General features: G+C 40.9%; 6 protein-coding genes and 1 pseudogene across 20 annotated transcripts; 3 read left to right on the top strand and 4 right to left on the bottom strand.

Moving 5' to 3' along the window:
• Nucleotides 1–46875: 46875 nt before the first annotated feature.
• ENC1 (ectodermal-neural cortex 1) lies at nt 46876–59197 on the bottom strand. Of its 2 annotated transcripts, none has more exons than XM_045809775.2 (3): nt 59061–59197; nt 53581–55393; nt 46876–49474 (listed from the first exon to the last, which is right to left on the bottom strand). In XM_045809775.2, the coding sequence occupies exon 2, from the start codon at nt 55378–55380 to the stop codon at nt 53611–53613; it is 1770 nt and encodes a 589-aa protein (XP_045665731.1). In that variant the 5' UTR covers nt 55381–55393; nt 59061–59197; the 3' UTR covers nt 46876–49474; nt 53581–53610. The 2 variants fall into 2 exon arrangements, with proteins under 2 accessions (XP_045665731.1, XP_045665732.1); XM_045809776.2 differs by lacking the exon at nt 59061–59197 and adding an exon at nt 58432–58653.
• Nucleotides 57248–81989, top strand: LOC123800251 (uncharacterized). Its single transcript, XM_087862451.1, has 5 exons — nt 57248–57330; nt 58626–59287; nt 72925–73053; nt 73760–73923; nt 74271–81989. The coding sequence occupies exons 1-5, from the start codon at nt 57248–57250 to the stop codon at nt 74322–74324; spliced, it is 1092 nt and encodes a 363-aa protein (XP_087718577.1). The 3' UTR covers nt 74325–81989.
• A 16002-nt stretch (nt 81990–97991) lies between these two features.
• Nucleotides 97992–135352, top strand: HEXB (hexosaminidase subunit beta). Its single transcript, XM_045809751.2, has 14 exons — nt 97992–98307; nt 101466–101611; nt 105661–105726; nt 108022–108068; nt 108306–108416; nt 127767–127868; nt 129814–129943; nt 131273–131453; nt 131961–132047; nt 133246–133318; nt 133940–134114; nt 134684–134774; nt 134883–134987; nt 135158–135352. The coding sequence occupies exons 1-14, from the start codon at nt 98087–98089 to the stop codon at nt 135204–135206; spliced, it is 1584 nt and encodes a 527-aa protein (XP_045665707.1). The 5' UTR covers nt 97992–98086; the 3' UTR covers nt 135207–135352.
• On the bottom strand, nt 106211–106667 carry LOC123800194 (large ribosomal subunit protein eL39-like; annotated as a pseudogene).
• Nucleotides 129358–198782, bottom strand: GFM2 (GTP dependent ribosome recycling factor mitochondrial 2). 13 transcript variants are annotated; one of them, XM_087862068.1, is made up of 23 exons: nt 198583–198782; nt 192199–192285; nt 190610–190694; nt 188679–188736; nt 188155–188252; nt 186740–186790; nt 177391–177516; nt 176593–176681; nt 165602–165690; nt 164381–164441; nt 163528–163707; nt 159643–159723; nt 158047–158195; nt 156303–156443; nt 156119–156218; nt 154401–154590; nt 150757–150833; nt 147630–147768; nt 141980–142159; nt 140172–140287; nt 136204–136386; nt 135509–135690; nt 129358–132435 (listed from the first exon to the last, which is right to left on the bottom strand). In XM_087862068.1, exons 2-22 carry the CDS (start codon nt 192259–192261, stop codon nt 135553–135555), a joined length of 2394 nt encoding a protein of 797 aa, XP_087718194.1. In that variant the 5' UTR covers nt 192262–192285; nt 198583–198782; the 3' UTR covers nt 129358–132435; nt 135509–135552. The 13 variants fall into 13 exon arrangements, with proteins under 13 accessions (XP_087718194.1, XP_087718195.1, XP_087718193.1 ...); XM_087862069.1 differs by having other exon boundaries at nt 129358–130667; XM_087862067.1 differs by having other exon boundaries at nt 129358–135690; nt 198409–198782.
• A 79-nt stretch (nt 198783–198861) lies between these two features.
• Nucleotides 198862–206204, top strand: NSA2 (NSA2 ribosome biogenesis factor). Its single transcript, XM_045809833.2, has 6 exons — nt 198862–199020; nt 200575–200762; nt 200852–201002; nt 202636–202815; nt 204881–205073; nt 205962–206204. Exons 1-6 carry the CDS (start codon nt 199018–199020, stop codon nt 206027–206029), a joined length of 783 nt encoding a protein of 260 aa, XP_045665789.1. The 5' UTR covers nt 198862–199017; the 3' UTR covers nt 206030–206204.
• Nucleotides 206205–206918: 714 nt separating this feature from the next.
• FAM169A (family with sequence similarity 169 member A) lies at nt 206919–268557 on the bottom strand. Of its 2 annotated transcripts, none has more exons than XM_087862078.1 (13): nt 268402–268557; nt 250280–250414; nt 249120–249219; nt 248738–248823; nt 246457–246628; nt 228823–229002; nt 222053–222181; nt 221418–221530; nt 218623–218662; nt 218009–218159; nt 214402–214558; nt 212028–212231; nt 206919–211139 (listed from the first exon to the last, which is right to left on the bottom strand). In XM_087862078.1, exons 2-13 carry the CDS (start codon nt 250409–250411, stop codon nt 210591–210593), a joined length of 2013 nt encoding a protein of 670 aa, XP_087718204.1. In that variant the 5' UTR covers nt 250412–250414; nt 268402–268557; the 3' UTR covers nt 206919–210590. The 2 variants fall into 2 exon arrangements, with proteins under 2 accessions (XP_087718204.1, XP_045665788.1); XM_045809832.2 differs by lacking the exon at nt 268402–268557 and adding an exon at nt 267407–268009.
• Nucleotides 268558–288358: the final 19801 nt, after the last annotated feature.

Genomic DNA, 288358 nt, shown 5'->3' with positions numbered 1-288358 from the left:
AAAGGAGAGGAGGAGGGATGTTCCTTAGCACAGCATTCCTTTCTTCCTGAGAGAGGATGCTTGTGACCACGTGGCCCGCCACTTGGCTGTCGTGCAGGAGACTTGGGCGTCTCACCCATTAGCACGTAGGACGTAGAAAACTGTCCTCTCCCACTTACATGTGAATCTTAAAAAACAAAAACTGAGCACAGAGAACAGATGGGTGGCCATGAGAGTCAGAGGATAGAGATGGACAACGGGGGTAAAGTGGGTCAAAAGGTACAAGCTTCCAGTTATTCAAACAAACAAGTCTTGGGGGTGTAACGCACAGCATGGTGACTGTAGTTAATAATACTGTGCTACCTACTTGACAGTTGCCAAGACAGCAGATCTTAAAAGTTCTCATCAGAATAAAGAAAGTTTATAACTACGGTGATCCATGTGAACTAAACTAGACTTATTGTGATCATTTCACAATATATCCAAATATTGAATCATTGTGCTGTACCCCTGAAACTAATATAACATTATCTATCAGTTATAACTCAATCAAACAAAAACAAGAACAAACCTGTCCTCTGAGTAGAGTCTCCATGCCTCACAGGAGTGCATGTAGCGCATGTGATGCCTGCCATCAGTCAGTCCCAATTGGCTCCTGGGAGGAGTATCCCTGACCTGGTCCCACTGTCGCCTGGTCCTCAGCCACCCTGCCAACGTCACTTACCAGCCCTTTCAACTCAGAGAGAGCAAAGCTTTCTCTGGCTTTCTCCAAGTCCAAAGTAATTTTATTCAAAGGAGCTTCGTTTCCAGAGAAACTATTCATTTGGATATCTCTGTGTTATTTGGTGTCTTTACTGTTAAGCATCCAAGACCCTGTAACCCATATGCTCCTGGGATAAAATTACTGTTGAGTAGTGACGTATCCTTCAGGTGCAGATGAGCATAAGGATAGCCCCAAAGGGGACTCGGAAGGAGATGATTATGAAAACAGGAACGGAAACCAGAATCTCTTTTATCACAAACAGAATAGTCATCAGCACAGCAAATATGTAACTTACTACTACCTTTCCCTTCGTCTCTTTAAATCCTTCATTTCCTTCTATCTAAAAATTCCACTTATAAATTTGGCATGTATAAGGATATTCACAGTATTGTTTCTTTTTTTTTTTCAAGTTTTTATTTCAATTCCAGTTAGTTAACATATAATGTAATATTAGTTTCAGGTGCAGAATTTAGCAATTCATCACTTCTTTACAACATGCGGTGCTCATCACAGCAAGTGCCCTCCTTAATCCCCATCCCCCATTTCCCCTCCTCCCCCGCCCAACCATCAGTTTGTTCTGTGTAAAGAGTCTGTTTCTTGGTTTGCCCCTCTTTTTAAAAAATTTTCCCCTATGTTCATTTGTTTTGTTTCTTAAATTCCACATGTGAGTGAAATCATATGGTATTTGTCTTTCCCAAACGTATTTTGCTTAGCATAGAACCCTCTAGTTCCATCCACATCATTGCAAATGGCAAGACGTAGTATTTTTCTAATGATTAAAAAATTGCAAGTCTAAGTAAATTACAATAAACTATTATACACCCATATTTTAGAATACCATCCAATAGTTTAAAAGAATGATAAAAATTTGCATGTAGTGACTTGGAAAGATCTAAAACATATCAAGAGGGGGAAAAGCAACTTACTGAGCAAAAGTAACCCCATTTGTGTATGTACACACATACACCAAACAAAAGAAAATGTATTTTTCTACATGTACATATAAATGTAATTGTGTGGAGAAAAGGGGGAAAGGCAGTCTGGTTCATTGCAGAAAGTGGAACAGCACAGTATTTCAAGAGGGCTTTGATTTTCCTGTATTATTTGACTGTTTCACGACAAGAATGTATTCATGCATCATTGGTGTATTTAAATATGAATTTATTTTTTAAGGAGTTATTAGGAAATTTAATGAAATATATAATCTCAACCGGATGAAAAGAAAAAAGTGTAGCCGCAATGTCATTTACATCATTTACCAGCCCTTTCAACAACAAAGAGACCATTTTGTTTGGCGTAGGAGAAAAGCCTGAGGCAAATATTTAAGGGAATCGGAGGATCACATAGTTTAATGAAATCAGGTTTAACCATCTGGTCAAATTAAAGATAACCCATCACCTGTTGAGAGCCACAAATCATTTACTAAATTCGAATCTACCTACCACCAGGCAAAGATGAATTTGCCAAGCCCAGCAGTGATTCGACCCAAATCACTGTTCTCCCACTAACAATGCCTTGCTGAGTAATTTTCCAGTTCTCTTATGCTTATGAAATGGAAGTAAGGAGCATAAGTCACATCTCACACAGCAGGGCAGCCAGTATGCAGTAGGGAAGATGAACAATTCACAACCGGTTTTCATAAAATCTAAACCGTTCATTCAATATCCTGTTGTGGAATACAATAAAGGATGATTAAAGCTGTAAACACAGCGTTAACTGCTGTTAGATTATAACGTTTATATTGATTAGCTTTTCAGCCATTCAGCTGCAAAATCTCATATATTTTCAAAGGTAACTGTTCTTGGTAAATAAAATGTTAAAGAGACATTCTGTATTGAGTTCACACTAAAGTTTGAAAGACACAAACTTAAGCCTTGCCAACTCCCTTCCAGAAAAAGAAAGCTGGGGGGAGGGGGCGCCTGGGTGGCTCAGTCAGTTAAGCGCCAGACTCTTGGTTTCGGCTCAGGTCATGATCTCAGGGTTGCGAGATCGAGCCCTGCATTGGGCTCTGCGCTGGGTGTGGAGCCGGCTTAAGATTCTCTCTCTCCCTCTCCCTCTCTCTCCCCCAATCCCTTTCTCTCTCCCTCTCTAAAAAAAAACAAACAAAAAATAAACAAAAAAAAGAAAGCAGGGGTGAAGAAGCCCCAGTTCTATGGGGAGTAGCATATTTTCATACTTTTGAAACTCATTTCCCCAGAATGTCGTCAAGAAAAATCTGAATAAATTCTATGGACACATAGGGCATAAATTCTTTCATTATTTCCAAAGCAACTTAACATCTGTTTTTGTTGATTCAACAACCTTATAGGATAGACAAGCAGATAATAGCATTCCCATTGCACAGATACAGAAACTATGATGGAGAAATTTAAGAGTCCAAGATCAGCTGGCTAAATACTGACAGGGCCTGGGCTAGAATTCAGGTATGCTGACTCCCAGTCAAGGTCTTGGAATTGCTTGAATAAAATTTCAATTTCCTAATTGAAAAGGATCCTTATTGCCTAAAAATGACATGACTGGTCATTTAGCCAAGTCTTGTAGAAATGACCTCCCACTTAGGCTAGGCTTTCAGCTCCTTAAAGAGGAGTGGAGCAGTTGCCCCGGTCTGGGTCTGTACTGTTGTTTTGCAGGTCACACCTGTGCTACACATTCACGTTGTTTCGAATATTTCATACAATTTCACACAGTTGTCATAGCCCCTGATGTTTCCGTCCAAATCCCTTCCAGGTCAGAACACCTGGCCATCAGAAGCGTATGGGGTCATGGGTCCTGCCTGCTGCTTTATTTTAAGACCCAGTGTTGCCCACGGGCTCTCCAGTGAGTGTCAGAGTAAAGCAGCAGTGTACCATATTGATTAGTCTTTCAAACTTTTCCGCCAGGATGACAGTCCACGTCCCTATTAATAATGCTTATCCAAGTCTCCCTGACCTTCGGAATGACAGCTTCCTGGCTTTGGGGAGGACTCTAGCTGTCTGGTGACATCATCCTCCCCTGGTGAGCAGGCGCTACCCTCCCCTGGAGGAAGGACTGGCACAAATGACTTGAGGCTGTTATTGCAGGATCAATGACCTGAGCATAGGGGTAAATTCCCCTAGAGAATTGGATTCAAGAGACTTGAAGCTTCCCAGGAATCTGAAAGAAGTGGCATTTAGGTTTTCATGGCCCACTAGAGCCGGTTAAAAGGTCAGAAATAAAAGGTTATTGACCTGGGAGATTTTCTTGAGAGAAGGAGGGCAGCGTGACTGCAGCCCCTGGGTCCTTCCAACTCAGGGATCATAAAGGCGTTTGTAGGTTGCTGACTCCAGAGAAAATTAAAGTAGGGAAATGATGGGAAAATGGACTCTACATTTTATTTGATTTTTACCGAAGTTAGTAGGTGATGCTCTGCTTCCAGAAAGAATAGGAATATTCTTTGTTCGTGTTGGTTTGTCTTGGGTTTTATATTCAAGTCCGCATTGGGACTTGCTGAGATCCACAGAGTTCGGTTCCTGGCCTCCAAGTAAGGAAAGAAGTGTATATCTCACCGGTTCTCTATTATCTCCTAAAAATTACCCCATTGACTTGCAACCAGAAAACAGCAAACATAAAACTCTCTTTCGCTTTGATCAAGACAACATGCCAGTCATCTGAGACTGCATTTGACGGTGTAGATGTACAAGAGGAAGTGAACTCGTAAACTGGGGCATGGAATTGGAGAAGAGGAAACAGAAGAAGTTCACTGATCAAAAAGCCATCGCAGCAACTAAGATTAAACGTCTCCAGACATGACACTGGACACCTTTGGGAAAGGTTAGCCTTGCGGAAAGTGCAGCTGTATATTTCCTTAGCATGTTTGAAAAGTTCTCCAGGTCAGAATAATCAGGAGCCTGTGAAAATGCCACTTTCCCTCAGAATCAACAGCAACCTGGAAAAGCCCCAGTCTCGCAATTTATTACACTCAGCCGGAGCCATTAACATGCAGCTTCGCACACTTCTTGGATTTTGACACTGGTTGAACTTGTTTTTCTGGTCCCCTGGGGCAAAAAAAACAAGCAATAGCCAACAGTTATTTCACCTTTCCGAATGTCCTTGCCTCTCCCAAACTATTCCCCCAGCAGCATGCAATACCTGAGCTCATATTCAGAAGAGGGAGACAAAAGGCGGTCTGACCCAGCTCAGCAGACAATGGGGCCGTTGGTCACGGACAGCTGGCTACCAGTGACCGGACCGAGAGCAACAAACCCACTCGCACAGGTCTCTGAGCGATCACTCAGGGGTCTGACTTCAGGCCGAGTTAGGCTTGAATCAAGTGACTTGTTAGGGCCTCTCGGTCTGCCCTCAGTCTGCAACCTTAAAGTTTCCCTGTGCCTTTTGATGGTTTCTGAATTGTGCACGATGTCCAAATGCAAGCTTTTCCCTTGGGTACATTAGCAGTGCCAAGGGGCAAAAAGTAAATCTCTTGTTTGCATAGCACTCTATCAAGTATATTAGTCGCGTAGATGTCATTCCCATAGCAGCACATCTAGGAAGCTTTACGAGACACAGCCATTCGTGTGTACGTTCACTGCATTCCCTTCTTTCCTCCAGGCATAAAAAGAGAGGCGGTCTTTTCTCATCCAGCTCAGTGCATCTGTGGTGTGGAATGAGGGAAATGCGTAGAGAGCTGGAGAAAAGCAGTGGATGAGCCAGGAAACCAAGGGAGAAGGGAAGGGCTGGCCCAGCTGGGTGGGGGAGAGCTGTTGCTTGTTGGTTGATTGGGGTTATTTTTTCTGGTCAGGAGTTCTGAGTGAGAAGAGAAGGGGGGGTGTGAAGGAACGGCCCCTTTCTGCCAAGCACCCAGGAGTGGCTGAAATAAGAAGACAAGACTTTGAAGATAATCCGGCATACCTTAAGTGTGTCTTTTCTTCTGTCCTTTTGTAGTTTCTCCAGGCATAAGTTAAACATGAACTTAGTTTTATCTTTCTGTTAAGCAACTCTTTCTTTAAACCACCCCAAGAGTGAGCCACATGGGGCCCCAGTTATAATCAAGTTATCCTGGGAACCAGTAGTAGAAAACAAAGTCCAAATAGGAGGCTGTGGTCATAGCCGATGAGAGGCCCATTCAGGACAGGGACGCATTTTTGCCGACATTGCCCATTCTTAACCACTGATAAGAGTAACACCTACATGACTGCTACCCCTTGATGTATTTGAAAGATAAAAGTGTGCCATACCGACAGTGCGCATATCATTACACTGATAAAAGTGTTCAGTCAACCAGATGTCTGCCTTCGAGTAAACAGAAGATCTAGATGATTAACTGGAATTTTCTTTTCATCTGGAGGTTTGCTGCGAGGGAGAGGTGCTCACTGACATTTCGAGTGTGAAAACCCCGGTAGGTCCGGTGCAAGGCATGCTGGTATCTCAGCAGAGAAATCCACTGAGAATAAAAAGACCAAGTAAGATAGACGACAGGATGGGTCCCCTGGAAGAAAGGAGCGCCCACAATCCAAGTCATAAGGTTCAAGAAGCACAGTGAACTCAGACTCAGTGCTGTAGCTGAAGTATTTGACATAGTGACCAGGTCATGTTTTAACATCCTCACTCTCCTCAATACCAAAAAATTATTTTTAGTAGTAACCATGAAATAACAGATGGCAAAATAACGATGGCCAGAAAGGAAGCAAAGACAGTAAAACTGTTCTGTTATTAAACTACCTGTGTATAATTGTGCCTCCAAAAATCATCATGATAAAAATACATAGAAGTATATAAAAGCAAAAATGAATGTAATAATACTTCCTATTTTACATTAGCAAATTTTTGGAAAAAGAAACTTGTAAGTACACACGGGCCTATTACAGTCTATTACAGTAGTGAATCTCACATTCACACTGCATCCCTGTTTAAAATTTTAAACACAAATAAAACTCCAACTGATCTTGTTTCTTCCTGTTTGCAATCCTGATACCATCACTGTTTATTTTGAAGCTACTGTTTAAATGCAGCAATATCTGGTATCACAGAGGTTGGCGACTTGAACTCGTGACCTAAGCCCAGCGCAAATGGTTTTGAATTGCTATGAATGTAGGAAACAAACATCAGTTTCCACCTGCATTGAGGTCCAGCTGGATAGCTAGGAGTCCTCAGAATCAAATCCCATGTTTTCATGGGATATGTATTAAAAGATCATAATATTAAAATGTGTATTACACTACTGTATTAAACTATAATGTGTATTAAACATATGCTCATTTGACACAAATTATTGATTTTTTAATAATTTTATACTAATATTGTTTAGAACTTGGAAAATGTACCACCTTATTTTTTGCACCCTTGGGGAATTGATTCCACCGCCCTGCCCTGGAAATGCAACTGTGCAGGCTCCGGCTGGGCTCATACTGGCTCTTCTGACGAAAGAAGCCTCGCCTCAGGAATCTCTTGGTAATGCCAAGATGGAGGAAATGGAGTCCAACTCAAAAACTGGACACACACAATGGAAGTTGTGAAGTTACAGCTTATTAGGCACTCAAGAATGACTCCACTCCTTACCTACTCATCGGAATGAGATGTTTAATTTTCTGCCATGTTTGGTCCAGATGGCTCAGGCCCAAGGGGGCGGGGCAGGCCCCTGGGGAAAGTTCTTTGAGCCGAAGTCGAGGCAGGCTAACTCGGGCAGAGCCAGCTTGGAATGGTCCTTCGGGAAGTGTTTTATCAATATCAGATGATGAGTCAAATACTGCCAAAGCTTCCGCAGTCAAGCAAGTATGTTCACGTTATTATTCCCAAGTGTGTTATTTCTAAAGTCGATGTTAATTTTGGGAAGCCCTCATCTGTCTCTTGCACCAAAGAATTGAAGAAATGAAAGGCACAAACAGAAAGATGGGATGGCACACCATTTCTTCGGCTGCTGTTCCTTGGATTTCTCATGTGGCTACTTTCGAAAAGCTTGAGAGCTTTCCCAAGCTGTTGTGGGACAGCTGGGCTTCTGGAATCACCCACGCAGCAGGTTCCTGAGCGTACCTTGACTTGTAAGGATTGGAACCACCGTTTACTGGGCACTAGTTCCAGGTACTGTGCTAAGCTACATCTACAAAAGTAATAATAATTGGTCTTTTTGGTACAGATCTACAAAGAGATAGTTCGCCATCACAAATAAGGGCAAGCAGACAGAAAAGAGCTCAAGGGAATTAGTCATCATCCCAGCTGATAGATATAATCACACCAAAGTATGTCAGAGTCAGGAAATACCAAAAGGTTAAGAAGATTACAAAGGGCAAAGATGACTATCATTACTTACGTTTAACTGAATAGTATAATTGAATCACATAATTCATTTCCATTATTTAAATTCCTGGCTTAAGAGTGGGATGTTACTATGAATGGGGAATGACCTGTACTCCAGTCTTTGCCAGACAAAGATTACTGGGGAGCAGCGGGGTGGTATTCAATGTGGCAAATAAGGCTCTCCTGCTCATCCACCGCCCCCTGAAAATTCTGTGACAAAAGGCGGTGCTGACATTGTAAACTACAATAGGACCAGCCTTTGACTTCTCTAGGGTGTAAAGGATTCTAGGAAGCAACCAGCAAAGCAACCATTTGTATGACAATGCACCTCATCAGGGCTGTGTGTTAGGAAGAGCAGGCTACAGCCACCGATGGGAATTGGAGTCTCCATTCACAGGTTTTGGACCCCAGCAAGGTCTCTGCCTCTGAGATCCTGTCTGTAGAATAGTGATGAGTCCTACTCAGCGCGCAGGTCACTGGCGAGGATTACATGCGATGACGCGTGTGAATGCACTTGTGGTGGGGCGTGGAGCCTACAAAAGGAAGAGATCAGCAGCCGTAAATGTATTTCACCTTCCATCCCAAGTGCATGCCAATAACCACAGTTTTTCTGAGCAATCGACAATATTAAATTCAAAATACACCTTAATAGGACAACTATTTTAGGCAATGCAGTCTTCCTCCTGGTTTTTTTGAAATTATCTTTTATGAGAAAGGGTTAGTCATTTTGCCGACATGCAATCTGCTTTTAATCTTGCTATGATATTCTGTGGGGCCAAACGCAGAAACAAGAACCTAGCCAAGCAGTGGGAGGCTTCACCAGACTCTTGCATTGTTTCAGTCCCACGGAGACCTCTGTGAGAATGCCACAGGTTTCGGGGAGTAGAAGTGAAGGAAATCGAGGAAAAACGGGGGTGGGGGAGGGAGTGAGGGAGGGGTTGTTTTCCAGCTCTGTGGAAATACCCCCAGCCAGGATAAAAAGTCTCAGAACCTTCTTCAGAGTCCAGAAAAGCAACAGATCAGTGTCCGCCTGAGCCCACCACCCATTCAGTCCTCAGTTCTACTGTTCTTTGACCAGAGCCCAGTTGGAAAGCCCACCCACTGGGCCGTAGGACTTGGTGCATTCTGCTGCAGCCCATGGCCTGGAGAGTATTATCAGCATCAGAAGAGCATGCTTAGTTAGGTCACGGGAGGGCTGGCTTCCCCGAAGAGTAGACATTTGCTTAAGCCTCAAAGCTCGTTGGGTAGATTAGTGGGCAGTTTGCTTACCTTGTCAACCACTGGGCTAGCTCCTTGTTTTGGTATCTGTGTGCCTTGGTGTTTCGTGCTCATTTGTTTGTGTAGCAGGAGAATTGGGGGGGGGGGGTTGTAAGCATGGGTGTGTGCGGGGAGGGGGGTCTCTCGATAAATTATTTCAAATAATGGTTCATTTCAAATAATTTATTTTTAATATAAAATAGCACTTTCATTTAGAGGCAATAGGCCACTAACTACATCATATTTCCAGTTCTCCCAAATTCTGCGTGTAAGACTTTTGACCACAGTCACATTTTCTGACCTCCATTTTGCCTTCATACCATAAACATCATCTTGCCTGGGAATATATATTATAGGACAAAGGAAAATAAGTCAGATACTGGACCCTGATTCTCTGTTGTTACTCACCCAACATGATGTGCCCAACACAGATGCCCTAGGATTTAAACAGAGGCATTCACATGTTGGGAAGGAGACCCTGGTTTCTCTTCAACCCCCTCACTTACTCAGCAGGCGGCAAAGGTAGCCCACTCACCTAGCAGTGACAGAGCTAAGCCCAAAGTTATCATTACAACCATCTTGAGAGTCCTAGAGAAAGGCTCAGTACTTGGAAGAGAAACATAGCATCAGGAGGGCAACTGATTGCCTGTGTTTGAATCCTACTTTTGTTCCTTATTAGCTATTACCCTCAGGCAAGTGTTTAATCTCTCCGCACCTCAGTTTCTCCATCAGTAAATTGGGAACAATCACGGGTTTGTTTGTTTTTTTAATGTGGTTGTGAGGAGTCACTGATTTAATACTTGTAAAGCAATTAAAACAGTACCTGGGGCGTCTGGGTGGCTCAGCAATTAAGCGTCAGACTCTTAATTTTGGCTCAGGTCATGATCTCAGGGTCATAAGATGGAGCCCCATATTGGGCTGGGCATGGGGCCTGCTTAAGATTGTCTCTCTCCCTCTCCCTCTGCCCCACCCCTCCCCCCACCCCCACCTAGCTCACACTTTCTCTAAAAAAAATAAAAATTAAAAAAATTAAAACAGTACCTAAGTTATAGTAAATGCTCAGTAACCATTACTTACTCTTATTCTTGTTATAATTAGAAAAATATACTATTCAATAATTATACCCCCAAAAAAAAATCCCCCTCCTATCTCTCTAACCAAAGGGACTAAAACTCAAAAAGGTAGTAATAGGGAAAAATAAGATTTCTGAGCTTATGGAAATATTCAACATGGTAGCCATGATCATAAAACTCTGTGTAACAGAAGTAAACCCAGACAGAAATCAGCCTTGTTAAAGCAGAGTTCTGAAAAGGGGATACCCATCCCTGCATTTGCCCACTCTGAATTCTGTTGTTGGCTTTCATCCTCCTGGAGGATCTACCAAATCAGACACCCCAATGTAATATTACCTAAGAGTTCTTTAACTCATGATTTTATGAGGACAAGAAAATATTTTGTTGGGAACAAAAGAACCCACTCTCTGTGAGAATTATGTACAGTTTGGGTATTAGACATTTGTGTGTATTTAATATAAACATAAATGGTATGCAACTGTTCAGTTTTAATATTTCGGTTTTCATTTCTCTTTAGTGCAAAACCAGTAGCAAACCTTTCCTGGCGGGAACCAGGGTGGTTTCCCTAGTGGGAACCAGTGTTAAACAGCACTGGTCCCACCTGGAGCCTCTTCTGTGTTGTCCAAGTTGACTGACAGCGCTGCCCGGTGCACCCCACCTGCTTAGGGGCTCTAGTTTCCAACAACATGGAGATCTTAGTTTTCATTTCTTGTTAACCCCAGGAATGGCTGGAAAATGTTAGAGGTGCTGCTCCCCGATTAAGTACTCTCTATCTGTCCTATTGTGTTATTCAGCACAGGGAAGGGGTGGCAGTTCAATACCTCTTTAGTAAGAAAGAATTTCTGTTTTAAGGTGGAAGCTAAGAGCAGATCTCTCGTTGTGCAAAGATAGGCTGCCATGACCTCTAGAGCTCTGTTGAAGATCTTTCTGGTCACAATATTGGGATGTTACAATTTTATTTTTCTGGGCCTAATATTGTATGAGTTGCTTGCCTTTCAGGCAAGGTCTCTCCCAGCTTTTTCCTTTCCAGGCTTACATCAAGGAGAAAAGCTTTCCTAGGTCTTTGTTCCAAATTCACCACTGGAACCAGACAGTTCCCAAGTTCTCCAAAGAGGCCCTATAAATCTCAGGGTTTCCAATTTGGAGGACCCTTGAACTTAAGTCAGTGTTCCCACCCTCAGATTTAGCTAAGATGGGGGTGGGAGGCAGGTAGCTGAATTTGATTTAGAAGCGATATGAGCATGGGGCTCAGTCGGTGATGCGGCTGCCTTTGCTCAGGTCATGATCTCAGGGTCCTGGGATGGAGCCCCACACTGGGCTCCCCACTCAGTGGCCCCATGCTTCTCCCTCTCTGTCTGCAACCCCCCCCCCCTCTGGCTCATGCTCTCTCTTTCAAATAAATAAATAAAATCTTAGGAAGAGAAAAAAAAAAAAAGAAGCAGTATGAGCAAGACCTCAACTCCATGCTTGAACAAGTTTGTCACTGAAAAGATCAAAAATAAAGACAATAAAATGGAGAAAAAATAGTCTTTCCAACACATGAAAAAACAACTAGACATCCACATGTAAAAATATGAATCAGATATAGACCTTACACCCTTCACAAAATCAATTCAAAATGGATAATAGACATAGATGTAAAATAAAATGCAAAACTATAAAACTCCTAGAAGATATCATAGGAGAAAATCTAGACAACCTTGAGTTTGGTGATGACTTTTTAGATATGTCACCAAAAGCATGATCTATGACAGAGCTAAGCTGAACTTCATTAAAATTAAAAACTTGTAATCTGAGAAAAACACTATCAAGAGAATGAAAAGATAAGCCACAGACTGGGGAGAAAATATTTCCAAAAGATATATTGGATAAAGAACTGTTATGCAAAATACACAAAGAACTCTTATAATTCAACAATAAGAAAACAAACAACCTGATTAAAAAATGGGCCAAAGACCTTAACAGACACCTCACCAAAGAACATATATAGATGGCAAGTAAGCACACAAAAAGATGGTCTACATCGTATGTTACCAGAGAAATGTAAATTAAAATCCCAGTGAACTACTTCTACACATGTATTAGCATGACCAAAATGCAGAACACTGACATCACCAAATGCCAGTGAGGACGTGGAGCCTCAGGAACTCTCATTCATTGCTGGTGGGAATGCTAATTGGTACAGCCACTTTGGAAAACAACCTGGCAATTTCTTACAAAACTAAACATTCTTTTACCCTACGATGCAGCAATCATGATCCTTGGTTTTTATATAAACGTAATGAAAATGTATGACCATACAGAAACCTGACATAGGTATTTGCAGCAGCTTTGTTCATGATTGTCAAAACTTGGAAGCAACTGGGTGCCTGAGTGGCTCAGTCAGTTGGGTATCTGCCCTCGGCTCAGGTTGTAATCTCAGGATCTTGTGATCAAGTCCTGCATTGGGCTCCCTGCTCAGCGGGAAGTCTGCTTCTCTCTCCCTCTGCCCCTCCCCCCTGCTTGTGCTCTCATGCTCTCTCTCTCTCTCAAATAAACAAATAAAATCTTAAAAAAAACAAAAACAAAAACCTCAGAAGCAGCTAAAACGTCCTTCAGTTGGTGAATAGATAAACTGAGGTATAAACAGAAAATGAACTATTACTCAGTGCTGAAAAGAAATTAGCTCTCAGGGCGCAAAAAAATATATATAAAGGAAACTTAAATGCATATTACCAAGTGAAAGAAACAATCTAAAAAGTCTGCATACTATATGATTCCAAGCATATGTCATTCTGGAAAAGGCAAAAAAAAACAACTATGGAGACAGTAAAAGGATCAGTGGTTGCCAGGAGTTAATGAAAAGGTGGGGGTTAGGGTAATGAACAGGCAGAGCACAAAGGACTTTTAAGGCAGTAGTGAAAATACTCTGTATGATAGTGTAATGGGGTCACATACACATTTGTCCAAACCCATAGAATGCACAACTCTAAGGACGAACCCTAGCGTAAGCTACAAGCTTTGGGTGATAATGATGTGTCACTGCAGGTTCATCATCTGTAACAAATGTTACCTCTCTGGTGGGGGATTTGATATGGGAGAGGCTATGCCTGTGTGAGGAAACAGGAGAATCTCTGCATCTTCCTCTTAATTTTGCTGTGAACCTAAAACTTCTCTAAAAAAAATTAAGTCTTTTTTTAAAAAATCAAAATTTGACCTCACTCTTGAGCTTGAGGCCCTAAGCCAAATGGTTCGTCCCTCTCCTCTCTTGTAAGATCGGTGCATGTTCCCGTACAAATCATCCCCAAGAAAGCCTGTGTAGCAGAAATGGGGATAAAGTAGTGTTTCTTAGCATTTTGAAGAACATAAAACAATAGACTCATTCTCCAGGAAAACTGTACATCACCAATTTGCATGAAATTTTGGGAAGCTATGCTTCCATTACTCCTGTGGCCATCTTGGGCCCCAGAGGTCTGCAGGACCCAAACAAGAGGCGGGAAATCAGTGTTGGGGACATAAAGTATTTGCTACCCTGGGACAAATGGGAAGCTAGCCCCCACCAGTAATCCAAAGAAAGTCTGCCATCCTCTTCTGTACTTGGTTGATTCTTCCTGGAACCCAGCCATGAAAGACCTCCCCTCACAGTAGCAATGGATTTGGTGGCCCACAAGTTTTAGGAAAAGCAACACTGTGATCACCCAACTCTAGAACGAGTCTTCTGTAAGAATCTTCTCAGGGACTTGTGCTGAGGAGAAAGAGACTTTAATATCCCCGGCCGGCCCAGCGCAGAAGGCTTAAGTGACAGTCCTTGGAAACTTTCACTCTCATGCAATCAATCAAGTTCTTATGAAACACATACTCTGTCTCCAGCACACCCTGGGTACTATGAGAAATGGGGCATTTCCCAAAAATGCGTAAGGCACAGTCCCTAACCGCAAACACATTAAAATCTCTTAGGGGACTACAAAACAAATACATATCATTTTCTGAGAGAGAGAGAGGGAGAGGGAGAAAGTATTGGAGAGGGAATGGGGGTGGGGCAGGGAGAGAGAGAAACCAGGTGGTCAAAGGTTCGTCAGAGCCTGAGTGCAGAATATTTTACAAAGGCCAGTGTGCTACCAGAGCTAAAGGCTCATAGAGCATAAAAACTCTTCCAGGAAAAAGTGAGGCTTAAACCAGATTTATTTTATGTGTCCCTGTAACTACTGTTCTCCTCAAAATAGACTTTCTTCCACCCACCTCCACCTTAATCCACTAGAATCCACCTCTCAAATATTGTCTTAGCAACCCGCTTACTGATTAACACTAATAAGCCCAATAGGCCAGCACGAACACCGACGCTGAAACTCAGACCTCTGGCTCTGAGCTGTTTTTATACCATCACAGAATTTCAAGGAAAAAGGGAACTGTAGAGGCCACCTAGTCCAAACTCTCTTCTGTTGCTTAGGAATGAGACGTCTGGAGACACATTCTCCAAACGTCCTAGGAGAGTAAACCTCGTAGCTGTGGAAGTCTGGCCAACAAAGTCAGCCTTGTGCCCATGAAGAAGCAGGAGATGTTAGCACACGAAGCACACCAGAACAACCTCGCCGGAGTGAGCAGAATGCAATCACCTCAAAGATTCAGGCCGCCATAGTTCTTTTTTTTTTTTTTTAAAGATTTTATTTATTTATTCGACAGAGATAGAGACAGCCAGCGAGAGAGGGAACGCAAGCAGGGGGAGTGGGAGAGGAAGAAGCAGGCTCATAGCAGAGGAGCCTGATGTGGGGCTCGATCCCACAACGCCTGGATCACGCCCTGAGCTGAAGGCAGACGCTCAACCGCTGTGCCACCCAGGCGCCCCAGGCCGCCATAGTTCTAAATGGTGTAACTATGGCCACACATTGAATTATCCCTTCAACCAAGCAAAGGTCACCAGACCAGCCATATGTAGTCATTAGGCCTAAATTTCAAAGTCAGTATGGAGTTTTGGTAGTTCGTACCCATGCAAGTTCTAGCCCAATTAAGAACTCCTTGAGGGTGAGGATGGAGTCTCATGTATTTGGGCATCTCCAGGCCCGGTACAATGCCTCACACTCAGTGGACAGCTCAGCATGGTTTTGGTGAACTGAACTGAAATGCACAAACTAAATTGTACTGAATAATACAGAATGCAACATCATGAGTGAGAGCAGTATCATGTACAGAAAATGTGACCATGGGACACCTGGCTGGCTCGGTTGGTGGAGCATGCAACTTTTGATTTCAAGGTTGTAAGTTCGAGCCCCACATTGGATGTAGAGATTACTGAAAAAATAAAAAACACATATTTTCAAAATAAATAAATAAGAAGAAAACATGACTGCTTTGGAAAGAAATGTTGAGTAAATCACCTGCCCTCCTCAACTCCCGAACCACTTTGGGATCTCTCAATCCAGAGAGAAATATCCATTTCAAATTTGATGAGCTAAAGATACTAATTCCTTCTGGAAATAACATTAGAATAATAATATCAATATAGAATAATAATAGAATTGGGACACCTGGGTGGCTCAGTCAGTCATTAAGCATCTGCTTTCAGCTTGGGTCATGATCCCAGGGTCCTGGGATCCAGCCTCTCATTGGGCTCCCTGCTCAGCTGGGAGCCTGCTTCTCCCTCTGCCTGCCCCTCCCATTGCTTATGCTCTCTCTCTCTGTCTCTCTCTGATAAATAAATAAAATCTTAATTATTCTATTCTTTTTTTAAAGTTATGATCAATAAGTATAGAAATGGGATTGGATCTTCTTGGAAGAAGTAGAAATTGAGCTGGGTTTCAAAGGATAGGTAAGATTTTATATCACTATTTGGGTAGAAAAAAGGGAAGAAATGTGGGAAGATACTATCCAAAGTGTAGGAAGAAAACAAGGACAGAGTGATGTCACAGCAGTGAGGAGGAGGTAGGGCCTCAGGGAGGGAATTGGAAGAGTTTTGATGGCAACAGATGCAGGAAATTAGACAAGGACTGAACTTACCATCGAATGTACAAATTAGGAGGCCAGAATTGACTTTAGCAGGGGCAATAAGATCAGCTTGGATGGAAGCCAGATTGCAGTGACCAGGATAGGAATAGCAGCCAGAGGCCCCGAGGGGAGACCTGCTTGTAGGTCAGTTGGTGAAAGTTGCCTGAGTAGGCACAGAGCAGAATGAAGGAGGGTTCTATACAATACGAGAAACTTGAGCTTCTTCACGGGTGAAGTGGCAGGAGCCCATGAAGTGGAAGAGGTTGGGAATGCAAGAGAAAGAGGAACAGTGTGGATGGAGGGGGATTTGCCTTGGAAAGAGGAAAGAACAGAGAGTCTGGGTGCCTCAGTCGGTTGGGCGTCTGCCTTCAGCTTAGGTCGTGATTCCAGGGTCCTGGGATCGAACACCGCAGAGGGCTCCCTGCTCGGTGGGGAGCCTGCTTCTCTCTGTCCCTCTGCCTGCAGCTCCCCCTGCTTGTTCCCTCTCTCTCTCTCTGTGTCAAATAAATAAAATCTTAAAGAAAAAAAAAAAAGGAAAGAACATATACACAAAACATCCTGCATGTTGGCAACTACCCTCTTTCCATAGCCCATGCACAGATTTTCAAGAAAAAATTAGTTTTGTATTTTTGCCTTTTAAAAAATGGCAAGACAACAAAACTCCCAGTGAGTGAGGACATATTCTGTGTCAGGCTTTGCGATGGATAATCTGACGCTCGGTCATTAGAAAAAGTCTCAGACGCTCAGCTGGCTATGGAGGTGAGATGGCAGCCGGGTGACATCTGGTCAGTTCTGTGAGACTGGAGTTCAGGGCATCAAAAATGCTTGTGTGGCAGAGCCCTGGCAGAGCGGCCAGCCCACGCCATCTGCACACCGACCATTCCAGGATGGCGAAGAAGAGAGCGATGAAGTCCCTGGCATTCCCCCAGTGACCTCCTTCTCCATAAGTCAATTTCTAAGTCAGGCAACTCAATCACAAAATATTAGCTTCTTTTCTTTCATCTCCTGGAGGAAAATAAAACAGCCTTAGGTATTCTCGACTGGCTTATTCAGGGAACACTTACAAAGCACCTGCTCTACGTCAGGCCACCTCAGGTTGCTTCTGCTGCGTAACAACCGCCCCCCAAGCAGCAAGCGTGTATTATTTCTCATGACCTGCGTGCCCAGGTAAAAATCAGGGATTCTGATGAAGGGATAGTACTGCTACAAAGGTAAGAGTAGCCATTTCTGCTCAGGGAGTTCAGGGAAAGCTCTGAAAAGAGAAGCACTTGATGGAGGTCTCAGACCTCAGACATGGGGTACAAGTTCATCAGGCAAAGAAGGAAAGGGGTGGCACTTTTGAAGGAACAAAAATAGCATGTAGAGTGTAGAGCAATGGAAACACCAGAGCAAGTTTGGGGAACTGTCCAGAAATGTGTGCGGAGAACGCAGGGTGGTAGATGACACGGGAGAAGTGAGAGCAGTCCCATCTTGAGAGATGGTAAGCAAAGCAAGAGTTTTCTTGCTGAACTAAGGGAAAGATTGTGGAGAGTAGGAGACCTTTTTGAGAACTGTTTTGAAGTAGACATGACAGTTGGATGCAGAAAGTCAGTGGGGGCAGGGTAACGAATCCCAGGTTTTGGTCTGTGTTTGTGGATGGACAGTAGTACTGTTAGCATAGAAATACAGGAAGAGGAGAACAAGACTAACAGTGATGAATCTGTGGTGCCTCTGGGACATCCTGGAATGGCTGTTCAATGGGTGGTTGTGTGCACTGGTTCATAGTTCAAAAAGAAAGTTCTGGGCTGAGAACTTAATTTGCAAGCTGTCAGCATATGTAGTGCTTTAGGGCTATTAGAAAGAATGGAGATCTCAATCATGGATCATCCCAGCTGGCAAAAAAAAAAAAAAAAAGAAGAAGAAGAAGAAGAAGAAGAAGAAGAAGAGGAAAAGGAAAAGAAGAAGAAAGTAATTTCTTTTTTAAAAAATGAACAATCATTTTCGAATTCTTTTCTCTTCCCAACAAAGGACTTAGCCAAGGGTCTGTTTCAAGACCAAACAAAAAGGGGGAAGCGATCATCTTTCTCCTTGAATGCAATGGGTAATTCATGAGGCTCTGAAAAATACAGCTGCAGTTTTGCCAGTAATTTCCTGTGGCTGTGTAAACAGTACCATATTCTCTGAAGCATTTTCCCTCCTTCAAAAAGGTAAGCCCTGCTTTGCCAATGAGGAGAGGCGGAACAATGCACTCGGTCCCCAAATTCTTTTAGAAGAGTCTTCAGGTATTAACTGCTGTCCTACTTCGGTTCCTTCTTCCCTGGAGAACTGGGTTAGGAAGGCGTTCAGCGCAAGCGGCCAGATGCAGTTAGCGGTCATTCCTGGGGAGCTGATAAACAGTGAGAAGGGGGACGATGGTGAATCCTAGCAGCACCGTCCTCCCCCCAACTTCCCGCCCCCCCCCGCAAGCATTTCCCAACCTTGTAGTAACTGTTCGCTACTGTTTGAGGAATTATCTGCACCAAAAAGAAAAACAGCCATCAAGTACGTTTGGGGAATACCAGACACTAAACCCTCTCTTAGAAAATTACAAGAGTGAAGAAACTTGTTTAGCTTTAAGTCAGTGTTTCCCGACCTTTAGCTGGCCCAGGAAACTTCATTTCGCGGAGCTCTGATTAGGATCTTACGGTCTTCAGAAACACCAGCACACGTTTTGGGAAACACTGTCTCCAGGGCGTTCGGCCACTGGCCCTACAGACACCCTAGCTTCCCTCCTGGCGTCTCTGCCGGGGCTGACTCGGGTCTGTAAAAGGAGGCGCACGTGTCCCCATCTGCACAGACCCGGGGACAGGATCTCAGCTCTGGGCGGTCTCTCCCTATTTAAATTCTGAATCCGAGGGGCCAAAGCAGCTGCCTCCCCTCCCCCAAACCTGCCCTGCTCTGGAGGGATTCCTATTGAAGAGGAAATCCACCATTTCCTGCCCTAGCAGCGCCTTTGCTCAAGTGGGCCTTTGACCTGCTGAATTGGGGGTCTGTCTCTGGGATTTTTCCAGGACAGAGGAAAAAAACTCCTCTTAGAAAAGATTCTTTGTCCTTGAGTAGCGCACCTCTAGGGAAAAAGGAAAAACGAACACAGTCAGATTTTTGTAGCCTTATTTTCTGTTTTATTCCATATATTAAGTCCATGAGAAGTACTCTTTAAAAAAAAAAAAAAAAAAGCCAAAGCAAAATCCAGTTCAGGAAAAGTAAAAATGTTTATGACAGATTTTTTTTTCTTTTAGCTATTCTATTCTATTTTACATCCGGAAACACACCATCTGCATCTGTTCTTAAGGATTCTCTTTTTCTTTTCCCATCACCGTAGATTTTCTCTTTTGGCTAAAATGTCAGACTCTATAAACTCACATGTACCTCTGAACTAACTCTGTGCAAGATGAGACCCAGTGGAACTGAGGAAAAGTGCTTTTAGAAAATGGGAAGGTGGAAGGAATTGAGAAGGGGGTGCAAACTGGTATCGAAGTTCAGCCACGACAAATAAACATAAATAAATAAGCAAAGCAACCACTGCTCCGGCTTCATTAGGACGTTCCAGGGGCTGGATAAGTAGGAAGAGAAAAATGGAGTGAATCAGAAAATGGGCCTGCGAAGGGGGGTGGAGGTGGGGGCAGGGGGCACCTGCAAACACTGTATGAAGTTCTGGCTTTTCACTCTCACTTACCTCGTGCAAAATCACTAGATGGCAACCTTCTTTGTGCATCACTTCCTCATGTGTGTAGTGGAGGCTGGGAATTAATCTTTCTTCTTGGGTCTTTGACTTGTTCCTTCAACCCACACTCTATCATCCACTCTGTGCTCAGGCCCAAATGTGACCATCCAGGCTCACACAGATGTTCCAACCCATAGGAGACCCCCGGTGCCACAGTGGAAAAGGGAAGGTTGACTGAGCCACTCAACTCAGGAAGACCTTTCTCAAGGCACCTATGAGTGTATGGGATTTATATGGGTTGATCAGGATTGCACTCAGTTTCAAGTAAGCAATTAAGTGGATTAAATACAAAGAAATCTAGAGAGAGGCCGCTCTTGGTTTTGGTCCTGTATCTCAACAAAATCAGTCTGATGTCTGCAATTTTTATAGACTTTCTTTTATGGTCATAAAATGATTGCCTCCATTGTAGACATCACATCTGCATTCAGTCTTTCTTTTTGGGTCTGAGAAAGAAAAGGAAGTAGGTCTAATGATTTCTTTCCCTTTTATCAGGAAAGAAAGATTTCCCAACCAGTTTTGACTTAGAGTTCATTGGCCAAAACCATGCGACATAGACATGCCTAGCTTCAAGAGGGCTGGAAAAGAGGTATTGAGTTTTCCCAGCCTCCAAAATGGAGGCAACAAGAAGCTTGAGTAGGTCTGTTGGCTTAGACAACTGTCCATTAATTTTATTACTGCTGGACGCTCATTCCTAAAATCAGATCAAGGGGCCCAGCCTGCAGCCAGTAAGGCCATATTCGGCACATCACTTCACTTGATCACTCATAGTGGAGCTATATGGTGTGAGTGAGCTAATAACTTTGTTCCCATTTAAAATAAGAGCTTTTAAAGTGGTTTAATTTTTTTCAGGACCACTCATGTCTTCCCAAAAGCCTCAAGTGTCTTTGGTTTACATCAAAGTCCTATCTAATTTTCTCCCAAGAGGAAACCTACCACAATAGTAAAGTTGTATATTTCCACAGGGATTTTCCCTAAACTGTTAATGAGTTGTGACGTCCTTATATGTACATGCAGACGAGACTGGTGCACTCTTAAGCAGGTAGACAGAATTCGAACCAGATGGTTCAAGGAAAGGAAACTGGATTAGCAGATCATTTCAAACACCTCCATGTGTTGACTGAAATCCATAAGGGGAATGACAAAACATGTACCTTGTTTTCTCAACAAACTGTGCACCATATTGAATGTTAAACATTATATTGAGGGAGATGTGGAGCAAGCTCTGGTTTTTCTTTCCTTGTCACTAGAACCATAAGCCTAGTTTTGCCTAATTAATGTATATAGAGGGGGGAAAAAAGAAAGAAAGAAACGCATGGCTGCTTCATAAACTCATACCACTGAGGGACCCTCTGGTAATCCCACAGCAATGGCATTTGAATAAATTGGAGGTGGCAAGGGTGTGTCTAATTTCCATGAGTTCCTGTATGGAAAGCAAATCCCATTTTGCTTGATTTTCCAGTTTAAACAATAAACCATCAGAGTCTCTCATCCCTACCCTTAAACCAACCTCATTGAAACTGGGGCTGATGCAAATTAAGGCACTTCCCAGTGTTCAGACCTCCAATCCCCTACCCCCAGTTTAATTAAAGCCCAATTTGGTTGAGGAGTAAACTGGTATTTACAAATCAGGAGGAAATCTGGTTCCAGTAATTAAAGGGATTTTCTAAATCTAGTCCTCCGTGTTAGAACACCCGTTTTAATAGTTAATTAAAGACTCCTTAACCATCCTTTGAAGGAAATTTGAAAAAGAAAGATTAGGGACCTGCCACAAAGACATTACTGACAATGGGGACTGAAATTCTTTGTTAGGCCCTTTAGGGAAAACTAAGGTCTTCATTTACCTAAAACACTTTGGGTATGCAAACTTTTTTTTTCTTTTAACAAAAGGAGATACTTATTTGCCTTTGTAAATAAATATAATTTGGGAGTAGCCCTGCACATTTTACAGCTGTTCTGCAAATATAAACCCACTTGCCATCACCACATCCTCCACCATTACAGTTAGGGCAGGGCGAGAGCCCAGGTGTCCTGTTCCCTTGCTTGCTTTCCCAAGCTACAGCTGTTGTGTCAAAATGTCAGGTTCCTTAGGTCAGGGGGCTCTCCAGGTGCAGGGAAGAGAGCAACATTCCTTCCCAAAGGTTCTGTGTGCTTCTCGTATTCGAAATGGATTTAAACTATTTAGACTGATCATTTGCCCAATGTTTAACCAGCCTTGTGCTAGGTGCTGGGAGGAATACAGTTGAATACAGTCTAGTCCTGGCTGCTCAGGGACTTGACCCTACTTAAGGAGACAAACGCTTGTCCATGTAATGCTAATGCAAGACATACAGACACAGAAGATATGCCAGAGATAGAAACAAAGGACAACGTGAGAATAGGGGAAGGGAGAGAGACTGAATGAGTAGCCCTCCTGAAGGCATGAATCAAGCTCTTTCTTAATAGGTGGGGAGAAACAGTTATCTGGAGAATAACACTCCCTGACAAAGAGAACAAGGACACAGAGGCAGGAAAGGGCAATGCACATTCCGGAAAGAGCCTGGAGGTCCCTGAGTGGGAGCTTGGGATTCTTGGGGCCTGGGGCTGGGAGGAGGGAAAGAAAGCATGAGGTCAGCACAGACCACATTGTGGAGGGTTTCCCACCTGGTCAAGAAGTTTTTCATTCTATGGGGAAAAAAAAAAGTCTTTGGGGGATGGAAGTATCTGGGTAGGGGGGCATAAAGAGACAGGTAAGAGACCAGTTCAGGGGTTCCTGCTCAACACTGGGGCAGCAGCACCCAAAAGTGCGCTCTAAGGCAAGAGGTCTTCAAATAATACTCGTCCCCTTGGGGATCCACAGACTTTCCAGGGGGTACGGATGCTAAATAAAACATTTGAAGGGAATCAATTTCTAGATCCTCAACTTCTATATGTCCTATATGCTGTCTATGTCCTTTTCTGAAACTGCCTGATAACCCAAATCACACTTGAAAAAGAAAGACCTGCCCCTCTCCTAAGCCCAATCTTTCTGCGGTGGACCAATCATTCATCAAAACTTAGGGCCTTTCTGTCTTATCCTGTCATCTCAGTTTCCTCTGTTAAGAATGAAATTTGACCTTTGAGGGAGGTTCAGAATTCAGAATGATCAGTACAGTATAGATTAGTGACACTGATCATTCAAATGTTCTTGGAATCTTTCCTAGAATTATCAGCTTTTTAGAGATAAAACCCACAAGTAAAGATTCTATTCAGATTCTTTCTGATTCAGACAGCATTTCAGGAAGTTACCTAAAATCTATTTTATCAAATCTGTCATAAAATATTTCTTTTTATTTCAAATTATAACATGTTTAATGTTTTCTACCTCCTATTTACAGTGTACTTCTTTAAATACAGGATGATAAATTTCACATGTTAACTTACCAGGGAGTATGTAGGATTTTTTTTTTCTTTTTCTTTCTCTTTTTTGTTTTAAGTAGGCGCCACCCCAGCATGACCCCAACGCAGGACTCGAATTCATGACCGTAAGCTTGAGACCTGAGCCGAGATCAAGAGTCAGACGTTTAACCAACCGAGTCACCCAGGCACCCCAAGAGTCCAGTAGTTTTTGAAAAAACTTCTGGGAGTGCCCAAGCAAATGCGTTTTTAAAAGCCAGTTTTTGAGATGTCATTATGAGCTGGGAAGGCAAACAAAGTAGGGGGAGGTTGGTTTCTGTGGTGAGTGAAGCTTGAGAAATGCTGACTGGAGGTGGAGCCGGCCTCAGATCCTTCTAATACGCTAATGGGGTTAAGGTTCTCTGAGAGCTACACTCTTCAGTTTCTCCCAAGTCTGGACCAGAGGAGAGAGGCAGCCCCAGGGGATAACTTGAGAGCACTTTAACCCTTCCCCTCAGGAATCTCAGTCTCTGTAACCCCCCAGCCTCCGCACCCGGAACATACACTGAGTACACACAGTCTGAGCGCTATGACCCGGAGCTAGAACCCTGTACAAACGGGCCCCCACCAGCCACTGAGGCACAACCAGCAAACACAATGTCCTCTGAGAAAAAGGTTCTGGAGCAGTAGTTCACATCAATCCTGATCATACTAATGTCATGCAGGAGAAGCGGGCAATTGAAACAAATGTGAGGAAAATGCCAGACTCCCAAAATACCTATGTATTTCCTTTATAATATCCAGATGTGCAAACCGGATATTTTTCCTATTGAATTATCTGGAAATTTACTTCAGTTCTTAACACCATTTTGTATGGATTCGTGCAACTTCTGTTCATAGGACACTTAGACCGTTCCTGATTTGGGCCTTATTCGTGATATAGTCTTCACACCACAAACTGTATAGAAAGAAGCAAGTTAGCTAGAGGCATGGATGAGAAGTAGAGACAAACCCCATGACAAAGAATGGCTTCATGTCTCATCACTTAATACTGCAGATCAGATCCTATGTCCTATGTCTGTTTCACACGGTATGGATTTCCAACACAACCCAGAACGCTTAAAAGCATTGTCTTAGCCCCTCTTGAACGAGATCCTAAAAGTTCACTTGGTTGTCCATAGAACGCTCCTAAACACCTCCAATTTAGTTAATTCTCTGAATAAGAAGACGTCTTTTCAATTCCAAAGCTAATGGAATTTCTTGTTTGATATCATTTAATAAAATAAACTATGGATTGACGGAATCTTTGACTTCTCAACAGAATATTTTGCATCCGACAATGACATACCTCACTGTGTGAAAATGGAAAGCCCATGTGGCAAGAGCTGCTCTGCTGGAAAAGGAAGAAAGCCAGTATTCTTACAGCACTCTTGCTCCATACTGAGCTATGTTGAACGCTGTAAAAATAAGTTTCCCCAACGAGAAGTGTCCTTCAGATGCCAGCTTTGTATCTCCCTTTCTCACCTGCGGTGTCTCTGCTCGATGACGTGTGATTCTGACCTAGCCTTCCCCTGCCTCAGAGTCCCAGAGAGTAGTGTGAAGGATTTGGGTAATTCTCTAATGCAGGGTAAGCAACATATAATTTCAGAAATGAAATGGAAGCCCCTTTTCAAAAGACAGTGTGATCATCTATGAACTTTCTTCCATTATAACACATCATAACATTATTATGTAAATAACGTGTTTTCCGAACCATCTGTTTCAACTGCCTATCCAAGAGCTCCTCAAGGACATGGGTAGCATGGGCCTTATTTATCTTTAAATCCTGACCAGCCTGCCCAGAGACTGACCCAAAGTGGATGCTCGATAAATATTAGTTAAATGAATTAGGGGGAAATGGAATGGACAAATAATGAAGGAAGGAAGGAATTCAAGACTTGAGTCTCCTTCTTCTTCTGGATGAAGCCGTCTGATAATTCCGAGAACCATGTATTGTCATGAGCTTGTCTGCACCACAGTGTGACAGGCAACAACCAACATTTCTAGGTCTTAGAAATGTGCTGTGCCCTATATTCTCTGAACAGTGGGACTAACATTTGTAGCCCCTTCGATACTGAGCTATCCTAGGCTTAGTTGCACTTTTTGTACTTTGATATTTAACCTCCCCTTTTTTCCAGATACTATTTTATTTCCGATGATGAGGATCTTGCTTAAACGTGCATTTCTTCCCAACTTATCTTCTCTGTCACTTTTAAGACATGCCAACATTTTCTGTCTTTACTGCCTATGTGTTCTGTACGTAGAAAAAATATGTATATCCTTTTTGTTTCCTTTGTTTCTTTTCTGTAAAGTCCTCGGGTCTAAAAGCTGAGCCCTGAACTTGCCCTGAGTTCCCACGCCACTTCCTCAGCCGGTCTGCCTGGCGCTATCTCTAAAACATTCCTAGAATTGCTCCTTGCTGAGATCGAAGCTCATGTGCACACCTTAATCTCCATTTCTCTTGATGGTTCCAATTCTTCCATATATGGCCCACATACCTCCCTATTGTCTAAAGGTCTGCAGAGGAAAATCCTGTGTCTGTTCTACATCCAAGAAATGCCTATATCACTTCGTGGTTGTCCTCCTCTTCTCTGACATTTGGGGCCTTTGCTCGGCTAGCTTCCATCTTCAGACCTGATGCCCCTCTTCAAGTTATTTCATGACAACCAAGGATCACATGTGGAGACTTGGGGTTTGTTTTTCCCTGGTTCTGCTACTGACATGATAAAAAGCTGGAGACAGGGTATTGAACCTGACTCTCCCAGTGAGTATAAAGCAGGGATTTAAAAATATTTGGCAACTGTCCTACTTTGGAGTGTAGCTCTAAGGCTGAACGAGTCTATAACCATAGTAAAGAATTTATTATTATGGATCTCTTTTAGCAGGACTATAATTTTACTGGTGAATGTAATGGAGCTCATAATAATATAAAGAAATAAATTAGCAGGCATGGAAGCTTAGAAAAGCTCTGTTGTCATTGTCTTGAAGAATTTTCTACCCACTGTGCTCCCTTCCTTATCTAAACCCTACTGGATTTTTTTTAGCAAGCATAAAACTGCCCAGCAATTCCTTTTTACCTTACCATATTCTGTGGATTATCTCTGTGGAAGAGCCCATAAAACCTTTGGAAATAAGGCTTATGCTTGATCCTTGTCCCGAACTTCTGCAGTACCAGCTCCAGGACAGGTCATGTAAGTTCTCACTAACTTTTTTTTTTAAGTTTTATTTATTTATTTGGGAAAGAGAGAGAGAGAGAGAGAGCGCGCAAGCCGGGGAAGGGGAAGGGGCAGAGGGAGAGGGAGAAACTCTCAAGCAGACTCCCTGCTCAGTGCGGAGCCCCAACACAGGGCAGGGCTTGATCCCACGACCCTGAGATCGTGACCTGAGCTGAAATCAAGAGTCAGAGGCTTAACCGACTGAACCACGCAGGTGTCCCTCATTAATACTTTTTGATTAGCAATATAATCTTACCCTAATGATTCCCTTTATCATAGTGAATAAAGGATGGCTTATGACTTCTAATGAGATTGAAAAGTTGAAAAATTGCTAAGTTCAATACTTTTTTTTTTCTTCTATTTCTGGAAAAGAAATTGCTCCAAACTGAAGGCAGTCCCAACAATCCCTGGGTATGTAACAAATTTGCCGAGAGATCTCCCTGCTCCCCCAGCCCCCTGTCCTCAGGGGCTGAGGCTGAGCAGGAACTGTCTTTTGTCAACTCAGCCACATTTTCCTGGCCACATTCCTCCCCAGCCTGCTCCCTTTCATAGGCCAACCCCTGAAAATGCCACGTTTCCCAGAGACAAGAGACCCAGTTGGCATAATGACCTCCGCACACACATCTCCACATACAGCTGCGCTGGCCTTGTGGTCTTACCACTCGTGTCTGCCACTAAAGGGAGGGAGGGGGGCATTCGACTTGCCTGAGCACCTGCTCTGGGTAAGGGACTCCTCTCCTGGTTGCCTTACAACGTGTGTGTGTGTGTGTGTGCGCGCATATCTCTTCCCAAATCTCTCACCCTCCCTCTCTTCCTCATCCCTCCCTCCTTCTCTGTCCCAGAGGTAGGTTTGGGAAAGGGATAGGCCGGTTAATGTGTACCAACCAGTGGTGGAGGGAGCCCTGGCCTGTAGCATTGGCAATTGTCATGGTGTAATGAGTCCCCCCACCCCCTGGCTGATTTCAAGTCATGCATGTGACATCACTGAATGTGGAGGTGAAAAGAGCATACACTGTCAGCTCCAGAGAGCAGGATGGAGCAGGCCCTGGTTTGGGGTAAGAATAGATGGCTCTGCAACTCAAAACTCTCTTTCCCCAGGTTTCTGTGAAACCAGCTCAAAGATTGAGCAAAAATTTGGCTTTTTTTTTTCTTTTTTAGCATCTCATTTTTAAAATTTGACTCAGTTCCCTTGTTAAACATGAAGGTCCAGCTATTTACCCCGAAGGGCTGCAGAAAGACTACACTACTATAAAATCTGCCAGCCTCTGCTTGAGTTCCCTTATGGAAAAAGGGCTGCCTTCACTTGCAAAAAGCATTTTTCTCTAGTTTCTTCAATACAAAGCATGCAGGGCAGATTTAATGAAAGGCACTTAATAAAAAATAAATACTACGTTAAGACCACTCATGCATATGACTTCCTGACGTTGCTAGAAGTGCCAACTAGCCCATGAGCTAATTATCCTGTAAATTTCCTTTTCTTTCCCAGTGTGGAGGTGAGATCTAATTTGAAAGATTAAAATCTTTGCATGATTACAGTATATGGTAATTGTTAAGCTCTGTAGTTACATGCTCAATAGCTACTAAGTGCAAAGAATTACAGGTGATTTGTGCTTGTAAGGTAAATTCCAAGAATTTACCTTTTACAAAAGTCAAGGAAGTGGAGATGGCAAATAACAGATGTGTTAAGTGGAGCAAATCCTTGTGAACTTCAGGAAAGAGGGGCTGAGGGGTCTCTGGATTCACAACACGCCTTCTCATGCATTTCTTAGGTTGTGCTAAGCTTGATTTACATCAAAGCACTGCCCCAGTGGGTCAAGTTATCTAAGGAGTATATAGCCCAAATTTTGGAGGATTGCCAAATGTCTGCTCTTCTCACAGTAGAGGAACCAAGCAAACTGTGTCCATCACTTTCAAAGACAAAAAGCCAAGTCCGATCTTCTTGAATTCAATATTAGAGCAATGATATGGTATTATTTATATATACGTGTATGTTTGTTTAAGAAAAAATAAGAAGGCTTTTAGTATTTATGCTTCCAACTCCACCACTCTTTGGTTTTGTGCCAACCATTCTTTCCTTACCTTCGTAGACCACACCGGAAAAGGCATTCGTTAAACTAATATTTACGCAGCACCCAGTGCATACCAGGCTCCTGTTCTTGGCACTGGGGACATGATGATAAATAAAAGAGATAAGGTTTCTGCTCTCATGGACTCAGAGTCCAGCAGGAAAGAAAGATTACTAAGGCTCATAAGGACTACTTCTGAGTCCTAGGAAAGAGAAAGGCAATGTGCCAGGGACAGTCCGGTGTCTATCCCAGTTTAGGCACCAAGGAAAGCATCTGTGAAGAAGTGATGCTTAATTTGAGACCTTAAGGATGAGGAGGTATGATTAGCTCAGAAGAGGAGGAAAGAGCAAAGCCAGGCTTTTCTCCAGGCAAGCAATGCAAAAGGAGTTTACACAGCTCTGAATGCCTTTCTTTTACTGCTTCTCTCCCTCCAAACCACGAAGATCAGTGCACTTTGCTTGTTGTAGCTAAGATATCTTTTATTTTTCTAGTTCTAGTTCCGGACGTTCCTGGTAGCTGCAGGCATAATTCTAAGAGAACGAGTAATATCAGACCTGATGAAACTGGGCCTTTATGTGGACAGGCAATAGTGAGTCACTCGAAATTAGAACTCAGAATGGCCTGGGAGTGGCTTGTTCCGGCGTCCATTCTGAGGAGGTATCCGGGAGTCTGGCTTCCCTAGTAAAGAGAAGGGGACACATGAGCAAGCCAAAGAAGGAGGGGCTGGTGGACAGGACAGGGTCAGACTGACCTCACGCAGAACAGGATCAATGGTGGTTCCCAGAACCATTACAGTCGACCGTAAAGGATAATGGAGAATAAACTCCTGTCTTTGGAAGTTCATACATACAAATGATAACTAGATAATTGTCACTTTTATGTCTCGTGTTTTATAGTAATGACACAGCTTAAACCATGTCAACATCCAGAATTTTTGGAAAATTCACCCATTTCCCTTAATGGTAAGATTCTTCGTCTTACACCAGAAGAGGAGCCTCACCATTGACTTATCTTCATGTACAATCATAACATGCTAGTAATTGTTTTTAAATTTATAATTTTTGAAGTAGGTTTTGTTTTTTAAAGAAAATTAGAAAAGTAGGAAAAAAGGAAACACATGATACATGGGCTATATCATCATCCAAATAAAACCAGAGTTTATATTTGGTTTTTTTTTTTCAGCCATTTGTGTTATACACCATTTTTAGGTTTTGCTTTTGCAAAACCTCCTTCTTATTCTTCAGAGAGAGAGAGAGAAAGTACGAGGAGCAGAGAGAGAGAGAGAATTTTAAGCAGGCTCCATGCCCAGTGCAGAGCCCAATGCGGGGCTCAGTCTCATGACCCTGAGATCATGACCAGAGCCGAAATCAAGAGTCAGACGTTTAACTGACTGAGCCACCCAAGGCACCCCTTTCCTTCCTCCTAATATAACTAATTCAATACTCCACATATGACGCTGAGAACTGTTATATATTTTTATTTATATGTCTTTATTGAAGCGTAGTTGACACAATGTTACATTAGTCTCAGGTGTACAACGTAGCGATTCCACGTCTCTGTGCCACGCTATGCTCACCCCTAGTATAGCTACCACCCATCACCATAGATGATCACAGTACCAGTGACTGTATTCCCTACGCTGTGCCTTTCATCCCCACAAGAGCTATTTTATTTTTATTTAACATTCTAACAAACAATCTTCTTCTGTTATGACATAACTTTTGGAAACATTACATTTAATGGCTGTACACTATTCCATCAAGTTGATATGCCATTGCTCACTGTCCAAAGTCTTTCACTGGACAATCAGGCCCTGGTGAGTGTTTGTTTTAACCCAAATCTTTTTTCAATAATGAGGATTACTTCCAGGATGCACAGGTGTCTCAGTCGGCTGAGTGTCCAACACTTGGTTTCTACTCAGGTCATGATCTCGGGGTTGTGGGATTGAGCCCTGCGTCAGGTTCCACACTTGGCATGGAGTCTACTTGAGATTCTCTCTCCCTGTCCCTCTGCCCCTCCTCCTGCTCTCTCTCTCTCTCTTTCTAAAATGAATAAATAAACCTTTTAAAAAAAGATAATGAGGATTACTTCCATAGTAAAGACCCTCAGGGGTGGCATAACTGGGTCAAAGTTATCAATATTTAAGGATTCCTAAAATTTGTAGTCTAGATCATATCTTAAAACATTATATCAATTAATACTCCCCTTGACAATGTATAAAAGCACTTGCCCTATCACACTTTTGTCAGTTCTCTCTCTTTCTCTTTCTGTGTCTTAACTTCTACTAATTTGTTAGCAGGGGGAAAAAATGTCTTAATTTGCATTTCTGTGTGATTGATCTTTTTCCCATATTTTTTTATTAGTTTTATCCTTGATATACTGTCTATTCATGTTATTTGCTCATTTTTAATTAGCCCTCTTTTATGCTTTTGAGGAAAAAATCACTGTTTTTGCCTTAAAATTGTTTTAACATATAAAACCTTTTCATTTTTTTGCTGTTAATTCTGTACCATGATACATAATGTGATTTCCATTTGAGATGGTATATAAATGCAGCTCCTTTTTGGGACGCCTGGGTGGCTCAGTCGGTTAAGCGTCTGCCTTTGGCTTAGGTCATGATCCCAGCGTCCTTGGATCAAGTCCTGCATAGGGCTCCCTGCTCGGCAGGCAGTCTGCTTCTCCCTTTATCTGCTCTGCCTGCTCCTCTCCCTGCTTGTACTCGCTCGCTCTCTCCCTCTCTCTGACAAATAAGTAAATAAAATCTTTTTTAAAATGCAGCTCCTTTTTACTTCAAATAAACTCAGCTACTCTGAGGCAGACTATATGATGCAGCTTTCTACTAGACTTGTGTCTTTTTTTTTTTAAGGTTTATTTATTTATTTGAGAGAGAGGGCGAGGGAGAGAGATCACATAGGAAGGAGGGAGAAGCAGACTTGCCACGGAGCAGGGAGCCCGATATGGGGGTGCAATCCCAGGACTCTGGGATCATGACCTGCACCAAAGGCAGACGTTTAACCAACTGAGTCACCCAGGTGCCCCAGACTTATGTCTTTTCTTATATTCTTATAGCTCGCCTCCTTACCTTAAATACACGTGGTGCATATGTGTATATGTATATTTTTATACTCGCGCACAATGTGCAGGTGGGGACAAAAAGAGGGAGTAAAATTTCATTTGCTCTCTATCATTTTAGTCACCAGTTCAATACAATATTTGGTTAAGTTGTAGGTATCAACCATGTATGATATCCTTGTCCTTAGAAACCAAGAAAGTTGATAATTGAGCATAAAATAAAAATATTAAGTAATGAGAACTTTTAATTTTTTTTTTAAAAAGCAAGCATGTAATTTTTTAAAAATAACTATTTGGAAGGTTGCATATTGATTTCACTGAAAATATCCTTTGAGACTCTACATTTGTAATTGCCTTCAGAATTAGTTTCTGAGTCTCCTTCATTTTACCACATTGATTACAATTCTTAGTCACTTATCTTGATCTAACCTACTTTGAGAGGGTTCCAACGGTAATGTTCCTGTCATCTCAAGGACTAGAAGATTGCCACGATGCATCCGTCTATTTCAGTCTATACTCCCAAGAATCTAAGTGCCAATCAAAGACCAAAATAGGGGAAGGTTTTGGGTAATGGAACACCCTTGTAATAAGCACGTGGCATCTAAAGGTGCCTACTTTGACCAAGTCCAGGTTCATCTGTGGACACTGGTTCTGGCAGAGATCTCCAAGAGCCGGTACGCTGTATGCACCCAGTACCACCCAATGTGATGGCCCTGCTTCTCGAATGTGTGTTTGAAAAGTCCATTTTGAGTCCTAACATTTTTATTATGTTTTCAAAAACTAAGAAAAGTTGCATAAAATCAAGATAAAACTGAAATTAGGCTACATCATATAGGATTTAGCAAGGTTTTGCTACAATTAACTGTGTGCACACAATTTTGAGCACTCCTTTTTCTAGCGAAACGGAACGAGTCAAGTCTACAAAAGTGTAATGCCGTGATTTAGAAAATTATCACACTGCAGTCCTTTGAGTATAGAATGGCACTTAGGTCAATACACATTTGTTCAGAAATTCCTAAGATGCTCATATTTTGAGGTAGAATCAGCAGTGTGATTGATTATTCATTTAAAAAAACACTCTTGGCTTCCCAGCAGCAATGAACTAACGTCTTTAGATCAATATTTTTTCTCTCTAATCACAAGAAGAAACCCAGTGCATCAGAAAAGTCATCGGCAAAATTATAAAAAGATATGTGCCAACTGTTTCTGAGAGCCCATAGAAGAGGGGACAGAACAAAACAGTAAGAATGCTTGCCATATGCTGAGAGATGACTGGTAATGGAAAATGTTCATAAACGAATGACTAACACTTGTCTGTATGTTATTCAGGTGCACAGATAAAACACATCCATCTCCTTAGCATCGGCTCTTGATGCAAATTACTCTTAAGGCTCCGGCAGTCATTTCCAGAGCCTTGTAATTCTTTATACAGACTGAACCATCATTGGTGTCAGCAGTTTTGCTGCATAAGCACTTTACAATTAAATCCTAACATCTGAATTAGCATAAAACATTCTGCATAAAATAATTCATATTGAAGACTTTCCTTTTCAATTTCCCCATTGGTGTTGCTGTTGTCTTGTATTTCAAAACAGCCTGGAAATCTTCCTCATCTTTTTTTTTTTTTTTTTTCCCTTGGAGAGAAAGTGTACTGGTGTGTGAGCAGGGGGAGGGTAAGGGCAGAAGGAGAGAAAATCTTAAGCAGGCTCCATGCCCAGCACAGAGCCCATCATGGGGCTGGATCTCATGACCCTGAGATCACGACTTGAGCTGAAATCAAGAGTCGATGCTTAACTCACTGAGCCACCCAGACACCCTTCTCCTTATCTTTAATTCCATTTCCATGATCCTTGTCCTGACATTCCTCATCCTTTCCCTTAGGCAGGCTGCTTCTGCTGTGTTTGCTGGGGCCAACTGTTTGATGTAGGAGGAAAGGAATACCCAGAGTCTGCGCCACTAAGGGTCAAATCAAGCTTGTGAGAAAACAACCATGTCCCTTGCTTGTATATAAGTAGGTATGTCAGATTACCTCCCCCCATGAATCTGCTATCTTCTCCTGAAATTCAGCTTTGCCAAAACAAGAAGTAATTGAGGAAACACAGTGGGCAGTAAAAATCCTCCTAAGTAAAGGGAGCCCAAGATTCACAGAACCCTTCCCAGCTGTTACTCAGTGAGTCAGTTATAGATAAACTAGATTGTGGCTTTGACTTTCTTGTTGGGGTTCAAACACTTGAGGGTGACATCCCAGGGTTTATGGGAGAGCCAGGGGGCCAGTACTCAAGGCTGTGGGATTGCAAGTGCGCATGGAGCTGTGCAGTCTCTTTAATTTGGACCACTTTGTGGATATAGGGACTTAACAGAGCTTGCCAGATCTCTTGCCTTAAAACACCTTGAGAAGGGAAAACAATTCTGTTCAGGCTGGAAGCAGAGGACTAACTAATTGAGTTCTCAAAGGAGGGGATATGACTCCTTGGGGAAGTATGGAAATCTGTGGTTTTGACTGGGAGGCACCACTAGCATTTAGTGGGTGGGGCTAGACAGAGTAAACACCCTGCAAAGTATGGGGAATGGTCCCCATGACAAAGGATTTTCCCATATCCATCATTAAGTTCAAATGTCTGTTTATGTACGTGAAAAACTTGATAAAATTATCTGAGCCTCATATCTACTCCATTTAACATATAAATACAAAATACTTTTTTCACAGCCTTAATATACATTAAATTTTCCAAGAATGCAACCACTGTATATTAATACTTGCTTTGTTGGGAACTTTACTAAGAATTGATCACCTTTTCAGTAAACTTCCAGTGCCAGTGTATCAATCTGCATATGTGTCACCATCCAAGTATCCATACATATATACTTACCTAGCCCTTATTTCAAAATGCCAAATATAAAGAGAAAGTGTCGAGAATATCCAGTTGAGTACTGTCTTCCCTTAAGCCCAAATAAATTCATTACAAACAATTTTAAGTATTGGACCACTTCACAACATCTTTTAGTTTAGCCATGCCCGAAATACATACGCTTTGATTATGAATTACTTTCCTATTATTTTTCCTTTCTATTACAGTTTGTGCTGGACCCTGGGTGCTCCCTCCAGGGCCCTGCTTCGGGGCTGCCCCAGCTGCTAGAATGTTGACTGCTGACAGCCCATAGCTAAGTGCCCCCACCCCTTTCCCAGCGGCTCTGCTCTCTGGGGGGAGGGGGGGTGACTCCTCCCTAGGAGCTGCCTGCATCCACTGACTGTCGCTGAGGGTTCATAAGGCTCTGGTTGGGCACAGTTCTTCAGGATCACCCCAGGTCCAGAGCTCCCTGTGGGATCTGCTGTGTCATTTGTGAGATTGCACACACAGCCCAACCTCTCCCTCAGCCCAGTCCTGCTTCCCTCTGTCTCCTGTGTGTGTCGATCCTGAGGGTGTGTCCAGTATACGTCTGCCCCCTAATGCCGCCTCAGGTTCTGTTTCCTGGGGAACCTGACATTGGTTTTTGGACATTGGGGTCCATGTTATCTGGCAATTTTAATTTAGGGTAGTAAAGAGGAAAATTAAATATTTACAGTAAAAAAAAAGAGGCACTGTATCTGATTGGTGTGAGAACGTCTGGACTAGGTGATCTCTTCAGGATCTCTCCACCTTAAGACCCTCTCCTACAAGGCGGAAACACTGCTTGCCCCAGATGAGCTGCAAGGACCAAAGACTCAATATGACATCTGACATGCCTGTTCCTCGCAGGTGTGAGTAAAACAGTGGTCCCGTATAGCATTACTGCACCTCAGTACTTTCCGCCATATTGCCCCCCCCCCCACCATACCATGTGTCCCTTGGTAAGTACTTGCTAAATGTGAGACACAGGGGCGCCTGGGTGGCTCTGTCGTTAAGCGTCTGCTTTGGCTCAGGGCGTGATCCCGGCGTTCTGGGATCGAGCCCCACATCAGGCTCCTCTGCTGGGAGCCTGCTTCTTCCTCTCCCACTCCCCCTGCCTGTGTTCACTCTCTCACTGGCTGTCTCTCTCTCTGTCAAATACATAAATAAAATCTTTAAAATAAATAAATAAATAAATAAATAAATAAATAAATAAATAAATAAATAAATGTGAGACACAGACACAACCCGGCTGGGCCTGCCCTCCGACTTTCCTGCTGCCTCCACAGCCAAATGGCTGTGTGCATCTTTAGCTCTGCGAGACGGCGGCTGCCCAGGGTAACCTGGGTCAGTAGCACAGGCGTTTTGTCCTCTGAGATGTTTTTTAGATGAAAGATGGTTTTAATTTAATTCTTAATGTCGTGGTATTGGGGTCCTCCTTTAACTGTCAACTGAAAAAGACCCACACAGCCAGAGCAGAGCTGGAGTGTGCATGTGTGTGTGTGTGTGTGTGTGTGCGCGCGCATGTGGTGAGAGAGAAAGACACGTGAGCAAGCTTTCGCTGTCCGAACGAACTACAGAGGAGGACAATCCAAAAGCAAGATGAGTGAGTGCTCATTTGGTCTAACTTCCTGACCAGGCTGCCCCAAACCGGTGACTCAGAATCCTCTGTCGATGCTTCGTGTTCCCTGGTACACGGAGAATGTTCTTTTTTACTCAGTAAAACCAGCGTGAGGATGATGGACCTGGTTCTTGACTCCATTCGAATCCATTGTTGACACACTACCTCAGGGTGCCTCAGGCTCACCAGCCACCTCAGTCCCCGGACATTCAGCACAGAAACACAGACCAGGATCTCTGAGTCTGACCCCAGCGCCTTGGTGCCGGCACGCGTGCTGCCTCCAGGCCTTGGAGGCCGTCTGTCTAGTCACGCAGTAGCCTTGCCTTTTAACTCCTTCACCTGTAATACTGGGATGCTGGTCAGAGTTTCCACCTCTGGCTCCTCCTAGGGGTGTGGTGGTAATTAAAGCAATAATGTTTTTCAAGTCCAGAGATATTCCAGATTAAAGACACTGCATAATGGAACACATTCGGCAGCTAGTGACAGAGGCAGGTGTAATTGCACGCTAGGAAAGTCCGATGAAGCCAGGTGACCCTGCTACGGCACCCGTGATGCTTGCCTTCCTCTCGTGACTGACAGCCTCCGCCACAATATAAAAAAAGGCCCTAGTCCCCAAGAAAGACATCAGTTTAAGAAAGAAACACTTTTATCCACTTAATTTTCATTTCATCGGGAAACAAATAGGTACATTTTTATTGCAGTCACTTAATTCAAAGCTAAAAATAGAGTTAAAAAAGAAATGGCTCATCTCTTTGTTCATCAAGTCATTTGTACCTCAGAGAGAGCTTGTATAAAAATATTCATGATGCTGTTAAAAGCAGGAAGACTGCCCACGGTCTACCAGTTAACCTAGGTAGAGGCTTTACACGTTCGTTTCGTTCTCTCCCGTGGACAACGGCATACTCTTCTGTTCCATGGCTGCTCTGCTGCTCAGGGCTTCAGCTCTTCACTGAACATCTTGCATCCATGACACCAGGGATCCACAGAGATCCTGCCACACCCGTGGGAGAGGCCGAGCAGCGCCGAGGCTCCAGACCACAACGGTGGCGTCAAAAGCGTTGCAGAGGTCTCAAGTAGAGTGGTTTGGAGGTCTGAGCACTTTGCCAACAGACTGCTTCTGTAAAATAAAGCTCATGAGAGTTTGTATTAAGAAGTTCTGTCCAGGGGCACCTGGGTGGTACAGCTGGTTTAGCGTCAGACTTTTGGTTTGTGCTCAGGTCATGAGATCAAGCCCCACGTTGGGCTCAGCGCTCAGCGTGGCGTCTGCTGCAGACTTTCTCGCCCTCTCCCTCTGCCCCTTCCCACTGTGCACTCACTCAGGCCCGCGCTCTCTCTCTCTCCAATAAATAAATCTTTTTTTAAAAAAAGTTCTGTCCATAGCCAAGCCACTGAGAATGTATTTGCTGACTGCATCCATTCAAATATGATTGGAACCCAGATCTAAACTGGCAAAGGACCCAAACGAGGCAGTTAGAAGTGAAGTACATGCGTTTGTGGGGCAGCTAGGATTGAGGAGGCCAATAGAATGTGAAACAGGAAAGAACAAGGAGTGTTTCTGGTTGGATATATCTGCTGATTGAGTAATACATAAGCCAGACCAGGCCACCTACCTATTCCTAATGTCCAAATATCCAGCCCCCTTTCAGAGGAAAAGAGAACAAGATTCAGAGGACATTCTCAGCAAAAGAACTGAATAACATATTAAGAGAAAAATGCAAGTTGCCGATTAATATGTACAGTATGATTGATCCTCCCCGCTCCACCCCTACACCAAGTTCATCAGAAACCACGCGTGTGTGCTACTAGGGGTCAACTACATTTCGATCACACAATTTTAGGGGCCAGCGCAAAAACTACAGTCATCAAGGTTACCACCCTCTCTGGAAAGATGGGTCTCAAATTTCAAACAATTCTCGCTTATCGGCTTTTAAAAGTAAGTCATTCTTAAAGGCTTTCAAAAATCTGTTACATAATAAATGGCTTCACTAAGGATCTACCCTGATTCCGATTTTTTAAAAGCTGGGTGGTTACTTCCTAGTGGCAAGCTAACATGCTCTCTTCCTCTGGGCCTTGGGTACATTTCTGCAGACCCTCCCATCGTGCCACATAAAGACCCAAGCCTCACCTCAAAAAACACTTCTTCAAATTCCCTGGAAAATCTTCCCATCTGGAATTAGGATTATCCAGTTAAATAACAGTGGAGTGTTTATTACTACTTAAAGGAATCTAGTTTTCTGCACTGAGGTATAAAAGGAATAGCCCAAGTTATTTGGATGTTTTAATTTTGGTAAAAAAAAAAAAAAAGAAGAAGAAGAAGCTTGGAATTATTTTCATCAAGCTAAAACGTGAAAACTCTCCAGTCAACTTTTTCTGCATTTAAAAAACTTCTTCTTCATCAGCTGTCATTTCTCCTTCAGTTCAATTCTAAGGATGAATTTGCAGCAAGGCGTGTGGCTGTCAGTGTTTCTATTTTAGCTCCTCGGTAACACTTCAAGTGGGTGAAGGACAGCACTCTGAGTGGGTTTAACTTGTCTCCTGCTGTTAACATTTCAACAGAAGGGGCTCTCAGTGGGATCGTTTAATAACTCTCAAATTACAAATAACTTTATGACATAAAAAGGGAGGCCCCAAAAGTTTCTTTTCTTTTTTTTACCTGTGACTAATTTGGTTTCTTCTCCTTCCTTAAGACATTGAAGTGAATCACAGAGATGAGCTAAAGGCTGAAAACAATGTGTCAGCTTTTTAATGAGCTTTCATTGTCACCACAGCAAATTAAGCACAGGCCCGGAGTCAAGACTCAAGGTCAACTACCAGCCCCAGACTGATGATCCGCTCTGATTCCATGATATTGTGAGAGCTTAGTCTTGGGGTAAAGAACGGGTTCAGAGAAAACCTGCATGGAGGGCTAAAAAGGAACTTTTTAGCCAAATTTTTGGTTGGGCCCCAGCTCAGATGACTTTCCGCCATTTCCTACCCCGTCAAGTCTGGCCAAAGGACCTGAAAGCAGGGTGGCGCAGCCCGCAGTGAAGACTGATAGGCTCTTCGCTGGCCCTGGCCAACAGTGACAAGAGAGTGGCATCAGTTGCTGTCTTCTCCAAGTCACTGTCCTTTGGTCATCCCCTAAAACTGTATACCAGAAATAGAGAGCTGATCTTGAAGAAAGACACTTGGTGTGGGGTCGGGATACCTAATAAACAGAAGATGACCAACCTGGGCTTCCTGTAGCTTCCAAAGCAGGGAGACGCTTGCAGATTCATTCAATCAGCGTACTTTTCCTGAGGAACATAATAGCAGTTTGGGGGCGGAGGGAAGAATGGGAGGAGAGAGAACTATGGAGCGCAGTGTGCTCGGTACCTATTTAATAACAACGCCCAAAGGTCTCCATTGGAAAATCTTGAACAGATGCACTCTTCGTGCTTTTTAAATGATCAGATGGGCCACCGTGCTGGTACGGAACCACATTATTTTAAAATGCACATTCAATGGCTCCCAAATCCTTTGGTTCAAAATTTCCAGATTAAAAAAAAAAAAAAGTAGTTTCTACTAAGAAACCACTACTTCCTCCTCAGAGAATAAGCTTTTAGAGCTGGTAAGACATTAGCAAATCACCCATCTGAGCTACATAGAAAAATAATGGTTTTGTTTTGCTTGCATGGAGAAGTGCCATTAGCTTTAAGGCTTTGTTCTAGATGGCTCGGGGATGATTGCTACTGCTGCTAACCAGAGTGTTCTAATTGGAGATTAGCTCATTTACAGGCCAGAGTGAGGAAGTTTTTGCCCAGGTGACTTGTAACAAAATGAAATAAGCAGATGTTATGTGGCCTGAAATTACTGCCAAGTTTTCATGAGTTGTTCAGGGCTGAGATGCTCTGCAAATTCTGCCTAAAATTGCAGCTCAGTTGTGAACAGAGCAATCATATCACCGTGCTCAGGCAGATCGTTGCCAAATGCTAAGAAATTTTCAAAAACAGTTCGTCATCTCCCCAAATATAAAAAAGAAAGTGAAGAAACTGGCCCTTTGTAAGGAAGATGCTAAAAGCTGGGCCACTGGGGCGATCACATCTCTTTCAAAAAATCTCCTGCAGCCACCTGCGTGTGTCCTGCCCACAGGAAATGACAGGGCCACAGGCAGGACGATGGGTGGACGGTGTTTTCAGTCTTAGTCTTGAACTATAAGCCTCTTGAGTTCATTTGGATCCCGAAGGGCAGATGTCAGGATGAGAATAGACCAGCAAGAGATGTCTAGAGAGAAAGACTGTGCTGAATAAGGAGAGGGCCAGAGAAGGCAGGGAGGGGGCTCAGACCACAGTGCAGGCGGACCTCTGTGACTTGAGGGAGGAAGGATGCGGAACGCTCTTCTGAACGCTGCTGTCGCCCCGTGGTGGTGGTGCTTCCCCGCTGGGTATGAGCCACTCCGTCTGTCAGCTCTCTTACCTTACCTTCCTTGCAGGTTCTGTTCAGTCCCACAGATTACAGAATCTAACACTATGTCCAGCATAGACTCTCTCATGCCTTTCCATGCCCACCTCTGAACAAGAGTGGTGAGCGCATAAGCCAACCTGGAGAGCGCAGAGATGGGCAGATCGTCTCTCTCTGTCTCAGATTCTCTCCCTTTTGCTCCCCATTGAGGGCTGATGCCTGGCCCCTGGTTTCCAGGTACAATTGTAGCAGCCCTTCCCCACCTCAAAGGTAGCTCTTTCCTCCCTGGTTCTGAGCGCTCCTACACTCTCAGTGATGAAGAGAAAGGAGTCATGCCCATCCCTTGTCCTCAGGGGTTAGACAAGATCTACTAATGACAGCTATCACCTTGAGGAACACCCCGAATGCCGCATGTCTGAGCACAAGCAGAGCCAACCAAGACACCTCAGGACTCCATGGTTCTCTGCCTTTATCATGACTCTTGGAGGGCAGGAGAAGCCAGGAGTATCATTTGGAGATTGCAAAGGCAGTCACTATCCTACATAATTCCTCCTCACAAACTTCTTTCCAGTGTGCTGGAAGCAGAGGACAGCCAGCAGTGTCTACCCCATCCACTGTGCCTCCACGGCCTACCACACTTTTCTACCCTTAGGGATATTGAGGCCAAAAGTTGCCTCTTCACAGAAAGATCAAGGAGCTCTGCCCTAGCACTGGTCATCAAGGCCAACCTACTGACATCCAAGAGAAACACTCTGCTTCCCTCTGAGCCACCTATAATCAGCTCTAGGAAAACTTTTTGAAACACCCATTTTTCTTCCCAAATGGTTTGGTTTATCTCTTTGAACATTTCTACACTTCCAGCAAATGGAATTATGTTTTTTCCCAGCAAATAAACCAATGAATGAAGAAGTGAATTTCTAGTCACACATGGGCATTTGTACACCCATTCAGCCATTTACAAAATTAGTTTTCTGCACCAGAGAAATACCTGAAAAGGGAAATTAAAATCTATTACAGTAACTGAATTTTGAATGCTAAGTATTATGGAGGAAAGACTTTGGCAGAAATAAAGTCTCTGAATCAGCATTTACACTGTGAGTGCAGATATCACATACAGGTATTGGCCAAAATATAGACTGTCATTAAGTTATGAGTGAGTTGGTTCTGAGAGTCTGAGTTGTCAGTTGGTAGTTCGGAACGTGGGACACGTAGCCTCCTCACGGCGATGTTATAATTGGTGGTTGGGTCATGAATAGCCACCGTGACTCCATTTTCAGAGTCTGCAAGAGTGCTGGCCTGATTCTGGGTCCTGGGACAACAATATATATATATACTGTATGCTTTATTAGATTAAATAATTTGACACCCCCAAAAGACTCTTTTTGTTTCTAATTTTTTGGCATTTAATAAACAGTTTTTAGAGGAGTTTTAGGTTCCCAGCCAAAATGAGAGCAGAGGGTAGGGTAGGGTGGTCACCACCCCCCCCACACACATAAACACACACAACCTCCCCCTCTCCCAACATCTGGTACCACAGTGGTGCTTCTGTTACGACCTACGTCTGTGAGGCCCCTGCACCTGCACGTTATTATCACCCAGAGTCCGTGGTTTGCATGAGGGGTCACTCTTGGTGCTGTACCTTCTCTGGGTTTTGACAAACGTATAATGACAGGTATTCACCTGCATAGCTTCATACAGAAGAGTTTCATGGCCTTAAAAATCTTCTGTGCTCTACTTATTCATCCTCCCCTCCTCCCTAACCATAATATTTTGGGAGTAAAATGTTGCCTCTCTCATTCTTCTCCCACCTACAGGCTTCCTAACTCCTGGGGCTCTCCTGGGGACGCCTCCGTGTCTGAGTCCCACTCAGGTAAGGTCCTGCCCGGGTTCCCTGAGGCAGTTTGTTAGCACTCCCCACCTGAGCCTATCCTTCAGACTGGCCCGATTCATATAAATGTGTGAATGACTAACAGCCCCCCAAAAGAGGGTGTTGGCTGACCCCCGTCCGTCTCCTCGGCAAGTGCACTCTCAGGAAATACCAGAAAGCGACGTGAAGTGGGCCACCACCCACCAGACACATCTCCCTGGGGTGTCCTCCACCTTCTTCCTCTTTCTCCCTTCCTTTCCTTCACAGTGTACAAATGATTTCAAAATTCCAAGATTCCTTCTCTCAGAATGGTTCTCCTGGCAGCGACGCCTTGGCCAGAATGTACGTGGGTGGCTGAGAGGGACCAGCGGTGTTTGCAATTTAGAGCTTGTGTATATATTAGTTAGAACCTCAGAGACAGAGACATTTTATTATTATGTTTTTAAGTGATCTCTGTGCCCAACATGGGACTTGAACTCACGACCCGGAGATCAAGAGTCGCATGCTCTACAGACTGAGCCAGGCAGGCGCCCCAAGAGACATTGTAGTTCTCATTTTGCAGGTGCCTAGTTTGTGTCCACCAAGAGGGTGATTTCCTCTTCTTTGTGGTTACAGTGTTACATGGAAACATTCTCTCAGCCTTTCCAGGATATCCAATAAACAACCCCCCCAGTACCACCTAAAAAGTAGGTGTAAAATAACTTTTTGTAACAAAACAAATCATTTGACAAGGCAGGAGAAAGATTAGTGAGAGACTTTGCTGAAATTCCAACTGCCTTTTCTCAATGCAGACCTCCATCTTTCTTCAGATAAAGATTAGGTTGCCAAGGAAACAGGACCAGAGAGAGAGAAAGAGAGAGAGAGAGAGAGAAACTTTGTCTTTTTTGGTTCCCCTGAAATCACAAAGCAAGCTGGGCTGTAAACAGAGCTGGACAAGATTATGGTAGATTTATAATTTACTCAGTCAAATTACTTTTAATTCATAGTCATGCCTCAGCATACATTTTTTTCCTCTATAAGTTAGGTCTTAAACTTAGTGGTCCAATGTCTGACAAATAACAGAGCTTTAAAATTCATTGTCTATGATTAAACTCAAATGCAGGACAGATGGCTGTCTGAGTATGTGTCAGACAGGCGAAGCACTTAAGATTTGTGACAGGCACGACCAGGAATTAACTGCTAGGTTTTTGCATTTATTCATACGTTCATGGGCACCACGACTATGGCTGTAAAAGTGACTTAAGTGTTCTTGCTTTATTCAAAATATTCCCAAACAAAGCAACTGCTCTCCTTGTGGCAAACCAGATGCCCTCATCTCAACCCCATTAACCCAAAATCCATTTTTCTCACACTGTATGTATTGTGCACATTTCATTCTATTCCGACATTCAGGATAAAACAGCACCCTTCTGAAAACCCGGTTTACCCAGAACCCGCAGCGTTGGTCCCCACTTCATTTTTATGAACCTTTTTATTGAAATAGTTAATTATTTTATGAAACAAATATTTGTCTGTGGGAGTAAACAAAGACCAGCCACATGTGAGCAGGCAAGGCTCTTTATTCAGAGCTCACTGCAGCAGGAGTCGGCCACTGTCAGTGGCGTTTTGGCAGATACTCAAAGGCAGGCTGAGGAGTGGGAAAGCTTTAGAGCGGAGGCAAGGGAAGGCTTCGGATATGCCCTGATGGAGGCAGGTGGCGTGGGGAAGCTGCAGGTGGGCTAATTAAAAGTAGGGCCTCCTGTGTGATGGTTGGGGGGGCATATTGGGCTGTCTCTGGCTGGTCCTCCGTTGGAAGCAAGGACAAAAAGTACGGAAGATTTCCATTATTAACTAAAATCCTAGCCATTTTGAGCCAATTATTACATCAGTTATTGTTTGGCTGAGCCAGTTGCTAGAGATAGTGGTCTGACTTCCCGCAAGTCTGACTTCTCAATTGCACGCCGGCCACCTTGGATTTTGGTTTCCTGGATTGGTTGCTGCAGATTGTGGGTCAGAGTTGTTCTCTTCCTGTTACGCTCTGGCTATTGTCCAGTGTATATTCAATCTCTCAGTAAATAAAAAGTGTACAAATAGAAAAGTACACATCGCAGAAGTGCATACAGCTCAATGAATTATCAAATTTAACAACCAACGGGGGGGGGGGGCATTTATTTTTAAATTCTCCACAATCTTATCTTCAGAACATGTTGTCAAGGAACATTTTGAGTCACAAGGCAGAGTCCTTCCATGCACTTCTTGAGTTCTCATGTCTGAGGGCAGGACTCACCAGCGGCAGCTTCCTTGGTTCTTCTTCTAAAGTCAAGTCTTCCTCGACGTGATGGACACAAAGAGCCCTGGGTTTGCCTCAGTCAGGCTCAGCTCTGTGAGTCACTTTTCCTCCACATTCCTGGACAGAGATGAGCAGGTCCGAGAGCATGCCTTGAAACCCAGGCTCCACCATTCCTTTGGGCAAGTTAGATAATCTCTCAGAACCTGTTTCTTCATCTACAAAATGAGGGTAATAATAGTGCCTACTATCAGGGTTGCTATGACCGGGGTGAGGTGATGGGCATTCAGACCTTTAACACAAGACCTTGCAGGGAATAAACACTTAGATTCAGCAGACGTATCTCTCCCAGTAGTGTTGAAAAAATAATGGCTGAAAACTATTGAGAACCTACTATGTGCCAGGCACGGAGCTTAGTCCTTTCTCTCAAATTTTATTTTATTTTATTATTAAATCTTTCTATTAGAGAATAGAATAGAGAATAGAATATAGAATAGAGCCCTCTCCTCAGTATTCTTTATTTCTTTGGAAGTTCACGTGAGCTAGTAGTAGCCACGAGAGGTTAAGTGTAGATCTCCTAGGTGGGTCTTTTGTGAAAACCATCGCTGTCCCAAGAGAAGGGAAGAGCATCATCTGGCACGTACTTATTCCCCCTTGTCTGTCCCCATTTTTGCCAGCCTGAAAGCCATGAGCTACAGCTGCTCTCCTGCAGGCATGAGACCCCCAAGACCCATGTCCAGGATGGCAAAGTAGGCACAGCCCCGAACCTCCATGGCCTCATAGGGGTGCCGTGCCAGCCCCAGACTGCCAGCTTCCCGACAGTCTCATCATTGTGGCTAAACCACCATCATCGCCAGATTCCTCTTACACCCAACCCGAGGCAATCCAAAGCAATACAGCCACCATTTAGGGCAATCGGAATGTCTGAATGAAATGAAGCATCCAAATTAATGAAAATTAAGGATTTGAAGTATCTTCTTTACCCCAATCTGTTGACATGTCCCAACTGAGATGATAGAAAGAACTCCAGGGATTGAAAGGCAGATTTCCAATCATCTCTCTAGGAATCATTCTCAACCCTTCTAAAGATTAACAGCAAGGTTTTTTTCTGAATATCCAAGCCCCATGTGTCAACTCCTAGTTGCTAACTTTCCCCTCTTCCCAGTCAAATGGTGTTGTATGAGGGGTCATCAACAGGGTTTCCACTGGTCATCAGCACTGTGCCCATGGGATCTGAAGACTCCAAGACTTGGCACTAGACCAGAATCACCCAGCACAGAATTGCGTGATCCTTCTGTAAAACCTGAGGCATCTGCTCTGGCATTTTGGTCAAAGTCCAAAGGCTGTAATTGCATTCTGCCTGCTTGTGGGCTCTCCTAGAGTTCTAATTAGGTAGTATTTATTTTCTATCCAAAGAAAAAGATTATGCCTGACATTGCTCTACACATTAAAACAGCAAGGGGCCCAACCCAAGTGATAAAAGAGCATCTTATTGTGACAGGAAATGATCACAGGGGTGGGGATGAGGAGCTTCCTCAGTCTTTACCCTGAGCCGGCAGGGACAGTGGCTTTCAACTTGGAGGAAGCTAAATATATCAGAGGGGTTAAACTTGTGGTTTTCTGTGCCATTACAGGGAAATAACATGCATATATTCCCTCTTATTTTAATGTTTTCTAAAGCATGTCAGGTGAAAAGGGGACTCAACTCCAGCCTCTTCTCTCACAGCTTTCCTGTCAAAATATAACCCACAGAAGGACGCTAAAAACGAAATTCTTTCTGTGTATCACCTATGCTGTCTTACCATCGCATGGTACGTGACCTTTTATATCATAAGCTATGAATAACCCAGAATTGGGGTGTTCGGCACTGCTTAAGGAAATATCCTACATGGCCAAAATTTTAATTATTCAAACACGCAAAACCACTTTCCTGAATCTCTCTGACTCAATGGTGAAATAAACACATTCAGAAAATATCTGAAATGATCCTCACTTTCATTAAACTAGAAAAGGCACCAGTTTTCGGTAGATTAAATTATGTTGTATTAAAATAAAGACACACACACACACAATGAAGAGAAAATCTCTAATAATTTATTTGACCTTCAGTTTCACATTGTGAAAAAAAAATAACAGTTTTACAAAACCTCAAAAATGTAGTAGTAGCAAACAAGCACATATGAACATGAACACTTTACTTCAACTTACACAGAGTTGTGTACGTGAACCACATAGTCAATAGCCAAGAGAGGGATATTATTCAGCTCTAATCACTCTTATTCAGACAGGTGTCAAGCCCAGAGAAAAGGGGGCTACACAATTATACCAGAAGTGGAAGGCTGCCCTTTGTTATCCGTTTCCACAGCAACCAGTCCACAGAATAAGAAGAACCTTCTCTGTCTTATGCCAAGGTTTTTGTGTGCACTGTGCTGTGAATTGTATTTGCTTCAAAGTGGGGACGTTTCACAGGGTGAGAATGGTCAAGTAGTGAGCCCGAATGCCTACATCAATTCAAAGAGCGGGAGTCCAGAAAGTTCCCTGCAGGCTGGGGGCCCACCCTGACCACGGCTCCCTCTGGCTCACACACAGTAATTAATAGAGGATTCAAGGACAGACCACAACTTTGAAACAGCTGCAGAAAATTCATCCTGCTTTCAGAAGTCGCGCAGTGACACACACATCTCTGCAGATTTGCATCATAAACTAGAGAGCCGAGCTGCTACAATGTAACGCCACCGCTATGCCGCCAGCGTACAATCAGACATTTGCATTGCTTAGAACACATCTAGGAGCGAGCAACTGACTGCTGGAAAAGTATTGTGATGCTTTTATTCCAATGGCTCATTTATTTCGGTCCAACTCTAGCCCACTTATTCATGGCACGAACGGACATGTACGATTAGTCTAAAGTATTCAGGTAAAGAGAAATGTTAAGGATTTATCTGTCACTAGACAATGCAAACACACTCACAATGTAAAAGGTTGTTATCAGTCTTAAGCCCTATTTTCTAAACTACAGTAATGTGAGAAACGTCGATGAAAGTGGTGCGAGTTGCAAACTCTGGTCTTCCCCAGACACCTCTGAGCAAGCACCTAATTGAGTCTAGCACTAATACGTATCACGGCACACGGTTAGTAAACAAGCACTGGAACTAGCAAAGAATGTATTCACAACAGATTCCCAACGATCCCGGAAAACCTCTCAACAGGGGCCACTGCTCATCATTCTTTGGTGTTTCCTGGCCCAATGTGTCACTTCTGTGCACCAAAGAGTTCTTTTTTAGAGACTTACCCAAGGGTAAGCACTAAAGTATACGCTGTACCCATGTGAATATGGTCTTGGAGAATTGCTAACACTTGCTAAATCGTACATCAAGAAGAGAGAACAATGAATCCACCAGGTCAAGCAAATCTGGCGAGTGAATTAATTTATATTACGTCTGTGACAACTCAGCTTTTTCCTGTTAACTGTGGGTGTGGCAAAGCCTTCTCACAGGGTAATAAATAAATAAATAAACTTTGGACAATGCCTTTAACCTGTGCCCTATATACAGAACTATTCCACAGAATTTTCCAGGATTTCAGGATATTACACAAAGAAAAAAACTGCAAAGTGACTTGGTCCTTTCCAAATTTCAGTAGCTGAGATTGAAGTAGGTGACTCAGATGGGAAGCAACAGGGTAGTGAAGCCTTCCCTCACCCCACGAGCCATCAGCGTGACCAGAGCCCATGGAACCCCATTAAAAGTTAGTGAATCTAAGAAGTGATCTCCATGCTTTCTCTACCTCTACGATGTTATTTGTTTCTGTCTTGTACTCCTTCCCTGTCTTGACATTTACAAAATCCCCCCTTCCCAACCCACCCTCTAGTTATACACCAAATTGTAACTCCCAAGTTTTCATTTTTGTGCAGCAAAGCACTTCACAACAGCCACAAAACTGTGCAAAACATACAACCATACACACACATCCATACACGTGAAGACAATCGTAAGCACTGTTTCAGCATGCAGGCATCAAACAATAAATAGCTAAATCTATAACAAATTTCTTAACAGCCAAGGGAAAGTTTAAAGTCACTTATAAATAGAAAAGAACATCTACCAAACGCCTACCAACAATGTCCCCATTGTTCAGAACCTTCCTGGGAGCACAACCCCTCAGAGATTAGTGGAGAGTCCAGTGGTCCTCACTTTGCAGCCGGCCAAGCCAGCTTCCCTCCTGGCCCCACAGTTGGGCTTTCAATCTCCAACAGCAGCTGGTGCGGAGGCTTCAAGCTTGCTCCTCAGAGAGGTGACAACCATTTCAAATTTTACACATAAATGGTGGAGCCCATGGAAATCAAATGCTGAATATGGTACAGCAAGGGAAAAGGGCCGGCTTTTCTCTCCCTTTGAGGGGCTGATTAACGCTGACATTAATCCACAATTACAAGACAAGGACTAGATCACAGGTTCATTCATTCATATTTAAACCATGTGCTACTTGCACTGAAAATCCCACCCCCTCCCCCACCCCCTCCTTCATGTCCAGTTAGAGAATTTACAAGGTGCAGTGCATTGTATTGGAGTCTTGTAGCAACTTCTTGTCCTTTTTCTTTTCTCTCTCTTCATTAAATTTGGCCTCTCCAAAGCAGAAATCTCATTTTGTCTCACCAAGTGATGGAGCGAGCTAAAACAGGGAGAAAAAAAGATTCTCGTTAGTAGCCTCGAAATCTAAAAAAAGAAAATTAATATCGGGACAGAGCTGGTCATTATTGCTTCTAAAAGTCTTAATTACATGTTCAGTAGCAAGTGTGCAAAGATTAAGTGCATCCATGTGCGTGCACAGATACACACGACTGGCTCGACAGAAATGATGGTGTCCAAAGAAAAGTCTTCGTTTCTTTACTACAGCTTCAACCCGTACACGTGCAAATGCAAACTTCTACGTCTAGGCGCTGCTATAAATTGCCACCTTCTGCTTCTAACATTCAAACTTCATCTCCATGGCTAAACAGAGCCACTGTGAAGCGTTCACCAGAGGGTCAAAAAAGATTCCTGTGCAAACCCTCCTTGGCCCATTTACCATAAAGGATTCCAAATTCAATTTATTCACCATATAGAAGGCAGACATATTAATCCTCTTATTGAAATGCATCTCTGCTATTCATTATGGCAGAAATCAGTCTCGCTTCCTTTCACACGACAACATTTCAGGCCTCCACAGCCCAAGGCTGGAGTTTATTCTCCCAGTTCATCAGTCCGCACTTGGGGGACGCCAGCTATGGTATGCACTTATTATCTGCAGAATCCACCGACGTCAAGCGTGAATATAAATTCAAGGTGCCGGAACCACAAAGCCGGCACATTTCACGGGAGCTGGTGTTTCCCCACACGACCCACCATTCCCAGCCCGCACGTCTACTTTGACGCAGGGAAATCTTGCAGACGGCTTTTGTCTCTCCAACACTCACCCTAACTGTTCATAGAGCACGTTTCCAGCCTAGTGTAGGAATCTCATCCCTGCTGCTATAACTCTAAGTGGAGACAAAGGGAATTCAGGAGGGGCTGCTCGTTACTTGCATTGAATTCTTCTCACTTTTGTGTGTTCAGAAGTCGGATTCATTTCATGAGCTGTTTCTTTTGGCAGCTTCATAACATGATTCAGGCTTTCAAGGCATTCCTTAGACTGGTGTCATCCTCCCACCCCCACCTCCCGGTAACCTCTATATCAACACGAGGCCAAAAGAATGTATTTTGTAATTGTAATAATATGAAATTTCATGATGGTGCATACTCAAACAGAGAAAGAAAGAAAGAAAGAAAGAAAGAAAGAAAGAAAGAAAGAAAGAAAGAAAGAAAGAAAGAGAAAGAAAGAAAGAAAGAAAGAAAGAAAGACTCTGAAAAGGGAAGAAACAAAGCACACTGAGATCCGAGTGCTGTCCGGCTGGGGCCACACAGAGCCAAGAAAATGGGAGAGTAATCAAAAGTAATTTCCTTTTTGTCCTTCCCACCACTGAAAGAGCAGCAGGAGACAGTTAAAATCCCCCCGGTGAATGAGCTTTTAGACCTAGGGAAACTTCCTGTTAACACTGTATTAATTTGGTTAGCACCTACGTTTGGAGATCAAAGAGATGTCCCGGAAGTTTCTGCAGCTGAGGGCTGATACCTGCACAGCACCTCTTTTAAAGTCATTCCATTCAACTCAAGTGTTTTAGCACTATCTCGTGTGTAGAAAACTTTAGAAATTTAAACCAACATGCTCCCTATCAGAAACCGCAAGAGTGGCTTTGATCAGGCCCTCACGGCCCTTTCGGAAGGCGAACCTGGCCCTGTCCAATTCCGCTGTTCCGTGCTCCACTCTGGGGGGTGGCACCAAGGGCGGGGAGGTGGTTGGTGTTTCCCATGTGACCTAACACTTTATGTGCTTGGTTCCCAGGGACTGGAAGTATGTGATTAGGCTCAAACACCCGGGATAGGGCGAATTCAAGCGTTTGCCAATATACTCTGGGCTGCGAGAGAAGGCACCAAAAACGAAGAGTAAAGATACAAGCAGATAATAATCAAAGAAGCCTCACTTTCCTGCCACACACAAAGCTAATTCCGTGGTTGGCTGAGGTCTCAATTGAAGGAGGAAAGGAACCTCAGAGCATTGAACACTTCATATCGGCCAGACGCTGGGCAAGGTATCTTTCTCCTCTTTTCCCCCTTCATTTATCAGTTCGCCCAAGTCTGACTGGGGACAGAGCTCGGAGAGGCCAAATTCAAATCAGTCATTGGGCAAAGGAGGGATCTGAAGTACAGAAAGGTCCAGAGTCCACAGCTTTGAACCCGGAACCAGAATGCACACGTGGTCTCTTCCTGCCTCTGCCTCCTTACCTTGCCCCAAAGACACCAGCCCGTCTACCACTCACCATTTTGAGGTCCCGCCACCAAAACTGGCAATTTTTCTGGCTCTCCTATGCAAATAGAGTCAGTTTTGGACTAACACCGAACTTCGTGTGCTCTTAATTGATGCTTTCGCCCAGAAGGTTCTTTAAACCTGCTTGAGAGGTGAGTCATGCATGCATATCGCAGATGAAATAACCACGTTCAGAGCATGTGTTTACTCAGGATTACTGAGATGCCAGCAAGGCTGCAAAAACCAGTTTGGTATGGGACGCTGTCAGCCCAGTCGCTCCCCACAGAGGTTTCTCACTGTTCTCGCTCCTCTGAAGGAGTTTCATTCCAAGGTTATGTTCTGTTACTAAGAGCCGTACCAACTGTTAGAGGCGGGAGGAGACAACTGAACCAATGAAAAAACAAAAAAGATTCAGGCCAATTTTAGCGGTGTTTCAAAATGAGCTGTAAGAACGGTGGAAAGAAAAGACAAAGAAGTCAAAAATCCCTCTTTGCTTAGCTCACAAAGACCCCCCAGATTTCCTTTTTTCCCTCTGCAAGTCCTCTTCAAAAGTGTGAAACAAACTAGGGAAAACAGAGCCAAAAGTCTCCAGGTAATGAGTTAGTTTTCATTGTACTTCCTCCAAAGCCGAGTTTTAATTTTACTCTCTTATTATTAGTAATAAGCCCATGATTTACCAAAACAAATCAACACATTCCACGTGCTCCGTGCTACACTCAGACAAGCTTAAGTGGTTCCTGGGGCCAATGCTAAAGATGCTTAAGGGCAGCAAAGCGGCCATTAGCTTCATGAACACTGAACTGTGTAGGCCTATTAATTATTTGAGCCAAGAGTATTATATACTCTTAAGTACACAAGACGACTGTTATGGACTCAGATATATGACACAGAAAGACAACTTTTGTTAGCTCTGACAATAGGGTCAGCCTGTCTGATTAACTCTGAAAGGCTGCAGTGGAAGGCCGTCGAGATGGCTCAGCGTGCCACGTATCTGACAAGTTTATACAACACAGGTGCAGCCTTTTACAAGGACAGACCTTGACTTCCCTCTGAAGTTAATAAATGCCCTAAAAGGGGTTATTTTTTTTCTCCCGAGGAAAAATTTTTAAATAAGCAATAAATAATTTGGGAGGGAACAAACTAGGAATAAACTTAAGGATTCCGTTTTTTACACCCTACTTCATTCCAGAAAGGGTTTGAGGGATCTAAATTTGCGTATCAACAAATATCTCCTGGGGTGAGACAAATATGAAGCTCAGGTTTCTTAAGTAGCCGTTCAGCATGGTGCTCAAGTGCTCTCTCTCCGGAACCAGAGTGCCTGAGTTGATTTCTGGACTAACTCTTCCACCTACAAAGCTCTAGGACCTTGGGCAACTGACTTAACCTCCATGTGCATCCGTGGTTTTCGTCTCTAAAATGCTCTAGTAATAATATCTCACGAGGTCGATGTCAGGATCACATGAAATGACCCATGTGAGACACACGGCCCCACTCCAGGCAGGGCTCAGTAAACATGAGTTGGCATTATTAAACCCAGGGCAGGGGTTCTCAACCCGGCTGTCGATCAGCATCACTAGAAAACCTTCTAAAAATCCTGCTGCCTGGGACCCACCCGGACCACATGAAATCAGATCTCTGGGATGGGCCATTTCTGAAAAGCTCTTTGGGGGAATGGGAGGTCAGTCAAGGCTGAGAACCGCTGGCTTCTCTTATGGGTGGGGAGTGGCAGCTGTGGTCAACACAAGTGCTTTCAGGTCTGGGGTGCAAATTCTCTTTAATGGTTTCTGTAGCCCTGCTTCTACAGGACGAGCTACATCGATCCCGTCTCAGGTTCCACGGGAACTTGCACAGCTAGCTTACGCGCGTGCATACTTACAGCCACCCTGACTTCTCACCTCACGCTCAGCTTCTTGAAGGTGTACTGTTTAAGAAGGCAGATGCTTCCAGGTGCTGACAAACGCAGTAGGAATCAGCGAGTACGGGACCGTGGTGATGCTGTTCCACACGTCTAACGTCGGGTCATAACAGTCCAAAGTTTTGCAGCGCTGAATGCCGAAGTACCCTCCAACCACGTAGAGCTTGTTTCCGGAGGCCACAGCGTGGCAGCTCATGCGCTTTGCTGTCACGTCTCCCACCTTGGTCCACTGATAAGTCTCACTGTTGAATTTGTAAGCAGAGCAGGCAGAGAACTCCGTATCTCCCCCCATAATAAAAATCTGGTTACCCAGCACCGCTGCTGCTGTGTAACGCCAGGGCTGGGGACAGGTGGCTGGTACCGTCCACCTGTTTTCACACTGATCATAACACTGAACCTTCGGGAGCTTGTCATGACTGACGCTGGTACCTCCGAAAGCAAACAACTTGAGTTTGGCACTCACTACTGCAGCGTTGCTAACGCCTTCTCGGAGGGGGGCCACCATGGTCCATTTGTTGGTTGTGGGGTCATAGTGTTCTACTTGCTTTAGAGAGACTGAGGGGGAGGCTGGGAGGCAGCCTGTGGCGGCTGTGTGCCCCCCGACCACGTACAGACAGTGCTTCAGTTCAGCTGAGCCATGGCCGAACCTGGCCACCAACATGGGGGCGGCTTTGGACCACTCTTCATGCAGGGTATCATAAACCCAGACATCTTTTGAGACTCCATTTTCAGAGCCCCGCCCCCCAGTAATGTATACTTTGCAGCCAATTGCACACGCACTGAACTCTTTTCTTGGGCTGGGGATGTCAGCCTTGGGAATTATTTCTTTGGCCTTCTGGTCTACCAGATACAGCTTGTCACACATGAAGGTCTGCCCTCCCAAGAGGAAGAGAGCGTGGCCGGTCTTCCGAGGCCGGGCACAGAGGCTGGTTACCACGCCGTCGTTCTGCAGGATTTTTAGTTTGCACCTGATGGCCTCTTCCACAATCTCCTTGCTCTTTCTCTGCTTGGTAATGAGTTCCTCCATGGCCACATTCTCCATGAGATAAATGGCTGGCAGCAGAGCCAGCCTCACTGTCTGCAACAGCTCTGGGAGGTAGCAATAGCGCTTCTTCAGGTCATAGCTGATCCAGTTAATTGCAGACTCGTACACAAGCCTTTCATCTTCTGTCTCCAGCTCCTCGCTGGACAAGAGCTGCACTACCATGTCCTGGGGCAGCTGGAGGAAATCTTCGTTCTTCCTGATGGTCTGGAAATTGCTGAGACACATTCTCCAGGAGAGTTCGTACAGCTTAGTGCACTGGTGGGCATCGGAGAGCAGCAGCATGCCCAGGCAGTTGGTGGGATGCAGATTCTTCTCTAGGAACTCTGCACACGCATCCCGGATGTCCTGAAACTCCAGCATGTCGCCAGCTTCCAGAAGTGATTCTGCATTTTCTTCATTAATGATGACCCGGGAGGAGTACGCATAGTCAAGAAGCAGCTCCAAAACCTCTGGGTGGATGGAGTTGTCGAAGTTGACTTCACTGTCCTGGCTCTCTTTCAGGCCACCACTGAACATGGCTTCAAAGTAGCGGCTGCATGCGGCCAGCACTGCCCGGTGACAGGGGAAGGTCCTATTCCCAGCGTGGAGAAGGACATCGGTGAAGAGGCGCTGCTGGCGTAAAAGATTCAAGTGCGTGAGGACGCTGTCGGCGTAGGAAGACTTGTGAAACAGATAGATGTTAATGGAGCCACTGCTGGCCCTGGACTTGCGGTTCTCATGCACACTGACTGACATTTTGTTTCCACTCCTACAACAAAAACAAAACAAAACAAACCATTGAACGTGATGCTCCTGATGTTCAGAACAGCAGAACAAAGCAAAACAAATCGTTGTGAACAGAGAAAACAGAACACTTTGCCGTTAGCCTTGCCGCCTACTGCTTGGAATAATGGATAGCCTGCGCCTGTACAAAGTCAGAGACAACCACCTATAAGGAAAGGCATTCACTGGAACACTGTTCAGCTATTTGAACACTGTTCAAAAAAAAAAAAAAATCACTGCTTGCAAGCAGGTTCATCTTGGAAAACCTGACTGCCAACTTTCAGGATACTGAAGTCCTTGCGAATGTAAGCCAGCAAAACCCAAGACGAGGGAGGTCTCACTCTCACAGCTCCCTGCCCTTGTCCAGCTGATTCACTGCAGGCCAGTTAAAATGCTGGGCTTCCAGCTCTCGTAACGCCGGGACGGGCACCAGCTTTTATGCCCCATGCAACATAAAGCCATGTGTAAAACAAATACCTACTAATTAATTCCATTAAGAATTCCTTTGGTAAGATCCAGTCCCAGTGTATCACAGTAAATGGGCAATGTAACCTTAAAATCATAGGCTTAGGCCAACTTCTTCCATGATCAGATCCTTATTAAAATGTTACAAACAATTTCTAAACAGACAGTTCTACCACGCCAGGGTCCTCAAAGAGCACCGATATAAACCTTACCACATATTGGTCAGCAGGCTTTTGTGAAAACACAGAACAGATCCTGGCCACAATCGCCATGCATCTTTCCTGCTCTGGACAGCTTCCAAAATGAGGATTTGCACACATAAAAGGAAGAATATTTTGAGTAGCGCACTCATCACTATTGTTTTTCTGTTCTTCCTGCTTTTTATCAATTCTTGGAAAACCAGTTCCAAGAACAAAGGATCTATCCATCCCTCTCTTTTGATTCAAAAGTGCATCCTCAGGACCATTCCTGTGTACCTGCAGACACCGGCATGTGCATGGAAGGAGTTCAAAGTGCAAACCCAGCTTTATGTAAATCAAAAGCACTCACACCTATGTGAGTCTGTGTGTGTGTGTGTTGCCAGCCATTGTTAATTTAGGGCCACCCTAGAATTTATTTGCTGACCAAAGTACTTTCCTCTATATTATTGAAATTATAGCACAACCTAATGCTGTCTTTGGCTTTCTTCAGTAAGTAAACTGTAGGTTAAAGACATAGGACATATCTATCACCTATCTTCAAAAACTAAATCACATGCTTCTCTCTCTCTCTTTTTTTTTTTTAACCCTCTCCCTTCTGCTACTTCAAAAGAATGAAGCCTTCAAGGACCTGCCTGTCAAAGGATTCCTAGGGAAGCTGTTTATGCCAGGAGGGTAAACAACTGTGTAAGTTACAGCATCTGTTCCAAACACAGAACAGCTAGTTTTCACAGGCAGCTGAAACCTACCGACTCCTCGTTTCCTTAACTGGTCAGATTTTTATTTTTTTAATTTATATTGCAGCAATTACTAATAAACACAAACGAGTGATTTCCCACAGATTCACAGGCTAGCTCCCAAGCAGCACTTCCTGACCAGCTGTAGCACAGCACACAACAAAGGCAGGTGCCATCTGTGCCTGTGACACGCTGGCCACATCCCATTAGGCGATGCAACTTGTTTTCTTTTAGTTTTGGAATGTAACTTTTCACTAGCGGTCATCATGGCTTAGTGAAAGAAAGTAAGTAACAATGTTCTAGGGCTCTGGTGTTGGGAAGACAACATGAGTGTCCACAGCAACTCTAGGATAGGACAAATGGTGAGGAGCCCCGCAGACAAAGGTGAGGAGCGCCCCCGTCACCCTTCCTACCTCAAGTAAAGCCTCTACAGTCCAGCCCATGGGAACCAACGCCCAGGGCTCTGGAGAACCACCCAACTCCACACTATGTGAGTGCACCAAGTCTCCAAAGCCGCAGAACATGTATTAGCATTCCCGATGCTCTGCTGCTGGAGTTGTGAGTTAGTACATTCAATCTTAAGTACTTGGAGGAAGATTTTAAGCTTAAACCTCAAAAGATGCTATGAATACTCTGATGCCTTATATAGAAACTTACAAACATTGCAAATGAGTAGTTCTGCTTTCTTTTTTAAGCCAATGCTTCCAAGGCACCCTCAAAAGCTGCCTTCTCTCAAGCTGAGAGTGAACACACCTCCAGCTGAAGAATGAGGCTCCCCGCACAAGGTACATGACACCAAAGTGCCTGCACCCTGAGTGGGAACCACACCGGGGCCCAGACCGTGCTTCCCTGAGCATTAGATTCCAGACAGGGTAAAACAGCATTCACAAGGAGGCTTACACTTGAGACAACAGTTTGTTTAGAAGACCTTAGGATACAGGATCTGCATCACTACGCCTCCTGTGCTGATGCTCCTGCCTTTTCCAGGTTGGTGCACAAAACCAGAAGGAAGAGGCTAGCCTGTCAGCTTGGATACCGTCCAGATGGAAAAGCATGTCACAGGCAAAATCCAACATTCTTGCAGCAATACTTGCTCAAAAGGTAAACTTAAAGACCCAAGGGAAATGACTACTTTCTGGGTTAAAATTCCGCAAACAGCAAGATATCAGCAGAAGCCATTTATACAGTCACAAAACACACCTTCAACATAAAATGAATCACCCTTCCGGCATTTTTTTAAGCCCCCAGAGAAGTAATATGTGCATGCCAAGTAAGTAGCCAAAAAAAAAAGAGGACACTTATACTTAACCTGTGCCTACAAAAAAGAAGGCGAAAGGGCTGCTATTACCGTGAACATCAAAAGGGCTTCTAGTTACAGTAACTTCAGTTCACTTAATGCTCCGCACTCAAGCTCCCTGCTGCCAATACTTTGCGTCCCGTCACACCTCCTTAGGTTCTGAACCTGGTCTCAATGCACTCATAGGAGAAACTAGGCGGATTTTCTTGGCCATTTACCTTACTGCTAACAATGGAACGACATTAGAAAGACACTGTTAACAAGAAAACCAACTGACCATACAGCTTTCTTTAACACTTGCAACCGCTCTTCGACACGCGGACCATACCTGTGAGGGCAACACGAAATTACACGCTGAACAAGTTTCAAGGTTCGTCTCCACCACGCCCACCACTTCCTATCCTTTGAAACTCATTAAGGTCACACCAAAGGCCAAATACTTGCAGGAGAAGAAATGGATTTCTCAGGAAGTTTTCATTCATTCGCCAGACATTCCGCCGCAGGGAACGTGCCCTCGTGAAGGGTGTGTGCGCGCGGCCCCGGCGCTCCCCTGTGCCGGGCAGCGTGCACCGTGGGCCGACAATCCCCGGCGCTCGGCCCTGGGGGCTGCCAAGTGCGAGGCAGAGCGACAGCCACCCCCAGCGAAGCGCCGCTTTCGGCGGAGGAAGGACACTGGTCCTACCCCGCCTCGCCTCTCCGATCCCCAGCAGCTCGCCCGGGGGCCGGCGAGACGGACAGAGGAGATCCCTCCGGCGATGGCCAGCGTCTGCACGCTGTGGGAGGGCAGCGGCTGCCACCGAGGTCTCCGCCCCAAGAACAGTTTCCCCACCTCCGCCCAAGCCGGAGTTCCGGCCTCCGGGGCGAACGCACGCCTCCGGCGAACACACCCCCGCAGGCCAAGCGGCCCCGGCAAGCCGCGCCGGCCGCAACAGGTCCGGGGCGGCGGGGGAAACTTACGGCGGCCGCGACCGGCGTCAGCGCACGACCAGCTGGGTTCTCTCGCCTAGGTCACCGGGCGGGAGGCGACAAGGCGGACGTCTCAGCCCCGGGGAGCGGCGGCGACTGCCTGGGCGAAAGGAGCGAGCATGGGGCGCCCGCCCGGGAGAGGACAGCGCCTCGCGACTCCCACGCCGCGAACTCCGCTCGCGACCCGCAGAGCGTCTCCCGGAGAGCGACTCGGGAAGGTAGGGCGAGCCTGCGGCTGCCGGCGCCGCGCAGGGAGGCTGGCTGTGCACTCCGGGGGGGGGACTCGAAAGCGCTGGTGCGCGCCGGCGGCCGCCTGGCGTCTGGACTCGGTCTCCGCAGCGCCACCGCCGCGCCGCCTCCTCTCTGGCTGCCCAAGCAGTCTGCGCCCAGCGACCGCGCGCCGGGCTATAAGCGGCGCGGCGGGAGGGGAGGGGAGGGGAGAGGAGGGAGGAGAGGGTGCGGATGCGGAGTGACACCAAGGGAAGGAGGGAGGAAGCGCGTGAATGCCGCCCGCCGAGGTGGAGGGGGAGGAAGGGGAGGAGGAGGCGACGGGGAAGAGCTGGAGAAGAGCGTGTCGGGGGAGTTATTTGAGAGAGGAAGCGGGGGAGGGGGGCTGCGGAGAGTGGAGAGAGACAAAGCGGACGCCGTGCCTAAAGCCACTAGCAGCTGCAATCCTCAGGGGCGGCGAGTAGAACAAGTTTGGCCGGGTCGGAGTGCCTGCGCCTCTAGCCAGCCCGGTTAAAGGACAGCCCCGGAGCTGAGGGACCCTCGGCGGCGGAGGCGCCCGGCTGCGCGCTCCGCGATGCCGGAGTCAGCGATATGCTCAGGAAAGGGGAGCGAGGGGGCGAGCCGGGTGTCCGCCGCACGCGCCCTTGGCGGAACACCTGGAGCGGGGAGCGGGGCAAGGGCTGGGGCACAAGTCTGGTCACTGCGGGGACACTGCAGGTTGGGCCTTGCGGGGACATCGGGTTTCTCGCTGGCGGGGGGCAGACAGACTCTAGCCCCTGGCGTTTCGCCTGCGTCCTACCTCCCCACCCCAGCGGGTGCGGCACCCGAGACCGGACTCTGCCCCACGCGGCGGGGAGCAGCAGCAGCCCGAGCGCTGTCCCGCGGGGCGCGCACCACGTGCTTCGCAGCCAATCGCGGCCGGCGCTTGATTCAAAGCGAGCTGCTCAAAGGAGCTGCCACGCCGCCCCCTTTCCCTTGAGATAACAGCCTCAGTCGCCCTCTCGGGCTGGGCCCTTCCTGTCTTTTATCGCTCTGTTTTGTTAGGAGTTCGGCAAAGAAATGACCCAGCCCACAGGTTTGAAGCGCCGCGTGCCGGGGGAAAGGAAGGCAGTTCGAAAAATAGTCTCGCACGGCGATCGCTCTTGACGAAAGCCATTATTGATCTTTGCACTAAGGGCTGTATTTCCACTGGGACCGAAATTTAACGCTTGTTTGGTTTTTATTAGATATTTGGAATGAAATCTGTGACTGAACTGCAGAGATCACCGTCCCAGCCGTTTTGCAGGTTAGGAAAGTGAGGCCCAGGTAGATGGGATTGTCCAGCTCGAGATCACACGGCCACTTAGCAGAGGCTGGGCTCTGCAGCTCGAGTAGGGATCCACCAAAGAGTTTTCTCCCTTCCCCAACTCCCCCAACTCCCCCACCTCCTCGCTTTCCTCTAAACATAGATGCAGAATTGGTTTATGGTTTAGGCTGAGGGGGCTTCACCTAGCGCTGCGGTGTCCAGACGCTGCCTCAGCCAAGGCTGCCGGTTCTTTATTCCACCCACACTTGTCTTTACCCCGTCCCTCCTGGTATGCGCTGAGAAATTTCGCTCCGTGCAAGCAAAGAAAGACAGTGCCCTCTGAAGTCCTTTGTTAGCATTAACTCGTCAGCCTCACCGTGAGCCTTTACAGATCTGTTTCATGTTTTAATTTTTGATGTGGACTCTCAGCCCCAGACTGCCTAACAAAGCCAGAGACAGCGGGATCCATTAACAGTAAGAATCACGTGTAGCGATTCTGGGGGTTCGCCAGGTGAAGAGAGGAGCTGGGCAAGCCGACCCTGTTCCTGAAGGAGATGTGGATAAAAACCCAAACAGAACGTATAGCAATGCTGTAGACGCCAGAGATGGTGCTGAGAGGAAGGGAGGTGGAAATGTGCAGCTAGCACACATCTGTCTTTTAGAAACCTGTTTCTGTAGCCTGTGGCAAGGTGCGGAGGAAGCCCAGCAGAGCAACCTCAAGGACACCTCCTAGAAGCGCCTTGTCCTTGTGCGCTCAAAGTAAGCCCGTTGCTTTGGAAGACCAAATGGGAATGTCCTCCTCTGGGGAAATGTTCTGTTTAAATGAAGAAATAACACTTCTCACTGAGAAGTCTTTCTTACTTCGGTCCCTTAGCACATCTACGTGGCACTTTACCTAGATGATCCTGCCGACAAGTAAAACACGTGCCCAGCTCCGTTGGTTGGCTGGCGGTTTTGTCACAGGAAGCCACTGAGTTGGGAACAGGCGGTCTGTTTCTCTTGCATCTTCCCCACCTGGAAACAGCAGTGTCCTTCACCATGGGGACAGCAGCATCTGTTCCTCCTTGCCCAGGACTCTGCTAAGCAGGCAGGGGGTCCTTGTCATCCACGGATGCCATTTTCCTGGTCTTTTCTCCCTAATGTTGCCATCTCAGGGCTTCAAGGAAAGAGATGGGGAAAAAGTCGTAGCTTTGGGAGATCTTGAATTGTGTTCAGTGACCGTTGGCTTCATCTGCCTCAGGGAGATAAGCAACAGGAGGCAGGGGAAAGAAATTAGCTTCTGGAGGGTGTAAAAGTGGAAAACATTTTCCTGCTGAGAGACAGAGGAACTAAACTTGCATTTGGGGGAAAATGTGTGTGTGCTTTCAGTGACCTCCTCCTACAAACCACACTGGTTTGCTTGAACCAATGTCTGACAAGCTTTCAGGCCTGTGGGCCCTTTCTAATGTTTATTTCACAGCTGAAAGGGATTTGCAAGTTACCTTATTTCTGACCACAGCAACTCAAACTGTTATTACCGCAGCACCTCTCAGCCAACCCTAAAGGTAATCCTTATCACTCTGCTCCCAGGATGAGAAGGTGAGCAAGTGTGGATGTGTAGAGGAAGAACTCTCTAGACAGGCCTGTGATCCAACCGGACAACCATACACATAGTCGATGTCTGAGTCATAAACAGGTCAGGAAATGCTATGGTTCTGTGTTGTACAGTGACCACCGCCCGACTCAAGATGTTAGCCCATTCCCATAGGCCCCCGGGAGCTGGTCTTCGCCTCTGCCTTGTGACACCAAACCAAGGTCTCATTTTTAATGCTATTAAGAAGCTGAGCCCAAGGCTTTGGCCTTGTTATCTCCCTTAACAACGTTATTTTGTTAGGCTGCAAAATAAGCAGCATGGGGTTAAATGTATTAGCTGCCTTCAAACCTAATTTATCTTCATTCCTTCCTAATTTACACTCGGGCTGAATTAATGAGAATGATTTAATTAACACAGTGCGACCCTGGTACCAGGGACAGGACAGCTCGGGATTAGACCAAACAGTGGGCTAAGCAGCTGCCATCCTGCCTCCTGTGGTTTCCCCAAGCCCCACCCGAATTTCAGACATGTTCCCTGCCAGTCTTCCAAGTGTCTTCTTTGTTCTTTGATCCACTTCCTGAATCTGTGTGAGGAAAATGGCACTGCTTTCCTTCCTCACGTTATTTCTAAGAGGGCTTCATGGCTGTGGTCTGTCGAATCAGTGTGGCAGAGGGGCCCAGTGCTCACCAGAGATTTATGCTCTTCCTCCCCCAGTGTCAAGTTTGTGCTGGAAAATGGACACTGAGCCATGGACAGAAGCCCCTGGCTGTGCTTGTCCTGGGATCAACACCTGTGGAAGGAGAGGGAGGGAAGGAAGCAGAATGGGCAAAGGGAGTTTAGCTGGGATCCGGTCTCAGCTGAGACCTTGGGTGGCCCATGGTGAGCCCTGGAGTGGAAATGACCCTGCAGAGTTGTCCCCAGTAGAAGCGAGAAGGCCGGGTTCTATATGGCTGCGTCAACCGGTTGCTGAGTACATCACTCAGCGAAGGGACCAGGGCTTGGTCAAGGCAGCACTCTTCCACAGAGGTCTCAGTTCTGAAGAGGGCAGGTGGCTGAGTGCCTTCTGCTGCCAGCACCCCCAGCAGCTGGGGGAAGAAGTCCTTGAAGGACTTGAGGAAGGAATTGAGGGACTCGGCGCAGTACCCACGTCAACACTTTCCCTTGACAGAGATACAAACCTAGAGAAATGAGACCTCAGCTCCTACCAGCAAGCCTCTTACTTTCAAAAAGGGGAGTTTTTTTTTTTTTTTTAAATCTGGCTATTTATTAAAAAGACAAGGAAAACTAAAGAGTCAGGTAGTCAGTACGAGAAGCTATCAACATTGTATAAGTCAGTTGTTTTTCTCTGGGAACAAACAAGAAGTCTGAACTGATAGTTTCCTAAATTTTGATTTGCTGCCTTCTGCATTTATGTCTTTTAAACTGTATTCATGTTAAATATTTGTTATGATAAACCTTGAGAATATTCCTAAAATTGTATCCAAAATTGACATGGTCATATTTAAAATTTCAGTTGGCCTCCTACATCCATTATACGTGTTACCTGTATTTTGTGAATTACATTGGACCGTAGTATTTTTAATTTCAAATTCCGTTGTTCATGGCTGATCTATACAGATACAATGGACTTTTGTATTATGATTTTTTTTTAAAGATCTAGTCATTTGAGAGAGAGTGCGCATGCCCCCATGTGAGGAGAGGGGCAGAGGGAGAGAAGCTCTAGCAGCAGCCTCCAGGCTGAGCCGGGGCTTCACCCCATGACCCTGAGATAATAACCTGAGCCAAAACCCAGAGTCAGGTCACTCAGCCGGCTGAGCCACCCAGCTCCCCTGTATTATGACTTTTAATAGAAAGTTGTGTGTGAACGTGAATTTGTGTCCTTGGAGGGCTGAGCCAGCCAACCTGTTGAACTCTATTCAGAGTTGTTACAGCGGGAAAATGGACTCTTCATTTGAGACACTGTCCATCACCTCGCAGGGCCCCAGGTGACATTGCAGGGGGTAGACGGTTTAGTGACGGCCCCCAGGACCGCCGAGGGATACATCTGAGTCACTTCTCCTTGGTGTTAGTCTGTAAAGTCTGGTCGTTAGTGACTAGAGCAACCAGGGCTATGTGTGGTTTTTCTACTCCGGTACCCTTCAGCACAGTGATCTTCCCAGTGATAGATTTAAGGGTCAGAATTTTAAAGCAGCATTTCTTATTTTTTCTCTGATTATAAAAGCAATACGCGGTAGAAATTTGGGGGCGGGGGAACAGAAAAGTACAAGAAAATTAACTGTAAACCCGCCATTTGGAGGTAATGACATTTAGCATTTCAGTTCCAGTCTTTCTAGATCCACATAGTATCTGATTTTTAGCAGTCAAATGGTTAAGGGCAGTAGAATCAATCTGGAATTTCCGCTTCTACACGCACTAGCTGGGTGTTGGAGGGGCAAGCATTGTAGCATCTTGGTGCCTTAATTTCCCAGATCGCCTAGTGAGGTCAGATGAGCACCTGGCTCGGAGCATTGTTTTGCTGATTAAATAAACTAGCATATGTAAAGCACACAGAACAGTGCCCAGCTTGTGGTGAGTGCTGCCTAGGACCTGCCTTTCTGATTCCTTCCTAAGCTGTTTAAGGAGAATGGTATTCCTACGACCCTATAGCTCTGTGCTCTTAACCCTCCTAAATGAAAGTGCCTTGAATCTGTATCAAAGTTCCTATTTCTACATTTGCCCAGTGGCAATGGCTTACGGGACACTTCCTGACTTGAACGAAATTACAGACTCTGTTTGCAGTCTGTGTTTGAGGCTCTGCTCCTCTTGCACACCCAGGAACCTGACAGCACGTGCAATGAAAGCTCAGATTCATGGGATTTGCCTTTGTGCCTCCTTCCATCTCTTATTGATACCGTCTTCATGTTTTCTACTGGGGCTGTCGGTCTTCAGTTGATGATGGAGAAATTATTCTTTACTCTCCACTACCTTAAGAAGCTAAGCTGCTGCAAAGGGACAAGTATTGAAGAAGCCACACATTTTAAAAAGAAGCAGCTAGCTATATTTAGAAGGTAGCCTGGCCCACACAGAGCGTGGATAGAATATAGGCTCCTACTTTTTCCTGCCCTGAAAATTTGTGGGGTGTACTTGGTAAACGCACTCTCTCATATATATCAGAATCACACTAGGCTCTGTGGGGTGTGGCTTTTTACAACTCAGGGGCATCTTAAATTATTCCCCACCCCCCTATTTTCCATAATCTTTGAGTGCCCCAAGGCTCCTGGATCTAAACTCTTAATTTGTTCTAAGTAATTACATTAAAGAATTGACCGTTGTTCCAAGCAGTGAAAATGAGGGTTTTGTTTGGCCTATATGCCTTGCTTCCAGGGCAAAATGCCAAGTCCCTGAGCATGCCTGGGCATGAAGAAGGGACCAGAAGAAGGGACCTTTGTGGTCCAAGAGCTTGTACCTTCAAATGAATAATAAAAGGATTTTATGGCCCTCTGTGAGCACAGACTTTACCCACTGCCTCGAGTTCAGCTGGGACAGGAGTCTGGAAGAAAAAACAACAACAAAAAACAAGCAGCTGTAAGTTAACATGACCAGTATGAAGAAAGAATGAAAACAGAGAAATGCTGTTGAGCGTGCTGTCTTAAAGTTCCCACAACTGTTTCTCATGATTTTGAAAATATAGCATGGGTGAGGGTATAAACTCACATACACACATGTACACAAATTTCCTTTAGCCTCGTGAATAATTTTGGAAAGCATTCACTATAAAATCCCAAATAAAGTCGAAAGACTTGCTATTCCCTTATTTGAGGATACCTGCAAATATTTAAATATCAGGAGGAAATGGTAACATTTAAAAAAAATCATGTACACTCAAATAGTTATCAGTTTTCACACCCACAATTATTTTCAGAAGTTAGTGGTGTCATTGAGCCGATCAGTCAGTCACCCAGCAAATACTGATTTACAGGCATCATATTAATGCTTGGTGCTGGGGATATTCTCCAGTTCCACTAGATTTTCTCAGCCCTACACTGTGATTTTACACTGTTGTAGGCTTGGCTTGCCATCAATATACTTGTATTTGCATTTCGAATGTCTCTTCGTTCCAGCTCTGAAGCCATGGAAAGAAATCACATATAGGGAAACTTGAGAGGAGTAGGGGGAAAGAACATAAACATAGGCCAAAGCAGAGCTCAATTTCGGTCACCCTTATTAGACTGCTAGTCTGGAAGAGAACCACGAGAATGCAGACCGCCTGGGTTGTGAAATGGTCTTCTTCAATTGCCATTTTTCACCCAAGGATTATAAATAAAGCCATTATTGCCTCATTAAAAACTGGCCTGTTAAAAATGATAAAGTGGCTCCTAATGGCATTCGCCAAGAAAGGAAACGGCAAACCTTATAGGCAGAAGCAGGGGGTGAGTGTCAACGTTGCACCCTCCTTGCTCTTAACAAAGACTTCTCTTTTCAGGAGATTATGAGTTTTGCCACAGTAGGAGGAAACATCCCAGAGTTCCCCAAAACTGCACGTCAATTTCTTCTATGTCTTTTCCGGGTCACTTATGATGCCAAAAATGAGCAGGAACGCCAAATTGAGCTCTAATTTTTCAGACAGTGGTTTCAGCAAGTTGAAACCTTGATCAGTTTCAAAGAACGCATTTTCTCTGTTGCACTTGTGTATTTTTAAAAATCCCATGCATGACTTTGCATGATTTCAAAAATTTTTAAAGTTTGTCGAGTATCAAGTTTTCATATATGTCCTGCTACAGACAAAAGGTTTTGTTTTGTTTTATTTCCCTGCTGGTTTCCTAAGGAATGAAATTGCTGCCCCCAACAAAGCCAGGAGTGAGACACTGTAGCACAGAACACAGATGCATTGCCCTGCAGACCACAGTGCAGAATTTGGGTAAAGCAACAGTGCCCTCTTCTGGCTACAATAAAGAACTAATTACAGAAGAGTGACAAAATTTAAGGTGAATAAATCCTCGAGGTCTGTATGCATAGTCACTATACAGATAACGCCATTGTATTGTGTTATGCCAAGAGGGTGAGTCTTGTGTTAAGAGTTATCATCACAGGGGCGCCTGGGTGGCACAGCGGTTAAGCGTCTGCCTTCGGCTCAGGGCGTGATCCTGGAGTTCTGGGATCGAGCCCCACATCAGGCTCTTCCGCTAAGAGCCTGCTTCTTCCTCTCCCACTCCCCCTGCTTGTGTTCCCTCTCTCGCTGGCTGTCTCTCTCTGTCGAATAAATAAATAAAATCTTTTAAAAAAAAAAAAAAAGAGTTATCATCACAATAATAATAATAAATAAAGAAGGTGGGAGGAAACTTTTGGAAGTGATGGATATGTTGATGGGCTAGGTGTGGTGATGATTCCACCGATCTATACTTATCCCCAGACTGACCAAGTTGTATGCATGAAATCCGTACAGTTTTTTGTATTGTCAACCACACTTCAATAGAGTGGCGTTTTTTTTAAGTAAAAAGGTTTGTTTTTTTTTAAAAGGCCCAACATATTGAAAAAGAAAAAGTGAACACGGTGTGGAAACTCCTTGTGGAAACTTTAGAGCAGCTAGCTACATAGCCATAAAGGTTATGCCTCAAATGAGCAATGCCAAGTGTAATAATGCAAGGTCTGGCCAGTCCACAACAATGCAATGTGACTTCTGTGCCCTACAGACTGGCCAGCCGAGGGCACCACTGAGCCATCTGTCTCCTCAGCGTGGGCTGGGCAATGCATACAATACTAACAGAAGTTGTCCTCAGGGGCGCCTGGGTGGCACAGCGGCAAGGCTCAGGGCGTGATCCCGGCGTTATGGGATCGAGCCCCACATCAGGCTCCTCCACTATGAGCCTGCTTCTTCCTCTCCCACTCCCCCTGCTATGTTCCCTCTCTCACTGACTGTCTCTGTCAAATAAATAAATAAAATCTTTAAAAAAAAAAAAAAAGAAGAAGTTGTTCTCAAAGCTGCTGGACAGGGACGCATGTGTCCACTGGGCTGGTCTTGGAGCTAATAAGAATGACTAGAAACCCTCACGTGTATTTAGTCTTATTGGATGCTAAGCACTATATACCCATCTCGTCTAATCCCCATGGCAACACTAGAAGTCTGAAGATCTCATGGTTGAAGCCAGAACCCAAAGTGGTTTTTACCCAACCAGAGTCGAGTTCCTAACCACTGACCTACACTGCCTCCTCTGTTTTCCTGATTAACTAGGGTCTCTGCTTTTCTGTCCCTTGGAATGCCAGCCTCAGACACCTGGCACGTATGCAGTAAACTTTACAAGAAAAGAAGAAATGAATTGCTCAGTTTGTATGGCTTTGTGTTGACAGGTCTGATAAAGGTTTGACAAATGAGAAGCTGAAATCAACTGATTAAAATTAAGTGTTTTTTTAAATCAATTTTTACCCTTTAACCATAGTTGATTAAATGTCTCCCTAGATCATTCTTTCGTTCTGGTACACTATACCCACTAGAGTTTGGTACATCAACTCACAAGCAAAATAATGTCCTAATCACGTTTTCTCTATTAACTTTAGTTCAGACATCGTTTCTTAAGTATGAAATAAAGCACTTTTTCCCCAGCAATGATGAAGCTCCAAATATTGACATTCTCATCTTTTACTCGCTGCAGTGTCTACAGTCCGAGTGTCTGAGGGAGCTCCAAGTGTCCTCCTGGAAGGATTTGGGGAGAAAGTGCAATGGAAAATAAGGGAAGCATTTCGTCTCTTGGTTGTATCCAGCAACTGTGACGTTATGGTTAAAAACCCAGGATACACGGATTATGCTAAAGTTTGAAATCTTCATATAGCACGACGGTTCACAGAAGGGAGGGATGTTGTCCGTGAGCAGGCGTGGAGTCTCCTTGAGCATGGGATGGTGGTTTTCAGCCCTTCAAGAGGCCAAACAAAATAAAACCTCGACTGTATGGAAGCCAACTCACTAGAATGATAAATAAAACATTTTTCCTATACTGAACTTTTAGAGGAAAGATACTAAACACAAGGAAAGAAGTCCCTGTTGGAGCTTTCTTTTAAAAGTAAACAATATTGGGGCACCTGGGTGGCTCAGTCCGTTAAGTGTCTGCCTTCAGCTCAGGTCATGATCTCAGGGTCCTGGGATCAAGCCCCATATCGGGCTCTCTGCTCAGCGGGGAGCCTGCTTCTCCCTCTCCCTTTGCCTGCTGCTCCCCTTGCTTGCGTGCTCACTCTCTCTCTCTCAAATAAATAAAATCTTAAAAAAAAGTAAATGATATCTACCTAAACAACAAATCAATAAGTAATATCTCAAATTTTTAAAGAAGCAGTACTGTAGGGGTGATACTGACAGACATAGGGTACAGCAGTGGCCCCACAGGACTGGCTCTACGCCGCAGGCACACTGGAAGGGCTTACAGAACTTGGGACAGCTGCTCTTCCTCTCATCCTTCTGTGCTGTTTGTGTATCCACCTGTATTTACTACTTCAATTAATATTAGGAATATTTTAAAGTCAATAACAATAATAAAAGAAAAATATTTTGAAGAGACACCCATGTAGGATCTCACAGTGGGGCAGAAGTCCCAGCAAAGAGGGGCTCCACTGGCTCCTTGGCTCAGGGCCTCCCAAGTCTGAAGTCTGGGTTCGGCCAACCTGGGGTCTTCCCTAGAGGCTCTGTGGAAGATTCCACTTGCAAACTCATTTCAGGTTGTTGACAGAGTTCAGTTCCCTGAGGTTGGAGCACGGTGATCCCCATTTCCTTGACACCTGACCCCCTTCATCTTCAAGCCAACGATGGTACCTGGGCCCCCTCTCATGCTTGGCATCTCCAACTTTGCCTTTTGCTGCATCTGTCTGATTTCCTCTTCTGGCTTCTTTTCTGCTTTTAAGGGCTCATGTGATTACTTTAGGCCTACCTGGATAATACGGGATAATCCCCCTATCTTAAGGCCATCTGTGTAGTGACCTTGATTTTATCGGCAACATCCCTTTTTCCAATTAATATGGCCGTGGGTATGACATCAGAGGGCAGAGATAATGAGGGCCAAAATTCTGCATGCCGTGCACGCTCAAATAGGAAGATAAAATCCAGTTCTTGGAAATGGATCGAAAGGACAATAATTATGTTCTTCCTTGAAGACAGATTCAAGTGGAGAGAAGTTACAGCCCTATTTCAGCGGACAGGCTACTGTCACTCGTCAGCTAGTATTGTCCTGTATTTTGTAGGTAGGGGACACAATCTGAGTATTATAAGACCTGGTCAGAGGAACAGGACTGACTGAGCTCCAGTCCCAGCTCTGTGCGTTGTTAAAAACAAGACAACGGGTCCAGAAGGAAGTTGCTTGTGCTAAACCCCGTGTCACCAAACCAAGACTTCAGTCCTTCGAGTTTCAACTCTCCCAGTAATGGAATCTGAAACCAGCCCGCCAGGACCCTCCTGACGAGCGCTAGTTAGGTCCTCGGCCTGACAGACCCCTGCTGTCCTCTAAAGGAAAATAACTTTGCAATAACCGGCCTGCTTTGTGCTTAGTATAATTTCCTTGTTCCTGCTCCCTTCTGTCTATAAAAGTTTTTCGTTTTTTGTTCAGCATCTTAGAGCTGGCGTTTTCCTATCGGCTGGATTGGAAGCTGCCCAATTTCGATCAACTTGTGCTCAAATAAACTCTTGAGATTTTTAATATGCCTCAGTTTATCTGTTAACAGTCAGTTGAGCAGGTCAGTCCCCCTCTCGAGGCCTTGGTTTTCTAATTTGTAAAAGGAAGGAATTGAACCAGATAGTTTCTTTCCCCCCAAAATGTTATTGTTAATACAATATAGGATCCACATAAAAATGACTTCATTCCTTAAAGTGATATAATGGTTTGGGCCATTTTGAATGATCTTCATAAAGCAAGGCAAGATTCTCAGTCATCAGATAGCATGACCGTTCATAGAGAACTGCAGTTTTTAGAGTGTTTTATGCTTTATGAATCCTCAAAGGTCCTTGGCAAGCTAAATATTAGAGTTCTTGGACCTCATTTTCCTGATGAGAAACAGAGAATAAAGAACTTGCCTGGGGTCACGTAGTTGCTAGCTGGTGGTGGTGCGGTCTGAACGCAGGTTCTGCCGGCCTCCATTAGACGGTTAGACTGTCTCCGTCTTTTCACCACCACGTGGCCAGCCCCTAGTCCAGAACTCAGTAGTAATACAATAGATATTTGTGGAAAGAACAAATGAATGGTTTAACAAATGAATGAGTGACTCTTTCAACTGTATCACAAAGAAATATCCAAAATACACTCACAGCCCTGTACTTGCTAAGGCAAGAAAGTCCAACAAAACATTTAAAATAGATTTTCAACTTGGGCTAAACCCAGATGATTGCCTTACCTTCTCTGGAAAACCCCATTTCTACAATAGTTTGCATAATCGGAGTTTCACTGGATACCTTAAGAAATAGGACCACATTCAGGGCGACGAACTGGAAGAAAATTCCCCCAAACCTCCAAGCAGGAACCATCATTGGCATAGGATGAATGCGTCTTTGCAATAACTTGGGTCTCCTTGGAAGCATGGACCATTCCCATTGTGAACTAACCAGCCCCGCTGTGCTTTTCCTTTAGAGATAAGAAGTGCTAAATCGGGGCGCCTGGGTGGCTCAGTCGTTGTGTCTGCCTTCGGCTCAGGTCATGACCCCAGGGTCCTGGAATCGAGCCCCACATCAGGCTCCCTGCTCAGCAGGAAACCTGCTTCCCCCTCTCCCACTCCCCCTGCTTATATTCCTTCTCACGCTCTCCCTCTCTCTCTGTCAGAGAAATAAATAAAAAAATAAAAAATAATAAAAAAAAAAAGAAGTGCTAAATCACCCAAACAGGAAGTCACCCAAAGGTGAGGTCTTTTATTTCTGCTCCTTGGTGATTAATGGGTCTGTATTCTCTGGTGCTAGAAACGATAAGACTTGGGTAATGGAAAACCGGAGCACATCTCCCCCGTGGGAGAGCTTCTCAGCAAGTAGTGGGTTGTTGACCCGAATGTGCTGGAATCTTCCTGCAGGGCCTGTGGTTTGGTAGGTAGTCTCTTCACCAGCTCTGTGTGACATTACTCTCATGCCACACAGACTCGGAATTCCCTAAAAGTCTAACCCTAAATTATTTTGCTTGGTTTGATACTTAACTCTGGAGTAAGGAGTCCCCAGAGAAATTAAACTAATGCTCTCTTTTATGTCTGTAGGTAATACGTATACAGGGAGCCTCTATAAACAATAATTAATGTCCATTTATAATCACACCATGGCTTGCAGAGCGGGTTGAATTCTCTCAGTCATCCTGTGTGGTAGATACTATCATTATCCCCATTTTGTTGATGAGGAAACAGGAGCAACAACACGATTTAACTTGTCCAAGAGTCCACAGGTTGTAAATAGCAAACTCCGGACCCCAGACTTTGCTATTCAGAACCTGTGTTCCTCCTGGTCTACGGGCCTACTGATGAGCAAATCTAATCGTGCGGGAAGCAAGCACCTCCTGAATACAGGGTAGCTTTAGGCCTTCGTGTCTTTTCTCAATCCGTGGCTGCTAAAACTGCAGCCGCTCTCATGCTTGGGGACATTCTGCAAAGATTTTTATATTGAAAAAGGGCTTTATACTTGGGTAATAATTATGACTCTTAGGACACAAACTTAAAAATGTAGGAAATGTAATTTTATTTTTCTAGAGCAGAACTTCATTTTTATTATAAGCTTCTAATCTGCTTGTTTGGTGGAGAACTCTTCAGAGTCGTTTAAGTGATTCCCTCCCTCACCCCTCTCCACTTTTCCCCAGGGCTTCCGTCTAAGTTCCAAAGTGCTTTTGAGGAGCCAAAAGGTCAAGGATGGAGCGCACCTGTCCTCCCCACCATCTGCCCACAGCAGCACCCCTACGACAACCATCGCCCCTTCTGGTCATCACCAGGTAGTTACCAATGAACTTGTGGGCCCCTCTCAGTTACCCTGCATCATTTTGCTGCCCCAGTCCTTGCTGGAAACTCTGTGAGGTTGTCTGAGACCCTTTCTGCCTCAACACACCACACAGCCTCCTCCCTCTAGGGTCTTGCCACAGTCCCAGGCCCATTCCATGAGGAGGAAGGGGAAGAATCTCCTTCTCAGGGAACTACCCACAGCTACACCAGTGACACAGTGTCCCTTTTATAGCATTCATTTTTAATGTCCACTTTGCCTTCCAGACCTGGAATTTACAGACAATATAATCTACCAAGTAGAACTTCAAAAAACTCACTAAAATCCCTTCACTGTAATATAAAGGAGAAACAAATGGACAATTGTAATAAAATCATATGCCCTTAAATACGTAAATGCCCTAACGTGACCACACTAAAGGACATGATAAAGGAGTCAGTCACACGCGAACGCAGAATCATTGTGAGCTCATATCTCCAAATGTAAACTGAAACCGGAGCACCTGGGTGGCTCAGTCGGTTAGGCGTCCGTCTTAGGCTCAGGTCATGGTCCCCGTTCCCAGACTTCTGTGGAGACGGAATTATTTCTGTTAAAATTGGTGGGATTAGATGCAGTGCTGACTGGAGAGGTGTGAGAAGGCACAACACGCCCAAATCCAACCATGAACATTTACTGAGCTCCCACCTTCTGTCTGGTTCCAGAGGCCAGCAGGACACCTTCGGGGAACACAGAGACTCGTAGGGTGTGCTCTAGTCCCAGTCTGAATCAGCATAAGGCCACCTCGTGCCGGACATCTCAATTTCCTATGCAACAAAAGATGGAGATATCCCGTAGACACCAGCCTGGGAGGCTGCAGGAAAAGACGGTGAGCCCTCCCCGCTCCCTCCTGGTGAAGCTGCCTTTGCTCCCTTTGCCCCACCCGGGCATCTGCTTGTGGACCCGGCACCACTTCACACCGGTGGCCGGAACGAGTACTGAGGAGCCGATCATCTCTGGAATCTAGTCCATCTCAAACACTGCTCCCCAGGACCCAGCAGGTGTCTTATACTTTCTACTGAAACTCTTGGCATGAATAATCCTCACGCCAGTGCTTCTCAGACTTTAGTGAGCAACCAGGTTCCTTGGGGATCTTGTTCAACTATAGATTCTTATTCAGAAGGTCTGGGCCAGGAACAGAGATGGTGCCATTCTAACCAGCTCTCTGGCCTGCAGGCACACCCGAGCAGCAAGGTCTTACAAGATACGGTGTCACGGCGGCTGTTGTAGACACGGGATCTCACAAAGACAGCCCCACGAGTGAGATGAACGGCTCTTCAGTCCGGTGAGACTGCGGGTCCTTGGAGACGAGGTGAGCTTTCATTCCTTGGTTAAGAGGATCTGACATGTAAGTACATATATTGCATAGAATGTAAGAGAGAGACTGCCGATGGAGGTCAGGGAAGGCTCCCAGAAGGAGGTGATTTCTGAGCTGGGCGGTTAAAGACAGAAGCTCAGTGGATGGAGAGGAAGAGCAGGCACAGAGGGCTGAGTCCCCACACAGCACACACAGCTACACTGAAGGGTTAAACTGGAGAACGTGTGTTGTGATGTGTTTTCTTGTCCTCACACATGTATTTTAGAGCACTCTGGGCACTGGGTTCCAGTCAGCTAGGGAAGAGGTCGGCAGGACCAGGGAGATAGCTCTGATGTCACAGACAGTGAGGGCCTGGACTACACTGAAGAAAGCAGAGAAGCAGGACCCCCACAGCGCGCAGCTGCGGTCCCTGGTGTGTTTGTGGGGCCGTCTGGGGAAGCAAGAAGACAGTGAGTGTGGCTGTGCAGATGCCGAGGCTGGGCCGGGAGGGGGGTTACAAGGACAGGACTCGCACACCGGCAAGCTGAAGCTGGTGCCCGACTGAGAGGATGGACCTTGATCCCACGTGCACGTGGGAGCAAGGGCGGGGGATGAGTCCTCCCAGGGAGGACAGAGGTGTGGTGAGGCCCCCGGGGCGGGGAGCCTCCCTAAGGGGTTCTTTGGCTCTGGGTGGCCTTTTCCATCAGCAGCAGCACTGACAACACTCATTAAGATAAGGGGATGACTGTTTCTGCCAGGCACTAAGACAGGCTGTGACAATATCAAGCTTTCAAGAATGTTCTCACCAATATTCAGATAAGAACCGACATACTGTTAAAGTGTTGAACTTTTTTTTAACGTTGAATAGAGTCTTAGACTATTGACCATTGATCTCTTAGAGTCTACAAAACCCTGTGTTTGTTATTGTGTGGCAAAGCCAGTTAGGACTAGTCAGCAATCAGTCTTTATGCTAATTCACACAATTCTGTACTGCACTATTATTAAATGCGAATGACTTGAAGTGATGAAAAAAATCAGAGTTCACTATTTTTAAGGTAACCAAATCTCCTTTTCACTGCAAAGCCAGTTTTGGACCAATGGTTATTCTTGCTGCTTTCTGTGTTATTTTCCAGAACTTCTACCTAATAGGTTCTCCATATATATATGTATATACACACACACACAACTGGTGTTTATTTTTAAGTTGCAATTTCAATAATCATTATGTGAGTTCTGATACATAAGTTATAGTTTGGGTCTGATACATAAGTTATAGTTTGGGAGAATTTATTTTTACTATTAATAAGGGAAATTTATTCTCAGGATTGCATACTCTGAAATATAAAAAAATAAGCAACATTTGCTATGTCTTTCTTGACTCATGTAGAATAAGAAAGAGATTCCAGCAATTCGATTAAATTTATTGCACCCTGATGCCCACATTTTGTCTCCTCTGGTCAAATGAATCTACACGTTCATTTTAGTTATCAAATTTATTCCACATATATTTAGTGAGCACATGTTAGTGTCCAAATTGGTCATTTAAAAACAGTAATCAGTTGAAATGGTGGCTGTCATTTGCAAAGGATACATGCCAAGTATCATTTCATTCTTGAGATTCTGTATAGAAATTTTTTTAAAAATCACCTCTGCTTACAGATAAGACAGACTCCTGGAGCCAAAAAAGGTCAGGTGACTTACCTGAGATAACACGGCTGGAAATAGCAGATTTGAGACTCCAACGGAGGTTACCTGTTCCATAAAGACAGTTGCATAAATATTCTGAAGTAAAACAGAGGTTTCTTTTTAATTGTTTAAGGGAAAAGAAAATATTTCGAGTTGACAGGAAAAGGTTATAGAACGGCTAGTTAATCAATCACTTCATGGACACTATCTGTAGAAATGAAGCCTGAACAAAGCTGGGCCCCCTCCGAGCTGGTCTCAGCAGAATGTTTGTTGCATTTAGAAGAAACACAAATCCAACTCCAAAAAAAAGCCTTGCAGCTTCACGTGAGAGATCTCTTGGAGGAGCAGCAAAGAGGGAACCGTGCTGGAGAGAACAGTAGAACATTCTAAAAATTTGCGTTTCCCCTCATCACAGTAGCTGCTTCCCTTAAAATTGTGCTTCCCCATACAAATGCTCTCAGTAGCCCCTCTCTGCCGCCTTGCTGCCCCTTTCCTGGGCACCCCACCCCTAGTGCCTTCGCGAGTTCGCATCTTTCCATGGTCACTCCGCGTCCTTTCTTTCTTTCTTTTTTTTTTTTTAAGATTTTTTATTTATTTATTCGACAGAGATAGAGACAGCCAGCGAGAGAGGGAACACAAGCAGGGGGAGTGGGAGAGGAAGAAGCAGGCTCATAGTGGAAGAGCCTGATGTGGGGCTCGATCCCAGAACGCCGGGATCACGCCCTGAGCCAAAGGCAGACGCTTAACCGCTGTGCCACCCAGGCGCCCCACTCCGCATCCTTTCTAATACAAATCAGTTTAACCTGTCAGCTGCCTCTAAGACTCTTCCACAGTTACCCCTGCTCAAGATGATGATGGAACCAGGAGTCTGCACAGAACCTGGACAGTGAGATGGGGGTGTGTGTGCATGCCCAAACTCTCGTCGTCCCTGTCACATAACCTCACAATGGACAGCCTCCAGGGGCTTCCACCTCCTTTCTACAACCACAAGGTGCTGTTACTCTGGCTTTATCTCCACTCTAGCCACACTGGCTGCCTGTTCATCCCCAACCATGCCAAGCATTCCCCAACCTCAGGACCTTTGCACTTACTGACCTACCTAGAAAATTTTTCCATAGATATCCGCATGACCAGGTCCCTCCTTTAATTGAAATCTCTGCTCAGATATCTCCTGATTAGTGAGACTGTCCTGGGAGCTCCTGGTCTAAGATAACAAGCTCCTCTCTCCCTCTCTCCATCCCTTCCCCCAGCTTATTTTTGATTCAGCACACTTACCACGACCTCATATTGTATGTTTATTTATTATTTATGTCTCCCATGAGGAAGCAAGCTCTGTGAGGGGAGGGATTTTGTCAGTGTGACTCTCTGCAGAATCCTCAACACTTAGAACATTGCATGATACCTGGTAAATGCTCAATGAATATTTGTTAGGGAGATAGCAGTTATCTTCATAGTTTTCTTAGAAGGTTAACAAATCCTTCTCTTAGAGAAGAGTGGATTTCCTTCGGAAACTTGACACTCAGTATTTGTGCAGTCACGTACGTGTCCTCCGATGACTCTTCATGTTCTGTTTGCTCCTTGGCTGCTTTTGTTACTGAGTCTGCATCACATGTTGTATGGCGTCTCCCCTCTGTTGCATATAAAGTCCAGGGTTTTCTGCCCAGTTTCCAACTCCAGCTGCTTGACCTCTTTGAATCCACTAAGCCTTTGCTCCCTCAAATCTCCAGGTCAGGTGTGCACAGACTGTGACCTAGTTGATGGCAGGTCATTAATTTCCAGAACCGTCAGCTGTCCTTGAGCCCCCAGGGCACTGGCATCCTGAAACACGAAAGACTCCAGAGCCCCTGCCTTGCCAGCATCTCTGATATCTGAGCAGCGGAGAGTGGCAGCCCCGAGGGCTTTGGAACGTGTGCCCGCCAGTAACTGGGATTCAGTGCCAGTGCCCACTAACAAACGGTGGCCTCCAGGAGGTCCCACAAGCCCCTCTCACTTTGCACTTTCCTGGGGGCACAACCGACGTCAATAGTGAAGAAGAAGCCAAGCATCCTGCACAGGAAAGAATTTGCCGCAAATGAGGTCTGGCCCTTGTGCTCAGCTTCCGGCATGGACTCCACGTCATTCGTGACAGGATACACCAGATCGTAGGGTGGGATCGGCCACAGCTGATCGTTGGAGGGGGAGAGCTGGCCCTGCCAGAAAGACCAAGCCCGTGACTTAGGTGGGGGACTTTGGCGGAGAGCAACCAGTGGACAATCACTCAGTCGTGTCAAGGTAAGGAGACCCCAAAACTTCTGCACATCAAGGCTCAGGTGAGCTTCCCCAGTGGCGAATAGCCCATGTGTGACAAAACACATCGATGCCAAGGAGTCAGAAGCGGGCGTTTGGGACCCTCGCGCACACTGCTCCTTGTGTCTCTTCCTTTGGCTGATTCTAATCTGTATTCTTTTCCTATGATTTAGCGTAACTGTGGGTATAATAGCTCTCAGCGGGTTCTGTAAGTCTTCCTTCTAGTGAATTATCAAAACTGAGGGGCGTTTGTGAACTCACTCCCACAACCTTGCTGTGGTGTCAGAAGTGAGGACAGTCTTGGGGGCTGTGCCTTCAAACCTCATAGTCTGGATGACCCTGGGGACATCCCCAGAGCAGGAGAAGACTAGGGCCTCTGGTCTAAGGTCTTCGAGTCCAACACAATATGCATTTCCTTCCTCCATTGATTGATTGATTTTTAAGATTTTATTTATTTGAGAGAGAGAGCATGAACTGGGGGGAGGGGCAGAGGGAGGGAGAAGCAGACTCCCCGCTGAGCAGGGAGCCAGACCTAGGACTCCATCTCAGGACTCTGGGATTGTGACCTAAGCCAAAGGCAGATGCTTAACGACTGAGCCATGGTAGCACCCCTCTATTTATTTATTTTAAAAGATTATTATTTATTTAGAGAAAGAGCATGTGAGAGCACAAGCGGGTATTGGGGCACAGGGAGGAGAGAATCTCAAGCAGGCTCCCCAGTGATTGCCAAACCCGACGCAGGGCTGGATCTCACAACCCTGAGATCACAACCTGAGCCGAAGTCAAGAGGATGCTTAACCAACTGCGCCAGGCGCCCCTCCTTTCTCCATTTAACTTCATCTTTTAATATTTCTTTATATTTAAATTTTTTCAGAGAGGAAACAGACTTTTAAAACAGGAGAAAAATATGTTATTGATAGTTACATAATATTTGTGTCATTAAGTCCCAAGAAACTTTAAAAATATTGAATTTCAAAATGATTTCCCAGCACAGTATTAATTTTGCAGCATAATTCAGTCACCTGTCTAAGACCTCACAATGCTCACAGCCCGCTGAGAGAAGAACACGCAGTGCCTGATTTCTCGCTGCCTGACAGACCATGGTCAAGGCTGGAGATGCATTATTAACCTTAGAACACACGAGAAAGCACAGGATAACCAGTAAGGAGCAGGTGGAGTGGCTGAGCCAGGAAGAGACAAGGGAACTTGTGTGCCTCAGGAAAATTACAGAAATGATGAAGGGGGAGCCGCAGGCAGTTCTGCCGTTGAAGGGATCATAAGGGGAAATATGAGGTCCCAGCCAGCAGGAGACAAGAAAACAAAAAGCGAGAAGGAGGGGTAAAGAAGACGCAGAAGTTCTCCGTAGATGTGAGCACAGAGAGGAGGAGGAGTGGGATATCCTAGAGAAAAGGGGGAAGCACGGGCCGCTGAAGCACAAGCCCAGCTCTCTGCTCTCCAGGAAAAACCCGGAGTTGTGCTAAATTCCTGCTCTCTTATGTTGTCAGTTGGCAAACACTTAACCCCAGGGGACTTTAGCAAAAATTAGCATTGCTTTGCTGTCAGCTGAGCATAAGCGATTTTTCCTCAGCCTAGGAAATTGCATTCGGGTGAGAATAAATGGAATTTAAGCCTTAAAAGTTTGATAAATAGCTGAGATTTAGTGTGATAGCTCTGAAGTCCATTTAGAAATAATGACCTTTACTTCGAAAGAATGGTCTTAGAAATAAAGCCCTTTTCCACCTGACAGAGGAGGAGGGGGAGTGACTAGCAACAGTCTGTCCATCATCGATGGAGTGGAGAAGCAGGTGAGGTGCCCAAAGGCAGGAGGAAATCACCACCTGAACAGAGCAAGAAGCACAGGGAGAGGAGACAAGGAAACAAAGGTCACTCGGGAAAGGAAGCAAGAGGGCCACGCACCACACGGGCCCACCCATGCCTTATGCCCCACAGCCAGCCCACACCGTGATCTTATTTCAAACCCTGCATCTAGCCCTATGTGACCAGCGGTGATTGGCCCAAGCCCATCGTAGCAACCCTGTGCACTTTACCCACCAGTGGAAGTCTAGGCCTCCCTCTTAGCCAGGACAGCTGTGTGACTCCTTTGGTGCCAATGAAATGTAAAAGGAGGCCTGCTAGGAGCTTTCTGGAAAATGTTTTGCTTTGCGGTTAGAAGAGATCAATGAGGCTGATGCCTCCTCTTTCCCTCTTCATCCTGCCTCCTCCAGCACAGAGCACGATGCCCGAAGTGGCAACAACCAACTTGCAGCTCCGAGGGACAAGACAGGGGAATCACAGTGACGCCAGCCTTGACATCATTAAAGCCCTGAACTGAGCCAGCAGCTGCCCGCTGCCAGATCTGGTGGTCGGTGAGCCACCTTCGCTCTGCCTGCCCTTCCTCGCAGCGGCCAAATGCAGCCACAGTACAAAAGTCTTAGCCTAAGAAAATGTCTTTCAATTTGGGATTATTGCCTTTATAACTGGTAAAATCATATTTTAGATTATCACTAGAGAGATCCCGCTACATTTTTTTTAAAGATTTATTTATTTATTTGAGAGAAAGAGAGAGCTCGGCGGGGGGGAGAGAATCTCAAGCAGACTCTCCCCGCTGAGCATGGGGGATGCGGGGCTCGACCTCAGGACCCCAAGATTGTGATCTGAGCCGAAATCAAGAGTCAGACGCTCAACCGACTGAGCCACCCAGGCGCCCCTCAGTTGTGTTTTAATTGTCTTAGAACTCATGGAGCCCATCAGAGAGGCCTCCGGTCCTTGGGCTCCACAAGCGTCAGTTGAGAACAGATCCAGGCCAGAGACGCAGTTACGGTGAGAGTAAGACAGACAAGGCGTTGACTAAAAGAAAAGGGTCAATTCCAGAAAGTAAGAACGTGGGGACTGGAACACGGGGACAGCCAGCATACCTCTGGCAGAGGGAGAACGGTGGCAAGAAACCCATTTCTGCTCAGCGTCCTCCCTTGACGCCAGACTGCGGCAGACCGAGCCACAGGGAGCCGTGTCTGCTGGTGCTGACGGGGGCGTCGCTCAGCCGTCCGTGCCCTCTCTGGCTCCCCTCAGGACAAGGCCAGGGCTCCAGCAGAGGCCCGTTGCGCTTGTAACAGGCACTCATTACATTCCCGTAGCATTCTGGAAGCCGAACATGAAGTGAAGTCCACAGTCCTTGACCCCAAGAGTTATCCTCTGAATGGGAATGAGAAGAGGGGAAAATCAATAGGGTGCATAGCGGTGAAAAGCGAAGCCCGTGGAAAAGCAGCCAGTGTTAGACAAACCAGTCACGTCGTCTTCTTCCTCAAGAAGCCTTTTCTCTTGCAGTTCTGAATTTTGAAACCGAGTGCTACGTAAAGGGAATCCAACACATAAAAATCCAAACCTATGAAACAAAGTGGAAGACGATCATTCACATTCTGGCTGGAGAGCTCATTTTACAAACTGCAGGGTTTCTTCATAAAAGGAGCTGTCCTGCGACCTGTACCTCAAGATGGGAATTCAGCAGAATTCTGGAGCAGTGTGTCCATGTGTCATCCTAACCCCTTTCTTTTTTTTTTTTTTTTTTTAAGATTTTATTTATTTATTTGACAGAGATAGAGACAGCCAGCGAGAGAGGGAACACAAGCAGGGGGAGTGGGAGAGGAAGAAGCAGGCTCCCAGCAGAGGAGCCTGATGTGGGGCTCGATCCCATAACGCTGGGATCACGCCCTGAGCCGAAGGCAGACACTTAACCACTGTGCCACCCAGGCGCCCCATCCTAACCCCTTTCATGCATGCAAAGAGCTGCGTACTTCAAACGTGTCCACAACCCGGTTGCCCTCATGACAACTCTGTCTAACCCTTACGACAATGCAGTGATTATGAGAGGAATAGGTATTACTTTCAAAATCATGTGTTTTTGTTCAAAGAACAAATATTCATTTGAAAAATAGGTTTACTGGGGCGCCTGGGTAGCGCAGTGGTTAAGCATCTGCCTTCGGCTCAGGGCGTGATCCCAGTGTTCTGGGTTCGAGCCCCACATCAGGCTCCTCCACTAAGAGCCTGCTTCTTCCTCTCCCACTCCCCCTGCTTGTGTTCCCTCTCTCGCTGGCTGTCTCTATCTCTGTCAAATAAATAAATAAAATCTTAAAAAAAAAAAAAAAAAGAAAGGTTTACTTTTAGCTGATTGTAAAATTTAGATGCGTTCATGGTAGAAAATTAGAATACATAGAGAAGTAGGAAAAAAAGGAAAAAAATCCTCCACACCCCAAAGAAAATCAGCGTGATTTTAAGTTTTTAAAATAATTTTTAATTGAAACATAGCTGACGTATAACATTATATTAGTTTCCAGTGTACAACGTGATTTGCTATTTGTATATACCACAAAATGCTTACCACAGTAAGTCTAGTTAACACCCATCTCCACACATACACATTTTTTACCTTGTGATGAACACTTGTAAGGTCTATTCTCAGCAACTTCCAAATATGCACTACAGTATTATTACCTATCGTCGCCATGCTGTGCATTACGTCCCCATCAGGTTTTCTTAAAGTCTTTGTACTGCCTAGGCTATTTTTACTCAGGCAGTGTACTGGTTAGACAATTTATTTTTCACTTTTTTTTTTTTTACCTAACATTATAATATGCATATTTTCTCAGAATATTGTTACTCTCATTTTTTTATGGTTGCACATTATCGTTGACTTAATTATTACCAATAATGAAATACTTTGCCCATTTGGTTTTGGATTACCTTGTTAGGATCATTCAAGCAAAAATCTAAGAGAATTTCCCGTTATACAAGCTACCCAGCTAATCACTCCTCCTACCATTGAGTTTTTCCTCGTATCCTTCATTGTCTCATGAACATCCTTATGTATCGTCTTCTTCTACATCTGTGGCGGACTTTTCCAGGCTAAAGTATCAGAGGTGGAACTGCTGCTCTCAAAGAAATAAATGTTTGAGGTACTTGACTGCAAAATTGCCTCCCGAAGTGTGGTCCCATCCTGCACTCCCAAAGTGCCTGTGTGGCCACACGCTCCCAACGCTGAGTCGGTGTTTTAAAAAATATTTATTTATTGGTTAAAAATCATGTCTCATTATTAGATTAATTTACATATCTTTGATGACCACTAAGGTTGGCACATCCTTCCAGCAATTTGGTCACCAGCTATATTTCATCTTTTTTTTTTTTTTTTTTAAGATTGTATTTATTTATTTGACAGAGAGAGACAGCCAGCGGGAGAGGGAACACAAGCAGGGGTAGTGGGAGAGGGAGAAGCAGGCTTCCCACTGAGCAGGAAGCCCGACGTGGGGCTCGATCCCAGGACATCACGCCCTGGGCCGAAGGCAGACGCTTAACAACCGAGCCACCCAGGCGCCCCTATATTTCATCTTTTATGAAGGATTTGGTCCTACGTCAGAAGCAAACCTCATTTGAACTGCTAAGGGGAAAAAAAGCTGGCAGAAGTGAAACTATTTCCCCAAGGCTACACGATTATTAAAATGGCTAAATTGAGGAACCCAGCTCAGGGTTTCTGAGATTTACTTAAGTAATTTCCCACCTCCCCACCCGCTTTTGTTTTTAATTCCTCAATCCTACCTGCAATATTGAACAGAACAAGTGCTTCTTAAAGGACACACTGCAAGCTCATTGCTTCTCTGTCACTTTATGAATGAGTAAACTGAGGCCCACAGACTCACATGGGCATCTGTTACAGACTTAGAATCAGTTGTCCAACTGCAGATGACCTGTTTCTAATTGCGTGCTATCTGGATTCTCTTAGGCTTAAGGCTTTTGAGGCTCACAGCACAGAGAGAGTTTGTGTTGAAACTTCCTGGGCAACCTAGGAGCCAAACTGAGAAGACTCATGTCCAAACGGAGCTATTGGGAGTTAAGGGTTTCACAGTCAGGAGGAGTTGTGGTTTACAATCGGTGAAAATAGCGAAATCCTACTTTCAGGCGAGACAGACTGACAAGGGAAAACTCAAAGTCAAACATCAGTGAATTATCTGTGAGCAAACCCATTTTTAAAAGACCTAGACAGAGGAAATAAAACAGCCTCTGCTTCTAATTCTTAAAAGATGGATTTTTTACAATGGAATATTGAATACAAGGTACTGATACAAGCCGTTAACCTTTTGGCAAAGAATAAATTATGGCCCCGACTTCTGGCAGTGCACCAGAATCAGTTCTGGTTAGATTGGTGTTCAATCTACAAATGAAACCATTAAAGAACTAGAAAACCACCAATTAAGAAAAGCCTACATGTAGAATTTTGATTTCAAGCTGGCAAAACCTAAAAGCCAAATAAGGAAGATTCCACAAAGGAAAAGATGCAGAGAAAAGAAGTTTAAAGCATCTAAACAAGAGAGGATTGAGGGAAGGGAACCTGGCCAAACAAATAAAATTTTCCAGCTCATCATCCACATTAAAAGGTGGGTATCAAACCAGGAAAATGCTGGCAACTCAGAGAGCAGGCAGAGATGGCCATGGTCACTGGGGAACCGTTACTAATGGGAGGACGCTGTGTGCAAACCGGCCGCTCGTGTCCCACAGTGGGCAGGTGCGGCAGACATCACTGTGCCCTTTCTGCGGGACACTTGGAACAGCACGTATTAAAGTACAGTCTTAAAGATAAAAAACTCATACACTTTGCTCCAGTAATTCTCCTTCCAGGAAAGAATCTGAGATCCATAAAAAGAATTTTACATCAAGGTATTTAACATCGATTATTTATGGAAGTGACAATTTCTGAAAAATTTAAATATCCCCAAATGAACTAGTTCAATAAAAATGGTCTGTCCAACAAGACTCATATTTTAAAGGGATAGTCAATAAAAAAGAAACGTGTCCGTGGTGTTTGAAGTGAGAAAACACTATAGAGAGCATGATTATAATTTTATAAAGTACCTATATGAATAACAGTAATCACCGGATATAGTTACAGATAATTTTTTTTGGTTTTCTTCTTGTACTTTTCTGTGTTTCCCAGACTTTCAAAAATAAATAAATAATGTGTGTGTTTGGTGATGTGGTACTCTTCTGGGGAGATCTGTGGAATAGTAGCCCAGGGGACAGTGTTCTAGATAGCTCTGTGCCCCTCCCCCCGACACACATGTTTAAAACATCTTGCTGGAACCCCATAAAGGGCTATAAAATCGAGACTACACAGGTGCGTTACCAGCTAAGCTTTCTTAATGAGAAATCGGGAAGAGTGAATAGCAAGTTTGATGAAATCATTTCTTCATAAAGCTGTAAATATTACAGAAGACACATAAGAACATAAACGACTGCAAGATCAAAGACTCTGTGGAACAAATCCACTAGGAGTGAAGGAAAATTTATAGACCGAATTCTTTTTCTTAAGCCAGTTCCCTGTGAGTGTCCAGTTTAATGACTGCTTAAATTATATCTTCAATTTTCTGAGCCGTTCCCTTACTTTTCAAGTTTGTAAACCAACACATCAACAATTCACAATCAATGGGATAGCATTTCTCCAGGGAGCTGTGAAAATATACCTTGCATTTTAAATGTAATAAAAAGCATGACTAAACATGCCTCTGTTTTTCATAACATAGAAGTACAACATCTGGTCATAAAAAAAATGCATTATACGGAGTTGTAAGGATGCCAGATACTTATTACAGAGAACTGTTTTATCCATTTAGCCCAATTTTCCAGATGTTTTATTACTTGGAGACAGGAGAATTGTTGAAACTAGCGATTGAAGCCCATTTATTTCAGGGGGGCTCGTCTGCAAGCCATAGGAAGCATTTCAGGGGCAAGTAATTTATGACAGGCCACAAGGCACTGCTTGAGGGAGGGCTGTCATCTCATCCGGTCACAAGTAATCCCAACAAAGGGCAAAATACCCTGTTGTAGAAACACCCAGCTTCATTTGCAAAAATTGCCTCTTAGGCAAGCACTTAGTTGTCATTTCGCATGCAAATGTTATGCATGTAATTGGAGCAATTTCCATAATAGTAGGTCAAGTTGGCAGTGACAATGAACACGGCCCAGGTTGGCTGTGATCAGAGGCCCGGTTCTCATTGTCGACATGCAGCAAAATTCTCACTTGGATCAGTTGGAAGTCTTGTCCTCATAAAGACAACAGGATCAGGCTCAACAGGAGCGGGTGTCACTTCCCCCATCTTTTCATCAACAAGACTCCACCCCCTAAACACACACACACAGCCACACACACAGCCACACACACACACACACACACACACAATTAAAGCTTGCAGAGCTCTAGCCTTGGGGCATTAGTCGAGCTGGCCCTGGCAGCCGTAGTCATTGCAGCTAATTAGAAGGTGAAAAAACTGTCATCCATCCTCTCTACCTGTCAATCAAAGTAGGGATTTGAAAGGGGAGTGGGATCTCTGAAGTTAGCATCCCTGCCTTTGCTTCACACTCAGAGGTAAGAAAAAGCTCTCAGGGCATCCCAGAGATGTATCCTCAGGCTTACAGGGCCACAGTTGCAAACCAATCCAAATCAGTGTGTCTACAAGCAAGTGTCAGGTAATCTATTTGTTGTTGCTTTTGTTATTCTCCTAAATGCTGGGAGTCTCTGGTATTAGATACAGTGGGGCATATCCTCTCCTGGACAACTTTGCTGCCATGTGTTTTATTACAGTGAAAGGGAATCTGAGCCCACATTCGGCCACAGGTGCTAGTGTTTGTTAGCATGCAGGTATAAAAATGACCTCCCTCCAGGCATTCCAACTAGTTCTTTGCTCGAGAAGTTCACTCCGAGAAGGAACAATATTTTTATATCAGGATTAGCCAAATTTCTAGGTGTGTCAGGAAACAGGCCATGGCAACCCGGCAGAACACAGTGTCATGTGAACATCTGAGAGTCACGTGCTGCTCCAGAGGTTTGGGGCTGGGCTTCCCGGAATCTCAGACTTACTGGGTGAGGGCACTAGGGCGGGTACAGTCTTTCTAGTCAGCCACACATTTCGATTTTCTGTTTCACCAATGGGAAGCCATTCCAGTCATTCCTGATGCTCCTCATCCAAACTTCTGTTGTTAAGTTTCAAAAACAGTAACTAAATTTGTAGTCCTGGAGTGTATCTTCTTGATTAGGGTCTTTTAGGAGCTCACTTATCCTCCCTTAAGTGTGGATTTCTGATAGGGGTCCTCAAATGCTGTTTCCACATGCATCACACTGTTCATACTGGATAATATTAACTTAATTATCCCCAGTTATATGACATCCACTATCCACGAAGGGCAGATTGGTAAGGGACAAAGTTTCCCAGAGGACAGAAACACCTGTTCTGTTGTTCCACGAAGGGGTGGAGCCTGGCTTTTTGATATCCAGCCATAAAACGGCCTCCTTGGAGCACAGGCCAGGTTACCTCATGGGGCAAGGACCAGTTGTTGAGGGGTGGGGGGCGGGGTAGGGGGCGAGTGGTCTCAAGAGCCGCAGCTTTGTGTCTCTTCTTTTGTTTTTGGTTTGTTTTCTCTGCACACTTCTGCACACTTGGTTCTTTGATTTTGAATTCTGCTTTTCACTTCTCAGTCCTCATTCTGTTTCTTCTTCATAACTTCTTGTTCATCTTCCTTCTAGATTGGGGGTCACGGAGGAAGGGAGGCAGCAGTTCTTCCAGGTTCAGGCTTCAGCAGCAGAGGCTGCCACCTTCTTTACCAGCTAAGAGCATCTTTTTTTAAAAGTTTATGTATTTGTTTAAGTAATCTCTACACACAGTGTGGGGCTCGAACTCACGACCCCGAGATCAGAAGTCACATGCTCCATGGACTGAGCCAGCGAGGCGCCCCTGCCGGCTAAGAGCATTTCAGACAGGCAGCCTGTCTCTCTTCCAGTGAGAAGAGACAGAGAATGTGCGGTTAGGCCAGATGGAGCTCAAATCCTGGCCCTCACACTTCCTAGCAGTGCCTTTCTGAGCCTCACCTTCCAGATCTGTAAAATGAGCCTAACCCTCCGTACCTTGAAAGGTTGTCATAAGGGTTTGAGAGACTGTGTACAGATTCTGGTGAAGCAGGCTTTTAAAACGATGGCTTCTTAAGTCCCAGGATCCTGTAGCTGTGAGCACACAAAGACACAAATACATAGAGACACAAATACGCAAGTCATGATCAGGCAGGGCTAACTGAAGTGTGATTCACTTCTAATTGTCTTTAATCTTGACTAATTTAATCTATAAAGGATTGTCCCTCCTCTCATTCTGTTTTTAATTGTACACATATTTGAGCACAGCAACTAAGGTTGAACATTTGTCCATATGTTCATTGACCAACTGCATTTCCTTATTTGGGCATATGTCCTCTGGCAATTTTCCTATGGAATGTGTATTGCTCTGCACTGTGCCATTAGTAGCTGCATTTGCCACAATCTCTTTTGAAGTTCAAAGAGTACATTTTATTTTGGATTACTTTTTTGACATGCAAAAGTTAAATAGATTTTTTCTTTAAACTGCTGATTTTTTTTCCCTCATGAGCATCACCCAAACCTAAGCTAAGAGGAAGATAGTCCTCCCTCTCCAAAGATTTAATAAATATTCACTTTCAATTTCTTCTAGGTTTTTAAAATTTTACTTCATCAGTACATCTGGAATTAATTTGGGAAGGCTGAAATAATTACCTAAATTGATCTTTCCCCCAAGAAGCTCATCAATTGTTCCTATGCCATTTAGTGACAGTCCTTTTTAACTCTAATCTGTGATGCCTTCTCCAGCATGTATTAAATCCTTACGTCTGATATATCAGGGCCATCAGTTCTGTGTTACCGACCTGTTTGCCTCTGGCTACAGCAGCACCCCGCTAACTGTGGAATGTTGATAAGTCAGCAGAGTTGGTGGTTGGAGGGTACCAGGTTGGCTGGCAGAAAAGAGAGGGGAGGACTCGGGGGCAGACAGCGCCATCTGAGCATGCATAGGGCAAAGGGGAAGGTCGAGACCTCACGCCGCCCAGCTTGTGGACATGCAGCAAATTAGCTCCTTCGACCATCACATTTCCTAGTCCCACCCAGTTCCGATTGCTCCATCATGACATCTCACATGCCATGACGAATTATGGAGGCTGAGAGGACGGCAAAGCGGGGACGTGTTTAGGAGGAGTGGGAGACACGCTGCCATCCTCGCTCTGGAGACCGGTTTTAGAAGTCTCATGTTAGTTTCTTGTGGGTCTTTGTAATTTGTAGCATCTTGGCAGTTGGTCTGCATTAACAGATTAAATGAATAGCCAAATTATATAAATTAATAGAGGAAGGCGAAGGTGGAGTGTTGGAGGAGAGAGCGAGCATCGAGTGCCACCAGGGGGCACTGTCTAACAGATAAGGGCGTGAGAGCTCTGTTTCTGCAGCTCGTCTTAGCCCAACACGGAGAGATGCTTGCCCGCTGCCGGAGCAGGTGGGACTCAAACCCTCCTGCCCTTCTGGGAGAGCCCGTTGAACACTCGTAGGCCAAACGGAGCTCAGTCTCAGTTTTCATGATTGCAGTGACGGAATTCCCACATAATCAAGATTGTTTAAGTCTGTGCCTTAAGAGCAGAGAAACATAGTCGGAGGGCAGAGCCACGTCCAGGATCAGGAGCTTCCTCAGGAGTTAGGCGGCTTTGCCCACCTGGGTGCCCAAGTTCTGGGCTGTCTGTCCTTCTCAATTAATTGTCTCGCCTTCTATGAGGGCGCTTAATTCTCTCACTCAGCATCCATCCATTGCCACCTGTTTCTAGTATGTCATCCTGTTCGGGTTTTTCCTGTTCTCCCGAAGTAGAGAATGCCTACGAAACTTCCGTAAGCCAAAACGGCCTGAAGTGAAGAAGTAATCACCACTTACATGGAACAAATTCTGAGCTTTCCTAGACCCCAAAAATAACTTCTTTTGGCTTTTCTGATACCATAGGCCACATTTTGCTAATGATGCACAAAGTAAATCCAGATAAAGCACGGGTGCTCACAGACACCGTTCAAAGCTGTGGCGGCTCGATGATCGGGTGCTGAGTGTAGTTCCCGGGGAAGGCGCTCGGGGGCGCCACTCTTGCTGCTGGCGGTGCGCGGCCTCTATAATGGCTGGCTGCGAAACAGACGCTGAACGCTATTTTTGCTTTTTGCCTTTTTTTCACAAAAGTGAAAATACTCTTTGAATTTCTTTCAGCTAGTGAAGAAAGGTCCTAACGTAGGTCTTTCATAACAGTGAGGTGTCCTAATGTGAGCTTTCAAAAAGCGGGGACGCCCGTGTTATGGAAGCTGGAAACTATCCTTGCTCCGGGATTCCGTGTGCTTTTAGTTCCTTGCTCTGGGATTCCATGTGCTTTAGTTTCTGCCTGTTCGTTGTGGTTACCTGAGAGCTGAATTCAGAAGGGAGTGAAGTGGAGACAGAAGCAGTGCATGAGGTATCCCTTTTACTGGTACAGACTGGAGCTGAACTGGTGTGATTCTAGAATTACAGCTGTAGTAAAGGCTTCTCCCTCTGGCTTTTGGCTTTCTAGTCACAAAGGAACAGTTCCTCAAGGATTTTCAGCCAAGAGTCAAGTGACTCAGCTCTCATAAGATTTTGTGACCCACTGTTCCTGCGGTTAATATCCTGTACTCTGATACCCTATAGTTAATTCCTGCCAAAACTAACTGGAGTGGATTCTGTTCCCCACAAACTAATCCTTAAATGACTAATAAATTGTCTGCCCACAAAGCCTGAGCTAGAAATAGAAATTTCCTGAATGCCTCTTTTCCCCTCATTCCCCATGGCGAATCGATCCACAGATATTATCTAAATAAGTTTGTTTTAAAGAAAGAATTATTCTGGCGCTTTTTAAAACGGGAAGGAAGACTTTATTCAAGACTACCGTGATAGGTGTCAAGACTACCAAGAGAGGGGCGCCTGGCTGGTTCAGTCGGTAGAGCATGTAACTCTTGATCTCGGGGTCATTGAGTTCAAGCCCCACATTGGGCATGGAGCCTACTTAAAATTAAAAAAAAAAAAAAAAGACTACAGAGAGAGATTGGGATCAACTCTGAATACAAAAAAACCCAGCTGGGCATTTATAGCCAATGAGCAGAGTTGGGGTGGGGGTGCCAGTGGATGGAAAATTATTAAGAGGAAACATCAAGCAGTAGGGCAGATTCTTGCTAAACTGACCTAAGGGGGTGTTGTTGAAGGCACCCTGGGTAATGGCATAGCAAGGCTGGAGGCGACTCTTGGTGAACAGACTTAACGAGATTCTTGCTACGACTGGGCTCTGCTAGTTAAGAAGAGGGCTCAAAAAGGCCCCACCAAAGTTGAGTCAAAGAGAATCTCTTTGTCAGGCGATAGATGCAAATGTGCTCAGCGCAGGTCAAGAGGCTATGCCAGTTCTGTTTCTCTTCCCTGTTTTGCTTCTTAGGTCAGGCTGGCAGGGAGGCGAAAGCTCAGGGATTGGAAGTAACCAGAGGTCAGAGTGCCTGGAGCAGGGTCGTCATCGGAGGAAGCGCTGTGATCAGAGAGCTGTGCAGACAGATTCTATGCCACTGTGTGAATCCGGGGAAGGAACTTGTATTTTATGCTACAGGCAGTGGGGAAATAAGCCATGGAAATGTTTTGAGTAAGGAAGTGACATGACCTAGTTTACATTTTACAAAGAAGATTTTGGCAACTATTTCTACTCTGGTTGAGGCAGGAATGAGGCTGATGGTATAAGCAGCCAGCCGGAAGATCTTTCCAGGCCAATGCCTAAAGCTCTACTTCATTCTTTTGTCATTTCTGGGGTGGAGGAGGGGAAGGAATTCTAGTAACATAAGCAACAAAAGAATGAAAGGCCTAGGAACATGGCTAAGAAATACAAAAGTCCATGTAAAGTTGTCTGTGAGACTTGGTGATAAGCATAAAACAACTTTATAAATTAAGAGAAATTATTTCTAAGTGGGAAGACTCAGTGATGTCAGTTCTCTCCCAACTCATCTACAAAATCCATGCCATTCAAGCAATATTTGACAACTTTTCTGAACATTGGCAATCAAGTCTTTAAGTTTATGTGGGAAGAAATATGATTAAAAATGCCCAGAAATTTTAGAAATAAGAACAATGTATGTGTATGCCCTTCAAGACATCAAAGCATAACTCAAAATTACAGTGATTTTAAATAGTATAACATTGGGGGCGCCTGGGTGGCACAGCGGTTAAGCGTCTGCCTTCGGCTCAGGGCGTGATCCTGGCGTTATGGGATCGAGCCCCACATCAGGCTCCTCCGCTATGAGCCTGCTTCTTCATCTCCCACTCCGCCTGCTTGTGTTCCCTCTCTCGCTGGCTGTCTCTATCTCTGTCAAATAAATAAATAAAATCTTTAAAAAAAAATAAATAAATAGTATAACATTGATAGCATGGTACTTGGCCGAGGAAAAGATATATAGACCAACAGAACAGAGATCCCCAAACAGAATTACACATCTTTAAGAAACTTTAGAATGAAGTATAGGAAGTGTTTGAATCAGTGAAGAAAGAATGGCCTATTTAATAAATGGCACTTTGACAACTGGCAATCCATGTGGGTGGAAAAAAAGTTAGAGCTTTACCTCAACTATGCACAAAAGTAAACATCAGCTGGAGTAGAGTATCTAGTTCAAAAAGAAAATTGTAAAAGCATTAGAAGAAAATAGAATTTTTATCATCTTTGAATTCTAATCAAGACAAGTCCTGAAGCCATAAAAAGAAAATTGACAAATTAGAGCTTAAAAAAAGTTAAAATCACTTTAAGACAAAATGCCACAGAAAGATAAAAGAAAATGAAAGGACTGGGAGAAAATATTTGCAATATACAGTAGAGATTATTATCCGTAATTTAAAAAACATTCATATGAATCATTAAAGAAAACCCAAAGGGGATGAAAAAGCTCTTACCAGAAGACTACATAAAATGGTCATTTTATTCAACCTCACGAGTAATCAAGGAAGCACAAATTAAAACAGATTTTAAAACTGAAAAAGATTAATAATATTGTGATATGAGGTTGTGGGGAAATGGATCCTCTCCTACACCGTTACCTATTTTGGAGTGAAATTTGGCACCGTCTATCAAAATGTTATTTGTACACATCTTTTATTTATTTATTTATTTATTTATTTATTTATTTATTTATTTATTTATTTATTTGACAGAGATAGAGACAGCCAGCGAGAGAGGGAACACAAGCAGGGGGAGTGGGAGAGGAAGAAGCAGGCTCCCAGCGGAGGAGCCTGATGTGGGGCTCGATCCCATAACACCAGGATCACGCCCTGAGCCGAAGGCAGATGCTTAACCGCTGTGCCACCCAGGCGCCCCTATTTGTACACATCTTTTAAGTGTTGTTAATTGGTCACACAGCAGTAGATAACAAAAATCATTTTGATCCCTGGAAGTGAGGCGCTGCCATTTGAAACCTCAAATGTGTGAGTGCCTTTGGACGGAGGCAGCGGACAGACGCTGGAATGATTTTGAAGATGGGGTTAGTGCCAGCATGACATGCCTTGAAAACACTGTTAGTAAAAGGATATATACCTGAGGAGGCTCGCTTAAAGGAGAGCAAAGAAAATCTTGCTGGAAACTGGAGGAAATTCGATCCTGGTTACCCTGGCAGAAAGATTAGCAACGCAATGAACTACAGGAAGTGGAAGATGGACCTGCTAATGAATTTGGGGTCGAACTAAGGAGCTTTCCAACCAGAATATCCACGGTGCCTCCTAGCTTCATCTTTCTGCTGTACAAAAATGTGAAAGGAGGGGCGCCTGAGTAGCGCAGCCGTTAAGCGTCTGCCTTCGGCTCAGGGCGTGATCCCGGCGTTGTGGGATCGAGCCCCACATCAGGCTCCTCCGCTGGGAGCCTGCTTCTTCCTCTCCCACTCCCCCTGCTGTGTTTCCTCTCTCGCTGGCTGTCTCTATCTCTGTCGAATAAATAAATAAAATCTTTAAAAAAAAATGTGAAAGGAGCAATGTACAGGAAAGGAAGGACTGCTAAACACCAAGCCACCAAGACTTAATTGTTTTTTAAAATTTCCAAATTTTCTAGGCAGCCAATGAAAATGAAGACTTGGCTTCTGGGCAGAGATCAAACCCAGGTGTTGTCAGGAAAACGTGGTCTAAATACGACACCGAGGTCGTGAGGATAAAATCCCTTAAGACCTCAGAAAGATCTACTGTGGTGTCTCAGCGTATCTGTCATTGAGACAAAAGGTCATCTGAATATTTTAAGGGGATGCCTGACAGATCCTCTCCATCAGACAATAGAGTTTCCAAGGATGCTGTTCCCAGTAGAAGCCCAAGGTAGAGAAGGGCTTATTTTGAAGAGATTGGTGGGCATAGCTTTTGTCTGATGGCATGCACCTCAGTGAGATTCACAAGGAATCAACAGTTTTTAACAGAAATGTGTCCGCAGAAATGCTGCCAGTTTGAACTAAGCAACAGGGATGGTGCCAGATGAAAAGAGGTCCTTGGACCCCCGAAGTTCTACAAGTAGAGAAATCTACTCAGCTGCCAACGGATACTACTTTCCGTGAACAAGGACATATGACTCAGAAGGCCAGAGAGTAGAGTCAAGAGTCATAGAGAATTATTTCCAGGCTTCGAATCCTAATCAAGGAACTTCCGAAAGTTGCCTGGCCAGATTTGGGAATTGCTACAGACCTCTTGGTGCTTGTCATTTTCCCTCTTTTTTTTTTTCTTTTTTTAAAGATCAGTGTGTTTTTTTTAAAGATTTTATTTTATTTTATTTGACAGAGATAGAGACAGCCAGCGAGAGAGGGAGCACAAGCAGGGGGAGTGGGAGAGGAAGAAGCAGGCTCATAGCGGAGGAGCCTGATGTGGGGCTCGATCCCAGAACGCCGGGATCACGCCCTGAGCCGAAGGCAGACGCTTAACCGCTGTGCCACCCAGGCGCCCCTCACTTTCCCTCTTTTGAACAGAACTGTCTATACTGGTTATCCTAGGTCTGTCTTGCCATTGTATTTTTATGTATACAGTGCAGATAACTTGTCTCTAGTTCACAGGTCTGTAGATTAAGAGAAACTGTATCTAAAGGTTTTAAGGGTACATTTAGGAGCCTCATCCATACTTAGAGCTAATTTAGATCCCAACATTCTGGATTTCAAGCTAATGTTCTAAAAGGATGAGACTTCGGGGGTTCTTGGGAGGTAGGAAATACCTTTTATATATGGTTGGAATATAAATAATTTGTGGTCAGAGAGTAGACTCCTCCCTTTAAAAGGTGTAGCCTAATTTCTCTCCCTGTGGATGTGACTATAGTTAGTAACTCACTTCTAAGGGATTGAATGTGATGGAAAGGTGTCATAGCTTCCTTTTTGCTCTTGCTGTCTCTTGGATCACTTGGGCTGGGGGACGCCAGCAGCCATGCTGTGAATATACACAATAAACCCTGTGGAGACACTCGTGTGGCAAGTAACCGAGACTTTAGCCAACAGCCAGCAAGAAACTCAGGTCTCTTGCCAACAGCCATGTCAGCTAGCTTAGAATCCCATCCTCCAGCATTAGCTAAGCCTTTAGAAAAATGTCTTCAGATGACTGCAACCTCACGAGAGACCCTGAGCCAGAGTCACGGAGCAAAGACTCCTGAATTCCTGGTTCACAGCAACCGTGAGGTATTTATTATCTTATCATTTACTATTTGTTGTTTTAAGCTCCTCTGTTTTGCAGTATTTGTTACACAGCAATAGATAACTAATACACAAGGTGAAGTTGTCGTCAAAGACATGGTAATTTCAACGATATGAACTGGAGATTGAATCTTGGATAAATTATGCTGTTAGCCTTCAAATAACAGTGAAAAGTGGCAGTGAAGGTGGACACTGCAAATTAAATTTATATTAACGATAAAAAGAGGGAAGAATAGTGTGGCACTGATGCTTGCTTTTACAGAAGAACTGTATTTTAAGCACGCCACATGAGTTTCTTTAAGTCTTTTCTTACAGCTCTTCACCAAAATTTTCAGAATCCTTACTGTAGTAGATATGTGGTTCTGGCTTGCCTAGGATCCCTTTCTCCTTCTGGTAACAGAACACCTTGTTAAAAAGCAAAATTTAACTAAGTCAATTTTAAGATCTATTTGGCTTTATTAAGTGATTCATGAATCAGGCAGCATTTAGCTCTGCCGAGCTAAATAAGAGCAACATTTTTAAAAGCAAGAGAGGGCATTTTTAAAAAGGAGCAAAGAATGTATCAGCTTTATTAAGTGATTCATGAATCAGGCAGCATTTAGCTCTGCTGAGCTAAATAAGAGAAACATTTTTAAAAGCAAGAGAGGGCATTTTTAAAAAGGAGCAAAGAATGTATCAGCAAGGAATACATTGTTTAGGCAAGGTTGCTCTCCTTAGGAGAGTGTATGGGGTCCATCAGTAAATTTCCTAGTACTGACCAGGAAATTCCATGTTAACTGGTTACAGGTTACATTCCTGGGGGGTTGAAATTATATTTATGTTAGGTATTAAGTCTCCGTTTACTGACTTGGGGCTGTAACCTAAGTGATGCCATTTTGGGACTGTAGTTCTTTTTTTGATAACCCATTCTCCTTTGGGGAATATCAGCATCCTCCAGTCCATGTTGGTCATGTGACTTGCTTTGCCTTAGGGGTGGGTGTGAAATCAAGCTTTTCAATTGGGATCCTTTATCAGGACTGATAGGGATGAGTGGGGATCTAAGTTTCCTTGAGGAGTGGTTCTTGCTACCCAGGAAGAGAGCTATCACGAAGAGCCTGTCTGAGAATGAAGCCAATGAAGAGAAAAACTGAGTTGAAAAATAAATGTATACATGGAGAGGAGAGAGGGAAGGGGAGTGGTAGGGTGGAGGGGGAACATTTGAATTCCGGCCACATAGGATCTAATGACATTGTTTCTGCTTGCTTCTAGATCTGCTATTTCATCTCCAAATATATAGAGAGGCCTGCCACAATAAATATTTAAGTTGCTCTTAGGGATTCATTGTAAATGGAATTTCCTTCTTTTTTTCTTTCCTTTTTTTTTTTTTTTTTTTTTTTGAGAATGGGAGTTTCCAGGTTCAGATACTTAGGGCTGAGTCATTGTAGCACATTTCCCAATTTTAAAACCATTTAGCAATCTTATTCTAACATTGCTTTATTAAATTGTCTTTGAACCAGACTTATTTAGTAATTGTCTAACGAGGTGAATAAAATGTTTGACACATTTTTGTTCTATTTTGTAATTGTCATGTTTTTAGTTTTTTCGAAAATTATAGTCTGGCAATATTAATCCCTCGTTAAAATATATTGCCTCTTTGTATCATCCGCCTAATTAACTGGGTCCATGGTATCCTTCTGAAGTGTCCAGAAGTCCTGCGCCAAGACGCTCTCACGGAAAATCTGCAGAATCTTTAACCTCCCACCTGTTCAAAACACTGCCCCGGGGAGTTCTGACGGGAGGCTTCAGTTCAGGCTGAGTTGCCGTCAGAGGACAGTCTGGGCTTGGGAGCAAGCCAACCGAACCCCCGCGTCAGGAGCCGACGCCGGCTGCGCCCCGAGCCGCGTTCCCAGCGTTTCCCGGGGCCTCCCCTCGGGCGGGCGGCGGCGGGACCCGTCGCGGCGCAGGGCTCGGAGCGGCCAGAGCGCGGCGCCGCGGCCCGGGCGGGACGGGGCGGGCGGCGGGGGCGGTCCCACCGGCCCCGAGGCGGGCTCGGGCGGGGCGTGCGGTCAGCTGACCCCCCACCCCCACGCGCTCGGCACTTCCTCCTCGCCGTCGGCCGGGAGGTCTGGTGTCGGGGCTGCAGCTCCGGCAGACGTGGGCCCAGCGAGCAGCGGGGTGGTCATGGAGCACCGCGGGCTGGGGCTGCCGGCGCTGCTGGCGCTGCTGGCGGCGCTGGCCCCGTGCTGCTGCGCCGCGCCGGGCCCGACGCTGTGGCCTATGCCGCTCTCGGTGAAGACGTCTCCGCGCCTGCTGGTCCTCTCCCGCGAGAACTTCTCCATCTACCACGACCCCTCGTCCACCGCCGGCCCCTCCTGCTCCCTCCTGCAAGAAGCGTTCCGGCGGTGAGCGCTCCCCGTGCGCGGCCGGGCGGAGGCGGGGCGGCCCCCCGGGGTGCTGTGCGGGCGTGGGGGGCGAAGCCGCGCTCTCTCTTATCCCCATTTCTCAGATGAGGAAACAGCCCCGACCCGGCCAGTGACCTGACCAAAGTGACAGGTCTAGAAGATGGGAGAGCCGGCTCGGACAAACACGAACTGAAACCCAAGCTCTTCCCTTCCCCCTCCTCCCTCCTAAGGGACATTGTGGGCGCTCGAGAACCCTGGTTTGCGTGCAGGATACTGAGGGGAAGGGGTAGGTTGTTCGGGATCCATGGTCACGCTCGCCTTGGACGGGAGAGTAGGGTGGGTGGAGGGGGTGGGGGGGGCGGTGGAAGCTTCTCTTTTGAAGGAAATTCTAGGAGAAAGATGAGCGCTTAAAGCTTGGGACCAGGATTCCCAGGTGGGTTGCCATTTATAGGCCACCTCTCCACCGCACTCGCCAAATCTGGTAACGGATCCGAAGGTCCTCAGTTTGGAGCATTGCCCAGAACTCCCCAAATCTGTTTCATACGAAATGTTCGGTGTTTTCATCTAATTACTTAGATGTGATCCGTGCACGCAGCAGCTGCTTTGCATTTCCCGGCAGGCAGGTCATGTGCTTGCTCTTGGCAGCTTCCTGTTTGGTTCTGGAGCGCCCCACATTTCCATGTCTGGAACCCCTTTGGCCACAGACAGGGTGAATTCTGTAATTCACAGTGCACAGCCTGGCTTTGCTGACCACACCAAGTACAAGGCAGATTGCTCTTGGGAGGGCGTTTCGGTATGCCTGTGGTGTCCCCTCTCTGTGAGACCCCTGTAGGCAGGACTCTACTGAGGGCCTGTAGTGCCGGAGAGGAGCGTCCTTTGGTGGCTCTACTGCCATTTTATTCCCCCAGATGTTTGTTTCCAGTGGGCATCACAGCTTAATTTTGCCTGCAGGACAGCATACACCTGGTGGGAAAAAAAAAATCCAAGACCAGCTTAACACCGGCTGGCCCCAGATAGGCCTGGAGCATAAGCTCAGGCTAAAGAGGCCCTTGGGTAGCTTCTTTCTCTCCTTCACTTTTCTACAACTAAGTGGGTGTTGTTACCCTCATTTTAGATGCATACTCTATGAGCCTTTGGTACCAAATCTGCTAAACCGGTCAGAATGGCTAGAGTCAGCATGAAGGAGTAAAGCCAAGGTGGTTGGTTGCCTTGGAATATTGAGGAGGAAGAAGTACACAAAGGTCATCTTAAAGGAAGATCATGGCTGGGAAATCTTTTTAAGAGGCAAACATGCTTACCGTGTTGGCTTGGGACTCATTTTGTAAAACTGTATTTTCCTTCTGTGCCAGACTAACAGAAAAGGACTTGGTAATATGCTTCAAATGACTAGTGGGAGTATGGCAAGAAAGCACGGAAAACAAGTGATGATGGTTGGATAACCAGGACTTGAGTCAGCTGTGAGGTGGTTTAAAAACAAGGCTGGGCACTTCGAGGCAGTGCAGGTGATCATCCCAAGTTGGCCTAACTAATTCATGCCTGGTGTGTGAGGCAGCTGTTGTTAATTATACCCTCCATTGTTAGGAAGCAGGTTATAAGACATTAGCCCTTATGGCTCAGACTTGAAGGCATTCAGGTGAGCGTTCTAGGAACTCGGGAGGGTCAGTATCTATCTCAGAGTAAAAGTGCAGTGTGGTTGGTAGAACGCGGAGACGATGGGGGATGTTCTGAAGGCGCGAGGTGGTCAGGAGCACACACAGTGTAGGCCCTCGGTTGTTCAGAACCAGAGGCTCCTGTCTTTGAAGTGCCCAGCTTATGTCGCAAACCCTGCGTTGAAACAGCATGCATTTTGGAAGCACAGAGTTCGGTTTGGTGCATGACAGCTTCCTCCACTTGTAGAACGAGGTCCATCACATGCTAGTCACTCATTTGTTCTTGATGAACAAATAGCTGCCCTCCCTCAGTTCCTGAAAGGCAAAATTAACCCTCGGACACCACTGCTTTAGCATCCTTGGAGTTTTCTGTTAGAGTTTTCATATCCAGGACCAAGGTTTTCCATATTTGGGACAAGCCAGCACCTAACTCAAATCTCAGAGCCGCTGGCAACTTTAATTTCCTTTTTTAAAATTTACTTAAGTGTGGTAAAGTACACGAGATCAAATTGACCATCTTGACCCTTTCTAAATTTACAAGTCATTGATCTTAATTTTCTTCTGAATCTGCCGAGGTTTTCCCATGGAAAGGGCTCTCAGTGTCTTCATTCCCCTCTCTCACTGGTTGACGTCCACATACTTCCAAACCCATTGGAACTAAACTACCTCTCCTTACTTTTCTGGAAACACACCAGATGGTCTTACACATAAGTAGCATACACAACCTCTGGCTTACCAAAATGTAATGTTAACTGCTTCGAAGCCTGTCTGATCTTTGAGTACTTTTAAATGTTTTCATATCCCTTTCTCTGGTATTTGGGTATCAGTAGAAGGTGAATTTTCAAGGCCCTGTCGAGAATTCCTTGACCTTTTTTGGGGAGGGGGGAGTTGTGTATTAGCTAGGATACTTTTGGAAGATAAGAGGAACTCTGACTCAGTCAAGTTCAGGCAATAAGAACAACTATTATCTCACACTTGAGGAAGTCCAAAATCAGGGAGGGTTCTAGTGGACGAAGGTGCTCAACAGTATCGTCAGGGAATCCGTACCCTTCATATCTCCGCCACGTTAGTGTGGCTACAACTGGTCCAGGTGTCACGTACTGAGAAATGGGACTCTTGTTGCCCGCTTAGTGTAGGAGACTTCCTGCCACCACCACCCCTGATGCCCCATCTCGGTCGCTGGTTATAATTGGCTCGTATGCCAAAGAGCAATGGGGTTACCATTACTGGTTTGACTACTGGTTCTTAACAGCAACTTCAAAGGAGGCACTTGGAAGTGCCTTCCATCTAAACCACTGAAGTTCCCGCGCCTATATCCCACTCGCAGAGATTCTGATGGTCCGGACATCAGTCTTTTCAAAAAAGCTCCCCCAGAAATTGTAATTTGGGGTGAGAGCCTCTAATTGGACCAGTACTGGGTACCATGGATTGGAGAAGTCAGCTGCAGTGTCCACTGCCACGTATGTATCTAAAACTTTAAAACTTTGTTTGCATTTATTTCCCACACAGATACTATGACTATATTTTTGATTTCAACAAGTCGCAGCTCGGCCCTGCTAAACGTAATAGTGCAGTGGAGTTAAAGCAACTTCTCGTCTCAGTTGTCCTTGAACCGGAGTGTGATCTTTACCCCAGTATCACTTCAGACGAGTCCTGTGAGTACCTGTGCCATGTGAGCGTATGGTGTTCTGAGCTGCGCGGTCGGGGCCGATGGGCCACAAATGGGTTCCGTGCCATGCGCTAGTTTGAGGTCTTAGTGAGTTCGTAAGTTTTATTTTTAAAGTTATTATTAAAGTCTGGTGATAAAAGTAATAGTCATTGTAGAAAATCTTTGCAGTGAGCGAAGAGGAGGAATGAAATCATTCCTAACCCCAGCACTCAGTTAATCACTATTTTGGATGTGTTGTTTTTTTAGAGTAATATATTTAAATATACATAGATGTAAGTATAAATATATAAAAATGACATGAAAGTGGTGTAATTCTGTCCGTGTGGCTTTTGTATTCTGCTTTTTGGCCTGACATTAAAAACATGTATTAAATATTTTTCTCTGACATCATTTTTAGTGCAATAACTTGGCTAATCCCCTTTTTTTTTTGGACATCTAGGTAATTTCTTATATTTTGAAGATAAATCGCTGCTTATATCCATGATCTCTATTTATAATCTAATTTGACACAAAGATAATGCACAATGGGGCATGGGGCGGAGCTATTTCATTTTACAGTGCAGTCACCATTTAGCTATATGATATTTTTGTTGCCTAAAATATTTAGCTTTTCCCAAATTGTTTTGGAAGGGAACAATTGGGCAGGCCGTTTTTGTAGGGCCTACTGACTGGGAAGAATGTGGAATTACAGCAAGAAACCAAGAGGAGCAATGTGAGGACGTAGGTACAGACAGAGCAGACGGGTGAGCGGGGTGTAAGGATAGAGGGGATACCCCATATCGAGGAGAAGAGTGGCTCCTGTGTCCTCAGACTGCTTTACAGTTTGGTTCATCTCTTCGTCCTCCGAGTATAGATTTCTTTCTTTCTTTCTTTCTTTCTTTCGTTCTTTCGTTCTTTCGTTCTTTCTTTCTTTCTTTCTTTCTTTCTTTCTTTCTTTCTTTCTTTCTTTCTTTCTTTCGGTTTTATTTATTCAACAGAGATAGAGACAGCCAGCGAGAGAGGGAACACAAGCAGGGGGAGTGGGAGAGGAAGAAGCAGGCTCACAGCGGAGGAGTCTGATGTGGGGCTCGATCCCACAATGCCAGGATCACGCCCTGAGCCGAAGGCAGACGCTTAACCACTGTGCCACCCAGGCGCCCCTATAGATAGATTTCTTAATCATCCATCTCTGAAAAATTATCTCTGAACAGGATTATCTGCCATCATCAGACATGTGATTTCAGTTGACAGCACTCAGATACTTCATGAATTCGGTTTTGCAATCTGAATTGAGGTGGAAGTGGTCATTAACTTGCCAGGCAATCTTTGCTGTCTGTGAGCAATACTGATGACATATCGTAAATTCCAGAAATTGTTTTGAGACTGGAGAAGTATAGCTTGTCGTCCATTTGGCTTTGGAAACTTTTATTCTGAAAGGGAGGCTTCTTAGGACAAGCTGATTGTGAAATTTTCTGGTTGAAGGATAAACTAGCTTTAAATTTTGAAGCAGTTGATGAAGATGATGAGAAACACAGATGGAAGTGATATCGACTGTTGTTTTAGAGTGTGAGAAAATGTTGGAGGACGTGACAAGTGCTACAGCATTGTGTATTAAAAGGGAAAATATGTATGCCCTCGAACCAGAGGTGAACTAGTTTCTACTGTAGAGAGTTAATTACATATAACAAGGATGTTCGATGCAGCTTGCCTGTAATAGTGAAGAGTTATAAACAAAACCACGTGTTCATCAGTACAAGAATGACTGCATGTATTTCGTCAGTCGGTGCTGAAGAATACTATACAACAGCAAATAAAAAAGAGGCAGAGCGAAAGAATAGCCTGGAGAGCTTGCCTAGATAAGCTGCTGAGGTGGACGCAGGACGTTGTATAAGTGGGGTATTGTCTGCGTATCAGTACACACACAGGGACGCACACAGGCAGGCAGCAGGACTACGCTTGCTACACATACGTGTATGTAAATGCCCAGGGGAAGGTCTGGTAAGGGTTTTTTGGTTGGTTGGTTGTTTTACCAAAATAGAGGGAATTGAGTGGGCATCTCAAAGGCGATGTTAGTCGTATCTGTTTCATTTTTATTTTATTTTTGAAGCTTTTACTTATTTATTTATGAGAGACAGGCAGAGGGAGAAGCAGGCTCCCTAAGGAGCAGGGAGCCAGACGCGGGACTCGATCCGAGGACTCCGGGATCATGACCTGAGCCGACGGCAGATCCGTAACTGACTGAGCCACCCAGGCGCCCAATCTGTTTTCTTTTTAAAGAATCATATATTGATGTTATTTGCATGTACACTCTTGAAGACAGAGTAGTTACAGTGCAAAAAGTGCACAAAGGGACAACTGAAGAGTCCAAGATGCCGCTCCCGTCCCACATCAGGGAGGGTGATCATTGTAACGCCAGTAATTTGGTTTCGAAATAAAAATTGCTGTTCTACAGGTTAGGTGTCCATATGTTTAGAAAACAAAATCTCTTTTTAACTGCTTTCTCTTTGTGGGTTTTGCATTGAGAACCCTTGTTAAGATCATGCTCCTGGAAAATAATGAGCATCGAGTCCATGCAACATGTTAATGTGTTTAGGTGATTCTTTGTGTTACAACTATTTCTGGGAGATCTCAAAACTATAATGCATTAAAAAATGTGTTTAGGGTGCCTGGGGGGCTCAGTCCGTTAAGGATCTGCCTTCATCTGCCTTCAGCTCACGTCATGATCCTGGGGTCCTGGGATTGAGCCCCGTAGCGGGCTCCCTGCTTAGCGGGGAGTCTGCCTCTCCCTCTGCTGCTCCCCCTGCTTGTGCTCCAGTGCTTGCGCGTGTGCTCGCTTGCTCTCTCTCTCCCTCTCTCCCGCACGTGCGCGCTGCCAAATAGGTGAATAAAATCTTAAAAAACTGTTTTTAAACAGCAACCAGTGAGTCTAGTGGCTAAGAACTTGGTAGAGATGGAGAGGAAGCACGATTAGATTGTACTCAGAACAGCAGTCCCTGGCTTAGCCTGGCCTTTCGATGACTCAGCACTGCTCTCTTCTCTTGGAAAGGGCTGCCTCATCAGAAGACTGTCACCTGGGAGGGTCACATGATTCTTGGCTGTTGCTAGAGCTCCTTTCCCTCCCTGCAGCCTGCTGTTGGGTCCCATCGTGGGCAACAGTGGTGGAGGGCGATGGTGTGGTCCAGGCAGGACGCGAGTCATTAACCTGCAGCCCTCGAGTGTCTTCACTGCACAGAGCCCATGTCTGTCACACCCTTTAGCCTCTGGTCTCTCTGTACTGTCTGGTGCTTTATCTGTGCTTGTCTCCACTCTAAACCTCTCTGAAAGTCTAAAATGACTAGTGGTACAGCCTTAGGCAGAGTGATGTAAAAGATCGAAAGATCAGCGCCCCCCCCTTTGCCCAGCAGCAGCCCCTTTACAGACGGGTGCAAACGTTTCATTGAGTGGGACAAAGCTCAGTTCAGCTAAAGTGAGTCAGGAGGTGAATCTTAAGGCAGATTTAGGATGACAGTGGGGGAAGGTGGGTACAAGGCAAGTAAAGCAGCACAGAAGTAGAGGAGAGAGAGTAGAGATACCACCCTGGCCTTAGGTGGAGTGAAAGACTGGAATGCTACTTGAGGCTTCCCAAGGAATTAATGGAACTGAGGAATGTTTGCCCTTTGGGTTTAAAATCCTAGCTGAAGTAGGAACCTACTCTGTCGAGGGGCAGTGGAGAGAATAACACACCTGGAGGGGAAAATGAGGAATTGTGGAGATGACATCCAGATTCCTGACTTGAGCAACTCTCTTGGTTGGAGAGCATTGCTGTGCCCCGCAGAGATGAGGCACACTGAGGACAGGCAGGGACAGCGTGGAGCAGGAAAGAGGAAGGAGCTCAGCTTTGGGCATGTGGGGTTACAGGAGTCCACAGGATATCTCTGTGGAGATGTATGGGAGGAGTTGGAGAAATAAGCCTGGAGCTCAGGAGAAAGGAATGGTCTGGAAATACCAATTATATGTTTAACAAATACGTTGCGAGTCATTGAAGTATTAACAAACTTTTTCCTCCCCCCAATGCAGATACTTTAGCTGTGGAAGGACCAGTGGCTTTTCTCAAGGCCAACAGAGTTTGGGGAGTATTACGAGGTAAGTTACATGTAGTTTGATTTTATTTTCTAGTAAAGAAATATTTCCATTCCGTGCTTTGGGAAATCAAGCACAACAAAAGTGCTTCCTTGGACCCTTTACAGATGGTTTGTCAGGTATTTCCAAAATTATTTCCATCATACACATATGCTTAGAGCATGGGAGAAAGATCGTTTGACTTTTTGAAAAATGCTTGAGTGTTACCATATTTATATAGGAATGTAACTCATTCATGCTCTTGGGACTGTAATGTTGACGGAGCTATAAATGGCTCAGCCTGCTCTGGGTAGGGCACTTCATTCCAGTTTGATCCACTATCATTTCTTGTCATCTTCAGTAGCAAGTATCTCTCTCCCCCCTGTTTAAAAAATTTATTTACTTACAAACAAAATGTCTCAGATTTATTACTAACCTATTGCAGAAGCGTAGAAACAAAGAGAAAAATAATTTTCCCAATAAAACGTATCTCCAACTAGTGGTGAAGTTTTCAGCTTGATACGGTGAGACACTAGTGACCTCGAGACAGCGTAAATGACTGTGTGCCATCTCATCTCATCCGTGACTCCTTACACAGTCTTCTTGGTTCTTCTCCAGTGTCTCCTGTTGGGATTGTTTATGATTTTATTAACAGTTTTCATCTGAACCCATCGGGGAATGGGGTGGTTCTGCTTTTGTTTCTTGGCCAGGAATCACTTGATCCTGAAAGTCTTGTGAGGGGACATGGTGAGGTGCAGTCAACCACATACACCACAGTGGTGGGAAAAGGGACAGAGCCCTTCCACCATTTTAAATTCCTGTGGATTCACAGACACAACCGCAAATACAGGAACAGTGTTAAAGACACACATACCTCGAGGGGTCGGAAGCAATAGGCAGAGAGAAACCATGAAAGCTTTTTCTGAATTTCAGAGTTGGATCAAAGTTTGGGTATTGGGACATTAATTTTTCCTGTTCAGAAACTTCTTTTACTTCCTCTGATTTGATGAGATGTTGTACTGACTTCCAAACAGGGTTTTAAAAAAAGAATTTTTTTTTTTTTTAACGTGAGCTAACTAAAGTTACGGTAATTAAAAATAAAGGTGGCCTTGGATTTGAGTGTTAAACCAGGCCCCCGCCCCCCCGCCTTTGTTGAGGATTTTTGTGTTTCTGTTCATCAGGGATATTGGCCAATAATTTTCTTTTTTCTTTTCTTACCTGTTTTTGGTATCGGGGTAATGCCGGCCTTATGAGTTTGAAAGTATTGCCTCCTCTTCTGTTTTTTTGGAAAAGTTTGAGAAGAATTAGTGTTAATTCCTCTTTGAATATTTGGTAGAATTCACCTCTGAAGCCTGGTCCTGGACTTTTGTCTGTCAAGAGGTTTGGATTAATGATTCAGTCTCCTTACTAGTAATCAGTCTTTTCAGTTTCTTTATTTCTTCATGATTCAGTTTTAGTAGGGTGTGTGTTTTCTTGGAATTTATCCATTTCTTCTAGGTGGTCAAATCTGTTGGCTTATAATTGTACATGGTTGTTTCTGATGATCCTTTTTATTTCTGTGGTATCAGTTATGTCTTCTCTTTCCTTTCTGAATTTGAACTATGAGGTTAAAATGTTCCTTGTCAGCTAGAATGATGAATTAGGGTAAAGTTGGGGTGCCCGGCTGGCTCAGTTGGTGGAGCACGTGACTCTTGATTTTGGGGTTGTGGGTTTGAGCGCCATGTTAGGTGTAGAGATCCATTAAAAACAAAAATCTTTTAAGAAAAAATTACTGTAAAGTCAAGGGCAGTTAGAGGAATTGGCCTGTAATACAGCGTATTAAGGAAACAATCCACTTGAGTGGAAAATGTTCAGGAGATTGTCTTTGCAGCTATGAGTAAAACATTTTAAGTTTGAACTTGGGCTCTTATTTATAGCTTCATGGTAGTTTTGAACCTTCCCCCCCCCCCCCCCCCGTTAACTTTACATTCCTCCTAAAGTTACTATATTTTATCATAAAAATTATTCTTTTTCATGCTATAAATTTATTAACTAGTATTTTGTTGGATTAAATCACTGTTCATTTTTGTGTTCTCGTTCAAACAAAGCCCTGTGTGTGGGTACAGTGAAGTGAAGCATTTTAATGAGATGGCAACAGGGATTTTTTTAAAAAAACTGGGCTTTGACTTTAGAAAATATGTTAGAGGGTATGGGTATAACATTATATTTAGTCTTATTTGCCTTTTCTGGGTATGGGTGTACATTTGCTTAATACGACTTTTATTGACTCAATCTGTTATATAAATTAATGCAATAAATTATAAATTTTACTCTTCCTAGGTTTAGAGACCTTTAGCCAATTAATTTATCAAGATTCTTATGGGACTGTAAGTATGATTATTATGTTACTAAAAATTGTTGGGTTACTACAAGAAAAAAGTAAAGTTTTTAGCTATTTATTGCTTCTCGAACTTTTGTTCTTTCCAAATGTTTGGCTTCTCTGGTAAATGTATAATTTCACACTTTCTTGTTCTAAATCTTTTACGTAGTACCTGCATAGATATGGTCTTCACTGAGCTCACGTCAAGAGAAAGTTCTAAAATCACTTTTATTTTGTTTTCTAGTTCACCGTCAATGAGTCCAACATTATTGATTCTCCACGGTTTCCGCACAGAGGAATTTTAATTGATACAGCTAGACACTTCCTGCCCATTAAGACTATTCTTAAAACTCTGGTAGGTGATTATTTTATTTTCCCCATTTTCTATGCTGAAGCTGTGCCCTTTTATGGTGTTACTTTACACGGGTTCTTGACACCATTGTGTAAGTTGGGACATGGGGGGGTTGTCTCATATAGTAAAGCAGTGAGCTTTCTTTCTTCCCTCCCTTGGAAAGTCTATTTCCTCAGCCGAGAAAGTTAGTGTCCTTTAATGTTGTGACTTCCATTTAATTTATTTAAAATGGCGTAGAAAGGAGGCTGGAAGCTGCTTTAGCCCAAGGGAAATGTTCCAAAGGAATATGGACTTCAGATGTTGGGAGCTGGGGCTGAGGTTGGCAGGAACTGTTTTTTCCCTGTCCACTTTTTATGGGTTCATCGCCACGCTCACCACTAATATGCAGGGGTATAGAGGTTTTCCTCCTGTGTCTTTCTGTACCTTCACTTGATCACGAACACAGCATCTTATTAAAAAGTGATTTTTGCATTTGCATTAATACCCTGAATTTTTTTCTCCAAAAGACATTATTATCACTTTTATGAAAGAAATAAATGCTTAGTGTAAAAAGTTGGAACATAGATGTGTGTAGGTAGTGAACCCATAATTGCGTTTACCCAAGGTTGTTATAAATTTCTATGTCCCATTTATCTCCTCTTAAACTAAAAAATGAAAGTATTAACACAACATGACTCTTAAAAACTTGAATTGCACTTTTGCTGCCTCAGAAGAACTTGTTATGGATATCTTTTTATGAAAAGATTTATAAGGTCTGGGGGTGCGTGGGTGGCTCAGTTGTTAAATATCTGTCTTCGGCTCAGGTCATGATCCCAGAGTCCTGGGATCGAGCCCTGCATGGGGCTCCCTGCTCAGGGGGGAGCCTGTTTCTCCCTCTGCCTCTGCTGCTCTCCCTGCTTGTGCTCACTGTCAAATAAATAAATAAGACTTACAAAGTCTGTACCATCTTTTTAAGGAGTTGAATATTATATATTATGTACCATGATGAGAACTTAACCATTCTCATGCTGATGGCCATCTAGGTTGATTTATCACAAACAGAACTGTAGAGTAAGTATTCTTTTTTTTTTTTTAATTTTAATGTTTTTTTTTTTATTATGTTAGTCACCATACAGTACATCCCCGGTTTCCGATGTAAAGTTTGATGATTCATTAGTTGCGTATAACACCCAGTGCACCATGCAATACATGCCCTCCTTACTACCCATCACCGGTCTATCCCATTCCCCCACCCCCCTCCCCTCTGAAGGCCTGTTTGTTTCTCATAGTCCATAGTCTCTCATGCTTCATTCCCCCTTCTGATTACCCCCCCTTTCTTTATCCCTTTCTTCCCCTACCGATCTTCCTAGTTCTTATGTTCCATAGATGAGATAAATCATGTAATTGTCTTTCTCTGCTTGACTTATTTCACTTAGCATTATCTCCTCCAGTGCTGTCCATGTTGTAGCAAATGTTGAGAACTCGTTCTTTCTGATAGCTGAGTAATATTCCATTGTATATATGGATCACAACTTCTTAATCCTGTCATCTGTTGAAGGGCATCTCGGTTCCTTCCACGCTTTAGCTATTGTGGACATTGCTGCTAGGAACATTGGGGTGCATATGGCCCTTCTCTTCACTATGTCTGTATCTTTGGGGTAAATACCCAGTAGTGCAATGGCTGGGTCATAGGGTAGCTCAATTTTTAACTTTTTAGGGAACCTCCACACTGTTTTCCAGAGTGGCTGTACCAACTTGCATTCCCACCAACAATGTAGGAGGGATCCCCTTTCTCCACATCCTCTCCAGCAATTGTTGTTTCTTGCCTTGTCAATTTTTGCCATTCTAACTGGCATAAGGTGGTATCTTACTGTGGTTTTCATTTGAATTTCCCTGATGGCTAATGATTTTGAACATTTTTTCATGTGTCTGTTAGCCATTTGTATGTCATCATTGGAAAAGTGTTCATATCTTCTGCCCATTTTATGATTTATTTGTTTCACGTGTATTGAGTTTGAGACGTTCTTTGTAGATCCTGGATACCAGTCTCTTTTATCTGTAGTGTCATTTGCAAATATATTCTCCCATTCCGTGGGCTGCCTCTTAGTTTTTTTGACTGTTTCCTTGGCTGTGCAGAAGCTTTTTATCTTGATGAAGTCCCACAAGTTCATTTTTTCTTTTGTTTCTCTTGCCTTTGGAGATGTGTCATGAAAAAGGTTGCTGTGGCCGATGTCGTAGAGGTTGCTGCCTATGTTCTCTAGGATTTTGATGGATTCCTGTCTCACATCGAGGTCTTTCATCCATTTGGAGTTTATTTTTGTGTATGGTCTCAGAGAGTGGTCAAGTTTCATTCTTTGGCATGTAGCTGTCCAATTTTCCCAGCACCATTTATTGAAGAGACTTTTTTCCACCGGATGTTTTTTCCCGCTTTATCAAACATAAGTTGCCCAAAGAGCCGAGGGTCCACTTCTGGGTTCTCTGTTCTGTTCCATTGGTCTATGTGTCTGTTTTTGTGCCAGTACCATGCTGTCTTGGTGATCACAGCTTTGTAGTACAGCTCGAAATCCGGCATTGTGATGCCCCCAGCTTTGTTTTTCCTTTTCAACAGTTCCTTGGCGATTCGGGGCCTTTTCTGGCTCCACACAAATTTAAGGACTATTTGTTCCAGTTCTTTGAAAAATGTCCTCGGTATTTTGATAGGGATAGCATTGAAAGTGTAGATTGCTCTGGGTAGCATGGACATTTTAACTATGTTAATTCTTCCGATCCATGAGCATGGAATATTTTTCCATCTTTTTGTGTCTTCCCCAATGTCTTTCAAGAGTGATTTCTCGTTTCTAGAATATAGATCGTTTACGTCTCTGGTTAAGTTAATTCCAAGGTAACGTATGGTTTTTGGTGCTATTGTAAATGGGATGGATTCCCTAATTTCTCTTTCTTCAGTGTCATTGTTCGTGTCTAGAAATGCAACTGATTTCTGAACATTGATTTTGTATCCTGCCACATTACTGAATTGCTCTATAACTTCTAATAGTTTGGGCGTGGATTCTTTTGGGTTTTCCATATAGAGTATCATATCATCTGCGAAGAGAGACATTTTGACTTCTTCTTTGCCGATTTGAATACCTTTGATCCCTTTTTGTTGTCTGATTGCTGTTGCAAGGACTTCTAGTACTATGTTGAATAATAGTGGCGAGAGTGGGCATCCTTGTCGTGTTCCTGATCTTAAGGGAAAGGCTTCCAGCTGTTCCCCATTGAGAATGATATTTGCAGTAGGCTTTTCATAGATTGCTTTTATGATCGAGAAATGTACCCTCTATTCCTACACTCGGAAGGGTTTTAATCAGGAAAGGATGCTGTATTTTGTCAAATGCTTTTTCTGCATCTATTGAGAGGATCATATGGTTCCTGAGACTTTTCTTGTTGATATGATGTATCACGCTGATCGATTTGCAAATGTTGAACCACGCTTGCATCTCAGGTATGAATCCCACTTGGTCATGATGGATAATCCTTTTAACGTACTGTTGGATTCTATTAGCTAGGATCTTGTTGAGGATTTTGGTGTCCATATTCATTAGGGAAATCGGTCTGTAATTCTCCTTTTTGATGGAGTCTTTGCCTGGTTTGGGGATCAAGGTAATATTGGCCTCATAGAATGAGTTTGGTAGCTTTCCTTCTGTTTCTATTTTTTGAAATAGCTTTAGGAGAATAGGTATTATTTCTTCTTTGATTGTGTGGTAGAATTCCCCAGGAAAACCATCTGGGCCTGGAATTTTGTTATTTGGAAGGTTGTTTATTACTCAATTTCTTCATAATTAATAGGCCTGTTTAAAAAATCAGTTTCTTCCTGTTTCAGTCTTGGTAGTTTATAGGTTTCCAGGAAGGCCTCCCTCTCTTCGAGATTGTTTAATTTATTGGCATATAGCTGTTGATAAAAGTTTCTAATAATCCTTCCAATTTCATTGGTGTTGGTTGTGACCTCTCCTTTTTCATTCATAATTTTATTAATGGGGTCCTTTATTCTTTTGGATAAGTCTTGCCAGCGGTCTGTCAATTTTATTGATTCTCTCAAAGAACCAGCTTCTAGTTCTGTTGATCTGCTCTACTGTACTTCTGGTTTCTGATTCATTGATTTCTGCTCTAATCTTGGTCAACTGCTTCCTCATGCATGGATTAGGCCTGTCCCTCTGTTGCTGTTCCAGCTTCTTGAAGTAAGAATATAAAAACTGCATTTTAGATTTTTCTATTCTTTTGAGTGAGGCTTGGATGGCTATGTATTTCCCCCTTAGGACCGCCTTTGCAGTATCCCATAGGTTTTGGACCGTTGTGTTTTCATTCTCGTTGGTCTCCATAAATTGTTTAAATTGATTTTTGATTTCCTGGTTCATCGAGTCATTCCTGAGCAGGATGGTTCTTAGTCTCCAAGTGTTTGAGTTTCTTCCAAATTTTTCCTTGTGGTTGAGTTCCAATTTCAGAGCGTTGTGGTCTGAGAATATGCAGGGAATAATTTCAGTCTTTTGGTATCGGTTGAGACCTGTTTTGTGACCCAGAACATGGTCTATTCTTGAGAATGTTCCATGGGCATTAGAATAGAATGAGTATTCTTTGGTTCTGGGGTGTAGTTTTCTATATATATCTATGAGGTTCAACTCGTCGAGTATGGCATTCAAAGCTCTTGTTTTTTTGCTGATTTCTTGCTTAGGTGATCTGTCTGTTGCTGATAGTGGAGTGTTGAGGTCTCCTACTATTACTGTATTTTTATCTATATGTCTTTTTATTGTGGTTAAGAGTTGGCTTGTGTATCTTGCTGCTCCCCTGTTGGGGGCATATATATTTATAATTGTCATATCCACTTGTTGGATACATCCTTTAAGAATAATACAGTGCCCTTCTGTGTTTCTAACTATAGTCTTTAGTTTAAAATCCAATCTGTCCAATATGAGAATTGCTACCCCAGTTTCCTTTTGAGGTCCGTTGGCATGAAAGATGGTACTCCATCCCTTTACTTTCAGTCTGAATTTATCTTTAGGTTCAAAATGAGTCTCTTGTGGACAGGAAATGGATGGGTCATGTGTTTTTATCCAATCTGCAACCCTTTGGCGTTTTTGGGAGCATTTAGGCCATTTACATTGAGACAGATTATTGAGAGAGATGATTTTAATGATGCCATGTTGCCAGTAAAGTCTTTGTTTCTATAGATTGTGACTTTCTGTTCTGTATCACTCTTGGGGCCTTTTTACTTTTATAGAACCCCCCTTAATATCTCCTGTAGGGCTGGTTTCGTTGTTACGAAATTGGTCAATGACTGGCGATTCTGGAAGGTCTTTATTTCTCCATCAATTCTGAATGACAGCCTTGCTGGATAAAGGATCCTCTGCTGCATGTTTTTCTCTGAAAGAGCTTTAAAAATGCCCCCCCCCAACCCTTTCTCTCATTCCAGGTCTGTGTAGGCAGGTCTGACGTAATTCTGATACCTTTGCCTTGGTATGTGAGAAATTTCTTTGCCCTGGCCGCTTTCAATACTGTATCCTTGGATCTAATATTTGCGAGTTGCACTATGACATGACGTGGTGTAGGTTTGTCGTGGTTGAGCTTGGGAGGGGTCCTCTCTGCCTCTTGGACACGGATGTTTGTTTTCCTTGCTAGATTAGGGAAGTTTTCAGCTACAATTTTAAATACCTCTTCTAGACCTCTGGTTTTCTCCACCCCTTCGGGGATGCCGATGATTCTGACACTGGAACGTTTCATTGAGTCAGTAATCTCCCGTAACCTACATTCATGAGCGTGGTTTTTTTAAAGTCCAGATTCTGTTTTAGTTTTCTCTTCTACTAACCCATCCTCCAATTCGCTGATACGTTCTTCTGCCTCATTCACCCTGGCCGTCAGAGCCTCTAGTTTTGACTTCATTTGGCTCATAGAATTTTTAATTTCTGCCAAATTCACTCTCATTTCCGCCCTTAGAGATTCTATATTCTACTTAACATTTTCATTAATACTTTTTTCAAGTCTACACATCATCTTGACCATTGTTACTCTGAATTCCATTTCTGATAATTTGGTTATATCCATATCCATTAGTTCTGTGGCAGAGGCCACAGACTCATTATGTTTTCTTTGCTGCGGGGGATTTCTCCTCCTCGTCATTCTGATGAGGAGAGGTTGTGGGGTTGCCAGAGCCCAAATTATTGACCAGGACCCAGTCCGTGCGCACTTGTTTTATAGGGACCTTAGGGATGTGGGCTTCTTGATTTTTTTCAGCCTGCCTTCTGGGGCAGGGGCCTGCCGCGCCGATACTCAGGCAACCCTGTTTGGGTAGAGTCTCGGCGTCCCCTGCGAGGGGGGATGGGGATGGGCACACTGTGAGCCGGTATTTCCAGGCTTTTGTTCTCTGGCGGCTTTCCCTGGTGGTTTGCTGTGCCTCTTCTGAGAGTCAGAGCAGCAGCGGCCGAATTTCAGCCTCTGTCACAGAACAGAGGGATTACGGCCCGCTCTCTACTAATGTTCTGGCCACTTTAACTCTGTTTCTGTTGGTGCTGCTCAACCCTGCAGCGTCCCGGGATGTGCGCCCCACACCCGGCGTCCCAGCCCTCACTTCCAGGGCCGGCGCGTCTCTGTCCTTGTGTTTCTAACGCCGCCAGCCGCCCCGCGCGCTCCCGGAGCTCCCGGTCTCAGTCTGGTTCAAGTGAGCTAGACTAAGTATTCTTATATTTGCACACTTGTCTGGATTATTTCCTGAGTATAAATTCTTGCAAGTCAGTTTCTGGGCTTAAAGAAGGATACATTTTATCTTGGGGGACATCTTCAATTGGTACGTACTGTCAGATTGCCTTTTAGAGGGGTCATATGAGTGGAATGAGTGGATGCTTAGTCAACGGGGGCACCCTTTTGCCATATTGTTTGCTGTTGTCGATTCCTTGTTGACTTAAGAGCTCTTCAGTGTTACATTTGTTTATATGTGTGTCAGTGGTGCTGTGGTATTTGCTTGTTTTTATATACTTATCCATTGTGTATTGTGAAATTTTCCAGATGTGTTTTTTAAACTATAGTGTCTTTTTCTGTAGAACTATACATAGTTTTACATATAGTGTAGTATCTTTCAATCTAGTATTTTATTATTTTTTGGCCTTGGGAAGTGAGCTAAGAAAGGACTCCAGAACAAGGATATAAATATAAAAATGACATCTCAAATTTTCTCTTAATACACTTTTTCAGAGCGTCTCGCTGGCTCAATTGGTAGAGCACACAAATCTTGATCTCAGGGTTTTGGGTTCAATCCCCACATTGGGTGTGGAGATTACTTTAAAAAATAAAATGTTTAGGGGCGCCTGGGTGGCACAGCAGTTAAGCGTCTGCCTTCGGCTCAGGGCGTGATCCCGGCGTTACGGGATCGAGCCCCACATCAGGCTCCTCTGCTGGGAGCCTGCTTCTTCCTCTCCCACTACCCCTGCTTGTGTTCTGTCTCTCGCTGGCTGTCTCTATCTCTGTCAAATAAATATATTCTTAAAAAAAAAATAAAATAAAATGTTTAAAAAATATATTCTAGGGGAATCCTGGGTGGCTCAGTGGGTTAAGCGTCTGCCTTCGGCTTAGGTCATGATCCCAGGGTCCTGGGATCGAGTCCCACATCGGTATCCCTGCTCAGTGGGAAACCTGCTTCTCCTTTTGCCTGCTGCTCCCCCTGGTTCTGTGCTTGCATGCTCTCTCTGACAAATAAATAAAATCTAAAAAAAATTTTTTTTCCAGCTAAACTCTTGATTCAGTTAGAATTTACTTCAGTGTGTTCTAGAGGATAGATACTTTATTTTTTTCCAAATGGTTATAACGCCTGTAGTCTCAGCATCATTTTTTTTATTATGATATGTTAGTCACCATACAGTACATCATTAGTTTTTGATGTACTGTTCCATGATTCATTGTTTGCGTATAACACCCAGTGCTCCGTGCAATACGTGCCCTCCTTACTGCCCATCACCGGGCTAGCCCATTCCCCGCCCCCCCCCACCCCCCGCCCTCTAAAACCCTGTTTGTTTCCCCAGAGTCCATAGTCTTTGGTGGTTCATTCCCCCTTTTGTTTACCCCCCCTTTATTTTTCCCTTCCTTCTCCTAACAATCTCCCTGCTATTCCTTGTGTTCCACAAATGAGTGAAACCATATGATAATTGTCTTTCTCTGCTTATTTCGCTTAGCATAATCTCCTCCAGTCCCATCCATATTGATGCAAATGTTGGGTAATCACTTTTTCTAATGGCTGAGTAGTATTCCATTGTATATATGGACCACATCTACTTATCCATTCGTCTGTTGAAGGGTATCTCGTCTCCTTCTACAGTTTGGCTGTTGTGGACAATGCTGCTATGAACACTGGGGTGCATATGGACCTTCTTTTCACTACGTCTGTATCTTTGGGGTAAATACCCAGTAGTGCAATTGCTGGGTCATAGGGTAGCTCAATTTTTAACTTTTTGAGGGACCTCCACGCTGTTTTCCACAGTGGCTGTACCAACGTGTATTCCCGCCAGCAGTGTAAGAGGGTTCCCCTTTCTCCACATCCTCTCCAGCAATTGTTGTTTCTTGCCTTGTCAATTTTTGCCATTCTAACACTTTTCATTGGAAAAGTGTTCATATCTTCTGCCCATTCTTCTTGATTATTTGTTTCTTGGGTATTGAGTTTGAGAAGTTCTTTGTAGATCTTGGATACTAGCCTTTTACCTGTAGTGTCATTTGCAAATATCTTCTCCCATTCCGTGGGTTGCCTCTTAGTTTTTTTGACTGTTTCCTTTGCTGTGCAGAAGCTTTTTATCTTCATGAAGTACCAAAAGTTCATTTTTTCTTTTGTTTCCCTTGCCTTTGGAGACGTGTCATGAAAGAAGTTGCTGTGGCCAGTGTTGAAGATGTTATAGCCTATGTTCTCCTCTGGGATTTTGATGGATTTCTGTCTCACATCGAGGTCTTTCATCCATTTGGAGTTTATTTTTGTGTATGGTGTGAGAGAGTGGTCAAGTTTCATTCTTTTGCATGTAGCTGTCCAATTTTCCCAGCACCATTTATTGAAGAGACTTGTCTTTTTTCCACTGGATGTTTTTTCCTGCTTTGTCAAAGATTAGTTGCCCAAAGAGCCGAGGGTCCATTTCTGGGTTCTCTATTCTGTTCCATTGGTCTATGTGTCTGTTTTTGTGCCAGTACCATGCTGTCTTTGTGATCACAGCTTTGTAGTACAGCTCGAAATCCGGCAACATGATGCTCCCAGCTTTGTTTTTCTTTTTCAGCATTTCCTTGGCGATTCGGGGTCTTTTCTGATTCCACACAAATTTTAGGATTATTTGTTCCAGCTCTTTGAAAAATGTCATTGGTATTTTGATCGGGATGGCGTTGAAAGTGTAGATTGCTCTGGGTAGCATAGATATTGCAACTATGTTTATTCTTCCGATCCATGAGCATGGAATGTTTTTCCATCTTTTTGTGTCTTCTTCAGTGTCTTTCATCAGTGTTCCGTAGTTGCTAGAGTATAGATCCTTTACCTCTCTGGTTAAGTTTATTCCGGGATACCTTATGGTTTTTGGTACTATTGTAAATGGAATGGATTCCCTAATTTCTCTTTCTTCAGTCTCATTGTTCATGTATAGACATGCAACTGATTTCTGAGCATTGATTTTGTATCCTGCCACGTTACTGAATTGTTGTATGACTTCTAGTAATTTCAGGGTGGAGTCTTTTGGGTTTTCCACATAAAGTATCATGTTGTCTGCGAAGAGAGTGAGTTTGACTTCTTCTTGCCAATTTGAATACCTTTTATTCTTTTTTGTTGTCTGATTGCTGCTGTTAGGATTTCCCTACTATGTTGAATAATAATGGTGAGAGTGGGCGTCGTTGTCGTGTTCCGGGTCTTAAGGGAAAGGTTCTTAGCTTTTCCCCATTGAGAATGATATTCGCTGTGGGCTTTTCATAGATGGTTTTTGTGAAATTGAAGAATGTACCCTCTATCCCTACACTCTGAACAGTTTTAATCAGTAAAGGATGCTGTATTTTGTCAAATCAGCATCATTTTTGAGGAATCTCTAGTTTCTCCACTGCTCCCAATGCCATGAGTAGCAAATACTAAATCTCTGTAAATGCATGAGTCACTTTCTAAACTATCAGTCTGTTTATCAGTTTATCTTCTTGGGCTGATACAGATGGCTTTAATTTCTAATGTTAGAAGTTTTTTCTTTTTATCTTGAAGTAACTTCCAACCTAAAGAAAAGCTGTAAGAATGCAAGCACTCCCATAGACTATTTATCCAGACATCCCAGTTTCAAAATTGAACATTTGCCTTATTCTCTCCATTTAAAAATGTGTTCCTACATCAAAAACTAATGATGGTACTGTATGGTGACTAACATAACCTAATAAAATTAAAAATAAAAAAAAAATGTATTCCTAAACCATAAGCAAATTGCACATATGATGTCCCCACATCCCTTAATATTTTCATTTCCTAAAACTACCTACCTCAGTAACTACAGTACCACCATCAAAAGTCAGGAAATTGACACCATGTGATCATCTACAGACCTCCTTGGTCTTTCATCCGTTGTTCGAATCAGCGTCCAATCCAGGATCAGGTGTTGGATTTATTTGTCATGTCTCTTTTTTTTTAAAGATTTTATTTATTTATTTGACAGAGAGAGAGACAGCGAGAGAGGGAACACAAGCAGGGGGAGTGGGAGAGGAAGAAGCAGGCTCCCAGCGGAGGAGCCTGATGCGGGGCTTGATCCCAGAATGCGGGGATCACACCCTGAGCCGAAGGCAGACGCTTAACCGCTGTGCCACCCAGGCGCCCCTATTTGACATGTCTCTTTGCCACGTTTAATTTGGTACCATTTATCTTTCCTTGTCTTTCAAAACCAGGACTTTTTTTTTTTTTTAAGATTTTATTTATTTTATTTTTATTTATTTAAATAATTTTTAATTGTGTTATGTTAGTCACCATACAGAACATCCCTACTTTTTATGTAAAGTTCCATGATTCATTAGTTGCGTATAACACCCAGTGCACCATGCAATACGTGCCCTCCTTAATACCCATCACCGGCCTATTCCAATCCCCCACCACCCTCCCCTCTGAAGCCCTCAGTTTGTTTCCCAGAGTCCATAGTCTCTCATGGTTCATTTCCCCTTCTGTTTACCCCCCTTTCTTCTTCCATTTCTTCTCCTACCGATCTTCCTACTTATGTTCCATAAATCAGTGAAGCCATATGATAATTGTCTTTCTCTGCTTGACTTATTTCACTTAGCATAATCTCCTCCAGTGCCGTCCATGTTGCCGCAAATGTTGAGAACTTGTTCTTTCTGATAGCTGAGTAATATTCCACTGTGTATATGGACCACAACTTCTTAATCCTGTCATCTGTTGAAGGGCATCTCGGTTCCTTCCACCCTTTAGCTATTGTGGACAATGCTGCTATGAACATTGGGGTGCATATGGCCCTTCTCTTCACTACGTCTGTATCTTTGGGGTAAATACCCAGTAGTGCAATGGCTGGATCATAGGGTAGCTCAATTTTAACTTTTTAAGGGACCTCCACACTGTTTTCCACAGTGGCTGTACCAACTTGCATTCCCACCAACAATGTAGGAGGGATCCCCTTTCTCCACATCCTCTCCAACAATTGTTGTTTCTTGCCTTGTCCATTTTTGCCATTCTAACTGGCGTAAGGTGGTATCTCAAGGTGGTTTTGATTTGAATTTCCCTGATGGCTAATGATTTTGAACATTTTTTCATGTGTCTGTTAGCCATTTGTATGTCTTCATTGGAAAAGTGTCTGTTCATATCTTCTGCCCATTTTTTTATTTGATTGTTTCACATGTATTGAGTTTGGGAAGTTCTTTGTAGATGTTGGATACCAGCCTTTTATCTGTAGTGTCATTTGCAAATATCTTCTCCCATTCCGTGGGCTGCCTCTTAGTTTTTTTGACTGTTTCCTTGGCTGTGCAGAAGCTTTTTATCTTGATGAAGTCCCACAAGTTCATTTTTTCTTTTGTTTCTCTTGCCTTTGGATATGTTTCATGAAAAAAGTTGCTGTGGCCAATGTCAAAGAGGTTGCAGCCTATGTTCTCCTCTAGGATTTTGATGGATTCCTGTCACATCGAGGTCTTTCATCCATTTGGAGTTTATTTTTGTGTATGGTGTGAGAGAGTGGTCAAGTTTCATTCTTTGGCATGTAGCTGTCCAATTTTCCCAGCACCATTTATTGAAGAGACTGTCTTTTTTCCACTGGATGTTTTTTCCTGCTTTGTCAAAGATTAGTTGCCCAAAGAGCCGAGGGTCCATTTCTGGGTTCTCTGTTCTGTTCCATTGGTCTGTGTGTCTGTTTTTGTGCCAGTACCATGCTGTCTTGGTGATCACAGCTTTGTAGTACAGCTTGAAATCCGGCAACATGATGTCCCCAGCTTTGTTTTTCCTTTTCAACAATTCCTTGGCGATTTGGGGCCTTTTTTGTTTCCACACAAATTTAAGGACTGTTTGTTCCAGTTCTTTGAAAAATGTCCTTGGTATTTTGATCGGGATAGCATTGAAAGTGTAGATTGCTCTGGGTAGCATGGACATTTTAACTATGTTAATTCTTCCGATCCATGAGCATGGAATATTTTTCCATCTTTTCGTGTCGTCTTCAGTGTCTTTCAAGAGTGATTTGTAGTTTCTAGAATATAGGTCCTTTACGTTTCTGGTTAAGTTAATTCCGAGATAATGTACGATTTTTGGTGCTATTGTAAATGGGATGGATTCCCTAATTTCTCTTTCTTCAGTCTCATTGTTCGTGTCTAGAAATGCAACTGATATCTGAGCATTGATTTTTGTATCCCGCCACATTACTGAATTGCTCTATAACTTCTAATAGTTTGGGCGTGGATTCTTTTGGGTTTTCCATATAGAGTATCACGTCATCTGCGAAGAGAGACATTTTGACTTCTTCTTTGCCGATTTGGATACCTTTGATCCCTTTTTGTCGTCTGATTGCTGTTGCAAGGACTTCTAGTACTATGTTGAATAATAGCGGCGAGAGTGGGCATCCTTGTCGTGTTCCTGATCTTAAGGGAAAGGCTTCCAGCTTTTCCCCATTGAGAATGATATTTGCTGTAGGCTTTTCATAGATGGTTTTTATGAGATTGAGGAGTGTACCCTCTATCCCTACACTCTGAAGGATTTTAATCAGGAAAGGATGCTGTATTTTGTCAAATGCTTTTTCCACATCAATTGAGAGGATCATATGGTTCTTGACTCTTTTCTTGTTGATACGATCTATCACACTGATCGATTTGCAAATGTTGAACCACCCTTACCTCCCAGGGATGAATCCCACTTGGTCATGATGGATAATCATTTTAATGTACTGTTGGATCCTATTAGCTAGGATCTTGTTGAGAATTTTGGCGTCCATATTCATCAGGGATACCGGTAATTCTCCTTTTTGATGGGGTCTTTGCCTGGTTTGGGGATCAAGGTAATCCTGGCCTCATAGAATGAGTTTGGTAGTTTTCCCGTTTCTATATTTTGAATCGGCTTCAGGACAATAGGTATTATTTCTTCTTTGAATGTTTGGTAGAATTCCCCAGGGAATCCGTCAGGCCCTGGAGTCTTGTTTTGGGGGAGGTTTTTGATCACTGCTTCAATCTCTTCGTAATTAATCGGTCTGTTTAAAAAAATCAATTTCTTCCTGTTTGTCTTGGTAGTTTATAAAGGTTTCTAGGAAGGCATCCATTTGTTCTAGGTTGTTTAATTTATTGGCATAAAGCTGTTGATACAAGTTTTTTTTTTTTCTTTTTTTAAAGATTTTATTTATTTATTTGAGAGAGAGACAGCGAGCGAGAGAGGGAACACAAGCAGGGGGAGTGGGAGAGGAAGAAGCAGGCTCCCAGCAGAGGAGCCCGATGCGGGGCTCGATCCCAGAACGCCAGGACCACGCCCTGAGCCGAAGGCAGACGCTTAAGGACTGCGCCACCCAGGCGCCCCTTGATACAAGTTTCTAATGATCCTTCCTACTTCATTGGTGTTGGTTGTGATCTCTCCCCTTTCATTCATAATTTGATTAATTTCGGTCCTTTCTCTGTTTTGAATAAGTCTGACCAGTGGCTTATCAATCTTATTTATTCTTTCAAAGAACCAGCTTCTAGTTCTGTTGATCTGCTCTACTGTACTCCTGGTTTCTAATCCATTGATCTCTGCTCTAATCTTGATCACCTGCCTTCTCGTGCGTGGCTTAGGCCTGTTCTTCTGTTCCAGCTCCAGCTTCTTGAAGTGAGAATATAAAAACTGCATTTTAGATTTTCTCTTTTTTTTTTTTTTTTAAGATTTTTATTTATTTATTCGACAGAGATAGAGACAGCCAGCGAGAGAGGGAACACAAGCAGGGGGAGTGAGAGAAAGAAGCAGACTCATCGCAGAAGAGCCTGATGTGGGGCTCGATCCCACAACGCCGGGATCACTCCCTGAGCCGAAGGCAGATGCTCAACCGCTGTGCCACCCAGGCGCCCCGAGATTTTCTCTTCTTTTGAGTGAGGCTTGGATGGCTATGTATTTCCCCCTTAGGACTGCCTTTGCAGTGTCCCATAGATTTTGGACCGATGAGTTTTCATTTTCATTGGTCTCCAAAATATGTTTAAACTGATTTTTAATTTCCTGGGTTACCCAATCATTGAAGAGGATGGTTCTTAGTTTCCAAGTGTTTGAGTTTCTTCCAAATCTTTCCTTGTGATTGAGTTCCAATTTCAAAGCATTGTGGTCTGAGAATATGCAGGGAATAATTTCAGTCTTTTGGTATCGGTTGAGACCTGTTTTGTGACCCAGAATGTGGTCTATTCTTGAGAATGTTCCATGGGCATTAGAATAGAATAAGTATTCTTTGGTTCTGGGGTGTAGTGTTCTATATATATCTATGAGGTCCAGCTCGTCGAGTATGGCATTCAAAGCCCTTGTTTCTTTGTCAATTTTTTGCATGGGTGCTCTGTCTACTTCTGATAGTGGAGTGTTGAGGTCCCCTACTATTAACGTATTTTTATCTATATGTCTCTTTATTCTGGTTAAGAATTGGCTTGTGTATCTTGCTGCTCCCCTGTTGGCATATATATTTATAATTGCCATATCCACTTGTTGAATACATCCTTTAAGAATAATACAGTGCCCTTCTGTGTCTCTAACTATAGTCTTTAGTTTAAAATCCAATCTGTCCGATATGAGAATTGCTACCCCAGCTTTCTTTTGAGGTCCATTAGCGTGAAAGATGGTATTCCATCCCTTTACTTTCAGTCTGAATGTATCTTTAGGTTCAAAATGAGTCTCTTGTAGACAGCAAATGGATGGGTCGTGTCTTTTTATCCAATCTGCAACCCTGTGGTGTTTTATGGGAGCATTTAGGCCATTCACATTGAGACTGATTATTGAGAGAGATGATTTTAATGATGCCATGTTGCCAGTGAAGCCTTTGTTTCTATAGATTGTGACTTTCTGTTCTGTATCACTCTTGGGCCTTTTTACTTTTATAGAACCCCCCCCCTTAATATCTCCCGTAGGGCTGGTTTTGTGGTTATGCATTCGTTCAGTTTCTGCTGATCTGGAAGGTCCTTCTCTCTCCATCAATTCTGAACAGCCTTGCTGGATAAAGGATCCCTGGCTGCATGTTTTTCTTGGATAGAGCTTTAAAAATATCCTGCCAACCCTTCCTCTCCTTCCAGGTCTGTGTAGACAGGTCTGACGTTATTCTGATATTTTTGCCTCTGTACGTGAGAAATTTCTTCGCCTGGCCACTTTCAATACTGTATCCTTGGATCTAATATTTGCGAAATGCACTATGACGTGACGTGGCGTAGGTTTGTCGTGGTTGAGCTTGGGAAGGGTCCTCTGCTGCCAAAGGAATGCTTGTTTCCTTTGCTAGATTAGGGAAGTTTTCAGCTACAGTTTGTTGAAGTATCTCTTCTAGATCTCTCTCTTTCTCCACCCCCTCGGGGATGCCGATGATTCTGACATTGGAACGTTTCATTGAGTCAGTTATCTCCCGTAACCTACATTCTTGAAATTGGGTTTTTTTGAGCCAAGTTTCTGTTTTAACTTTCTCTTCTATCCCATCCTCCCATTCACTAACTCGTTCTTCTGCCTCATTCACCCTGGCCGTCAGAGCATCTAGTTTAGACTGCATTTGATTCATAGCATTTTTAATTTCTGCCAGATTCACTCTTTTTTCCACCCTTAGATATTCTATATTCTTGTTAGTATTTTTGTTAATATTTTTTCAGGCCTACACATCATCTTGACCGTTGTTACTCTGAACTCTATTTCTGACAATTTGGTTATATCCATATCTATCAGTTCTGTGGCAGAGGCCACAGACTCATTGCCTTTTCTTTGCTGGGGGGATTTCTCCTCCTTGTCATTCTGATGAGAAGAGGTTGCGGGGTGTCCAGAGCCCAAATTATTGACCAGGACCCAGGCCGTGCGCCTTTGTTTTATAGGGACCTTAGGGATGTGGGCTTCTTGATTTTTCAGCCTGCCTTCTGTGTTCTGGGGGAGGGGCCTGCCGCGCCGATACTCAGGCAGCCATGTTTGGGTAGAGTCTCCGTGTCCCCTGCGAGGGGGGATGGGGATGGGCACTCCCTGAGCCGGTATTTCCAGGCTTTTGTTCTCTGGCGGCTTTCCCTGGCGGTTTGCTGTGCCTCTTCTGAGAGTCAGAGCAGCAGCGGCCGAATCTCAGCCTCTGTCTCAGAACAGAGGGATTGCGGCCCGCTCTCTACTAATGTTCCGGCCACTTTAACTCTGTTTCTGTTGGTGCTGCTCAACCCTGCAGCGTCCGGGATGTGCGCCCCACACCCGGCGTCCCAGCCCTCACTTCCAGGGCCGGCTCGTCTCTGTCCTTTGTGTTTCTAACGCCGCCAGCCGCCCAGGTTCCCGCGCCGCTCCTGAGCTCCCTGTTTCCGTCCGGTTCCAGTGTGCGCTCGGGAGCTCCAGTTGTCAGTCTGGTGGCGCGCGCACCCGGCTCACGGTCTCAGTCTGCTGTTTTACGGGTGCCGACCGCGAGTCCGCCCGCTCCCCCGTGCAGGTGGCTACCGCTTCCCGGCGCCCACGCGCGGCGGCTCCCTCCCCCTTCCGTTTATCTTCCGATATCTGTGAGCAGTTTCACGGCTCCCCGCTTCATACCTCAATACTCAGCGCTGGAGATGTTCGTTTGTAGAGATGCAGATGCATCTTCCTGCATCTTAGGCTGGTTCTGTGGATGTTCAGGCTTGTCTGGTACCTATCCAACTCGACTCAGGGGACCGGCTGAAAAAGGGGTCCCCTACTCCTCCGCCATCTTTTTCCCCTCCTCTGTTTATTTTAGAGAGCACAAGCAGGGGGAGTCGCAGAGGGGGAGGGAGAAGCAGGCTCCCCACTGAGTAGGAAAAACCAGGACATTTTTGACGAGTATAGCTCAGTTACTTTGTAGAATACACTTCAGCCTGTTTGTTTTCTACATGATTAGATTCAGGCCACGTATTTTGGGCATGAATAGGACAGAAGTGATGCTGTGTTCTTCTCCGTGCATATCAGGTGGCACAATGCCTTATTTATTCCACTCCTGGTAATGTTAACAGCCTGGATATTGATGTCATCCGCTATATTTGTCCAGTGTAGGTGTGCTGGTAGATGGGGTTATCCTCCTCCTCTCCACATGGCAGGAGTCCCTTTGGAGGGACACTTGCCAAGGCTAGTGGGTTGATTGGGGCAGGGCATGTGGTGCTGGCAAGATGGATGAAGTGTTAGGTGTTCAGCTCTCTAGGCTGGGGGAGAAGAGAAATGAATGGTGGCTGCCAGCACTTTGATTCTTAGAGAAGCCTCCTAAAGATGCCTGCCCCTCTAGTGCAAGTTCTGAGATTAGTGAATAAATCTCCTTTAGTATACCCCAGGCTTTTTTCAGACTGTTACTTTGTTGCTGTGTCTGGTGGTTATTTATTCTTGCTTTTTAAGGGCAGAGACTTAGTTTCCTCTTGCCCTCTGGCTCTTGGAGTTAAGCCCAGTGATTTTAAAAGGCCCATGGGTTTTCAAAGCCAGATGTTAATAGGGACTCATCCTCCCAGTGCAGTTCCCCGGTATCTGGGCTGCCGGGTGTGGGGTCTCACTTCTCTGTGCATCTGAGTCCCTCCTGCTTGGGATTAGGTCTTGCCAGGGCTTTAGTTCCCAACCGTATCTCCACCGCTCTGTTTCCTGTAGCCTTCTGTCTATTCAGCCAGCCTTCAGTGTTAGTTGTCCACATGTATCTTGGCGTGTCAGTGGGAGAAGGTGAACTTGGGGTCTTCCTACTCTTCTACCTGACCCCCACATCTTTTACCTAATTCTGTATCTTCTCAGTATCCGGGTTGGGAAACTAGAGCCCAAGGGCCAAATCCAGTTTGTCACCTGTCTTCGCTAATGAAGTTTTCCTGGAATACAGCCACGTCCTTGTGTTTACACTTTGTGTGGCTCTACAATGGCAGGGTCAGTGGTGACGGAAACCGTGTACCTCACAAAACCAAGATATTTACTTTTGGGCCCTTTATGAAAAAAGTTTGCAAGCCCCTGGTCTTGACTGAGGAACTCCCTCCTCTGATGGTAAAAATCTTGCCATTTTCCACTAAAAAACTTTGACTTCTTTGCATAATTCCCTTGTAGGTCAGCTGTTTCCCAAATGCATCAGCAAATCCTTTCAGTCCTAATGGAGAAGGGAGGCTTCTTTAAATTTTAATTACCTGGTACGGCAAACCAATCTCCCCCTCTTAACCGTTTTTTTTTTTTTATCTTTTTCAAATAGTCTGCTTATATTTTACATAAACATTACATTGTTCCTCCGGAATGTACATAAAATTGACAATGATTTCCCCTGGAATTTCTGAGAATCCTGCATTTTTACCAAGTTTCTTTCATTTCTAAAGGAAGGGATGGCACTGAAATCTCAGAATTGTGTTGAAATCTGTAAATGACTTTTTCTGTGGGGGATTCTAAGTCCCGGTACTTATATACCCCATTGTTTCCCCTGCTCTTTTTCCAAACATTGATAGCAGCTAAGAACTATTTTCCATTTTTGGCCAACTCCTAAATACTTGGAATTTAGAAGACTGCTACCTTCTCATAGAACAAAGTTCTAGCTCCTTGTTTAGAATAAACATGCTGAACAGGCCTTTTGAAAAGTGACATGTCACATGAAGTATAGAAGGTACGTTATACTTCTTTCGCATTCTCGCTTTGCTGAAAAAGAAATGTAAAAGGGAGTAGACATGTTGGAAATGATCTTGAATATAGATAAGTTAATTGGATTGTGTATGTATTATGTCTGTGTATATTACATCTGTGTGTGTATTATATGTAATTTTTTTAAACATGTTTGCTTGCAGGATGCCATGGCTTTTAATAAGTTTAATGTTCTCCACTGGCATATAGTTGATGACCAGTCTTTCCCTTACCAGAGCGTTGCTTTTCCCGAGTTAAGCAACAAAGTGAGTAATTGATGTTACTATAGTCTGTCTTCAAAAATGTTTGTCTGGTTTCATCAGAAGTTTTTAGCTTAAATGTTTCTTACAGATAGAATTAAAGTGTGAAAGACGGTTATGGTTTAAAACCTTTTTAATAGGCTGTGGCTTAGCAATTTAGATCCATAAAACTGTTTTTATAGTTGTTAAGTTATTGTAAACGTAAATAATCTCTAGTTGTTACACAAATAAAATTTAAAAAAACTTAATGAATATAGGAGACCTGAAACACTCATAACTAATAAAAGGTTTAAGTACTGTTATCATGTAGGCTAGAATTGTATTGGATTCTGTGAAAGGATTTTTTCTCTCTGAAAAACTACATAGAGAATTTTAGAGATGAGAGCTCCTTAAAAAATTAATGGTTGTCTCAGAAAGTGTTCAGATTAAGTGTATTATGAAAGACTGGAGGTGGGAGCAAGCCTCATGTCATCTCATTTAATCCCCCTGTAAATACAGACTGTTACTGACCTCCTCACCCCAAGTTGCAGTTAGGAAGGGACAAACCCAGGACTCTAAATGTTGTCCTCTGTCCCTAATCCCAAGCTTTCTTCCATTGTTACGATGTAGTACAGGTTGAAATGTTCGTGGCACTCCTCTGTTTTTGTTTGCTTTTGCTTTACTTTTTATTACACAAAATCTCAAACATATGCACAAGTAGAATAATGACTTCCATGTCCTTGTCACCCAGCTTCAGTAATCAGTACCTGGCCAGTCTTGTATCACCTGTACTCACCCTCCCTTGCCACCATTATTTTTCATGAAAATCCCAGACTGCATATCTCATTTGTAAAAAGGTCTGTTTTTGTTAAAACAAAAAACCCCATAATATATTGCAGCTGAAAAATTAACAATCCAGGTAGCCAATCATTACTTACATTTCCCCAAGTGCCTTTACCTTTTCTTAATGAAAACAATCTTACCTGCAATGGGATGCAGATGCGTTCCATACCTAGTGGTCAGTTCGTATGTCCATTAATTGTCTTTTGATATATAGGTGACCATCCCCGCCCATTTACTTTTTTTGGGGTAATGTTACTTTTGTTAAAACTAAATCATTTTTCTGCTTCCCAAAGTCTGGTTTTTGCTGTTTGCATCCCTATACTGTCAATTAATACATTCTTTTGTCTCTTATATTATAATTGAGTAGATCTGATCTGCTTATAAATTTAGATATAGCTTATAATTTCTATGTAATATTTATACCTTGAAAAATGTGCTACAGTAACACCTTTAATTGACCTTTATCTTTAGTTAAAACCCATACTAATTTTTCAAGTGACTTATAAAGGGATTGAGGGTAATCTAAAAAAACAAAAAACCCCAAATCACTTAGCATGTCTGGGGATGTTTTTAAAGCTGATGGTAATTAAAATGACTTTGAAAGGTGACAGCTCAGCTTTGTAATAGTGTGTAAATTTTTATTGTAAAACTGAAAAGAACACTGTACTCAAAGTTCACACGCTTTGCAGTCAAACATTTTATTTCTATTTTGTTGTATGGTTACATGATGGTAGATGTTCCTGAAACAAGAGTTTCTGGCTGAGATAGGTCTATTCTTAAATCCGGAATTAACCCACAGTGTGCTGAGAGCTTACTGATAAGATATGGTAAACAAATAATTTAAATGAGTCCTCCAGGGCGCCTGGCTGGCTCAGTCAGTAGAGCATGTGACTCTTGATCTTGGGGTTGTGAGGTCAAGCCCCACATAGGACGCAGAGCTTAGTAAGGAATGAATGAACGAATAAAAAAATAAAATGGGATTAAAGAAAAAAAAAATCTCCCAACATCGCATAGGACTGTTTAATACATAGTGATGCTAGAAAAATCACCTATCCAATACCAAACAGAACTGTTCACAGTATCCTAGACAAATACATTCCATACATTTTAATAAATATGGCTTTTATAGGGAAGCTATTCTTTGTCTCATGTGTATACACCAAATGATGTCCGTACAGTGATAGAATATGCCCGATTACGAGGGATTCGAGTCATACCAGAATTTGATAGTCCTGGACATACACAGTCTTGGGGAAAAGGTAAGGAGTGTCTTTTTTAAGTTACAAAGTGAGTACCTGAGTTCTTCCATCTTTTATGACCTGATGTTTATTCATTTTGTTCTTAACTGTGGTTTGCACCAAGGTAGCACTATTGACAGATGGAATTGAGTAATTATCGTGAGCAAGTTACTATGCTAGGCACTGCCCAAAGTATGAAAACAAGGGCTAAAAGAGAGATTACAAGTAAAGCGTGCTAAGTCAATGTAAGAAACGGTTTCATGGAAGAGAAGAACACTTAAAATGCTCTTGAGAGATCAAAAAATATATTCATGTTTAACAGGAAAGGCATTAGCCGAACCAGGGTAACGCAGCAAAGAGCAGTAAGCACCACAGGGCGGGTAAGAACTGGCGGTGGAGCCACACTACCTGGGTTTGATCCTGTTTCTGCCTTTTCTAAACTGAGGGACCTTGAACAAGTTATATAGGATGTCTCACCTCCGTTTCCCCATCTTTAAAATGTACTAATGGTCATGTAATATTTTTGAGGGTTAAATAATGCATATAAAGCACATAACACAGCAGCCAGCATTTATAATTGTTCAGCATTTATTACCAGCGTAGACCTGGAGAATACTGGGAAATCTGGTGAAGCACAACGTAGAGGGCCTTGGGTGAGCCATGTGGGCTCCATCAGGACACATGGAAGCCACTGAATGTTACAGGGAAGAAGCATCACATGATCGGGCCCACACTCCAGGAAAACCTATGTGAGGAAGTGACAGTTTGGAAGGGGAAAGAAACTGAAGTCCTAGACCAGAATGGCGATAATGGGAATGGAAAATAATGTACAGAACTGAGAGACATTCTTAATATATGATCCACAGAACTTGGCAGCTGCAGCTGATCAACTCTGGAGGAGAAGGAAAAGTTAGGAGGAGGATGGTAGTACCCTCACCAGAAAACAGTGATCAGAAGGAGCTCCTGCAGGAACTTACTGAGCAGAGAATTTAGTTTTTTTTAGGTGGTATCTGAAGTGCAGCTGTGGGTTAATCTAATTGTGTTGAGCAGGAAATTGGAAATATGGATTGAAGATCAAGAAAAAGGGTCTGGGTGAGTTGAAGATTTGGGAGTTAATATTTGAAATATTTGAAGTAGATAAATTAGAGTAATGGAAAGGGAAAAAAGAGGTACAGGGGATAGGATTCAAGAAACAACTCCTTATCTTATTTGGAAGAAGTTAACCACCACAGTAACTCTTAGTAAATGTGCTTACCTTTTTCTGTATAAATTCTCTAACAGCTTCAACAAAAGAAAGTATAATCATATGCAAACCCATGTCTGTCTTTGTGATTAAAATACTTCTTCCAGGTCAGAAAAACCTCCTGACTCCGTGTTACAATGGACCTAAGCAGTCTGGGACCTTTGGACCTATAAACCCTATTCTGAATTCAACTTACTGCTTCCTGTCTCAGTTTTTCAAAGAAGTTAGTACGGTGTTTCCAGATCAGTTTGTTCACTTGGGAGGAGATGAAGTGGAATTTACATGTTGGTATGACAATTCTTTAAAATCCTTATTTTTTTAACCGTTGCATTTGAAGTAGGTATTAGAGGTCTCCACATGAAAAGAAAGATTGGGGGGAAGATCTCTGCTTGTAAGGTTTTTAGTAACATAACTTCAGAGTACAAGCTTTTAGGAAGGAGAATCAAGATGTGAAAGACCGTGGAGATTGAAAACAGTGAACAGGAATGGCTTTGGGGAAACGGCGGTGATTAAGTGGGGGAGATTATTTCAAATAAAAATTGTCTTTGCCAGTTGCCGTAGAGAGGCACGAGGGAGGGAAAGCCATTTTCACAAGAAACCAGCTTCTAGAAAAAAATTATTTGCAGTGGAAAACTAGGATAACTCATAATAAAGTTTTTCAGGCTCATTTTCTCCCTAAAATTGTAGTTTAATAGTTCCAAATATGCACAAACGAAACTAGGGATGGATGCTGCTTTAAAGACATTGGGTTTATCAAACTTTTAATGCAATTTTAATCACCGTTTTTGTTTAAAGGGAGTCCAACCCAGAAGTCATCGCTTTCATGAAGAAGAAAGGCTTTGGCAGAGATTTTCAAAGACTACAGTCTTTCTATATTCAAAAGTAAGTGACTTGTTAGCCTGCTTCTATGTTTATTTCATCTGTGCTTTTTGTAAAAGGGTTAGCTATTTAGTGCCGTTTTTTTTTTCCTTTTTCTAGCCACCCCTTGTCAAAGTGCAGATATTGTATACTTTGTTGCCCAGAGTGTCAGTGAAAAAAATCATCAAAAGGAAGCAGTATCTACTGCTTTCTGTAAAGCAATGATATGATGACTAAAACTGTAGTGATGAAGGGTAGCCCTCCCCTGCTCAGAGGATTCAGTTCAAAGCCCTAGCTTCCCTGTGAAGTTTTTATCACTGTCCAGCCTGTGGATTTCATCTCCTTTGGTCAACTCCAGAAACATTTACTTGGTATCTGTGACGTCCAGTATGGTAACCACAGCTGCAGGTGGCTGTATTTAAATTAAAAGGAAGAAAATTATAAATTCAGTTCCTTAGTCACATCAGCCACATGTCAAGTATTCAATAGCTGGATGAGGCTTGCGGCTACCACATTGCAAAGTGCACAGATAGACTGTTTCCATCATTGCAGGAACTTGGACAGGAATGGTACTGTTTTATATAAGTAAACTTTTTTTAAATGACCAGATAGTAAATATTTTAGGCTTCATGGGCCCCATGGTTACATAGTACTCTTGTTTTTTAAACAGTATTTACAAGTGTGAAAACCACTCTTGGCTAATGAGCCATCCAGAACAAGCTATAGTTTTCCAAATCTTGAATTAAGGAAGGTCAGATTCTAGCCTTTTCCTGTTTTGCTTTTTGTGTGGTACATTCTAATCCTGCAGAATACCTGGCGTTGTCTAAATACCAGGAAATATTTGCGGACCAATTATCAGCAACTGTTGAATGCTATATAGTTGACATCACAGGCTAAATTACAGTTTGTTCTAAGCTATCCATGCAGTTACCAGACATTGTGGTTTGTAAACTACCCTGCGAGTTGCCATGTCCTCCCCGCTTCGGGACATGCTTAGCACGTTCATTCAGCAAATGACTTTTAAACCCCTCTCCTGTGTGACATGCTGAGCCATGTGCTGGAAAAACCGTAGCAAATTCTGCTCTGAAGCTGTGCTGTAATGAAAGGCCCTCCCAACACTGCAGTCCTCTATAGAAAACGTTCGTACTTTAAACTCACTGTTAAGCTCATGCTCTGAAATAACTTCTTTTCTCCCCCACCCCCCTGCCCTCCTCAACGGCAGGCTTTTGGGTATCGTTTCAACTGTAAACAAGGGAGCCATAGTCTGGCAAGAGGTTTTTGACGATCACGCAAAGGTGAGTAGTATGCAGACTGCATTTGATTCTAATAATACGAGAGACTTACATCTTGGAAGGAAGGAACCCTAAGGAAGTTGTTGCCAACATGATGAGGAAGTTAGCTCACCTTTGAATTTAAACTTTGGGCAACAGTGGTAGACTGAGACCAGTGCCACCTTTCCATCTCTCCCTTCCACCTTCCTCCCCCCACCACCTCATTATTTGTCACATAAGGGCAGAAAAAACAAGAATGAATGAGTCAGTATTGCTACAAAGGTAGTTTTAAATTGTCAGTGTGTGTGCTTTTTTTTTTTTCCTTCAGGTAAGTGACTATTTCAAATCCAGCTACTAGTGTTATCTTTCCAGAAGGGTGACATCCTCAAAGTCACAATAACGGTAGTGTGGTACAAATGGGAATAAAGCCTTAGTGCATTTTACCAATGTGGTGGCATATATAGGCAGAAGTTAAATATCCAACCTTAAGGCTGATGAGACTTCTAATTTTAAGGCTCTACAGCCAGTAATGTTTAGTACTAGCTCTGAAGGGGAAAAAAAAGAATCTTAGGAAGTTATTTTTCTAGCTACAGTGGCTTTGTAATTGTTGGACCTCATCACATGTACTGTTTTTAACTTGAACAGCTAAACCCAGGCACGGTTGTTCAAGTATGGAAAAATGAAATGTATCCTGTGACACAAGCTGCAGTCACGGCAGCAGGCTTCCCTGTGATCCTTTCTGCTCCTTGGTACTTAGATTGGATTAGTTACGGACAAGATTGGAGAAATTACTATAAAGTGGACCCTCTTGATTTTGATGGTAAGTGAAGCATACTTTCCCTCAAGACCCTTGATTGCGTTAACCTTGTGTCTCCTCTGGTAAAACATGAGGAAGGTTGTGGTCCAGTTCCATGGATTTTAGGCCGCGTAGTCTTTGGGTCTGCATCCTTGGAGGGATGGGGTAGCAGGAGGAATGGCAGAGCTTTAGGCTCTCAGACTCTGTTCCTTAAGAACAGTTTTACTTAGTCCAGCTTCATTAAACACCAAATTTCCTTCAAGAAAAAAGTATCTCAAGTCTATTAGGAATTGACATAACTTTCTCTAGAAGGTATTTTCTGAGATTGTGGCACACTGTTCATTGGCAACAAGAGGGAAAAATGGTTCTGGAACCCAAGTAAAACAAAGTCAAAATAGGCTAACAAGCACTATGGGAATAAAGTTTGCTACCCTTTTTTGGTGCCAAAAGCACAAATATCTCCCAAGGTTCTGCTGACCACACAACAGCAACGTTGCCCTACAACAAAGGTGGAACGAGAAACCAGTTCTTGCCTCTGTGTAAAAGCTTCGAGCAACTACTTCATTTACATCAATTCAATGATTTTAATGCAGGTTCTCAAGAACAGAAAAAACTTGTCATTGGTGGAGAAGCTTGCCTATGGGGAGAATATGTGGATGCAACTAACCTCACTCCAAGATTATGGTATGGAATTTAAGTGGTGGTGACATTTGAATTTTTAAATTTTCCCAAGCATAAACTTTAGGAAAAAGACTTTAAATTGCTTTGGTTAACGTGTGGTTTAACTCTCAGGCCTCGGGCAAGTGCCGTTGGTGAGAGACTCTGGAGTCAACAGAACATCAAAGATCTAGAGGATGCCTACGACAGACTAACCATCCACCGCTGCAGAATGGCCAGGTGAGACAGGATCCTAATTAAATCACTAATTTTTGGAGGAAAGGTATTTTATAAATACATGGAATTTTGTAGTAAGTCTTTTTTTTCATTAATGCTATGGGTGGTGAGTCTGACTTTAATTACAATCTAAAAACTTCTCTAATTCATACTTAAAACTATCTGTTCTATAGACGGGGAATAGCTGCAGAACCTCTTTTTACTGGATACTGTAACTTTTGAGTACAGAAGAAGAGCCTAAACAAGAAAATAGAAGAGGGCGAAGCCCACAGCAATCTGTTCTACGGTCAACTTGATTTTGAAATCATGGAAATTAAAGTTTCGTATTCTGTTTTTAAATAAAATGTATCTTTTTAGAACCAAAAAAACCTTGTGATAACAATGTATTCCACAGTAATAACTTTCTAGATCCACAGTACAGTTCATGTACATAACTTTCAACATCATTTCTCCTTCCATAGAGCAGAATGAGCAGCTCCAGTGCCACTGTCAGTTTAGTTTAGTAAAATAATAAAAATTCTTACTGAGAAAGCAGTAGGGAGGTGCTCATGAGGTTGTCTCCGAAGACCTACAGCACTTGGGTCAAGCCACTCCGCCGGCTGAGCAGTGTAGTTTGGTCTTGAGGGTTCATGGCTTGGTAATTACAGAGTTCTAAGGCAAAAGTAGCTGAGCCGGAGGTAAGTGTTCGAAGCACAGTTGAATAACCCTAATCAATCAAAATAATTTGTTACCAAATTTAAGCCTCACGTATCTCTTCATCTTTTCACCATTTTCAGAATACATAATCAGATGTATTCCCTGGACTCAGTAAGTGCTTAGAAGGGGAAAAAAAGGCCATTGAGGCTGGTGCCACAGCTTGGTACAACACACCTCAACCTGTGTGGAGAACGGAAATGATCCACCAGGCTGCTCTTGTCCCCTGGATAGCCGTAACAGTTCAGTTCAAACATGTATCCTCTAAATCAAATCCCTGATGTCTACTTTTGTTCAGCATAACTATCTCCAGTATTAAAAAAAATACTTTTTGGGGCAGGTGGGTGGTTCAGTTGGTTAAGCATCTGCCTTCGCCTTGGGCCATGATCCCGGGGCCCTGGGATCCAGCCCCGCATCGGGCTTCCTGTTCAGTGGGGAGCCTGCTTCTCCCTCTGCCCCTCCCTGCTTGTGCTCTCTCTCAAATAAAAATTTTTAAAAAGGTACTTTCCAGTCAATAAGTACCTACCATAATTTCTGCTAAGGGAACAAATCCAATAACAATTTTGTTTTCCTGACGAGTCTGGATTTCCTGAATGGTTCCTCTTCTTTGTGCCAGATCTGCCAGGACAGGGCTGAGGTAATCTCTTGTCACTGTCACCTCGAGATTCATCAGGGGCTCTAAAACTTGCTTATCAGCTTTCTTCAGAGCCTAAAGAAGTTAAAACAGTGTTAACCCCCCTTCCTTAAATTAGAAATCAAATTTCCATTAAAAATTCATAAAAACCTAAGCCTAGACCTATAGCAAAAAAGACATAATAAGCCTGCTTTAAGTGTCTATAAAGCTAATATATTTCTTCCTTGCTGAAACCATGTGTTTTGTTCCTGATGCCTACTATACAGAAACACATTCTCGACAAAAGGCAAAAACAAGCACATAAATAACGTGCAAACTGAAAAAAGCCACTGTGATGCATAGGCAAGTGGACACTGGACGAAACAAACAAACTGGAGTCCCAAACTGGCTAATGGGTTTTGGAGGGTATATGCAAGCACTGTAAGTACCAGTGGTTTGATTTTAAAAGCTAGAGCCTGCCAAGAGTTCAAAACCATCCTAAGGCTCTGGTTATTAGGTAGGATTTAATAAACTGAGACCTAGCAATGGAAACTACCTAAGTAAGAGAGCTAGGGCTCTGGAATGTGCCCTCACCCTACTGTTAGCTGTTCATCGTTCTGTTCTCACTCCACCACTACTCACTCCTCACTATTACTGAGGCCTTACAGGGGGCATTCTCACCGTCTGCATTAAGTAAAGGTTCTAGGCCTTAAATCCTTTTGTCCCTGATCAGTCACCACCTCCCCCACCTCTTCTCCTGCCCCTCACCAGCACAATCACAAAAAATGGCCACATTACTAAAATCAAGAGTATATTCTCATTATCACTGAAATTTCAAAACCCGGCGCATGTATATAGTAAAACAGTTCTTCATAGCTTTAAAATCTAACCAACTGAAATGACTCACCTATAGAAAATATATCTAACATTCCTTCTTTAATGAAAATATTGCTAAAAAATAATGACTGTCAGCAGCAAACAACTGTGTATCTTCTCTTTCCAATTCTTAACACAGAGCTTCACATACTGTCTTTTGGGACAAAATACTGGAGTGGGAAAAGGTAAACATTAAAAGGAAAAATGCTATAACCAAGGAGAGGATTGAATACTGTGTAACTAAGGTACACAGCATCTGTCCTCAGTCCTCTGTTCACGTTCTCCTGGCAATACCACCTAATTCAGAGTTTCAAAAACATCGATATAGCTTCCTCAAAACCTTCATACTTCACACAGACTACGGGCTGAGTGCCCCAGCCCTGTACACCATACTGGCCTGCTTCAGGACAGTGTCCAAATATCCCACAGCAATCCCAGATGACCTCATTTCCTTTCACAAACAAACATTCTTGTGTGCTCTTTCCTGTTTCTGTGGATGGCTTCATAATCTTCGCTTCACCTGAACATACATTTTTTTTACTTTCTTTTCCTGAAGTAGCTATAAGATTTCCATTCCTACCGCTGATATGCTAGTTCAGACACAGTCCATTCTCTGTCCCAGACTATCTCCTTCTTACCTCTAGTTCCTCCTGTATTCCGGTGATTATACTGCCCGCATCAAAAATTTAAATTTTTTACCACTATTCTCAAAACAAACCTCAAACTCCTGCATGTCGTTTTGAAAGGTTTCTCTATGGGCTGACTCTATACTACTTTTCCAACAGTCTTTCACCACTACTCTGCCTTCATCCGGTCCTACAGCTGAAGAGGCTCTTCAGCTTTCTGGAATGCCCCCAAACTGACAGCTCAGATATTCCTTCCAAGAATCCTAATTCCCCGTCTGCAATGATGTGGATGGAACTACAGGGTATTATGCTAAGCAAAATTAGAGAAAGAAAAATACCAAATGATCTCACTCATATGCGGAATTTAAGAAATAAAACAGATGAACATAGGGGAAGGGAAGGAAAAATGAAAACAGGGAGACAAAGCCTAAGAGACTCTTAACTGTAGGAAACAAACTGAGGGTTGCTGGAAGGGAAGGGGTGGGGCGGGTGGGGTAACAGTGATGGGAATTAAGGTGGGCATGTGATGTAGTATCTGGGTGTTATATGCAACTGATGAATCACTCAATTCAACCCCTGAAACTAATAATACCCTATATGTTAATTAATTGAACTTAAATTTAAAAAATTAAGCTAGCAGAAAGTTTAGCCTTCACCACAGTAAAATAAATCCAGAGAAGACAGACAGACATATCCCATTTGTGTCCATCTCGGCACACTGTAAACTCAACAAAGATGGCTCAATAAATACAGGAAGCATCATTAACTTCTAATAAGGAGAGAGAAAGCTTCCCTATTAGATGAAGCTTAACAAGGGCTGCAGTACTTCTATTAGAAGTACTTCATTTAACATACTAAAACTAAAGAGTAAATGTAAGCTCCCATGAAGTTAATGATCTCAATAAATATACTATCCAATTCAGAAACACTTTTAGAAGGCATATTAAGCTTCTGAAGGACTGATCAATATAATGGAGCTTGGGGTTAATTTAGAAACATGACATCATCTTTCAGGTTACTGACTAAAACCATGATCAGGAGAACTTGAAACATTTTTAGAGATATTCTCAACATTTGAATCATGAGTGATTTACAGGTATTATTTCTAGCTATGCTTAAGCAAACTATTTAAATAATGCTTTTTGAATGTAGGGTTTTTTTTAATCAAAAAACTTTAAGAAATATGAACTTGAGGGGCGTCTGGGTAGCTCAGCCAGTTAAGTGTCAGACTCTGGATCTCAGCTCAGATCTTGATCTCAGGGTCATGAGTTCAAGGGCTCCACACTGGGCATAGAGCCAACTTAAAACAAAAAGTATGAACTTGAACTCACATAAACGAGACATTACGTTCCACCTTCATAAGTCAGGGACTTAGGGTATTTACATTAACTTCATAATTTTGGATTCAAATGAGCTGTAGAAAATCAAGTCTCAAACACAGTCCAAAATTTTAGAAAATTGTTTTAAAAAGCAAGTGTTTTAATGCAAATCAATCACGTACAAAACTACAGTATTCCCACACTGAAAGGAATGCACAGAGTCAGCACTTAGCACACTAAGATCCCGTGAGTTACTTCGGCTCTGGTATCTTACTGAGGCAAGACGCTCAAGGACATACAGGCAGGTAACCATGCTAAGATCAGACTGCTTGATTACTTTCCTAAGGTTAGGTGCTTATCTTGAAACTTTTTTTCAGTGAGACTTCTCTGATTTCAGTGATCTTTGATTAAGGTAGTCTTACTCAGATAAACAGGAACTCCACAATTGGAACTAATATTCTATCTTTAGTGTTCTTTAGATCACAGTCCATCTTGGGCCTGGCTGACCCCCAAAATGTCCCCTACTCAAACTACCACGCTTACCGCTAACAGTTGTGTGTCTGGGATGCGGAAACCAGAAATGCCGACTAAGGAAACCTGCCTCTCCGGCAAAATCAGAGATTTCCTGGCCATCGTGCTAAACAGTAATTTCCTAGGTTCTCTTTCAAATATAACCATGGTGATTAAGAACTCAAAGATTCTCCAAGGTACAAACCCTTCTTGACTATAGGACTGAGAAGGCAACATTAACAGTCTGAGGCACTGGGACGCCTGGGTGGCTCAGTCGATAAGCGTCTGCCTTCGGCTCAGGTCATGATCCCAGCGTTCTGGGATCGAGCCCCACATCGGGCTCCCTGCTCAGCGGGAAGTCTGCTTCTTCCTCTCCCACTCCCCCTGCTTGTGTTCCCTCTCTCGCTGTCACTCTGTCAAATAAATAAAATCTTTAAAAAAAAAAAACAGTCTGAGGCTCTGCCAAGCACGGCTGCCTGTGCAGCAGTGGTGCACTACTGTCAGGAGAGTCACCTTAAAGCAAAAAGGATAACATAGGATAGTTCTATACCTTTTGTACGCATCTCGAGACACAGGCAGAAATCATCGTTGTGGAAGTACCAGGATGAATTACCAGTGAATGTAAAGTAATCACCACATCTTGAATTGGGGATCCAAGCAATGGTCCTACGCAAGGAAAAAACAACGGTGTTAGCACTCAACATGCAGTGAGGAGTAGATACAGGGAGAGGACTTCTGGTTTTCAGTTCATGGAGGCAGCTTATAAGCTGTCACTCTGTCCCAGGAAGTAAGAGGCGGAACAGACCGAAAAATCAGCAACTCTTCTTGGATCCATAAGAGAGGAGAAGACAAAGGACAAAACCACTGCCCCAAACACTTGAGAGACAGGTGAACATCGGAAGTCACAGCTTCCTGGAGCAGAGGCTCACTAGCCCAGGAACCACTGCCAGGGTAGGAAACCTCAACTATAACTGATGAACTGCTGGAGGCTCAGTGTGGACAAGTCTGGGAGTTAAAACACTCCAGGGGGACCCAGTCATAAATCATAAGGTGGACCCCCCACAATTTTGTGAGGTTTACCTCCAGGAACTCAAGCAGGTTCTTACCCTAAGTATCAGAGAAAAATCTCCTTATACTTCTGACAGAAGGGTAAAGAAACCATTCTGTAATACTTCAGAGCACACTGTTCTTACAAAGTCCTGCTGTCAGGGGAAACTAGTTAACTAGAGCCTAACCAGCAGGGGCATTAGCAGGACCTAACCGACTTGAGTGACGTACCAAACTCCAGTCCACCCTAGCTGTCCTGTCCAACCGGAGGCCAGTGGAAAAAAAATAAACGTGTGCAGCTCCCAGTCCAGAGGCATGGGCTCACTGTAAAACTGAATCCTAGTCCTAGGGCTAGAGAATACTTCCCTTTCCCCCACACCTGATCTCCACATTACTAAAGGCATGTTTACAGCCGTTCCTTTTACCCAGTACATCATGTCTGGCCATCAAGAAAAACTTACAAGGCATATTAAAATGCAAAAGCACAATATGAATACAGAACAAGCATCAGAACCAGACACGGTAAGGATGTTGTAATAATCCTATCACATGACTGATTTGCTGAGGACTCTGATAAAGTAGACCACATGCAACAACAGACAGATGAGCATTTAAACAGAGAGAGGAGAAGTCCTAAAAAAGAACCAAAATCCCTGAAATCAAAAACACAGTAAAATAAATGAAGAATGTCTTTGATGGGCTTATAACTAGACTGGACATGGCTGAAGAAAGTGCTGAGGTAGAAATTGTATCCATTGCCCCGCACTGGGCTCCCTGCTCCCTCTGCCTGCTGCTCTCCCTGCTTGGGCTAACAAATAAATAAATAAATGAAGGAAGGGAGGGAGGGAAGAAATTGTATCCATAGAGACCTCTAAAATTGTGAAAAGCAAGGTGAAGACTGGGAAAAAAAACAAACAGGGGCGCCTGGGTGGCACAGTTGTTAAGCGTCTGCCTTCGGCTCAGGGCGTGATCCCTGCGTTCTGGGATCGAGCCCCACATCAGGCTCCTCCGCTATGAGCCTGCTTCTTCCTCTCCCACTCCCCCTGCTGTGTTCCCTCTCTCGCTGGCTGTCTCTATCCCTGTCAAATAAATAAATAAAATCTTTAAAAAAAACGAAAACCAAAAACCCCCCACCCAGAACAGAATATCCAAGGACTGTGGGAAAATGGAAAAAGGTGTAACATACACATAATCGGAAGAGATAGTAAGAAAATACTACCAAAGCTGGAAAAAAAGACAAAATTAATCTATGATATTAGGAGTGACTAAGTGGTTGTGACACTAGCGCTTACTCTTATTTGAGTACCTTACCTTGGAGGCATGCACTGTGAATTCCATTTTCAACGGCCTCTTGGGAGACCTTTGGAAGATCTTCACTAACACTCGCAGCATACTTGATAACTGGCACAACAGACGATGTTTCAATTGGTTTTACTTCCAGCTCTACAGTCACAAGATGCCGTTTGTCTCCTACAGTTCTATCTAAGGTATCTATGAACAAATTGATTATAGTACCTCAGAGATTTGTTCCAGAAAGATATCAAGATGCCGCAACTCGCAAAATTACAGTCAATAAGTTTAAAGTTTCAAAGAAGATAAAGTGGGAGAAAATATTACAATGGCACTAAATACAATATAAACACGACAGAGTAAAAAGTTCTACCAAGAAAGCGTTTGCTTCTGTGTTCACCAATGTTAGAAGCCAGGTGTGAATCACTGATCAATATTGCTTCAGTGCTGAGATGTGTTGAGGCAGATGATCCCACAAGTTCTGCTATGCAGATGACTCATTTAAACTTTCTGAAATATCTTATGTGCCTAAAATTCTTTTAATTCCAAAACTTTTATTTAACTAGAGTACAAAAGGTTATCTAATGAAAATTAAGTCTTTTTAAATTCCGTCAACCCATAAACTGCTAACTTCCATATTCTTCCAGTAATGTTTTATGCATTTCGGACTTTTCTCAAACTAGTGACTTTTTAAAGATTGAAAACAGCATCTCTCATTTGCTAACAACCTACACCTGTCACCAATCTCCAATATTTTACTAAAACAAAACTACGCTGTATTTATATGAGGGACCATGTAACAGAGTAACATACAGCCCAAAGTAAAACTGAGAATTACAGCCTACAATTCCTCTTCGTGATTCCTTTTTGAGCTAAGTTTTATACTATGAAATATTTTTAACTTAAGGGATCATTTATGAAACCTAAAACTACTGAGAAATAGACCATTACCAGTAACCTACAAGTCTTCCGAAGCAACCGCTATCATGATATATTTAATCATCCCTAAGCTTTTCCTTAGTCATATTACATATGCATGTATCCCCAAACAATACAGTTCACTCTGCTGTGTTTTGAATTTGTTATCCTATTATGTACCCTGCAACTTGCTTCTTTTGCTTCACATTTTTTCTAAGATTTTATTTATTTGAGCGAGAGAGAATGAGCAGGTGGGAGGGGCTGAGGGAGAAGGAAAAGCAGGCTCCCTGCTCAGCAGGGAGCCTGACGTGGGGCTCGATCCCAGGACCCTGGGATCGTGACCTTAGCTAAAGGCAGATGCTCAACCAACTGAGCCACCCAGACGCCTCCTGCTTCACATTTGTAGGTCCTCTGGGGTGATGCATATTGATGCAGCTCATTCTTTTTCATAGCTGTAAAATACTCTATGGTATGAATACAGTACAACTTATACATTCCCTGTCCGTAAATATTTGTGCTGTTTTTTCTTACAGGTTATTACAATGCTATTATGAAAATTCTTATATCTCTCAGTGCACATGTGTAAGAGTTTCCCTAGGGCATAAACCCAGGAGAAGAACTGCTGAGTAGTAAAGTCTGCACACAGTCAACTTCGCAAGGAAGATACCAAGTTGTTTTCACAGTGGTTATATAATTGACACTCCCACCAGAAGTTTTTAGGAGTTTCCATTGCTCAACATCTCACTAACACTTGGCACTGATTTAATTCTTGCCAATTCTACTGGTGTAAAATAGAATCTCATACTTATAAACTGCATGATCCTAATCATTACTAAGAATCTCTTAGTATGTTCATGGGTTTTCTGGGTATCTTTTTTGTGAAATACCCGTTGAATCTTTTTTGGTCACATTTCTCTTGGCTGTCATACTTTCAGTGATCTTTAAAATTTGTTTATATATTCTGAATATTAATGTTTTGTCACTTTCTATATAATGTAAATATCTTTCCTCAACTTTTATCTTTTTGCCTTCTTTACAGTGTATTCTAGTAAACAAATTCTTCATTTTAATAACATCAAATTTATCAATCTTTTAGTTCATGGTTTCAACTTCTGGTGTTCTATAAGTCCTACCTTATCCTGGTTACTAGGATATTTTTGTATTTTCTTTCAAAATTTGAAGATTTTCCTTTCATAAAGTTTTGGGGTTTGTTGTTTTTCATATATTAGCATTTCTTTTTTTTTTTTAAGATTTTATTTATTTGACACAGAGAGAGGGAACACAAGCAGGGGGAGTGGGAGAGGGAGAAGCAGGCTTCCTGCTGAGCAGGGAGCCAGATGCAGGGCTCGATCCCAGAAAGCTGGGATCATGACCTGAGCCAAAGGCAGACGCTTAACGACTGAGCCACCCAGGTGCCCCAGCATTGATTTTCTTCATACTTCATACTACAGGGAAAATTCTGCATCTCTTCTTTCATGTTTAGGGTTTTTTTTGTTTGGTTTGGTTTTCTTTTTTAAAGATTTTATCTTTTAAGTAATCTCTACACCCACTGTGGGGCTTGAACTCATAACTCTGAGATCAAGAGTCACATGCTCTATAGGCGGAGACAGCCAGGGACCCCCATGTTTAAGTTTTCTGATTCAGCTGCAAGTGATTTTTATGTATGGCATGGAGCGGGAATGTAATTAAATCTCTTTCCGTATGGATAATTATCATAGGCCCATTTATAGATTAGTCAATCCATCCTTGGCCACTGAACTGCAATAATACTCTGACATAAATCGAATTTCCACATATGTATGAGTCTGCTTCTAGGTCTTCTGGTTTGTTCCACTGGTCTATTTGTCTGTTTCTAGTTTAATTAGTATCATAAACCACTGTGGCTTTATAATATGTATTCATGTCTGACACACTTCTTTGGGTTAACTTGGTAACTACACAATATTTAGTCTTATCTATGAACACTGTGCTTGTCCATTTAATTTGGTTTTTGTAACGTAACTTTTAAAATTTTTCTGGATGTACACAATGTCAACCTGCCCCTCATTAGTGATTCATCATCACACTGCTACACCGTCTACTTACTAGTTTTTTACCTTGCAACTAATAAGCATCTGTGTGGAGACCCTTTAAAGACTATGCAAATATGCTGCTCCTCCAGACACCCAATATTTAATGATCACGAGAGCTGCAAAATGACTCTCTTCCTACTCCAACCCTCCTCCTCAACATCTAGCAGTCGGGAGTGGGTACTCCACTCTACGGGAGAACTCCCTCTTCTTCCCCATTTGTTTATCTATTACCAGTAGGGACTCATGAATCCCTACTTTGTCTCAATGGCCTATAATTACTAGACTTAAACACTATTCTAATTCATTCAGATATGGCCAGTAGAGCCTCTTCAAGTTGGTTCCTGTGTCCTTCTGACATTCCCCCACAATATAGAGCATTTCCTTCCTTTTTAACATACCATAATGTTCTAGTGCCTGTTTATTCTTGATGAACTTTTTTTTTTTTTTCAAGATTTTATTTATTCGACAGAGATAGAGACAGCCAGCGAGAGAGGGAGGGAACACAAGCAGGGGCAGTGGGAGAGGAAGAAGCAGGCTCATAGCGGAGGAGCCTGATGTGGGGCTCGATCCCATAACACCGGGATCACGCCCTGAGCCGAAGGCAGACGCTTAACCGCTGTGCCACCCAGGCGCCCCTATTCTTGATGAACTCTTGTTCCTTACTAATACTTTCTATCTCCTTTTATTTCTTCAAAAATATAGTTATTTTATATCCTGCATCCAGTAATTCCAATATCAGAAGCCTTTGCTGTTTTGACTGATGCTGTTTCTACTGCCTTTTTTGCTCGTTGTGCCTTTTCTCATGATTTTGTAACCTGAAAATATTTTTTGAATTGTGATTTAATACTCTTTTATCTATTGGACTTTCTTTGAGGAATGGGTTAAACATACATTTATCTAGAGGCCCCATGTTTTTTTTTTTTCCAGGGTCTTTGGAATACTATCAATTCATCAGCCCTTTATACTAAATTCTTTGTTTGGAGTTTTTCTCCAAAAAACTGGTTCTTATGAATTTAGGTTAAAAACCCTATCAGAAGCCAATGGTTACAAATTCCTAAAATTTTGCCCCTTGCCCCCAGAGACAGACAAGTTTCCTTGTCGTCTTCTTTTCATGGAGAAGACTTTCCCAGTTAATTATTTCCACAAGCATGTGACCCTCAAGTACTAGGTTAGAGGTAACTACCACAGATACCTCCAGAATAGCTAGCTGCTTTGGTGCTGACTTCTTTTCCGAGATTCTTGCTCCAGCTTTCTTTTTGACTAGAAATTTCCATATGTTCTAGCCAGCTCAGACATTAATTCAAAAGATGTTATTTAGGGGTGCTGGGGTGGCTTAGCAGGTTAACCATTTGACTCTTGATTTCGGGTCAGATCATGATCTCAGGGTTGTGAGATCAAGCCCCGTGTTGGCCTCTGTGCTGAGCGTGGCGCCTGCTTAAGATTATTTCTCTCCCTCTCCCTCTACCCCAAGCCCCAGCTTGCACACGCTCTCTTTCTAAAAAAATAAAGATCTGCATTTTCCCAGCATTTCAGTTTTTCCAGATAAAAAGTCCAAAACCAGAGGGGCGCCTGGGTGGCACAGCGGTTAAGCGTCTGCCTTCGGCTCAGGGTGTGATCCCTGCGTTGTGGGATCGAGCCCCACATCAGGTTCTTCCGCTATGAGCCTGCTTCTTCCTCTCCCACTCCCCCTGCTTGTGTTCCCTCTCTCGCTGGCTGTCTCTATCTCTGTCAAATAAATAAATAAAATCTTTAAAAAAAAAAAAAAAGTCCAAAACCAGAAATCCTCATATCACTTGCTCCTACATTCTGCTTGTTCAATTTTACAAGTTTTACTGAAAAGTAACCACCTGCCCTTTTTTATAAATCATTGAGTTACATCTGGTTATCCTTAACATCTTTTCTCTATGATTTTTTCTGAAATCTCTCCATGTTTACTCCTTGTGGAAAAGGAGTGATTGTCATGTTCCTGTGCTTAAGAAAACGAAATTGAAACTATCATATATAGAAAAGGCATGAATTCTTAAATTTTGGGACAGAAACATAAAAACTGTACTTTCCCAAGAACATCATCAGCATAACATTATCATATTATTAAATAGATGAAATTATTTTCCACTCACTTTATAGAGTAAAAATAACACATGAACTTCAAATTCTTATACTCATTCTGGTAGTGAGGATTAATATGAGCCACATACACCAAGCACTTTTTCTACCCCATGACCACCACTGAAAAGCATATTTGTTTGGTAAGGCTCATTGTTTGCTTGATGTAATGAGTGGTAAAAGGAGAGCTGGGTTAAAACAAAACAGAACCAAATCCTGGAAAAAAAAAAAAAAGAAAACACACACATAAAACTTATGCCTGGGGCTCCTGGGTGGCTCAGCTGATTAAGCATCTGCCTCTGGCTCAGGTCAGGTCCTGGGATTGAGCCTGAGGGCCACCCACCCCTCCTAGTCGGGCTCCCTGCTCAGTGGGAAGCCTGCTTCTCCCTCTCTGTGTCTCTCCGTGGTTGTGCTTGCTCTCCCTGTCAAATAAATAAAATCTTAAAAAACAAAAACAAAAAAAACCCCTATGCCCACTGATGGAAGATACTAGGGACTATGAACCCTGCTTTCAGAAAACAGATCCTGGAGAGAAAGAAACAAAAACAGCAAATTCTAAATGGTTTATGTTTTACCTGTAGCATGAACTGCATTTAGGATGGTCTCTCGGTATGCCACCTGGAGAGGCCCTAGATAGGTTTCCAGTCCATATTCCCTCTTGATTCGGTCATGAATAATCTCAATATGTAACTCCCCCATACCACAGAGGACGGTCTCGTTAAAAGAGGAAGAAAATAAAACCAAGATAAAAAAAAATGATGTTTATCACAAAATACTATATAAAAGTATGATATCAATGTTATTTTTCATTCATTACAAACCAAGTTTCTTTGCTAATTTCTTTTGGCACCTCCTCAAAACAGTTTTTAACTTTTCTGAGCGGGTAAGTCAATTAAAAGTGAATTGCTTGGGCACCTCGGTGGCTTAGATGGTTAAGCGTCTGCTTTCGGTTCAGGTCATGATCTCAGGGTCCTGAGATCAATGTCCATGTCAGGCTTCCAGCTCATCGGGGAGTCTGCTTCTCCCTCTCCCTCTGCCTCCCCCCCACTTGTGTGCTGTTTCTCTCTCAAATCAATAAACAAAAAAACCCAAAAATAAAAAATATTTTTTTAAAAAGTGAATTGCTGGAGCACCTGACTGGCTTAGTTACTAGAACATGCAACTCTTGATCTCAGGGTGTGAGTTCAAGCCCCACATTGGGCATAAAGCTCAGATAAAAAGAAAAAAAAAATGTTTTTAATTTAAAAAGTAAATTGCCAGGCTATTCTGTCCTTATTATGAGATAGTTTAATCAGGCAGGTAGCACCTGGCTAGTACTATACTTCCCAACCATATAGCTTAGTTCTGGTCAATGGAACAGGAATGTAACGGATGCTGGCAACTTCTGGGTTATACCTTTAAAAAAAGAATAAAGCTGTTCTCTTACTGAAGGTGTAGCAAATGGTCTTGAAACATGCAGATGAGGGAAACATCTTGTTAACTGGGAGGTGAAGAGGATAACCTTTTCCGAAACATTCCCAACCACACTGGTATTTTCCACTCATCCTGGAGACCTTATAGTTTTGTGAGTAGTCAAATCTTTCAGACTAGTTTGGACCTTTATTCAACAAAGAAACTGACTTTTATCTTCTTCGAACTGGTGTTATTTAGGGCCTTTGTTAGAGCAAGCAAAATTTGTATCAAAACCAAGCAAGACAGGCTTTTTATTTTTTTAAAAGATTTTTATTTATTTATTTGAGAGGGAGAGCACGAGCAGAGGGAAGAGGGAGAGCGAGAAGCAGGCTCTCTGCTGAGCGGGGAGCCCAAAGCAGGGTAGGGGGTGGAGGGTAGGGGGCCCGATCCTCGGACCCTGGGATCATGACCTAAGCTGAAGGCAGACACTTAACCAATTGAGGTGCCCAATGCATGCTCTTTAGAAAATTTCTGTAGAACAATGGTTGTTATTCTTTAAGAAGGTCTTTGTGTATGAGAAAAAGTACAGTGCAAGGAATCCATACTTGCTCAATCTTATTCATATGCCACCTATGTAGTGAAGAATTAACCTCACCCAAAGAGAGATATGGCCCTTGTCTTTAGCTACTGGTATGTTATCTTTAGGGCAGGATGCTGCCTGGCAAAGTATCTGTTTGTCTGGGGGCTTTGTCCACCAGATTGTGTAATGATGTGATTTATGATGTGGGCTTTGGAATTGCCCTATCAGTTCCAACCTGGAGAGTAAAGGTAGCAGCCTCAACTTATAGGAGGTACTAGAAACTAAAGGTCAACCACATAAGCAGTATGTGATCCAGCCTTAATAAAAACTCTGAACAGGGCTGGGGTGAGCCTCTCTGGTTGGCAATACTCTTTATCAAAAGGCTTAACACATCCCTTTAAGATGAAGGAAGACAGGCGTTTAGAACTCCCCCAGATTCTGCCCTATTTGTCTCTTCCTTTGGCTGGCTCTAATTTTATCCCTTCACTACAAGAGAATTATAAATGTAAGGTACAACAAAAAGGATTATTTTGTGTACAATTGCTGTACTTTAATATAAAGTTAAAGAAGTGGATTATTTGGGAAAAACAAGTTGTAGAACAATACAAATAGAATGACTCGTTATAATCTATATCTGTGTGTGTGTATGTGTGTGTGTGTGTAAGAAATATACTGTGATTTATAACACAGCATAACAGAAGACATTTGGTAGTGTAAAACGTTATTCACATTTTCAGTTGTTACCTGCGTAAAATAGAATGGACAAAAAGGGAAACTTTAATTTTGTACTTTGTGGGGCATCTTGGTGGCTAGTCAGCTGAGTGTCTGCCTTCAGCTCCGGTCATGATCACAGGGTCCTGGGACTAAGCCCCACATCGGGCTCCCAGCTAAGCAGGGAGCCTGCTTCTCCCTCTCCCCCACCCCTGCTGGTGCTCTCTCTCCTGGTCTCTCTCAAATAAAATCTTAAAAAAAAATTTAGGACTTTGTACCCTTGTGTGTTGCTATTTAAAACAAACATGTATTGGCATTTTTTTAAATGAAGGTTTTTTTTTTTAAATAAAAAGTTTAACTGCTTGTTGTATCTTTCAGCATTAATTAAATTACTACCTCATTTAGCTGGAATTCGGGAAATAAAATACATCCTGTTTTAAAGATTAACTAAATCAGTTTATCCTTAAAGACAAATTTATGATCTTTTAAAGGAACTTTTTCTAAAATCTTGAACTTTACCTGCCTTCCTAAGAAGACGCAGATGGAACGTGTGTTCTTCTACTGTAATGTAATATACACAAACTTCTGACCACCTACGTTAGCTCCACTTCCTCCCACGGTGTTAGGACGTAAGCAGTCACTTCTCCCCCATCTTAGGTGAGTTACTGACATTAAAAGCACCTTTGCACCCTCCCTTTAGTATGCTGAGTCTATAAACCTTAGCGTTAGAGGGTCAAGACTTTGTCTTAGGGCTGAACCTTATTTCAAAATTTCGCAAAAGGCTGTCTTCTGGAAAGCTGAAATGATAGAGTGCTTTAGGTAAGTGAGGTATAATTAATTATACCGAGAAACTAATAGCTTGACAGTCAACATGATAATCAGAAATTTCTATTATGAGAGAACCAAAAGAGAAAGTTTTTTCTTTCAGGGGCATGAACCAATCATGTTTTAGATATATGCATTTAAATACACATACTATTATTTGAAAGATTTCTGGGATTAAATAATAAAATGCATACCTGTCCAGAATCAGGATCCAGCTTCACTTTCAAACTGGGATCTTCACGCTGAAGGCATTTCAGTGCATAATCCAAATCTAAGGGATAAACAGTAACTGTTATTTTTACATTTCATTTTTTAGATAATGTGACATATGTTCAAATGGGGAAAAAAATGAACAAGCAAACAAATTTTGAAAAAGAACATTTCAAACAGCTATAAATGGTCTGTAGAGAATAAAAGAAGATGGTAAGATAGTGACAGGAGTAACGTTATCTGAGACTGAATGATCTGGGAAGGCCTCTCCAAGACAATTTAGATGAAGACACAGAAAAGAATGGCTTGCATGCAAAATCCCGAAGAAAAAGAATTCCAGACACAGGAAATGGCTGTGCAAGGAATGGTTTTGCTAATGGAAAAATAACAAGATGGCCAGGGTAGCTGGATATTAGGGGGCAAAAGGGAGAGTAGCATCAGATGAGGAGGCGAAGGTGTGGCAGGAATCACATCATGTAAGGTTTTGTAAGCCAGGGTGAAGAGTCTGGATCTCCACTGGGAAGCCACTGAAGGGTTTTAACTGGGACAATAACCACCTGATTATGTTTCACAAAAATCAATCTAGGAGCTGACAAAAAAGTAAAATGCCTTCAGAAACAGAAGCGATAATGAGAAACTGGCAAAAGGCAACTAAATTACATCATGAATAAAGAGATGCTAAAACGATCACTCTATGATGAATTATCACACCTGAAGAGAAAGAATATATTAATTATAAACGTTAAATATAGCCTCTTAAGTCAAGTGACACTTTAATACAATCAACTGTTCAGTGTATTCTCCCTCTCTACAAAAGATGTTAGAAGTTTCACAGACAGAAAGTGTGGCTCAAGAAAAGAGCTGAGCAATGGATTAATGAACCAACCTTATCAGTCACACAGTTAAAGCGGTCTTAGGGATATAAATTTCTAGACATGCACTGTCCAAGTAGTAGTCATGAGCCATCTCATCAGGATATTACTAGTCTAAACTGATGTGTGCTCTAGGTATAAAATACACACTAGATTTCAAAGACTTAATGTGAAAAAAAGTAAAATATCTCATTAATTTTTTTATATTGATTATATGCTGAAATGGTACTATTTTTGATATACTAGGTTAAGTAAAATGTACCATCAAAATTAATTTTGCCAGTTTACTTTTTTTTAATGTGGCTCTAATTTTAGGTTACAGTGGATGTTGTATTTCCACTGCACAGTGCTCTTCTAGACTCCTGATATCCCAAAGCTGGGATCAAGGATCAGCAACACTGGCAACACCTGGAGCCTATTAGAAATACAAAATCTCACATTCCAGACTGAATCCGAGTCTGCACTTAACAAGAATTCCAAGAGATGTATTATACACATTGAGGCTAAGGGGCATTATTTTAAATAATATCTTATTTTCAGACTTTCAAAGAAAGAAATAATACTTACGACGCTAGGGCTTTTGGAATGAAAACATAGTAACTTTACTGTATATAAACAAATTCACTCAAAAATATTTATAAAGAATATTTATAAGTCTATCTTTCAGGAGTTTATTGGGTGTCAAGTGCTAAAATAGGAGGACTACGGGGTAAATACAATGAAGGCCAGAAAAAAGAATATGTAGATCTGTGTGAAAGAATTCCAAGGGAGACTCTAGGAAGTCCCCTCCCCTGCGCGGCTTAGGACCTCTAAGCTAATGCCCATTAATCAGACTTACTTCGGACACTACACTTTTTCTCCTCAAGCAGTTAAAAGCTGAGGCTTTTTTAGATTTAAAATTGGCTGGTGCAACTTAACGGCAGACCCACACTTTGAATTCACATACTCACACCATGTTTGAAATGACTTTCAAATGTATTTTTAAAAACTCCGACTATGTTGTTCGAGCAGCCCCTGCTCTACAGTACCTGACTACACCGGATATGACTAGCAGGGTGAACTCTGATGTAACTGCGCAGCCCGACCCTCCGCTGCAGTCAAGACTACACTTAGCTGGCCTCAGGGCATTTTAAGCTGACAAGAAAACTGCTGCTGCACTCGTTGTCACTTAATCGCTGTTCCTTTACCAACTGGACAAGCACAGACCTAGTTCCCTTCAGTATTTGCAGGCTCTCTTAGAACAGTACTCAGAGTTCTTTTGTGTGAACTCCAGCTAGACTGGTGAGGGATCTTTCCTCACTAACTTGGCTAGGGATCTTTCCCTTCCTTACCCCCTCAGTACTCAAGACGACATGGGGAGGCATTAAATGGCTGCTTTCATTTTTTCATCATCTGTAAGTCCACATTGTTTTCAAGGGGCAAAAACGGCTTCTGATACCATCTGTAGAACTAGGTTTGTCCTTCAAAAATTTAATATAGGAAATCAGTGAGAGCCTCAAAAAGAAATGATGCTTAAGATGAGATTTTCTAAAGAAAGAGTAAACATTTTCCAGGTGGACAAGGTCAGGGCATGCCATCATAACATAAGACAGAACAAATTAAAAGAAACAGCAATGCAAAAAGAGCATGGTATTTTCAGGAAATTGGAACGAGTTTATTATGTTAAGTATAAGGTGAGAGTATTCTACTATTTTATTTTTGTTTGGTGAAAGAAGAGGGTTCAGAATGAAGGAGGGAGTTTCAAGAAATGAGGCCAGGAAGAAGACTGGTATCAGAGACTGCTAGTGGTCTTCCGCTCTATTCTGCTGCTGCCTAGCTAAAAGACTGCATCTATCAGACTCCTTTGCAACTGAGTGGCCGTATGTCTAAGTGATAGCCAATGACACAGAAGAAATTTTAAAAGGGAAAGGGACACATCTTCCTCTTCCTTACGCCATTCCTCTGTCAGGAACTCTACTGTGATGCCAAAGGCCCTAGCAGCAATTGTGCTAATAACTAAGGATAGGAGCTATGCACTCAGAGAGTCAGGGCAGAAAAACTGGAGGCTGGGTGCCTGATGACATCACCCTCTAAGCCCTGGGCTACCAACTCCAGACATATTTTACAAGGGAAGGAAATAAACTTTTGTCATTAAAACAACTGTTATTTGAGGGGGCTTCTGTAATATGTAACCAAAGCTAACTGGAAATAATACAGCTGAAATCATGATATTTATATAGCACATTAAGGAGTCTGGGCTTGTGCTGTAAGTAATGAGAAGGCACTAAAGATATCTGAGTAAACAGGCTAACGAACGAAGCTCACAACGCTCAAAAACGTCAAACAACATTAACTATAGTATGTAAGTAACTTCACTGAGTTCTAAAGGATGAGCTAGAAAACAAGGAAAAGGAGCATTTTATAAATGGTGATGAGAAAATGAATGAGTTATGAATCGGTAACTATCTAATCAATTATTGGAACTGGAAGGGCAGTCCTGACACAAGTTACTTAGAATGTCACAGACAGCACCACAAGAACAAGAGTAAGGAAGACTATGATATGCAAAAAATGGCTAAGATCTAAGTAAAGAATAAATAAAAGGAGTTTGTAAAAATCAAAACATCTTAAATAAAAAACGAGACTAATCACAATACCCATAAATTCTGATAAAACTGAACTCGAATCACGTAGGAAATCTTTTGAGAGTATAATGTAAATATTTCTATCTACATCATGAGAGCACTAATTAATTAATACACTAAAACTATTTGTACCTGGCTGCCTAGCCACTGAAGGGGGCTCTATGGTACAGAAGAAAACAGGTTCTGGAATCTCCACTCCAGCCAATAAAAGTCTCTCTGCTTCATTGTTTTGTCTATGCTTCTTTTCTCCTTCCCTTTCGGCTCGACGAGCTGCAGCTAATGCACTGGACTTGGACGAGACAATGGTGTCTCCAGTGGCAGTCTGTAAGCAAACAAGATGCTTTGGAACAAAACAGGCTCTTGACAAGCACTCAGCTTCCACCAAGATCCACCAAATAGGAAAAATTTTCATGTGACACTTCCAACAGAACTTAAAACCGAGACAAATTCATAAAGCTCTTATAACTTCACAGAGGTAAAGCTAATTTAACTTGTGTAAGAATTCCAAAATACTGCTATAAAATCCTAACAATAAAATACACACTCTCACATACACACTACACATCCAAAATTTATCTGGTTAAACAAATGTACCTTCCTAAATTTTCAATCGTGTCAAACTAGGTTAATTCTACTAGAAGTCCATTATAGAGTTTTACCACCAATAAAAATTTATTACTGTTTTACAAAAAAAAATCCTCTACTAACTAAAATAAACAACTAGAATCTCTAGACTATGCAAAATTGATAGCTTCCTTATAGACGCCAGTTCATTTTTTAACTGTAATTTCACTTTTAAACTTAAATATTACAAAGTTCTGTGCCAGCTTCCTTCTCTGTAAAGATATTCCTACTGAAGCAATATTTCAAATGTACTTCTGTAATTCCTTCCAATACGTACGTGGAGCTCATGCCTTCGGGAGGACAGAGGACATTTTCAATGCTAGAAGTTCAATATTTGGACTGTGGAAATTTTATTAAATAAAATCTTTTTAATAAGTAATATATTTGAGAGCAAGAGAGCATAAGCAGGAGGCAGAGAGAAAAGCAGACTCCCTGCTGAGTAGGGAGCCCAATGTGGGGCTCAATCCCAGGAGCCTGGGATCGTGATCAGAGCCAAAGGCAGACGCTTAACCGACTGAGCCACCCAGATGCCCTGACTGTGGAAATTTTATACTAACGGATCCTGAATCCTGCAATTAACCATAAAGAGTTTTAAAAAATGTTCATAGTAACAATGGTTATCCTAAATGCCAAATATACCAAAGTTTAATGAGAAAATGTATTCAATTTAATCCACATATAAATGAAATGTCCTTATAGCTCTAACCTAGCAAAAACACATACGGCATCAACTATTTTCATCCATTCAACTGACAGAAGTTATGAACCACCTACTATGTGTGAGGCACTGATCTAGGAACTAAAGAGACAGAACAAAAGAAACTAAAATCCTTGCCCTCGTGGAGCCTTTATTGGCAAAATATCTTCAGTTACTATCTGGACTGTCATAAGGTTAAACTGTCAGCAGTGACTGAAATAGGAAAAAACCTCAATAACAAAATATTTATTAAACTTAAAACAAAGGTATGTATCCATGAATAGAATATACTTACTCTTCTACCTGAATTTGAACTTCACATGAATATAATCCATACTGTTCATAGTCTTCTGTAATTTTCTTTCTTTCTACTATGAGATTCAACCATGTTGATGAATATGCTACAATATTCTTTATCCCGCTATTGATGGCTATTTGGATTGTTTGTGGGTTTTTGCTACTGCAAAATATCTGCTTCTAATTAAACATTTAAGCTATTATTTTCTCAAGAAACCATCTGGTCACTTACATGTTTAAGGCCAACAGTCAAAGCAATGTTACCAGCAGTCAGGGAAGGGATTTCTATATGTTGGTCAGCAAATGGCAAAAGAAGACGACTTATTCTCTCCCTGTAAAAACCATGATTTGTATTAGTAAAAGAATTTTTAAAGAAATGAGTGCAGTTTTAGAAAATAACCTAAGCTTCTACTTACGTGCAGTTTCCATTAATATTATAAATGGCCGACTGGGGTTTTATTATGCCTGAGTAAATGCGCAAAAACACCAGTGGTCCCCGCTGCTTGTCATGAAGAACTTTAAATGCCAGGGCACATAAGTCATCCTTATACCACTGCCTACAAATTGAGACATTCCAGAAAAGCCTTTAAAATATACTTCCCATGTATCTATACAGATCAGAATCATTCTACAAACTTAACTTTAACGTCCTCCCTCATATCTTCTAGTTTAGCTACTCAGACTGATTAAATAATGTCCGTACTAATCACCTCCCTTCCTCCACTCGACTGAATTATTTAATGGAGATCTTATCATTGATTCTTCAAAACTAGAAATAATGGATTCTCTCCCAAATATTACCTCTACTTGCAAGTAATTATACTACATAGAGTTCATTCCTAAGAAAATAGACCTAGGGACATCATACCACTTCTCATAAAAGCCTGTACAGGGCATACATACAGGTAGATGCTTTCCAATTACTACTTTCATTCCCTCCCACCCTCTCTCCAATCACATAACCATAGAAATCTACACTATAAACTTGAACTTGTTTACACAGCCAACACTCTTACAGACTGATGTCCTTAAATTAGTGCGCGTTAAGTTTCAGAAAGTCTGAATCCCTCTGAAATGGCCAAATTCTGTGCGTAGGTACATATTTTTCTGAGGAAAAGCTCCATGTTCTCATTAGTTTCAAAGAAGCCCACGACTCAAAGTAGGCGAGACACTTCTGTTACAGAACTTTTCCAATCGTATCCCTGTTCTCGCCAACTTTTAACTTTAGTAAATACTTACAGTCTACCATATACTAGAAACTGTTCCATATGCTTTATCAATATTAACTCACTTGATTCTTGTAACAATCCAGTGAGATAGGTCCTATTCTCTGCATTTTACAGGTGAGAGGTTAAATAACTTGGAAGAGCTGGGATCCAGGCAGTACACAGACCATGCTCATAATCACTATTAATGCATCTCCAACTGAGAGATATGAAAAGTGATAATGTCCTACTTAAAGGATTAAAGTCCATTCCTGCCTGCCATTCTGCACAATGCTCACCCGTATTTTAGAGGATTTATTACTAAGTACAAAGCTGTTAGTGACAAGAGAAGTAAAACGATGACCTGTCTTCACAGCCACAAAGTATTTTGAGCTTATTAAAAATCTTGAAAAGTAGTATAAACGTATTTACAGAAAATTTATCAAACACCCTCACTATACCGCTTTTTTATTTTTTTTAACCAAGACAACATGATAAACACTTGTACTTTTATACAGCAAAAAAGCCAGACATTCTACCTCCATCTGTAAACATAGGAGGTTACAAAAGATAATGACAGGGGTGCCTGGGTGGCTCAGTCGTTGAGCGTCTGCCTTCAGGTCAGGGCGTGATCCCAGGGTCCTGGGATCAAGCCCCACATCAGGCTCCCTGCTCTGCTGGGAGGCTGTTTCTTCCTCTCCCAGTCCCCCTGCTTGTGTTCCCTCTCTTGCTGGCTGTCTCTCTCTCTGTCAAATAAATAAATAAAATCTTAAAAAAAAAAAAAAGAAAAAGACATTGACAAATATACCTTTCAAATAAAATTTCATATAGCTCTATATTATTTACAATTATATCCTTCACCAATGTTATTTAAAAAATGGTGATTCATGAAACAAGACCTATCTGCCTGTTTTCTCAAGGCTGTAAGATTTAAATCTATTACTTGCATACTCACAGAAATTCATAGTTGCGCTCTTCGGGTGAAGGCAAGTACATGGTAATAGCATCTAACAAGGGCTGAACCCCTTTGTTTTTCAGGGCACTTCCACAAAGCACAGGCACTGCTGTCTGAGCCAGTGTTACTCTGTGTATTGCAGTCTGTAGCTATAAAGCAGAGATGTAAGCATTCCGTGTGCAGTATACTGGCCATCATTTTTTAAGGCCTTTATTATTATTTTTTTAATAACATTAATCACTACTTGGTACCTTTGATATATGTTTAAAGGTTTAATGTCTGTCTCCCCACCCATCATAATATAAAATCCATATAAGCATTATAACAAATCCCATAAAAACACTGCTGAATCCCCAGAAACCAGAAAAGTACTTAAAATAAGCAGGTGTTCAAAAATATTTCTCAAATGAATATACTTTGAACTGACCAGAAATTAAAAACATAAATATGAATTACAATTTTTCCAAGGAATTAGACCCACACCAAATCAAATACAAAGGAAAATGAGAAATCAAAGTAGAAATCAAATTTGAAAGATCTCAAGCCAAGAAAAGGTTGTGTGTACTTGTAAGCTACTGGTAAGAGACATGGTGGGTCAATTTTAGATTATAAACTCTTTGCAAACAGAAATCATGTGACTATAGGGCACAATAAACATCACATCTAACATTCGAATACTAAACAATAAAAAATTTCAATAATTACGGCATTTCATTCAAAATAAAAATACTTTTTTTCCATTTCTAACTCCAAAGGCTCAAAATTAATCTAGAGACTCGTGTTTTTCTTAATTCTTTTGTGAAAAATAACTAGGTAAATTTGCTGGGCTCATTCTGGACCCCATTTATAAATACTCCCACCTAAAAACACTTTACTTGCGGGCGGGTTCAGTTGGTGGCGCATTCAACTCCTGACCTCAGGTTCCTAAATTCAAGCCCTATGTTGGGCATAGAGCTTACTTAAAAGCAAATAAACAAAAAAACAACTTTACTTAGTAACTCTTGTTTCATAAAGAAAACTAAAGATTAAGTTTGCCAAATTCATGGGGGAAGGTCTCTGGTAGAAAATAACAGAAATGCTTTGAAGAAATCTGTTTTAATTCAATTACTATAACTATTTAAAACATGCCTATTCTCTGGCTTAATATATTTGAAAAAAAAACAAAAAAATAAAGACCTGTAATGAGCTTCCAAGAAAAATTAAATCATATTCAGAAAAAATGTGAGAAAAATAATCATTGCAGCAGTCTACAAAACCAATAAATTTTTGAAACAAAATTTCTACCTATAATTTCCCTAAACTACTCAGAAAAATGATCACAATGAAAATGCTGCAAAGGAATAATTAACTTATGCTGACTCAACAGCAGTAAAAAAGATTCAATTTCTGATTTTATAAAGCACATATGACAATAGTAAAGCACTACCATTATTTAAGTACTTGTATTAATAGTGACTTTACCTTACTGTTCTCCTAATTTAGTCAGCCTATTCAAATGCTATGCAAAGTCGAAAAAAACAAAACACCTGAGGCAGAGAAATCAAACCACATCCTATTAATAAAACTTCATCAAAGTAAATGAATAATAAAATTTACCTTTTCAGCTGGTAGCAAATCAAAATTTTCACTAAATTCTCCTAAAACCAAGTCAGCAAATTCATCATCCAAATCCGCAACCTATAAAGAAAGGTTTTAGTTCTATCACTTGCTTTTGTCACAATTGTTAAGTCCAAATACCATAAACGTACATTATCCAAATATTTCAAGACAGCTACATGATCTGTCTTATCCAGGCCAAGGAACTCTCCACATTTTCTCAAGAGATAGTGTTTCTTTCAAAGGAAAGGAGAAGGGATTGAAAACTGAAGATTGGCTATTATGAGTTCCCTATATTCATGGGAAGCAATAGCCAGATAAAGTATCTCAATAAAGTGCTATCTACTCAGAGTGCTCAAAAGAAATAAGACACACAATTTATAGCCAGTGATAATATATATAAGGGATTGCTATTTTTAGATGAATTCGTAAGTCTTAGTTCATAAAAAGTTTCACTTGGTATTCCTTTCACATTATGAATGTTCACCAGATCTCCTAAGACTCCAACTGAAGTAATCACTGTAATCCTGCCCTGAAGGAACAGATTTAAGTTGGGGGTCACAAAGGCACCACTTCAGCAATAAAAATGCAATTATCTAATTCATATTCTTTTCTTAATCATCTACCTGTATGAAACAGAATTCAGCTGACAAATTAAATAAAAATCTCAAAAGCGGTACCTGGGTGGCTCAGTTGGTTAGCATTTCCTTCAGCTCAGGTCATGATCCCAGGGTCCTGGGATCGAGTCCCAAGTTGGGCCCCCTTCTCAGTGGGGAGTCTGCTTCTCCCCCTTCCCCATCCCTGCTCCTAATCTCTAATAAATAAATAAATAAATAAAAATCTAAAAAAAAAAAAAAGGTTTCAAAAGTTTATGAAAGTACAAGGGAGCAAAATAATCCAAATGGGGGAGAAAAACACACTCCTAACCACTAACTATTGTAGAAACATACCTAACCATTCTCCTGAAAAGAAGTATATATGACTCCAGCTTCTGAAGTCAAACTGCCTGGAAATAGCTCCACTACTAACTAACGTTCAAAAATTTAGGTCAAGTTCCATCACCTCTTTTTACCTTGGTTACTCATGGAGATAATACTAGTACCTACCTCACAGGGGGAGGATTAAATAACCAATTCAAATCATGCTTCTAGGATGTACAGTAAGTACGCAGTAAGTGTAATTATCACTATTCACCTTCAGAACACAGGAAGTTGATTCTAGTCCACACTAATCTTATTCTCCAAAAAAATTTAATTGTGTAAAATCTAACATGAACATAAAATTTGCCATCTTAACCATTTCTAACTGAACAGCTGGGTAGCATTAAGTAGGTTCACACTGTTATAAAACTAATCTCCAGAACTTTCTCAATCTCACAAAATTTATACCATGCAAAAAACTCTTCCTCACTCTCCTCTCAGCCTTTGGCAACCATGATTCTACCTCTGTCTCTACAAACGTGACTACTCTAAATACCTCATATAAGTGGAATCAGTACAGTATTTGTTTTTGTGATTGGCTTATTTCAATTGGCATAATGTCCTCAAGGTTCATCCACATCGTCGCATGTGTCAGAATGCCCTTCCTTTTTAAGGCTGAATAATATTCCATTATATGTATACACTGTATTTTACCTACTCCTCTTGTAGGTGAACACTTGGGTTGCTTCCACCTTTTGGTCATTATGAATAATGCTGTTATGAACAAGGACATGCATTTATCTCTTCAAGACCCTGCTTTCAGTTCTTTTGGATGTACATCCAGAAGCAGAATTGCTAGATAATATGGTAATTCTATTTTCAATTTTCTGAGGAACCACCACACTGTTTCCCACAGCGGCTGCATCATTTTCATTCCTACCAATAGTACACAAAGGTTACAGTTTCTCCACATCTTTGCCAACACTTGTTTTCTGGTTTGTGGGGGAGGTTTGTGGGGTTTTTTTGATAGTAGTTATCCTAACGGGTGTGATGTGGTCTTATTTTTATATATTCCTTGGGGGATATTCCTTGTAATTAGCACTTTATTATTTTGTACAGATAGTCTCGGATTTTCTTTATTTTCATTATATACCATCACATCCTAAGACATGCATAAGACAACAAAAAAACTTCAAAGGGGAACCAATTATTTACCCAATTATTGATTAATAAATGCCAATTCCACTTTTACTCGGTTTAGGGCCTCCCAAATTAAAGAAGTGGTACAGGGAAGTGGGTAAGAGCTCTACCTCCAAGTGAAGACAGACCTGGGCTCAGATTTCCACCTCTGCTACTTTTTAGCGTATCACAAGTTATTTAAGGATTCTAAGCTTCTGTTTCCCCACCAGTAAAACAAGGATAATATAAGTTGTTGTGAGGATTAAGTAATATATGTAAAGCACTTAAACTAGATCATCGTGGGTCCTCAGTAACTGTTACCCAATAATAAAAATAACAATCAACATACTGTTAATGATAAAGATGATGATTCCTATGTAGTATAATGGAGAATAATACTGCAAAAATAAATTCATACAAAAGATGAATGAAAAAAATGATGAGAGGATCTATTTTGAACAGTTTAGAAATAAAAAAATCAAATGGTTCGGACTTAAATCTTTTTCTCTACCATAAGATTCAGAGACTTTATTTAAGGCATATTTTACTTATTAATCTATATATGAACAGTACTATATAAATATTCTAAATATTAATGATCTTACTATTTTCCATTGAAACTTTGAGGGTGAGGGCGCCTGCGTGGCTCAGTAGGTTAAGCGTCTGCCTTCGGCTCAGGTCACAATCCCAGGGTCCTGGGATCAAGCCCCAAGTCGGGCTCCCAGCTCAGTGGGAAGTCTGCTTCTCTCTCTCCCCTCTGTCCTTCCCCCTGCTTGGGCTCTTTCTGTCTCTCTTTCAAATAAATAAAATCTTAAAAAAAAAAAAACAACTTTGAGGGTGGAAGAGGTCCAGAGTTCTCTATTAAACTATAAAATTAATGGTTTTAAACTTTTCTAAGTTAATGTGACATTTGACTAAGTAAAAGATGTACATACCATACCCTTTGACCCAGCAATTCCATTCCCTGGTGTAACCCTAAACAAATTCTTACACATATACACAAGGAGATACATACAAAGATGTTCACATCAACACTGTTTCTAAGAGCAAAAAAGAAGACATAGGGGCGCCTGGGTAGCGCAGTCGTTAAAGCGTCTGCCTTCGGCTCAGGGCGTGATCCCGGTGTACCGGGATCGAGTCCCACATCGGGCTCCTCCGCTATGAGCCTGCTTCTTCCTCTCCCACTCCCCTGCTGTGTTCCCTCTCTCACTGGCTGTCTCTATCTCTGTCAAATAAATAAAATCTTAAAAAAAAAAAAAAAAAAAAAAAGAAGACATAATCTCAAAGTGCATCCACAGAAGAAGAGACAATAAACTGTGGTATAACAATACTGGCACATTATACAAGATTGAAAATGAAGCATAACCACACATAACAGGAATGAATCTGCAACAAAATGTTACAAAATACAAATAATTATCATTCCATTTATGTAAAGTTCAAAAACATGGAAAAAGAAGTCCTTCATGAACCCACACATTTGTAGCGAAGTATAAAGCAAAGCAAACGAAGGCAAAACACTACAGTCAGGACAGTGGTGGTGGGAGGTGTAAATGATTAGTGGAAAAGAGAGAGAGATAAACAGTAAATGGCACACAGAGATTCAAGAAATCTGCTAATATTCTCTTTCTTAGTCTGAGTGGTGCAAACATTGGTGTTCATTCTATTACTCATTACACTTGACCTATTCCAGATACTATTTTATAAAAATTTCGTAACTTATAAAATATTTTTTAAAAAGTTTCTAAATACTTATGCGAATGTAAACTCCACATATTTATTTTACCTGTTCAATTAAGTCATTCCTTGCTTCAGTTGTCTCCTTCAGCAATTCAGCATCACTCATTTCCAAGAGGGGTTTCCTCTCAAAGTCTTTTCCATCCTCTGATTGACGATTCCAAAGAAGTTTTTCTTTACTTACAACATCCACAACGCCTTTGAAAGCTTTGCCTTCACCAAGTGGTAACTGCAAGTCAGAGTGAGATTAACTTTATTCAATGACCACTCAATTACAACTGAATCGTTGATAAAGCTTATCTTTCCCTACTTTCTCCCAAATGTCTATTATCATTATTACCATAATCTATATCTATTTTTATTTGTATGCCAAGTTTTTCAAAAAAGATTTGAGATAGTTTTAGAAATACATAAGTCACAATAAAATAAACTGATGAGGAAATCTGAAGGTTTTTTTTTTTTTTTTTTTTTTAAGAGAAAGAGAGAAAGAAATAGAGCAGGTGAACACAGGCATGTGCCAGCACATAGGAAGGGGCAGAGCGAGAGAATCTTAAGCAGGCTCCCCCATGATCCCACGACCCTGAGATCATGACCTGACCCGGAATCAAGAGTCAGACTGATGGGGCCGCCTGGGTGGCACAGCGGTTAAGCGTCTGCCTTCGGCTCAGGGCGTGATCCCGGCATTACGGGATCGAGCCCCACATCAGGCTCTTCCGCTGTGAGCCTGCTTCTTTCTCTCCCACTCCCCCTGCTTGTGTTCCCTCTCTCGCTGGCTGTCTCTATCTCTGTCGAATAAATAAATAAAATCTTAAAAAAAAAAAAAAAAAAAGAGTCAGACTGACGAATGAGCCACTTAGGTGCCCCTGGAGTTGTTGCTATTAATCAACCAAATATCAACCAACCTGTAAAAGCAAAGGCTTTGCCTTCAACTTCTCTCTGATGCTTTCAACAGCATACTTAAAACTGCAGAAAGCAAAATAAGAGTTAAAAATGTTAAGATTCTTAAACCAGGTTTAAGAACGTTCCCTAAAATTACAACCCTTTTTACTCTCTCTAATGTTCACCATTTAACAGTTTTCCATAGGACAATAAATTTTCAATGTCAATTTCATATAACAGTGCTTGAGATCTACCACAACCCTGCCACAAAGGTATCTAGAGTAGTATTATTGTAAACGTCACTTACCTATAGTCTGAAATTAAGATTAAATAAACTGATCAAGGCCACTGATAATAAGTTGCAGTTATGAGATTCAAATGCATGATTTGTGATTATGATTTAAGGATTCTTTCTTCTAACTACATGTGCTATCACACACAACTCCCATCTTTTTCCCAAAAGGCAGCCTAATTTTTCCATACCTTTTTAATAGACATTCTTAGTATCATGTTATGAGCTTTAGAATTACTGTAGAAAATTACATAAACAGAGAGCATACTGTGTGGTTTTAGTAGAGGGATAGTTTATGTTTTGTTTTTGCCACTCTCACACCACAGACCAGGATCTCTCTCTCCTTATCACATTACCCCAAAATCCTTTATATTCTTGATTCTCTGAATTCTGTTCTCAGAACCATGGTTCCATTTTGGATTACCATTCTGTGAGTCTTTGAGCATTAATACCACATCTTAGTACTAACTTTTTTGCCCTCTATGCAGGTCTTAAAACATTTACATTCTCTCCCAGTTCCCACTGAGTGAGAGCAATTAGCCAGTAGCTAAAGGAAATCAGGGGACAGGAAACAATCATCTACCCTCCACTTTTAGCAATGATGGGGAGCACCATAGCCTTCAGCAATATAGGGATTATATCATACTGCTCTAGACAGAACCAGTGGAATCAGCAAGACATCACTCTGTCAGGATTCTAGAAAACAGGATACAGTCTCTCTGCATTGGATACATGATAATTCATCACCTATCAGCTCTCTATTAATCCTACATTGTTATTCAACCTAGGAACTACCTGCTTTGAAACTTTTTAATGGGATTGAATTGAGATTCCATGGAATATTTATACTCTATAGGGAATAGCTGTTTGTAAATTTAAGTTATAGTCCATTAAAGCTCAAATTGTATTTCTACTTTAGTATGTGAAGAAAAAAAAAAAACACTTAAAATACCTTGCTCCAGTTTTGTCCATTTTGTTTAAAAAACAGATTCGAGGTATCTTGTGTTTATCAGCTTGCCTCCATACTGTGACAGTTTGTGCCTAAGACAAAGACAAAGAAAAAAAAACTCAGACAAAAATAACATGTTACTACGTACAGAATAAACAGATCTAAGAAGCTATTATAACATGGAATTTGGCCCTGTTCTAGCACAGAATTAATGCTACTGCACTTACACTTCTAGAGTCACTCTTCTGCTGGTAAGTTAACAGAGTTAAGAATGTAATGAAGGGTGATGAACAGTGTGCTTGAAACTGAGAATACTACTTTGGGTGACTTAGGTTGCCACACAAAGAGAACAAACACCTGGAAGGTACTGAGAGCCATGTAAAGAAGCCTTCGTCAAGAATTAGAAGATGTGGGGCCCGAGTGGCTCAGTTAGTTAAGGGTTTGCCTTGGCTCAAGTCATGATCCTAGAATCCTGGGACTGAGCCCCACGTTGGGCTCTCTGCTCAACTGGGAGCCTGCTTCTCCCTCTGCCTCTGCCCTTCACCCCACTCATGTTCTCTTTCTCTTGCTCCCTCGCTCAAATAAAATTTTTTTAAAAATTTAAAAAAGAAAAGAATTAGAAGACGTAATTTTTGTCCGGCTTCACTTTACCTAATACAGTTCACACAATACTGAACTCCTAAGTTTGCTGACCTGTGAAATATGGACTTCTGCCTTAATTCATATAGTTGTGATGTTAAAAGAACAGGAGCGCACTACCAAAATGCTATTGCGATAAAAAAATTTTATTATGAACATTTGAATGTTGATGTAAACTAAAGAGGATTTAAAGGAGAAAAAAAAGCCAATAACTATTTCTAAGTAGCAATTCTCATATGCTTTTTTGACTATTTTTAATTCTACTTTTTATACATATTTCAATAGCTCCAGTCTGTTACAGTATCTATGTCTATCAGAGTCCCAAAGCCCTGAAGCAGAGCATAAAAAGCTTAATGTAATGACATTACCTAAAACAGAAGCCACTTTATAATTTTATTAAGTAAAATTTATATAGAATAAAAACACTCGTCTTAAGTGTACAGTGAGTTCTGATAACCATATACACTTGCATATATTCCCCATCCCCCATAAACAACCTGTTCTCATATTTGTCACCACAGATTCATTCTGCCTATTTTTGAATCTCATATAAATAGCATGGATTCTTTTGCTCAACATAAAGTTTCTGATATTCATTCATGTTGTTGGGTATACTGGCTCACTTTCTTTTTTTCTTTCTTTCTTTTTTTGGCTAAACTCCTTTGTATAAATGTGCCAGCTGGTTTTTCTATCCACCTGTGAATGAGCAATTAGATTATTTCTAGTTTAGGGCTAGTATGAATTTAGCTGCTATAAACATTTTGAACAAGTCTTTAGGGGACAAATGTTCTCATTCCACTGGATAAAGAGTTCCAGTTGTTCCACATCCTCAAACAGTATTTGCCATCATTCTTCTTAATTTTAGCCATTCTTGTGGGTATGAAATAGTCTGTTTGTAATTTTAATTTGCATTTCCCTGATAACCAATGAGACTGACCATCTTTTCACGTGCTCACTGGACCAATTCATATATCTTTCTTGGTGAAGTATCCACTCAAGTCCTTTGCCCATTTTTTTTATTGGGTTGTTAGTTTTTATCATTGATTTGTAGTTCTTTACATATTCTGGATACAAGTCCTTGATCATACACATGCACTGTAAAAATTTCAGCACATACTTCCTAAAACAATATTTCCCTGCACAATCAATAGTGTTAATGCACTCTGGAAACTTAACATTCATACAATATTTTATCTAACAAATTATATATATTATATATAAATACAATTATATATATATATAATAATAAATTCAGTGTGCTTAGGTACATAGATATTTATTGTACTATTCTTTCACCTTTTCTATAGATTTGAGATTTTTCCAAATGACAAGTTGTTGGGGGAGAATAATATATATAGTTATATATATATGTGTGTGCAGGTAGTTACTAGGTTGAATAACAATGTAGGGTTAATAGAGAGCTGATAGGTGATGAATCATCATGTATCTAATGCAAATAATAAAATAAAGAATAAGTATATATAAATATATATATAAAATAATATATATATATATATATATATTATTCCCCCCCCAACAACTTGTCATTTGGAAAAATCTCAAATCTATAAAAAAAAAGGTGAAAGAGTAGTACAAATATCTATGTACCCTTCACCTAGATTCACCAAATGTGAACACCTTGCCACACTTGCCTTTTTTTCTTCAAACATGTGCGTGCACACACATTATACGTGTGGCTATGGGAACGTGCCATTGGGATCTACTACGAAGAGCATAATTAACTGACAGCGCCAACAGGTGCTCATCTTGTCTACTGCCATGGTCTCTCAAGGCCCAGCTAATGGCTGAGTACAGCAGAAATACTAACGTAGGTTATTCTTCTAAGACTTGTGGGACTTCTCCAACAGGTGACTTTGGCTTGAGGACTCCCCATCAGCTTTGCCAAACCTCTTTCGGAACTATGCTGTAGTCTGAGATTCTTCCTACCCAATTCTTCTTTTATCCTTTCCTTGATAGCCAGATGTCAGACCTGCCCTGTGGTCGGACTGTTCTCTCCCACTGCTCTCTTTTCTTCTCTATTCTTCACAGGTATTTCCCCCAATAAATCTCCTATACATCTAACCCCATCGTGGCATCTACTGGTCAAAGTACACAAACTGTAACAACATACGTGTATGTGTGCGTAGGAGGTAAAGCACTAGAGCAAGAGGCACATATCATGACACTTCAATCCTAAATACTTCAGCCTGTACTTCCTAAACATAAGAACATTGTCCTACGTAACTATTTTCAAAGATCCCATCTCAGAAAAATTCAAGCTGACACAATACTTTTTTCTAATAACATATAGTCTGTATTAAAATTTTTCTAGATTTCCTAATGATGTCCTTTTTAACTTTTTGTTTTTAGATCCAGAATCCTGCTAAAGATCATATTACTTTAGTTTTCTGGTATCTTTAGAATTGTTTAAACTAAAATAGTACCTCAACTTTTGACTTAAAATCACTCATTTTCCTTACATTTACATTTCTTTTCAATTTCTGAAAAGCCCCAGGCATTTGTTTTGCAGAATGTCTTTCAATTTACATTCATCAGACTGTCTTCTCATGATCAGACTGGGGCCAAACATTCTGCCAGGAATAAAACATTGGTACTGCTGTGTCCTTCTTAGTGCATATTAGGAAGCCCGTGCTGTCAATTTGTACCCTTTGGAGCATGTTAATTTTGATCAATTAAGGTATCACTTTTAGTAAAATTTTAAGATTAGGAGAACTGAAGATGATTCTTTATTCAACACTGAGCCAATCTTGAGATTATAAGACAAATGGGGATACCAATTAAAGAGTGCATAACTGACCCCAGTGTAATTTATTATAAATCTGTTTTTAAGATTTACTCAAGAATTTAATATATATTAACTGTTGGGAGATAATTCTTCATGGGTCTTTCACCTGTCTACATATTTTGTTAGGAGAGGCAGTGACCGTCTTTGTTCTGGACTATGTTTTCAAAGATACTGATATAATCAATAGTTTCAAAAGACAGAGACAGTGTCTCCTTCTGGATCAAAAGGCAGGTCTGCTTATAACCCTGGAAGATAATGTCTCTTTTCAGAGCAAACAGCAGGGATACTTACTGCCCACTATAAAATATATGTGTTTTCTTTTTTTTTTTTATTAAAGATTTTATTTATTTATTCGAAGAGATAGAGACAGCCAGTGAGAGAGGGAACACAAGCAGGAGGAGTGGGAGAGGAAGAAGCAGGCTCACAGCAGAGGAGCCTGATGTGGGGCTCAATCCCACAACGCCAGGATCACGCCCTGAGCCGAAGGCAGACGCCCAACCACTGTGCCACCCAGGCGCCCCAAAATATATGTGTTTTCTAAGCACAGGGTTCCCCTGCGTGTGTAGCTGTTACCTGCCTCCCTTTAGGTCATCCTGTGGGAACTGGGTCTTGAGGAAATAACAAAAAATAATACTGACATCCTGGCTATTGCTATTTCTGTGACTAATAAAGTTCTCTGTCCCTGACTCAAGAGTCTTGTGTCTTCTTCCTGCATGCCATAAAACTAGCAGACTAACTATTTAGACTTGAAAGTAAGGCAGCTGGTGAAAAGATGGTGGAAGAGCAGGGGACCCCCTTTTCAGCTTGTCCCCTGAGTCAACCTGGATATCTACCAGACCATCCTGAAAACCCACGGAATCAGCCTGAGACGCAGGAAGATACATCTGGATCTCTACAAACGAACATCTCCAGCACTGAGTATTGAGGTATGAAACGGGGAGCCTGGAATCCACGCACATATATCGGAAGATAAGCGGAAGGAGGAGGGAGATGCCATGGTTGGGCACAGGGAAGCAATAGCCACTTGCACTGGGGAGCTGGACAGACTCACTGACCGGCACCCGCGAGAAAGCAGACTGAGACCGTGAGCCTGGGAGCGCACGTGCAACCAGACTCAAAACCGGAACTCCGCAGCGCTCACTGGAACCGGACAAAATCCGGGAACTCGGGAGCGGGCGCGCATCCAGACTGAAAACCAGAGCTCCGGAGCGCACAGTCGAACTAGACTGAAACAAAGAGCTTGGGAGCGCTTGCAACCAGACTGAAAACCGGAACTCCGGAGCGTGCGCGTGAACCACACTGAAACAGGGAGCTCAGGAGCGTGCGTGGCAAGGAGGGAGCTGGCGGTGTTAGAAGCACAAAGGACAGAGACTCACCGGCCCTGGAAGTGAGGGCTGGGAGAGTAGCTGTGGGGTGCACAACCCAGGACGCTGCAGGGTTTTTAGCAGCACACACAGAAACAGTTAAAGTGGCCAAGAGAGCTCAGTAGAGAGCGGACTGCAATCTCTTGCTCTGAGACAGAGGCTAGGATACAGCCATTGATGCTCTCTCAGAAGAGCCACAGAAAAGTAGCAGTGAAAGCCGCCAGAGAACAAAAGCCCGGAAATATCAGCTCACATTGTGCCCATCCCCATCCCCCCTCACAGGGGACATGGACACTCTACCCAAACATGGTTTCCTGAGTATCGGCGCGGCAGGCCCCTCCCCCAGAAGGCAGGCTGAAAAATCAAGAAGCCCACATCCCTAACGTCCCTGTAAAACAAGTGTACACTGCCTGGGTCCTGGTCAATAATTTGGTCTCTGGGCATCCCCGCAACCTCTCCTCATCAGAATGACGAGAAGGAGAAATCCCCCCCAGCAAAGAAAAGATAATGAGTCAGTGGCCTCTGCCACAGAACTGATGGATATGGATATAACCAAATTGTCAGAAATGGAGTTCAGAGTAACAATGGTCAAGATGATATGTAGGCTTGAAAAAAATATTAACAAAAATACTAACGAGAATATAGAATATCTAAGGGTGGAAAAGAGAGCGAATCTGCCAGAAATTAAAAATGCTATGAATCAAATGCAGTCTAAACTAGATGCTCTGACGGCCAGGGTAAATGAGGCAGAAGAACGAATTAGTGAATTGGAGGATGGGATGGTAGAAGTTAAAACAGAAACTTGGCTCAAAAAAACCCAATCTCAAGAATATAGATGACGGGAGATTACTGACTCAAAGAAACGCTCCAATGTCAGAATTATCAGCATCCCCGAAGGGGTGGAGAAAGAGAGAGGTCTAGAAGAGATATTTGAACAAATTGTAGCTGAGAACTTCCCTAATCTGGCAAAGGAAACAAGCATTCGTGTCCAAAAGGCAGAGAGGACCCCTCCCAAGGTCAATCACAGCAAACCTACACCACATCACGTCTAGTGCAATTTGCAAATATTAGATCCAAGGATACAGTTTTGAAAGTGGCCAGGGCGAAGAAAATCCTTATGTACAGAGGGAAAAATATCAGAATAACGTCAGACCTGTCTACAGAGACCTGGCAGGATAGGAAGAGTGCAGCGTATTTTCAAAGCTCTATCTGAGAAAAACATGTAGCCAAGGATTCTTTATCCAGCAAGGCTGTCATTCAGAATTGATGGAGAGATAAGGACCTTCCAGATCGGCATAAACTGACCAAATTCAACCACCAAACCAGCCCTACAGGAGATATTAAGGGGGGTTCTATAAAAGTAAAAAGGCCCCAAGAGTGATACAGAACAGAAAGTCACAATCGATAGAAAACAAAGACTTCACAGGCAACATGACATCATTAAAATCATATTTCTCAATAATCACTTTCAATGTGAATGGCCTAAATGCTCCCATAAAACTCCACAGTGTTGCAGAATGGATAATAAGACATGACCCCACCATTTCCTGTCTACAAGAGACTCAACTTGAACCTAAAGATAAATCCAGTCTGAAAGTGAAGGGATGGAAAACCATTTTCATGCCAATGGACCTCAAAAGAAAGCTGGGGTAGCAATTCTCATATCAGACAGATTAGATTTTAAACTAAAGATTGTAGTTAGAGACACAGAAGGACATTTTATTATTCTTTTTTTTTTTTTTTTTTTAAGATTTTATTTATTTATTCGACAGAGATAGAGACAGCCAGCGAGAGAGGGAACACAAGCAGGGGGAGTGGGAGAGAAAGAAGCAGGCTCATAGCAGAAGAGCCTGATGTAGGGCTCGATCCCATAACGCCAGGATCACGCCCTGAGCCGAAGGCAGACGCCCAACCGCTGTGCCACCCAGGCGCCCCTACACTTTATTATTCTAAAGAATAAAAGTGGGTATGACAATTATAAATATCTCTGCCCCCAACAGGGGAGCAGCTAGATACACAAGCCAACTTTATTTTTTTTTTAAGACTTTATTAATTTATTTGATAGAGAGAGACACAGTGAGAGAGGGAACACAAGCAGGGGGAGTGGGAGAGGAAGAAGCAGGCTCCAAGCAGAAGAGCCTGATGCAGGACTCGATCCCAGGGATCCAGGATCACGGCCTGAGCCAAAGGCAGACACTTAACGACTGAGCCACCCAGGCGTCCCCACAAGCCAACTCTTAACCAGAATAAAGACATATAGATAAAAATATGTTAATAGTAGGGGACCTCAACACTCCACTCTCAGTAATAGACAAATCACCTAAACAGAAAATCAACAAAGAAACAAGAGCTTTGAATGACATACTGGACCAGATGGACCTCATAGATATATACAGAACACTACACCCTAGAACAACAGAATACTCATTCTTTTCGAATGCACATGGAACTTTCTCCAGAATAGACCACATACTGGGTCACAAAACAGGTCTCAACCGATACGAAAAGACTGAAATTATTCCCTGCATGTTCTCAGACTACAATGCTTTGAAATTGGAACTCAATCACAAGGAAAAAATTTGGAAGAAACTCAAACACTTGAAACTAATAACCATCCTGCTCAAGAATGATTGGGTAAACCAGGAAATTAAAAATCAATTTAAACAATTTATGGAGACCAACGAGAATGAAAACACATCAGTCCAAAACCTATGGGACACTGCAAAGGCAGTCCTAAGGGGGAAGTACATAGCCATCCAAGCCTCGCTCAAAAGAAGAGAAAATCTAAAATGCAATTTATATATTCTCAACTCAAGAAGCTGGAGCTGGAACAGAAGAACAGGCCTAACCCACGCACAAGAAGGCAGGTGATCAAGATTAGAGCAGAGATCAATGAATTAGAAACCAGAACCACAGGAGAGCAGATCAACAGAACTAGAAGCTGGTTCTTTGAAAGAATAAATAAGATCGATAAGCCACTGGCAAGACTTATTCAAAAGAATAGAGAAAGGACCCAAATTAATCATATTATGAATGAAGGGGAGAGGTCACAACCAACACCAATGAAATAGGAAGGATCATTAGAAACTTGTATCAACAGCTTTATGCCAATAAATTAAACAACCTGGAAGAAATGGATGCTTTCCTGAAAACCTATAAACTACCAAGACAAACAGGAAGAAATTGATTTTTTTAAACAGACCAATTAATTATGAAGAGATTGAAGCAGTGATCAAAAACCTCCCCCCAAACAAGACTCCAGGGCCTGACGGATTCCCTGGGGAATTCTACCAAACATTCAAAGAAGAAATAATACCTATTCTCCTGAAGCTCTTTCAAAAAACAGTCACAGAGGGAAAACTATGAAACTCATTCTATGAGGCCAGGATTACCTTGATCCCCAAACCAGGCAAAGACCCCATCAAAAAGGAGAATTACCGATATCCCTGATGAATATGGACGCCAAAATTCTCAACAAGATCCTAGCTAATAGGATCCAACAGTACATTAAAATGATTATTCATCATGACCAAGTGGGATTCATCCCTGGGAGGTAAGGGTGGTTCAACATTTGCAAATCGATCAGTGTGATGGATCGTATCAACAAGAAAAGAGTCAAGAACCATATGATCCTCTCAATTGATGTAGAAAAAGCATTTGACAAAATACAGCATCCTTTCCTGATTAAAATCCTTCAGAGTGTAGGCATAGAGGGTACATTCCTCAATTTCAAAAAACCATCTATGATAAGCCTATGGCAAATATCATTCTCAATGGGGAAAAGCTGAAAGCCTTTCCCTTAAGATCAGGAACACGACAAGGATGCCCACTCTCACCACTATTATTCAACATAGTACTAGAAGTCCTTGCAACAGCAATCAGACAACAAAAAGGGATCAAAGGTATCCAAATCGGCAAAGAAGTAGTCAAACTGTATCTCTTCGCAGATGACATGATACTCTATATGGAAAACCCAAAAGACTCCACCCCCAAACTACTAGAACTTATACAGCAATTCAGTAATGTGGCGGGTTACAAAATCAATGCTCAGAAATCAGTTGCATTTCCATACATGAACAATGAGACTGAAGAAAGAGACATTAGGGAATCCATTCCATTTACAATAGCACCAAAAATCATAGGAATTAACAAATCACTCTTGAAAGACATTGAAGAAGACACAAAAAGATGGAAAAATATTCCATGCTCATGGATCGGAAGAATTAACATAGTTAAAATGTCCATGCTACCCAGAGCAATCTACATACACTTTTAATGCCACCCCAATCAAAATACCAATGACATTTTTCAAAGAGCTGGAACAAACAGCCCTTTAATTTGTGTGTAACCAGAAAAGGCCCCAAATCGCCAAGGAATTGTTGAAAAGGAAAAACAAAGCTGGGGCATCACGTTGCCGGATTTCAAGCTATACTACAAAGCTGTGATCACAAAGACAGCATGGTACTGGCACAAAAACAGACACACAGACCAATGGAACAGAACAGAGAACACAGAAATGGACCCTCGGCTCTTTGGGTAACTAATCTTTGACAAAGCAGGAAAAAAACATCTAGTGGAAAAAAGACAGTCTCTTCAATAAATGGTGCTGGGAAAATTGGACAGCTACAGGCAAAAGAATGAAACCTGACCACTCTCTCACACCATACACAAAGATAAACTCCAAATGGATGAAAGACCTCGATGTGAGACAGGAATCCATCAAAATCCTAGAGGAGAACATAGGCTGCAACCTCTATGACATCGGCCACAGCAACCTTTTTCATGACACATCTACAAAGGCAAGAGAAACAAAAGAAAAAATGAACTTGTGGGACTTCAAGATAAAAAAAGCTTCTGCACAGCCAAGGAAACAGTCAAAAAAAAAAACCTAAGAGGCAGCCTATGGAATGGGAGAAGATATTTGCAAATGACCCTACAGGTAAAAGATTAGTATCCAAGATCTACAAAGAACTTCTCAAACTCAATACATGTGAAATAATCAAATCAAAAAATGGGCAGAAGATATGAACAGACACTTTTCCAATCTTCATTGGAAATGACATACAAATGGCTAACAGGCACATGGAAAAATGTTCAAAATCATTAGCCATCAGGGAAATTCAAATCAAAACCACATTGAGATACCACCTTATGGCAGTGTGAATGGCAAAAATTGACAAGGCAGGAAACAACAAATGTTGGAGAGGATGTGGAGAAAGGGGATCCCTCTTACACTGTTGGTGGGAATGCAAGTTGGTACAGCCACTCTGGAAAACAGTGTGGAGGTCCTTTAAAAAGTTAAAAATAGAGCTACCCTATGACCCAGCATTGCACTACTGGGTATTTACCCCAAAGATACAGACGTAGTGAAGAGAAGGGCCATATGCACCCCAATGTTCATAGCAGTATTGTCCACAATAGCTAAATCGTGGAAGGAACCGAGATGCCCTTCAACAGATGACTGGATTAAGAAGATGTGGTCCATATATACAATGGAATATTACTTAGCCATCAAAAAGCATGATTTCACAACATTTGCAGCAACCTGGACAGGACTGTAGGAGATTATGCTAAGCAAAATAAGTCAAGCAGAGAAAGACAATTATCATATGGTTTCACTCATTTATGAACATAAGAAAGAGGAAGATCGGTATGAGAAGGAAGGGAAGAACGAAGGGGGGTAAACAGAAGGGGGAATGAAGCATGAGAGACTATGGACTTTGAAAAACAAAGTGAGGGCTTCAGAGGGGAGGGGGGTGGGGGATCGGGATAGGCTGGTGATGGGTATTAAGGAGGGCACGTATTGAATGGTGCACTGGGTGTTATATGCAAGTAATGAATCATGGAACATTAGATGAAAAACTAGGGATGTACTGTATGGTGACTAACATAATAATAAATTATTATAAATAAAAATAAAGGCTTAAAAGTAAGGCAGAAGAATCTCAAGTCCTTCAGAGTTCTCAACATCAAGTTTTATATTTCCTACAAAAAAGCAAACTACTTTCCTTTTACTATGAAATATCTGATATCACATATAGATCACACTGCAATATTGAATTCCAATTTCCTTTCACCATAATTTGATTGCTATGAACTTAGAGTTATAGTTAACTAAATCTGATACATTCTCCTTAAAAAAAAATCATGCTGTTGTAGCTTGTTGACTTTGGCAGTATTTTTACCTCTACACCAGCAGAGGCATCAAACACAGCTACTGCACCATCCAACACTCTAAGGCAGCGCTCAACCTCCAAGGTAAAGTCCACATGACCTAAGAAAAAGATGACAAACATAACACTTAACCTTTAAAAAAACAAAATAATAAAACAGGAGCCAGCATATACCTACTTTTGGGTATATGTATTCAAAAAAACTAAAAGAAGAGTCACAAAGACATATTTGCATTTCATGTTCACAGCAACACTCTTCAGAATAGCCAAGAGGTGGAAACAACCCAAATGGCCATCAATGGATGAATGGTATATAAAGTTTTGCATATATAGAAAATATGCTATATATGTACAATGCAATACTACACAGCCTTAAAAACGAAGGAAATCTTGTCACATATTTTACAACACAACTGAAGCCTGAAGGACTTCATGCTAAGCAAAATAAGCCAGTCACAAAAGGACAACTACTGTAGGATTCTACTTCTATGAAGTATTTAAAGTAGTTAATCTCCTAGATAAAAAAAAGGCAGAACGGTAGTTACCAAGGATACGAGGAGGGGACAAAGACGAGTAGTTGTATAATAGATATATAGTTTCAGTGCTGAAAGATGAAGTACTTCTGGAGATCAGTTTCACAACAACGTAAATATACTTAACTACTGAACTGTACACTTAAAAATGGCTAACGGTAAATTTTATGATGCATATATATATACTTTTTACCACAATTTAAAAGAAAACACATCCACAAACAAGTAAAAACCTCCAATGATGCAGCATCTCTGCATTGCTAGAACAGCACCATACCTGGCGTATCAATTAGATTGATTCTATACCCCTTCCAATCAAATGTAACAGCAGCAGACTGAATAGTAATGCCTCTTTCCCGCTCTTGAGCCATGAAATCTGTCACTGTGTCTCCATCATCAACATCTAACAAAGAAAAAAAGGACATAGTTAGGCTTGATACCAAGGACATTTCATTGCAAATATGGTATCTACTTGACAGTTTATTTTTTTAGAGAAAGAGAGTATGTGTGCACATGCAAGTGGAAGTAGGGGGGAGAGGCAGAGGGAGAGAGACAATCCCAAGCAGGCTCCGCGCTGAGCAGTTTGACCCCAGGACCCCGTGTTCATGACCTGAGCCAAAATCAAGAGTGGGATGCTTAGCCAACTGAGCCATCCAGGCACCCCTCTACATGAGTTTAATTTGCTTTTAGACTGTTTATAAAATATTTTACTTAATATATAGAGCCCTTAATCTTTCTCTAAATAAGCCCTTGTTCTGGAAAACCTTTTCCAGCACAATTAGTAATTTTTACATAAAAAATAATTTTTCTGTAACTAAGATAAAATCAGTTTAAGTATTTTAATTTTATTGAACTCAATAAAATATTTTTTCCCCTAGTTTTGCTTTCATTACCCCTTCTTTAACTTATGTTCCTCATGCCTGATCCCTAGACAGGAGGCAGGGCACTGCAATCAAAGAGCCCAGACAGACCTAGATTTAAGTCCCACCTTTACCACTTCCACTCTACTACCTTAAGCAAGTTAGTTAAACTAGTTTGTAAAATAAGGTTAATAAAGGCAACCCTGCAGGGTTGTTGTAAAAATGAAATGAGACTATATAAAGTACTGAGTTCAGTAAATAAGTAAATGGCAGCTACATGCAACAACATAGAGAAAAAATTCCTCCAAAGTTAAATTCTCCTTTTCAAACACTTTTTATTACTAAATTTTCCCCCAAAAACGCATGTATTTGTACAAATGATAATAAAATCTTGGTAGAATTTCTACAGTACAAAGTCACTGACAAAGTTCATCCTGACTACCAAAAAAGTCAAATTATTCTTCATTGAAATTCTTGAATTATGCATTGCATTCTGATTAAATTTATACAAAATTAATGAAAATGAGCTATCTTTACCATTCGAATTTCAAAAACACAAGTTATCATGGCCTAATACCACCACTACTTATGTCAGCATTAAAATTCTAAAATGCTAGCTAGGTTCCCCCACTGTGTAAAGGTATATAAACATATGTACCAACAGAGGGAGAAATAGCAAGAAAAATGTAACTGTCAGGAACTCCAAATATCTGTGTTAAAGAATTAGTGTTGTTATTCACAACATAACCAAGCAAACAAACATCATTAATGAGACAATAACCAGACAGCTAACCAAAAGTTCCAAATGAAGCAGTTTTTAAAACATCTGGCGGGGGGGGCGCAAGATGACAGTAGGAGGACCCTAAACTCACTCCATCCCACGTTTACAATTAGTTATCACTCACATCTCAGTCAGTAAACTCGAGAGCCATCTGAAAACTGGCAGAACAAACTTCACAGCCAAATGCAAAGAAGCAGCCAGTATTGAAGAGGTTAGGAAAGGCAGAAAGGTGTTGAAGAGTTGCCAGCAGGAGGTAGGGAGCTACGGCTGCAAAGAAGGGAAAGCACCAGGCAGTCCGCACAGGTAAAATAAATCCCCGTAACATCTGGCTTTGAAAACCAGAAAGGCTGAATTCTGTGAGTTTATATAACCACAGCCTTGGGAGTCCGAAGCTTTGAAGGTCAGCTGACTCAGCAGTAGGGGAGCCAGGAGATGTGTGATAGCCAGGTCCCCATCCTTAAAGAGATAACAGCCTGAGCAGGAGACAACATAGAAGCAACAGTTTGCACAAGGGCAAGGAGATATGTTTCCATGGATTTCGGGGCAAGCTGGGGAAGTTCCCTGGAACAGAGGAGCTGGCAGGTGCCATTTTTCTCCCCTATTCCTCACCATAAATACAGAGACACCTGCCAGAGGCAGTGCTATACAGACACTTGCTACCTAACCCACCAGCAGTGCACCACGCCCACAAGCTCTCCTGAGGACCCGGCCAATCCAAGTCTGCTGGCCCTGAGTTCAGGGCAAATTTTGTTCATGCTGCGCATGCCCCATCCAGTCAATGCCTCTGCATACTGTGCCACTGTGGCCACCGCACCTTGGGGGATGTGGCCAGGTCCAGCAGCTCAGTGCAGATTTTGCTAAAGTCGCGTGTGTACCCTGCCTAGCTGCCCCCAGCCACCATGCACACAGACCCATGCACCCCTTGTTGCTGTCTCAGACATATGCCTTGTACCAGGCCGCTGATACATGCCGTGCAATTGGCCACCACTGCAATTTAGGGGATCTGACCTACTCCTAGTGACCCTGCAGATTGTGCAAACACTGCCACCCCTGAGCCTTCCTATGGTCACATCCCCTCAGAGCCAGCCTGCCTGGGTCTCACTAATACCACAGAGAGCAAGCACAGCTCACAACAGGCAGAGTCTATGTAGGAATCTGGATGGACAGGGAAAGCACAATAGTAGGACGCAAGAAACAGACATAGGAGACTCCGCTGAAGTGTCACATTCTGTTGCACAGGTGACACCGCAGGGCACTACAAAACCTCTTCTTCATAAGGCTACTACTTTCAAGAGCAGGAGACATAGCTGACTTTCCTAAAATACAGAAACAGACACAGAGAGGCAGACCAAAAAAAAAGAGAGAGACAAAGGAATCTGTCCCAAATGAAAGAACTTGACAAAATCACAACTGGAGATCTATGTGAAACACAAATTAGTATACCTAACGGAGAATATAAAGTAATGATCATCAAAAAAAAAAAGAAAAATAATGATCATAAAGATATTCATTGACCTTGCAAAAAGAGTAGACATTATCAGTGTGACTCTTAGCAAAGTGAGAAAAAACATTATCAGACATGAAGAACTCAATAAATGAAATTAAAAATACAATAGATGGAATACAAACAATAGGCTACAAGAAGCAGAGGAACTTATCAGTGACCTGGAGAATACAGTAATGGAAAGCAAACAAGCTCAACAGATCAAAGACAAATACTCCATACCAGGAATAGACTTAGAGATCTCAGTGACTCAATCAAGTATAACAACATTTGCATTATAGTGATCCAAGAAGGAGAGAGAGAAAGGAGGGGAGAAGCTGTTTCTGAAGGAAAAATAGCTGAAAACATCCCAAATGTGGGGAGGGAAACCGAAATCCAGATTCAGGAGGCACAGAGATCCCAACAAATTCAACCCAAGGAAGTTCACACCAAGACACAGAATTAGAATGGAAAAAATAGTGATAAAGAATTTTAAAGTTTGCAAGAGAAAAGAAGACATGAGGCTATCAGCGGCTTTTTCAGCAGAAACTCTGCAGGCCAGCAAGAAGTGGCATGTTACGGGCGCCTGGGTAGCGCAGTCGTTAAGCGTCTGCCTTTGGCTCAGGGCGTGATCCCGGCGTTCTGGGATCGAGCCCCACATCAGGCTCCTCCGCTGGGAGCCTGCTTCTTCCTCTCCCACTCCCCCTGCTTGTGTTCCCTCTCTCGCTGGCTGTCTCTGTCAAATAAATAAATAAAATCTTTATTAAAAAAAAAAAAAGAAGTGGCATGTTATATTTAAACTGCTGAAAGGAAAAAAATCTGCAGCAAAGAATACTCTATCCAGCAAGGCTATCATTTGGAAGAAGGAGAGATAAAGAGTTTCTCAGCCTAACAAAAACTAAGGGGGTTCAAAACCACTAAACCAGCCCTACAAGAAATATTAAACGGGACTCTCTGAGTGAAAAGCAAAGACCGTAAGTATAAAAGGTAAAAAATACAAAAGCATTAAAATAAGTATTTTTCTAAAAATCAGTCAAAAAATTCATAAAATAAAAGGATGTAAAGTATGACCCATATACCTAAGACGTGGTGGGGGAGGGGTAAAGAATGGGATTAAACTTAAGCAATCATCGACTTAATAAAGACTACTATATGCAGAAGATGTTATATACAAACCTAAATGTAACCAAAATTAAAAGCCAGTAATAGATACGCAAAGAACAAAGTGGAAGGAACCCAAGTGTATCACTAAAGAAAGCCAACAAATCATGAAAGAAAAGAAGGATCAGAGAAAAGCTACAAAAACCACAAAAAAGTAACAAATGGCAATAAACACTTATCTACCAATAATTACTTTGAATGTAAATGGACTAAGCACTCCAATAAAAAAAAGAAACAGGGTGACAGTGAATAAAAAACAAGACCCATCTATATGCTGCCCACAGGAGACTCATTTCAGACCGAGAGACACCTGATTGAAGGTGAGAGGATGGAGAAACATGCAAATGGATGTCAAAAGATAGCTGGATTAGCAATACTTGTATCAGACAAAACAGACTTTAAAACAAAGTCTATAACAAGAAACAAAAAAGAACACTTTATAATAATAAAGGGTACACTCCAGCAAGAGAATATAACAACTATAAATACTTATGCACCCAACATGGGAGCACCTAAATACATAAAACACTTCATAACAAAATTAAAGGAGCTAATTGATAATAATATAGTAATAATAGGGGATTGTAAAACCCCACTTGCATTAATAGACAGATCATCCAAACAGAAAATAAACAAGAAAACAATGGCTTTGAATGACACACTGGACCAGATGGATTTAACAGATACATTCGGAACATTCCATCCTAAAATAGCAGAATGCACATTCTTTTCAAGTGCACACAGAACACTGTCCAGAGAAGATCACATATTAGGCCACAAAACAAGTCTTAACAAATTATAAAAATCAAACTCATACCATGAATCTTTCTTGACCACAACACTGAACTAGAAATCAACTACAAGAAAAAATCTGGAAAGACCACAGATACATGAAGGTTAAATAACACGCTACTAAACAATGAATGGGTCAACCAAGAAATCAAAGAAATCAAAAATTACATGGCAACAAATGAAAATGAAAACACAACAACCAAAAACTTTGGGATGCATCAAAAGTGGTTCTAAAAGGAAAGTTTTAGCAATACAGGCCTACCTCAGGAAGCAAGAAAAATCTCAAATAAACAACCTAACCTTACACCTAAGGGAGTTAGAAAAAGAACACATAAAACCCAAACCTAGCAAAAGGAAGGAAACAATACAAATTAGGGCAAAAATAAATGATATGCAAACTAAAAAAAAACAACAACAGAACAGGCCAATGAAACCAGGAGCTGGTTCTCTGAAAAGTTCAATGAAACTGATAAATCTCTAGCAAGACTCAAAAAAGAAGAGGACCCAAATAAAATCACTAATGAAAGAGGAGAAGTAACAACCAATACCACAAAAATACAAACTATGAAAGAATATTATGAAAACCTATATGCCAACAAATCACACAACTTAGAAGAAATGGATGGAATTCTAGAAACATATAAACTCCCAAAACTAAAGCAGGAAGGAATAGAAAATTTGAAGAGACCGATTACCTGCAATGATATTGAATCAATCATCAAAAAACTCTCAAAAAGCAAAAGTCCAGGACTAGACAGCTTCACAGGTAAGCTCCACGAAACACTGAAAAAGTTAATACTTATTCTTCTTAAACTGTTCCAAAAAATACAAGAGGAAGAAAAACTTCCAAATTTATTCTACGAAGCCAGTATCACTCTGATACCAAAACCAGTAAAGACACTACCAAGAAAGAGAACCACAGGCCATTATCTCTCATGAATATAGATGCAAAATCCTCAACAAAATACTAGCAAACTGAATCCAACAATATATTAAAAAAATCATACACCATGATCAATTCGGATTTATTCCCGGGATACAAGGGTGATTCAATATCCACAAAACAATCAACATGATACATCACATCAATAAGAGAAAGGACAAAAACTATATGATCATTTCAACAGATGCAGAAAAAGCATTTGACGAAGTACAGCATCCATTCATGATAAAAACCCTCAACAAAGTAGGTCTAGAGGGAACATACCTCACATAATAAAGGCCTTCTATGAAAAACCTACAGCCAACATCTTGGGGGAAAAACTTGAGAGCTTATCCCCTAAGGTCATGAACAAGACAAGGGTGCCTACTATCACCCCTTTTATTCAACACAGTACTAGAAGTCCTAGACACAGCAATCAGACAACATAAAGAAACAAAAGGCATCCAAATTGGTAAGAAAGAAGTAAAACTCTCATTTGCAGATGACATGATACTATATACAGAAAACCCTAAAGACTCCACCACAAAACTACTACAACTGATAAATGAGTAAAGTCGTAAGATACAAAATTAATGTTTAGAAATCTGTTGCATTCTTATATGCTGATAGTAAAGCAGCAGAAATTAAGAAAACAATTCCATTTTCAACTGCACCAAAAACAATTAAATACCTTGGAATAAACTTAACCAAAGACGTGAAAGACCTCTACTCTAAAAACAATAAAACGGTGATGAAACAAAGTCAATACGACACAAAGAAATGGAAAGACATTCCATGCTTAAGAATATTGTTAAAATGTCCAAACCACCTAAAGCGATTTATATATTTAATGCAACTCCTATCAAAATAACAGCATTTTTCACAGAACTAGAATAATTCTAAAATTTGTATGTACCCACAAAAGACCCTAAATAGCCAAATCAATCTTGAAAAAGAAAAACAAAATTGGAGGTATCACACAATTCCAGATTTTTTTTTTAAAGATTTTATTTATTTATTTGAGAGAGTGAGTGAGAGAGCACGAGCAGGGGGACGGGCAGTGGGATGCGGAGAGGGAGAAGCAGATTTCCTGCTGAGCAGGGAGCCCAATGCAGGGCTTGAACCCTGGACTCCAGGATCATGACTTAAGCCAAAGGAAGACGCTTTACTGACTGAGCCACCCAGGTTCTCCCAGGTTTCAAGTTATATTACAAAGCTGCAGTAATAAAAAAGTATGGTACTTGGATAAAAATAGACACACGATGGAATAGAACACAAAACCCAGAAATAAACCCACAATATATGGTCACTTAGTATTCAACAAAGGAGAAATGAACATCCAATGGGAAAAAGTCTTCAATGAATGGTGTTGGGAAAACTGGACAACCACATGCAAAGAAGGAAACGGGACCACTTTCTATCACCATACACAAAAATAATCTCAAATGGAATAAAGACCTACATGTGAGACCTGAAACCACAAAAATCCTAGAATAGAACACAGGAGCGAATTTCTTTAACATCAGTTTAGCAATATCCTTCTAGATATGTCTTCTGAGGAAAGGGAAATAAAAGCAATAATAAAGTATTAGGACTACATTGAAATAAAAAGTTTCTGTGCAGCCAAGAAAACAACAAAACTAAAAGACAACCTGCTGAATGGGAGAACATATTTGCAAATGATATATCCAATAAAGGGTTAGTATCCAAAATATATATAAGAACTAATACAACTCAACATCCAAAAAACAAATAATCCAATTAAAAGATGGGCAGAAGACGTGAACAGACATTTCTCCAAAGAAGACATGCAGATGGCCAACAGACACATAAAAAGATGCTCAAAATCACTCTTCATCAGGGAAATGCAAATCACAACCACAGTGGGCTATCGCCTCACACCTATCAGAATAGTTAAATTCAAAAACACGAGAAGTAAGTGTTGGCAAAGATGTGGGGAAAAAGGAACACTCCTACAATGTGGTGGAAATGCAAACTGGTGCAGCCACTCTAGAAAACAGTAGGGAGGGTCTTTAGAAAGCTAAAAATAGAACTACCCTAACAACAGGGTAATCAAACTACTGGGTATTTACCCCAAAAATACAAAAACACTAACTGAAAGGGATACCTGTACCCCTATGTTTACTGCAGCATTATTTATAACAGTCTATGGAAGCAGCCCAAGTGTCCATCGATAGATGAATGGATAAAGATGTGGTGTACACACATACACATACACACACACACACACACACACACACACACACACACACCGTGAAATATTACTGAGCCATAAAAAATAATAAAATCTTGACCTTTGCAACAACATGGATAGAGCTCAAGTGTTCGGGACCTGGGTGGCTCAGTTGGTTAAGCATGCAACTCTTGATCTAAGCTCAGGTCTTGATCTCAGGGTCCTGAGTTCAAGCCCCAAGTGGGGCTCCGTGCTGGGCATGGAGCCTACTTTAAAAAAATTAAATTAAAGGGGCGCCTGGGTAGCGCAGTCGTTAAAGCGTCTGCCTTCGGCTCAGGGCGTGATCCCGGCGTTATGGGATCGAGTCCCACATCGGGCTCCTCCGCTATGAGCCTGCTTCTTCCTTTCCCACTCCCCCTGCTGTGTTCCCTCTCTCGCTGGCTGTCTCTCTATCACATAAATAAATAAAATCTTTAAAAAAAAAAATAAAAAAATAAAATAAAATTTAAAAAAAGGCCAAAAAAACCCAGACTCCTAACTATAAAGAACAAACTGATGGTTAACAGAGGGGAGGTGGGTGAAAGGATAGGGGAAATAGGAGATTAGGATAAAGAGTACACCTATCATGATGAAAAACTGAAGAAAAAACAAAAACAGAGATACCGGCACCCGCAAATTCACTGCAGCATTAATAACAGCCAAGATACGCAAGCAATCTAAGAGTCCATCTATAGATGAATGGATAAAGAAGATGTGAAAAACACACACACACGAATACTACTCAGCCACAAAGAATTATGAGATCTTGCCACCTGAACAACACAGATGGAGGTAGAGGGTAGCAAGCTAAGTGGAATATGAAACAAACAAAAAGCAGCAGCAGACCCATAAATACAATGAGAGCTGATGGTTGCCAGAGGGAAGGAAGATGGGGGATGGGCATATGGGTAAAGGGAACTGGGAGACTTCTAGTTACGGAATGAATAAGTGACAATGATGAAAGGTACAGCATATAGAATACAGTTGATGGCATTATAATAGTGTTGTACGATGTCAGATGGTAGCTACACTCATGGTGAGCACAGTATAATGTATAGAGTTGTCACAGAAACAGAGTTGTAGAGACAAACCTTGAGGACATGTGGCTATTAAATAAGCCACAAAAGGACAAATACTCTATGATCCCACTTACATGGGGTATCAAATTCATAGAAAGAGAAAATGGAATGGTAGTTTCCAAAAGCTGGGCAGAGGGGAAAAATGTGGAGTTATTATTAATGGGTTTAGTTTGGGTTATGCAAGATAAAAAAGTTCCAAAGATTGGTTGCCAACAGTATAAATACATATAACACTAATTAAATGTGCACTTAGAGATGGTTAATATGGTAAATGTAACATTATGTGTTTTTTACCACAATTTAAAAAAAGGTAACCTGAACGTTGCTTGTGCCACCTCATCTGGACCCCTGCTTCGGGGATACAAACTGGGGATGTGAGGGAAGAATTAAGACCGTATTTGTGTCATAACAGAGGAAGCCTAATAATGCTCCATGCTTTGCTGTTATAGCCCCATTTACATAGCAGTAATTCTATGAGAAACACATATATTCATACATTTTGGAAACTATCATCATGAATATTCTAATCCTGGGTGTTCTTTTCCTCTATAAATACTATGTTAAATCTCAACCAATTTCAAGGGTCTAGAGAAACGGCTGTCAATATAATGCATTTCAAAATTTTTGTGGAGCTTTTGAAAAAGATACTCATTTCCACTTCTGGTAATAGGGACCTCATGACCCTGAAATCTCAAATTTCAAAACAAATTATTTTACCAGAAGTAAAGAAAGGCACTTCATAATGATAAAAAGAAGTAGATTCATCAGAGAAACACAACAATCATAAATGTGTACGAGATAAATACAGACTTTCAAAATATATGACACAAAAATACAGACACCCAGGCCACACTACATACTTGCTGAATCTTAGTTTCCAGAGTAGAGCTAAGGCACTGTCATTTAAAAACCAAATAAACAAAAAAACTACATGGGGATTCAAATGTGCATAACCGGTCAAGAACCACAGTTTCTGACATATTATAATTAAAAAATAAAAACTTAGGTAAATACTACTACTACTGTGGGTTGGATTAACAAAATCCTTTCTTCTTCTGCAAGAGAATTTGACCTTTGGTTAACTTTCTTGGTTCTTTTCTTCTAGAAGCCAGAGAACACAAGTATGTCAACTATTTGCTAGGCAAAATATCATATAGGAAAAACAGTTTGTGACTGGTAAGCTACGTCTGAACTGGGAAGAGCTTTATGTGAACTGTAAATACCTGATGGAGATACACAGCTTTAGGCTTCCCTGAGTGGGATATGGCATGTCCTTTGTGGTAAACCTGGAAGATAGCCCACGGAACTATAACAAGAGGTTACCATTCCTAAGGGACATGGGGATTGTAAGTCAGGGTGGCTCCTGTGAATCTTGTTAAACTATCACTTTTGGGTAGCCAAAGAAGATAGCTCCCAGAAGCTATGTGGACTGCTTTAAATGCAGAAACAAACACCTATTGCTGGTGTGCTGGGAAGCTATGGTTCTTTCCTAATAGCCTTCTGGGTAGACCAGGGTGAATTGCGGCCCAAGACAGTCCTGTGAATCTGAATGTTTAGTTGAACCTAAGAAGACTCTTTAGTGGGTGTTGCAACTACCTTATCTTTGTGTTGTGGCTTAGACATCAGTGCTTCCATGCCATACTCAAGATCTCTAGGTTGACTTCTTAAAATATTTTCCAGTGATGCTTTTTGCTAATGGGGGGTTGGGGAGAGGAGGAATCCATTCTAACCTCCCAGTGATCTTGTGTATCCAGAGTAGTACAATATTCTTTCTGTGGTGGTAGTTTTGCCTGCATCAATATGAGCCATAATTCCAATATTACGGATCCTGTTTAAAACGTAGGAAAAAAAAAAAAAAGCATGTATTACAAGACAGACATTAATAAAAATGTAAAACCAAAATATGTATGCTATGCAAATTTCAAAGCTGGTTAGTATTTCAATAATTTTTATAATGGTATAAGAACTAGGAAAACAGAAAACATATCCCTACCACATTATTCTGACAAAATAGCTAACAAAAGAGTGAACTATAATCTTATGAATCTTGTACTTATTTCTATGTGCTGTTGCTACATTAAAAACATTTAGTATTGAATTCAGGAAAAAACCACTTTTAAGATACATGCCAATATCTATTTATACTTAACTAGGGCAAAATACTAAATTAACAATGCTAAATTAAGCCCGTGAAAGAAACTCTTAACTTTTTACAGCAATATATGGAAAAGAGTATATCAGTGATAGTACTCACTTAGCTATGGGAGGACTGATGACGGAACGAAGGGATTTGATATCATTTCCAACTAAACCTAATGGAAAGAGGGTTACAATTTAAAAGTTTAAGAAATTTCCCTTTAATCTGCAAATCAAAAAAGTTAAAGTAATTTTAAGCAAATACTATAATTCCAATTAAAGTAAAATCCAAGCTAAATAAAACTCTCATGTACCTAAAAATAATTTTCCTGCAATCTGTAAAGAAAAGCCAGCAGATAACGTAAGATAAATTTTTTTTGTTTTTAAAAAATTTTATTTATTTATTTATTTGACAAAGAAAGCACAAGTAGGCAGAGCAGCAAGCAGAGGGAGAGGAAGAAGCAGGCTCCCCACTGAGCAGAGAGCCCAATGCAGAACACGATCCCAGGACCCCGGGATCATGAACTGAGCCGAAGGCAGGCGCTCAACTGACTAAGCCACCCAGGTGCCCCTAAGATAAAGTTTTGAAACAACAATTTCTAGATCATAACCTCAGAAAAATATAAATTTACCCCAGTCTTTGCCACTTTCTATAATTCTGTAATAGACATAATACACAGAATTGTAGAATTAGAATGTTCATAACAATCTCATGGCCACAGCATTTAAATAAAAGAAATATAAAATGCACAGTCCTGTAAACCTGCATTGTCAAGGCTTGAAGAGTGAAGAGTTATCCTCATATCAGGTAATGAATTTTGGTACAATTTGAAATGTATCTTCCCTCCATAATCCCAAGCACAAAGTACCTTTAAAGATGGCCTAGGAGGTATTACTGAACAGGATACATAACAATCTAATACTTCTAAAAGGCCAAGTAGTATTTCTGGAATACCAAAAGCCCATAATAATTTACTCCATGCTTACAATGTATTTTATTAATATTAAAGCAAAAATGCAGTTACATTTATAATTCTAATCTATACCTTCCTACTATTTAAATGAGTTTTGCAAAATTTCTCTAACAAATTAAGAACAGTTCTATTGTATTTTGAAAACCTGATGGCAGTTTTAAGACTTATAGATGATCTGTATGGCTACAGATAAATCTGCATGACAAAATATAGAAACAGATACAAATCAATAATACAGGGCATTAAATTCACATTTAATTACATTACAAGTCACACAACCAATCAGTATGTTTACTCCATGATTCTCACATGACAAGATGGTAATGCGAACAGCCACATAATGAAACTAGTTTCAAAGAGTCTCCCATATGCTTGCTTACTTCAAACACAGGAAGAACATTCAGAATTCATCAGTTCTTCAAGCATCAAGTTTTCTTTAAGATTTTATTTATTTATTTGACAGAGAGAGCACAAGCAGGGGGAGCAGGAGGCAGAGAGAGGGGGAGAAGCAGGCTCCCCGCTGAGCAAGGAGCCCAACACGGGCTCAAACCCAGGACCCTGGGATCAAGACCTGGGCTGAAAGCAGATGCTCAACCAAGACACCCAGGTGCTCCAAGCATCAAGCTTTTAATAGCCATTTTACCTAACGCAAACTATCCCAGATAAACATTTAACCAACTACTCTTAAGGATCTTCAAAATAAATTATTTTAGCAAACCTCTACTGACAGAAAATACTTTTGTATAAAAACCAGAAACGGACTAGAAAAACAGTACTTACAGCAAAAGCACTCTATAAGTAGAAAACCCTCTAAACTTCTGAGCCAGCTACTAAAGCCAGCAATCCTCTTTGTTTAGCTCATTTAGCCAGCCAGCAGATGAGGAGTGCAGGCCTACTGGTTCTCCCTCCCGGCATCTATCAGAATACTTTCAACTCCTAACAATCTCAAGGAAAGGGCCAACAAGTAAAACGAACCCACTATTTTCAAAATGGAGACCCTTAATAAAGGAATGTTTGCCAATGACAGAAAGCAAACAAGCAGTTTCAGTAAAATGACAAGAATAAAAATTTGTACCTGGCAGAGAACTGTAGCTTCTTCCAAGAGGCACACGTGGCTTTAATCTTTTTAAATATGCTCTTATTTTAGAGCAGCACATATTCTAGCAAGGAGAAAAAGAAACCTGATATGAATTTTATTTTAGCATGACTTATTAGAATACTTTGAGCATCATAACTATGCTTTGTCGAAACTACTTTGAATCTCCTTAAAATAGTCCCCATTAACTTCAGCTCCTTTTAAAAAGTGACAACCCAAAATTATACTATAGGAAAAAACAAAAATAAAACTAACACTGACATGCTGTTTTGAGCTGATCTTAGAAGATGGTTCTCTAAGACCTGCAGCATTAGCAACAGAGGGAACACAAATTCTCTGGACCTACTCCAGACAAGAGAATGAGAAACTCTGGGGAGAGGCAAACAATCTGTGGGTTGTTGTTTTTTTGTTTTTAACTGATGTATAATTAACATAGTGTTATATTAGTTTCAAGTGTATTGAACAAGCTGTGGTTCAACAAGCCCTCCAGGTGATTCTTTTTTTTTTTTTTAAGATTTATTTGAGAGAGAGAGAGCCGCTCATAAGGGGGGGGGGGTACAAGGGGGAGGGAGAGAGAGTCCTAAGCAGACTGCACTAAGCGCAGAGCCTGGTGTAGGGTTCAATCTCACAACCCTGAGATCAGGACCTGAGCTGAAACCAAGAGTCCAAAGCTCAACCAACTCTGTCACCCAGGTGCCCCAAGCTCCAGGTGATTCTGATAGCTATAGTTTGAAAATCCAAACCTGAACCTGAAGTGTCCAGAGAGCCAGAAAAGTTAAATAAGGTCTCTCAAACTGGTTACTCCTCGATTCTCCTCTACAGGTGCTAAGAGCTGGTAGGGGTCATGGAACTCAGAATTTATAAGTGGCTACACATTAGAATCACCTGGAAAACTTTAAAAACATCTGAGGGGAAGGATGTTGGGAGAACCAGGACTGGCATTCTTAAAAATTCCTCAGGTATCTTCTCCTAGTGTTTCCACACAGAAGTTGACTATTCCCCATCCCAATCTATCTCAGACCACTAGATATATATTTAATGACTACCAATACATTTAGAATTGTTAAACTTAGTGTATGTAATAATTATGGGCTGCCACAATCTGCCTTTTACGATATCATGGAATGCATGCCTATGTCTTCTATATTCCCTGTGCATTAGTTACCAAGTTTTTGGCAATAAAACACTATTATCCTAAGAAAATATTTCAAGAGTAGAGACTCAAAACTTTAAATTTCCACTGCATAATGACCAGGGCAACACAGTAGCTACCTGTCACAGGTGTGCAGTCTGAAAGCATCAGCAATGAAAACACCAAAGAAAACCTGTGTAACTTCTTGGGGCGTTAATGACCTCAAAATGGAATATACAAATGGATAGTCCTTAAAATACTGCACAGGGAATTTTAAAGTAGTAAAATGCATTTCAGACTACTGATAAAGCCTGCTGCTTCTGGTTACAGTTTCTCCCCCATTCCCTATTAAGAAAAACTGATGAAGATAAAAATATACTAGTTTAAGTAAAGTAACTGAAGCTGAAGTACATTTAATTTTACAAGAAAAGCTTACATTAACGTGCAGGATGGGTATTTTCTTATGATTTACTCCAAACTTCCTCAAGTTGGAAAACATGTCAACCCTCTAAACTGTTATTCTCTGAAAAAGAAATACACAAAATTTTAAAACTAAGTTTATGTACTATATACCAGTAAGACATATGTAAAGTAAGGCAGATGTTATATATGGTAAAAATGTATTACATTTTAAAAGTAGGTACAGCATTTTTAGCTATCAAAAAAACTCAATGCATCATTCAAAAATGAAAATTCTGACAACATGTGAGAAATATGGTTCTCAAGCTAAAATGTTCTTTATTTTTTCAACATGCTTTAATTCTTCAAGATACGAACATACTGTAGAAAAAGACTGAGATTACAAAAATATATTGCAGCAATTACAATGTATTTATATGATTATATAGAATTTAGTATAGAAAGGTAAGCATCTACATGTTAACTTGGTGATTTCTCATTGGTAGTGTAACTTATTGGTTTACCTGTATATTGATTTTTCTAAATAAATATGTAAAAAAACACACAAAAGCAAGTCCTCTTCTGTGATTATAAAAACCAAGTATCTTTGGTTTAAAAACATTTACTGAATATGAACTATGTTTCAAGTACACTATCAAAGCTATGAGAAGTTCATGGAAGCACTGAGACTAGGTAGGGAGCAGAAAGCAGGGAGACATTGGGTGCCATGTTATAGAAGAAACCATGTCAAAACTCATCACTTTGGGGCACCTGGCTGCCTCACTTGATGGAGTATGCAACTCTTGATCTCAGGGTTTTAAGTTTGAACTCCACATTGGGTATGGAGATTACTTAAAAAATTAGATCTTTTTAAAAACTCCTTATTTTTCCTCCTAATCTGTTCCTTTCTGTGTTTTAAAACAGCCACATTCACTAACTCTCATTTATCATTATTATTTTTTTTAGAGAGAGCACGGGGGTCCTGGGGGGAGGGGGCGGAGGCAGAATCTGATGCGGTCCCCACGTACAGTGTGCAATCTGATGCAGGGCTTGATCTCACAACCCTGAGATCATGACCTAAGCCAAAATCAAGAGCAGACTGATTTACCAACTGAGCCACCCAGGCACGCCTCACTAACTCTCATTTAGGAAGTCATCAAATCCTTGTGATTTTATTTCCTAAATTTATCTTGAATCCATTCCCTCTTCTTCGCTTCGAGTGCCAAAGCTCAGGACGTTTGCAATATCATGCATGTCAGATCCACTCTAAAACAGAACGACAGATTTTAGCAGAACAAAATACAAAAAAACTCACTAATAGGGTTTTATTCCACGTTGCAACTAAGAAACTACTTGTCAACAATTGCTGGAGAGGATGTGGAGAAAGGGGATCCCTCCTACACTGTTGGTGGGAATGCAAGTTGGTACAGCCACTTTGGAAAACAGTGTGGAGGTCCCTTAAAAAGTTAAAAATTGGGCTACCCTATGACCCAGCATTGCACTACTGGGTATTTACCCCAAAGATACAGACGTAGTGAAGAGAAGGGCCACATGCACCCCAATGTCCATAGCAGCATTGTCCACAATAGCCAAATCGTGGAAGGAACCGAGATGCCCTTCAACAGATGACTGGATTGAGAAGTTGTGGTCCATATATACAATGGAATATTACTCAGCTATCAGAAAGAACGAGTTCTCAACATTTGCTGCAACATGGACGGCAATGGAGGAGATGATGCTAAGTGAAATAAGTCAAGCAGAGAAAAACAATTATCATATGATTTCTCTCATCTATGGAACATAAGAACTAGGATGATCAGTAGGGGAAGAAAGGGATAAAGAAAGGGGGGGTAATCAGAAGGGGGAATAAAACATGAGAGACTATGGACTATGAGAAACAAACTGAGGGCCTCAGAGGGGAGGGGGGTGGGGGAATGGGATAGACCGATGATGGGTAGTAAGGAGGGCACATATTGCATGGTGCACTGGGTGTTATACGCAACTAATGAATCATCGAACTTTACATCAGAAACCAGGGATGTACTACATGGTGACTAACATAATAAAAAAAAATTAAAAAAAAAAAAAAAAAAAGAAAGAAACTACTACTTGTCAAAGCCTGGTAGAGCATCTAAGGTCATCCACAATTTTCTGTAAAGACTATTAAAATACTCGATACCTTTCCCAACCACCTGTATGACCTACGTGTATAAGGCTGGATATTCTTCAGATAGTTCAATCAAAAAAAAAATCATACATACATACTAACAAATACAGAAGGTGATAGATGCCAGCTGTTTTCTCTTATGCCCAACATTAAAGAGACTTGCAAAATTGTAAGGCAAGGTAAAACAGTCCTCAAACTTATTTTGTTTTGTAAAATAAAAGGTATTTCTCATAAAACTATATTACTTACATTAAGATTTAGTGTATTTATTAAGTTTAAGTGAATTACTAAAATATTTTGAAGTTTTCATTTCTAATAGTTGAATATGAATTATAACCTGCATAAACAAAACTCTTTGGAGCTCTAAATCATTTTTAAGAGTGTGAAGCGTTATTATAGACTAAATTTGGAAAACTTATTACAAACCCTGTTTCCCCCAGTGAATGCCCATGATTAATTTAGGTTATAGAAAGGAAAAAAAAATGGTTTACTAAATATTAGAAAAACTAGCCAACAGAATCCATCTTGTATATATTAATGGTTAAGAGGTTAAATTTTTTTACTTTAAAATGTGAATTTGAGGAAAATTAAGTAAATAATAACACAGGTGACATTCAGATATGACCAGTCTTAAAAAGTAGCACTCAAATCACTCAAGTGGGAGATACTGCTTTAATCCATTATTTACACATATCCTTCAAATAAAGAACTTCCTCTCAACACTTACCTTCTCAAAAACATTTAAAGGTTCTTAATACAACAAAATCTGTTCCCAACTATCTTCATGACTTGTACTCTCCTATTCCCTACTCTATACCAGGGAGCTCTAGCCAAAATTCCCCAGAAACATCATACTTTGGCACCTTCCCACTTTTGTATGTAATGTTGCCACTGCCTGAAAGCAATCCTAAAATCCCCAAGACTCCATTCTTGGTCAATTTCCATTTGATCTTCATGCCCCAACTTGAAAGCTTTTCCTAATTTCCTAGAAAGTTTTAATACTATCTTTCCTATGTTTCCATAACACTTGGAACTTGTATTTACTCATGACAAATACGGTAGTCACAAGCTCTCTCCATTCTGTGAGCTCTCCAAAAGGAGGGATCTTCTAACAACACGGCCCAGCACAATGCTTCATTTTTTGACCTATTAAGTTGATTAGGATCCTCCAGTGATGGAGGATTTTCTTCCTTCCCATGGATCAATGATTTTCAACAAAAATGGTTACCTACTACAGGTGCTATCAAGTGAGTTATTCTGTAAGGCCCAAACCTCCTTCAGGCCTGGAGAATAAGGTGTTCCACTGAATGTTGTAACACCTAATGGTACAAGCGCAACAATGAGGAAGAAAAATGGGTAAATACCCATTCTACATTACTGGCAACAAGTTACACCACCAATAAACAAAAAGAACCCATGTTTTTTTTGTTGTTGTTGTTTTTTTAATCAGCAGAGTATCATGCCTGTAAGGCCTAATATACAAAAAGAGAAATCATGGGGGTGCCTGGGTGGCTGAGTTGGTTAAGCATCTGCCCTCAGTTCAGGTGATAACCTAAGGGTCCTGGGATCAAGCCCTTCATTGGGCTCCCTGCTCAGCGGGCAGTCAGCTTCTCCCTCTTCCTCTGCCCCTCCTCCTGCTCAGGCTCTCACTCACTCTCTTGTCTCTCAAATAAATAAAATCTTAAAAAAAAAAAGAAAGAGAGAGACAAATCATGGACCACTAAAGAACAATCACAGGGTACCTGGGTGGCTTAGTCAGTTAGGCATCTGCCTTCAGGATCCCAGGGTCCTGGGATTAACCACCCACGTTAGGCTCTCTGCTCAGCAGGAAGCCTACTTCTCCCTATGCCTGCCATTCCCCCTGCTTGTTCTCTCATTCTCTGTCAAATAAATAAAATCTTTTTAAAAAAAAAAACATAAAATACATCAGTATACAAGCAAAATTGAAGGGGATGCTACTGAGAATCAAGTAATATACGAAAAGAGATCCTAAAGCATCAAGTTGTTCTGTGTTTGCAGGTGGTAGGTGTTAACATACTTAGTAATTTCTCCCAAATTAGAAACTTCATTTCACATTTGTGTTATATCCAGTGTTTTTAAGAAAAATATCACATACGAATTAGGCCAATATGTTTTTATTAACGTCAATCCCTAATATCATCTTTGATTTTTTTCTATGTTCAATAGATCATCTCATGCTATCAATCTAAACACTTGTTTTTACTACAAAATTTATTTCTAAAACAAACCATCTGAGGTTATGTGAATTTTATCTAAATTTTAAAAATCAGTTCTAGCCTTTAACTCTCATACAAGAAAAAAGTTTACCAAGTTAACTTTTACTTGCTAAAAAACAGCCTAAGTAGTTAAAGAAACTTTTAAATTTAGGTCAACTGTACTGATAAAGCACTTTCCAATTTCCTTATTCCTTTAACATTTACTGGAGCAACACGAGAAGTTGGTTACTAGAAATTTAAAATGAGTAGCACGTGATCCCCAACCTCGAAAAAAATGTTAGCTTTAAAAATTCTAGCCTGTCTCCTGCATATTACAATAGCAAACATTTCAATCATAATACTTTTTACAAAGCTCTTACTATACCTGTTCCTCTTTTTTTAACATAAATAAGCTTGACTTTTTAACCATACACAATCAACTTATAAAGCAGCTCTCACATCCTCCTGACTTCTCACTTATAATCTCACCTACAGCAATAAATACTATCTAAAGTTTCATCCAATCAGAGAAACTCATTTTCATGCTTCTGACTGCCAAAATGCAAAAAGTGTGTATCTACTATATCCTTTTGGTAGATTAAACAAAGAAGTGATGCTATCCAACTTGGCTACTGCCGGGTATATAGAAAGTAAATTTTTCTAAGAAAGTTTTGCTGACATTGATCTGCTTAGGTCATTTTTAGCCTGCGATCACAGCTGAAAGTAAGAACAAATGATAAACAACATAGCCAACCACTTTGCCTCCTCTATTTTACACAAATCAAAATGTGACCACTACTTAACCTTTAAGAACTTATTTACTTTCTATTCCTGGTTCAGAAGGCAAAAAGGGCATGAGTGGTTTTGAGAAATCATAGATGAAAAAACGTACTGATGAGTTCACAACTTAAACCTACTAAAAATTTCCGTAAGCTGAAAGAACCACAACAGGAAACAATAAGGATAAATCTCACAATGTTAAGCAAAAGAAACCAACACAAAAGAGTTCATACTGTATGCTTCCAATTATATAAAGTATAAAACGGGAAAAACTAATCCATTCTGTTACAAGTCAGGATAGTATTTACACTTGGGAGTGGCTGAGACTGGAAAGAGGCTTAAGGAAGGCTTCTGGGGTGCAGGTTAATGTAATTTCTTGATTCAGGTGGGGCTTACTGAGTGTGGTCAGAGTTTGAAAACCCACTGAAGCATCTATCTACAGCATGCGTTGTTTGCGTGTAACTTACACTTCAATAGAAAGTCTTTAAAACTTCCCATAAACTTCTCATTATAATAGAAATGTCAAGTGGGCAAAGACCTGAGTAGTTTGCAGAAGACTTGCTGGAGTCCCAAGTCTTCTGTGATCTTGGATAAATCGCTTAGAATCGCTGAACCTTTCTTTCCATTTATCACATTACCGGATCAGTATGAGAATTAAATTCATTTACTCAAGAAGAATTTGTTATTATGTCTACCACTGCCTCCTGGTAAATGGGAGAAAAGTAGTGAACAAAAGACATCCTCGCACTCATACTGTCTCTATCCTGGTCACTAGATACATAACAGAAGGAATAAATAAAATACTTAGCATCTCCTACGGTGACATGTGCTGTAGAGAAGAATTAGCCACGAAAGGGAACTGGGCAGTAATTGTAAGCAAAGTCACTTAAGCAAGTGACATTTAAATGACATTTGAGCAAAGACGTCAAGTAGGTGTAGGAAGCAAAACCTGGGGGAAGCGTAGTCTAGGAAGAGAAATTACGTAATTTATTGCACCTGAGAATGCTGGGTAGAATTAGGGTTTTAAAGAAAATAAATCAGATTAGAAGATGGAGCCTTGAAAAACCTCAAATCCCAAACCCACCTTAGTGCCTCAACTCCATGAACTAAGACTTAGGAAGATGATTAAGGCCTTCTGGAAGCCCTTTCGTCCTCCCTTGTGGCTGGCTGTTGCCTTCCTAAAGGGGGCACAGTGCCCAGGGCGCCGCACAGTCGTAGGCACGCGGGAGTCGCACCCCGCGCGCGGTCCGGTATTCACCTGGCACTAGGTCACATACTGGAGGCCGGCTTTTCCCCGCCGGGTGTTGAACGCCGCAGGTGCAGGCTGCGCCAAAGTCCGCAAAAGGCTCGCGTCACGACACACTACCTCAACGAACGCCCGGGTAACTCCAGAGCCGAACTCAGATCTTCCTCGCCCACCTCCTCCGGCCGCCGCACGTCGCCACTTCCGGCGGTGCAACACTCAAATGCCGCCTGCTAGCAACTTCCGCCCGCTAGCAACTTCCGCCCTTCCGGCTAAACGTGAAGAACGGAGGCCCGGAACCGATGTGTCGCGGTTCCTCCCGAGTCGGTCGTTTTAGTACTCTTTCCGGTCGCGGCTTGCGTGGAGTTAGCTCGCGGGTCTGGGAGACCCGAAAATTGAGACCTTCTTCGTGCCCCGGCAGCTGCACCTGGCGGCTCTTCGGCCGTCACCATGGTGAGGAGGTAGTTTGGGGGCACTCGCATCGAAGGGCTTCAGAGTTGGTGGGGCCTGGGGGCCCTGGGGCTGGAGGCGAGGGGTGGTAGGCGGAAGGGAGGTACTGCTGAAGGGAATGATGGTGGACTCCGTTGAGTGGGGAAAAAAATGCATTTGGTGGACGCAGATTGGGGTATTTGCCAGAGGACAAGCTTTAGAACGAGATAGGTTTCACTCCGTTAAATTCCGGGCTTCCCCACGTGTTGTATGTTGTCAGTGCCAGAGCCTAGCGATAACCCTATTCTGTAGGCATTAATTCCACTGCCACTTCGTTTTATTGCTGAGGAAAATGAAGGCAGGCCCGGCCACGGCCAAGCAGCTAATGAATTGCAGAGCCAGGCTTAAAGCACAGATCTGAGTGCCACATCCGTTCTCTTTCTGCTATGTCTCTTAATTTGTTTCTCTGCAAGGTAGCGTTCCACATGCCTTCCCCATGATTTCTGCGAAGTTTATTGTGCTAGCAGTTGAAAACACACCTTAGATACATAGTACCTGGTTGATTGTTATTTGGCATTATTCTCTGTGCTGGAGTTGACTTTGCATCATTTTATTTTTGCAGTCTTGAAATACAATTGGACTGTGGCCACATAAGTAAAGCAAAAGTGGCATATAAAATAAAAACAGGCACTTAAAAAGCAAAAAGGGATCCCATACATCGCTGGTGAAATACAAAATAGTACAGCCATTTGTGAAAAGTTTGGCATGTGGCTACACAAAAGACTTCTGTGCCAGTGTTTATTTGCTAAAAATGGGAAGCAACCCAAATATCCACGAACCAGTCAAAGGATGAGTGAATATCCGTACACGGAATACTACTTGGCAATAACAAGGATTGAAGTACTGACACATGTTTACAACATGGGGCACTCTCAAAAGCCTTAAGTTAAAGAAGCTAGACACAAAAGGCTACATACGGTAGATACTATAAGCTTCTTCACAGTGAAAAAGGTAAAACTAGAGTGATAGATAACAGATTGGAGGTAGAAAAAAGAGGATTGTCTTCAAAGCAATACAAGGGAATTTTCAAAGGTGATGGAAATATTCTCTATCCTGATTGCAGTGGTTACAAAGCTGTGTAGTTGGTCAAAATGTAAAACTACACCTACACTTAAAAAGGGCACATTTCTTTATAAATTGTACTTCAATAAAACTTAGACTTCTTTAATAAAAAGTATGAATAATGATGAAGAGGTTATTGAAAAACAGATTACTGATGTTCAGGAAAAAAGAGAGATCCTGGAATGAGGTCATCCTTTTTGTGGTCCAGTGGATTTTGGACAATGAACAAGCAACTTTCACTGAGATTATTACAGATGTAAATCCTGATGCCTCATACCATTAAGGATCAAAATGTATTTAACTCATATCATGTAAAGAGGTTTAATATCACAAGAGTTATTTCAGCAAGTGAACATTTGGATGACATAAGGCCTTCTGTACTTTATATGGTACTCAGTACGTTTTTTAGCACAATTCTGTCAATAATTTTTAAAATTAACTTTTCTTGCATTATAGCCACAAAATGAATATATTGAGTTACACCGGAAGCGCTATGGCTATCGTTTGGATTACCATGAGAAAAAAAGAAAGAAAGAAGGTCGAGAGGCTCATGAACGTTCAAAGAAGGCAAAAAAGATGATTGGTCTGAAAGCTAAGCTCTACCATAAACAGCGCCATGCTGAGAAAATACAAATGAAAAAGACGTAAGTGATGAGTTCTTCATTGTAACAAGTTATCTTTTGAGTGATAATTTTTAAAACTGATAATCTTGAATCTTCTTCTTTCTTGGTAGTATCAAGATGCATGAAAAGAGAAACACCAAACAAAAGAATGATGAAAAGACTCCACAAGGAGCAGTACCTGCGTATCTACTAGACAGAGAGGGACAGTCCCGAGCTAAAGTACTTTCCAATATGATTAAACAAAAACGAAAAGAGAAAGCGGTAAGAAATAAAAATTGAAGTCTTTATTTCTTTTTGTTCAGGAAAATTAATACTAGTCTTTTTCTTCAGTTTAATTGGAAATATGAAGTCCAGCTACTATTCCCATTATTTAGATATCAAACTCTTTGTAAAGTTCATTTTGTATTAAATATTAACTAATGAAACATTTATTTTCTCACCATGAGAAGATGTTAGCAATTTAACATTTAACAGGTTTTTACAAAGTTATTAGAATACTACCCATCTTTAGTATAAAAAAAGTACCTAAAATGGTAGGTAGTAAGGCCTAAATCTCAAATTCAGTATTTTAACAGCTTCCTATACTTGACACCTCCTAATGCTGTGGTCTTGTGGAGAAAGATAGAACTGCTTGTTTTTGCCGCCCTGTATTGCTAAAATTTGTTAAAAAGTATGATAGTGGAAAACCTTCTGATTTTTTTTTAATACTACTGGATTACGCTTGGTGTCAAATTAGGTTAAAGCCTGCTAAAAACAGAAAAAGACATAGATACTATTTTTTAACATCTGTGGATAAATTGATAGAAATCCAGATAGCAACAGAAATGTCCAGTCTCCAAATTTGATTTTAAAAAACACACTGCTTGGGGTGCCTGGGTGGCTCAGTCAGTTAAGCGTCTGCCTTAGGCTCAGGTCATGATCCCAGAAGGGATCGAGCTCCACATCAGGCTCCCTGCTCAGCAGGAAGTCTGCTTCTCCTCCTTCTCCCCAATTGCTCTGTCTCTCTCAAATAAATAAAATCTTAAAAAAAAAAAAAAAAAAAACGAACCACACTGCTTATATTTTGGTGTATACTATTTAAAATTAGAATGGTTTAACTTGAGCACCCAAAGAAATTTTAGAGGTTGTCTACTAACCCCTTCTCATTTTACAGATAAAAAGACTGACGTCCAGAAGGTTGTAAATCATTCTTCATGGTCATCATCTATGGAGTGGTAGAATTGCTTCCAGAATCTGTCTTAATAATAAATCACATTCTTTCTACTACATTGTACTGCTTCAGTTTTTCATAGAATTTTCATTCTGCAGAGGTTCAAAATATGTGACGATGATTTTGTCCTAATAGTAATCTAAAAGTCCACTCGAGGTAGATACAGAGTAAATTAAGAGGTGGAGACAGTCTTCCACTTTTACAGTATTCACTATTTAGTAGTAAGCACATACGCTGTTACCAGAAATCATTGCCTTATTAGAGGTGGCATTTTTCATCCATAATAAGGCGTCGAGATTTATAGCTTAAGCAAACCATTTTACTTATTTATTTAAGATTTTGTTTGACAGCACAAGCAAGGGGAGGGGTAGACAGGGAGAAGCAGGCTCCCCACTAAGCAGGGAGCCTTACGTGGGGCTAGATCCCAGGACCCCAGGATCATGACCTGAGCCACCCAAGCACCTGTAAACCATTTTATTTAATGTATCCATGATAAAAACTTAATTCCAATTAATTTGGGGCTTTTAAGGAGACAGTGCAGACTTCTAGAAAACATTGGAGCCAAAATCTTGTTGGTTTAGGAAAAAAGTGAATCCACTACTTTGTACAACTAAAACATACTTAATTTTTTATTCTCATTGCCTTTTACCAACATTATAAATTTTAACTGTGGTCTGTTTTTAGGGAAAATGGGAAGTTCCTTTACCCAAAGTTCGTGCCCAGGGAGAAACAGAAGTATTAAAAGTTATTCGAACAGGAAAGAGAAAGAAGAAAGCATGGAAGAGGATGGTCACTAAAGTCTGCTTTGTTGGAGACGGCTTTACTCGAAAACCACCTAAATATGAAAGATTCATTAGGCCAATGGTAAGTCCCTTGCAAGAGTGGGATGGATTAAATACTAGTTGCTGTGTTAAATTAGATAAAGTACAATTTCCTAAAATTCCTAAAATTGGTATGAAAAGAGATCGAAAGATATTTTTAGGCTTTTTTTTTTTTTTTTTTAAAGTTATTGATAGGGATGGCTTAGCCGTTTTCCACTACTGTCAAGAATCTTGTCTTTGGTTCATAAGAGATAGGTGAAAAATAATTCTTACTACAGACCGTGTCAGTGAATTCTGATTTTAAATATGTCATATTAGAATCTTTGTTTTCCACGTGAAGTCATCTTATTCAACAAGCAACCTATATGCCTGACACTTGTTCTCTTTGAGAACAGTTAGAAAATTTGAGTAGCAGTTTTTTCAAGAAGCAATTCTTATTTAGTAAGAAAATTATCTTAAAGCTTTTGAAAACATTCAGTTATGTAGTCATTGAAAAAAGAATTTAAGATAAAAGTGGAACTTTAATTTCTGTAGACAACCGTGATGGTCAAAACCGTTCTCCTCCCCTTTCCCAAATGTTACTGAACATTTGGTTGACCCGTCAGCAACTCAGGTTGGGGGTGCCCACCCCCTGCACAGCCCCAAAATCCACATACAACTTTTGACTACCCAAAAACTAAACTAATAGCCTGTTGTTGCCTGGAAGCCTTACTGATAACATGAACAGTCAATTTATACATATTTTGTATGTTATGTGTATTATATATTATATTCTTAAAGCGAGAGAAAAGAAAATGTTAAGGAAATCCTAAAAGAAAATAAACTACTCTATTGAAGAAATCTGCATGTAAGTGGACCTGTGCAGGTCAAACCTGTGTTAAAGGATCAGCTATATATTTTTTGCAGAATCCCTTGAAACAGACTGAATTGCTCTCCTCACTGGAAATCCATCCTGCTTAGAAAAACAATCAGAGGAGAGTTGGCAGTGTTACCCTAGCTCTCAACCTGAATAATTTTTAATGGATTAAAATGTTGTCAAGCAGCCTGTTTCTGTAAATAAAGTTCTGTTGGAACACAGCCATGCCCTTTCATTTACATATTGTCTGTGGCTGTTTTTTCCTGCAGACTTTGAGGAGTTGTAGGAGAGACAGTATGGCCTGCAAAACTTAAGTGTTCACTGTCCATTTATAGAACCTTCACCCATCCCTGGATTGTATTATGGACTCCCTTGTTTTGATTTCATATTCATAATCTTCTAAATACAGTTTGGTAACTATCAGTTCTATAGCGAGAGATATCAGTTCTGTAGCGAGAGAATATACTAATCATGCTGTTCTAGGCTTTCTGTAGGTTGGCAGATAAATCTCATTGTGCATTAGTCAGATGGCATTCCCGGCTGTGTAAGTTTATTACAGAATTCATTAATAAGAACTTTAGTATCGCTCTGTCCCCATACAGGCAAAAATCAAATTTAAGAGATTGTAGAGTGTTGTGGCTTCTGAAGTGCTACACCCCAAAAGGCCCTATCTAGGTGATGAGTGACTCCAGTCTGTGTAACAGACCTCTCCGAGCTTTCTTCAGTCTTTGACTAGTATTATCAATGAAAAGCTAACAGTCCACCCTCCCTCTTCATCATGTAAAACAGCTGAGGTCTACAGGGACTTGGAATCAGGAATTAAGTTTAATTCCATCCACACACCATTCAACCCGGGAACAAATCATTTCACCTGCCAATCTTTATAATCATTCAGAAAAAATGGGAGAGGAACTGTAAGGTTATCATGCTTAAATAAGCTGTTTGTGCGCTCCATCATAGTGCCTGGCATGCAGCAAGTCCTCAGGAAATGGTAGATAACAGGAAAATCTGAGTATGATGCTAGGTAACACTCCATGCTAAAAACAGCAGGAGTATGTGTTTGGGGTTTTCCCCCCACGTATTTATCAGGTTTTTAGTCTGTAGAATTAGAAGTATTTAATTTGATGCCTTAAGATTTGACATTATTCATCCATGGGGTTTTTTGATTTAGAAGACAATTGGAAAAGCAAAAAGGATCATTGCTCGTTATTAACATTTTAGACTCATAACATTTTTGTGTTTGACTTACTAGGGCTTACGTTTCAAAAAGGCCCATGTAACACATCCTGAATTGAAAGCCACCTTTTGCCTGCCAATACTTGGTGTCAAAAAGAATCCTTCATCCCCACTATATACAACTTTGGGTGTTATTACCAAAGGTACTGTAATTGAGGTGAACGTGAGTGAGTTGGGCCTTGTGACACAAGGAGGCAAAGTTATTTGGGGTAAGTAAAATTTTTGAATATGGGACTGCTGCTGCTACACAATTCTAAAACTGAAATTTGCAAGTTGATAGAAAGTACACAGCAAATTTTAATGCACAGGAGCTAGATTAAGTTAAAATGGTGTCATCAGATTTAAATCTTTAGGAAGAATAGTTTTTGTAGACAAAGTAGTTGTGAATGTGATTCTTTTTACCTTAGATTATTGCTTTCAATTATATGAAGTGTACTATATTGTTAGAATTTAGGACTGCTTTAAAAGGAGGGAAGCAGATAGAAAGTTACGGTTATAACCAATATATATTGAAAGAAAATACAGTAAATTAACCATAGCAGAGGAAGGAAGACATACCAAACACATAGCCACACTATTTCAGTAGTAATTAAAAATAAAATGTGTAATGCAGCAATTTTAATTCTTCTTCCCTCATTTTCTTAGTTTTCTGCTTTTAGTGTCCAGGTATTTCTAAACTTCAGTGTTCTCTGAAATTGAAGAATACATTCTTAACTTCTTGACTGAGTCTTCATATGAGTTATTGACTCATACTTCATATTGGCTGACCTCAATATTAAGACAGATTAAATTAATTTGAAAATTAAAACTTGTTGCATATTTTACTAAGAAAGGTCTGTGCAAAAGCAACAGTGCTCAGGTCAATCCACAAAGGCTTGTTAATACAACCTACTAACAGAATGGAGCTGACCACCATTTGTAAAAAGTATAAAAATATATAAAAATTGTTTCCAGAATTCATTTGATTTTGAATGATTTGTAAAATCTCACTGATCCTGTCATTTTTTTTTCTTAAAAATGGTGATTAGAAATACTTTGGGCAAAGTTAATTTTTATCAGCATTAACATCTCTCCTTTTCCCATTTTGTTTTCCTCAGGAAAATATGCCCAGGTTACCAACAATCCTGAAAATGATGGATGCATAAATGCAGTCCTGCTGGTTTGACAGCAGTTTCAGACAAGTAATTCCTTATATTACTGAAGAGTACATACCAATCAGGAAGACCACCATTACTGTGATGGTTCTGAATACTACCAACCAGCCTTACCTATCTGCAGTCATCAAGAGAAGTATTTATTCTATTCTGAAAAACATTAAAATAGACATTTATTAAAATAAATGGTCTTTTATTTTTGAGTCTTTTTAGCATTTGGATGTTCATAAATTTGAGTAATTTTAAAAAACAATTATAGAAGTATCTTGGTCCATATCTGCATTAACTAGTGGACACTCAGCAATGCGGACTTGTTACTGGAAAGGTCAGTGCACACTTAAATATAGAGCTTAGACTACGAAACGGTCATTTCTGAGACCTTACTTGAAGTTTCTTCCACCTAATTTTCATTAATCCTAAGAAAGGTAGCATTAACACATGGTAGCATTTGTTTATAAAGTATTTATACTCTAGAAGCACAGGAGAGAGAAGGCAGACTACACTAAATAGAGTTCCGAAGGATTTAGATAAATGTTTTCACCTCTATGTCTTCATACAGTAAGTTGGTGAATTCGTATTTTAAACATTTTTTTCTCTCAATCATGTATAGTAATACTTACTTGGAACTGTATTTTTACTCCAAATATATAGAAAAAAAATACACCAAAATGTTTATGCTTTCGTATTTTTAGAATGGTTACAAATTCTAGGTAAAATTGTTTTAAAAAGAAAAAGACTGCACTGATGCCCTTAAAGAGAAATTTGCTTGCAGTTACTTGGATAATATAGAAAAGGTCATGTCTTAGGTTTGTAACTTGGTCAAAGCACTTTCGTGATCTGAATTATGTCTGTAGCTTTGAGCTTAAGGAGTCCATAATATTACATTAATTTATAATGACATTAATGGTTTTAAATTGTTTATTTTTAGTCTTGAAAGTACAACCAATGTGATTGTGCCTTTAACAAAATCATTTAATGTCTAAACAAATTCAATATCTAAACACATCTTTGTTGATTAAGTAGGGAAAAGGGAAAGAATATCAAAATACAGGCCAAGAAACAATCACAAAACATACTACTTTAAAACTTAAAAAAAAAAAACTACCAAGGAAACAAACTTGAGTACCTCAGTAAGACTTGCTATTCTGAATAATGTAGCATCTTTTCTAAGTTCTATAAACCTTGGAAGTTTTAGAACACACACACCCCTAAGAAAAGAAAGGCTAGTTCCTTGGGAATGACTATCCAATATGGTACAATTACTTCAGGATGACAGAAGCTGAACCTTTCTTACAATTGTATTTTAACAACTGATTTTGCCACTAATAGAAATGGGGAATGTGTGAGTGACTTTAAGATTTGGAAGGTGAAAAAAAAAAATAGACTAAAGGTAGGCATAATCCCACAGAACTCAGTCTGCTTATTTATTTTAGAACCCAAAATAAGCAAATTAACTATCTTCTACAAAGAAAGCTTTATATTAAGTATGCCAACAGAAGCATAACATCTGTAACTAATCACATCCATGAAAGACTGGATAACACTTTAAACACCAGATTAGCTACTAGTGGACATAGAAGGCAGAAATTTCTAAAATGCTGTTACACAGATGAGTAATCTTAGTATAAATCCTGTATTTACATTAAGATCTGTATCAGTTTGCTGGTGTGACCAAACCTCAGAAGGTAATCCCTAAGGGTAAAGCAGTACATAAGAGCAGATATCTAGATACTAGGTAAAGACTCAATTTGATGTAATCATAAACCTTCAAGATACTTTCTAAAGTCACTGAAACAATTTTAGGTAGTGTTCTGGTCAGCTAAAAGTAAACCATTAATCACTAGTAAGTGTTATCCTTGACATATTTATTCTCTGCAATGAATGGAAACACCATGAATATAGACATTTTAAGTAGAAGACTGACATTCTGTCATGCTATTTGATTTTATAAAAAATCATAATAGATCCTCTCACCTTTAAAAGTTTAGAGGAGCTTTATAATAAATTCTTAAATATATTTCTGTGATGTCTAGCAATTGGATAATTTAAACTTGAAAGAACAAAAATTTTGCTAATATCTATGCTTTATATTACACAAGGAAATATACACGTATTTACACAAACTGAAGTGAAATTCTTTTCCAGAAATAAAACTCCTAAACAGAAAAAAGCAGTTCACAAAGGACTATAGAATGTGACTAGACACTCAACAACTAGACGAGCTGGCTGAAATCAGATTTCAGTCCTCTGTAATTCTCGAGTTTTTCTAATCCCTTGCAAAAAAACTATCTGATTAGTTTTATTTAGATTCCTTACTGAGGATAAATTTTGTTATAAATTCTATACTCATTGAGTACAGAACTCATTTACTGAACGTGAACATGTTACTGAACACGAAAGTAAGGTTTTTCTAGGTTACCTAGCTTTCTCTACCATCTACAAACCCCCTGAAATAACATTTTCGGTCAGAGATAATATGTAATAAAAGTTTTCTTGTATGCTAAGCAAAAAGTTCTGAAACTGCTTAAAATGCTCTTGCTGTTTAAGAATAAACCAAACAAGTTTAACAAGTATGAGTTTATACTGTTAGTACTGTTATATATGAGTAACTAAACATGTTTTGTGAACTCAGCAACTATATTCACATATCAAGAGTTGTCAGTGAGCTCAATCTTAGACTATACCCTTTTAAAGAAAGTATTCTCAACAATGAACAATCCAAGTAAAAAAGTAAAATATCTAAGTGTTAGGTTTTTAAATCTAAGAAATTAAAAAAGGAAATGTTAAGAATTTACTAAATCCTCATATCTTTATTTCCCTAATTGTAGTAAAGTTTCTCACAAAATCTATAAAACAGCATAAACATGTGACAGATGTACTAGTACCAGTCAATACTTATTTTTTTCAATTAATCAGCATTTGAAATGGCCAAAGTGCTTTAATTTTCATTTGGAGTGAAATCATCTGGCTTGCCTCTAACCAATAATTAAGGAAAAAGTAGGGGATACATGTATTCAAAATTTTACATGAATAGGAGGGTTTGCTGTTTTGCCTGCTGAAACATTTTAACTTCGCTTATTAGACCTAAAATATCAACATTCCAAAATAAAATTTAATGACATCACCTGACTGTAGACTGGATAAACCTTTGACATCAATCCTTAGCACCTCAAATAATGAAAGTCATAACATGGTTATGGACCACGCTGTTCTACAATCTAAATGGTCTCAAAGCATTTAGATAAGGACCAAGCTGTTTTACAAACAATCTAAATGGTCTCAAAGCACTCTCCAAATATCCTGCAATCTGAGTACAGTTCCAATTCCAAAGAGTAGGACTGTTTTAAGATTCTCTTTGGATTCTAAAAATAACCACTTGGTTCATTTTTAAATAAATTACTTTATAAAAATTAACAAGAGAATTTGTTTTTTAAGTTTTCTTAGGCAAAGGCCTTCGCTATAGTACCACAATGTATACACACAGGCTAGCTTGTAACCTGTCCTCACAGAACAAATTCAGAGTAAGCAAGACCAGAGCAACAACCAAAGCCTCCAATTTGATCTAAGCTCTTTTAACTATAGCTCCTTGGGCAGATTCATTCCCTCCATCTAGATCTAAGATTGTGGGGCACAGTCCAAATCTACCCTGATACGGATGCCAACGGCATAAGCTGGCAGATAGGCAGATTTTTTGGTGGGAATCACTCTTGAGGGAAGTGGATGAAAGCTGAGGAGAATATATGATTTTAGAGTAAAGGCAGTGGCAGGATTAAGGAGAAGCCTTAGGAAGGGTTCTCACACTTCTGAAGTATATATGTTAACTGGATGAGGACAAAAGTATAGTCCCCAGCTTCAAATGATACTTTATATTAATTATATTAGTGTCTACATGCCAGAGTTAAATCCCCAGCAGTACTGTAAATGCTAGATGTTACAAAGACTGGGTGGAAACAGATTTTATACCTTTCCTCAGACACTGAAGTCAAAGGAAGAAACCTCATATACACAACTAGAATTAAGAGGCCAAAATACCACCTGCATAAACCTTTCACCATAAATTTCTATTTGTGCTCTCATTTAGTTGAAGTATATTTTCATTTACTGACATTTTTGTTTAGACATGCCTACATTTTAAAAAATGATTAGTTTTGATTTTTAAGATAAAACTTCTAGAACCCTCACCAAGTTTACTATTAAAATCCATAGTATAAAAGACTTCTGTGATCCTTACAGGTAATGTAAAGCCTACTACTTTCAGTTTAATTTATATTTTCTGAAATATTAATGGTCAGATGTCCCCAATTGCTAAAGAAAATATAGTATGATCTGGTTTCCCAAAGTCGAAACATGGTTAATAAAAATAAAAAAATTGTATTTACACAAAATAGCCTGAAAAATTAAAAAGAATGGTGAATCCTAGGTCCTAAGGGGGACGGAAAACCGGCATCATAAATAAGTTCAAAGTGAAATTTTGGAATTTTTGCCCTGTGCCCCATGCCATTTATTAATTACCATATTTTAAAAACAACGATTATGTTACAAAGAAGAGGGTTTATCATCTGCATATCTTCTTCATGTCAGCTTGGCTTTCTTCTTAGCAGGTCCTTTATGCCCTTTGGCCTTTCTTCTTAAATTCCGCCTGTCTACCACAGGCACTTCCACTTCTATTTCCTCTGAGCTGCTATCCACAGTTTTTTCTGCTGACTGCGTAAACTGATCCAATTGCTCAGAAGACGCTTCAGACTGCTCCTCTGACTGGTTCTTCTGTCCCGTGTTCTGTGAAAATGGCACATCTTCAAGTTCAACCTCTATCAAAGAGCTCTGAGAAAGAGCTGTAGACGTTTCCTGGGGCTCAGGTACCCCCTCGTCACCCTGGTCTTCCAATGAAGAAGTAGTGTTGGGTGATAAATTCTCAGAGATTGATTCCTCAGAAAATTCAGCTATCACAGAGTTTGGAAAACCACTGTCAGATCGTTCTTCATTTGGGATAGTAGCAACACTGTCTGAACTCCCAAAGTGTGCTTTCTTTCTTGAAACTAGTGGCAGTTTCTCTTCAGTGTGCCCCTTTTCATCAGATGGGCCTTCATCTAGCAACATTTCTGAGTCAGTTATATGTGAGGTCTAAAAATAAAAAACCTGGTGAACAAACTTTTGCAGTATAGTTCTTACATAATCACACTAATACGCAATGACAATGGACTGCATTTTCAAGAATTCAGTACTCAATACTTTCGTTAATCGGGTGTACATATTCTGAAGACAAGTCAATCACTTCAAACTGTCTTACGTAATAAGCTGGTTCTTGTTTTAAAGATACAATAAAAGTAATTATTTTACCTCAAAAAGTACTTAGGACATTTTATTATCAAGGTTCTTTAAAACCATGAATCAACTTTAAGTTTTTAGATTTTTGGTATTACTGAGCCAGAACCAAGAGTCCTTTGGGGCTTGACACTGTGCCACCCCAATAAGTTTGACTACAATTTCATTAGATGATAGGTAAGGGCAATAGAAATTTTATTCATTTATTTATTAGAGACACTAATAAAATAATGCTTTACAATAGTTTTTTAGCCTTAAATTGGAATATTTGAAAGTAAAAATGAAATTTCTTTAAAAATACTCTTATCAGGTTTTTCCCACTAATCTGTCTCCATAATTAAAACAAATTAAAATGACTGTATTCATCATAGACTATGTAAGCAATAGGTATTCAAGTATTTGGCAAATAATGCTTTATCTATTCGTCTAAGCATTTCTCTAAATCTACAAAAAAACCTCGTTATCAGAAGTCAGGTATGTATTACAAGGTTACGAAGATGTGAATTTATGGAATATTACTGATTCCATTTTCTTAAAACACCTAATCTAGCATAACAATTAATATAGAATTAATTTTCCTGAAAGACTATACTAAAGGGGAGGAAAATATACATACTACAATGCCCCTTTCATGTCACCAACACTGGAACAGTTTGACTATACAAAATTAAGTTATTTCCCTCTTACCTTATCCTGTGCAACAGTGTCAGGGGGTTTTGAAGGTTCTACCACCAGTGGAACAAGAGTAGTAGAGTCTTCGCTGGAATTAAGAGACTGCAATTTTATTTCTTCATCTAAAACTTCACTAGTGGAGTCCTCCTCTTCAGTTATAAGTGACGTTTTAAGAGTATCATCCATTATCTCACCATTCATAGGCTCTAATTCAGATTCCTACATCATTGGGGGAGGAAAAATAAGTCAGGACATAATTATAAGCTAACTTATTTGTCATGCAAGGTGGGTCCATTCTCAGTCTCCACCTGTCATGCACGAGGACTCAAGATAACGTCTACCACATTGCAGGACCTGAGTTAAGGAAGAGTCTTACTGAGAAAAACAGGAAACTTCAGGCAGGGTCAGTAAAAGAAAAGAATGCACAAGTAACCCAAACTCCCTCTGTTCTCATGGAGACAGCAGACAGACCATGATACTCTGTAGACGCAGAACAGGTCTGAGATGCAGTGAAGACACCCTGTCGCTGTCTTGTTCTTCCTTATAGGGCCATCAGGAGTGGAACCTTTTCAGTAAAAAGGCACCAGAGACTCTAGATTTGATGCCAGCTCTTTACAGAACACCAGCTGATCAGCACTTAGAATCTTTGGGGCTGGTGGGAAGTTATGGGTTACCCTGCCAGGGGGAGGAAGCACTACCAGTCTTGTGGGAAGCTGAGTTTGGATACAGCTTCTTGCTGGAAGAAGAAAGCCTTCAGTCTCAGCTCACTGTCTGGTCAACTTTGACTCATTTTTTAACAATCCTACTCCTTATATCACGTTAAATATGGAAATATCAGCAAGGTGATAACACAAATCTTCCAGTTCTGAAACTCTTCTACCAACGTTTATCAACGTAAAATAAAATACTTTTATTTAATGTTTAACAGTTCTAATGAATCTTAGTGACATTCTAACAGAGGGCATTTTATTACCATTGTAAAAATTAGAAAATGATGCACTCAAGGGCTCAGAAATAGGTTTGTCTGGATTATGTAGGATCCCTAAAGTTACAGGGATACTGAAATCAGGGACTTAGAAAAGTTTACCTGGCCAGTCTATAGAAATGGACTGCTTACAGACAGTAATTATAGTAAAGCTCATAAAAGGATCAACTAGGGTATGAAAAAATGTTGAAGAAAATGAGAAAAACACAGCAAAAGCTTAAAAAACCCAGAATGTTGGAAATTAACTAAAAGTGAGAAAACAGAAGAGAAAAACTTGTCCCTTCAAGTTTTAGGTTTGGGAATAGAATGATAGATTTTTTAAAAAAACCACAGAGGAAAAAAGGCTCAATTCAGAAGTGATAAGAAAGAATAGAGATTATGTTGAATTTAAGATAATAAAAAATATCTGTCAACACAGGATATTCAGAAAACAAGTAATATTGTGGCATTACAGTCTCAATCAATATTCAAAGTCTAGAGTTACTGGTCATCCCCAAAGAAATGAGAGTTCAACCATTAGATTGGATGCATTTTCATAGAACATGAATCAAGAGCAGAAAGTCAAGAACCGAGTCTTCTAGAATGTCTACAAATAAACGAAAAAAAGGAGGAAGCACAATAATCAATAAATAAAACCAAAAGAAAACTTCAGGTAGGAAAACCAAGAAACCAAAATACACTGGTGTTATAAAGCCTACTGTTATAGGGGCCTAGAGAATACCAAGGAAGACACAGTAGTCAATCCAGGTGAGGAAAACCACTGGAAGTGAATGCAAGTGTCACTGGTGACCTACTATGTGCTCAATGTGTTGCTGGACAAGTGAAACCCATTACGTGAAGTACATACAGCATGTATTATTATATACATATGTAATATATATATATTTTTTTACATTTTACACACAGCATATATTATATATATTATATATATATATATATATATATTTTTTTTTTTTTTTTTTTTTTTGATGATGAATTTTATTCTTCTAACCAAGATACAGGTGCAACTGAGGCCTTATTGACCTTACGGCATTCTAACTGGTTCTACAAGGTATACCTTAAAGTCATATAATTTGTGTTACTTCTTAAGTATGTTTATCTTTCACATTAATTTATACTTTAAATATACAGAGGGATCTTTTTACCTCAACATCCTCAACTTTACCTTTGCTGTAAGTCAAACTTTTAAAAATTCAGTTTGAAACATGAAACGATACTTGTTACCTTTATCCTCGCCCCAACTCCAGTACCTGACCTTGCTTAGTATAGAGATATGCTTTTTAGCATTAAACACAATTTCTACTATGACTCTATAAGAGATCATCAGATTTTTCTAACAATTCATGATTACGAAAGTTAAAATTTAGTTTACTTTCATTCACTTTAATAAGTGGGGTCTCATACCTTTTCACCATCTTGCTTTTCCAGGCGTGGTTGGCTTTCTGGTGCAGGCCGAGCATCCTTATCACTACTTTCGTCCTCAAATTCAATCACACTTTGTTCAGGTTCTTCTTCCAGGAATTCTTCTGAGCTCTCTGACGTGCGTGCAGTAGATTCCAGTCTAGGAAAGAAAACCACTCTTACATGTTTTATGAAGGATGAATATAAAATTTCAGGAGTCTGTTAATTAAGTACCACTTTAGAGAATCAACCAAGCGTAGTTCAGTCAACAACTTCCAATCTTACAGGTCCAAAACCCATCTCCTCTTCTCACAAACTCGTCCTCTTTCCTACCTTGTTCTCTAGTTTGAGTAGTAACACCACAATCTCCTCAATCATGTAAGCTAGATTCTTCTTTTACTCTAACCATATCTCATTGGCTCTCATTCTATTGGAATAACACACATCCCAATTTACCTGAGATAGTCTAGTTTCGTAGCTTTTGTCCCAGCATCGGCATAATCACTAATAACGCCCCTTTCATTCTCAAAGATATCAGTTTGGACAATAAATGATACGGTTTTGTTCTACCTCCAAAATGCCTTTCAGACATATCCCTAATTTTCTTTTCCCATTTTCATAGCCCTTCTTCAGGCCCCCAATTCTCTCTGGACCACCGTAACTTTGTCCCAACTCATCTCTGAACTTGCAGTACACACATTCTTTAGTACAGCTGTGAGAGCTCTGTTTATAATATACCCATCTGTACCTGTGACGATCCAGCTCAGAAAATTCTGATGGTTCTCTGCAGCTTAGAGAATAAAGTGTATCTCCTTACAAAGCCTGACATGACCAGACCATCATATATATCCATAACTAAATCTATAGTTTTTAACACCTGAAATCATAGAACATTTACTATCTAGTTTCTGTGGGTTAAGAATCCAGGTGTGGGGGCGCCTGCGTGGCACAGTCGTTAAGCGTCTGCCTTCGGCTCAGGGCGTGATCCTGGCGTTCTGGGACCGAGCCCCACATCAGGCTCCTCCACTGGGAGCCTGCTTCTTCCTCTCCCACTCCCCCTGCTTGTGTTCCCTCTCTCGCTGGCTGTCTCTGTCAAATAAATAAATACAATCTTTAAAAAAAAAAAAAAAAAAGAAGAATCCAGGTGTGGGTTAGCTGGGTACCTCTGGCTCAAGGTCTCATGGAGTTGCAATTAACCCAGTCTCGTCTGAAGGTCTGACTGGCAGTGCTCCCTCCGACCACCCCAAACTCTCATTTCATGCGGTTGTTGGCAACATTTAGTTCTTCATGAAGCCTAGTAGACTAAGGGCCCAATTCCTGGGGGACAGTACCTCCTCATGGGTCTGCTCACAGTATGGCTGCTTGCTTCCCCCTGCATGAGTTATGCTGCTGGGCCTCATCCACCAGGCAAAGGAGACCTTCTTGCTCATCACATTGCCAAATAGTTCGATGAGTCACTCATGCTGCCACAATGCCTGCTGGCCTGGACCTAGACTCTCGTATTTTTATTTCCTACTAGATGGTAACATTCACATTACACATCAGTTATCCTTATTAATATTCCTCTCAGCTTTCTGCCTTTGCTCACGCTGTATCTGCATGGTGCAACACAGTAGCCACAACACATGTCATAATTAACATTAATTAAAATTAAATGAAATTAAAAATTCAGTTCCTAAGCTACACTGGCCATACCTGAAGTGCTCAATGGGCATACTAAGTAGGGCTGCCATTTTGGGCAGGGCAGATAAAGCACATTTTCATCACCATAATAAGTTCTCTGGACAACCCTGGTATACATCAGGGGTCAACAAACTTTTCCTTTAGGTTTTATGGGCCATATGGTCTCTGAACAACTACTCAACTTTGCCACTGTAATACAAAAGCAACCATACAAACATGTAAGCTAAAGAATATGGAAGTGTTACAATAAAGTTTTATTTACAACAATAGGTAGTGGGTCAGATTTGATCTACAGACCACAGTTTGTGGACTCCTGGACTAGAACATCTTCTCTCTCAACTCTGCTTGTTGAGATTCAACTTATCTTTCAAGCCCTGGTCCAAATGCCAAATCTCTCTATCCCCTCAATTAGATTCAATCAAATCTCTCCTCCGCATCTACACTGTTTCGTACTTCTATTATTGTACCATCACAATCCACCTGCAGTGATCTTAACCTGCGTCACAGGTATAGCTAGTGAATTAGAAACCATCGGGCAGTCAATTCTTCAAGGGAAAAGATGACATTTGTTCTTCATAATAGCTGCTAAGTAAACATTCAAGCATTTAGTCTTAACTGTTACTGTTCTATTTATGAAAAACAAACACAATTCCACAATAATTCTGGGATGTTCAATATAAAATACACAGTTATATTCCCTTCTGGAAAGGGAATTACATCAAAATGTTACACAGGAAGAAAACTATAATTATTTAACCTCTTATCTTTTCACAAATTACTAGATTTAAATATTTAGTTAATAGCTGCCTTTAACACGAATTTTTCACTAAAATAAAACATTTACATAAATACTCAATTATCCAAATTTAAAATTATTTACATAATAAAATGAGCATAGGTACAGAATTTTCTTTTTTTTTTTTTTTTTTTTAAAGATTTTATTTATTTATTTGACAGAGATAGAGACAGCCAGCGAGAGAGGGAACACAAGCAGGGGGAGTGGGAGAGGAAGAAGCAGGCTCATAGCGGAGGAGCCTGATGTGGGGCTCGATCCCGGAACGCCAGGATCACGCCCTGAGCCGAAGGCAGGCGCTTAACCGCTGTGCCACCCAGGCGCCCCAGGTACAGAATTTTCTACTTGAATAAAATAATTTCACAGATAAAATGGCAAACCTATGAATGGTTAACTCAGGAACAACGGGTAGGACTATTAGGACAAAAAAGTCTAGTTTTCCTATAAAATTTGAAATCTTGCTTTCTTTAAGGTTACAAGGAAGATAGAGGATAAAGTTTTGACCCAAGTGTTCTGTTGATTCAACTGGCTGTTAAGTTCCTAGAGGAGGGGACTGAACCACTTACAGTTATCGCTAATTTGTGTTATAGCCAACAACCCAGCAAAATAAATCTGTTATAAAATAAACTTAGGGTTTTTAAAAAATTGACTAAATCTCAGCATTTACTAAAAACTATAGCTACTATCAAAGTTGGGATAATATAATCACTAGAATATTCTCCTGATTTTCAAACATGAGAGATTAAATTGTGGATTTATTTTACTTTCCTACTAGCACCTTCTCCCTGTAATACATCAAAGTGAGTACGATCAGCAATCCTGCAGAAGAATTTAAGCACTAACTCATACACCAGCAATATAATAACTTCCACTTTAAATACTGAACACTAATAATAGGAAAATAAGAAGGGGCACGTGGGTGGCTCAGTTGGTTAAGCATTTGCCTTCCACTCAGGTCATGATCCCAGGGTCCTAGGATTGAGCCCCGCATCCAGCTCTGCGCTCAGTGGGGAGTCTGCTTCTCCCTCTGCCTCTGCCCCCCACCCACTTAGGCTCTCTATTAAATAAAATCTTTTAAAAATATATGAAAATAAGAAGAACAAAATGATGAGAGAAAAATAACCAACACTTTACTTGTTTATTGAAGCTGTAGGTGAAGTCTGGGGCACCTTTTCATCTTCTCCTTGAGAACTACTAAATTCAGAATCCTGAAACCGCTTCCCAATCTTTGGCCGCTTCAGATGACTACTTCGAGTACGAGTGGAAACTGGTGTTTTATCATGACCTGAGAAAAAACAGCAGTACTACAATTAATTCAGTGTGTCTTAAAAGGATTATCTGTTACAATACACAGAAATGTAAGAACTATGCTGGCTTACATACACTCCCACAATTACATATTTCTTTCTCTCGCTTATATCAGGCCAAAAAACAGTGTCAGTCTCACATTATTCATTCCCCACATTTCCATACTGCCCTGAGCTCTGCAATGTATTTTTGCATTTTTACTTATATTCTCTCCCAATAATCTTGGAACGACACCACTCTCCCTGTTTTACAGGTAAAGAAATGAGGAAAGAGGTATATGAGAGCTTACTTTGCTCACAAGGCAAGACCAGTGGTAGTGGTGGCATTATAACTCAGCTCTAGATCTTAGAGTGGGATAAGTCTTCACTCACTCTAACAGACATCTCCCGCCCCTCAATTCTAAGCATCTCAAATACTGGTAGATTAGCTGAATTTCTTACCTTCGGAAGTACTTGCAAAGGCATCTTTTAGAGAGTCAATCTAAAACAGAAATACAGATTAAAACCAAGAGTTTTAGATCATTTTTTTTCTCCCTATGAATTCACTTTAGTCGGTGTCAAAGAAAATCTTGTGAAACGCCTTTCAAATAGTACTTTTTGTATTCACTATTCACCATTCAAGGAAATTTACTGAAGAAAATAAAAGGTGATGTTACAGCCTCGGGTTATCCTGAGGCTGAGCCGTTACAGAGCCATCTAACATGTTACAGTGTGACTCACTGGAGTTTCCTCAAGTCCTGTCCTCAGCCATCTCCTCTTCTCTGCCCACATGCTCTCCCTGTGTAATTTTATGTACTGCCTTTACTTCAACATCTACCTGCTGATGAATCCAGATCTACAATTTAATCTCCTGATTTCCAAAGCTCTTTTTCAAAGGAAATATGGGTGCTCCATCCCAATTTCACAACCAACCTGTTCCAAATTGAACTCTTATCTTTTCCCAATATTATTCTCTGTCTTGGTTAATGGCAATAACAGTTCAGTCGGCCATTCTGGCCAAAAACCTGTGAGTCAGTAATGATTTCTTCTTAACCTTCATTCAGTGAACTGCAAAGCCTGTCAATTCTGAGACTCTGAAGAATCTCTCAAAACTGCCCCCTCCTTTGTATTACCGATGCTTTAGTTTAGGCCTTTATCATCTTTAATGTGAATTATTCCAAGAGCCTCATCCCTGGTATCCCTTGCTCTAATCACATGCTCTGTAATCCCCTCCAATCTGATGACAAAGATGCTTCCAAATCACAAACTGTGTTCTTTTGCTTTAAAAAACAAAAACAAAAACAAAACCTTTAATGGTTTATCACTGCCTAGAATATAAACTCTCAACCTCTTCAAAACCAAATACGTCTTACATACCAAACATGCCATTTTCTTTCACACCTGTTTGGTTGTGTTTTTGTTTTTGTTTTTTTAACATGCTAGCCTTTGGGAAACCCTAACCTTTGTCACAAAACTCACGCCTCCCTTTGAAAGTCAGCTTGGCTGCTACTTCACCTATTCCACTCCTTGGGTAGAGTTACTCATACTCTGTTATGTACCTTCGATCACTTGCCATATGCTCTACTAAGGAAATTATAATCCTGTAGTTTATTTATCTGTTTCTGATAACGGACCACCTACTTATCCCATGCTTGTAAGAACCATTTCTTTGTACCTCCAGTGCTTGCCACAGTATCTACTTTATTATATAAACTACTATTCATCATACACTTAAGGAAACCCTACAACACAGTAGGCACAGAGACTACTGACAGGACACAAACCAGGATGAACTGTGACAGATAAGACAAAAATCCTGTCTTCAAGAAGCCTGTAGTTGAACTAGACAAGGTTAACACACAAATAAGAATTAAAAAAAGGTACAAAGAGTATAAGAGAAGTACATGTAATGTTTAAGTTGCCAAATAGGAAAAAGCAAGTAGAAATACCATCACCACCTAGAATAAATCATATAGTGATTGTTTCACAATTTATCTCAAAACCTCAAGTTGTACACCTTAAATAGGTACAACTGTTGTCAATTATACCTCACTAAAGCTAAAAACAGTTAATTAAAATAAACAAACAAGACCACTTCCCATGTGGTTAGCAATAAAAAGAGAGATAAAATAGTTTAATGGGAGAAATACTCTCCTTGAACTAATTAAAATCTTAAAGTAATTTGAAGAAAATGAATTTCTAAAATGAAAGAAAATTGAATTTATGCTGCCAACCTTATGACACGGTTTATTCTCATTTACACAACCCATTTAAAATTATTTGGCTTATTCTTAAGGTAAATCATTGCTCTCATCACGTTTTGGGAAAAGATTTTTTCTACATTCCCTGATTTTATGATGTATGACCAATGCTAAATAAATTTAATTATATCTGAGGAATTTGGACCACAATATATTCAAACCCAGGCTTATAAAAACAAAAAATCTACCTCCCTACAGATAATTACATGATTTACATCATCCTTAAAAACGTTTCCAAAAAGTTCAGTCGACACTCACGCTAATTAAGGCAAGAAAAAGCGGCAGAAATAATTCCCCAAAGCACTTGTCCCTGAAAGGTTCACCTAGTACTTTCGAAGTGCATTACATTCTACAAAGACCTAGCATATATAGACTCAAAACTTTCCACAACAACTTCATAACCTTTGACCTATTTCTAATTTCACTTCTAAAATTTTACCAGTGCAAAGAAAGAATTAGATAGGCAAAAAGATGCATGTATAAATGTGTTCACTGCTGGGCCACTTAGCAAAACACTTAAGTATAATATGTTAAAGAAATAAACAATGGTATTTACATATAATAAATAGTATGCTGCTTTTTAACAATTATGTTTTAAAACAATAATGCCATGGAAAATGCTTACAATATTATATTGATGGAGGAAAAAACAGAAGCAGCATAACAGAAAACAAATATGTATGCATATACATGTTTTATAATATATATTAAATACAAATACAAAAATGTTAACAGTTGCTATATCTGGGGTAGTGGGATTACAGATTTTTATTTTCTTCTATGTTATTTTGTGTGATTCCAAATTATTTTTCAAAGAAAATTAAGTCCTTAGTAAGCCATTAACAGGAGATACCAAGAAAACTAACAGAGTAAAAATTTTTAAATTACATACCTTGATGAATAAACTTTAACATTTACAAAATTAAATATTAGCTGAATCTAGTTTAAAGAACAGAAAAATTATTATTTCCTACAATAAACATACAGTGTACCTACAGTTAGCTGCATCTCACTAGACTGATTGTCTTCAGTTTCTGCTTCATATTCTGGAACAGATGCAAGACCATATTCTCCAGACATAGGTCTTTTAGCTTCATTTTGAGAAACTGCTGTGTATAGAAGAATTTTAAAAATTGTAACCCAATCAGTATTTGGTTTTAACTGTAACATGATTTGTACCGATTCTCATAAAAGCCCTGAATAGCATCCTGAACAGAAGGGTGCTGAAAATCTAGGTGTGGAATATCTCCTTCACCAATATCTTATAATGAAATCTTGCAATTATAAAAGTGTTAATCTGTATTTAGTGACTTTGAGGAAAGATGCATGAGACCAGGGACTACTCTTTAATTCTGTGATGCCTATTCTATGCTGATTCAGTATTTGTGTTTCCTTCTTACCCACCAATTCCTAGAATGTTAGATTCTGCTGGGCTATTATAATTCTAGGTCCTCTTATTATTAATAAATCAAATGTTAATACATAACAAAAATTCAACTTTAGAAAGAGGGTCTGTTACTAGAGAGGTCACACTACAATATACCGTAACTCTGGACTAAGAGACACAAACATTAAAAGGCTCTGCTCTTTAAGCCTGACGTGTGTTCCAACCTGAAACCTGTAATTCTTACCTGTAATTTTAAATGTTTCTCTCTGTAATGCTCTGGTGACCGGTATTCGTTGGTACCAGTGTCCAACACCTTCAACCTCCCACAGGAGTTCATGGTCTCCTGGATACTTTTCAAAGTACTGCTTGCAAGCTGAAAAATACATTTAGAATTTTCTAGAAATCCCAAATATAAACTGTTTTGGAAAACAGAAAGAAGACAGAAAGTAAACTGCCCAACTCACTTAACGGTGCTAGCATACGTAACACTAATGCAACTCAATTACACATCAGTCTCGCTAATGAAAATTTTAACATAAACAAACAATAAAAATCCTATTAGAAGATGTGCTTCACCTTTAAGGAGAAGATTACTAAATATTACCACGGGGAATAAAATTAGAATAAAATGATTACTAGATTCAATAATATATAACCACCAACTCTAACCAATTATTTGGTAAATTCCATGAAATTCTAAACATTCCCAACAAGTTTATTTTTTAAGGGAACTTGTCAAAACTTGACACCAAACGCAAAATGAAGGAAGAAAGGGTTAAGAAAGGATATGGAAGAAGTAGAAGAAGAAAAGGAAAAAGAAAAATTAAAATACCAGGGGGGAAAAGCCCACCAGGAAAGAAGCACACATACACTAAAAACCTGGCAAATAACAGAGGAGGCATTACATCTCAGTGCAGAGTAGATCAACTATCAAAATAAAAATGCTAGAACAAAAATCCATATAGAAGAAAATAAAGTTGGATCCTGACCTCACATCAACACCATTCACAAAATTAAATTCTAGATGGATTCTAAGATCTACTAGGAAAAGCAAAATGTTTAAAGGAAAACATAAGATAATACCTCCCGGACATAACGGTGCTAAAAGATTTCTTATGAAAGATACAAAAATCATATTCCATAATGAAATATTATGATAAACTTCTTAGAGTTTTAAACTTACTATCAGGAACTGTGCAAGAGAACTTTCTACTATGATGGAAATGTCCTGTATTAGCAATGCCCAATACAGTAGCCACTAGCCACATGTGGCTACTGAATGAATGTTAAATTTAATTTTAATTAAACTGAAATTAAATCTAATTTATATTAGTGACTGCTGTACTGGACTGCATAGTTTTATATTAAAAAGATACCATAAAGACACAGGGGATTCTCAAAATAAAACAAAGGACTAGTATTCTCAGCATATTAAAAATCCTAAAATTGAATTAGAAAGACAAAATGATCCCCAAAAGAAACTGGCAGATGCTATGAAAAGGAAATTTACACATCATGAAACCTGAAAGCTCACGTAACAAAGGTAAAGATGGCAAACCTCACTAGCTGCCAGGGAAATGCAAGATGAAACAACTAGATACCATTTTCACACCTATCAGATAACCCAAGCATCCAAAGAATAAGGAAAATGGAAACTACATTCTCCTGGTGTGAGAATAATTTTTCAATAGTTAGTAAAGTTGAAAAGACATATTGTATGCTCCAATTCTACTACTGGGTATATACCCTAATGACTTACACATATGCACAAGAAGACTTCTGTAATATTCATCACAGGGCTGTTTTTAAACAGGCGTGGGGAGTTCAACCTAAGAGCCCATCATTAAGGGATACATGAATAAATTATAAAATGTATACAATAAAACACCACACAGAAGCTACAACAAATTACAGCTATATATTAACAATGATAAATCTATTAAAAAGATCAGTAAAAAAAACAAGTTAGTGTATGTACAAATGGTATCACATAAAAAGTTTAAAAACACATTAAACAAAATGATGCAGCCTCTGTGGAATAGTTTGCCAATTCCTCAAAAAGTTCAACATAGAATTACCATATAACTCCACAATTCCACTCACAGCTATATATCCGAAAGAACAGAAAGCAGGGACTCGAACAGTTATCTGTATACCAATGACCATGGCAGCATTGTTCACAATAGCCAAAAGGTAGAAAGAACCCAACTGTCCATCCATCAGAAGACGAATGGATGAATGAATAAAATGTGACATGTACACACAATAAAAATATATTCAGCCACAAAAAGGAATGGAATTTTTTTTAAGATTTGAGAGAGAGAGAGAGAGAGAGAGAGAGAGCATGCACAAGCAGGGGGAGAGGCAGAGGGTGAATTCTCAAGGAGACCCCCCCACTGAGCAAAGATCCAGACATAGGGCTTGATCCCATGACCCCGAGATTGTGACGGGAGCCAAAATCAAGAGTCAGCTGTGGGGTGGTTGGGTGGCTCAGTCAGTTGAATGTCTGACTCTTGGCTCCAGCTCAGGTCATGTGACATCAAGCCCCGCATAGGACTCCATGCTCAGTGCAGAATCCGCTTGAGTTTCTCTCTCCCTCTCCCTTTGCTCCTCCCTACTCTCTCACACACTCTCTCTCAAATAGATAAATCTTCAAAAAAAAAAAAAAAAGAGTCAGCCACTTAACCGACTGAGCCACCCAGGGACCCCAGGAAAGAAATTTTGATATATACTACAACATGGATGGTTCTTAAATACTATGCTAAGTGAAATAAGACACGCATAGAACAACAAATATTGTATGATTCCACTTCTTTTTTTTTTTTTTTTTTTTAAATATTTTATTTATTTATGTGACAGAGAGACAGCCAGCGAGAGAGGGAACACAGCAGGGGGAGTGGGAGAGGAAGAAGCAGGCTCACAGCAGAGGAGCCCGATGTGGGACTCGATCCCGGCACGCCGGGATCACGCCCTGAGCCGAAGGCAGACGCTTTAACGACTGCGCTACCCAGGCGCCCCCATGTATGATTCCACTTCTATGAGGTATCTAGAATGGGCAAATTCACAAAGACAGAGAGTGAATGTGACTAATACCACTGATGCACAACTACAAATAGTTCGAATGATAAATACTATGTTATATATAGTATAGCCCCCCCCCAAATTTAAGCAAACTAGGGGCACCTGGCTGGCTTAGTCAGTAGAGCATGCAACTCTTGATGATCTTGGGGTTGTGTGTTTGAGCCCCACATTGCATGTGGAGATTACTTAAAAATAAAGTCTTTAAAAATTGGGACACTGGGGTGGCTCAGTCAGTTGAGCGTCTGCCTTTGGCTCAGGTCAGGATCAGGTCCTAGGATAAGCCCTGCATCAGGCTCCATGCTCAGTAGGGAGTCGGCTTCTCCCTCTCCCTTCCCCACACCCCCCCATTGCTCCTGAGCTTGTGTGCTCACTCTCTCCCCCCCCCACTCAAATGAATAAAATCTTAAAAAAAAAAAAAAACCAAATATACTCAAACATATACATATACAAATTTAATGTATGATCTAGATTAAGAGTTAGGAAACTTTTTCTTAAAGGGGCAGACAGTTAAGTATTTTAGGCTTACAGGCCATATGGGCACTGTCATAACCAACTCTGACATTTTAGTGCAGAAGAAGCCACAGACAATATGTAAATGAATGAAAAGCTGTGTTCCAATAGAATTTTATTTACAAAAAGAATTAGAAGGTCAGTGGACCACTGTTTGCCGACCTGATATAGATATAAATGCAAATCAGTGAAGATAAACTATTCAACAAATAATACTAGAGCAACCATATACCTGTCAGGTAAAATAAAGTTGGACCTGTACCTCAAAAAGTACACCAGGATAAATTCCCAACAGGTAAGATTCATGAGACCTTATTCATTCCATGTCTTTAGGTACCGGTACACAATAGTACTGTATAAATTAACTTCTCGTAGTTAATCATCTACTCATGCCTGAGATCAAGCCCATCCATACTTGGCACTCGTCACCTATTTGTGGAATGAATAAATTCTCTTTTTAAAGCTCACAATATACAACACTATGGTCTTTTCTAAATCATTAAAAATATTCATGAAAACAATTCAAGACCACCAAAGAATACTGGACATCTAGCAGCCTCAAGGAACTACTAATTGAGCTGTAAGAGAAAATCAAATGGAAATCCAAGTTCTTCAAATATAATAAGCATTGTACAAGACAGATAGGAAGAGCAAGAAACAGAAAATGGAGATGCCACACATAGTCTAAAATTTTTCTATTTTCAATATATTCCTTCATTTTCACACTTCAAAGAGTCTTATTCATAAAATTATACAAATGAGATCAATAAAATATTATCAGGCAATCTCCTGCCTAAACTGAAGGATAAGAGGAGTTAGAGCACACTTGGACTATGCAAAAATAGACATACACCTGTAATTCTTTTGGTATTCAATGTATCATTAGAATTAGAAAAGACTATCTTTTTTAAAGATTTTATTTATTTATTTATTTATTTGACAGAGAGAGAGAGACAGACAGCGAGAGAGGGAACACCAGCAGGGGGAGTGGGAGAGGAAAAAGCAGACTCCCAGTGAAGGAGCCCAATGCAGGGCTCGATCCCAGAACACCAGGATCACGCCCTGAGCCCAAGGCAGAGGCTTAACGACTGAGCTACCCAGGAGCGCCAGAAAAGAGTATTTTTTAAAAAGATTTTATTTATTTATTGGAGAGAGAGAGTACACAAGCAGGGGGAAGGGGCAGGGGGAGAAGCAGACTCCCCACTGAGCAGGGAGTCTGACACGGGCTTGAGTCCAGGATGCTGAGATCAAGAGCTGAGCCAAAGGCAGCTGCCCAACTGACTGAGCCACCCAGGCACCCCAAAAAAGAATAAGTAATAAGAGATTCTGCCTACAGTGGGTGTGTTTACATTCCTTCCCAAATTCAGTAAAGCTGTAATTAGATTTTAAGGATAAAGCCATTTTCAGATTATCCAGTTGTATACAGGGTTCATGCTTTTCTCATGTATGGGTCTACACAGAAACTATAATTCAGGATGGGCACACAACACTTGGTTCTTGTTTCTGAATTTCTGATATTAAAAAGGGGGAGCAAACTTAGAACAAAAATATATTTTTAGTGGAAATAAACATCTCCAGTTAGATTAAAATCAATGGTAAATTACATTTTAATGAAGTTTTCAAGTAAATTACCTTCCAGGATTAAATCTTACTTCATTAAGAGAAAAGCAGTAGTTTGGGATTTACATTTATAAATGCACATATAAATTCACCAACAGTTTTTAAGTATCACATGGTATACTCATACAATGGAATACTAAACAGCACTGAAAATGAATAAACAGAGCTATGTGAATCCACAGGAATGAATCTCATAAATATACAAATCAAACTGTAGGAGAATTCATACAGTATATGTCATTTATATAAAGCTCTTTTTAAGATTTTTCTTATATATTTGAGAGAGAACACACAAGCAGGGAGGGGTTGCAGAAGGAGAGGGAGAAGCAGGCTCCTTTATAAGTCTAAGAGGGACACCTGGGTGGCTCAGTCAGTTAAGTGATTTTGGCTCAGGTCATGATCTCAGGGTTGTGAGATCGAGCCCCGCATGAGGCTCTGGGCTGGGCAAGGAGTCTGCTTAAGGTTCTCTCTCTTCCTCTCCCTCGGCCCCATCCCTGCCCCTCATGCATGTGCATTCGTGAACACCTCTGTCTCTCTCTCCGTCTCTCCACCTCTCAAAAAGAAAAAGTCTAAGAAATACATGGGGAAAATAAATGCCAAATTAAGGTAGTGCTTATTTCAGGGAAGGGAGTGAGCTAATTGGGTAGGTGTACAACTGTACTGGCAGTGATCCATTTCTCATGGATGGTACATGTTGGATGGTTCATGAGTATTTGTTGTCTTATTCTTTACATGTTTTTATACATCTGAAATTACTTTTCTCTTTTTAATTTTAAAAGCTACCATAGAGAACCTAAAGAAATGGCCAAAGGATCTAAATATACATTTCCCCAAAGAAGATACAGAAATAGCCAATTAGCATATGAAAAGATGCTCAACATCAAATGAAAATCAAAACTATAAGATGCCACTTTATACCCACAAGAATGGCTGTAATCAAAAAGATAGTAACAAGTGTTGTTGAGGATATGCAGAAATTCTAACTCTCATACACTATTTATGGGAATGTAAAATGGTATAGTTGCTTTGGAAAACAGTTTGGCATTCCTCATAATGTTAAATATAGAGTCACCATATGACCCAGCAATTCCATCCACACGTAAGTGCAGAGATAGGTCCACACAAAAACTATACAAATGTTCACAGCAGCATTATTCATAACAGCTAAAAAGTGGAAACAACCCAAAAGTCCATCAACTGATGATGGATAAACAAAATGTACCATATCCATAAAACAGAATATTATTCATCCATAAAAAGGAATGAAGCACTGATTCATTCTACAACATAGATGAACTTTAACAAAATTTATGCAAAATAAAAGCAGCTAGACAAAAAGGGCTTATAATATAATCATACCACATGATTACATTTATATGAAATGTCAAGAACGGGGAAATCCATAAAGAAGAAAAAAGAACAGTGGTTGCTAGGGGATGAAGGAGTGGGGGAATGAAGAGTGAGTACTAGCTGGTACAGGGTTTCTTTTGGGGTAATGAGCACGTTCTGGAATTAGATACTGGTTATGGTTGCACAGCTATGAATGCAATAAAAACCACTGAATTATACACTTTAAGAGGGTGAATGTTATCATATATGAATTATATGTCAACTTTTTAAAAAAGTCACCACAACTCCAAAAAGCCATATACATAAGACAAGGACACATTTGCAAAATGAAGCCCTTAGGGACCCAAAGAATCCAAATTTAGTTAATAATGATATATGCACATTTACCATACCCTGCAGAAACAACTCAGAAGTGAGACTGAGACAAGTTTAACATTTTTTAACTTAATTTACCTGTATACATGAGAGAAGAGAGTGGATACCGCAAGCCAAGAGCATCTTCTGTAAAGGAGTCAACAAAGTCCTCCAGCATATGAAGCCCAAAATCTTTGCCTCGGTATTTCTTTCTTACAAACATTGTATCAAGAACTGGCAGTTGGTAGCTTTGGGTAAGAAATGAGGTACATATGCTTCCTGCAGTCATAAGAAAAGAAACCCAACAATACTTTTCACATTAAAAGGCCATAAATGTGTATATGTTTAAAGAGTATGAGTTAACATGCCAAAAATGGTTGGTTTTCCCTACATCAAGAGTGTATTAAAGAAATGTATCAATTTCATAATATTAAATGCTTCCCAGCTGCTATTACACATCACAATGTATACATGTGATAATGAGAAGAGCTATGTATTTTCTCTGTCAACAGTATCATCTAAGTTGCTATTACCATTTTATGAAGTATATACTAGAATATGCATTGCTGTCTATAGACCTGCACAACTTTAAAACTCATCAACTATTACATTTTAAAACTGAAAGAGCATGTGATGACTATATATAGTATATGACGCACCAAGTACCTCATTACAACTTCAGTAACTGAACAGCCATCTATCCCTTTTTCTCTAGTGAGTCGTCTCATTTTTATCTACTCCGTGATGGCAAAAAAGAAATCAGTTTTCCAGATTTTTAAGGACTATGGATTAGGACTAAATGGAATCATCTGTCTTAGAAATGGCTAAGTCAGCAATCTTTTTGCCGTAAATGTATTTTTTTTAATATCCCATATGCTTAAGGTTAAACAGGAGAAGTAACTTACAGTAACTAAATATGCCTCTTCTATTACACAGCTATGGTGATTTGTCTTTTTAAGAACCCTGATTTGTGTTCTGATCCTCCAATTAGATGTGTTAGCTTCTTTAACACATTTTAAGACAGTATATAAGTTGTGGACATCACAGTGGGGCAACCCACTCTCTATTAATTGCAGAAATAGTTCATAGGTATCAGTCAATACTCTACTCTTTTTGTGCCTCAAATTAAAAAAAAACCCTATTGTTCTCAGTCAGATTATTCATATAGTTCACATAATTCTAATAATGCAGTTCAAGGAAGATATAAAATTTCAGGTAACAAACATCTCACAAATGGACTTTTACCAATCGTATCATTTGATGAATTGGTCAATAAAACAAGATCTTTTTTAGTTGAACCAAATAATCTGAATTATTTATGACTAAACTGGAGAAATTACAGTAACTTTCTGCAATAGTCTCCAAGACTATCAGCTACTTTAAGCTTAGAATAGGTAATTCTCATTGCTTAGATCTTAACTGCTGATATTCAGCTAGGATATTTCTATGGCTTAAATGGGCTTATAGAATGGCTACAGTTAACAATGCTGTCTACTTGAAATTTCCTAAGGAAGTATATATTCAGTGTTATCACTACAAAAAAAAAAAAAAGAAAGAAAATGGTAACTGTGCAGCAATATCTTTTAATTAGCTTGATTTTGGTGAATATTTCACAATGTATACATATATCAAATTATCAAGTTGTACACCTTAAATATGTATCACTTTTAATTGTCAATTTTACTCAATAAAGCTGAAATATACAAATAAGTTACTTGTAAGAGTCTAACTGGTAGTCTCACCAACAAGCTACTATGACCATAATTAATTTTTAATGCCTTGAAATCAGAGTCTTTTCATAATAACTGCTAGTAGTGATTACAAAATCAAAAGAGACATTACTTCATAAGCACTAGTAGTTCAAAGGAGAAAGCAAAAATGAAAAGTGAAAGCACTATCTAGTTCTAATTTTCAATACGGAGTCTGAGGATTTATGGCTGTTTACTATTGTACATGCTTCAGGTTCCTGACAAAAGTATAGTAAGTATATGAAGGAAATTATCCACAAATTGATTTTTTTTCCCACACAAACATTTCTTCTACTAGAGAAGAGGTAAATTCCAGCATCTTATATTGTTAAAAATGGTAAATTTATGGAACTAGTAGTATTCACAAAGTTTAAAGTTCTTCTATTATTTATTTGTCATGTACATATTCATTGTACATGAATTCAAAATTCATACAGAAATGCAAAGGACTGCAGAAAAGATGCCGATTCTCTCCCTTTACCTAAAAACTTATACAGTTGACCCTTGAACAACTTGGGAGTTAGGGGCACTAACTAACTCAGGGCGGTAACCCTGAGCAGCTGAAAATCCACGTATAACTTTTGACTCCCCAAAAACTTAACTACTAACAGCCTACTGCTGACTGGAAGCCTTACTGATAACAGTCAATTCACACATACTCCGTATGTTACATGTATCATATACTATATTCTCCCAATATTGTAGGCTGGAGAAAATAAAATGTTATTAAGAAAGTCATTAAGAAGGGTGCCTGGGTAGCTCAGTCGGTTAAGTGTCTGACTCTTGGTTTCAGCTCAGGCCATGATCTCAGGATCCTGGGATTGAGCCCTGTGTCGGCCTCCACACTCAGTGCAGAATCTGCTTGTCCCTCTTTCTCCTTCTCTACTCCTCTCTCTGCTTGTGCGCTCTCTAATAAAATCTTTTTAAAAAGGCATAAGAAAGAGAAAATACACTTATAGTACTGTACTATATTTATTGGAAAAAAAACCACATATAGTAGACCCATGGAGTTCAAACCTGTGTTGTTCAAGGGGCAACCATACTTTGTATAAGTGTTCTATCAGTATACAAAGATATCAAATAAGAGCAGAAAAACTTCCCATGTTACCAGAGATTCTTCAGACCCATCAACGGCTGTAGACAACAGCACAATTATCTAGTAAAGCAAAACCACAACCTAACTTAGATGAAGTTTTCATTAAATTAAATTTACTAACTGTAATTAAATTAAATTTAGCACCGCACATGGTAGATTGAATACTCATAATCCTCAAAATTCTTTTCATCTTTGACCACCTTCCTCTTCTATATATTCTCTCTGGGAAATCTCACCTTCTCCCAAGGCTTCTACCATTTATCTAAATGTTGATAACCAATAATCTTTAAATTCTGTAATGAATGGGACTTTTCCAAGAGTAAGAATGAAAGAGCCTACATAAATGTAAATATACAAAAATCACAGGATTAGTTCGGTAAATAGAGAAAAAACAGTTGACAAAATCCAACACCTTTCATGATAAAAATACTCAATGTCCTAATCTGATAAAGGGACTTACGAAAAACCCACCACTAACATCACACTTAATGGTGAAAGACTGGATGGTTCCACCTAAGATCAGGAACAAAACACAACTGTTCACTCTCACTGCGTCTATTCAACACAGTAGTGGAGGTTCTAATTAGGCAAAAAAGGGAAATAAATGGCAGCCAGACTAAAAAGAAAGAAGTAAAACTATATTTATAGATGACATCATTTTATATATAGAAAATCTTAAGGAACCTACTAAAAAATTATTAAAACTGATAAAAGGCAGTTCAGCAAGGTTGCAAGATCAATATATAAAAATCAATTGTATTTCTATATACCAGCAATGAACAATTTGAAAATGAAATTAAAGAAAACAATTCCAGGGGCATCTGGGTAGCTCAGTCAGTTGAGCATTTAACTCTTGATTTTGGCTCAAGTCATGGTCTCAGGGTCATGAGATCAAGCCCCACATCAGGTTCCACAGTCAGCACAGAGTCTGCTTAAGATTCTCTTCCCCTCTATCCATCCCCTCATTCACACACTCTCTCTCCCTGAAATAAAATCTTTAAAAATTTTTCATTTATTACCGCATTAACGAATAATAAAATTCTTACAATTAAAATAAGTGCAAAACTTGTATGCATACTAACAACTATACACATTCTTAAGAGAAATTAAAGAACATCTAAAAAAATGGGAAGACAACCACGTTCATGGATCAGAAGACTTAACGCTATTACATGTCAATATATTCCCCAAATTGACCTAAAGATTCAAAATTCTCAGCTAAATCTTTTTTGCAGAAATTGACAAGGTGATCCTAAAATTCATACAGAAATGCAAAGGACTGCAAAAAAGCCAAAACAATTGTAAAGAAAAACAAAGTTAAAGGACTCACATTTGCCATTTTAACACTTACAAAGCTGCAGTAATCAAAACAGTATGGTACTGTCACAAGAACAGTTAAAAAGATCAATGGAACAGAACTAAGGGGCCAGAAACAAAACCTCTTATTTATGGTTAGCTCATTTTTGACAGGGGTTCCAAGGAAATTCTACAGAAAAAGAAGAGTCCTTTCATTGACTAGTCCTGAGACAACAAGATATTCACCTAGGCAAAAAGAAAAAAAAAAAAAAAAAGATGCTGGACTCCCTTCCTCACACCATATACACATACTAACTGCAAGTGGATCATCACCTAAATTTAAGACCTAACACTATAGAACTCTAGGAAGAAAACATAGCAATAAATCTTTATCACCTTAGATTAGACAAAGTTTTCTTAGATAAATACCAAAAGTGACAAAGATAAAATAAATTGGATTTCATCAAAATTTTAAAATTCTGTGGTTCAAAGGATACCATCAAGATAGTGAAAAGACACTCCTATAAAATAGGAGAAAATATTTCCAAATTATGTATGTCTAAGAAACTTGTATCTAAAATACATAAGAATGCTTATAACCCAATAATAAAAAGACAAGTAAAACCCAATTTTGAAATGAGCTAAGAATTTAAATACATATTTCTCCAAAGAAGTCAGGTATATGAAAAAATGTTCAATGTCACCAATCAACAGGGATATGCAAATCAAAACAACAAAGAAGTATCACTTCACACCTATCAGAATGACTATTACCAAACAAACAAACAAACAAACAAAAAAACCAAAGATAACAAGGGTTATGGGAAACTGGAACCTGTTGTACACTGTTGATGGGAATACAAAATGGTATAGCCACTATGGAAAGCAGTACAGAAGTTCCTCAAAAACTCAAAGATTGAATTACCATATCATCCAGCAATCCCACTTCTGGGTATTTATGCAAGAACTGAAATCAGGATCTCAAAGAGATGTCAGCAATCCCATGTTCATTGCAGCACTATTCACAATAGCCAAGATGTTATGACAACCTAAATATCCACTGATGGATAAATGAATACAGAAATGTGGTATACACATACAATGAAATAATATTCATTTAAAAAATAAATCTTGTGATATACGACAACATGGATGAAACTTCAGGACATTATGCTAAGTAAAATAAGCCAGCCATGGAAGTACAAATAGTGTATCACTCCAACTATATAAGGTATCTAAAACAGTCAAACTAAAGAAGCAGAAAACAGAACTATGTTCACCAAGGGCAGGTGAGACAGAAATGGGAAGCTGCCAATCAATGGGTTTTAAGCTTCATCAATGCAAGATTAGTAAATTCTACAGATCTGATGTATAACATTATTCCTATAGTTGACAATACTGTATCCTACAATACAATAATCTTAACAATTCTGCAATACAAGAATCTTAACAGATTCATAAAATCCGTTAAGAGTGGATCTTACATTAAGTGTTTTTAAATCAATAAAGATTAATCACTTTATAATAGAGTGAATTTTATGATATGTGACTTTTGAAAATAACCACAGTGGGTGAAAGAATCCAGGCTAAAACAAACAAAAATGTACATACTGTAATGATCACATCTTACAAAATTCCAGAAAAAGCAAGCTAATGTATAGTAATAGACTGCAGATAAGTATTTGCTTGGGGATTCATAGCGGGAGGAGGGATGTTACAAAGGAGCAAGAGAAACTTTTGAGGATAATGGGTATGTTTATTATCTTGATTGTGGTTAACAGTTTCACAGCTGTAAACATAGATCAAAATACAACAAATTGTAAATTTTAAATATGGGCAATTTTTTTTAAATGTAAGTTATACCACAATAAAGCTGGGGGGGAGTGGGAAAAAAAAGACAACCCAATTTAAAAATGGGCAAAGGGGGGCGCCTGGGTAAGCTCAGTCGTTAGGCGTCTGCCTTCGGCTCAGGGCGTGATCCCGGAGTTCTGGGATCGAGCCCCATGTCAGGCTCTTCCGCTGGGAGCCTGCTTCTTCCTCTCCCACTCCCCTGCTGTGTTCCCTCTCTCGCTAGCTGTCTCTCTGTCACATAAATAAATAAAAAAAAATGGGCAAAGGATCTAAGTACACATTTTCCCAAAGAAGACACACAAATGGCCAATACACACATGAAAAGATGCTCAACATCCTTAGCCATTAAGGAAATACAACTGAAAATGACAATTCCATGATACTTCATATCTACTACACTGCCTAAAATCAAAAAGGTAAATAAAAACAAGCGTTGGTGAGGATGTGGAGAAAATGCAATCCTGGTACATTGCTGACAGGAATGCAAAATGGTTCAATCACTTGGAAAACCATTTGGCAGCTCCTCAAAAGGCCAAACTTAAGGGGCGCCTGGGTGGCTCAGTCGTTAAGCGTCTGCCTTCGGCTCAGGGCGTGATCCCGGCATTCTGGGATCGAGCCCCACGTCAGGCTCCTCCGCTAGGAGCCTGCTTCTTCCTCTCCCACTCCCCTTGCCTGTGTTTCCTCTCTCGCTGGCTCTGTCAAATTAAATAAAATCTTTAAAAAAAAAAAAAAAAGGCCAAAGTTAAGAGTTACTATATGACCCTGCAATTCCACTCTTAGGTATATACCCAAGAGAAATAAAAACACATCTACACAAAAACCTGTACACAAATATTCACAGCAGCATTATTTAAAACAGCCAGAAAGTAGAAACAATTCAAAAGCCCAACAAATGATGAAAGACAATATTGGTACATCCATATAATAGGGCATATTATTTGTCCATAAAAAGGAATGAAGTGGTGATAACATGCCGTAACATGGATAAAATTTGAAAATAGTACTCTAAGCCAAAGAAGCGAGACAAAAAAACTACTGTCTGACTGTATTACTGTACAACTCCATTTACATGTGCAGAATAGACACATCTACAGAGACAGAAATCTAGAGAGACAAGCTACTGGTTGCCTAAGGCCAGTGCTGAGGGAGTTGAAAGTGACTACCAATGAGTACAGGGTTTCCTTTTGGGGATATCAAAGTGATCCAAAATTGATTATGATGAGAGCTGTACAATTTGGTGAAGCTACTAAAAAAAATTTTGAATTGTATAATTTACATGGGTGAATTGTATGGAATGTGAATAGTACCTCAATAAAGCTATTAAAATTTTAAAAAGAACTGGGGCGCCTGGGTGGCTCAGTCATTAAGCGTCTGTCTCCCGGCCCAGGGCGTGATCCCAGAATCCTGGGATCAAATCCCGCATGGGGCTCCCTGCTCCGCTGGGAGGCTGCTTCTTCCTCTCCTTCTACCCCTGCTTGTGTTCCCTCTCTCGCTGGCTGTCTCTCTGTCAAATAAATAAATAAAATCTTTAAAAATTTAAAAAGAACAGGCGCCTGGGTGGCTCAGTCGGTTAAGCGGCCAACTCTTGGTTTCAGCTCAGGTCATGATCTCAGGGTAGTGAGATTGAGCCCTGCATGGGGCTTTGTACTAAATGGGGAGTCTGCTTGAGATTCTCTCTCTCCCTCTCTTTGCTCCTCCCCACACACATGTGCTTGCCCTCTCAAAATGTTCCAAATCTTCAAAATATTTTTAAAAATTAAAAAAATAAATAATACATGTGATTTCAATAAACCATTTATAATCAGATTTTTCATAGATACTCCCCAAACCTCATCTTCCCTTAGTTGACCAATTTTTCAGTAAATCTCATCACCCCCACCCAGCTGCTTATAGCAAAAAGTCAAGAATTCAACCTTGACTTATTTCCTTCATAGCCATGTACAATCCATCAAAAATCCTGCAACAGTAGCTTCATAATTTATCTCAAATATGATGACTTCTACCCCTACCTCCCTTGTCCAAGCCACCATCACCTCCTGCCAGGCACTCTCTGCCTCTTAACTAACTAAACTCAATTCCAGTATCCCCTCTCCCGATTTCTCACACAACAGAGTTAGTTACCTGTTTTAAAGGCAAAACAGGTTGTGTTATGCCCACGTTCAAAACCCTTCAATAGATTTTCATTACCCACAGAATAAATTCAAACTCTTTCCTTGGCCTATAAGATCATTCAGGATATGGCCCTGCTTCTCTCTACCCCGTATCACACACGCTCTCTACTTTAGCCACTGGCTCTCTTGCTTTTTCTCAAACACCCTGAACTTGCTTCTGCCTCAGGGCTTCTGCATTTCAGTTCTTTGCCTCAAAACCTTTTCTCCTGAAACTTCACATATCCCATCATCCCCTTACTCCCTTCAGAGATGCTGAGCCTGACCTTACTTTTTTTTTTTTTTTAAGATTTTATTTATTTGACAGAGAGAGAGGCAGCCAGCGAGAGAGGGAACACAAGCAGGGGGAGTGGGAGAGGAAGAAGCAGGCTCCCAGCGGAGGAGCCTGATGTGGGGCTTGATCCCAGCACTCTGGGACCACGCCCTGAGCTGAAGGCAGCCGCTTAAGGACTGAGCCACCCGGGAGCCCCTGAGCCCGACCCATTTAAAACAGTAACTCCCCACAAACACTCTCTCTTCTTTTATCTACTTTAGCTTTCTTCATAGCATTGTCTGTCTATTCACTGCCAACATCTCCTCTAAAATCTAAGCTCCATGAGGGGAGTCTACACAATTTTTATTACTAACTCAAATTCTCCCTCTTGCTCTTTCTTCTACACACCTTCTTCCCCTTTTCTCTCCTTCCCTATCTATATAGCATCTTTCAAAATAAATTTTCAAAAACTTTTCAAAATAACTTTGAAAGATGAATAAATTTTCACAAAACCATTCAGGATCTATTCAAATTCAAGAACAGATACTCTACCACACTTGAGTGACTTTCTCCCCTCATAAAATCACCATTTCTTCTTTGTCCACCAGGAATATGTCTTCCCTCACCTTCATAAATACTCATGAAGGCATCAGTGTGTGACTGTCTCCACAGAACACATGCATAATGTGAATTCTAAACAAATAATGTGATTACATCTGCATGAGAGAACTTGTCATATACCACTAGACAAGTATTCTCATCACAGTCTTGATGCTTTAAAGTCAGTTATGGCAACGTTAGCTGTTGTAACAAACCAATATGGAAAGCTTAACATAAGACTCATTTTTATTTAAGTAACAGTCCCACATAGGTGCTACTGCAGAGTGGATGGCTTTTTTTTTTTTTTTAAGATTTTTTAAAAAATTTATTTATGTGACAGACAGCCAGCGAGAGAGGGAACACAGCAGGGGAGTGGGAGAGGAAGAAGCAGGCTCCCAGCGGAGAAGCCCGATGTGGGACTCAATCCTGGAATGCCAGGATCATGCCCTGAGCCGAAGGCAGACGCTTAACAACTGCACTACCCAGGCGCCCCGAGTGGATGGCTTTCTGATGCACCATCATCCAAGAACTGTTTCAGTTACCTATTGTAGCGCAACAAACCATCCCAAAATGTACCGGCTGAAAACAAAAATTTTCATTATTTATCACAACTTTCATACAGTATCATATGGGGAACTGAAACAGCTAAAAGTCCAAACGGCTTCACTCCCACAAGATACAGTTTGTATCAGCTGCTGACTGTAAGCACAGCTAGGCTTGCCAGCTGGGAGCCTCAGTTCTCTTTAATGCAGCTGTTTGGGCTCCCTCACCGAATGGCAGTCTTGAAGTAGTTATATTTCTTACATGGCGAATTAGCTTCTAACGGTAGCAAAATGCAAACTTCCAGGCCTTCTTAAGGTTTAGCACAGTGTCACTTGTGCTGCATTCTACTGGTAAACCATGTCACAGGGCCAGCCCAGATTCAAGCAGACTACACAAGCACATACATACTGGAAACATGGTTCACTGGGGCCCACCAAAGTAACAGGAACTCAGGTTCCTTCTGTCTTGTGCCTTCTCCATTCACTAGGTCTTCAAAATCCACTGCATTCAGCAGACAGATGGAGAAAAAGAACACATCTTAACCACTTGGATCCAACATCATACAGATCATTTTTCATTACTTTGGGAAGAACTAGTCACATAGCCCCACCTAGCTGTGAGAGTGACTGGAAAATATAATTCCTGACTGGGCAGCTATTGGCCAATGACTACAAGATAGGAGATTAAGCACAAATATTTGGTGAACAGTTGGCAGCCTCAGCTAACTTTCCCCCTTCTCTTATCTCCCAGTAGATTAACATTTCCTTTTTAAATGTCAGGAAATCAATAAGCACATCTCAGCAGATAGGCTGTTTCCAGTAACTTATATCCTCACGCCAATATTCATGAATACACACTCACTTTATATGCGTTCTGACTGATCTCATCTACATTTCAAAATTACACTGACTTCTGAGGCACCTGGCTGGCTACCTTGCAACTCTTGATCTTGGGGTTGTAAGTTCAAGCCCCAAGTTGGGTGTAGAGATTACTTAATTATAAAATCATTCATTCATACATACAAACAAACATACATACATAAATTACACTGACTTTTGTCAAAATCCACACCTCCCCGTGTGACCGAACTTCTATTTCTAACTATGTATGTCTACTTACTGTCCCATAGGATCACTGAACTTTACACATCAAAATTGAACTCAAGTATTACCAAATCCACTCCTCCTTCTATATTCCCAATCTTAACACCTTCCCACCTAGGCACCCAAGCCAAAACCCCCAAAAGTCACCAATGGTTCCTCTCCTTCCCTTTGGACATATAGACATTAGAGTCAGGACACTCTGTCCACCCAAAAATCTCCCTCAAATCTGTTTCCTACTCTATCCCTATTGCCACATTTCTACTGTTGGTCCTTCTTTCACCTGGACTACTAAAATAGCTCCCAATTAACTGACTTTCCTGATTTCAGAATAAATTTCCTACCCAATCACCAAGTCCTACAAAAATTATCTCACTGGGGCACCTGGGTGGCTCAGTAGGTTAAGCATCTGCCTTTCGCTCAAGTCATGATCTCAGTGTCCTGGGACTGAGCCGCACAGTGGGCTCCCTGCTTAGTTGGGAGCCTACTTCTCCCTCTCCCTCTGCCACTCCCCCTGCTCACCCCTGCTCGTGCTCTCTCTCAAATACATAAAATGTTTAAAAAAATTATCTCACTAAAATATTTAATCATGTTACCTCTACATAAAATTCACTGATAGCTTCTCTGCCAGTAAAATTCCCAACTTCCTTATGGCATTTAAGACCCTTCACAAGAGGACCTTCCATCTTCACCTCTTCCCACTCTACTCTCCCTATCCTTTAGTCCCACCAGCTTATCCAGGGTGGCATCCTAAATACACCTTGAACTTTCATGACTCTGCCTTCTTTCATATATTTATATTACATTTATATGTTTACTAAGATTGTTCTTTCCCTTCCCCCCTTCTCTGCCTACTGACATTCTCCTTACTTCAAAGCCACTTTTAAATAACACTTTCTCAGTGACACCTTCCTCTAGGCAAAACTTCCTGCTCCATTTTTCAAAGACTACTGTTGTTGATAACTCAAGTACAAACTTATCAAACTGAATTATGAGTAGTTATTTAATGACTATAGTTTTCTGTTTCGTCCACTAAATTTTTGGTGCTTTGAAGGTGCAGGAACCCAGGACCAGCCACTCTTGTGCCTACACTGACAATGCAATCAGCCCTACCTTCCCAGTAGAGAAGCTAATTGGAAAGCATGTAGCCCTTTAGGTGGCTAGAAATTCACCTGAAAACAAAGTAGCCACTTCATTTCCCAATGACACATTTCAGGTAGCCACACAGTAGTTGGGACTTCCCCATGTCTTTGCTCATTCCTTTAAAAAGGATTATACCTAGACAGACTCAAGGCCCCACAATATAACCTCACTCTTCCAACACAAACTTCTATGTTTTGCCATTAGCAATACTACTAATCTTTATCGTTTCATATCAGTTCCGATATTCCTTTAAAAAAATCTTAGAAGGGCTAGAGAGCTGAATTTCAGTGAACAGGAGGTGAGTGATTTGCCCCCAAAAAGGAGGGAAGACCACAGAAACAGTTCTCAGTTAAAAAGTCTAAAAAATCATAAGGAAAGCTGACTAGCAAATGATGAGAGAGGGAAAAACACTTCCATTATGAATTACTTCAAATGAGAACTACTATAACCAAAAACATGTCCCTTAGTAGTCATCGTAAATCCCTCTGGTAGTGACTCAACAAAATAATTTACAGTACTTGTTGACTAGATTGTGCTACCTTCATATGGTTCTTTGATTGTGATTTCCCAAAATATGGGTCTTCGAAATGGATCAAGATGGTTCACAGTTGAAGCCAAATAATAATGGACCTTTCCAAAACAGCAGCTAATGACAGCGTCCTCATTTTGTTTTTTCTCTCAGCTCATCTACCTTAAATGTGATATCTGATTTACACAAATTTACATATTCTCTAGTTCTTGACATAGGGCAAAGAGTTACAAAATTTCCACTGAATTAACAAAGGGCTTTCTTGCTTTTCACAGGTACATAAGATATTTCTCATTAGCAATTTTGTAGTCAGAACAGCCCTTTTACCATCACAGATCCTGTGAGGACTTAAAAAATTCAGCTCGTTTTGTGGTAGACACTGATTAGATTCTGGATATAGTTCCACTTTTTAAAATGTTCACTTTTTGTTTTTAATCAAAGTTTCAAAGTTTAATGTGTACACTGGTTAGAGCACAACAGTCCTGTTAGATTGAAAAGAAAAAAAGCAGTCCTGTGACTGCCTCCATGATCCACACACACTTTCTGCTCCCCAGAAACCACTACTTTGAAATTATTTAGCTAATCTTTCTGGTATTTACTTCCACATCTCTAAATAACTTCCTGCTTTTCTTGATTTTTTCCATCTTAGGCATCAGCAATGCCCTTCCCAGTATGGAAGATGAGAATTTAGCTCTTACATACATTTATCCACCCCAGTCCCAATTCCACAGAACCACACTTCCTCAGTGTCGTAAGGGCACTGTTTCACTTCTGTGCAGTTTTGATGTGGAGGAATCTAATTATTCTGATACTTGATCTCTTATATAAATGCTTCTCTCATTCTCTAGAGACTTACAAAATCTTTTCTGTATCCCAAATTTCTGAAATCTCTTAATATTCTGTCTCAGTATGAGTCTATTTTAATTCATCGTGATGGATGCTCAATGAGTCCTTTTAATGGGGAAATGCATGTTCTACGGTTCTGAGAAATTTTCTTGAATTATTTCTTTGGTAACTTCTTCCCCTCCAGTTTCTCTGTTCTCTCCTGAAACATCTATTATTCAGACCATTCCTGTAATTTTCTTACCTATTTTCCATCATTTGCGGTTTTTGTTGCTGTTGCTCTCCTTTCTGATCCACTTCCTTATCTTTCGTACACTGAATTTTGAATTTCCAAGAGCTCTACAGACATTCTTTTAATATATCTCGTCCTCATTTCATCAGTGTAAGGACTACTCTTACCTTCCAAATACATTAAGAGTTGTTTTGTTTTTCATTGTCTCTTCCAAATTGCTTTTTAATTCTCTTTTGTTCTGATCTCCATGTTTCATATCAGTGGTTTCCCCTACTTGTTCATAGTTATGAATGAGGCATTAAAAAGCTGATTAGGTGTTCTGTGTGCATGGTGGTGATTGCTGACAATGAACTTCACAGAAGGATGATCTGACTGGGACATTTCCTCGATGAGCCACTTATATTGGTATTTATGGAATTTTTTTCTCTTGGCCAATTCAAATTCCTCAAAGGAAACATTTTTGCTCATGTTGTAACCTTTAAATAATTTTGAAATTCATGTAGTCATACATCTTTGGTAACATCTAAAGTTTTCATCTTAAGTTTCAATAACTGTAAGGATGGAATTTCTAGCATATTATCGATATTTACTTTTGAGAAACTATTATACAAATTTCACACTCATAGAAAAGTTGCAAAAAATATACAGAGTCCCATATGCCCTTCACCCAGCTTCCCTAATGTTAGCATCTTACACAACCAAAGTACTATTATCAAATCCAGGAAGCGAATATTGACGAAATACTACTGACTATAGAGACCTTATTCAAAATTCACCAGTTTTGCCACTAACACCTTTTTTTCTGTTTCAGAATCCAATCCAGGATTCTATACTCGATTTAGTTTAATATCTCTTTGGTTACTCCACCTTTGTCTTTCATGATTTTAACACTTTTAGAAATTACTGATCAGCTATTTTGTAGATAACCTTCAGTTTGGCTTTGTCTAACATCCTCTCATTATAAAATTAAGGTTATGGGTTTTGGGAAAAAATACCAGAAATGATGTTATGCCCTTCTCAGTACATCATATATCAGGAGTCCATGATACTGATGGGTCTTATTCCTGGTGATACTAACCATGATCTACTAGTTAACATGGTGTCTGCCATGACGCTCTATGTAAATTTACTATTTTTCCCTTTTCAATTAACAAACAATATTAAAGATAAACAAAATTATTTTATCACTCTTCTAAATGTATCAGATGAACCCTAAAAGCTGTTATTAATTTGGTAAACCTCATCATCCACTGAATAAACTATTCCTTTACTATTGAACTAACCTATCCTTAACACTCAAAAGTTTTATAATGTTCCTTTTTCTTGAACTTCTATTTCTATTGTATTTATTCTACAGAATGTTACCCTAATGTAATATATTTTTATACTTGGATTACATATTTATTATCCAACTGTTCTTTACTGTAAAAATATACCTGTACATAAATATAAATTTTTAAAATTTCTTGTGACCATGAGATTCTAATTATCAATCCAAAAGAAATTTTGAGTTATCATTATCATTAGTATTACTATATGATGGATCAAAACACAAGTGTATTATACATTTGGAAAACTCATTATTAGGCAAAAAATAAAATTTTATTGAAAATACATCCATGAAATAAATGGAGCTTACCTTTTTTTTTTTTTTGGTTTATGAATCCATGAATGAATATTACTTAATACCAGAAGGAGACAAGGTTCAGCACTAATCCTACTCCTATTTTTTTTATAGATAAAAGTGCTTAATAACCATAGAAAGGACCAGAAAACCTTTTGTTATAAAGACATTATTCAATTCTGTGAGCTCCCTTAGAGTTATATGCCAGATTTCACACAACAATCTACTGCAAAGAACTATTTTTAATAATCTGACATCTACCTAACCCAAAAAACATACAAACATGCTCTAAGTCCACCACAGTGATCTACTTCAGGCTAAAAAGAACTTATGTAGTTTATTAAATTTCACTGTAGTGTAATAGGATTGGACTTTTATAAACAGTCTCCTTTCATATACCAAAACTATTTTCACATCCCAATAAACATCCCAATATAATGATTTGCTATTTAATTTAAAAATCATAAATAGTTAAGTGACACCATAAGGCTGTCATTCAACTACAAATTTAAGAAGGATTTAATCTTTTTGCTACTGGTACACTTTTTTCCCCCGATACATATATACTTCTACCACAAAATGTTTTAGTATTTGGACAGTTTTTTCAAAATATTGTACATTTGGGTTTCCTTTAATGCTTCCAGACTGAATTAAATGATTATTAATTCAAAGGCTAGTATAACCACACCTAATTCCACTGTTACCTGGTAGATGACAGCCAGAGCTTAAAGTGGGGAAAAAACTATAATAAATAGTAAGGAGGTAATGCAATTAGTAAAGAAGTATGGAAGGTGCTAAAAGTGGTAGACAAGTAGCCCTTGAAAGCTCAAGGATAAAAAATGTTGTTAACTATCACAACAAGCAACAAGAGAAGGAGCCCCAAAAGTACATGAAAGAGAAGCACACTCTTGGAATCAAGTACTGATTAGAACTACTGAAAGAGGAATGTTATGCCCTTTAACTGTGTGCCTTCAAGCTCTAAATAAGTATAGACTACTACATGCCCCAAATGTCTATGAGCTAGTTTCAGGTAAGAACTCCCCTGGAGGGGCGGGTGGCTCAGTCATTAAGCATCTGCCTTCAGCTCAGGGCGTGATCCCGGCGTTCTGGGATCGAGCCCCACATCAGGCTCCTCAGCTGGGAGCCTGCTTCTTCCTCTCCCACTCCCCCTGCTTGTGTTCCCTCGCTCGCTGGCTGTCTCTATCTCTGTCAAATGAATAAATAAAATCTTTAAAAAAAAAAAGAACTCCCCTGGAGCCAGTATGAGAAGGAAAAAAAAATCCTCCAATTGCCATAGGAATTACCTTGTATAAAATAAAGCATAAAGCAATTAAAACATACCTCAACCCCAAAGTTATTAAAACATTAAAAAAAAACTAATGCTATGCTTCCATTTAACCAACATTATTATTCTGCCCCTGTATAATACCTTTCTGAAGTTACATAAATTATTGGTTCTATTTCAAATTTATACAGAATAAAACAGCATATTGAAGGAGAACCAAAGTATTTACTGAAACAGCAAACCAGCTGTTTCACCTGGGTGGCTCGGTTGGTTGAGAATCTGGCTCTTGATTTCGGCTGAGGTCATGATCTCAGGGTCGTGAGATCGAGCCCCAAGTCGGACTCTGTATTCATTGGGGAGTCTGCTTGAGATTCTCTCTCTCTCCCTCTTTCCCTCCCCTGATGTGTGCACGCTCTCTCCCTCTACACTAAATAAATATTTAAAAAAATAAAACAGCAAACCAATTTAAACTATATAGATCATAGTTTTTTATTCTTGAGAAAAAGTGACCTTCTCTTCACTGACTACATGCACTAACTCTTAAGTGTGTACTAATTATGTGATTAAGGGATCAGTCACAACTGTTCTGCAAACCAACAGTGAATTTGGTGTGATCTTTAAACTTGATCTGACCAAAAGGGCTAAATTTGGAAGGTGTGAAATGTGAGAAAGCCTGAAAATAATTTGAGTGTTCTCTATGAAAGGTCTTTTGGTCAAGGTACAGAAAAGGCCAACTTTGTTACATGGTGGTTATAAGGTATAGGGTGTATGTGCATACATGGATCAAGCAGGTTAGATCTTTCTGGCTCCAGTACCTCTAAGGAGTCGAAATGACAGGAAAATAGGTCAAGCAGGATGAAGCTCCACCCATGTTTTAGGAATAGGGTATAGTTGGGTCTTAGGATCAAAAATCCAAACTTTAGAAGATTAACAATTTCAAAGCTATCCGAATTCTCTAAATATGTTTTGTTTTTCATGGTATTCGGCAAAGCTGCCTTTAATAAATCAGGCTGAATCAGCTGTGTGAGGCAGAGGCTATGCATTTGGTCCACAGGTAGATAGCAGTTTTAAAAGGAGCCCATAATAGTGATAGCAGCAGGAATCAAACACCTGCTTTAAATAAAGGGAAGGACGTGGAAGAGAGTCAAGACAGCCAAATAAGAGGCTCAACGTGCAACTCTCCTTGCACATACGTGGAGAAATCTAACCCTCTGTCAAACGTTTATTTTTGTTTTGCTTTTCAAGACTTTCCTAACACTTCTCATTCACACAGAAAGGTAGAGTCAAAGTACTCCCAAGAAATACTAGGTGAAATCCCCTCAATTTAAACTCTAAAGAGTCATTTAAAAGGATATTGATATAGTTGGGGTCTAAAAAGGAGGTTTCCATTAGATACAGTTTAAGTAACTTTTAAAGACTCACCTGTAGGCTTAACTGAATAAAACCCAATGGCTTCTCCTTTCTTCCACAGAATCTTAGCATAATCAGTACTGCTATGACACAGGAATGGTATCTCATTTCTCTCCATTTCCTGTTTTCTATAAATAATTCGATTCAGAACATACAGAACCACTCTCTCCCCAAGAGTTCTCACCTGGAAAGAGAGTCAGACACCAGGCACAACAGTTATGATATGCACCCATTCAGAGATGCTAGCTACCTTGCTCCCTGCTTCCACCCCTCACACTAGCATTCAAAGCACTTTGAATACATTCGCAGTGATTTCTTAAACCTTTCATCACACAGATGAGACCCATCATTCATACCAGTAAGAATCCATTTCTACAAACACGTATTATGCATGGAATACTGCCTCTCAGCAAAATTCTGAAACAGGTAAAACAAGTTTCTAATGTACCAATCCCCAACATCTCTTCCTTAGTGTTCAAGTGTTTTCTTTTTTCTTCCAGTTGCCCAGATCCAGGGTCTCCCCACCTAATTGCTGCCCCACCACCTCTACTGCTTCAACTCTTTTTCACCCCATTTTAGCCTCAATAGTAAATTAAAAAAGGAAAAAAGAAGAGAGAAAAAAAGGTTCATGTTATTCTTTATGACTTTAAGAACAATTATCTTATTTGATGAGCAAGGCCATAATTATGCTCTTGGGAAAGGAATCTGTCTCACCTTTCCAGGTAAAATGTTCATTTAACAGTCATGTCTTGGTTGTTTAACTATAAGGAATAGCCACCACGCCCCACACACATACCCACAGACCCTTCTGCCAGATCAGATGAGTGATAACAGTGGCACAGACAAATCTGATCAAAAACAAACTTGGGGCAATCACAGAATGGAAGCAGAACCTCACTTCCTACATGCAAGGCCACAGGGACCTCCTCACCAACTTTCTGACATCACACAATGGGGTTTTCCCCTCACAGACATCTTTCACCACTAAAAACAAGAGTTCTATCCATAAAGTCTATTTCTCCTCAAGCCTCCTTAAAGCACAAGAGTGCCCTCTAATTAGGTGAGTGAAGAAAAAAAGCATTAACTATACACACACTACTCTCAAAAAAAAAAAAAAAAAAAGCCTTAAACATACTACACACTAGGGGATGTCAGATACCAAACAACGCAGAAAATGATAAAGCTCACTAGCTTTTAAGGCAACCCATTCCTTCCCTGAACAGCTCTGACCAGTATAAAATTCTTCTTCATACTGAGCTGACCACAGCCAAAGACCAGACTCTGATACCCTGGAGCCACACAGCCTAAATATATCTGAAGAAAGCCATGACATTCCCCTAAATTTCATACCACAGGAACAAGGGATCAAGCGAAGGAAAAGACTGAGCTAATGCAATTCTGGGTACTCTGGCCATTCTAGTCCTCTCCCTTCAAAGTGCTCCAGATCCTTAACATCTCTCCATTGGGGGAGAGGTGGGACTTGCAGATATTACAGAACTAAGCATTGAAGATGTTGCTTAAGACAGTGGGGCTTTGCTATATAAGCTTAAGGGTTTTTATTAGCTTTTTTGCTTATCTTAGTTTTACTTCTAATTACCTAAAGCCAATTGTTTTTGTACGTGTTGTTTTAGCTTGTTCTTCACGGTGTACCTGTGCAGTTAGTGTTTTGAACCCATGGGTACTACTTTTCATCATGTTAGACCCTGCTCTTTGTTTCTTACTTCTGCCTTTCAGACTGGTTCTCCCATTCAGCACTGTGGCAGGAAGAACTGATCAGCATGCCATCTGTGTCTTCCTCTAAGTAAACGGTAAAATGATGACTGGGACAGAAAAAAGGACAAAGTTTGGCAGTATGCTCCCAAGGATCTCCATTCTAGTCCACTGATTAGAACATTTGAATAGACCACGTGAAATGGCCCTACCGATAGGCAAGTTTCCTGGTCAGTCTCTCCTAGAGACAGAGAACCGAGGCAAACACCCAGAACTAGCTTTCTCTCTACCCTGTAAGAAAGTCAGAAGCTAATATAGACACACGTCACTACAATTCAAGTAACCCATAGGTATTCACTCTTCTTCACCTAATTCTCAGATAATTTTAGAACCACGTAATATTGAGGAAGCCCAACCAGACTACCAGTTTCATCATAACAATTAAGCTCTAAGGGTTTAAATGCAACCTGGTTATACTAAAATGGAGAAGTGCTCAATAATCTCAACAATTATCAATGTTTATGCGAAACATATTGTGAAATGATCTCAGAAGAAACACTTTTAAATTATAGCGTCTTGTTACCTGCTTAAGCCCTTCTCTAGAAGGGACAGATGTTTTCACAATATCATCAATAGCCCACCACTGATCAGCAAGGTAAAGTGCTACAGCTAAAACAGAATAAACGATTATTAACATTTAAGCCTTACATATGCAATATTACTATTTGAAAAAGTTTATACAGGTAATCTTAAATATACCCACACCTTATACTATAATGTGGCCCCATTTATACCATTTTTATTTTATTTCACTCATTGAACATTTAATTACAAGCAAGGGAAAATTATTTTCCGAAATTTAGTTTGAAACAATTTTTAAAATTCCTTCATGTAGCTACTTTTTAAAAATTCTAAATGTTTGGAGAAAAATTACTCAATTTATAAAGATTAAGCAAAAAAGAGACCTGTGAGTGAGTCCTCAGGAGCAAAAAGAGCAAGAATTTTCTCGGTCTGATCACCACCATAAAGAGGTACAAAGCCTACATTTGACAGGCTAATAGGAATCTGAAATGATAAGTGATTAAAGATTAGTGAAGTCTGTTAAGAAAATACAGGGCAAAACACAATGCTTCTACCAAAATACTAAACTTTCTCTACATTAATGCTAATTATATAACTTAATTTCATAGAAGATATTTCTAGTCTCAAAAAAGTAAATCAGACTTCCCTTTTGCAGCAATTTTACTTTCTTGGGGAAAAAAATTAAAGTTTATTTCAATAAATATTACTACTGTGCTCTAGCCACACATCTGAATAAAAACAAGGCATGATATGGTACATAAACTCATTAAAAAACAACTATAGTTTATCATCTGTTATTTAGACAACTTCAGGAGGGAAAATTCCATTTTATAGTAAAAGACATAAGACAGGTACATTCGTTTTTCCACTGAGATACATATGATACTTTAAGATTTTTCCACCTTCATTAATCTGACCATAATTCCCCACTTACAGATATCATAACTCAGATAATTATAAATATTGGTGCGTTAGAAGAATAAATTATAAAATCCTGGTGCTTTAGAAGAAGAGAGTTTCAAGAAGCCTTTAAACATCATTTGCTAGAAGAAAACTCTAAGGCCTAGAGAGGCTAGAGAACTGGCCTACTACCTAGTTCACAGTGGAATGCTAACGATCTTTCCATCACAATATATCACACTTACTAATTAGGAAGTTTGACAGAAAGGGAAGATTTGTGACACAAAAATGTGTATTTAGTGTTTTGCTGATTTTTTATTAAAAAATTTCTAAAATCACAAATTCCTAATCTCAAGTAAATTTAATTTAGTTAGCTCAAATACAGTAACCCATCTTAGCAAAGCAACTTATATCTCATTTTAAAGGCAAAATACAAATACTAAGCAATGACCTATAGTGTCTTTTTAAAACCTGACCATGCTGCTGTACTAACCAGTCGATATTTATCCATTTCAGTGAACAGTCTTCTGATGCAAATTTCAAAAGTGATTAACATTTTTAAATGATAAAAAATAAGAAGATACTGATTTCATGTGTAAACCCAACTGAAAAGGTTGACAAAAATCACCTTCCCACACCTTACCGTAATATTGAGAAGAGAAAAACGTTCAGGGTTTTCAGGATCCCCACACCTTAGATCTGACATATAATCTTCAGCAGAATTTTCCAATTCCTCATGACTGCAATTATCCAGCATATCCACGGGGAATGCCATCCTCTACAACACAATACGGGGCAAATGTTTCAGCATATGAAATGGTATCTTCCTTTACTCAGAGAAAAAACTTTTTAACATTGCACTTTAAGGAAACTTCACTTTTAGTATGCCAAGACAGACAATTTGAGCCTGCTGATTAAAAATGTACATCAAGAAGAAAACTTTGTGGGGCGCCTGGGTGGCTCAGATGGTTGAGTGTCTCCCTTCGCACTGGTGGTGATCCCAGGGTCCTGAGACTGAGGCCCCTCGCTGCGCTCCCTGCTCAGTGAGGAGTCTGCTTCTCCCTCTCCATCTGCCTCTCTCCCTGCTCATGCTCTCTCCTTCTCACTCTGCTTCTCAAATAAATAAATAAAAAACATCTTCAAAAATAACAAAACTTTGAAACATTCATTTGTATTAAAAACAAGCAATGAAATAGAAAATAATGGGTAATTCCTTAAATGATAAAAATATACAGGCATAGGATGTACATATTTGCATATAAATACACACAAATATATCCTTCTATACCTTCTATACAACGCATAAGCCACTGTAAAAGGACAGATACATGGGAATTTCCGGTAACAAAAATGTTCTACAACCCTATAATTTTACTTTAAAAATCACTGGATTGTACAGTTACAATAGGTAACTATTATGGTGTGTAAATTACATCTCATATATATATGTGTGTGTTTTTTAAGGCCAGCACCTTAGTGGGGACACACTAAGGACTTTCCCACTATAGCCAAGAAAATAAGCACTCTACTACTATATAAAATTATATAGATATTTGTCAATGCAATTAGACAAGAGAAAGCAATTAGAGGCTTAACAACTCGGGATGGGTGTAAGGGTTACAGGAAGACACTATCTCTACTTCAATTTGCAAATAATATATTTAATTGAAAAATACCAAAGAATCAATGGAAAAATTATTCCAAACATTAAGAAATTGTAGTTGAATAGCAGGATATAAAATTAAACACACACATCAAGCCTTCATATATACAATAACCACCAGAAGAAAGAATGAATAAAAGTAATGAATGGAAAAAATGAGTAAAAACAGAAAGATCCCATTTACAATAGCAAAAATTAAAATAGGCTTAAATCTAACAACAATAAACAACAGGAAACCTATATAAGTCAAAAACATCACTGAAAGAAGCAAAGTGAACAAAGAGGAAGGACAAACCATGTTCCTGGATGGCAGGGAACATGTTCCTGGAAAGGACACTTCAATATCAAAAAGATACCAGTTCTCCCTAAAATAATCTATTAATTTAATGCAATCCCAATGAAAATACCATTAGGGGTTTTTTTTCCCCTGAAGCAAAACAAGTTAATTATAAAGTTAATTTCAAAGAATAAATAAGCAAGAATAGCTAGAAAAATCCTCAAAGGGCAGAGCAATGACTGGAGAAAGGTATGAGCCCTGTCAGATACTAAAACATATTCTAAAACTTCGAGGAACTCATGGCTGGCTCAGTCGGTAGAGCATGTAACTCTTGATCTTGAGGTTGTGAGTTCAAGCCTCACGTTGGCCATAGAGCCTACCTAAAAATAAATAAATAATTTTTAAAAGGGGGGTGCCTGGCTGGCTTAGTCAGTGGAGCATGCAACTCTTGATCTCAGGGTTGCAAGGTTGATCCCCACCTTGGGTGCAGAGATTACTTAAAAATAAAAACTAAAAAAAACCAAAAAAAAAAAAAAAAACAACCATATTATAAATTTCTATAATTAAAACAATGTGGTAACAGGCATATGAATAGACAAACCAATGTAATAAGATATAGAAATACACCCTAATACCTATGGAAACAGAGTATAGGATAAGGAGAGTTATCTCATTCAGAAGGGGGGGAAAAAGACCTTTTCAATAAGGTAGTATTGTTTCATTGGTCTTACAATATGTTTAAATCAGACAATTTTGCCCATCTTTGAAATTCTTATATCTGCAATTATATCTGAAATCATACAGCAGGCTCTCTATTGTGTCAACTCTTTTCCCTCAACATTATTTCTGTGAGAAACATCAGCAATGTTGGTTGTATCAGTTAATTTGTCCCTTTTTATTGCTATGTAGTATTCCATCATATCCAAATACACTTTATTTACCCATTCTACTACTGATGGGCAGGTGGGCTGCTAGCAGTGTTCGGGCATGAGTATTTGGTAGATATACGTGCACTCATTTGTGTTAGGTATGTACACACACACTAACCAGTCTCACTAAAAGTAGAATGGGAAGACACGCCTCCTCATGCGGTATGTCAAGAACACTAGACCCAAATCTACCCAAACCACCAGACAAATGTGAAATGAAGCCTTAAGTATGCAGCCAGCCAAATTCAGAACTCAGTTTCTACAATAAATACACAGCATGGAGCTCTACAAAAGAGTGGACACTAATGTAAATTAAAAGAAACTTAAGAGACATATCGGATGCATTGTGGAGAGGATCCTGATTTGTGTACTCCTCAAAATGTTCACAATAAAAAGTTAAATAAAAACTTGCAATCTACGTCAAATACTGAGTTACTAGTTCTTAAAGAAATATACATAAAGCAATATAGATTACTTTGTTTTAAAAAGGTCCCTATTTTGGGACGCCTGGGTGGCTCAGTTGGTTAAGCATCTGCCCTCAGCTCAGGTCATGATCCCAGGGGCCTGGGATCGAGTTCTGCATTGGGCTCTCTGCTCAGTGGGGAGCCTGCTTCTCCCTCTGCCTGCCGCTCTCCCTGCTTGTGTGCACTCTTGCGCGCTCGCTCTCTCTGATAGATAGATTGATAGATGAATAAATAATAAAATTTTTAAAATAAAATAAAAGTTCCCTATTTTGGGGATGCCTGGGTGGCTCAGCCAGTTAAGTATCTGACTCGATTTCATCTCGGATCTTGATCTTAGGGTCGTGAGTTCAAGACCCACACTGGGCTCTGCTTGGGCTTGGAGCCTGGTTAAAAAGAAAGAAATAAAATAAAAGTTCCCTATTTAGTATTTACCCAAAATAAAAACTACTGAGCCAGGGGCGCCTGGGTAGCGCAGGCGTTAAGCATCTGCCTTCAGCTCAGGGCGTGATCCCGGCGTACCGGGATCGAGTCCCGCATCGGGCTCCTCCGCTAGGAGCCTGCTACTTCCTCTCCCACTCCGCTGCTGTGTTCCCTCTCTCACTGGCTGTCTGTCACATAAATAAATAAAATCTTTAAAAAAAAAAAAAAAGAAAGAAGAAAACTACTGAGCCAAACTGCTATATTTGTCAATAACCTTTTCAGTTTGATAAAGTAAAATTTAAAAAGGGAAAGAAAGGCAGAAGAAAATCAACTGAGAAAAGTTACTTTTCTCTGAAGTGACCTTCAAATCCATTTTATCACAGCAAAAGTATTAGTAGACAAGGAATTGAATATCTAATGGAAATAGGATATAAACACGTAACAGAACATACACAGTAACAGTTATATATAAATACATTTTTCTGAATTTTAAAGATTTGATGATAATAAGAACTTTTTTTTTTTTAACCATCATCTGAAATCTTGGTCCTAAGGACTTTAAAACTTGGTGTACATATGATTGGGAATCTAATTTTATTTAAATAATGCTGTATATACATTTTTAAAAATCAAACTGATTTTTAGTTTTTAAAATCAAACCTAGAGGGACACCTGGATTGCTCAGTCGGTTGGGTATCTGACTTCAGCTCAGGTCATGATCTCAGGGGCCTGGGATCAGGTCCCACATTGGGCTCCACACTCAGTGGGGAGTCTGCTTCTCTCTCTCCCTTCACCCCTCCCCTTGCTTATATGCGCTCTCTCAAAAAAAATTAAAAAATAATTAAAATAAAACCTAGAAACAGAACAAATTCAGCCCATCTGTTAGTAAATGTCTAAATAAAAACAGAAAGGAAGAAAAATTTGTGAAACTACTGAGGAAAGCAATACCACAAGATGTCTAGCCAATTTATAAAGAGGAAAAAAAAAAACCTTTACGTTTTGAGGGAGATCAACTGAGAGCTTATGTAATTAAGATGTTAGAGTGAGAAAAGGCACAATGAAATAAAATAGTTGCTCTACTGTGAAAGAAGCTTATTTGTTAGTTTGGGCAAATCTTTTTATTTCTATCAAAGTCAGTATTAAGAGCAAACTAAGGAAATACAACATTACATTCTACAGATACATCTAACAATTCTAATGAAGATTAAGATTTTAGGTGAAACCAGGGGTGCCTGGGCGGCTCAGTTGGTTGAGCGTCCAACTCTTGATTTCAGCTCAGGTCATGATCTCTGGGTTCTGGGATCGAGCCCTGCATGGGGCTCTGCACTCAGTGAGGAGTCTGCTTCAGGGTTCTTTCTCTCTCTGTCCCTCCTCCCTGCTCGCTCGTGCTCTCTAAAATAAATAAATCTTTAAAAAAAAATTTAGGTGAAACTAAAAACACAAAACAAATGGTCAGTAGTGGATGAAAGAAGCATAATTAGGACACTAGTTAAGGGAATGTATTAATTGTTTTTACTCTCTTAGACAAGATCCCAGCTTTGATCCAAGTAAAACATGGAGACATTTAACATACCATACCACTGACTAGATGAAGCTCAAGAAAGATTACCATTACACCATTTCCCTTAAACCAACTCAAAAGACTCTCTTGAAAATTAGCTACCAGAACAAGCTATGAATGAAATACACTTAAAAATTTCATTTGCTGGGGTTGCTGTGGGCTCAGTTAAGTATACAACTCTTGATCTCAGCTCAGGTCTTGATCTCAGGGTTGTGAGTTCAAGGCCCACGTTGGACTCCACACTAGGCATGGAGCCTACTTTAAAAAAAAAAATTTTTTTTTTCATTTCCTGGGGCACCTGGCTGGCTCAGTAGGTGGAGAATGTGACTCTTGATCTTGAGGTTCTGAGTTTGAGCCCCACCTTGGCTGAAGAGAGAACTTAAAAATCTTTTCTTTTTTTTTTTTTTTTTTTTTTTTAAAGATTTTATTTATTCATTTGAGAAAAAGAGACCATGAGCAGGGAAGGAGCAGAGGGAGAGGGACAATCAGACTCAGAGCCTAATGCCAGGCAATCCCACTACCCTGAGATCATGACCTGGGCCAAAATCAAGAGCTGGACACCCAACTGACTGAGCCACCCAGGTGCCCCTAAAAATCTTTTAAAAAAAATATTTTTAAATAATAAAAATTTCATTTGCTATCAGTAATCATAATCTAAAGGATAAAACATAAGTTAATGTTTGAAGCCTGCTGTCAAAAACTTGGCCTACAAAAGCACATTGACTATAATCATACAAAAATAATACAGCATTCTAGATAAAGAATACAAAATGGACATGGAAGGAAAAAGAGTCTTGACTGAACAGCAAGTTTTTGGTGATTTTCTTTCTCTTTCATCTCTTGTTACTATGATAATTACAGTTCTTAAAAGACTTTAATTGCTAACGTCATGTCTTAAGTGCATTTTTTTGGTTTCATTATTGGAAGACAATTCTAATAAACAGGTAAAGCACGTGATCTGAATAAAGAACCAATGGCACAGCCCAGAATAAGACAATTTTAAGGCAGTCAACAGTCTTAGAGGTCTTGGCTTCTTATCTAATACGCTTCAGGGAAGTGTCATGCATGTGTGGACCCACCCACTAGTCTACAGCAGAGTGAGCCAGAAACACGAGTTGGTCTCCCTAAGCCATTGATCTGTCTGTCCTCTATCCTAGTGCTCTCCAACCTTCAATAATTTGCATACCACCGTGAACATTTTTCCTAGGGCGTTAAATGCCTGTATCGCTATTTAACTAATGTATTTCTCAAGTCATTTACTAATTTTTTTTTATTAAGTAAGCTCTACACCCAAGGTGGGGTTTGAACTCACAACTCAAAGATCAAGAGTCAAATGCTCTACCAAGTGAACCAGTCAAGTGCCCCTCAATTCGCTTCTTTAAAAATACACACACACCTCTCTCCATCTTTCCTTCCCTCCTCTTTTTTAATGTGGTAAAACATGCATATCACACTTACCACTGTAACTAATTCTAGATTTATAGTTCTGTGTCAGTAAGCACATCCCCACTGTTGTACAACCATCACCACTCTCTGGGTTCCAGAACTTTTTCACCATCCCAAATAGAAACTCTGTATCCATTAAACAATCACTCCCCGTTCCCTCTCCCCTCTCCCCTGCTATTCACCATTCTATTCTGTGTCTATGAATTTGCCTAGTCTAGGAACTTCGTAAGTGGAATCACACACTAATTGTCCCTTTCTGCCTGGCTTATTTCACTTAGCATAGTGGTATTAAGGTTTATCCATGTTGCAGGATGTATCAGAATCTCAGTTCACTTTTTTAGAAACATTTTATTTACCCTTAACTATAAAACCACCAACATGATATAACAGATTATACATTTTCCTAATCAGCATTAAAATTTCTAACTACCATTATTTAAATGTTCACTTGAATACCACTTAAAAACGTCTTCTAAATCACCAGTATTACGTCAGCGCATTTCAGAAAACGTTTCACTATAGGTATAGGAGTGCTTACCGTAAGAAAATACTATTACAAATCAAAGGCAAGTACAACATGACTAAATTAAAGTGTAAAAACAGAATTCATTATCTTTCATTCTTAAGCCTTTTTGGATGGCCATTTCTAAATAGAAAAATAATTGCTTCTGGGATTATTAAAGAATATTCGCATACTTACACAAAAAGAAAAAAATTCTGTTTTCCTGCAGTCCCAACAATTTAAAAACTTTGAAATTTGCATAAACAGCATTACTGGGGAGAGAAATGCCACTAAGTAGTTGTGATTTCTTAATATAGTTTAAAAACAACTATAGCATCATAGTTATTATAATGAAAAGAATTAGAAAATATTTCTCTAATTCCAAAGTCCCCCCCCCCCACAACACACACCCCTTCCAAAATGTTTTTGGGCTGCAAATCTGTCCTTAAATCCATTACTTTTATTACTAGTTGCTCTCAGTGCTGTTTTATTGGCTAAATAATCACCACTGGTAATTAAATGAAGATGAAAGAACTAGAAATTATTATAGATCAGTTAATAACAACAGGTAACATTTACTGAGAAGTGAACATATACCAGACTTTAAAGGGATGGTCACATTGAAAATATAGTGAGATATTTTTATTAGCCCCAATCTATAGATGAAGAAACAGAATGTCATACCACTAGTAGGCCTAAAAGAACAGGAATCCAGACAATTAAATATACCTTCCAATATTATTATTTTTACTCAGTATGCAAAATCTATTTGTCATAGTTATATGAAATCTCCTTTTATAAAATAATAATTCCCTTGTTATTAAATATTCTATTCACATATTACACAAAAAAAGAGCAATTGGAATTGGAATTCTATGTATGACCCTGGTTCCTGGGTCAGCTGTGCCACTAGCTAAGTCAGTGACCCCAGGGGAAGTTACTTACCCTCTTTAAGCTTCCGTATTCTCATTAGTAATGTGATGCAACTGGACAGGATAATCCTAAGCACCTTTTCACCTCTAAATGTTTACAACTGTTTATAAAAAATATATACTGGTTAACTTATGACTGTAAATTACTAGCCTTATGGTGGGTCTCCTACGGTTTAGAAGCAAGAGAAAAATGGTAAGGCTCTAAAGAGAATATAGGTTGCTATGATAAATCACTCACTTCTCCCCCTTTTTTGTTGTTTTTAAGCTTCTGTTCTGTGTTACATAACTGTAAGGCTGTCAGATCAAATTTTGTCAAGTACTTTATGCTCTACCCATGAGATAAACCAAAAGGGCTAACCAGATTCTACATGAATGAGAAAGCTTAGTGTTGCCTTGAGCAAACTACCTCATCAAAAAATTTACGCAGAATGGATAATGAAGTGTAGAAAGTGTCCAAATTAATTTATAAATTAAGCAAATGTTATGCTCATTAATCCTGGCTAACTTGTATAAAAACACAATACTAATACCTCTTATGTAAGAATTTTAAGATGCCCATCAGCTATTTTACATCCATCTTTTAATAATTCCACCCCTTTTTTCAGAAAAATTATATAACTATTTGAAAGAATAAATGCTCTTAGGAAGATAATATGAAAAAGAGAAAACAGCTTTATTCCTACTACTGTGATTTTTTTCCCCGTTTAAGGTTAATTATTAGATGTCAACTATACTCTTAAAAAGGAGCAATGTATTTTATAAATTCGGTTCCTAAATTCTCAAGATTCTTATAGATTATTATCATCATTTGGAGGCTTTAGGGGGAGAAGAATATAAATAAAAATACAGACATTTTAGTGCTGAGTTTTTAGAAAAAAAAATGATTGTCTCAACCAATCCAAGTCATGATCCTACCTCTCCTGATTGTTTCCCCAACACTGAAAATAGGTTAGGTATCCAGGCAACATAATCAGTAATGCTCTCAACCTTTTCACAAAAAGCCTGCTTCTGAACCTTATTTTGATTCTTCTCTTGATTCTTCCCTTTTCACTTTTCTCCCTGACATCATTTTTTCCGTAACTAACCTAGCCCCTGCACTACATGAGCTCAACGCGCTCTGTATCTTACCCCGTATTCTTCTATCCCTCCTGCCCTACACAAGGCTCTAAATCCTACATTAATCCTCCAGGGTTAGAGCTGAAGACTCTGAATATGACAAAATGAAACTAGGGAATAAACCGCTCTAACTTTCAAATCTCAGGAGGGCTCAATGCTGCTCACAAACCCTCTCCTGTCTTCTGAGAAATGACAGATTTGACTACTTGTGGGTGAGGACTGCCTGTAAGTTTATGGCTAATGGGGCAGGAAATTGGAAAGATTTCATACTTGCTGCTAGTATTTTTAAGTAGGAAGCAAAATCATCTTTTGAAGTAATAATCACTGAGCCAAGAAATGGACTATGAGCCTGGTTCTATTAAAAACACTTCACATGTATTCCCAGATATAGTTTTTATCACTAACACACTCTCGGAGGAATTTAATGATCTTCACTCGCCAGGTGAGGAAACTAAGACACAAAGCAGTTGGTAACTTGTTCAAGGACACACTCTAGTTAAGTGGCAGAACTAGTATTTGAATTCAGGCAGTCTGGCACTGATGCCTATTCTTTTTATCACAACTCTATGTCTAAAAGTAGAGCATTTTAGGAGTCCCAAGATGGTTAAAGATTGCTTACATCTATCAGAAGAAGTCTTACAAATTTTCTTTCTAGGAATTTAATTCTCTCTTCATATTCAGGAAGATAGTCTTAGATATAAGAAATCCTTAAAAATGAACGTGCAATCTCTCTTGGATATGCATGTGACTGACAAAATTCAGTTTACATGCCTGTATCCAAACTGCAAGGGAGAAAGAATGTGACTTGGGGGGGTAGGGGTTCTACCTTGGAGAGGAGAAACAGGGCTCATATGGCTGAAACAAAACTCACAAGCAAAAATGAGTCACAACACAAAATACTAAATTTTACTACAGCCAAGAATGGATGCTAAATATCTTACTATCCATACACTTTGAGCAAGATCTAGCTACTTACACTACTCAGATACACATGCAAAGAAACAGAAACGTGCTTATAAATGAAGCTTCCACTTGACTGACTACATATTGTACTGCAAAAAAGAATACATTTTCCTCTAGAACATGCCAGATACTCTAGTACTTCATGACCTGGATTACTGAACACTGTTTATAATCAATCCCACAGCAGCAGTTTCCAAACTCAGGAAAAAACCAAAATAAACAAAAACAAAATAACTATTTAAAGGAATACACCATAAAATTTTGTCTTTCGTTTCAAAATCAGACCAACTAAAATCCTTTTACCTGACTTCTTTACCCCATAACAGATCTAATTTTATAGCGCTTCATTAAAGTTAACAGGAGTTTTGGCACAGTAAAACTCAAGGACACAGGCAATTGTTAAAAACAGGAGTCTCAACAATATGTACAATGTTGTAGATATCTTCAGCATAAAGTATCTCAGAGGCTTGTCTGATTTAGAACCAGGAAGAAGACTGATGCTGTCACTTTAAAGGAAACACATCTAGCCCAAGACGAAAGCAAAAACAAAACAAAACTTGGTGCTTAATTTTGGCTTACGATTTATGAAATATTCTGCTGGGTCATAATCACCAAGACCACCACCCCACCGCCTAATATTTTTACTACACAACTAAGAAATGTAACCAAGGGTTGCCACTATGGGCAGAGTATAATACCAACTTGGAAAAAGCAGATTCAGAACCACAAGCTCCCCACACCTCTTTCCCTTTCAGGCTTCTCCAACTCTGCACTTCCACCCATGGCCCCACACACCTATTCCTGCAAACCTCTTGCAACCTCAGATGGGTTTGCTCGCCCAGATTAGGCAAGCTTGTTTTCTTAATTCTCACTGGCAGTAAGCCTAGGAGAAAAAGAGGTAAGCGAGAGTAGTAACCTTCCTATCTGACTTAAACACATATTTACTAAATAAATGAATGAATGAGTTACTGAACAAAAGTTTGTATAAACAAATCACACAGTGGTGCTAGGAGGAACAACTGCCACAGATGAGACGTGTAAGGTTCTGCTGCCAGATGAAAAGCAATATATGGAGTTTCAACAGGCAGAGATAGAGGAGAAAATCCTCTGAAAAGATGGAGCACACTAAATGGAAGCCAGGAAGCGTGCTGAAAATGCAAAGCAGCTGGATTTACCAAAAGACTTAAGGTGTATTAAGAGAAGTAGTGGTAGGAACACAAGGAAAATCAACTGAGGACAGAATATAAAAGGCCAAGAACAACAGACTAAAGAGCTGGACTTTATTTGGGACACAGAAGACAATTTAAGGATTTTGAGCAGGTAATAGACATTCGAGCCTATGCTTTCAGACAATCTGTCCCACAACTGTACATAGGACGGATTAACAGAACTGAAGGGAGACAAGCTGAGAAACTCTGATAAGTACCTTGTGAATACTTCTTTTAATATACTTATCACATGTTAATGTGATTTCTTTTTCTTCATCTGTCTATACTACCAGGCTCAGAACTCCAGGGAAGCATAATCCATTTGGGTCAAATTATCTGATGTGCCTTCTAACAAATAACTTACGTGTCTATACTTGGTTACTTGAAGAAAAAAGATAGGGAAAAAAGCTCTTTATTTACAAAGGGGTAGTATCATCAAAAATTCATTTATAATTATTTTTGAAAACTCAAACATGTTCTCTGATGACAGAACTACCACTTATGGCTTGTTTGCCTTACACCAGGCAAATGCTCTACACATGTTATTTCATTGATTCCTCCAAATGACTCTATGAGGCAGGTATTCTTAACACATAGTCTCCCAGCGAGGAGCCTCAGGTGTGGGAAGGCTGAGTAAGTTGCTCAAAATCACACAGCTAGTAAGTGGCAATCAGGCTCTAAACTTAGGCAATCTGTCTCCAAGGGGTTTAACCTGGTGCCCAGGTTCCCAGGCCATGACGAAAGGCCAATATAACTCCTCAGGAGTTAGATTTTTTAAATCTTGCAATATCCTGTCTTGAAACTTTAACGCCTGTTCTAATAACTATGATCCACTGTCTTCAGAATTTTTAAATGGTTATTACACTATACAAAGCCAACTTTTTTCTAATTAAGAGATTCTCTAATTTATTCATAATCAGGAAAATGGCAAATTGGGCCCACAATTAAATACCATTTTGTACCCACTACATAAGCAAAAATTAAGAAATCTATCAAGTGTTAGAAAGGTAGTGAATCAACAGGACCACTCAGACACCCTGGTAAGAATGTAAATGGGTTCAAATACCTGAGAAATAATAATGGTTTCATGTGTTATGTTGCTCATGTACACAACCAGAGATAATTCTAGGAAGCCTGCATGAAAATACTCTGAGCCACACTCTTTGCAATATCAAAAACTTAAGAATAACATGACAGGATAGTGGGTAAGTCATGCAGTCAGTACAGCCACATCTCACAATGGGCACATGAAAGTAATGAGTAAAAAATTCAGGCCTCAGAGAATATAAAAGCTATGAAATATCTTCCAAAAATTCAAAAATAAGAAACAAAACCAACTGTTTTAAAGTTAAAAGGGAAACATAAAAAGTGACAAAGTAAAATGCCTACCAAATATTTATTACAACAAAACGGAGCTAAAGAAAAAATGAAATTCACTAAGTTACATTATAGTTTTTAAATTATTCATTGAAGGACTGAGATAAGTAAGACCCTGAGTTTCAGATGATAGTAGACTCGACGTGAACCAAGAGCCAGTTTTTCTTTTTTTAAAGATTGTTTTGGTTTTGTTTGGGGGGTTTTTTTTTTTTGTTTGTTTGTTTGTTTGTTTTATTTGAGAGAGAGAGGGAGAGAGAGAGTACAAGGCAGGGGGAGAGGCAGAGGGAGAGGGAGAAGCAGGTTCCCTGCTGAGCAGGGAGCTGGATGCAGGGCTCCATCCCAGGACCCCAGGATCACGACCTGAGCCAAAGGCAGACGCTTAACTGACTGAGCCACCCAAGCACCCCAAGAGCAAGTTCTTCTTAAGTTAAAGCCCTAGAATAGGGCTTCTTTATCAAGGTTGTAACTGTCCGGATCCAGAGATGGAAAAGTATCCCTGCACTCTTCATGGGTCAGACAGCATCCACAGTTTTTGATTCCACTCAGATGATCACATTTTAAGAAAAATCACACTAAAAAATTGGAATGCCTCCAATGGAAAACAGCCAGGACGGCAAAGGATCTAGATACCATGGTACAATAGATGAGGAACAGGAATTGGGAGAAATTAGTGAAGGAAAGCCTTCCGGGAAGAGAGGCAAGAAAGTTGCCCTTCAAATATCTGAAGAGTCAATAAGCAAATGAAAACTTAAGAGTTATTCTGCATGTATCTCAAGGGTAAAAAGAATGAGCCGTTCCAAAATAAATGCTACCCACAAATGAATTACACCCACATGAAAGCACAGCCAACTAGCTAATCAAAGACTACTGTTAATTACAGCTGGTATTTTCAAACTCAGGATAGGAGAAACCTCTCTCCGCCCCTCTGTAAGTACATGCACAAAAATGTCCCTTGTCTCCATCCAAGCCAGTGTCAGAGTTCTGGAAAGGAGGGCCAAGAGCACATAGACTTTAGCTGAGTGGTCATTTGTACATCAAACTGTAAAACCATATGAATCATTTTATAAAACTATGCACTTTTTTTTGGCCATTCTGAGAAGCTGCTCAGATACAAAAAGTATTTTCCAAACAAAATTTATTCAGAATCACTTCAATTTCTTTTTTATAGTTTAAAAAATATTATCAATAAATCTCCCCAGCCTTAAAATTAATTTCAAGTACTTTTAGATGCACATTATATTCCAAAGCCAAATATTAAGACTTCAAACATGCTTGCTTTTTGCTAAATTCAGCTGTATTTTCCATCTTGAGCACAAATAATAGAAAACAGGACCAGATTTAAAATTAGAAGATATGTTCTGGGGCACCTGGCTGGCTCAATGAGAAGATTTTGCAATTCTTGGTCTTGGGATCATGAGTTCAAGCCCCACGTTGGGTGCAGTGATTACTAAAAAAATAAATTAAAAAACCAGATAGGTTCTTAGCCTGGAATCCAAAAAAGCTACAAAGGGTTTAAAGGGTTTATACTTTATGCAGTGCAAAAGTTGACTGATAATCAGTAGATCACCATTTTAAAAGTGAAAAAGTAAATTGTTGCTTTGAAATATACCTCAACAAAGTATTATGTTGTACACAGGGTGGGTATGAGAAGATAATAAAAGGGAGAAAAAGATGAGGAACACTGAACTTGGTACTAAAAAACTATCCTAATTTCCTTGATGATAATAATACTAATACCTCACCTTTAGAGACATGATCACACTCATTTCTGCCAACATTTTAAGATAGGCTCTATTATAACTACTTTTTTACAAATTCGGAAACTGAGGCCCAGAGAGATTAAGTATCTTAAAAGGCAGCTAGAAACACCAAAGCCAGATTTCAAACCCATGTCTACTTGCCTTGAATTTCAGATTATTATACTGCCTCTGAGTAACAACTACTGTTAAGTAAAGAATCAGAGTAAGTTAATCAGGTATGAATCAGGCACCGACCCAAACTTGAAAGCACTGGTATTTATGTGGAAAAGATATTAGACTATCAAATTATTTAATAATATAGTTTATTTCTTTACCAATTATCGTGTAACAAAAAGTCAAGATCTTTGACATTTTCAACACTCCTATTCATTCCTCAATTGGCTTCTCCCCTCATCATTACACTGATAGTACTCTTCTAAAAGCCTCCAGTAACCTCTCAACTCCCAAATTCAGTGGATTATTTTCACCCTCACCCCCCCCTGCCCCCCGACCTTATGATAGACCAAAGCCAACTAACAATCTGCTGCTTCAATGTTCCTCTCCTTCCCTGGACACACTCTCTCTCAATTCTACTTCTTAGTTTCCTTCCCTCCTCAGTTTCTTTCAGCAACTGAGCCTTCTCCACTGCACAACCCACAGTTGCAAAAATCTGTATGCATTTAGATTTTAAGGAATCGTTAACATTTTAATCCACAATACTTAACTATAAACTCCATGAAAGTGAGGTCTATTTGTTTTTGTGTCCCTTTAACCATAAAATAGACACTTGGTGTTTGTTGAATAAAATGAAAGCTAACTTTGGTGTAGCCTAAAACTAACATCTCCCTGGAGCAGGTAGTAACTAAAAATGACGTATTTTTTAAAATATGTGGTAAGTCACAAACTTTCCAGACAAAGAATAGGTGGGGCTAAATGAGTACTTCCCCCTTACAGAGCAGATAAACCTTAAGTTTCACAAACCAGCCCTGAAACTCAATGAGTCTATTTTAGGATGTCTTTAGTAAATTATCAGCTTTTCCCTGATTATTTTTAAGCCATGACACCTTTTTCTTAATAAATTCAACTCCGAGTAACTATGTTGTTGTTGTTGTTGTTGTTGGAAAGAATTGTGAAATATCCTACTACCCTCGAAGCATACCAAATTTAGAACTTAAATTTCGGGGTTAAATATACAACGAATCAAAAGCCTAATGATGTGTGAAGAGAAAATAATCTAATCATGCAGTTCGTTTTTCATTTTAGAATCACAAAATCTTAGAAATGGGATGAAACAGGAAGGTTTTGTTTCAATTCCTGTTCAACCAACAATCCTTTCTACAGAATCCTTCATCAATATTTTTGGAAACTCTGCCTGAATACTCAATCCTCTTATATTCTAATTACCTTTAAAAAGTAAATCTCTTTGCATTTTTAGGCACATAACCGAACGTAACACACGTAAGGTTTTTAAAGGGTTGGACCGGGCGCCAGCAGGTTAAGCGGCAGATTTGATTTTGGCTCCGGTCAGGATCTCAGGGTGGTGAGATGAGCCCCCCCCCCCCCCCCCCCGCTACGCAGTCAGCCAGGGAGTCAGCTTGAGACCATATTCCCTCTCCCTCTACCCCTCCCCCAACCCCCCAAAGTAAAGCTATCCTAAAACAAGACTCCTCTCTCCATGTCCAACGTCCCTTTTACCTACATAATTTTTCTCCTAGGCGATCCAGCGCCAGGGTGCCTCAGTCAGTTAAGCGTCTGACTTCAGATCAAGTCGTGATCCCAGAGTCCGGGGATGGAGCCCCACAGCGGGATCCCTGCTCAGCAGAGAGCAGGCTTCTTCCTCTGCCCCTCCCCATGCTCATGCTTGCTTGCTTGCTTGCTTGCTCTCCCCCCCCCCCCGCCCCCGAAAGAAATCTTTAAAAACAAGGGGGGGTAGGAGTTAATGGAGAAAAACATTAAGAGATTTTTTTTTTTCAATTTCTCAAACATTGGTAACATGATGCTCAAAATCTCAAGCCATATTAATCCAAGCTGGAGTTAATAAAATACAATAGTACCGATTCACTGAACCTTTGTGACCTGTGTATTAACAGAATCAATGTAAAGGTGTAGAACTGTGTCTGGCTCAAACATGCAACTTGCTGGGAGGATCAATCTTGTTCCCCGTGGACCTAAGACAGAACCAATCAGGGCACCTGCAACCCCTAGCAAACAATCTGTGCTTGCTCCAAGTTGCCTAAAACAAGACTCATCTCTCTATGTCCCTTTCACCCCCCAAAACTCCTCCTGGAACATGTCATACATGAGAGGCATGACATGTTTGCTAGGAATGGTACATGACAAGAAATTACTTGTTTGTAGGAAGAATTAATGGAAGAGTCTTCAACTATTCGAAAAAAAGTTGAGTTATTTCATAAGAAGGGTGACAATGAAATTTTACTCAAAAGCATCTTATTATAAAATACTTTGATCCAAATCAGAGTTAAGCCCTTTGTTTGGCATATACTGTACCTTTATTAGAAAATGATACCACTTATAATGATTCTAATACTATTTTGGACTAATTTCAGGTAGGACTAATTTGAAACTTTTTACAACCTTAAATCCCACAGGTAAAGCATCTCAGGTTATTACAATCACTCATGCAGCAGGCTAATATTGCTACTCAATCTATTTCTAAGTCCCCTAAACCAATCCTCATCATAAACTCAAAGAGAGGAGGCTACTATGACACCTGCAAGCTTTCATTAAAGACTGATGTTTTACCTTTGTTTGTACTATTAAGTCTTATCACAAATGGTCATTTCCCAGGTTCGTCTCACTATTTCATTCCCTGTCCTCCTCCCCCTTCTCCCCTCAAGAGGAAAACTTAGTCTGGTCCATATTAGGCACTAAAAATCTTTCCTCCTGTAGGAGAAAAACAAGCTATAGTTTGCAAACATAACCGGTACACTTTAGGTGCAATCAATCCATCAATGTAAGCAGATGATACGTGGTACATCAAACCCAGATCCATTTTGGTGAATTCCCTCCAAGGCCCAAACGTGAGTATTATGCAACAGCCACCATGCCAGATTTTAATCCCTGTGATGCAGTGATAAAATACAAATGGCACAAATATAATCCACTAGGTACTTAGGTACATTTGCCAGAAGATAAATCAAAACAAGAATTACCAAATTCTCAGGAATCTTGAAAATGACAAATTGTGTGGCAGTTCTGAATCACAATTATAACTTTTCCTTCCGGAAGTCTTCGAGTAACGTGTTCCGCCAGCCCCACTCCTTTCAAAAATCCTCACAAGGGAGCATTTTAATTGAGGTTTCCAAAGGATCTCTCAAAGGGGGAAGGGGGCCTGCATCAGGTGGTTATCTTAGAATCTACTCTAATAACCTAAAATAATTTAAGATACCCACACCAATTTCCAGAAGCTGAAAATGGAGTAAGATGTTTCATCATTTCTCCCTAAGGAAAATAATCGGAGTAAATGTAATCCAGGTCCCTGAAGCATAAACAACCCAGGGCTCAATGCTTCACCCATCGATCTCCTGGGGCACAGGCCTCGAAAAACTGCACAATGGGCAGCTAAGAATTAGAACAAAATTGCAATGACCTGCATTCTAGAAGAGAACCTATACGATATCTATTCCAAAAGAGGCTGAAGGCAAGGGAGGTGGTCACAGCATCTCCGGAGGCCACCTGCGTGGCTGAACCCGAGCCTAAACGCCTCAGCGCGCCGCCTCACCAGGTCCGCTTTTCACCAAGCCAGGGCCACGGGCAAGCGCGGCCAGGCTCCAGGTGGGGCGCAGCGGAAGGGGAGGGGGCTCGGCACGCAGCAGCTGGGGAGCCGAACGCGATCCGAGGCCAGCGAAAGAAGAAGGCGGCATTCCCTCACACAAAATGGTGGCGCTGACGAGGAGGCCGGCGCACCTGTGGGCGCGCCACACGCCCCTCGGGGGACCCGGCCGACCGCGGGCAGCTGGACGCGCGCCCAGGGCCCGGGAGGCCCGCGTGGGCCTGCGCCGCGGCCGAGTCCTCAGGGCGGCCCGCAGCCCGCGGCTCGCGTCGCCGCCCGCGGGGGCGCGGGTCCGGCGTCGGCAGGGCGCGGGGTCGGGCGCGGCAGCCTCGGCCTCAGCCCGAGGCCCCTGCCCCGGACGGGCTGCGCACTCACCTCGGACGCGCCTCCGGAGCCACCGGAGCCCGGGAAAGGAGGCGGAGCCGCGGGAATGAATGGAGCCGGCGGCTGCTCGCTGGCGACCCCCGGCCGGTCCCGGGCCGCGCCGCTCGCGGCTGCCAGGGCGGGTGCGGCCGCCTCCCCCTCGCCCCGGACGCCTGGCTCCTCGTCGGCGGGTCGGCCGCAGCCCACCGTGCCCTCCGCCGGCGTGACGCACTCGCGCCGCAGCGCCTCCAGCCTTTGCAGCCGCGCCGCGCCCGCGCCCACCGCGAATCCCCCCGCCCGCGCCGCGCGGCCCCTCCTCGGCGCCGGGGACGCCGCCCTGCCTCCCTCCCGGCCCGGCCTTCAGGCGGCCGCCGGGCAGGTGCGGACTCGGACAGCCAGGGGGGCGCCGCGCTGCCCCCGCCTCGCCCCCGGAGCCCGCTCTCCGCCCGGGCCGCTGTCACAAGGCAGAGCGCGACGCCCCAGCTCAGGGATGTGGCCCGGTATTAAAGAGTGACCTTGGCTTAGATATAAAAATAGGTGCGGGTAAGCTGCGGGGACTATGATGCTGAATTTGCGTGTTCCTTTAATGTCAACATTCGCGGAATCCCGTTTTCGCACCCCGGCGGAGCTCTCCTCCAGCGGGCCCTCCCAGAATTTACACTGACTGGGTGAGGTGAACCGTCCTGGCCTCGCGACTCGGAAGCAGAGGGCGCGAGCGAGGACTGTGGGCCTGCGCCCCGCCACTTCCTTCCTAAACCCACTGCCACCTAGGAGGACGCGAGGGAAAAGGAAGTCGCTCTCCATTCATAACCTGGACAAGCCCGAGAGCCCCGACTTCCATCTTGCGTTAATAAGGAATCACTAAATTCCTGCGTTGACCTTTTCCCTTTCAGAATCTAGCACAGGCAAACTAACCCTGACCCAGAAGTAGGGAGGCCCCATCCTCCTTTCCTCCGCTTCCCCTCCCAACTCACTTAAGGGCTTTTTTGTTAATTACACTCCCACGGAAGAAGATACGCTTTCAAACATTTAAAGCATGGTAGATTTCTTAAAAGTAACGCATGCCATGGTTTAAATATAAGAAATGTATTGAGGAACAGTATTGCGTGTAAGTAATTTTAAGACTTCCTTTTATTCATAAACTCTGGAAAATAAACTCATCCTCCAAGAACTGTAGCGTTCTTTTCAGCTCATCCAGTAAATTTGAAATTTATTTCACTTCTTGGAAATATTCAGCAATCACAATACCAGTCTTTCACAAATTTAATAGTGATCAACAAGATCAATTAATACTTCAAAGAACGCTTGTTGATAGAGACATATTGGACTCAGATTTTTGTAAATCAAATAGGCTTTTCTGCCTCAAGTTTCTCTTAAGAAACAACCTCACATCTATGTTTGATTTGTAATATTTAGCAGAAATCTTAAATGTTACACATCAAACGTTTACCATTTGTAGTGGACCTTAATTAACTAGACCTAATGAGCAGGAAGTTTGAATAGTTGGGTTTTATGCACAGCAAATGTTGAATGAATGGACTCATAAAACTTTTGAATTTATATTTCTAGAGCTGTAGGTAAGTAGGAGTCCCCATGGGAATCCCAAACAATTGTCACTTTGGGAAGACGTTCTTTTTTTTTTTTTTTTTTTTTGGTACCAGAGGCTACAGTTGTTGAAGCCTTAGGCTTCAGTGCAAAGCAAGCCAGAGCAACTTGTTCATAATGTTTGAAATGCATGGGAGTGACTGACGTTTAGCTGTAATTTTTATAGGTCGGTACTTGTGCTTGGGAGGCCTGTCTCCCAAATGTCTGGCCACTCTGGTGGGAATCAGACCTACACTCACCCAGCCCATCCAGGCAGCTAAACTCAGCTCTCTCCCTGTAACTGCATTCTCTTTTCTCTACTTGCAACATTATGTGGCCTTGAGTATTTAAGAAAAAAAAAAATCACCATTTACTTACCTTTTTGGCATAGATTCATTAAGTCTTGGTTGTCTGTTTACCCATACTCTTGAGGATCCATGAGTCCCTAGTGGGCAAAGACATAAAAAAAGTGAGTCTTTGTCAGATTAATACGTGCTGTAAACCACTACCAATACATTTTGAAATATGTTTGAGGCTTTTGTCTTAAAAGTTTTGTAGAGTGTAAAAGGATCATTGTTTTGTTTTTTGTTGTTGTTTATACTTGCTTCAATTATTTTAAGTTATAAGCAGAAGGAAACACGGTAAGAGTTTCCGTTGCATTTTTTGTATATGTTAAAAGGGGAGTGGAACCATGTTGAGAAGCTTGCCACAACTGGATTTTGGAGGTTGCTGACACAAATGACCCAGAGAAGAGCCCTTAGATTGCCCTAGAAAAGTGGACTCTCTAAAGGCTAAAATAAAGGCTAAAGTTTTTGACTACTAACAAATGGCCGGGCACTCTGCTAACTTCTTTGTGGAAATTAACTTGTAGTCATCCTTCGAAGTGCATACTAATGTTATCCCCATTTGACCTGAGAGAGACTGAGGCACACAGAGAAGCTAAGTAACTCGCCCATGATCACACAGCTAATAATTCCGGCAGTTTGACTCAAGAGCAAACTCCCTTAATCAGGATCCTATACCACCTTTCATGTGCTCCAAATTCTATGCCATAGGGCCATATGATTGGATTTTGCTTTTGAATCCCTAAAACATACCAAATACTGAGTGCCTTCATGGTTAAATTATTTCTTAGATCTACTCGTATTTTCCTGGACATGAAGAGAGAAGTTAAACCCTTACTTAGAAAACTTGTAAGATTTCCTCATTCATATTAAACAAAATCGTATAAGCTGTTGGTTTTTGAAAGGGGAAAAAAAAGCTTTTCACATTTTTAAAAAAGATTTTATTTATATGATTTAATTTATATTTTATTTATATGAGAGAGAGAGCACGAGCTGGGGGAGGAGCAGAGGGAAAGGGAGAAGCAGACTCTCCTGCTGATTAGGTAGGGAGCCCCACGCAGGGCTCTATCTGAGGACCCCAGGATCATGACACGAGCTGAAGGCAGACACTAAACCGACTGAGCCATCCAGGTGCCCCGCTTTTCACATCTTTTAAGGGTAATTGCTCTCCGTTGCTCTCCAAGTTTTTTTCAGGTTCCAGAGCACAATTATAAGTTTTCTTTATATTTATTTAGTGTACGGAAGAAACACGATTCCCCAGAAGAGATTTGTTACCATCTTTGACCCTCCATTAGATTTACATGGGTAGAATTAGGATCTATTATACATGTGTTTTAAATTCGTAAAAATCACAGTGAGAAGGTTTTAACGAATGAGGCAGCCCAGAAACTCCAGATCCAAAACATTAGCCAATTAGTTAACTAGTTAGCTAATAATGTCAGTCATGGCAAAGGAGAAATGGAAAAACAATCTTTCCTCCTTGCACTAGAAGAAAAGGGACTCCGTATCCTAGTATGCTTTGTTTCTTTCTCTGGTATATAAAATACGTCACAGGAATGCTTTCAGGATTAAATGCAGCAGTTTGATGGGGATTTCTTTGTTAGGCATTACAACTGTCTGTAGATTTCAAATTCCTGAGTGATCCTCTGCACCCCGGGTTGGGGGAAGGTAGAAAGAACCTGAAGAACAAGAGAAATAACAGGTTTGAGAAGCCCGGTTACACTTGTTTCTTCTGTTGGTTTGGTCTAATATGAAATAGAAGTTTAATCACAGAGTAAGTATTTGGTAAGTTTAGTTTGGGTTTGTTTAAGAGAAATAACATGGTATTTTTCATATTACTAACGAAAAATTGCATACGTACATATTTACATCTGTGGCAGATACTACCAAGTTGCCTAGTCAGTATTCATTCCCCCCTTTTCTCTGACAGACCCAATTTTATTCAGGGTGGCAATGTGCCCAACTAAAACTATTTTCCTCTCCAGACTCCTCTTGCACCTGGGATATCTCTCTGATCATTTTGGCCAATGGAATGTCAGTAAAAGATCATTAGGTATGGCTTCCAAGAAAGCTTTGTTTTTCTGATTAAAAAAAAAAAAAGATTCAAATATCCGTTTGCCTTTTGCCATTTGTACCCTTTCCTTCTTTCTGCTTGGAAGGAGGACTTAAGTCTGGGATCAGAGCGGCCATTCTGAAGCTATGAGCTGACCGTAGGAATGAAATCCATGTGTAACTATACCCAGAGCCAAGAGACAGGAACCCGGGAGAATGATGACATGGAGCTACCACACCAATTGCTTTTCACATTTTTTTAAAAAGATTTTATTTATTTGAGAGAGAGAGAGCAGGGGGAGAGGCAGAGGGAAAGGGAGAAGCAGATTCTCCTGCTGAGCATGGAACACCCCCCCACCACCACCAACTCAGAGCTCTATCTAAGGACCCTGGGATCATGATCTGAGCTGAAGGCAGACTCTTAACCTACTGACTTCCTACCTCCAAGTTTTCTCTGTTACTTGCCAACAAATGCAGTCCTAACTAAAAGTCAAAGTTAAACACTATCTCCTTGATGTATGTAAAAATACAATAAATAAAAATATTTTTCTGTAGTATATATACTGTACCATATAGATACTATTCATTGATTTTTGCTGCTGTATTAAATAACTGCATTTTGCAGAAATCAGTGCTCTCTGTGACTTACCTACCTAATAGTTAGTGGGAAAGAAAACCAATTTTTGACTATGAAAAGGATATTGTATCTTTTAATTATTTTTTTCATAGATGGGGCGAGGGGAAGAGAGAATCTGAAGCAGGCAGCATGGAGCCTGATGCAGGGCTCGATCTCACGACCCCAATATCATGACCTGAGCTGAAATCAAGAGTCAGACACAGAAACGGACTGCGCCACCCAAGTGCCCTAAGAGTATCTTATATAGTGCATTTGATTTTAACACATTTCACACATGACCTCAGTAAGTCTCTAATATCACCGTGAGAAAGGATGACACGAGCTGTAGTCATCTAGAAACAAGTTACTGACCAAAGTGATCACCACACCGTATACATAAAGAATACACAGGAAAGTAAAATTATGTTTTCATTTTTAATTAAAAACAAATAGAAAAACCAGAATTTAGAGAGGGGTCCTCAATTTAGAAAAAGTAGTCTGTACTTTACAGAAAGCAACCTGGCGATACATATCAAAAGTTCTGAAAATGTGAATATGTTACCATACTACTACTCCTGGAAATCTATCTGAAGGAATCTTTTAGGAAGAGGAAAAAAGTTATGCTCATGAAGATGTCACTGAAGCAATTATTTTAACTTGTTTTTGTTTTTGTTTTTTTCTTTTCGTAATTTTCTGCATCCAACATGGGGCTTGAACTCATGACATTGAGATCAAGGGTCACATGTTCCTCCAACTGAGCCAGGCAGGCGCCCCTGAAGCATTTTTTTTTTAAGAAAGCCAAAATGTATAAATACCATGAATGTCTAATAATAGGTATTAGTTAAAGAAATGCAAAATGTTTGCCTATCTTATTGCAGGCAATAAGAGGAATTATTTTTAATTGCTAATGGCAACTGGGACGGCTTATTGAAACAGCTAAACACTATAATAGGCTGGCCTGCAAAATCGAACATCCATCTGGTGGCAAAGTACCATAATCTATATTGTCATTATTGCCGGATTACATTTATTAAACACTTCTATGCCAGGTACCCCAAAATGTGCCACTTTAGCATGCAGATTATTTGGAGCTAAAGACAAGGACCATCAGACTCAAAAAGAGCTCTTTTTACCACCCCTTTAACTGCCCTAAAGAAATTGAACTAGAGAGCCTGTATCAGGAAAAGAGCTATTACCAAAGATAATTTTTTTTAGTGTAAGAAAAACTTCTCTTCACGGCATGGCAAACATTTGTTTACCAAATACTGGTTCTTCCCATCTTCCTATGAACTATCTTTCTCCCCTATGAAATCCCAATCCTTACCTTCTTCTCTTTAGCTCAAGATGGCATATGATTGCCTGATTGGTGGAAAGCCTCTCAGGTCATGGTGGGGCTCCTGGAAGCTTGTAATTAAGTTTTTCTCCTGTTAATCTGTCTTATGTCAATTTATTATTTTTTTAAATTTTTAAATTTTTGTTAGTAATCTCTACCCCCAACATGGGGCTCGAACTCATGACCCCAAGATCAATAGTCTCATGCTCCACTGACTGAGCCAGGAGCCCCTGTCTTATGTCAATTTAATTACTGGACTAACAAAAAACTTAGAAGGGAAGAAAGGAAAAGTTTTCCTCCCCTGCAGTACTGAACATTTTACCTTAGTTGTCTTGCTTAATTCTCATACTATTTGAGGTAGACGCTATATCTTCATTTCAAAGATGAGGACACAAGTTTAGAGAGGTATGGAAATTGACCCAAGGTGTACAGCAGGAATTTGACCATTGCTCTGAATTACTCTAGACTTAGACATTAGAGTATAGACTTAACCATACCTCTTCTCAATTAGTGTACATCCAGCTTCTAGAAAATATTTGTATTAACATCCTCTCACCAAATATTTATACATCTATTAACTCAGCACATGTCTTTTAAAATGTCTATTACATCAGGCACTGTGCTAGATGGACTCTGCGATGTGGTAATGTGATGAAGGGAACAGACAAAGCCAACAAGAAATGTGACTATGGCGTGTAAAACAATGGCTACTGGCACAACTGAGAAGACAACCAAGGCTTTTAGCAGAGTGTAGAGTACCAAGAAATGAGGCTAGACAAACAGGCAGGACCAGTTATTCTTTTAAAAAGTCCTCGTCAGCCATGATAAAGAGTATGGACTCAATCCCAAAGGCAATGAGAGAGCCACTTTAAGGGGGTTAAATTTCAGAGTGACATGACTACATTTGCGTTAGCAAATTTTCTCAGACTGCAATGTGGAAAATGAATTGAAGAAAATAAGGCAAGGAGCCAGTTGTGGAAGTGATACAGACTGATGACAGTCTGGTCTAGAGGTCACAGTGAGGATGAAGAAGGTAAATGAATCCTAACACTCAAAGGTAGGAAGTAGAGTCAACAGGACTTGGAAAATGTGCAATGTACTAGAGAAGACAAGACCACCGGCTTTTGGCTTGAAGCATTGAGTGGACAGTGGTGCCACTCACTAAATTAGGAATCACTGGAGAATTAGGATTTGGGAGGTAAAATCATGAATTCCATTTTGACTACATTGAGTATTATGTGCCAGACATCCAAAGATCTCTATGAAATAGATGTTTAGGTACTTGAGTTCGGATGACATATCTAGACTGCAGGTACAGATGGGAAGTCATCAGCACAGGAATGGTCACGAAGCCATGGGTCGAGTGAGCTTGCTGAGGAAGAGTGGGAGAAAAAAGCATATGTCCATTCGAAATCAAATAGGATTTAGAGTTTGAAGATCTAAATCTTCGTAAGAAGATCCTGCATAGGAAGCAGAGATGTGACCAGAGAGGAAAGCGAGATTGTGGTCATAGAGGCCAAAAGAGAGGGGGAGATAAGTCTTCAGTGGAGTTAAATACTCCCTTCGGAATTTACCCAAAGGAACTAATTAAGGATGAGCACAAAGACTTGCCTATAGACTATTTCAATATTGTTTGTAATAGGGAAATACTGGTGGTGGGGAAAGGGCTAGAAAGTCCACCAAGAAGTTGCTACATAAATGATGGTACATCCAATGTACCAACAATAGAATGTTGTGTCATTTTAAAATTTTATTTCTGAACAATATTTAATTACATCAGCAAATATTAAGTAGAAAAGACATCTGTTTAAAAAGTGTGATCCCACTTTTGCTTTTAGAATTATGCTTAATCATACAAATATATTCAGAGAATAGACCATAAGGATTATATTAAAAGATTAATAGCAAAAGTTGGAAAATGGATTAGAAAGAGGCAAAAAAGGGTAATGAGATTACTGGATAGATTAGTTACATTTTGTTTGTGGTATTTTCCCCATTTTGCATGATGAACATAAAGTCCTTTTATAATAAAAAAAATTTATGGGTTTTTGGTTAAGAAATTTATAGCACAAAACCCATACTGTGCAGTGATTAGGTATTATCTTTACAGGGGGTGTGCTGGGGGTGGCGCCTGGCTGTCTTAGTTGGAAGAGCATGTGACTCTTGATCTCGAGGTCATGAATTCGAGCACCATGTTTGGTGTAGGGATTATTTAAATAAATTAAAAAAAAAAATTTTAAGTACTATGTTTATGGAAACTAGATAGCAATGTGGAAAACTACTGATGAAGAATAATTGGAAGGCAGACAGGCAGGGACAAGGGGCCCCTGGCCTAAGGATAACTCCTTACACAGCTCAGGAAGGAGTACCCTTTCCCATATGATAGGTGACAAAAATCTGATTGGATGACAGGTGCAGGGAGGGTTAATCAGATTAAAACAGTCCACTAATAAGCCCATAAAAACCCCTAGACTTAGAAATTCATGTGACAACTCCTTCTGGTCCCCTCCCTCCCTGGGAGCTTTGTACTATCGCTTTGCTATCGCTCAATAAACCTTGCTTTGCTGCCCACCGCTCTGGTTTGCCTCTGCATTGGCATGACCAAGAACCGTGGGCACTGACAGAGAAAAAAATCCTGCAACACTATGAGTGCTAGAACATTAAGTTACAGCAAGTTATATCACTTTCATAGAAAGAACCAGGATAAGGACCAGTAGAACTATCAAAGATAAAACTGCACACTGGTTAAAGAGGGTAAAGACAGATTTTATACAGGAACTAATGTAGGAGGGGAAAGGCAGGAAGGGAAAGAGCTGAGCTCCCTTCTGATATGCACAGAGGTGACTGGACATTTTAAAAAGAGAATTGTAAGCAGAAAGAGTTAGTGGTCCCTGGAAAAAGGAAAAAAAAAAAAAAAAAGACCAGACATAGATTTTGTGACATAGGACCAATCATTTTAGGCCTCCAGCTGCTTTCCGTATACCTTACCCGCCCTGCTTGCCCTAGAACATTACTTTGCAGAACTTTCTAGGAGGTATCAGAATTACAAAGCAATGCGAAAACGTCAGTAGTTAGGGTTTTAAGGGAACAAAGAGAATGCAAAAATTAACAGTCTCTACAAGACCAGGAAATAGCCTAACCACATCAGATAGAATAAATCTATGGTAAAACTCCCAGTGCTGTTTCAAAAGTAAGCAGGGCCCTGCATTCCTTACTGTAGATAAGGAGCCCAAGACCCCATCCAGTTTATACCAGCTCTCAGAGCATGCCCAAAGCCCCTTCCCACTGTCCGAGGGTTAACTTCTGCTTTACCTTAATGTTAAAGTCTCCGCCCCAGGAGGAGTACAACCCTCATTAACATAACAAAGGGGTTGCCTATCGGCATGTTTTCTTCTTTTTTTTTAATGAATGCTGATAATAGTCATTCTTATTTATTTTTATTTTTTAAGTACTTTTTTTTTTTAAGGAGTTTATTTGAGAGAGAGTGAGAGAGAGGTAAGGGACAGAGGGAGAAGCAGACTCCCTGCTGAGCAGGAAGCCTGATGTGGGGCTTGATCCGGGGACTGGGGACCGCAGGATTGACCTGAGCGGAAGGCAGACACTTAACCAACTGAAGCCTGAGCCACCCAGGTGCCCCAAGGCATGTTTTCTAAGTATGCCTGAACAACCTTATGCCCACCTTTCCATGCAATGACAAATCTCCCCTTTCTGAATATTCATCCTAAACACTAAATAAAAGAAACCAACCCATCCCTGCTTAGGGAGTCATGACTTCGGAAGTTATTCCCCAAGATCGTATTTGCTGCAGATAAAGTTTCCTTTGGGTGACAAGTCCTCCTGGTGGAGTTTCTATAACTCATCAAGGAGCCGACTCACCATAGTTTGGTTACAGAATGAGGGAGCAGGGAGGAGGACTCAGAGTGTTTTGATCAGAACTGGAGAAGTGAAAAGTTACAAGAAGTGGGCAGGAGTGTTGTTTAACATCAATGTGATTCAGCCATCTATGTCTGCTAACTGGAATTTATCCAAGTTAGGCTTCTACTTCCCACAGACTGGGAGACAGAGGATTAACTGGATTATTACATTTCAAAGAAATGGTTTTCAGGTCTTTGAAAAAGACACTCCTGGGTTACAGGACATACATAAACATCTCAAAGGGACAGAGGAAGGATTTACAACTGGAAGCTTTTTTATTTTTATTTTTCATTTTTTAAAGTTTATTTAATTTGTTTTAGTAATCTGTACATGCGACGTGGGCCTCAAACTCATGACCCCATGATTAAGAGTCGCACCCTCTTCTGACTGAGCCAGCCAGGTGCCTGGAAGTTTTTTTTTTTTTTTTAAATAAATGCTCTAAGACAGGGAGGTCAAGGGTCTTTGGTCAGGTATTGGCTGGAACGGTGATTCTCTTGGCATCCCTAAGCTTTTCCAAACAGGAACTTAAGCAGGGCCAGATCATCCCAGGGCCTTGGGCTGCTAGAAGCTATGCTAGTTTGGTCAATTCTAGTGCAAGGGTCTGGATGGAGTCATTTCTGCCCAGAATTTTTGCAGTTCTCAGGGCCAACGTGTTCAAAATCAAGAAGTGGGGACAGATCCAGAAGAGGCTGAGAAGGTTCTCTTCCTGCACAACTGGGTAAAGTCCTCTGCCCCACTGGTCTCATAAGAAATGAGTTCCTGTACTTTAATTCTTGCCCCCTGCGCTAGCAAAATCAATGTATGGATAAAGAGAGTTTCTGGAAATGCACGCCATATTGTCATTGTTCCATGGGCTCCACACACAGCCGGGCCCTGCACAAGGCCACACACCAGAGAGGGCACAAGAAAAAGCTGAAATCCTGCTGTGGCTCTGTGTGTCAAGCCAAGCCCCCTAATTTTAGGCTTCCTCAGCCAAAAGAGGGGTGCTTTTCTAATTTGTCTATCCTGAAGGAGTACCTTTTTTGAACAAAACGAAATGTCTTTCTACACTGAGGTGATCCCAACTGTATTAGGTGAAAAATCATGAACACTGGAAAGCGGATTCAAGATAATTCGGGATCCTCCTTTATGGGGCCCCATACGAAGGCATAACTCATTTTAAATGAAAATAAATTTCCAGCACATCATTTTGGGTTTTGGTGGCACACTTCACACTCCAAGAACATTGTTATGCAAACACTCTACTAACTAAAATGTACATGGTACCTACAGTTGTGTTTACTAAAGATACCAGCATTATAATCTTGCCCCCACCCCCATTCACCTTTCTACCCACCTGTTCAACACCCCCACCATCAGCTTCATTTACTGATTCAGAAAAATATTGCAAAGTAGAAGGTGGCAACATTACTGACTGGCTCTCTTTACGTCAGCTATCCGTGCAAGGGACTCGATTAATGACTAAATTCTGTCCTGCAGATAATGCTGGAACATAAAATGCTCTCCAAGTAAAGATTTACATAGGGAAGCCACAGATACTGTAATTAAGAAAAACATAAAGCAAAAACTCCCTTACTCCAACTTCAAAACCCAAAACCAAACAAAGAAAAAACTATGAAACTCTGAATACTCCAGCTCAACTAGGAGAAAAAACAAACAAACAAGCACAACACTTGAATTCCTTTACAATGGAAAGGAGCAAAAATGGATGGAACTTTTGACCCAAACAAAGACACATCCGACAGGGAAAGGCATGTCCTGCCAAGGCTTAGAAGAGGGACAGTCTTCTGCTTCCCCCACATCAAGGCTGAAACAATACACAATGTCTCTCAATTTTTCTGCCTGGCCTTGGTTTGAAAATGCTGCAGTGGAGCTGATTTGAGCTGGGTGGGGGATGGGGTGCACCAGGCCTTTAAGTGTCCTGCAGTTTCCTTCTTGCTTTCCCTTTTGCAATGCTTCTCCAAATTCTGTGCGAAAAATGCAGAGTCCTGAGTCTCTTTCCTAAAGATTTCAATCCAGGAGATCTAGAATGGGACCAACGAATCCACATTTTATTTTTAATTTTAATTTTTTTTTTAAAGATTTTATTTATTTATTCGACAGAGATAGAGACAGCCAGCGAGAGAGGGAACACAAGCAGGGGGAGTGGGAGAGGAAGAAGCAGGCTCATAGCGGAGGAGCCTGATGTGGGGCTCGATCCCATAACGCCGGGATCACGCCCTGAGCCTAAGGCAGACGCTTAACCGCTGTGCCACCCAGGCGCCCCTAATTTTAATTTTTTTAAAGATTTATTTATTTATTTGAGAGAAAGAGAAAGCACAAGTAGGGGGAGGGACAGACAGAGAGGGAGACATCTCAAGCAGACTCCGTGCTGAGTGCAGAACCCGATGCAGGGCTTGATCTCATGACCCTGACATCATGACCTGAGCCGAAATGAAGAGTCAGATGCTTAACTGACTGAGCCACCCAGGGGCCCCAAGAATCCACATTTTAAATAAGTGCCATAGCTATGATCTTTATCAAAGCTCTTTATAGATGGTGAGATTAATTAACACAATAGAGAAACTGAGATGAGACAAAGAGTGTCATATATGCATGGCAAAGTAAAGGGATTTAAACTTCTGATTTTTTCTTTTGTATTAAGGTCCAACATTTACAGTAAAGTGCATACGGTCTCTAATATTAAGCATAGAGTTCAGTGAATTCTTTTTTTTTTTTTAAGATTTTATTTATTTATTCATCAGAGAGAGAGACAGCCAGCAAGAGAGGGAGCACAAGCAGGGGGAGTGGGAGAGGAAGAAGCAGGCTCCCAGCAGAGCCCGATGTGGGGCTCGATCCCAGGACTCTGGGATCACGCCCTGAGCCGAAGGCAGACGCTTAACAACTGAGCCACCCAGGCGCCCCCGTTCAGTGAATTCTTAATATGTAGACAACTAGATAACTACCACCCAATTCAGGATGTGAGACACTTCCATCATGTCAGCAGGCTGCCTCATTCCCCCTTCCAGTCAATACCTCTCCCTAAAGGCAGCCTTTCTTCTCACATCTGACATCATAGATTTGCCTGTTTTTGAACTTCATGTAAACAGAACTTAGTATACTTTTATTAAGAACTTTTTTGTGTCCGGCTTCTTTTGCTCAACCTCGTGTTTGTGAGAATCATCTGTGTTGTTGAGTGTTGAAGAATTTTTTTTTTAATTTCTGTGTAGTATCCCATTGTATAAAAATGCCATGATTTATTCGCTCCTTCTCATATAAATGGACATCAATCATTTCAAAATCGTTTAGCATTTCTATATGAATTTTAGGATCAGCTTGTCTGTTTCTGCAAAAAAGGCAGTTGGATTCCTATACAGATCCCATTGAATCTGTAGTTCAATTTGCATAGTATTATCTTAAAAATACCATGTCTTCCAATAAATAAACACTGGATGTCTTTTCATTGATTTCAATCCTCTTTGCTTTTTTTTTTTAAACTATGTGTTGTTTGCAGTATGCAAGTCTTGCCCTTCCTCAGTTACATTTATTTCTATTTTATACTTTCTGATGATACTATACATGAAGTTGTATTCTTTTTTTTTTTTTTAAGATTATTTATTTATTTATTCAACAGAGATAGAGACAGCCAGCGAGAGAGGGAACACAAGCAGGGGGAGTGGGAGAGGAAGAAGCAGGCTCATAGCGGAAGAGCCTGATGTGGGGCTCGATCCCATAACGCCGGGATCACGCCCTGAGCCGAAGGCAGACGCTTAACCGCTGTGCCACCCAGGCGCCCATGAAGTTGTATTCTTAATTTAGTTTTTAGATTGTTCACTGCTAGTGTACAGAAATTCAATGGATTTTCATATACTAATCTTGTATCCTGCTACTTGAATTAACTTGTTTATAAGCTTTAATAGTTTTTTGGTGGATTCTTTAAGGTTTTCTACAAATGACATCATGTCATCTGCAGACAGAAGTGTAACAGCAGTCCAGCTGGTCTTCAGAATTAACTTGTTTCAGGATAATGCACTCCCTACATGCTGACCTAAGTCCCTGGATCTGTAGCAGGTAGACCATGGGCCTTGAGGAGTGAAGGACCTAATGTTCCCAGGCCACAGTGGCCAGCAAGTCTGTGAAGCTGCCTTGGCTTTCTGATTAGTCTGGCAATTTTTTAGCAAAATGTTTTTCTTTTTTAGGTCACAAAAATGATTTTACTCACCTCCCTTTGTGTATCTGTAGACCTTGCCCTCCTTTGCAGAAAGAACGAAGTACTCCTACACATCACAGAACAGGAACTGCGCGTCCTCACACAGCCCCCGAGCCCTGAGGTAATGTCTGTAGCTGGCATCGCAGAGTCTGCCATGGAGTCTGCCCGTGATCAAGACATGTTGCAGGCCACCGTGCTCCCTTTGCTGATTAACTACCCGAAGCCCCTTTAAAAACCCCTGGGCCAGGCAGAAAGCTTGGAGTTGGTTTTGGGACAAGAGTCTCCCTTCTACCCAGGTGGCTGGCTTCCTGAATAAAGCTCAAATTCCTTTCCAATCAAAATTTGTCTCTTGAGTATTGGTCTTTTGAGTGATGGCCCAACTTTGGGGTTCTGGAATAGAAGTAGTTTCACTTCCTCTTCCCGTCTTGATTCTCTGTTTTTGCCTAATTGCTTGACCAGAACCTCCAGTACAATGTTAAATAGAAGTGATGAGAACAGACATCTTTGTCTTGTTTCCGATCTTATGGAAAAAGTTTTCAGTATTTTACAAGTATGACTTTAGCTGTGGGTTTCTCATGGATGATCTTTATCAGGCTGAGGAAGTTTCCTTTTACCCTATTTTGTTGAGTGTTTTCATTATGAAAGGGTGCTGGATTTTGTCAAATGTTTTTTCTCCATTTAGATGATCCTGTGGTCTTCCATTATTCTATTAATATGATGTATTACATTGATTCTTTCATATGTTAAACCAACCTTGCATTCTTGGGGATAAATCCCACTTGGTCATGGTGTATAATCCTTTTTATATGATGTGAGATTTAGTTTTCCAGTAGAGGATTTTTCACCTGTGTTCATAAGTGATATTGGTCTGTGGTTTTCCTTTTTTGTGATGTCTGTCTTTATTATCACATTATACTTAATCCATAGAATGAGTTAGGAAGTACTTCTGTTTTATGTAGACTTTGAGAAGGATCCTTCCTTCCTTCCTTCCTTCCTTCTTTTTTTCCTCCTTTCTTTCCATAATCTCTATACCCAATGTGGGGCTTGAACTCACGACTCGGAGATAAAGAGTTGCATGCTCCACTGACTGACCCAGCCAGGTGCCACTGTATTAATTCTTTAAATGTTTGGCAGAATTTGGCAGTGAAGCTATTTGTATCTGGGCTTTTTTGGGTGGGTACTTTTTATTTACTAATTCAATCTACTTATTGTCAGTCTATTCATATTATCTATTTTTTTCTTTTCTTGTTTTAGTGCCGCAACACCGCCCGCGGAGCCATGGCGTTGATTCGGGAGAAGGACGCGGCACAGACAGGTTAGCTTACAAAAGAGAGCGTGGGTGCAGGGGACAAATGCCAGGTGCGCCACCGCCAAGAGTGCGATTGCCCCAAACAGCTGCAACCTCACGTATTTAGAGGTAATAATCAATCAAAGACAATCAAGGGGATGATCGGTGCATCCTAGTGAATAGTAGTACATCACGGGGAAGGTCATGGGATTAGATGATGTAAAGTTCAGCAAGTGAGGCCCATTCTTAAACATGTTTCTATGGATCCTGCGGCCTATTGTCAAAAGCAATCAAGTTTCGGTTGGGGCAGTGTTCTGCCCTGAGCAAGCTGGGCGTTCCCAACTGCTGGGCAAGCAGGGCATTCCCGGCCGCTGTGCTCTGACATTTACGCTAAAGCCTGCAAGGTCACAAACATGTTTTCCTATTATATCCTTAGCATAAGCTCTCGGCCAGTGGCTGCTGCATTTTAGATTTATTTATTTATGAGAGAGAGAGAGAGAGAGTGGGGAAAAGAGCAGAGGGAGAGAATTTTCTTTCTTTCTTTCTTTCTTTCTTTCTTTCTTTCTTTCTTTCTTTCTTTCTTTCTTTCTTTCTTTTAAAGACTTTATTTATTTATTTGACAGAGAGAGAGACAGCAAGAGAGGAAACACAAGCAGGGGGAGAGGGAGAGGGAGAAGCAGGCTTCCCGCTAAGCAGGGAGCCCGATGAGGGGCTCAATCCCAGGCCCCTAGGATCATGCCCTGAGCCGAAGGCAGACACTTAACGACTGAGCCACCCAGGCGCCCCAGAAGGAGAGAATTTTCAAGCAGACTCCCCACTGACTGCAGAGCCTGATGTGGGGCTTGATCCCATGACCCATGAGATCATGACCTGAGCTGAAACCAAGACTTGTACACTTAACCACCTGAGCCACCCAAGCACCTCCTATTTTTTTCTTGAATCAGTTTTGAGTATTTGTGTGTTTTTAGGAATTTGTCCTTTTCATGTAGATTATCTAATTCGTTGACATGCATTTGTTCATGGTATTCCCTTATACTCTTTTTGATTTCTATAAGGTGGATAGTAATGACCTTTTTTTCCTCTGATTTTAGTAATTTGGGTCTTCTCCTTTTGTCGTGGTCAGTCTGTTTAAAGGCTTTTCAATTTTGTCAATCTTTTCAAAGAACCAATTTTTTGGCTTTGTAGAACTTCTCTATTATTTTTCTCTTCTCTATTTCATTTGTTTCCACTCTAATATTAATTATTTACTTCAATTTGTCCATGCTTTGGATTTAGTATGCTCTTTATTTTTCTAGTCTCTTCATGTGGGAGGTTAGGTTATTGATCTGAGATCTTTCTTCTTTGTTAATCTAACTGTTTACAGGTATAAATTTCCCTCTTGGCACTATTTTTGTTGCTTCCCATAAATTTTGCTATGTTGTATTTTTGTTTTCACTCATTTCAAAGTACTTTTTGAATTCTGTTGGGATTTCTTCTTGGACCCATTTGTTATTCAGGAGCATGTTGTTTAATTTTCACATACTTGTAACCTTCCCAAATTTCTGTTATTAATTTCTAATTTCATTCCACTATTACCAGGGAACATACCTTGCATGATTTTAATCTTCTAAAATTTGTTGCAATTTGCTTTTTGGCCTACAACAAAGTCCCTCCTGGAGAATATTTCATGTGTACTTAAGAAAATGTGTATTCTGCTGTTGTGGGGAGGACTGTTCTATGTACGTCCATGAAGTCCATGAGTTGGTGAATAGTCTTATTAAAGTCTTCTATTTCCTTGCTGCCCTTTTTTTTTTTAAGATTTTATTTATTTATTTATTTACTTGAGAGAGAAAGGGAGAGAGAGCATGAGCAGAGGGAGAAGCAAAGGCAGAGGGAGAAGCAGACTCCCCACTGAGTAGTGAGCTTGACGTGGGGCTTGATCCCAGGACCCTGGGATAATGACCTAAGCCTAAGGCAGACACTTAACAGACTGACCCCCTCAGGCACTCCCCTTGCTGCCTTTCTTTCTAGTTGCTCTATCCATTATTGAAAGTTGCATATTCAAGTCCAACTATTATCACTGAATTGCATATTTCTCCATTCAATTCTGTGATTTTCAGATGTTTATTGGCCATTTGAATGTACAATTCTATTTATTAACTGTTCATTTCTTACATACTCATCTATATGTTTGAAAAATCTCAGAACAAGTTTAAAAAAGCAAAGCAAGGTGCTGAACAGTATAGGGACAGACTGACACACACATATGTGTCTATGTGTGCTTGCATGTATGCAATACACGCATATCTATGTTTTAATATGCCTCGTATGTTTTTGAAAAAATATGAAACAATAAAGCTGGAAGAATTATTTAAAAAGTCATTTATAGTGAACTATAAAAGCAACAAGACAAAATTCATTATAATTTGTCAAATTATGAGGGAAGTTTAAAAGAAGTGAAAAAAGTGAAGTAAGAATAAAGCTACCGACCTATGTGGGTATTGTGGGGGCAGTGAAGGGACGTTTAAACCTTGCTAGAATTTAAGTGGAAATGAGGAGGATCCAGGGAGTCAGCCAGATGGCCAAGGGAGATTGATCTCAAGTGAATCTAAGTGAAGTCTTTGATCTGTCTCTGGTAGAGGATTTCAAAAGAAATGCCCTTGAGGTGTAAGTCAATCAACTAAAACAGTAAAACACAAGCTAACATCACCTGAAGAACTTTTTAAAATAAGGGCCACCTTAGACCAATGGAACCAAAATATCTGGAAGTGGCTCTGGGGAAGTGTGTGTGTGTGTGTGTGTGTGTGTGTGTGTGTACACTCCCTCCCTAGGTGATTCTTATGGACCAAGAATTTGAAATCCCACAAAGTTGATGCTGATGTGCATAACATCAAACTACAATGTTTGGGAAAATTAGCTTTTATTTTGGGGTATGGTTATTATGATCAGTTTCCTTTAAATTTAAGTGTAATAAAATTAGGAAAAAAGGATTTGTGAGAAGTGATGTCAATACAGAAAAAATGAAATTATAGCTTTAAAAAGGTTTCTATCTCAATACATGGGGTTTTTAAAAGATTTTTTTTTTTTTAATCTATTTAGAGAGAGAGCAATCGAGCACAAGCAGGGGGAGCAGGAGAGGGAAAAGCAGACTCGCTGCTGAGCAGGGAGCCCGAAGCAGGGCTCCATCACAAGACTCCAGGATCACGAACCAAGCCGAAGGCAGATGCTTAACCAACTGAGCCACCCAGAACCCCTCAATATATGTTTTTTTAAATGATTTTCATTCAATGAGCATTTATTGAATCTATGACATGCAAAGCCTTACACTAAAACTGTGAGTTTGGTTTTTTTTTTTTAAATGGTAGGAAATGACTCTTATCCTTAAAATTGTTACAGTCTGGTTAGGAGATATAAATGACTAGTGATAGAACAAAGCAGAAAGAAATGCCATAAGAAGAAACAGTGTCATGGAAACACTAAGAAGGTAACTGTACCAAGCAGTGGGAATGCAGAGACTTTACAGAGAGACCAAGATTTGAACTCAGCCTTGAAGGATGAGCAGAATCTCAGTAGGTGGAGAAATGAGGTAAGAGGGCAGATTCATTCCCCATTTGGGGAAGAGTAGGAGCAAAACCTCAGCAGTGAAAGAGTGCATTTAATTCACACCTCATATTCACCTACATTTTCTACTGCAGAGGGTCCTGACTGATTGCCAGCCTGTCCCCACCTACACCCTCCTGCACCCCAGGCCTCTTGCCACCCAAGAGGGCCACAGCTCTAGTATTTCTGTAAAACATTGGGCAACTCATTAAAGAAAAGTTCATTATTGGCCTATAGCTACATAATGTTCTCTAAATATTTATGCTTTTAAGATTTTTGTATTACCGAATCAATGTCTGCTCTTTTTTCTTAAAGGAAATTCTTTTTTTTTTTTTTTAAGATTTTTAGTTATTTATTTGACAGAGACAGACAGCCAGCAAGAGAGAACACAAGCAGGGGGAGTGGGAGAGGAAGAAGCAGGCTCCCAGCGGAGGAGCCTGATGTGGGGCTCGATCCCGGAACGCCGGGATCACGCCCTGAGCCGAAGGCAGACGCTTACGACTGCACCACCCAGGCGCCCCTCAATGTCTGCTCTTTTATCAAAATCAAATAACACTGCAGGGTATAAAACAGGAAGTGAAAGTCCCCCTTACCATTCAGCCCTCAGAGGTAAGCACTGGATGTAGGTATCCATCCAGTTTCTCTGTTTGTCTCTCTCTCCATGTGTGTACACACACACACACACACACACACACACACACGTATACACACAGGTATATACATACATACACATGTATACATACACACACATACACACGTACACACACACATATATAACACACACACATGCATAATATTCTTTACATGTTCATACTAGACTGTATATATGTATATGTATATATGTATATATGTCTGTGCATATATGTGTGTATACACACCGTGTGTGTATGAGTATAGTAAACTAAGCAATTGTTTGTAGGTTTATTTATATATGTATTTGATACATTTATAGAGCTTCTAATGTCTTAAATATAGTGTGTCTCTCTATACATGCACATATATGTTTACGTGTGAGGGGAAGTATGTGTTCCTCTCAAACTCTGGAACCTTTTGCTGACTGCCCCTCACA

This window comes from Ursus americanus, chromosome 5 (assembly GCF_024610735.1).
Source record: "Ursus americanus isolate L20-20 chromosome 5, mUrsAme1.1.p, whole genome shotgun sequence".
Taxonomy (NCBI): domain Eukaryota; kingdom Metazoa; phylum Chordata; class Mammalia; order Carnivora; family Ursidae; genus Ursus; species Ursus americanus.
Note: the sequence above shows the minus strand (reverse complement) of the source record. Positions and strands in the feature narration are given on the sequence as shown.

Excerpts from the sequence above, each read along its gene's own strand:
- ENC1 (XM_045809775.2), bottom strand. The coding sequence starts at position 55,380 with ATGTCAGTCAGTGTGCATGAGAACCGCAAGTCCAGGGCCAGCAGTGGC.
- LOC123800251 (XM_087862451.1), top strand. The coding sequence starts at position 57,248 with ATGGGAACCAACGCCCAGGGCTCTGGAGAACCACCCAACTCCACACTA. Across the intron at positions 57,331-58,625 it reads TCTCCAAAGCCGCAGAACAT|GGTGTGTGCGCGCGGCCCCG; the intron begins GTATTAGCATTC and ends GCCCTCGTGAAG. Across the intron at positions 73,054-73,759 it reads CCCCTTCTGGTCATCACCAG|AGGCCAGCAGGACACCTTCG; the intron begins GTAGTTACCAAT and ends GTCTGGTTCCAG.
- HEXB (XM_045809751.2), top strand. The coding sequence starts at position 98,087 with ATGGAGCACCGCGGGCTGGGGCTGCCGGCGCTGCTGGCGCTGCTGGCG. Across the intron at positions 98,308-101,465 it reads CTGCAAGAAGCGTTCCGGCG|ATACTATGACTATATTTTTG; the intron begins GTGAGCGCTCCC and ends TTTCCCACACAG. Across the intron at positions 131,454-131,960 it reads GAAGTGGAATTTACATGTTG|GGAGTCCAACCCAGAAGTCA; the intron begins GTATGACAATTC and ends TTTTGTTTAAAG.
- GFM2 (XM_087862067.1), bottom strand. The coding sequence starts at position 192,261 with ATGTTTTCCAACTTGAGGAAGTTTGGAGTAAATCATAAGAAAATACCC. Across the intron at positions 188,737-190,609 it reads AAGCTACAGTTCTCTGCCAG|GTTTAGTTGGAAATGATATC; the intron begins GTACAAATTTTT and ends TCTTTCCATTAG. Across the intron at positions 147,769-150,756 it reads TGGATCCTGATTCTGGACAG|ACCGTCCTCTGTGGTATGGG; the intron begins GTATGCATTTTA and ends TCTTTTAACGAG.
- NSA2 (XM_045809833.2), top strand. Across the intron at positions 202,816-204,880 it reads AAAGATTCATTAGGCCAATG|GGCTTACGTTTCAAAAAGGC; the intron begins GTAAGTCCCTTG and ends TTGACTTACTAG. Across the intron at positions 205,074-205,961 it reads AGGAGGCAAAGTTATTTGGG|GAAAATATGCCCAGGTTACC; the intron begins GTAAGTAAAATT and ends TGTTTTCCTCAG.
- FAM169A (XM_087862078.1), bottom strand. The coding sequence starts at position 250,411 with ATGGCATTCCCCGTGGATATGCTGGATAATTGCAGTCATGAGGAATTG. Across the intron at positions 248,824-249,119 it reads TCCTGAGGACTCACTCACAG|CTGTAGCACTTTACCTTGCT; the intron begins GTCTCTTTTTTG and ends ATTCTGTTTTAG. Across the intron at positions 246,629-248,737 it reads CTAGAGAAGGGCTTAAGCAG|GTGAGAACTCTTGGGGAGAG; the intron begins GTAACAAGACGC and ends CTCTCTTTCCAG.